Source organism: Narcine bancroftii, chromosome 5, assembly GCF_036971445.1.
Source record: "Narcine bancroftii isolate sNarBan1 chromosome 5, sNarBan1.hap1, whole genome shotgun sequence".
Lineage (NCBI taxonomy): Eukaryota > Metazoa > Chordata > Chondrichthyes > Torpediniformes > Narcinidae > Narcine > Narcine bancroftii.
In genome coordinates, this window is record NC_091473.1 from 225,634,912 (window position 1) to 225,923,269 (window position 288,358).

General features: G+C 40.8%; 1 protein-coding gene and 2 long non-coding RNA genes across 5 annotated transcripts; 1 reads left to right on the forward strand and 2 right to left on the reverse strand.

Annotated features, from left to right (window-relative positions):
- Positions 1-47,282: 47,282 nt before the first annotated feature.
- LOC138762932 (uncharacterized) lies at positions 47,283-52,765 on the reverse strand. The gene is made up of 3 exons (XR_011357243.1): positions 52,512-52,765; positions 49,093-49,158; positions 47,283-47,418 (listed from the first exon to the last, which is right to left on the reverse strand). It is a non-coding gene; the product is annotated as an uncharacterized lncRNA (long non-coding RNA).
- Positions 52,766-53,957: 1,192 nt separating this feature from the next.
- Positions 53,958-229,348, forward strand: trim33 (tripartite motif containing 33). Of its 3 annotated transcripts, XM_069941504.1 has the most exons (21): positions 53,958-54,673; positions 106,158-106,276; positions 128,363-128,510; positions 134,134-134,266; positions 165,825-165,941; positions 168,166-168,280; positions 168,368-168,514; positions 182,923-183,040; positions 184,809-185,056; positions 185,622-185,801; positions 187,328-187,528; positions 197,860-198,004; positions 198,951-199,052; positions 199,532-199,607; positions 201,112-201,280; positions 213,779-214,125; positions 216,746-216,869; positions 218,947-219,021; positions 220,799-220,951; positions 222,498-222,572; positions 225,462-229,348. In XM_069941504.1, the coding sequence occupies exons 1-21, from the start codon at positions 54,070-54,072 to the stop codon at positions 225,675-225,677; spliced, it is 3,612 nt and encodes a 1,203-aa protein (XP_069797605.1). In that variant the 5' UTR covers positions 53,958-54,069; the 3' UTR covers positions 225,678-229,348. The 3 variants fall into 3 exon arrangements, with proteins under 3 accessions (XP_069797605.1, XP_069797606.1, XP_069797607.1); XM_069941505.1 differs by lacking the exon at positions 222,498-222,572; XM_069941506.1 differs by lacking the exon at positions 198,951-199,052.
- On the reverse strand, positions 68,067-72,096 carry LOC138764974 (uncharacterized). Its single transcript, XR_011358393.1, has 3 exons — positions 71,948-72,096; positions 69,109-69,240; positions 68,067-68,925 (listed from the first exon to the last, which is right to left on the reverse strand). It is a non-coding gene; the product is annotated as an uncharacterized lncRNA (long non-coding RNA).
- Positions 229,349-288,358: the final 59,010 nt, after the last annotated feature.

Here is a 288,358-nt window from a genome sequence, read left to right on the forward strand (position 1 = left end):
AGACTACTAGTCAAGAGGAAGAAGGAAACAGGAAGGGCTCATGAGAAATATATGAGCTTAAGAAAGACTTAGGAGAGCTCGAAGGGAACATGAGAAGGCCTTGGCATGTAGGATTAAGGAGAACCACAAGGTGTTCAATGCATATATGAAGAACAGAAGGATGATGAGAATGAAGATGGGGCCATTAAAAAAAATAAAGGAAACAACATGTGCCTGGAGTGGAGGAGGATGGGGAGGTCCTAAATGAATAATTTGCATCAGTATTCACAAGAGAAATGGAGCTTGATCAGGGTGAGGTCGGAATAGAACAGGCCTGTGTGCTGGATAATGTGGAGATTAAGGAAGAGGAAATGTTGGATCTTAAAAACATCAAGATTGATAAGACCCCAGGCCCAGATGCGATATACCCCAGGTTGCTGTGGCAAGTGAGAGAAGAGATAGCTGGGGTAGTAGCTGATCTTTGAATCCTCTTTGGCTGCAGGGGAGGTGTCAGAGGATTGGGGAATGGCAAATCTCATCCTTATGTTTAAAAAAGGTAATCAGGAGAATCCTGGAAATTATAGACCGGTAAGTCTTATGTCGGTGGTGTGCGAACTATTGGAGAGGATTCTTGAGCATTTGGAGAAGTACAGTCTACTCCAGGATAGTCAGCATAGCTTTATAAAGGGAAGGTCATACCTCACGAGCCTAATTGAGATTTTGAGGAGGTAACAAAATAAATTGATGAGGGTAGGGCAGAAGATGTGATCTTCATGGATTTTAGCAAGGCATTTGACAAGGTTCCCCACAAGAGACTCATCCAGAAAATCATGAGGCATTGGATCAGTGGAACCTTGGCTGTATGGATTTAAAAAAATTAGCTGTAGGAAGAAAGCAGTAGGAAGAGAGTAGTAGTGAAAGGAATATATTCTGCCTGGAGGTCAGTGACTAGAGGAGTACTACAAGGATCTGTTCTGGGATGCCCTCTCTGCAATTTTTATAAATGACCTGGATGAAGAGGCAAAAGATGGGTCAGTAAGTTTGTGAATGACATGAAGGTTGGAGCAATTGTGGGTGGAGCTGAAGGTGTTGAAGGTTACAAGTTAATATAGACAGGATGCAGAGTTGGACAGAAAAGTGGCAGATGGAGTTCAATCGGATAAGTGTGAGGTGAAGAATTTGGGAAGGACAAACCAAAAGGCTGAGTGAAGGGTTAATGGTCGGTTACTTAAGAGTGTGGATGAACAGAGGGACCTTGGGTTTCAAATCCATACATCCCACAGTGGGGGGTGGGGGTGGACTAGCAACTGGTTGGGTGAAAGCAGCGCTCACCGGAGAATAACAAAAAGTGGGAAAAAACAAAGTGTAGCAAAAAAAATACAGGAAACAGTAAATAAAGATTGAAAGAAAAGAAGGAAAATAGCTCCGAAGAAGGAAAGAGTCGCAACGAACAGCAAAGATGGAACGAAGAAATCGCAGAAAATAAAAAAAAGAAGGCCTTACTTGCATGCCAGAACCGGGAGCTCTCCTGGGTAGCGTAGCCCATGCTGCGAAGCTGGCAGATGAGCAAGCATCATGGCGCAGGGCGGGCTCCGGCGATGGCTGACTGAAAAGGAAGAGGGAACACATTCCAGTCAAGACACTGAAGTGACCAATGATCAGCAGCGAAGCTCCTGTAAGCCCAATGATAAGGAAAGCATGAGAAACAGCCTTGGAAACAGACTCTCCATCAAGTGAAGATACGGAGCATGAGATAGAAGATTTAGAAGTGACAAAGAAGATGCAGAAGAAAATTAAAGGTAAAAGCCAAAAATAAACAGTAGACATAAAGTACTTTGACAATCAAATGAGACTGATGATAGAAACATTAATATGCTAGAAACAGATATTAAAATTCAACGTATGGAAAATGTAATAAGGGATATGAAAGCGATGTGAAGAAGTAGAAAAGAGAGTGAAAAGTGTGGAAATGGACATCACTGTCTTAAAGGAAAAAACAGAAAAAAGGAGTAAAGAGGTCACAAAGACACAAGATTTATTGTCCCAGAAAATTGACATCCTTGAAATTTTTAGTAGGCGTAATAATAATATTAAAACAGTGGGTCTGAAAGAAAGTGTGGAAGGTACGGACATAAAAGGATTTCTAAAACAATAGATTCCACAAGTTGTGGAGATGGAAGAACTCCAGGAAAAAAAAAATAGAAATTGAAAGAGTTCACAGAGCTTTGGCACCGAAGCCGCGGGCGCAGCAAAGACCATGTTCCATCCTGGTCACGTTATTAAGGTATCCGACAAGGGAAAAAAATATTAGGGCTGGTGGCCAGAAAAACAAAAGAAATTAAGGGTCCATTGGAACATAATGAGAATAAAAAATTTTCTATCCAGATAAGTTCTGAACTTTTCAAGAAATGCAAGGAATATAACCCAATATAAAACACATTATAGAAAACAGGTTATAATTTTGTCTTTCGACATCCAGCAGTGTAAAAAAAATATTTATCTCGGGCTGACAAAACAGATTGTTTTATGACCCAAGAAAAGCTCGAGACTTCGTTGAACAACTGACAAATATCCAACAAGGAAGAGAGTGATTGACAGAACTAAGAGACAGTTAAAGACAATATATATGTAAATATTTTTGGAGGTTAACCGATTGATTAATAGTTAGTTTATATGAGAAATTTGTTTAAGTATTTAGAAAATAAGTTATAAATTTTCTGGGGGAGGGCTAGGTCTGGGGAAGGGCTGTCTGCTGCAAAATCAGTTGATAATTGCAGTTTATACCACAGCCTGTAATGTTGAGGGTGTTTTGGTTGTCCTTCAGGTCAGCAAGGGCAACTCAATGAGGGGGATTTTCTCTGTTTTCTTTTTTACAAACTCTTAGTCCTTTTTTGGTTTTTAACTTTTTCAAGGTGTTTGTGTCAGCATGTATAGAAAGACATGTTAAATTTCAAAATGTGGTAGGAGAAAAAGAGTTGGAGGGTTTGAGAGGGTGGTATGTAAAATACACAGGCTAATGTGTATTGAAGTTTATGACTATTAATATTAATGGAATACACAACCAAATCAAGAGAAAAAGGAAAAAAAATAGATATTGCATTTGTACAGGAAACTTATTTAACAGAAGAAGAGCATCTTAAATTGAAGAGAGGTTGGGTGTGTCAAGTGGTAGCATCATCTTACAACTCAAAGGCTAGGGGGGTGGCTATCTTAATTAATAAAACATTGCCTATTAAAATAGAAAAAAGAAGTTACAGACCCAGCTGGGAGGTATTTTATGATAGTATGCCAGATCTACTCGGAACCCTGGAATTTATTCAATGTATAGGCACCTAATGAGAATGATCAGAAATTTGTGCAAGATATTTTTTTACAATTAGCAGATACACAAGGATATATCTTATTGGGTGGAGATTTTAATTTTAGCTAGGATCCGTTATTAGATAAAACCGGGAAAAATACAAAAAAGAGTAAAGCAGCTAAATTTACAGTAAGTTCCATGCGAGATATGAAGATAATAGACATATGGGGAAAACAACACTCAAAAGATACAAATTACTCATATTATTCTAACGACATAAGACTTACTCCAGGATTGATATATTTTTACTTTCTGCCCAAATACAAGGAGAGTCTAAGATGTTGAATATAAAGCAGGATTGTTGTCAGATCACTCACCCTTATGGCTATCAATTGCTCTGGAGGATACTCCAAATAAAGGTGGAGACTTAACTCTGTTTTGGTAAAAAGACAAGATTTTAGGCAATTTATAGAACAAAAAATCAAAATATATTTTGATACAAATTCTGTGACAGATAAATTTATATTATTAGAGGGCAAATAATAAAAGTTATACAACTAAAATCAAAAAAGGCCATGACTAAGAAATAGAAAAAAGACATAGTAAGTTTAGAGAAAGATTTAATGAAAGGAGAAGATAAAGAGAGAAATTAACAATTGACGGGGAAGAAAATCTGCTACGTTATGAACATACCAAGTGGAAAAAAACCATAATGAAAACAAAACAAAGATACTAGGTGAGAAAACCCACAAAATCTTGGCTGGGCAGTTGAAGAGAGAGCAAGTAACAAGATCACTTATAGCAACAAGGAAAGGAAATAATCAGATTTCATATCAACCACAAGAGATTTTATAAGCAATTATATCAATCAGAGGTCCGAGAGAAGAATAGGGAAATAGATAAATTTTTGACAAATATCGAGTTACCCGGTTAGATATGGAAGAACAAGGTAAATTAGTAAATCCCCTAAAGATTACGGAAGTATACAATACATTAATGAATCTACCAGATAATAAAACACCAGGTGAGGATGGATTCCCTACGGAATTTTACAAAAGATAAGAATAGCCTTGGAAAGCTGATAGGGACGTATAAACAAGGGGAATTGCAGTTGCCAAATTTTAAAAACGACTATAGAGCTACCCAATTAAGATTCTTGTCGGATTTTTATGAGAAAAGCCAGCCTGGCTTAGGTTGGAACTATATAAACTAGGGGAAAATGTTCGGGAACATGTACTTTATCAGTGGAATGAGAAGTTAGTGCAACATATGCCAGATCTGAGTCTCTTTTTGTTATTAGAAAACAGCCTTATCGTGGACAAGAGCTCCCAAGCTCTTAAGAAGCTAAGAGGGGGTTGAAGATCACAAGTGTGAGAGTTTAAGAAGAAATCTCTTCCTGGGGAAATAACTCAACAAGATTTGTGAGTTTGAACTGTCTCAGTGTTAACAAACACTTCATTACTGCTTTAAGCAACAATTTAAATGAACGTGATATTTCATAATCACTCCCGAACTACAATTTAATAGACCTTCAAGTTCAACAAGACTTTAAAATACTGGGCCTTGAAAATAACTTTCCTGACTCCATTTCTGAAATTTTCTTTCTTTGGCTTGGCTTCGCGGACGAAGATTTATGGAGGGGGTAAAAAGTCCACGTCAGCTGCAGGCTCGTTTGTGGCTGACCAGTCCGATGCGGGACAGGCAGACACGATTGCAGCGGTTGCAAGGGAAAATTGGTTGGTTGGGGTTGGGTGTTGGGTTTTTCCTCCTTTGCCTTTTGTCAGTGAGGTGGGCTCTGCGGTCTTCTTCAAAGGAGGCTGCTGCCCGCCAAACTGTGAGGCGCCAAGATGCACGGTTTGAGGCGTTATCAGCCCACTGGCGGTGGTCAATGTGGCAGGCACCAAGAGATTTCTTTAGGCAGTCCTTGTACCTTTTCTTTGGTGCACCTCTGTCACGGTGGCCAGTGGAGAGCTCGCCATATAATACGATCTTGGGAAGGCGATGGTCCTCCATTCTGGAGACGTGACCCATCCAGCGCAGCTGGATCTTCAGCAGCGTGGACTCGATGCTGTCGACCTCTGCCATCTCGAGTACCTCGACGTTAGGGGTGTGAGCGCTCCAATGGATGTTGAGGATGGAGCGGAGACAACGCTGGTGGAAGCGTTCTAGGAGCCGTAGGTGGTGCCGGTAGAGGACCCATGATTCGGAGCCGAACAGGAGTGTGGGTATGACAACGGCTCTGTATACGCTTATCTTTGTGAGGTTTTTCAGTTGGTTGTTTTTCCAGACTCTTTTGTGTAGTCTTCCAAAGGCGCTATTTGCCTTGGCGAGTCTGTTGTCTATCTCATTGTCTGAAATAGTTTGAACTTTAATACACACACAATACAATTACATTCATGCATAGTGAGGTTTAAGCTTAGAGTTAACTGAGAAATGTTATATGATTAACCGTTTAATAAAAGCTATTATTTTGTAATTGCCACTATCTGGCGAATCTTCTATTGCTGTTCCTGTGTTAGTACTAACAGGGGCCGGATAATTTGGAACAATGGACAGACATGTTGGCAAGGGAATGGGATGGAGAATTGAAATGGGTGGCCACTAGTAGATCCACACTTGGCGATCTTCCAGTCTGTGTCCAGTCTCACCTGCAGCCTATCGTATTTCTCTCAGTTTAAGACTGGAGCATTGTTGAACAGGTAGTTAATGTAGGATAGTAAGCGCAGGGGCATTAGATTTTTTTTCAATTGTTTGCATGTAAAAGACAACATGAAGAGCTTTCTTTTGTGTGTGATTCAAAGGGTAGCAAAGAGTCACCGCACTCTGGTGTCATTTTACAATAAAAGAAAGAAAACAAAAGTCCCTTCAGAGACTTTCCTGCCTTGGTACTTCCACTGCTTGCCTACATACTTCATAAATGTCGGCAGAAGCGCTACCTCCAGCAATGTCCAGATTCCAAGCTCCCTCTACGTAGAAAAGTTCTTCCACAGATTCCTCCCTTTACCCTCCATTGCAGGCATCCATGTGGGATGCAAGAAGGCAGCCAGCGTCAGAAGAGAACCCACATCACCTTGGTCACGACCTCTTCTCACTGCTACCTTCGGACAGAAGATACAGAATCCTGAAAACCAGCACCTCTAGATTCAAGAACAACTTCTTTCCAACAACTATCGGACTCTTGAACCTTCCCTTGGTAGACTAATTATAGACTAACTGCACTACTGCAAGTCACTTTTCTTTGCATCTGGGTTACTTTGAATATTTATCTCTATCTTATGTATTTATTGTCTCTTAATTTAATTCAATTAGTTTATAGTTTTTCTTTACAGGTATCCTGTTCAGCTGCAGGGAGTAAGAATTTCAGTGCATATGTACATTGTACAATGTGTATGACAATAAACTCATCATCAACAACATAACAACATTTAGACACCGACTGCAATGTAATGAAAAGACTCCTAATGTTGACCCTGTTCTCATCACACATAATTCTGTGCATATGTTATATGTTTTGTCAAAATGCCCAAATCAGGACAGAAAGATAAAAGAAAAGCAACTGTGCTTGTGAGGAACACCTTTGTTGGTGATGAAACTTAAAACATAAATTGATTCTGCAACCGTCTCTGATCTCAAGCAGCGTGATCCAGACCAGAACACAAAGCACAACACCAAGAGCTAACAGATGATGATTTATATGCAGCTATTCACTTTCATTTGGTTTGAATTAGATGAGATTAGGAGCTCAGATCTAATCATTGCCCTACTTCTGAACCTCGATGAACTACAGAGGTCTAATGCTAGTTTATTCCCAGGTGTCCTACCAGCTGAGCTGCGTTTCAGTTGAATGGCTGAGTCTGCCAGTTTGATGCAGATTGCACCATCTTTCATCAAACGGATGAAGCCTTGCACAAGAGAAGTCCATCCATTTGACTGGATATAAAAGTTACCGACGTCAAGTGGATCAAGTACGATTTCACTAAAAAGAGATCTAAGAGCTTGTGCATTCTATTTTATTTTGTACATGAATAGAAGAAAATAGGCTCTGATTCTACAGAAGAAAAGTTTAGGCCTGGCTCTTTACACTGTTCTGGGGTCATCAGAGGTCAACCTTTAATTGGTGCAAGGCTGCTCTCTGTCTCATCAATGAGACAGCGGCCTTTTGAAAACTGCCAGCTTTGGGAGGGTGAAGGCTCTCTTGAGGCTGAGGGATACTGAAAAGGCAATGAACTTGGGGCACCAGGCTAGATAGGAGGCCCGTAGAATTCACAGTAAAATCTAAATGGAAGGGAGGGGGAACCCGAGAGACGCTTGGCTCTTTCGCTCTGCCTGCTGCAGCAGCAAGGCCCTCCCAGAACCAATCACTTCAATTCCACATCCCACTGCCTCACTGACATGGCTCTCCATGGCCTCATGTACTACCTTGGTTAAGGCCACAACATGAAGAACAATCCGAATTGGAGGGCGGCACGGTTAGCATCTGTGGTGCATTGAGGTAGCAGCAAACAAACAGAAAACTCGAAAGACTGTACAACTTTTATTCCAGTAAAAGTCTGAACACCATTTCAATCCTTGGTGGCTCCCCGTGTGACTGGCTCAGGAGGGGCCGGCTCAGATTTTTATTGAGATCGCCTGATTGACAGCTGGCCTGGTGGAGTCAACCCCTTAGGGGGACTATTCAGTTCGGCTGATTGACAGCTGGCCAGGTGGAGTCAGATCCTTAAGTGGTCTTCCTGCAGATCACCCCCTGCTGTAGGCTGGTGGTTGTATCACCACAGCGTAGCAGTTATTGCAACACTATTATAGCACCAGCAACAGCAGTTCGAATCCCGCTCTGTCTGTAAGGAGTTTGTACATTTTCCCTATATCTGCATGAGTTTCCTCCGGGTGCTCCGGTTTCCTCCTATCTTTCCAATAATATGGGGGTTGTAATTGGGTGGCATGGGCCCTCTGCCCCCTCCCCCATCATCTCTCAGCTCCTCCCCCCCTCCCACCAGCATGCCTGTGCTTCTACTCCTCCCCCCCACCTTCCATCACCTTTGGGTGTGCCTCATTTTCAACACATGCAAAGGAGGGCTCAGAGACAGGTATCACACGGTCTTCAGCCTTTTCAGGGGTACTAGCAGGCACTGTTTGGTTCTTCTTCTCAAAGTGGGCATAGGAGGTGTTCAGCTCATCAGGTAATGAAGCATCACAGACATCTATAGTGTTTGCCGTCGCTTTGAAGGCTGTAATATCCTGCACTCAGTGCCATAGGTGGTGTACATCTGTCACTGTCTTGAGCTTTCTCTGGGTAGCCATATTCAGGGGAGTGAGCCAGGAACAAGTGAGAGGCACAAAGTGTGGGGAAATAAATAGCCTGAGAATAAGTTCAAGAAGACTGATCAGTGGAAAGATATTTCAAATGTCTTATATTGACAAGGGTTAAGTCATAAAGAATGAAGTAAAGAAATTAGAAGTTGTGGTTGTTATATGACATGGTCATCTAAATGATAAGTGATGCACCTCAGCAAGATCTGCTCAGTTTCCTTTTGGTCTGGTGGGGTTAGTATCTTCTTTGGCTTGGCTTCGCGGACGAAGATTTATGGAGGGGGTAAAAAGTGGGGTTAGTATGTAGGTGGAAAATGCATGAGGTTGTATAGAGATGGCACAGAATTGCATCCATTCACAACATCTGATCAAAATATATTCTCGTCACTGGTCAAAGTACTTTTTGTTGCCCAAGGTTCTTCTGCGTTCATTCTTTTTCTCCCTGTGGTTCCAGCTGTGTTTTTTAATTATTGCTTCTTGGACGATGCTTCCTCCAGGTAAAGATAGATAATTTGGGATGGTATCAAGTCCATGTTTTCGAGTGCACAGAAGACCTTGCCTAAACTGCAAGATGACCACAACAACTCACAATTTAGTCAGGCATTCTCTGAGAGTGTGATATTCATCGGTCTCCTCAAGATCCAGAAAATCAAAGTGCAAGCAGGTTACGAACATCCATGGGAATTTGGCGTTCTGACCTGCTGAGTTCCTCCAGCAGATATTTCTTTTTGTGAGAGATATTATCAATTCATTTGTTTTAAATTGTCAGGTTAGCTTGTACATTATGAAAGATGATTAACAATTGTTAATTTTCCCCTTTCTGTTTGGTATTAACTCGATACATCTGAGGAACACACTTTGGCTTCTATACAACAGTCCTTTAGACAGCTATTCACAACAGCAGCGGTAAGGGGGGGCAATAGTTAAGCATTCAGCCTTCAGTGTTGTCAATCATTCAGCACAGTTTTGGATTAGCAGGTAACCATAACATTAATAAATAAATAGACACGCACGTTTTAGGTTCAAGCAGATTCAGATTGCTGCTGGAAATGTGTACCTTGAAAGAAGAGAAGTAAGAGTCCATCATTGAGTTTAGCTGATGTTCGCATTACTACCTGGTGTGCCTTGGTTCCTCAAGAATTATTTTGGTAATTTTTTGCATTTATATAACAGTATTGGAATATTATTAAATTTCTGCAAGAGATGCTTTTAGCATATAGATCTAAAGTAACTTCGAAAGAAACTTCAGAAGACAGGAATGATGTCATGTCATGTGGTAAAGACACTTCAAGACAAAAAGCATTTTTGAATATTAAAGAACTAATTTCAAACTGAAGACAGAAGATGCCTGGCCATCCTGTTGGTAACACAGGATTGAAGCAGTTGCTTGGCCATCCTGTAAGTAAGACAGGATTGAAATGTAGTAACAAAAGGTTGCTTGTGTTCTCCTTATGTAAAGGAGAAATACTGAAAAAGTGGTTGAGAAGAAAACAGCTGCTTCTGACTGTCTCTTTAAGAGAAAGAGAGGACATTCTTGTGTTCATTGAAAAGTGTCGCTTTTGATTAAGAAATCAAAATTAATCTTGCATCTGAAACATAACCATTTTTAAATGGTTACTTAGTTCAGTCCTTGCCTGTGTTTATGAAATCATCATGGAATAAAATAGCCACTTCACTATCTCTTTGAAAAGAGGACAGACACATCGTGTGAACACAGATTCTGAAACCTCCATGCAAGAGAGGAAAATCATTTGTATGAAGAAACAATTCTCTGAAAACAACTCTACAGGAAATTTGTGAGTTTTAAAGAAGTTTGATGCCTTATATTTTACTCCATAATTGCTTTTGAACAGCAATTGTACATTTGCACAAAGTGGAGTTTAGTTGAAGTAAGATTTTATGTAATTAATCATTTAAAAATTATTGTTTTGAAAATACCATTGTCTTGGTAAATTCCTGGTTTAGTACAACACAAAAGCTTTCTGAGACTGAACTTTAAAATAATCTCTTCAGAGTTATTCCTGAACTGTAATGGTTTGGTTTTATCACACACAAACACACACACACACACACACACACACACACATATACATATATATACACACACATATACATATATATATATACACACACATACATATATATATACACACATACAAATATATATATATACACACACATATATATACATATACACACACACACATATATATACACATATACATATATATACACACACATACACACACATATATATACACACATATATATATACATATATACACACACACACACACACACACACACACACACACACATATATATATATACATACACACACACACATATATATATATACACACACACACTTATATATATCTTCTTTGGCTTGGCTTTGCGGTTGAAGATTTATGGAGGGGTAACGTCCACGTCAGCTGCAGGCTCGTTTGTGGCTGACAAGTCCGATGCGGGACAGGCAGACACGGTTGCAGCGGTTGCAAGGGAAAATTGGTTGGTTAGGGTTGGCTGTTGGGTTTTTCCTCCTTAGTCTTTTGTCAGTGAGGTGGGCTCTGTGGTCTTCTTCAAAGGAGGTTGCTGCCTGTCGAACTGTGAGGCACCAAGATGCACGGTTTGAGGCGATATCAGCCCACTGGCGGTGGTCAATGTGGCAGGCACCAAGAGATTTCTTTAGGCAGTCCTTGTACCTCTTCTTTGGTGCACCTCTGTCACGGTGGCCAGTGGAGAGCTCGCCATATAACACGATCTTGGGAAGGCGATGGTCCTCCATTCTGGAGACGTGACCTCTTTGGCTTGGCTTCGCGGACGAAGATTTATGGAGGGGGTAAAAGTCCACGTCAGCTGCAGGCTCGTTTGTGGCTGACAAGTCCGATGCGGGACAGGGAGACACGGTTGCAGCGGCTGCAGGGGAAAATTGGTGGGTTGGGGTTGGGTGTTGGGTTTTTCCTCCTTTGCCTTTTGTCAGTGAGGTGGGCTCTGCGGTCTTCTTCAAAGGAGGTTGCTGCCCGCCAAACTGTGAGGCGCCAAGATGCACGGTTTGAGGCGATATCAGCCCACTGGCAGTGGTCAATGTGGCAGGCACCAAGAGATTTCTTTAGGCAGTCCTTGTACCTTTTCTTTGGTGCACCTCTGTCACGGTGGCCAGTGGAGAGCTCGCCATATAACACGATCTTGGGAAGGCGATGATCCTCCATTCTGGAGACGTGACCCACCCAGCGCAGCTGGATCTTCAGCAGCATGGACTCGATGCTGTCGACCTCTGCCATCTTGAGTACTTCGACGTTAGGGATGAAAGCGCTCCAATGAATGTTGAGGATGGAGCGGAGACAACGCTGGTGGAAGTGTTCTAGGAGCCGTAGGTGATGCCGGTAGAGGACCCATGATTCGGAGCCGAACAGGAGTGTAGGTATGACAACGGCTCTGTATACGCTTATCTTTGTGAGGTTTTTCAGCTGGTTGTTTTTCCAGACTCTTTTGTGTAGTCTTCCAAAGGCGCTATTTGCCTTGGCGAGTCTGTTGTCTATCTCATTGTCGATCCTTGCATCTGATGAAATGGTGCAGCCGAGATAGGTAAACTGGTTGACCGTTTTGAGTTTTGTGTGCCCGATGGAGATGTGGGGGGGCTGATAGTCATGGTGGGGAGCTGGCTGATGGAGGACCTCAGTTTTCTTCAGGCTGACTTCCAGGCCAAACATTTTGGCAGTTTCCGCAAAGCAGGTCGTCAAGCGCTGAAGAGCTGGCTCTGAATGTGCAACTAAAGCGGCATCGTCTGCAAAGAGTAGTTCACGGACAAGTTTCTCTTGTGTCTTGGTGTGAGCTTGCAGGCTCCTCAGATTGAAGAGGTACTGGGCTTCTCCTCCAGGAAAAACAAGGACTGGTTTGACGAAAACAGCCAGGAAATCCAGGAGCTGCTGGCAAAGAAGCGAGCTGCCCACCAGGCTCACCTTACAAAGCCGTCCTGTCCAGAGAAGAAACAAGCCTTCCGTCGCGCATGCAGCCATCTTCAGCGCAAACTCCGGGAGATCCAAAATGAGTGGTGGACTAGCCTCGCCAAACGAACCCAGCTCAGCGCGGACATTGGCGACTTCAGGGGTTTCTACGAGGCTCTAAAGGCTGTGTACGGCCCCTCACCCCAAGTCCAAAGCCCGCTGCGCAGCTCAGACGGCAAAGTCCTCCTCAGCGACAAGATCTCCATCCTCAACCGATGGTCAGAACACTTCCAATCTCTTTTCAGTGCCAACCGCTCAGTCCAAGATTCCGCCCTGCTCCAGCTCCCTCAACAGCCCCTAAGGCTAGAGCTGGATGAGGTCCTCACCCTGGATGAGACATATAAGACAATCGAACAACTGAAAAGTGGCAAAGCAGCAGGTATGGATGGAATCCCCCCAGAGGTCTGGAAGGCTGGCGGCAAAACTCTGCATGCCAAACTGCATGAGTTTTTCAAGCTTTGTTGGGACCAAGGAAAACTGCCTCAGGATCTTCGTGATGCACCATACATATATATATACACACACACACATATATGCACACACACAATGGGGTTAAGTTAGAGTGAAGTTTAAGTAAGATTTTACGTACTTAATATTTACAATTTGTTTGTTTTGAAAATACCATTGTCTTGGTAAATTCCTATTGCTGCTGGTTTAGTTACATAACAGGCAAGCACTTATCTGAAGTTAACTACTTCCAGTGGCTGTAACAAAACCAAACCATTGGTATTGTGAATTTATCACCGTTAATAAATGTAAAAATCTGACCAATGAAGTGTCATTATCCAACTAACCTTCCAATGATTCAGAATGGTTAGTGAAATGCTTAACAAGTTCTTAATAATTTTCAATTACTTTTATAGATCAATGAGATTGTGTATATTAGATGCTATAGATTGTACTTTAACTCCCCGACTGTCACAGACACTTGAGCAAAAGCTTCAGCAAAAAACAATCTCTCAGCAAAGATTCGCAATCAGATATTTTCTGATCTTAGTCCATGACTAGAGCTGGTACTTTTATCTGTGAATCATCAAATTAATGTTCTGAAAACTCATATTAATAACATATGTAAGTCAGCAAGTGGGAATATGAGAATGTTGGTTATCTTTCTGAAAGCAGGAGGATATGAAAAGTAATGGTGAGAAGGACATGCACTTCAATCGGTCTATGAGAAAAAGGAAACAGTGAATCAGATTCCAATCCCAAATTTTTGTCTGCTATTAATCATGAGGAAACTGAGGCTTAAAAGATAAAAATTAATGGAGCCAATTCAGCAAAGAACGACTATAAACCTCGACAGGAATTCAGTTTTAAAAAGGGTGGTGTAGAAGTACTGATCAAGGAGGGACAGACAGTTAGGAAAGGTCAACAGTACCTTCATAAGGCCATGGTTCAGCTGGGTGGAAATGTATGAGGTAAGGAGCAAAGTTGATAATTGTTGACCTCAGGGATAAAATGCTATTCAACTGAAAAACTATGAACAAATTAGAGGTGCATTTGTTGAGTTGCAAGTATTAATTATGCCAACTTAATTAGCGAGATTAAAGAAATGCTTTTTTTAATTTTTAAACTTAGACCCAGCATGGTAACAGCCCATTTCAGCCCACGACACCCAATTAGCCTACAGTCCCGGTTCGTTTTATCAGTGGGAGGAAACTGGAGCTCATGGGGAAAACCCAGGCAGACACAGGGAGAACGTACAAACTCCTTACAGTCAGTGTGGGATTTGAACCTCAGTTCCGATCGCTGGTGCAGTAAAGACGTTGAATTAACCACCACACCAATCGTATGAAACAGAGAAACCCACAGAGATTGTGCAGGTATGTTTTTCAACTTGTAGATCTGAAGAATTCTTCAGGCATGTGGGAAGTTCAACAATGGAGAAAAGGAAGAGTCTCTTGGTTATAGCCAAGGGATGAAGAAATTAAAAAAAATAAAGTGGTTCAGGTTTTCTTTCCTCACATTTCCCACAATGACTGAGATTTCTGTGCAAACATGGAGCCCCCAAAGTTACTGATACGTGTGTGTTTTTCAAGAAAGCATTCCAGCAGTAGATTGTGAAGTTCACTTGCACACACACATGCAATGGGTTAGATCAGTGAACAATAGCATCTACATTCACTAGAAGATTAAGTCCGAGGGACAAAGGCAAGTTTGAGCTCATTGGTTTAATTAAATGTTTCAAATTGTTTTCAAGTTTATTTTAAATATTTTTTTGGGAGGAGAGTTAGAGAGAGTTTTATTTTTTATATTGGTAGGATAGCTTTGAATAATTTTTGAATACCTGAATGTTAGGTGAAGTGCCAGTTGATGAAGTAGACAAAGACGATGCAGGCAGACAATAACCATATATAACCATATAACCGTTTACAGCACGGAAACAGGCCATGTCGGCCCTTCAAGTCCGTACCGATTCACTTGAACAACTCCACTAGCTCCTCCGCAAACTCCTGAGGAAGGTAGAGGCTTTCTTTATGATGCCATTGGTGTGTTGGTTCCAGGAAAGATCTTCCGAGATAGTGACTCCCAAGAACCTATATAAGGGGGAATTTTTTTAGGACTGAGATGAGGAAAAATTTCTTCTCTCAGAGAGTGGTAAATGTGTGGAATTCTTTGCCACAGGAAGTAGTTGAGGCCGCTTCCCTGTCAATATTTAAGTGCGGGTTAGATTTGGCCCTTGTGGCCAAGGAGATTAGGGGGTATTGTCGGGGAAGCCTGCATTCTAAACCGCACGCAGAAACTCACCTCATGAATCCAACGTCCAGTTGCTCCAGTGTCCAAGCCCAGTGGCCAACTGAAGACACACTCATCTTCATTGTATGTGAGGTTGAGGGACTTTGCAGTCTACAGAAATTTAGCAAGGTTAATATCGTGGTCCTGCTGATCATGGCCACAGATGGTGACATTATCAAGGTAGAGGAAGGTCGCTGCCAGATTGTACCATCCTATCTATCACCCTCTGGAATGCGGAGACACAGTTGGTGACACCAAAGGGGACCCAAAGAAATTGAAAAAGTTTCCCATCTGCCTCGAAGCCTGTGTAGATATGGTCACTGGGGTGGAGGGGAAGCTGGTGATAGGCTGACTTAGGTCAATGGTCGAGAACTCGATATTGAGCAACCTTGTTGACCATGTCAGCTATCCGGGGAAGGGGGTAAGCATCCCGCTGTGTGAAAGGATTGATTGTTTGAAAGACAATGGGTGCATACACAGTTTTCCCCAAGGGGAGTGTCTTTAACAGTAGAGATAATGCACAGCAAATGTTAGTACAGCAAGGCTTGCCAGAGGGGAGACAGGCAGCTTAGCAGAGATTCACCACATTAGGGATATTCTTTCTGTCCTGTGAATGATATTCCCCCCATCACTGTTACCACCTCCTCTTTATTGATCTATGGCATGTGGGAGTAAACAAGGAGAAGCTATTTGGTCAGCTAGCTTAATTGGTCAGCTAGCATTAATCAGTCAATGTTTTGGGTGGGGACTCTTTACAAAGACTAAAGTAGGAGGGGATGATATCCAAATATCCAATATATGATAGTGGAGGCCAGGGTGGGGGTCATGAGAAATTAGAGAGGGACTAGATGGTGATAAAGTATTGGATAGAAGGTGGGAGAGGTGAAGAGATAGGTAGAGGGTTTACAACTAAGACCTGAACTTTAAATATTAAACTTAACCTTCTTCCCCAATATCTTTCTTCCTTATCTATTTTGTTACCAGTCATATATTTATTTGCAAGCACCAAGATTCACAAGATTCTTTTCTAGTCATGTAATTAAACATATGTAATATTATACAACATTGCATTTTGTCTGCCAAAAAACAATAATGCATATTTACAGGATTTTAAAGAACCTATTAAGAGACCTCTAGACAGCATAACATGTTGGGGGTGGGGAGGGGGGGAAGAGAAGAGGACACATTCTAGAACTGTTAAGGACTCGAGGAAGATCCGAGCCTCTACCCAGAACTCACTAGAATGATAGCAGGGTTTTCAACTATTTAAGTAAAGTTATTGCCAGATTCTCGCTCCCCATCTTCCTCAGGATGACCATCCTTATTTTATTGAGTATCTGCCTTTGTATCATATATCTGTCGCTTGTATTATATATCTCCCCTTGTATTCTGAGTCTGCCCTTTAAGGTTCACATCCAATGTGTTGGGCTGTGTTTGCAGCTGTGTGCAATGAATAGTGTTCATTGAACCTCACACCTGTTTCATTGCAGCTGGGAATCCTTCTCTGCTCTTTTATGAACTTTAGATCTGGAGTGCAACTTTTGAAACAGTGGTGATGCTTAATAGCAAATAAAAGATAGGTAAATAATTTTTAAGCTAGTTTCAATTCTTTCCTTTTAAAAAAAAAGACTTCAATAACACCATTGACAAATTGCACCAATACTGATGAATTTCCAGAGGAAGTGATTATGCCAAAATCTTCTTAGCAATATTGTTGGAGGAATGTTGTTTGTGAGGAGGGTTGCCTTTGGTTACAGAATGGTATGAATGAGTTGGGAAGACAGGCCAAGCAATGGCAAATGGAATTTAATGCTGAAAAATGTGGGGAGGTTCTTTTCTAAGATGTATCCAATGAACAATTGATTCCTAGAGAGTACTGAGGAACAGAGATATCTTAATATAAAGAAATCTCTTGGTGCCTGCCACATTGACCACCGCCAGTGGGCTGATAACGCCTCAAACCGTGCATCTTGGCGCCTCACAGTTTGGCGGGCAGCAACCTCCTTTGAAGAAGACCGCAGATCCCACCTCACTGACAAAAGGCAAAGGAGGAAAAACCCAACACCCAACCCCAACCAACCAATTTTCCCTTGCAACCGCTGCAATCGTGTCTGCCTGTCCCGCATCGGACTTGTCAGCCACAAACGAGCCTGCAGCTGACGTGGACTTTTTACCCCCTCCATAAATCTTCGTCCGCGAAGCCAAGCCAAAGAAAGAAAAGAATATATATGTGGGAGGGTTGCCGAAGGCAGTTAATCCTATAGCTGATAAGGACTCATTCATCTCCCTTTTTAATATATTTTGAAATGCATTCCACAAGATTGCAGATCTGAATGAAAGTTTCTCCTTGTTTTAGTCCTAACAGGCTTTCTGCATATCCTTAGATTGTGACCCCATTAACAATATTTATCAGATGCTTGCTTTCATTTGCCAAAGCGGACATTAGAGTGTGGAGATTGCACCACATCTGTATTGAACTTTAGTTCGGCTACAGCTGGAAGTCTGCTCGCATCAATGCTGCCTGGACAGGAATTCCAGTGGAGAGGGCACAGAGGAGATTCACCAAGCTGTTGAATGGGATGGAATATTTCAGTTGTGAGGAGAAACGAGATAGACTGGGGACACACAAGAGAGTACAGATGCTGGAATATGGAGCAAAAAAAACCCAATCTGCTGTTGGAGGAGCTAAGTGGGTCAAACAGCATCAGTGCGAGGAAAAAGAATAGTCAATGTTTTGGGCTGTAACCTTCCTTCAGAGACAGACGAGGCTAGTTTTCTTTGGGTTAGGGTCGGCGCAGGGTGGGGGGAATCTGATGAAAATAAAAAACATTGCAAAGGGCATAAGTTGGGTTATCAGCAAGAAACTGTTTTTTCTCTGAGCACGTAGACAGTGGTGTGAAGTAATAGCTGGGAGATTTGAGGATGATTTTTTACATGGTTGAACTCTGGAACCTACTGCCTGAGACAAGTATTCTCACCCCATTTCTGAAGTATTTTCATGAAAATCAATGGCATAAATGCTAAGGCTCAAAGGGTGTGCTTCTGTAGCCTTCACCCCCCCCCCCACCCCCCCGGCATCCCAGTTAATTGGCCGTGCAGTGTCCCAGGATGGGAAGCTGTTTGCGCTGCTTCCACTGGACCACCTTTAACCAGGACAGTGACAGTTTTCCAATGAACAAAACTCATCCCTGGGGATTGGAGAATCTACCATCGAATGGAATGGATGGAAGTTGGCCTTTTCCCTCTGCTTTAATCAGCACGCCAGCGTCGGATGTGAGTAGGGGTAGAGACTGTCAATCCCTGGCGTGAATTGATTGCTGATTGTTTTCTTTTTCGACTGGACCCTTAACTGGTTAATTCCCTGTTAATTCCTGGGACAAGGTGCCAGTGGAAAAGGTGCTTGAGCTGCATGGCTGATTGACTGTCTCTAGAAAACACCAAAGAATCAAAAAAACAGCAACTGCTCGAACTCCTCAAAGTCAAGAAGCGCCTGTGAAGAGGGAAATTAGTCAATTATCTTTCATCACAGGTGGAAAATGTCAGAGATGAACATATTGTAAGTGGCAGAGAAACTGGGGAAGGGAGGAAGAAACAAGAAGATATTTAAATGATGCAAGTCAGAAAGGATTGATGGGGGGTGGGGGGAGAATGAAAAATTAAGGAAAAGAGGATCGAGAGACGTAAAGGTCTTGACGTTGCAAAGGTGTGTGTTCATTCAAGATTTCACCAAGCATCAACAGCCATTAAAGGTCTTGTAAAGGGCAGTCCTTGTTGTCATGGACACATAGCTGCTGCTCAAGTGCTCTGAATAACATTAATTAATGGACCCTCCACAGAATAATTTCCTGTTGGTCCCAATGGATTATCAGCTCAATGAATCGCCAGGAGCTTGAGAAATAAAATAGTATCAGACAAGATATTTGAACCTTTGTTTTTGAACTGGTGCAATTCCATGAGGATGTGTTAAAAGTATTTTGCAATAAAGTTCAGCCACTGTTTCCATTATGAAGGCAATTGTCCACATATGCACACTTTTTTTGAATATTTTATTTTTGTTTTTTTTTCCAAAAATTATTTTAAATATACAATATATTATTTTTTGTTCTCACAAACACAATAAACAAAAATGTCCCTCCCTCCTCCCCTTCCATACATACAGATCCATTTAGTCAGAGCTTATATATATTTTAAGTGTATAGAATACAGTTGGGCAAACTATGTTTTTATGTATGGTACATCAATTGTTACATCAAGCATGTTGATTTAACACCAGCTTTGTGAAATTGGAAGTCATTGCTATCATTAACACATGGTAAAGTTAGCACGTTAGCCAGCATCAAGATCACCCTACTCGACCTAGGCCAGATCTACTTGAAGGCTGCTGAGTGTTTTGATTACAAGAGCATTTGGCACCTTTTACAGTTAACATATAGCAAGTTTTGTGGCAGCAACTAATGGGATAAAGGCTTCAGTGAAGATTGTAGTGGGATGACAGATAAGCAGAGGGCATGTTGAGAAGGATGAGCTGCACATAGTGCGATGAAGAAGAGGGGAGGACATCTTTTCACAGATGCCCAAAGTAGAGCAAATTTTCTACCTAAACTTCAGTGAGAAACAATAGCAGATGCATCCGTGTTTCTGGCAAGCATTTTCTGTGAGATCCATCATGCCCACCGGCCACGAATCCCCTCAGGCAAGTGTTGGTTCTCCAGTGTTCAACTCCTTCCATAATGGAGCTGGAAATAGTTCCCATTTAACCAAGTTGGCTACCCACCACTCCAAGAGAGAGAATTTGAATAATCTTCATTCCAAAAGATCTGAAGCCACACCATTCTTCCTTGGCTAAGAGGAGCATGCACATAGCTTTATGTGGGGGGCGGGGGGGGCAGGTTACATCTTCCCACATGGTTCAGAGTGCCATTCACTCCCTGCACGCTCAACCCTGAGATCTTCTCCAACTTGAAGGGATTTACCAGCCGGTTATCACCCAGGTCAATACCTAATATATTAGCTACAGATACAATGCCTTCATCCTGTGGCAGTGTGCTGTGCTGCCAATATTCGAGCCTCTGCAATAAACAGCTGGCCATAGAAGACACAGTGTCTCTGGGTGTAAGTGGCTTTGTGTGTTTTTCCCTGTTTCCAAATCACAAAGTCTCTTTAATTAAAAAAAAATTATAAACTAAAGATTAATAATAATGATTCTGTAACAGTAGGGTAGCTTCTTACTTTCCAGGTGCAATTGTCATACAGTTGAGAAATGAGGCATGGCCTTCTGTAAGGTGATTTGTTTGAGAAAGTGCTCTGTCCACTTAAATTGGCAACTGTTTCCCAGCACCTCTCGGCTCAATACTGCAGCATGTGATTTTCAATGCAGCAGAGTATTTTGGGTGTTCAGATAACAATTGCAGTGCCTGGGAGGAGGCTTGCTGTATCTAGAGAATGAGTCTCAAAGTTCTTGGTACTCCACTTCATGCTGTGTTATCTCACAGACATACGATTGTTTTGTCTGCTATCCAGTCATGTCTACTTATCCTTAAGTACAACAGGTAGTGTAAAATAAATAATTCAGTTAAAACAGTGCAAAGGCACCATCATCTTACTGATGATCGTCCATTTAATATGCTGATAAGAGCGGGGAAGGAACCATCCTTGTATAGAAAGCTGAGTGTTTTCAAACTCTTCTACCCAATGGGAAGGGTTAGCCCTCACACATTAGAGATGATTTGGAACTTGTGAGGAAAAAATGTAGCTCACCAGTAATCAGCCCATGCCTGAATGGTATCTTGGTGCTGCTCAACGCAGGCATCATCCGCTTCAGTTGCTCAGAAGTTGAAATTGAAGTTGAATATTGTGCGACCATCACTTGTGCGACTTCCACTTCTGATCTCATGATGAAGGCAAGTCACTGAAGAATCACCTTATATTGGCTGGGGCAAGGACACTGTCCCAAGGAACTTTTGAGGCAGGAGTGGGCAACCTAGGGCCTGTGGGCAACCTAGGGCCTGTGGGCTGGATCCGGCCTGTGATCCATATTTATCCAGCTCGCAACCTAAAGCAAAAGTATCACATGCACCTGGCCTGCCAATACAAGTAGTCAAAAAAAAAGTCAAATTCGCGTCATGTTGAGTCAGTCATGTTGCATCACGTCAGAGTCGCGCTGCATCAAGTCCGTCTGTTTGGCAGTACACGTGTGAGCAACTGTTCTCAAAAATGAAGTATACCAAGAACCACTTGAGAAAAGGTATGACTGGGGCATGGCAAAATGGCATTGAGGACAGACGTGCGATCCCACCCTTCCTCAGCTACTTTTTTAAGTACCCGTTTTTAAAGTTTATAAAAGTGATTAAAAATTGTATTTTTACTTTTTAGAACATTAGTGTGTTAAAACTGCTACTAATGTAAAAAAAACAAAAACTCAATTGCAGAAGAAACTACCTTTTAAGAGTGTTGAAGAATTGAGGCCTACCTGCTTAACTGAAGCTACGGAGTCGACTTCGGGAATTCCCAAGCAAGAGGATTCCTGCCCGGCTGAGTATGATGCCGGTGCCGATCCTGCCTCCGCAAGATGGGGCTGGCTTGACGATGAGCTTTGTTGGTCCTGAACCATGTGCCCGTGATGCCGGGCACGCAGGTGACCCGGCCGAGAGAGGAGCCCGTGAGCCCGCGCTGCAGTTGGAAGGTCCGGGGACATGCAGAGTGGTGTCGGAAGACACACCTGTGCAGTCCCTTGTCTTACTGGGCATGTGCGGTGCCTTTGGGGTTCGGGAACTGTTGGATTGAATGTGGGCTGTGGGGAGGCCCGAACGGCGGCGTCCTGACGTGGTCGGGGTGCCATCGTCCGGTGTCCAAACCCGCAGCCACACCAGAAAGGGACTGACGACATTTGAAGAGGAAGAAGGCTTACCTCTATTGGGCAGCACACAGGAGCAACTGGAAGTGGAGATTAGAGAAGGTAGGCCTCAAAAAGAGGCACTGGAATCTGGAATGTGCTGTTCTGGAAGGGATTGCTTATCAAATGGCAATATGTTTAAACAAATGACTCCAGGATTTTTGAAAGTGACAACTAAAATGGATACTATGACTGAAGATATGACTGCAGTTAAAAGTGATGTTAATAAATGTATCAAATCAGTAGATACAGTGCAATAAAATTTTCAAAAAATTGAAACAGCTTTTCTTGAATGTAAAAATCAAGTTGAACATAAAAGGGAAAAAATGGAGAAAGTGGAAGATTCTTTTGTGGATTGGGGAATTCAGAAGAAGGAATTATTGAAAAAAATTGATTCATTGGAAAATCAGTCGGAGAAATAATGTGAAGATTGTGGGACTACCAAAAGATATTGAAGGTTCCGATCGAATAAAAAAAAATTTGAAATAGATTCCCGAGATGTTGGGCAAGGAGTTTTTTTTGGAAGGTCTAGAGTTGGACCGGGCACATAGAATGTTGTGGAGGAAACTGCTTCCGGGACAACCGCCATGGGCGGTCTTAATCCGTTGTCTGAAATATCAGGGCCGAAGGCATGATAAGGTCAAACTCCAATAATGATTCAAAACAACAGAGTATTTTTTTACGCAGATATGAGTCAGGAGATTATTAGGCGACATCGGGAATTAAATTCGGCTAAAGAAGAGGTGTGGCGGAAGGGTTACAAATTTGCTTTTCGTTACCCTGCAGTGTTGCAGTGTTAAAAGTCTTTTATGGTAATTTTCAATGTCAATTTTTTGAAAATGACCATGATTTATTAATTTTTGATCATTCACACCAGAGTTGCGAGGAAATGTTCGATTCTTGCCGCCGTCGCCTAAAAGGAAGGTAAATGGAAATGGCAATGGGAATGGGAAGAATGGGAGAAATGGGAAGAATTGAAAGAAAGAAGTGTTAACTCAAAGTCTTATTGAAATTGAAGACCCGGAACAATAATTGGGATTGGAGTCAATCGGTTGAATATATTTACTATATTTGATTGTGTTGATATGAACAATGTATTTCTGGCTGGGGGGGGGGGGTGGTTGGATGGCACTGAAATCTTTGATAGTCATCTGCCACTAGTGGGATTTACCACACCCAGTTTTATTTTAGGGTGTTACTACCTTTGGGTAGTTTTTTTCTGAGGTTAATAATAAAAAAATTCTTTTTAAAAAATATTTAGGGGAGGGATAGTGATTTCAAGATATTATAAGGGGAGCGATATTTTGTAGTGAGTGATTATATTGTTAATTTGTAGGGATGTCTAATCTGAAATTTGCAACTTTTAATGTTCAGGGGTTAAATAACCCGATTAAGCAAAAACGAGTTCTGACTTATATTATGAAAATGAAAACTGATATTGCTTTTTTGCAAGAAACACATATGACCAAAAAAGAACATCTCAAATTGAAGAGAGATTGGGTTGGGCATGTGTTTTCTTCTTCATTTAATTCCAAGGCAAGAGGTGTAGCGATTTTAATTCATAAGAATTTTCCCTTTGAATTACAATCAATGGAAGGAAATGCTGGGGTGAATTGTAAAATTTTTGCCAAATCTTGGACTTTGCTTAATGTTTACACACCTAACGTAGATGATGAGTGTTTTATTTCTGATGCTTTTTTGTTGTTAAAGCAGGCTAATGAAAATATTGTAGTTGGGGGAGATTTCAATTGTGTTCTGGATCCTTTATTAGATAGATCTCCAAAAAGTATAAAGAAATTAAAGATGGTGATACAAATTGGGGCCTTGATGAAAGACTTAAATTTGGTGGATATTTGGAGAAGAGTCAATCCTACGGAGAAGGATTTTTCCTTTTATTCGTCTTGACATGATTCATTTTCCAGAATAGAATTTTTTTTTTAGTATCGGCACATTTACAAGGAAGAGTATTACAGGCAGAATATAAAAGTAGGGTTATATCGGACCATTCTTTATTATTTTTCTCTTGTGTAAGTTCGGAAGTGGTATGTTCATCTTATAGATGGAGATTTAACACAATGTTGTTGAAAAAACCAAAGTTTGTTACCTTTATTAAAGGACAGATTACTTTGTTCTTGACTGAGAATAATTTTGTAGATAGTCGTTTTGTGTTGTGGGATGCACTAAAAGCTTATTTAAGAGGGCAGATTATTAGTTATACTGCCAAAGTTAAGAAACAGTATATACAGAGAGTTTAGAACTAGAGAAGCATATTGCTGAATTGGAGAAGGAATTTCAGAAAGATGTGATGGAAGATATAAAAGTGGTTTTGGCTAATCTGAAACTACACTATAACATATTCCAAACTTCAATTTGAGCATTTAATTAATTGATCTAAGCAGCGTTATTACAAGTTGGGTGATAGAGCACATCAGATACTTGCATGGCAGTTAAAGACGGAACAGGTTTCACGGATTATTAATGCTGTTAAAAAGAATTCAATAGTTACCTATAAACCTCAGGAAATTAACGACCAGTTTTATTCATTTTATCAAAAATTATATACTTCTGAGTGGAAACAGGATAGTGGTTCTATTGAATCTTATTTATCCAAATTAACATTACCAGCATTAAAGGAGGAAAATGTTGTGGAATTGGAAGCTCCGTTTACAGAATTTGAGAGTAAGGAAGCTATACAGGAGATGTCAAATGGAAAGTCACTGGAGGACGACGGATTTTCTGTGGAATTTTATAAATTTTTTAATGAAGATATATCCTCTGTGTTTGAGGATGTATTACAACAAGTAACTGAAGAGCACGAGTTACTGGAATCTTGCTCCAGTGCTTTAATTACTGTAATTCTGAAAAAAGTTTGAGATCCGTTGAAAGTGTTTTTGTATAGACCTATTTCTCTACTGAATGTCGACTATAAAATTATAGCAAAAGTGTTAGCAAATCGACTTGCCAAGTATTTACCTAAATTGATACATATTGATCAGACAGGTTTATTAAGAATAGAAACACATCAGATAATATCCTTCAATTGATTACTTTGGTTAATGCATATCGACAGCAGCCCAACTATCAAGTGGTTGCACTTGATGCGGAAAAAGCATTTGACAGGGTTGGATTGGAATTTTTATTTAAGGTGTTGGAGAAGTTTAAATTTGGGCCTTTTTTTATTGGTTGGGTTAAAGCTTTATATACAAACCCGATCGCCAGGGTGGTGACAAATGGTCAAGTTTCATTGCCGTTCAAACTGACGCGTTCGACTCGACAAGGGTGTCCATTGTCACCAGCCCTGTTTGCATTGGCTATTGAACCATTAGCTCAAACAATAAGTCAGAATGAACAGATAGGAGGGATGAGAGTGATGGATGAAGAGTCTAAGATTAACTTATTTGCAGATGATGTTTTGATATATTTGACAGACCCAGAATGATCATTGCTGCATCTGCAGGAATGTTTATTGCAATATGGAACATTATCTGGATATAAGGTTAATTGGGATAAGAGTGAAATTTTGCCAGTTGGAGAAGGAGATTTTTAGAATATAAAGATATTATAAAATTGAAACAGTCTGATAAAATTAAATATTTAGGAATAATTGTAAATGCTGATTATCAATCTTTATATGTTAAATTATGTTCCTTTACTAAAAAAGATTCAAGCAGATTTAATGAAATGGAAATATCTCCCGTTAACTTTAATCGGTCGAGTTAATTGTATTAAGATGAATATTTTTTCTCGAATTCAATATTTATTTCAACTGTGTTCTCTTTCAAAGGGATTTTTCAGGATTTAAATAAAGCCGTGAGAGAATTTTTATGGAAAGGTAAATTATCGCGGGTAGCATTATATAAACTTATGCGTTAGGTGGGCTTTAATTACCTCATTTTCAAAATTATTATGAAGCAGCCCAGTTGTTATTAGTAGATTGGTGGATTTGGACTAACTCACAAGTTGGGTGAAAGTTGAGACAGCTTACATTTCTGAAATTTGTTGCGGGAATATAATATGCTGATATTAAAGCATCTATTAAAGGTGGAAACTAAAAGAAATAAGATTTTAGGATCAAAAGGTAAATTGTCAACTTTAACCCCATTATATAATAATCAGCTTATTCCTTTTTCAATATTTAATAATTACTTAAAGAGTTGGGATTTTAAGGTTATAAAGACATTGCAGGATTGTTTTGTACAAGGACAGTTTATTTCCTTTAATCAATTGAAAGAGCGTTTTGATATTGCTGAAAATTCTTTGTTTGTTTATTATCAACTTCGATCTTTGGTGAAAAATATGTATGGTAGAGAGATAATTTTACCTGTATTGACGGAATTTGAATCTTTGATTTCTTCTATATCAAAAAAAGGGTTATATTTCTGTTATGTATGAAGTTTTACAAGTCAATATGCATAAACCGGAATGGGAGAAGTCTAAGATTAAATGGAAAAATGATTTAGCTTTTGTTTTTCCTGAAGATTATTGATATGTGTTACGACAGTGTAACTAAATTGATGAATGTACAGTATGGAATGGTTAATTATAATTTTTTACATCAGTAATATTTAACTCCAGAGAAATTGAAAAAATATGGTATTAGTAACTTGGATTCTTGTTTTAGATGTGGTGTATGTCCTAGTACTTTTTTACATGCTGTTTGGTCTTGTGTTTATGTACAACTATTTTGGGAAGAAATTAGGTTAATTTTGAAAAAAATTATATAACATTAAGTTACCATTAGTTCCATCTATTTTTTTTAATGGGTTACACGCTTCCTTTAAAGGGATTAGGGCTGGATAAATTTCAAATTGCATTTTGGAAAGGCAAATCTAAATAGGTCATATACATTGAATAGAAACATAGAAACATAGAAGATAGGAGCAGGAGTAGGTTATTCGACCCTTTGAGCCTGCTCCGCCATTCAACGAGATCATGGCTGATCTTAAAGTTCAGTACCCCATCCCCGCCTTTTCTCCGTGACCCTTAATACCCTTATCTTCTTCTTCTTTGGCTTGGCTTCGCGGACGAAGATTTATGGAGGGGGTAAATTATACTGAAGAAATATATCTAATTCCCTCTTAAATATATTTAATGAACCTGCCTCTACTGCCCTCTGTGGCAATGAATTCCACAGATTCACCACCCTCTGGGTAAAGAAATCCCTCCTCATCTCGGTCCTAAATGGTTTGCCTATTATCCTCAAACCATGGCCCCGGGTTCTGGATTTTCCCATCACTGGAAACATCCCATCTGCATCCACTCTGTCCAGTCCTGCCAGAATTTTATAGGTCTCTAAGAGATCCCCTCTCAATCTTCTAAACTCCAGCGAGTGCAATCCCAATTTGCGCAATCTTTCCTCATAAGTCATTCCTGCCATTCCAGGTATCAGCCTGGTGAATCGCCTCTGCACTCCCTCCATTGCAAGAACATCCTTCTTTAGATAAGGTGACCAAAACTGCACACAATACTCCAGGTGGGGTCTCACCAAGGCCCTGTACAGCTGCAGTAAGGTATCCTTGTTCCTATACTCAAACCCTCTTGATATGAAGGCCAACATACCATTTGCCTTTTTAACCGCCTGCTGTACCTGCATGCTCGCCTTCAGAGACTGGTGTACAAGTACCCCTAGGTCTCTCTGCACTTCCCCATCTCTTAATCTATTGCCATTCAAATAGTAATCTGCCCTCTGGTTTATATTACCAAAGTGGATAACCTCACATTTATCCACATTGTAGTGCATTTGCCATGGATCTGCCCAGTCCCTCAATTTATCCAAATCACACTGGAGCTTCCTGACCCCCTCTTCCGTGCACATAACCCCTCCTAGCTTAGTGTCTCTGCAAATTTGGAGATATTACATCCAATCCCCTCATCCAGATCATTAATGTAAATTGTGAACAGCTGGGGTCCCAGTACAGATCCCTGTGGCACCCCACTGGTCACCGCCTGCCACTCAGAAAATGAGCCATTTATCCCAACTCTCTGTCTTCCACCTGCCAGCCAGTTCTCAATCCACATCAATACTTTGCCCCCAATCCCATAAGCCTTGATTTTGGAAGCCAGTCGTTTATGCGGGACCTTATCGAAGGCCTTTTGGAAGTCCAGGTACACCACATCCACTGGCTCTCCCCCATCTATTTTACCTGTCACCATCTCAAAGAATTCCAATAGATTTGTCAAGTACCGTTTATTCTTCTTCTTAAATCACTAAATTCTTGTGCTTGCCATTCTTTAAATGAATCCATGTATTCTTTAATAAGAGAAAGTATATCCATTGTCTTGCCTTTCCGTTCTTCTTCCATTTCACTGTACTCTTCCTCTTCTTCCTCTGGGTTGGCCATCTGTTGTTTCTTTGTTTTCTTTTTCTTCTCTTCTTTCTTGTTTTCGTTGTCTTCTATGTTCTCCTCTTGCTGCTGCTGTTCTGTAGCTGTCATTGCCAGCTGTGGAGATCGACTCCCCAGCTGGTCGCCCCTCCCGTCGGTGTGTTTTTTTGCATGCGCATCGCGCATGCGCGAGGAGTTGCGCACTTTTACTTGGCTCAGCGAGCCATTTTTGTAGTCCACTTTCTACCGACCTGAGGGAGCGGGTTTCTCTCTCCACCGTGGGCCTCTTCGAACAGGTAAGGCCTTCTCCTTCTTCTTCCGTTGTCTTCTCTTCCTCTCTTCTTACCGTTGGTTTCGATTTTTCTTTTTTCGTCGCCATCTTCTTTCCACCTTTATATTCACTTTACTTTAATTTTTATTTTTGTGCCTTTGTGCTTTCCTTTATTTTTTTCAACTTTTCTGGAGAGGGCTGGAGTTCACCGTCCGGCCACTACTCCATCACGTGACTTCCCTCCCCTGATACACCACTGATGCCAACACAGACGTGCAGTTCCTGTTGGGAAGAGTCTTTTGAATTTCTGGATTTTTTTTCTAGGAAACCTTGAGATAGCAAACAGCAAGCTAGAGGAACTCAACGGGTCTTGCAGATAAATGGTTAATCACCATTTTGGGCACGACACTCTTTGGTGCTTTTATTTAATTTACAACCACTCTCTGGCCTGTGATCAGCTTTTTAATCAATGCTACCACAGTCATGTTTCTTTCCTTTCCATTTTGCTGTATTTAAAAAATAATCTGGATTCTCTAATCTGAAAATAATCTTCATTGGATTCACTCTGTCGGAAGTTTATCTTCAATGGACTAGGATGGAACTCAGTGGTGATACATGATTGAGGTTCTACTCCACAATCTATCTAGTCGTTATCTGTGTTTGTGGGACCTTGCAGCAAAACAAATGACAGTTACATTTGCTGTGACATGAGACTGTCTATCATTCAGAGGTATCTTAACCTTACCAACTACAAAGAACTTTGTGATTTTTCATTTTGAAAATGTCAGATACTGACAACTGAAAGTATTCCTTTGTCATGTCGGGAAAGAGCATGGTTCCAGAAAAGGACAAGCTGTAGCTGAGGCAGCAACAGGAGGAGGCCAAATGTATTGAAAAGCTCAGCCAATTAATGCTGCAGCAGGTGGAGGCAGGATCTAACCCTAAGGTGCCTTGTGCTACTGATCAAAGAACATGCATTTCAATATTAATAAGGATCAGACGTTGAGAAAACTCACATGAGGTGAGTGGAATTTCTTATTCTTATCTACACATATGTAAAACAGATGCTGAAATAAGAGAGGGGGTGAAAATAGAGAGAGACTGTGAGTAAGAGAATGACCAGCTAACATCTATTCCTACTAATAGAACTCAGACCAGTGTCTCATGTGCAAACCTCCAGGAAATGTATTTGTATAGCAACTGTAGGGCTTGACGTTTCTAGTTATTAAATATACAAAGGTGTTTTTCAATCCCTGAGCTTACCCAGTCATATCAGTGGCAGCGAACAAGTGTGATTAACCAATGTGTATTTGAAAAAACAAAATGCTTGATTGATATTCAAAAGGAAATATGATAAAAATTGGTTAATGAGGTAGGATGTAAGGAATGCTTTAAAGAAAAGGAGAGGGGCAGAAATCTAAAGAGGGAATTCTGGAGCTGAACCTCTATACAATTGAAGGTATAGCCATTAATGGAGGAACTTTATAATTCTGGGACATCCAAGTGACAGAACATTGAGATGTTGCGAAGTTGCAAGTTGGTAGAAATCCACTTAGGTGATGGTCCTCAGTCCAGGTGGGAAAATGGATAAAAATTGATATGCAACTCACAAGGCATGACAAGAATGAGTTAGTAAACATGCAGTGAAATTCACAGTCCTCAGAAAGGTTACCACTTATTTGATAGCTCAGTGGTTAGAGCACTGCTCTTGTAAACTAAGGGTTGCAAGTTCGTTCCTTGCTGGGGTTTCATTTCTGTGAGAGGTGCTTAACAAAGTGGTGACTCTCTGTCTTCTTTACAGGAGACAAAGTTAAAGAAATTCATGTATGTTGCATTCTAAATGTAGTTTTACCTGAAAATAATGGAACCTTTACCTGACTTTTAATGAAAGGACAAGAGACATTGACCCGCTTCCCTCCATGCAGATGCTGTCTGACCTGCTTAAGGTTTCCAGCATTTTCTGTTTTTGTAATGCATTACCATTGCTGATGTCGACACGTTTAACATTTGAAGTTCTGCTATGAATCACTGATAGTTGTTGTGCTTTAGCATTTAGCTGAGGAGGTTTGTGAAAGAAGTGTAAGAGCTGTGCACAATGCCTGCCCGCTCCCCCCCCCCAAATGTGATGCCAATATTCTAACACCAAACTTATTAGAGATCTTAATAGCTGTTATACCATGTTTTGATATGAAAAATTAGACCAAAAATGAAGAACCGCTTTATCTGTCACCTGCAAAAGATCACCACATAATACCTGATGGTAAGCAGTCTGTATTATTCAGATCCATGTATTGGAGGAGGTCCTGCAATATAGATTTCTGCCTCGTCTCTCACTACAAAAAATAGCCTTCTGCATCCAACAACGTAATTATATAATTTGAATGTAATGAATTTCTGGGCCAGTTGTCATGTGTCTGAGAGGCTGAAAAGTTGCTGGAACATTCGGGATTGGATTGCTAAAGCTGCACACATTAAGTCAAGCGTCAGCCATATCAAACCTTTGGCCTTCAACAGCTGGCCACACAAAAACCTTCATGTAGCTCCTGCCAGCTGTATGTGTTGATTCAAACTTCATACATGCCAATGTTTGGCCTCAAATTACAATTATTTTGTCAGGTTGTTAATGAAAATAATACCTAGTAGCCTCAAAAACATTTGCGCTGAGTTGGTCAGATAAGGACCATGCCAAGATGCAAACTATGAGAACAGACAAAAGTTAAATAATGTAACGCTGAGTTGGTGGTCAGATAAGGACCATGCCAAGATGCAAACCATGAGAATAGACAAAAGTTAAAGATTGTAATTTATGGTATATTCTAAATGTAGCATTACATGACAATAATAGAACCTTTACCTTTTCTAAAGTTGCTGAATTCCAAAAGGGAAAAAAAGAATGGAACAACTGACATCTCAATTACAAAGTCAGGTTAACCCTCCTGGGAGTGTTTCAATCCTTTTGTTTACATGTACACTGTGTACAGTCTTTTGCACTACCAATAAGCGGTAATTCTGTCTGACCCACAGATAAAGAATCTCAGGGTTCTATGTGATGTCATGATTGTACTCTGACAATCAATCTGAAATCAAATCCTTTGCTAAACGCCAGTTCTCAGTGTCACCATTCCATTATGCATTTCTTGTTATTAATCAAGGTGATTGTAACTAGAGTAGACAGGCAGCTGGATCAATAAGAGCTGCAACTGATTAATTCAGTCCACCAACCTTCCTTCTGTTTCTTCATCCCCTTTAAAGTAGCTAGAAGGTAAAGGCTCTACAAGAGTGCCTCGTTTTTACTGAATATTCCCAGACATCTCTAGGAACGTGGGAATGTGATCAGATTTGAACTGTTTGATGATCGTATATACTGAAATATAATTTAAAAAAACAACTTTTTGCCTGCTATCCAGGCAAGTCAACTTGTACAGAGTGCAATAATGACAAGGCAATGGTGTAGAAAGTAGCATTACTATGTTTAAATAGTGCAGGTTACAGAGAAAAGTATAAAAGTATAGTGTAAGGCATGGGTAAAAGTACCATTTTGCTGGAATGAGTTTTAAGAGCCTGATAACAGCACAAAAAAACTATCCTGAACATGGAGGTTTGTGTTCTTAAACTCTTTTGTCTTCTACCTTATGGAAGGGGGAAAAAAGAGATTGTGATAGAGGTGGGTTGACTCCTTCAATATGTTGGTATCTTTCCTGAGACAATGGGAGATATAGACACAGTCAATTGAGGTGAGGTTGGCCTGAACTGTGCTACAACCCTCTGCAGTAGCTTGTCATTTTGTGCAGAGGGGTTTCCAAACCAAGCTGTGATGCGTATGGACAGGGTACTTTCTAGTGTGTTTCCTTGGTTGTAACAGCAACATGGTTAACCTTGGACTGGTTTTGTGGGATATATTCCAAAGAACTTGAAGCTCTCTATTTCATAAGCATTGATATATATATATACCCAATGTCATATCTAACATATGGCAGGTATGGCATGTGCCCTGGGCACCACTTGAAGGGGCGCTACTGAGCAGTTTCTATTAAAGTCAGACAAGTCATCCTCTGAGGAACAGAACTTTTAGGCACTTGTGCCTGTGCGTCGACATTGATGCCACTAAATGGTTCAAACTCTGGAGAAGTGACATGTCAGTTACCATGGGAATGGGAGTAAATGCCGCAATCTCCATGGAGACAGGACTCTGGCATGTGCCCAGGGGCCAAGGCCGCATGGATCCGGTGGTGAAGCCCAGTCTGGTCTGGTCTGCCAATGTTGATGGACGAACCCCCACCTCGAGATGCTCTGGGACTGTATTTACGAGGCATTCAGCCTGAGCGAGCCTAAGTGTTTTGAAGAGCTGCTGAACTGCGACGAAAGGCTACAGGAGCTCGTTGTCCTGCGCTTCCTCAACAACGTGCACATCGAAGACTGCCTGTCCATCCTACTGGTCTTCAGGAGCATCTGCACTGAGCCTCCGTGGGTCAAGGCAGACTCTGATCTTGCTCTGCTGAAAGAGAAGAAACAGAAAAAACTGTCCGGAGGACCCCAAAAACCAGCAGCAATAGAAATGCACCAAATCACAGGATCACTTAAACAAAAGTAGTTTTTAATTATATTTGAACAAGAAAACAGAATTAAACTTTAACTTACTACTTAACCTACCTAACCTACTTAATTCCCCCTTTAGTACTAAGCGCAGGTGTGTGTAATGTGTATTTAAGATTAGAAAGTTCTTTGGATCAGTCCAATCTCACTGGTTGCAGGGAATTCTTGTACTGTGTACAGAAGTTAGCATTAACAAAGTTCACCAGTCTTTGGTGTTTAACAGACAAATGGTTACCACTCAGGAGGGTTCTTGTTGGTCTTCAGAGAGAGAGATTTCTTTTGTTCCGGGACATCCGCACTTGATTCCTGTTTAATTAGTCTTGCTGACGAAATTTGAACCCCTTCAGGGTTCTCCAGATGATCCTCCTTCTTTCAGGTCACTTTTCAGACAGCAGTCTTCTCCTTTGACCAGACAGTCTTCCAAAGGTTTGCCAGCTTTGTCCTTCTGGAACTGATTTCTGTCTCCTCTCTCTCTGTTTCACACCCTCCCTCTCTGAGAGCAGAACTGTTCTGTCTCCCTGCAAAAATCACATGCTCTCCCAGGCAAGCTGTCTGCCCCAACTTTGTTGCTCTTTTTTTTAGAAAAAGCATTCTGCAAAAGTCCTGCAAATATTCTGTGTTGTAAAATGTGTGTGTGCAAGCTGCTCTAGCAATTCCTCCTGTTAGAAATAGAAGTACCTTAACAGAAATTGCTCGAGACAAAAATTGAGAACAAAGAACATTTATTGTAACAACAATGCAAAGTTGGGTGCTTCCCCTTACCCTGGGAATACACATATACACTGGGGCTCACCCAACTTTTATACAGTGAATTTCAGTATAGGAGTACCCTCCCCCTTACATTCTTCTGCCTCCTGGATGGGTTTGGCATTAGGCAATCCTTCCTGCCTACGTGCAGTTTCTGTGAACTTGGAGGACCAGGGGGTATCCTGTCGGTGTCTTCTCATGTCATTATCCCCATTGTCCTTATTCACAACCTTGCCCTTGTCCCCATTCACACCTTTCCAACTCTCAGCTGCAGTCTCTTCATATGCAGAGTTCGCTAATCCTGTCTAGGGTTTACTAATTTAATATGCATAACTTGATAAATCTGTGTAAGGCTTACTAATTATATATGTAGAACTTGGTACTTCTATCTAGGGCTAGGAGACCCTTATCTCATTCATATTACCTCTACTTCATCATTCCATTATTCCTTGCCTCTCCTTATCTTATTCATACGGTGGGCTCACTGATCCTGTTGAAAGGACTAGAAGGTTCTTATCTTACATAGGCTGACTCTGCTTCCTGCATCCTAATCTCCATGCTTAGCCTCTTCATACTGGTTTAATCCATCACTCCATGTGTCTGTACTAGTTTCCCCATCTTTCATATTTTCATGTCAAGTTTACTCATCTCTCAGACTCCCAAGCCACCTCAAAATATTCTGTCGCACACGTAGTGCCATAAATTATTAATTAAAAGATTAATGAGCTTGACTTGTATTTTTGAGCTGATGTTATGGTAAAGTTACCCAAAAGATGGGTGACAGATATTTGGACAGGGGTGCAATTTCAGTGCTTGCCTTAGGCACTATTTTCCATATGTACCCCTGTATATACTGGGCTGTGTACTCTTGATTTCCTGAAGTGAATGACCAGCTCCTTGATCTTACTGATGTTATCTTGAGGGAGAGGTTGTTATCCTGACTAAATCCTTTCCATCAATCTGCCTCATCATTGTTCATGTTCTGACCTACAATGGTGGTGTTGTCCGCAAGTTCGTAGATAGTTAGAGCAGTGTTTGGCCACACAGACACTATAAGAGATATGCAGCCTTTGATAGCAATAGATAAATTACTTGGAGCCTCTGTGGACATAAGTGAAATCCTCACAATCTGGCAGCCTGCTACTGACCCAAAATGCTCCAGGCTAATATTTCTCTATCAATAGCTTTTAAATTTGTCAGTCTGACCTCAAACTAGAAGTCACCATATCCAAACCACGTGTGGTATTGAGACAAATAGTGACTCCATTGATTAAATACTAGTTCTGACCAAATTGCATTCCCTTGAACTTTCCTTCTCCACTCTTTAAAGGCTGACCCAGACAGTCTGAGTTGAATGATGAGGCTTTAAGAAGTGACAGGCCCTTGAGGGTTTAATCAGTCTATACGGGCAAGTCAGAGGGAGTTTCACATTCACAACCCCTCAAAAATTCTCTAGCAGTAAAGCAGCTTTACTCTCCTTGAACATTGAAAAACTGTGACAGTATAATGTCTCGAACACTCAAAAATATTTAAAAACTTGAAAATTAAATCTTAAAAGTTCAATTGAATTTAAGAATATACTAAAATAATGAATTTATTGTCATGCACACAAGTACAATGCACATTTGCACTGGAATTCTTATTTGCTGCAGCCAAACAGGTGCTTTTGTTTTTTTAAGATTTCAAATTTACCATCATGCATGACTTCACATACAACCCTGAGATTCTTTTTTATGTGGGCGTGGCAGTATTGTCACTTACTGGTAGTGCAAAAAAACTCTACACATGTAAACAAATAAAGAAATGTAAACAAAATGACTGTAGTGTAGAGATAAAAACAATCAAAAAAGTACAAAACTAAGAGTCCTTAAAAGACTCCCTGATTAAGTTTATTGTTGAGGAGTCTGATGGTGGGGAGGAGTCACGTGATGGAGTAGTGGCCGGCAGGGGAATACCAGCCCTGTCCAGTAAAGAAGAAATAAAGTGAAGAAAATACAAAGTTCAAGAAATACAAAACATAACAAATAAAAGATAAAGTTGTAGAGAAAAGAAAGAAAATGGCACCCAAGAAGGAAAAAGTAAAAACAACGGGAAAAAAAATGCCGGAAAGATGCCGGAAGAGAAAGGAGAAGGCCTTACCTGCATGAAGAAACAGGGAGCTGTCGTGGAGAAGAGAGCCCGTTCTCCAAGGTTGGTGACGACCCCGCAGAGTCCCGACCCCCCGACCACTACACTGCAAAAATGGCTCTTTGAGTCAAACAAAAGTGCGCTTACTAAGGAGAAGGAGAACACCAACGGGAGGGGGGGCTCAGCTGAGGAGTGGGCAAACCCAACGTGACCAGCTGAGGGATACCCGACACCAGGGCACTCAACTGGAAGAAGAGGAAAATGACAGGAAAGGGAGTGAAAGGAAAGAAGACTAGCAGCAGGAGGCCCAACAGATGAGTAGCCCAGGAGAAGAAGACCAACAAGGTGAGACAAGCAACTCATCAGGAAAGTCAGAAGAGACACAGATACAAGGAAGAGAAGAAGAAAACACAAACACAGGTGCAGATACAGAAGAAGAGGAAGAAGACCAAGATCTGCACAGAGAAATAGAAGGTAAAACAGATGGACAGAATATAGGTTAAAAAATTTTTCAAGAACAAATGAGAGCATTAAAAGAATGGTTGACATTAGAATTTAGTGAAATGAAGAGAAAAATGAAAAGTACAGAAGAAAAAGTGAGTAGAGTAGAGCTGGTCATGACAGAAATAGGGACAAGATTAGAAAATGTGGAAGAATGAGAAACGGCTGTAGAAGTGGAAGTGAACGACTTAAGAAGAAAATTGGAAGAAAGTGACAAAAAAGTTAGAGACACAAGAGTTAGCTCAGAAAATTGATATGATGGAAAATTATAGTAGGCGAAACAACATAAAGATAATGGGCCTAAAGGAAGATGAAGAAGGCACAGATATGAAGGAATTTATAAAAGAATGGATCCCAAAGGTCCTGGGAATGACAGAAATACAGGAAGGAATGGAAATAGAAAGGGCACACAGAACACTAGCTCCAAAACCACAAACACATCAAAAACCAAGATCAGTTTTAGTAAGAGAAGAGAAAATATACTGGAGCAGGCAAGGAATAAAATTTGAGAAGACAAAAAAAATTGGAATACATGGGTCAAAAAATATTTTTTTACCCAGACATAAGTTTTGAACTCTTAAAGAAGAGGTAGGAGTTTAATACAGCAAAATCGATCCTATGGAAAAAAGGTTATAAATTTATGTTAAGATATCCAGCTGTGCTTAAAATTTATCCCTGGGGAGCAAAACAGACTGTTCTCAGATCTGGAGGAAGCACAAGAATGTGCAGAATGCCTGCAGGACAGAGGGAGAGATGAAGAGATGTAACAAGAATGAAGAACGGCGATAAAATACAGATAAAGATGTTAAAATAATGCATATGTAAGAACGAAATAAAGGAAAGAGAAGGGAAGAAAGGAAGTAAGGGGGTAAAAAAAGAGGGTGAGCTTTGTTATATGTGAAAAAAAAATCTTTTTGGGGGGTTGGGTGGGAGAGAATAACCGTCACTGCGAAATCAGTTGACACTTGTGAACGGGTTCGCAATCCAAATGGAGAGGGGAGTTGTGGTTGCCTGACAAGGGATAAGGGGTAACTCAGGGGGGGGGGGGGGACATTTGGGGCTAAGGGAATATTGGATGTGGGAGTTGCTGAAGTATTTTATGTTTTAAATGTGTTGTCATAGATTGTTTAAAAAAGGGAAAACTGAGAGATGAAAATGGGGAAAAGGGGGATGGTGGTGGTGAGGAAGTGGAAATGAGGTGTAAAAAGGGTATGAGATGGCCATGCTGAATTATATGACTATAAATATTAATGGAATACATAACCTAATTAAATGAAAGAGGCTATTATATTTCCTGAAAAAAAATAGATATAGCTTTTGTGCAGGAAATGCATTTAACTGAAGTGGAACATAATAAATTAAAGAGAGACTGGGTAGGACACGTAGTGGCAGCATCATATAATTCAAAAGCTAGAGGTGTAGCTATATTAATTAATAAAAATGTACCAGTCAAAATAGAGGAGGAAATAATAGATCCAGCAGGGAGGTATGTAATGATAAAGTGTCAGATATATTCAGAATTTTGGAATTTGATCAATATATATGCACCTAATGAAGAGGATCAAAAGTTAATGCAAGATATTTTTTTGAAGATTGTAGATACACAAGGGAATATATTGATAGGGGATTTTAACCTTAATTTTGGTCCAATGTTGGATAAAACTGGACAAAAGACAAGCAAAAAGAATAAAGTGGCCAAATTTATGGTTAAATCAATGCAGGAAATGAAACTTATGGATATATGGAGGAGGCAGCATCCAAGAAAGAAGGAATACCCATATTATTTGAGTAGATATAAAACATACTCAAGGATTGATATGTTTTTGTTGTCAGCTCATATTCAAGGGAGAGTTATGAAAACTGAATATAAAGCTAGACTACTATCAGATCATTCACCCCTGTTATTAGCAATAGAACTGGAGGACATCCCAACAAGAACATATAGATGGAGGTTAAACCCCATGCTACTTAAAAGGCAGGAATTTAGAGAGTTTATTGAACGCCAAATTAAAATGTACTTTGAAATAAATATGGAATCAGTGAAAGACAAATTTATATTATGGGATGCAATGAAAGTGTTCATTAGAGGGCAGATAATAAGTTATGTAACCAAGATAAAAAAAAGGATTACAATCGGGAAATAGAACAGATGGAAAGGGAGATAGTAAGTACAGAAAAGGAACTAGCAACAAGGGATGATATAACAAAAATAAGAGAATTGGCAGACAAAAAAAAATAAATAAAATACGAAACATTACAAACGTACAAGGTGGAGAAGAACATAATGAAAATAAAGCAAAAGTATTATGAACTAGGAGAAAAAAACACACAAAATATTAGCCTGGCAACTTAAAGCAGAACAAACTAAAAGAACTGTATTGGCATCAAGGAAAAAGGACTAACAAATTACATATAATCCAATGGAGATTATGTAATGAGAACTTTAAGGAATTTTATGAACAATTATACCAAACTGAGAATGAGGGGAAAGATGATAAAATAGAAGTGTTTTTAGCTAAAATTGAACTGCCAAAATTGCAAGAAGAGGAAGAAAACAAACTGATAAAACCATTTGAAATAGAGGAAGTACAGGATATATTAAAAAAGCTGCCGAACAATAAAACACCTGGAGAGAATGGATTCCCAATAGAATTCTATAAAACATTAAAAGAGTTATTAATTCCTCCTCTCCTGGAAGTAATAAACCAGATAGAAGAAACACAAAACTTACCAGATTAATGTAAGACAGCAATAATTACTGTAATACCAAAGACGGGGAAGGATCCACTAACACCAGCATCATATAGACCAATATCTCTACTTAATTTAGATGATAAGATAATAGCAAAATTATTACCAAACAGATTGGCCGACTGTGTACCAAAAATAGTAAAACTGGATTTATTCATGATACAGTATAATTGGTTAGACAGGTTATATATCATACCCCAAAAGTTTTTAAAAAATGGGATCCAACATTTATCAGATAGATGTTTTCGCTGTAAGAAGGAAATGGGAACAACAATTTGGGCATGTGAGAAAGTGAAAAAGTTTTGGGAAGATCTAAATCAGGTATTAAATAAAATCACAAAAAAAACAACATACCAAAAAATCCAGAGATCTTTCTTCTAAGTAATACAAGAAGTAAAGAATTAGGCCTCAAACTGGATGAAGCGCAAAAAAGATTTATTATTATAGACTTAGCAGAAGCAAAAAAATGTATAATGTCAACTTGGAAATCAGAAGAGAGTCGGAGAATACAGCAAAGGTACATAGAAATGAATAAATGTATTCCATTGGAAAAAATAACATAATTTAAAAAATAAAGTCACATTATTTGAACAAATTTAGGAGCCGTACATGGAACATCACAGAGAGGGGTTGCCTCGGACCTCCACCCCTTAAAATGATAAGAAGACAAAATGACTTGATCCAGTGTGTAAAAGTAGATGACACATTTTTCTTGTTTATTTTCATTGTGTGATGACATTGTTTAATGGTTTTATTGTATTGCTTATGTTGAATGTTTATTGGTTTTGGAGGGGGGTGGGAAGGGGGGAGGGAAGGTAGGGGGGAAAAGTGGAGAAAATGACACTGTGTATATTCAAGAGGGAAATGTTTGTGTGTATTTTGATTAATATGGTTCATAGTGTGAAAATTAAAAAAATATATATATAAAGAGAAGAGGAGTCTGATGGTGGAGGGGGAGCGGCTGTTCCTGAACCTGGTGGTGCAAGTCTTGTGGCACCTATACCTTTTTCCTGATGGAAGCAGCGGGAACTGAGTGTGTAATGAGTGGTGTGGATCCTTGGTGATTGCTGTTGCTCTCTGACCATAGCATTCCCTGTAGATGTTCTCAATGGTGGGGGTTTTGCCTGTGATGTCGCAGGCAGTGTCCACTACCTTTTGGAGGGCATTGAGCCATGTTTGGGCTAGTCAGTAAACTTTCCACCACACTTCTGTAGAAATTTGCCAGAGTTTCCGATGTCATACTAAACCTCCGTAAACTCCTGAGGAAGAAGAGGCACTGACATGCTTTATTCTCCATGGCATTAGTGTGTTGGATCCAGGTAAGATCCTTTGAAATAATGAGTCCCAAGAACTTAAATTTGCTCACCTTCTCCACCTCTGATTTCCCCCAATGATCATTAGATCATACACTAGTATAAATAGTATACATTAATTTGTCCGTGAAAATAAATATACAAGATAGAAAATAAATATTCACAGTTACAGTTAGTGGAAGGGGGGAAAAGGTGAGATTTCAATAATGCAGTCAGGTCTTCATGTGTGGGACAAGTTGATGGTTAAGGTAATAAAGGTCAGTTCAAGAGCCTAATAGCAATTTGGTGGAAAAATTGACTTAAACCCAGAAATGCTGGACTTCAGACTTGTGTATCTTCTTCCTGACAGTCACAACGAGAAGAGGTTGTGACCAGGGTGATGCGGGATGTTTATGAGGTTGACTGTCTTCTTGAGGCAGTGCCTCTCACAGATGTTTATAGATTACAGATGTGTCAGTGATAGATTTGACAATGCTTGCAACTTTCTGCTGCCTTCTTTCCTAGGCACTTGGAAGAACAAACCAGGCTGTGAGGTAACCAGTAAATATAGTTCACAGAATTTACCTACAGATGTTTTGTAGCATATTTGATGACATGTCTAATCTTCTCATTAGAGGCATTGGTATGCCTTCTACATGGTGGTATCAATGTGCTGGTTCCAGGTGAGGTCCTTGATATGTGGATTCCCTGTACCTTCTTGATCCTATCCACCTCCTTCCCATTAATATGGGCAGGTGTGTGGTCCCTTGGACTTCCTTACCTAAAATCCGCGATACGTTCCTTGACCTTGCTGACACTGAGATCAAGATTGTGGTTCTTGCACCGCTCGGCCACATTCTTGATCTCAATCCTGTATTGTGACTCACCATTTCCCGTTATTCAGCCAGTAATGGTGGTGGAGAATTTTTAGGTTGAATAAGAGCTGATCTTGGCAAAACAATCAGGAGTGCATACGAAATAGAGCAGGGGACTAAGCATGCAGCATTAAGGTGTTGATTGTCAGCGAAGAGCAGATGATGCTCAACACACTCAGCTGGAAGAACTCAGTGGGTCAAGCGGCTTCAGTGGTAGAGAAAGAATGATTAACGTTTTGAGCCGAGGCCCTTTATTGATACTCAATAGGGGACCTCCGCACAAAACGTTGATTATTCCTTTTCTCCCACTGATGCTGCTCAACCACTGAGTCCCTCCAGCAGAGTGCATTAAGCTTCAGATTCCAGTATTTCGAGAAGTACACTCTCAAACGAATGGTCTCACGGATCCTGCATCAAGTCTTGAAAGCTGCTGCACCACTGTAAATGCTGAAGAATCTCAAAAGACCCTCTGCTGCTAAATCCTGCAGTCTCAGGGAAATCACCTCTGGTGATTTTAAACCAAATTCATCTGTGTGGGAGTCAATAAACTCATCAGCACTTGTCCTAAAATTGCTCGGTTCTGTCTGGAATGGCTGACAAAATCAGGGCTTTTATGGCTGGACTTGAGCACAAATAGAAAGCTAATGAAACATTTCTAAGTCTATGCTCTGTATATTAAAGTGCAAGTTTAGATGCCTGTGCGCTAAAGGGCAACACATCAATTATTGGTTCAAAGGCGAGAGTATGATGTCAGCTGGGCCCAAGGAGGATCTAGGGAAGGAAACTCAGAGTGACACTATAATTAAATGACAAGCTGGATTGTGATGAAGGTAAGAGAGTGTTTCTAACAGACAATTATGGAATGATTGCACTCGACAACAATTTTTTTTCAAAATGTTTGTTTCCTGAAAAAAAATTGAGGATTACAATATACAACTTCAAACTGAACACAGATAATTTCAGATTTGCTGTATCATGTAGGAAGTTGGAGATATTAAATGAACTTTTAATGAATTTAACCTGTTTAATCGCATAATCTTTTTTCTTTGGCTTGGCTTCGCGGACGAAGATTTATGGAGGGGGTAAAAAGTCCACGTCAGCTGCAGGCTCGTTTGTGGCTGACCAGTCTGATGCGGGACAGGCAGACACGATTGCAGCGGTTGCAAGGGAAAATTGGTTGGTTGGGGTTGGGTGTTGGGTTTTTCCTCCTTTGCCTTTTGTCAGTGAGGTGGGCTCTGCGGTCTTCTTCAAAGGAGGCTGCTGCCCGCCAAACTGTGAGGCGCCAAGATGCACGGTTTGAGGCGTTATCAGCCCACTGGCGGTGGTCAATGTGGCAGGCACCAAGAGATTTCTTTAGGCAGTCCTTGTACCTTTTCTTTGGTGCACCTCTGTCACGGTGGCCAGTGGAGAGCTCGCCATATAATACGATCTTGGGAAGGCGATGGTCCTCCATTCTGGAGACGTGACCCATCCAGCGCAGCTGGATCTTCAGCAGCGTGGACTCGATGCTGTCGACCTCTGCCATCTCGAGTACCTCGACGTTAGGGGTGTGAGCGCTCCAATGGATGTTGAGGATGGAGCGGAGACAACGCTGGTGGAAGCGTTCTAGGAGCCGTAGGTGGTGCCGGTAGAGGACCCATGATTCGGAGCCGAACAGGAGTGTGGGTATGACAACGGCTCTGTATACGCTTATCTTTGTGAGGTTTTTCAGTTGGTTGTTTTTCCAGACTCTTTTGTGTAGTCTTCCAAAGGCGCTATTTGCCTTTGCGAGTCTGTTGTCTATCTCATTGTCGATCCTTGCATCTGATGAAATGGTGCAGCCGAGATAGGTAAACTGGTTTACCGTTTTGAGTTTTGTGTGCCCGATGGAGATGTGGGGGGGCTGGTAGTCATGGTGGGGAGCTGGCTGATGGAGGACCTCAGTTTTCTTCAGGCTGACTTCCAGGCCAAACATTTTGGCAGTTTCCGCAAAGCAGGACGTCAAGCGCTGAAGAGCTGGCTCTGAATGGGCAACTAAAGCGGCATCATCTGCAAAGAGTAGTTCACGGACAAGTTTCTCTTGCATAATGATGCTGACACATTGTGTTAGTTCAACTGACCTAAAAGTGTTTGCCACTGACTTTCGTTGGTACTCAGCTTGTGATACTTCTTGGATACTCAGGATCTGTTGCCTTTTATGTCAGTGTCCAACAATAGTCGGTCAACATTGGGGGCTCCCAATTGCCCTGATACCGCTTTTCCATGGTCGCAATGTCCTGGTGAAATCTTCCACCTTGTTCGTCAGTGGGTGCACCAAGATCAGCAGGAAAAAGTCCAAGTGCAAATGCAGAAAATAAATTTTCAATGACATGTTGTACTTCGTGGTTTTGTACTCTTGAAATGACAGGAAATCTTAAAAACAGGTTATATCTTTTAAAAAAAAAGATGCACTATAGGAAATTATTAAGGTGATTTTCATGGTCAACAGCCTAAAAATCCAGAAAATACACCCAAAAGTATTCAGGAAGGAAAATCTTCATTGTCCAGTGAAAGCACTTATAACATAACATAACAATTACAGCACGGAAACAGGCCATTAGGCCCTTCTAGTCCGCACCGAACCAAACACCCCTTTCTAGTCCCACCTCCCTGCACAATGCCCATAACCCTCCATCTTCTTCTCATCCATATACCTGTCCAACCTTTTCTTAAATAATACAATTGACTCCGCCGCCACTATTTCTCCACACAGCTACCACTCTCTGAGTAAAGAAGTTCCCCCTCATGTTACCTCTAAACCTCTGCCCTTTAATTCTTAACTCATGTCCTCTTGTTTTAATCTTTCCTCCTCTTAACGGAAATAGTCTATCCACATCCATTCTGTCTATCCCTTTCATAATCTTAAATATTTCTATCAAATCCCCTCTCAACCTTCTACGCTCCAAAGAATAAAGACCCAATCTGTCCAATCTCTCCCCATACTCCAGATGCTTAAACCCAGGCAACATTCTGGTAAACCTTCTCTGCACTCTCTCCACTCTGTTTATATCCTTCCTATAATTAGGCGACCAGAACTGCACACAGAACTCCAAATTAGGCCGCACCAACGTCTTATACAATCTCAACATCACCTCCCAACTCCTATATTCCATGCAATGATTGATAAAGGCCAGCGTACTAAAAGCCTTCTTCACCACCCTATTCACGTGAGTTTCTACCTTCAGGGAACGATGTACCGTTACTCCTAAATCTTTCTGCTCTTCTGTATTCCTCAATGCTCTCCCATTTACCACATATGTCCTATTCTGATTCTTCTTACCAAAATGAAGCACCTCACACTTATCAGCATTAAATTCCATCTGCCATTTTTCAGCCCACTTTTCTAAGCAGCCCAAATCCCTCTGCAATCCTTGAAAACCTTCTTCATTATCCACTATTCCACCTATCTTAGTATCGTCTGCATATTTACTAATCCAATTCACCATCCCATCATCTAGATCATTAATGTATATAACGAACAACAATGGGCCCAATACAGATCCTTGAGGCACACCACTGGTCACCGGCCTCCAACCTGACAGACAATTATCCACTACCACTCTCTGGCTTCTCCCTTTCAGCCAATGTTCAATCCATTTGACTATCTTAAAATTTATACCTAAAGACTGCACCTTCCTAACTAACCTTCCATGTGGTACCTTATCGAAGGCCTTACTGAAGTCCATATAGACAACATCCACTGCGCTACCCTCCACATTCCTAGTCACCTCTTCAAAAAATTCAATCAGATTGGTCAAACATGACCTTCCTCCCACAAATCCATGTTGAGTGCTCCTGATCAGACCCTGTCTATCCAGATGTTTATAAGTACTATCTCTAAGAATTTTCTCCATTAATTTACCTACCACAGACGTCAAACTTACAGGCCGATAGTTGCCAGGCTTCCTCCTTGAACCCTTTTTAAATAACGGAACCACATGCGCAATGCGCCAATCCTCCGGCACTATCCCCATATCTAATGACATTTGGAAAATTACCGCTAGAGCCTCTGCTATTTCCTCCTTCACTTCTCTCAATGTCCTGGGGAAGATCCCATCTGGTCCCGGAGACTTATCCACCTTTATATTCTTCAAAAGCCTTAAAACTACACCTTTTGTAATCTCTATATTCCCCATATTTACCCAATTTGCTTTTTTTTTATCCCACATCTCCCAATATCCTTCTCCTTAGTGAACACTGAAGAAAAGAAACTGTTCAATATCTCCCCCATTTCTCTAGGCTCCACACACAGTTTTCCACTCTGATTTTCTAAGGGACCAATTTTGTCTCTAGCTTTCCTCTTACCATTAACATATTTGTAGAACTCTTTTGGATTAGTTTTCACCCTGCTTGCCATAGTTTTCTCGTACCTTCTTTTAGCTTTCCTAATTCCTCTCTTAAGATTCCTCTTACATTCAATGTATCTTTCAAACATCTCCTTAACTCCATGCTTCTTATATCTAATGTACGCCTCCCTTTTTCTTCGAACCAAGTTTCCAATATTCCTTGAAAACCACGGCTCTCTCAAACCTTTTGCCCCTCCTTTTAACCTAACCATCCAGTCCTTTCACAGAATGTGTTTCCCAATCTATATGTGGAAAATTAAAATCTCCCATAATTACAACCCTGTGCTTATCACAAATATCTACTATCTCCCTACAGATTTGCTCCTCTAGGTCTCGTTCCCCTCCGGGTGGTCTATAATACACCCCTACAAGTGTAACCTCTCCTTTCTTACTCCTCAGTTCCACCCAAATAGCCTCCGTGGATGTGCCCTCTAATCTATCCTTCCTAGGCACCGCTGTAATATTTTCCCTGACAAGCAATGCAACCCCACCTCCTCTTGCCCCTCCGACTCTATCACACCTAAAACGAAACCCAGGGATATTCAGTTGCCAATCACATCCCTCCTGCAACCATGTCTCACTAATCGCTACCACATCATACTTGCAGTTAATATTGATGGAATGAAGGTAAGCTGGAGTACATTGATTAAGTTGGAAGAAAAAATTGAAGAGCACTTACTATCTTTGCTTTTTATTAAAAGGAGCTAAATCTAAGAGTTGACAGAACATGGAGCAGTTCAGTATAGTACAGGCCTTTCTGCCCATACTCCACAACGATCTAATCCTTCCCAACCTCACATCCATAATGCTCTGTTTCTTGTTGAGAGAGAGAGAATCAAAATTGTACGAGATAGGCTGCTGAGCTTCTTGGAAGCAATTTAATTGATGTGGGAGGGACATGAATAAAGGTAGAGGAGTTGATGAATTCAAGACAATTGGCAGCCACACACTATCTATCTATGTGGTTGTGCAAAATGGAAAGAAAAGTGAAAAGGAAGGGAGAAGTTGTTAACTGTGATGGTGCCCTGCTGGTGTAATGTGATACATCAAGGGTAATGGTGAACAGTCAGCTGAAATTCCTCCTCACAGCTCGCATGTGAATATGAAGGTCTGGTACTGCCACTGGCTTGTCATATTTGGCTCTTCTCAGCAGTTTTTATGGTGCAACGCCGCATTAAAGCTGGCTTAACGAAAAAAAAGGTGAATTTACCTTTTTATAGAGAAGGCAAACAACGCTGATCCAGCATTGCTTTCATAGAGCAGTGTCGGGAGCCGTCTTCCAGAGCTGAGGGGGCGGGGGGGAGGTGCGGAGGGGCAGCGAGTGGTGCAGTAGCGCCGCCTTGATGTCATTCCTATGCATTGGAAAGTCAAAAATTAATTTAGACATTCCCTCTCACCCCCCAAAAAAACTTTAGCCATCACTAATATGAACAGGGTATCAATGTGAGAAATAAGTATCTGAACACACTGAGCGGTTCAAAAATTCACGCTCCCGGGTTGCCGGTTGGCGACGTCAACAGCCCACCCCTTTGTAGCTCCTTTCAGCGGCATTGCATTTGTGGAGGAGGTGGAGAGAGTCGCTCCACCTCTGAGTGTACCACCCCCCCCACCAACCCCACCAACCCAGGCGGTTCGGAGTTCACTTGCTGAATCCACCTTCGGAGCTTTTATGAAGGTAAGTGAAGCGATGTAAAAGCGGACAAAATCTGCCTTTACATTCGCTTTTTTTTCCCACTATAATTTACTGTTTATAATCCCTATCTCAAAGCCAGAATGACCTCAAATACCTTGAGAAATAAATTACACGTATTTTGTTTCTACTCTTCAAATCAAGTCATTGTATCTTCTAAAAGACAGCATTTTTCTCAATACCACACTGGAGTATTATCCTAATATTGAGCTTGTCTCTAGAGTGAGAATTGAACCCATGACTTCTGGTGCAAGAGTTTTACCAGAGTCACAGCTGCAAATGGGTTTAACATCTTGGTTAGGGAAATGGAAAGTTTCTGCCAACACTTCACTCACAGATCCAGTTGGGGGAACGGGGATGGAAGTGCTGTCCTTCAAAAGCCAAACAGATGATGTTCAGCTGTTCTGTCAAAATGGCAGGCTTTATATATCCCAAGCCACTGTTCAAATAAGAGGTGAAAAAATAGGTAATTCAGGCTGCCAGCCACACTAATACCCATGAGTCCCATTAGTGACTGTGAGTGAATGTCACAGAAAACTTGCCAAGTTCACCAAGCTTGGCTGACAGGGAACATTTGTGGCCAAACATATGGAAATGAAAAATAAGTTGTTCAACACTGTTATGAATAGTATTTGTACATTTCACAAGAATCAATATGATGAATGATCATTTAATCTATTTTCTCACAAATTGAGCAAATATTATTCGCCATGACCCAGTGGTGAACCTGAGCTTCAAGCATCTAAGTCATTCTCTTTCGCCCCTAGTTTTTACCCCAACCCCCATACACTTTGGAAGCCCAAGGCTCATTGTCAGAACCCTCATGAATCCCACAGGCAGCTCCAAGTCTGGTGTGATCCTTCAGCCCCTGAGTCACATACTAGTCTGGTGCTATAGTCTCCTGCCTGTTGGGTCCTACCCCAGACTCTCAATTACAGCAACTACAAACCTCTAGCCTTATCCAGAGCACAAATGGACACCTAATGATAAACCAATACTAAACAAAGCTTCAATCTGAGCTTTTTGTAAGAAACCAAAAAGCTTTTAAAATAATATTTTTATATAACAGTCGGTGAACTGCAAGATGTGAATTAAAGGCACATTTGTTGAACCCCTGTGGCATTTTTGTCCAAAAGATTTGACTTCAGAGTGAAATAACAATTTTGGTTCCACCAAGTCTGGATTCTGCCCTAAAGGCTTTCGATATGTTAATGTCCAAATCATTGCCAGAGCAAATCCCATTCATCAGCTTTCAAAATGCCAATAAACCCAGAGCACTTCCCATCAAAAACAGCCTTGTGTGACAAGTGACAAAACATCAAAGAGGATCACCTACCATTGAGAAGACAATAGGCTGATTCAGGGATGAGACTGGACCTTTATTCTTTATTTGTTGTAAAGTCTGAGATCCAATCAAACAGAGGGTGCATCAGTCAAATTATCGGGGTGGGGGGAGAATGCATTTTGTATTATAACATTAGGAAGCTTCAAGGCAAACTACGGCATCTTGCAAAGAGCTGAACACATGAGTGATCACCAAGGCGAGTTTTAAATAAAATCATCTTGACACACATGACAGTAATATTTGACACTGAGGTTTGATTGCCTAAACAGTTAGGAATAGGTCCTTTAAGTCTTTAGCAAATAACAAACTTCTGGAGTATCTTGACGAGTTGAGCAGTACCTGTGGAGACAAAGAAGTGGCTGACATTTTGAACTGCTACTTTGCATCAGGAGCCATTTCTTTGTCTCCTCCGATGAGGCTTGACCCACTGAGCTCCTCCAGCAGTTAGCTTTTTGCTCCACATTCCAGTCAACGAAGGCTCCTCATCTATATCTAGTTTAATATTTGCAATCCTGTGAAGCAATGGCATCTCCTGGTGGTAACCAAATGCAATGCTCCGTATTAAGCCTCAGCGCTACTGATATTTGGGTTTTCAAGACACAAAAGAAAATCAGGGCAAATAATATAAATGTAAAAGTATGAGCAGCTTTTGCCATGCTCTTTGTTCATTTAGAGTGAGAGACTGGGCCATGTCTTTGCAGAATATCATTATAATTCAGAAGATGAATTTCGATGGTAGCTGTTGGATAGAAAATAATTGCATGAACCATTATCAAGTGGTCCTTGTTGATTTTCCTATTCTCCATTCATTGCCTATTTTTTCCTTTCAGCTGTCGGTCCTGCAGGACACAACATATACTCAGCAGGGACTGGATCAAAATAGATATAAAGCTCTGGATTGCTGACCCCCCCCCCCAAAAATGGAGCTCATTCGTGAATCACCTGTTCTGACATCAATTACGCAATTCTGGTGAATATCTTTATTAAAATGCTGTCCCAGCTGTTTTAGGCTTGGTGGGACTTCATCTGTCAAGGACAAAAGTTGATGTCAAATGTTGCTGTGGAAAATCTAATGGAGGTGAGGTACTTGAAGCCTAAACTTCTTGAAGCGTGAAGACATTCATGTCAAGATCACTGCATCAGAATCCTGGAACTTCCCACCTCACTAGATTGTGTGAACTGCAAAGGGCTCAAGAAGGATGTTCACAAACACATTCTCAGGGCAATCAAAGGACAGGTTGAAAGTGATGGAAGATTGGATTTCAAAAGTAAATAAAATATAAATCCCAAAAAATAAATATCTGAAGATCACAATTTGAGGATAACATGTACATTATTTCTTGCGGGTTGGTGTGTACTTGATTTAAAAAGCTCAAATTGATTCTGCATTTCAAAGACACAAAAGTTTTATCCAATGTCAGATGAAGCAAATGGCATTGTAAATTTGCTAACCATTTCATGATTATTCCTTCAAAAACTAACAAATATGTGGAGACCTGGAATTGTTTTTATGGTTCCTTAATGTATATTAGAGAAACTCGTAATAACTCTCAGATATGAATTCTTCAATGAACAGGTGATTTAAAAAAAAATGGCATTACCTTGAATGCTGAATTTGTAACAGCTCTGCAGCACAGAAATCAGCTCCAACTGCTCCACATCAACCATGTTGCCTATCTAAGCTAGTTCCATCTGCTTGATTTGGCCCATTTTCCGCTAAACCTTTCCTATCCTGCACTTGTTCAGATGTCTTTTATATGCTGTAATTATACTTCCTCTGGCAGCTTGTTCCATGTTCGCACCACTCTCTGTGTGGAAAAAGTTGCTCCTCAAATTCCTTTTTAAATCTGTCCACTCTCACATTAAACTTATGGTGTCTAGTTTTAGAGTCTCCTACTCTGTGGTGGGGAGTGGGTAACCAATTACTATTATTCCCGTCACAATTTTTTATGGGTCTATGTTGTTTCCCCCTCTACCTCCAATGCTGCAAAGAAAATTATCCCAGAATGAGATGAGCATTAATCAGGAATTCTGCCTGACCTGCTGGAAAAAGAATCTCAGAATTGTATGTGTTGACAATTTATTTGAACTTTGAATAGCATAGACTTAGTGGGTCAAAGAGCCAGTTTCCGTGCTGTCTGACCATTAAAACTGATGATTATATTTCCTCACTGTCTTGCTTCAACCAGAAAAATTCCAATTTTGTCTCAAATTGAATGCGTCTTTAACTTGCTGACCCCACCTCCTCCTTTGGGGACTCTTGCTTGAAGGCCAATTTCTTCTCTATGAGTATTCTGGACACTGATCACGTTAAAGATGCAATTTGATATTATTCTGAGCAGTATTTCTTAATTTTTGCATCAATTTTAGGCTGGTTAGAATGTTTTACTTTGAATTGTAGGAGAAAATGATGAAGGAATTCTTGAATATTGTTTTTACATTCCTCAGAACATTAGATTTTGAGTTATGTGTTCCAGATAGCTTTGAGTTCATAACTTATTGTGATGAAGTGCAGTGAAAGCAAAATATCATTCCAAATTCCTTTTATGTGATGCATTATAGACAATGATATATATATATTGAAAATGCAGAACAAGATAGCCTCTTTATAGCAAAACACCGTAATATTTCCATGTAGCTTAATTCTTAACATTTTACATTTAATAAGAATATTTGTAAAATCCTTTTCAAAATAGCCCTCAACCACATTTCTAGTATAGTTATCTAGATGGTGGTTACCAAACTTATTTTCCCACAGCTAGTATGATGTTCTCAAGTACGACCCAACTGTTGTTGAAAATCATGTAATGTCTCCCCATCAGCTGAGGAGATCTATTAATCAAGGAATCACATAGTAGGGAAACATCCCTTCGGCTAATTATGTCACCATCAAGCATCCACTTAAACAAATCCTATTATTCTCCCCACATTTCCATTAGCTCACCCAGATTCTGCCACTCACCTATGCACAAAGGGCAATTTACAGCAGCCAATAAAGTTTCCAACCTTCACATCTTTGGGATATGGGAGAAAACTGGAATAGCCAGAGGAAACTCACGTGGTGCAAGAAAGGTTGGGGGAATTCCACGCAGACAACACTGGAGGTCAGGTTTAGTTTAATAAGTGGTGGGTGAGGTAATAGCTCTACCAGCGGCGTTGCCATCTATTTCTGAATTGTTGATGTGGAAGGTATGCTTTCTGTCCATGTGCATGCTCTGGGGAGATGTGTTGTTGCCCCTCCCATCAATCCTGCAGCCTTGCAAAAAGATGTAAAGTTCCAGCTGTGGAGCCCATGTTAACTGTAAGCAGGAGCTACACCCATTCCCTCTTTTAATATCCCTGCAAATTCTTTCTTTTCAGATATCATTCTCTCCTTTGATCACTCCAGCTAGTCTGCTTCCATTACTTACCCTAGCAGTCCAGTCCAGGCCTGACATTCAGCAAGTAAAAGATGATTTCCTGAGGTTACTTATGGATCTTTTGCCAATCACCTTCATTCCACACTCCCCAATTCTTGGCATCTCTGAGTGTGTCATCTCATCCACTATCTTCTTTATGACTTGTATTTCTTCTCTATGCCCCAATAAAGTGCAAGGACCAAATGTTGTGACCCTGAATTTGACTTGGAAAATGTGGTGACCTCAATTAAATGAAGTTCAATATCCTTCCAGCAACCTGTGGTAAAAACAGCTGTAGTTTAGGAAAATAGAATCAGTAGGTTAATGTTTTTTCTTAACCATTGATTATGCTGGACATCTGAAGATGGTGAAAACATTCAGCAGTTCATGCAGCATGAGCAGAAAGAAAAACAGTTTATGTTTTTATTGAAGAAGGTCAGAACTGAGAGTAATGAGATAATGAGTTAGAGCATAAAAATCTAGGTTTTCACTCCATCCTACTGCTGGAGGATTTTCTTTTTTGCATACAATTAAATAAATTCCCTGGTTGACCTCTTAAATGGAACAAAATAATCCAACAACATTTTGGAGATGAAATATCCCAGGGCGTCATGTATGTGAATCTGAAATCTGACCCTGTCCTAGCCAATTTTGATCCCGTATGAAAAGTAACGAGAGGGAAAGGAAAAGATGGAGGAAAACAAAGGTGGAAGTAAGACCGAGGCAAACAGCATTGGTGAGGAGCAGAGCACCCTGGCTGACAAAGCACGATGGACGCAATGCCTTTACAGCGCCAGCGATCGGGACTAGGGTTCGAATCCCACGCTGTCTGTAAGGCATTGTGTTTGCGTGGGTTTCCCCCGGTGGTGGTGGTGGTGGCGGGGGCTCCGTTTTCCTCCCACCATTTGAAATGCACCGGGGGTCGTCGGTTAATTGGGCAGCACGGACTCAAAATGGCCCGTTGCAGTCTAAGTTTTAAAGGCGAAGAAGTGCAGTCGGTAACGTGAATGGGCCAGGAGAAAACTGGCCCCAACCTGAAAGGTTTACATTTATTGATGGTGACCGTCCATTTCTCTCCATGGATGCTGCCTGACCTGCTGTGCCTCTCAGGCTTGGAAATGAGGAAGAGTCACTGGGTCATAGTAAGGTGGACACAAGCACTTTGCAGCACAATCTTCATGATGAAGCAGTGGGCAACGACTGATTTATGGTGCAATACTCCACAACTAATGTGGAGTCAACCAATGTTTTCAATGAACATGCCTTATGATGCACGTGATTCGAATCCCGCGCGTGACCGCCATTTGCGACCAGAGTCTCGGGACCAATCACCACTGACGTCCGCTTCCCGTGACGTTGACGACCTCGCTCCTCCGGGCTGGTGTGCTTCGTCGTAGCCAATCGGCAGCCAGTTTAGACGAGAGGCGGTGGCGGCGGCGGGTGGGGGAGGGCGGGACGAGGCGAGTCCAGCCAATGGGCGCCACCGTTTCACAGGGCCCTCGGCCTCGGCGAGCCCGAGAGGGGTTTGAATGTGAGCGTGCGCTGTCCGAGAGGGAAAGGAAGAGAAAAGATGGCGGAAAACAAAGGTGGAACTAATACCGAGGCAAACGGCGTCAGCGAGGAGAAGAGCGGCCTGGCCGACAAAGACGGGGAGGGCTGGGAGAAATCGGAGGCGGAGGCGGCCGCGGTGACCGGAACATCAACGCCGACAGCAGCAGTGACGACGACGGCGGCGGCGGCACCCTCGGCGGCGGTCGCCGTGTTTGAAGTGCCGGGGCCTGGGCCTGGGCCGGGTCCGGGACCCAGTCCGGTTCTAAGTCCGGGGGCGTGCCCCAACTCGGGGCCAGTTCAACCACCGATCCCCACATCTGTGCCCGTCCCAGGTCCAAGCCCGGGATCAGGACCGAGTCCAGCGCCAGGACCGAGTCCAGGAGTGGGCCCAGATAAGACAACGGCGGCGGCGGCGCCCCCGGTGGAGGTGAACCTGAACCTCCTGGACGAGTGTGCCGTCTGCCGGGATGCTCTGCAGGGGAAAGAGCCCAAGTTGCTCCCGTGCCTTCACTCCTTTTGCAAACGCTGCTTACCGGAACCTGAAAGACAGCTGAGTATCCCCATTCCCGCCGGGGGCAACAACACTGCAGGAAATAACGGGGAATCGCCAGCTATTCAGCAAGGTAAGTCCTGATTAATTGCAGGGGATCTGCGCTACACGACGTACTTTAGATTCAACTTTCATGCCCCTCTGGACCTCGCCATATCATATGATTATCTGAAGTTTTAAGAGAGAATGAGTACCTGTATGAATGTTCACCATTGAACGGTGTATATATAGAATCGGATAAGAAACTTTGTAACAGGCACATCGAAAACCAAATGTCCTCCCCTACTGCAAGGAATTGAAATATTTTGAGACCAAATAACCTTGAAAAATTCTTAATACTTTTTGTATTAAATTTCGTATTGATTGTTGGAAAATGTTTTGTCTTTTAATCGTGAGTTAACCATAGCGTTTTCAAGGAGATTAGGAATCACATTTTGGCATTTGTCAAGTTTATCATGACCTAAAAAGAATTTGGCTGTGATCTCTTTGGGAAGAGCTTTATTCTCGAAATGAGAGTGATGGTTGAAACAATATTTGTATCATTGCTTATTTGTCCATTTTTGAATTTGTCATATTGCTGTTGGCGTGTTGTACAATGACGTTGAAGCAATAGTTTAAAAAAATGTTTCCGATCTTGTAAACGACTATTTATCACTTTTATTATTAGTTCTGTACTGAGAATATTTTTCAATAAGTCTGATAAACCATAGTATACCTGTGCAAATGTGATTTCACTCGACTTCCAACTGATTCTTTCCATTGAGTTTGAAATCTAGACCAAGGTCTCATTCAAGAATAGTCATCATTCAGAGAAAGTGACATTGACAAACTGAAAAGCAAAATACTAATGATGATTTTCTTTGTAAAAATGGGTTTAATAGGTGCATATGTCAGTAGTTGAATTATTGTGTAAAAATAATTATTTGTTTGAAGCTTTAATACGTTTATATAGTGAGTGAGTGAAAGCAGCTGGAAACATTGCACTATATGCTTGGTGATTGGAAATGAAACAAATTAACTATCCTCTTTATAATCTTTCTGTACACCACCTCTAACATGATAAAAGCAATAGGTAGTCAACGTGTCTGGTCTATTTGTTTCATGGTGGAAATTCCATTAACCCTGTGATGCATCAAAACTCTGCTAAGTTTTGAGGTATTGAATGGTTAATGGAATTTCCCCCATGAAACAAATACAGGCCAGATACATCGACTACCTATTGTTTTCCAAAGATACAATTGCTGTCTATTGAACTTGCCGTGGCAGACTTGTGTTAATAATCTTTACAAGATGCACGTTTCTCAGTAAAATCACTGGCTGGGTTTGAACAAGGGAGCATTAAGCCGTTCGGTTATTGTTATCCTTTGAAATCTAAGACAATGAATGCTTGATGGAGAAACATGGGTAAACAGAAAGTCATTTGCTTCATGACCTGTGGCGACAAGTCCTCGAGTTTTGCTTTTAAACTTAAGGGCCAGTGGTGATGTCATATCATGTGATTGGGACACTTCAAGAAGGTATCTTTAATATTGAACTATGCTTTATCTGAAGTCAGATGCAGTAACCTTCAATGGGAGAGATACTGTTGTGCATTCTTTGACAGGGAAGGAACTCAGAATCAGTGGCTTTGAAGGAAAGGGCCACTTTGATTGTCTCTTTGTCAAGAGAAGGCAGTTTTGCATGTCTATTTTAATGGTCATTTCATTTAACCCTTGCCTGGGTTGGTGAAATTATTGTTTGAAATAAAAGTTCTAAAACCTCCATGCAAGAGAGGGAAATTTGTGGAAAAAGTAATTTGTATGAAGAAATATTTCTATGAAAGCAAATGTACAAGAATTAATGAGTTTTGAACAGCAGTTGAAAGACAGTTTCAATGCAAAAGATATTCAAGACTGAACTTTAAATTTGAATGATCTCTCTCTCTCTCACCCACACACGTTAATAATTATTCATTTAAAAATATTGTTTTGAAGTTCCCATTGTCTTTGTGAATTTCTATTGCTGGTCAATGTCATCACACTTGTGAAGTAAGAAATTATAAACGTGATGGTTTAATTACTGAGCTAAGCACAATATTCCTAATGGTGATTATGGATTTCAGGGCTGAGTTCAGAATTGATTGGTGAGGGGATATAAACTTGTATTTTTGCCCTGATGGGTAGCGCAGAATAGTCACTTTGTTAGGGGTTGCTTGTGTGTATTTGGGTCCATTTTGCTCAACCTGTTTCATCAAATTTTTCTTTGATTTATCTATCAAAAGAGAAGGAGATCAAATAAAAGTACACAATGCTCAACTGTAATCAAACTAAGAAATTGCATTTGGTCTTTGCTGACAGTATTTAAAAAAAATCATTTGCATGTGGTATTTTCAGTTTTTAAGATGGACTAAATACAGTTTCACAACTGATCTGGAGGTAGAGGATGCTAGGGGAATTGAGGGAAGGAAGAGTGAAAAGAAAGATGATGAATTATGACTTTAGTAACTTCTGAATATTATATTGAATGGAAATGGAAAATTTGTGTGCAATGCATTATGGCTTAACTTTGGATTTTAAAAAATAATTTAGTCTGTATCCTGACATGAAATCACTTTATACATTATCTGTCCAGGTACCCTTGCTCTCATGTAGACTACAGGTTTAGTGGTAATTTTATTGAATGTGTGCAGATTTATTTACAGGAAATAAGATTCCAGCATTTATAGATTTTTGAGCAAATATTTGAGAAGTTGGAGGGACTCAGTAGGGCAGGCAGCATCCTGGTAGAAATGGTCAATTTGTAGTGGCCGTGTAGCGGGCTGAGTGGGTGCACAGCGCGTCAATGCAAACTGTTGCTGGCACGGTTCTGTGGGCGTTCGGAACTCTATTACGGATGTCTCCCTACTCACCTAATGGACCGCATGCGAGGTATACGGAGTGCCGAGGCAAGTTGAGCCACTGAGTCTCCTGCCAGAAGGCGCGGGACACTTACAAGGCTAAATTTTAACCTGCTGGTCCCGTGGATCGGCAGCAATCTCATAGTGATGTCCCACCTTGTCCTGTGGAGCCCGGGACACACAGTATGTAAAAGAAGCTTGTAAACCCTGAATAAATCAGTCTTGAGGTGACTACTCTGGCGTGTGTTTATTTCTTTAGTAACTCTACTGTAGTAGCCGTTACAAGTTAACATTACATGTTAATGGCCTTTATTGAGCCTAAAGTGGGAAGGGGTGAACATCAAGGGGGAGGGGAAAGTTGAGGGGCTAGGAGGTGATAGGTATTGGATAGAAGGAGGGGAGGTTTAGAATGTATGACAATTGGAGTAGGTAAAGACTTAAAGCAATAGAAGAAATATAAAGTGGTTCACCGTGGCAATGCATGAGGCTGAGGACATTGTGTTGCAATGGTGAGGGGATTTGAAATGGTTAATCCAATAGACAGAGTGTAGCTGTTTGGTGATTATGGTGTGACGGATTACATTGTTTTTTGTATATATGTTTTAAAGGAGATAAATTGTGGCAGTTTTTATTAAAAATGTAGGTCACATACAAACACTTGAGAACAGATCTCATTTTGGAGTGCTGGAGCTTTGCTCAAGTCAGACATTCTGGCTCCGAGTGCTTATGCAAAAGCTTTGGGGAGTGCCTATAGAGACTTCACTAATGGAATGTTGTTTTGGAAAGCAACAGATGAAAGAACTCTGAGGATTAGGTTTGGAGCCATAGGCTGTCAGAGTGCAGTTTGCTGCTCTGAGGGTCATGGGGTTTTGCAAGGAGAGAGAGTCAAACAGGCTTTTATCTAGGCGAGAGAGAGAATTCAGTTCAGCAGCTGGGACTGGAACATGACAAGCTGGCAAGCTTGCGGAAAAACCCCATTTTGAAGACTGGTTGTGAGTTCTTAGTTCAGCCTGGTCAAAGTCATTGTGGTCCATACAAGAGGAGAGGGCTGGCTGCATAATGTTTCCCTTGAAATAAGGGAAACAAAAAGGAACTCTGGTGACCTGAAAGAAAGTGGTTATCATCTGGAAAACCCTGATGGGGCAAGTTTCTTCGGCAAGACACTGACGTGGCTGATTACAAGGAATCAGTTTGTGTGCAGCGAACAACAAATCTCTCTGAAAAGCAACAAGAACCTTCCTGAGCAGTAACCGTTTACCTTTCAAGCACCAAAGCCTGGTGAACTTCATAAATGTTAAATTCTGTCCACAGTATAAGAATTGCCTGCAACCAGTGAACTTTGAGGAATGAGAAGTGAGATTGGACTGTGAATCAAAGAACTTTTCTAAATATACACACCCATTACATAAATGTGCACTTAGAATTAGAAGGGGGGGTTAAGTAAGTTAATAGTAATAAGTTAGAGTTTGATCTTGTTTTCATGCTTAAAAATAAAAGCAACTTTTGTTTAAGTTACCATTTGTCTTGGTGAATTTCTTTTGCTGCTGGGTTTTGGGGTCATCTGGGCTCAAAACAATGGTCACAATCTTTCCTCACTGAGCTAAAGGAGGTTTCATCAAATACATTAGGCTGGGCAATGTGTGTGGAAAAACTCTGCCTCACCTGGAATTCTTGTTTGTCCCTAGATGCATGCGAGATGGGAAAATGTAGGGATAAGTTTGTTTTTGCTTACACTTGGATTCTTTAACCCAGTGGGTGGGGAGGAAAGAGTGGTCCAAGGAGTCTGAGAGGCTGAACCCTGCAACAAGCATTTGGGAAAGTTGAGATGTGGCAGGAGGTGGGAGTGTGCTGAAATTGGCAGAGGTATTGGAGGTTAATGTCATATGAAGAAGCTCGTGGGGTGAAAAGTGAGGACTGAAGAAACTATCCTTGTTCTGCTTCTGGGGAGATGAGGTAGGTGCATGAAAAAGAGAAGATGCGAGTAAGGGCTTTATCAATGATAGTGGGGTGGAGCTTCATTCCTTAGAAGACATTTCACATCTCTGGAGGTGAAAGACCTCCTGAGAGAAAGGGATAATAATGTCTTTGCAGCAGTGAGAAGAATAATCTAGATAGCTGTGGGAGTTGGTGTGTTTGAAAGAGATGTCCATTCCAAGTAAATTTAAGGGCAGGATGGAAGTTGGCAGTGAGGTTGATGAAATTGTTGATTTCTGCATGAGTGGAAGAGGTAGTACCTCTTCAGTGTAGCAGTCAGCAGGAAGTATGAGTAGGGTTGGAACAGTTATTTCCACATACCTGGAAATGGAAGGAGTTGAAAGAAACTCCTATGGTAAGGATGTTCAGCCAAGCAGAGGAGAATATTGGGAGAGAGAAAATGAATGGCTTTTTGTTCAAGAAAGAAGCAGTGGGCTTGAGGGCCTTCCTGTTGGGGAATGAATATATTTAGATGAGAATGGATGGTGTCGAAGAGGTGGATGTTGTGAGCAGTGCGTTGGATGTAGGTATAAAGGGACTGGATGAGGATGGCAAAAATGGTATTAAAGTATGGGGGAGGAGTTTGGTGGCAAAGAAACAATGGAACTATCAAGGTAAACAAGTTGTGAATCTTGGTTCAGAGACAGATGCTGGTCCTGTGGGGTTAGGAGACTATCAAGTGGAGGGAAGATCACTTGAAATGATGCAGTCTATGATATCCTGATAATGGTTTGTGAGTTCTTGTTTTGGGGTCGATGGGTGTTTGAGAGCTATTATTTATATTAATTCCTATTATTTATAGGAATTGATTATAGAAGTTTCATTTAATACTGGTGTATACCTTCTCATTGAGAGTGCAGATGAGAATTATTCTGTAAAGGCATATTATAATTCTGGATAAAGATTTGACTGAATTGTTTATTCATAGATAACTAAATAGGCATAGATTTATAGGATTGTATATTGTTTAGATGTTGGCAGATTTTTATTACTTTGAGCACAGTGGTAACCTTGACAAGGATATAGTGATTCTTTGAATGAAAAAAAATTGAATCTGAAAAATTTACCAGGTAATTTGTAACAAGGTTAACGTTTAAAAAAAAAGATTTTAATATGGGAAATTACAGCATATTTTGACAGTTATGATGTTGACTCCATTGATGTGAGTTGCCTTAAAATTGTTGACAGTTTGTAGGAAATGCTAATACTAATCTTGGCTCTCTGATCTTGAATTTGTTGAAGCTAATGTTCTTTAACCTTTTTAAGATATATTGTTTTAATTTATGGATTTATCATTTGTAGTAATGGGCCTAAACTTGAACATTTAAAAAAAAAAGTATTTGGATGGAATATATTGTATGCTTTTACGATCACTGAGGCAAAGCAGCTCACTATGGGAATCCTGTAATGAGGCTCCAGTTTGTGTAGGGTGATTGAATTCTTTCCATGGGTACAAAGCATATTATGCAATACTATGAGTAATAATTTGGTAAAATATTTCAAACTGATTTGTTGTAGCTATTGGGGGAAAAATTGATTACAAAATATTTAAGTACTCTTCTGCTTTTAAAGAGAAAGTTTAATCTAACAATGTTAATGGTAAAATTTAGAAGTTTGCATCACTTATGGATTTTTTTTATCAGTAGTAATATTAATGATTTAATGTAACCTGTGCTCAACTTCAGTGGTTTTTCAACATTTTTCTTTCCACTCACATACCACTTTAAGTAACCCTTATGCCATTGGTGCTCTGTAGTGAGTAAGGGATTGCTTAAGGTGGTATGTGAGTGGGAAGGGAAGGTTGAGAATCACTGTTCTCGACCCAATTGTTACTGAAATAGATTCTCTGGTTAATAAGGGATTACTTAAAGTGGTATGTGAGTGGAAAAATTGAGAACCCCTGGCCTTGGCATCATTTTGGGTACATTGCTTTGAATTTTGTGAAATTTTGGCATTCTACCATGCTCTGTAATGTGACAATTAATTTTAGGCTTCCTATGTTAGTGTTATTTACACTGGAGAAATGTGCTTTTGGATTAACCCAATGTAGATTCTGAGATCTTAATTTCATTTGTGATTATAGGTCTGCAGAAATAAAGAATGTTTGTAATTGTTTTGTCAGATTAAAAAAAACCTGAAGGCAGTTTAAAAATCAATCGTTTGAAGGCATTTATTAAAATACCAACAGCCGAGATGTTAAAACTGATGCAAGGCTTTGCTAGATTGAAAAGCTTCCAGATGAGTTGCGGAAAGAGCTTGAATTTGCTCAGTCTGTGTCAGTTCATGCTATCATTCAAGCTCTCATTGCTGTACTCCAGGGTGCCACAGGAAAGCAAGATGGGGCTTTGATCATTGCAAGAGGGTAGGAGATTGTAGACAGTGAAATCTAGGTCACAATTTATCAGATCTTTATGGGGATATTTCAACCAGCACAATGAACTTTACAACTCCGGTGAAGCAAACCTGTCTTTGGGAAAACTGCTGTCACCACTTGCTCCACTCCTGCTGCTGGCTGTTTTAATGAGATGCTGGAGGAATGTCTTAGAAAGTTCAAAGTTCAGATTTCTTGTCAGAGGACATGCATGACATATCCAACCCTGAGATTCTTTTGCCTGACAACTTTTCTACTTATTGGAAGGTGCATAAAGAAAGTTTACATTTTTCTTCTATATACACAAGGAAGAAATAAAAATAAACTGCAGTGCAGAAAATAGTATGAGTTTGTTGTTTAAGAATCTGGAGCTGTATTGAAAGAATTTGGGTTAATTTTTTCTGCATTAGTAAAAATTTTTAAACGTTGACAACATGCCTCAGGACTTTGCATTGTTTAATTGGTGTGTTTGGGTCAAACTAAATTGGTTAGCCAACTCTTAAAATGTGGGTAAATAGAATTTAAATTGATACAATTTTAATGTATAGTTTTAGTGGGGGATGCTGATGGGAGAGAGTAAAGACAGGACCAGAACAGATTCATTGAAGTTCGTGCTGGATGTGGTTGCAAATTTTTCTTGAGCTTTCTTGCCACTTGCCTTTCTAGTAGATAACTAATTTTTACTCTCTGCATCTTAGGTCAGGATATAGCTGTTAATACAATTTGGACTTTTGATTCACATCACTAGGTTGACTTGGATTTCTTGATCCTGGTTTGCAATTTAATCTGGCTTGAATGAACAGTGCAGCCTGTATTTTTAATATTAGAAATTAGGTCCTGAAAGCTTTTTTCTTTCATGTGTCACATAGCAATCAATTGTGCAGTACGTATAGGCCCTTCCCAGGTTACAGTAAGGTTCTGTTTGTGGGAACTATTCGTAATCTGAACAGTTTGTAAATTGGTAATGAACAACAGTGTGTAGGAGGATTACAGAAACAGCTTTGAGGGAACAACCAGTCTCACTGATTGAGCAAACTAGTCTACTCTTTGCACTGAGCCCAGTTGTTGATTCAGCTGGATTCTGTAAAAATTTTAGAGGTTTGAGCCATTGAATGGCATGGGATCAGAATGTGTAAACCCTGAATCTGTGATTCAGATGAACACTATGTACTGTAAATGTGATGGAGATTGACCACCTTGTGTTTTGGCAGGTAGTAAAGGAGTTTGTGGAGATTCTGTATGTAACCCAAGATTCTCAAACTTCTACAGGTGTACCATGGAGAGCATTCTGTCCAGTTGCATCTATTAAGAGCTTCTGTTTCATTTGGTTTGACTGTCACTTGAAGGGTTAAATCAGGCTGCAAACATTCACAGTTATGCTAAGACTGGAGGCACCAAATACAAAGTATAAACAAAAGTTTGATGCTCTGAATCTAGAACAATGGTTGTTTATCCAGGAAAACAAGTGGGATACTTGATACTTGGGGGGTGGGGTTGGGTGGGGTTGGGAGTGGGGGGGGGGGGGAGGGGGGGGAAGGAAAGGAAGGAGGAGGGAGATGCGAGTGGGGCCATTTAAAGAAACAGGATTTTGATTATTCTCAGAGGTGGAGTGACTTTGTCATATGGACAGTTCAGTTGATTCTTTCTGTCAAGAGAATTATTGAACCACTGTACCAAAGGAACGATCACTTTGATTTCTAAGACTGAACTTTGGAATGACTTTCCAGAATTGTACCTAAACTGTAATGGTGTGGCTATTACACTCAAGTACATTTGTGCATAGTTGGGAGTTGATTTAATTTAGTTGTTAATATACTGTTTTAAAATAAAATAAAATTAATGTCTCCTGGTGAATTTCTATTGCTGCTGGTCTGTGATGTAATACACTGCTAGGTGCTTTCACACTGCCCCCGAGAGTCAGTATTTAATCAGCTTTTTACAGTTTCACCTGCCTGTGTGAACCTGACTAACATGGTATGGGGATAATTTCATCCTGTGAGAAACAGAAGTACCTTCACAGAATTTGCTCCACAAAAATTGAGAACAAAGAACATTTATTATATAACAATGCAAAGTTGGGTGCTTCCCCTTACCCTGGGAATACACACACATACTGGGGCTCACCCAACTTTTATACAGTTCATTTCAGTGTAGAGGTACGTCCCCCCCATAACATTCTTCTGCCTCCTGCATGCTGTTTCTGTGAACTTGGAGGACCAGGGGGTATCCTGTCTGTGTCCCATGTCATTGTCCTTATTCACCTGCCTTTGTCCTTATTCACACCTTCCCAACCCTTAGGGCTTACTAATATCTTGTATGCAGAACTTGCTAATTCTGACTAAGGCTTACTTAATTGCATATGTGGAACTTGCTGACTCTCTCTAAGGCTAGAAGACCCTTATCTTATTCAGACTAACTTTACTTCCTACATTCTATTATCTACCCTTATCCTATTCATACTGGCTTTATTCATATAGCCATACTAGCTTTCTTCATCTCTCATATTTTCATATTAGTTTTACTCATCTCTCACAATCCTGGAACTTACCCATCAAGGTAGGTAATATCCGAGATTTGCATTGGCTCCAGTGCGAACAGCCTAGTCACCTTCCTGGGTCCAAGATGGTGACACATTGATGAAGTTCAATGCTTGCAACTTTCCTATGGTAGTTTCAATAGGATCTGCAGACAGATAAGGTTTGTAGACATTGCAAACTTGAATTATTCAGATGGCTAATTGGAGTGATGAGGTGAGGGAGCTCCTTTCCCTCCGAGGGGAAGAAGAGTTAGAAAGTATCTCACAGGGACAGTTAAAGATGGACCTTTGAGTGCATGGCACAGCTAATGAAGGATCATGGGTATTCAAGGAATAAGGCTGAGATAATAAGCTGAAGTTCCTCAAGCGAAAATTCTATGCAGTCAATGACCACAATTCAAGGAGCAGAAAAGGGCAGTTGGATTGGCCCTATTATGTGCATTGTTACTCAGTCAGGTTGAGAGCAATCCACAAACCCTGTTGCCCTTGTCGGCACCATGGAGGATGCTGCCCTTCCAAAGTCTGCTCCATGGGAAGCTCAGCCCTCCTGCATCAGTGCTGCTGACCGGGTTGTGACTGCCAGTGAAGATGATGTCAAACAGAAAACTTGAATCTGCGTCTCTTGATCAGCAGGTAATGTGTTGCTTGTGAATGTCTTTTTTTTCCCTCATGCCTTTCTGCAAGTGCTTGACCATTAAGAGCCATCTAGTTAATTTCACTTGTGTTTCATTTGTTCTCAGAATGCCAACTGTGGATTAAGCATACACAGTCGCAAGTGAGACTGAGGTACTGCAGGACATTGCCCACGAGGAGCAAGAGATGGCTCTCCTTAGACAGGAAAGGCAGGCGGAGCACGAGGCTGTGATGAGGTGTGATTGGTTGGAAGTGGAGAGGTTGGGACGGCAGATGGATGCCTTTGCAAGAATGGTGGACAATGTACAGCCGGAGATGCATGGTCAGACCACCCTTGTGCACGAACTTGTTGGACATTTAGCATCTCCTGCACCACAAAACTCCGCTTCCATGCACTGCAGTACCCAAGTACATCACAAAGTTCCTGCAATCCCACTGATCATGCTGAAAGCCTCCACCACACGGAGAAGGGATACAATACATTTAATTACTCTTCCTCCTCCAGCTATAGCAATAATTTAATAGTTGGCATGTTTTGCATTAAAATTTGTTTATTGGTGTTTGTTCAGGTTTACAATTGTACATAGTTATTCAGAGTTGAATTCACAATTTTAACTTAAATGTCATGTAAATTTTTTATTTGCACTAAATTTTATTGACGTGCAATAAACTTTTATGAAAATGGTTATTTCTTGATATAATTTGTTTAAAGGTGCGTTTCCCAAACTGGATTCTATGGAAGAAATGGGTAGTAATAACTAAAACTTGTAATAACTTTTTATGTAATTAAAATGACTTTTTACCTGTGTTTCTAATCAGTTGCCTCAATGCTAACAAAACAAAATGGAGTCTTGAGGCCAGACTTCAGTGCAGACGTCAGGTCTTTTTTAAAAATTTTTAAATTTTTTTTTATTTTTCACACTATAGATCACATTATTCAAGATATACACATTTCTCCTTTCAAATGTATACAGTGTCATTTTCTCCTCCCCTCCCCCCCCCCCACCTCCCCCTCCATCCATTCAAAACTCTGAGTCCAAGATACATCAAACCCATCAAACAATGTTGTCACTCAACATTAACGAACAAAAACTTCCAATTCTTTCCATTCTCTTTTTTTCCTTTTGTCATTTTAGGTGATAGATGTCCCGGTAGGTTTTCTCTATTATATTCCATGTACGGCTCCCATATTTGTTCAAATAATGTTATATTATTTCTTAAACTATATGTTATTTTTTCTAATGGAATACATTTATTCATTTCTATATACCATTGCTGTATTTTCAAATTATCTTCTAATTTCCAGTTTGACATAATACATTTTTTTGCTACAGCTAGGGCTATCTTAAATCTTTTTTGTGCACCATCCAAATCAATTCCAAATTCTTTGTTTTTTATGTTACTTAGGAGGAAGATCTCTGGGTTTTTTGGTATATTGCTTTCTGTAATTTTATTTAATATCTGGTTTAGATCTTCCCAAAATTTTTTCACCTTTTCACAAGTCCAGATTGCATGAATTGTTGTTCCTATTTCTGTTTTACAACGAAAACATCTGTCAGATACTGTTGGATCCCATTTATTTAACTTTTGAGGAGTGATATATAACCTATGTATCCAATTATATTGTATCATACGTAATCTCGTATTTATTGTATTTCTCATAGTTCCTAAAGATAACCTCTCCCATGTTTCCTTTTTTATCTTTATGTTTAGATCTTGTTCCCACTTTTTAGTTTTATCATTTATTTCCTCATTCTCCTTTTCTTGTAATTTGATATACATGTTTGTTATAAATTTTTAAATTATCATTGTGTCTGTAATCAGATATTCAAAATTGCTTCCTTCTGGTAACTTCAGACTACTTCCCAATTTATCCTTTAAATAGGATTTCAATTGGTAATATGCCAGCACTGTATCTTGAGTTATATTATATTTATCCTTCATTTGTTCAAAGGATAATAATTTATTCCCCGAAAAAACAATTTTCTATTCTTTTAATCCCTTTTTTCTCCCATTCTCTAAAAGACAGGTTATCTACCGTAAAAGGGATTAGCTGATTTTGCGTCAGTATTAGTTTTGATAATTGGTAGTTTGTTTTATTTCTTTCTACATGAATCTTCTTCCAAATATTAAGCAAATGGTGCAATACTGGAGAATTCCTATGTTTTACCAATTTTTCATCCCATTTATATAATATATGTTCAGGTATCTTCTCCCCTATTTTGTCTAGCTCTAATCTAGTCCAATCTGGCTTTTCTTTTGTTTGGTAAAAATCTGATAGATATCTTAATTGTGCGGCTCTATAATAATTTTTAAAATTTGGCAGTTGTAAGCCTCCTTGTCTATACCATTCTGTTAATTTATCTCATGCTATCCTCGGTTTCCCCCCTTTCCATAAAAATTTGCTTATTATTTTCTTTAACTCCTTAAAGAATTTTTTTGTCAAGTGTATTGGCAGTGCCTGAAATAGGTATTGTATCCTTCGAAAAATGTTCATTTTAATACAGTTTATCCTTCCTATTAGTGTTAATGGTAAGTCTTTCCAATGGTCTAAATCTCCCTGTATTTTTTTCATTAGTGGATAATAATTAAGTTTATATAGATGGCTGAGGTTTTTATTTATTTGTATACCTAGGTATCGTATTGTTTGCATTTGCCATCTAAATGGTGATTCTTTCTTGAATTTTGAGAAATCCGAATTATTCATTGGCATTGCTTCATTTTTATTTGCATTAATCTTGTATCCCGACACTTCTCCATACTCCTTCAATTGCTTATGTAATTCTTTTATTGATGTTTCTGGTTCCGTTATGTATACTATAACATCATCTGCAAATAAACTGATTTTGTATTCCTTGCCTTTTATTTTTATCCCTTTTATTTTATTTTCTGTTCTTATCAGTTGCAGACGTCAGGTCTTGATGCCATTTTTCAACCAATGGGACTCAGATTTCTTTTGGCATGAGGCTAGCCATATTTTAAAATGTAAACTGCCTCATCTTTTTCCCCCCCCTTCCAAAAACCATGGCTCACTTGCTCCCTCCACCCACCCCCCTCTAGCTGAGGTTGATGTGGAAACTGGTGATGGAGTTGGCGTGGACACTGGAATGATATTGGTCGGAACTGTGACCTGCGTCAGTGACTATGTTATGTTTGCAGTCAGAGTCACAGGCGGAGACATCGGTGGCTCCAGCACCTAGTTGGCGAGGGTGGGGGTTAGCAATGGAGATCCAATCTCTGGATGACTGGGGATGAGTTGGAAGCCTTCTGGAAGGTCAGTGATAGTGGGCATTTGGGGTCTGGGAGGTTGTTGATTTTGGTATTTGCAATTTAGTTAATATTCAGATGAAACAAAATAATCAAATTCTGAAGTAATAGGATTTTTCAAGTACTGGCTCAGATTGCTTACTGTTTAAGAAAAATAATTTAAATTGGACTCAACCATGCTTGAACCAGAAGTTGATGCCATTCTACTTCCGGTTGGTGTCATTTCTTAACAATGGGGTCTGATGATTTCCAAGTGCTCCTCAGAAAGGTTCTGGGAGCTGAAAAATTTGGAAAGCCCAGGTTTGCATAATAGCTTCACTGATAGCCTGGTGACTCCGCACTTGTGAACCCTGATAAGCAACTTGATCAGGCTTGGGGAGATCAGGTAGCTCAGTGATCCATTAGGGCATGAGATGGTCCTTATTTCCTACACAATACAAGTGAAATTAATAACAGCTAATAAAGTATGATATAAAATTGTTACAAAGATCAAGTTGTTTGGCCAGGCACCTCCAGTGGCATTTGAGACATCCAAAAGCATTCTCAACCACCAGTCTTGCCGAGTTCAAATGGAAGTTGAATCTTCGCTGCTGTTTATTGAGAGCTTGTTGGTCATTTTTGGGAGGGTAGATGAACGGGGATTTCCACTCAGTTAATGGTTTTGAATCTCTGTGGATAGAGAAATGCATATTCTGACAGCTACTCAGTTCACCAGTGTCTTCTAATGAGCTTTGCAGAATACAAAGATGGAATCAGACTCTTAGTCAGCCATTTCCTCAATTTCTAACAATATTAATTTCATTTAGATTGCATGTGAGAAGTAAAACAATTGCTTCCTTGAGCTATACGTACGTCACTATACAATGGGGCAATGCACTTCATGTAGGAAGAGATATGCCCTGATCCTTGGCCTTTCTGTAGATGGGTGAGTTGACTAAATAATCGTTCACATGACCAGGAAAATCCCTGTACACATCTGTGAAGCTGTAACAAAAAAGGAACAGAGTGAGGCACATTGTGTTCCTTACCTGCAGTTGTGGATTAACAACAGGTTGAAGAACCATGGAATACCCTCTTTCCAATATTTGTAGGCTGCTATGTCTGCAGTGGGGGGGGGAATGATGGGAATATTTGTGTGAATGATGGCACCAGCACACATTGGGTACCTCCATTCTGCAAATCCGTCCATTGTCTCCTGAAGACATGCACCACTCAGCAGGTCAACAAAATTTCTAAAAAGGGTCCTCTTCAATGCTCCACTAACTCGCTGCACTAACACAAACAACGTTGCGACACCTACACCAAAAGTAATGAATGGATGTTCCGATGGGGGTGGCATACCTCCACAGAGTATTGGCAAATCTGAGCCAAGGTGCCAGAGGGCAATGTTATTATCTTGCACTTCAAATTTGGCACCAGGAATTCCATTACAAAGTCATAAATGTCACGAGACATTCAAAAGTGAGATAAAGATCGAAACATGGGAGAAGTTATGTTTTGGAACAATGAGGAACACGATAAGTAGTAGATTATGTATGATTCAATATAACTGGCTACACAGATTATGTATTACTCAGAAATTAAAAGCTTTTAAGCTAAATTTAAGATAAATTAACAGCTTCAGATAGATATTTTCGTTGCAAAAAAGAGATTGGAACAACATTACATGCAATTTGGACATGCTCAAAAGTAAAAACTTTCTGGGAAGATCTAAACCTAAAATTAAACAAAATCACAAAAAATAATATACCAAAAGATCCAAAAATCTTTCTGTTAAATAATATAAAAGTCAAAAAATTAGGACTAAAATTAGACAAAGCCCAAATAAGATTTAATATGATGGCGGTAGCAGTGGCCAAAAAATGTATTATGACAACCTGGAAAATGGAAACAAGCCTTAAAATACAACAGTGGTTTACAGAAATAAACAAGTGTATTCCATTAGAAAAAATTACATACAATCGAAAGACAAGTGTGCATTATTTGAACAAATTTGGGAACCAGACATAAAATATGTCGGAGAATGCCGACCACAAACCTCCATCTCTTAAAACAAAATTATGAGCACAATAAGATTTAAATACGTGAAAGTGGACGATACGACTTTTTTTTTCTTGGTTATTTCTTTGTTTTAAGTATTTTATCATTTATTGATTTTTTTTGATGAGGGTGGGGAAGGGGAGAGAGGAAGTGGGGGGGGAAAGAAAAAAATGTCACTTTGTATATATTGATCATTTGTGGATGTTATTGATATGACTCAGTGCAAAAATAAAATAAACAAAAAAAAAAGTGACTCTGCCAATCCTCTTCAACAAAATTGTCAAGGACATTAGACCAGAATTTGAACTTGCCTGATCTCTCTCTCTCTCTCTCCTCCACCATCTTTCCGATTGCAGTGCAAAATGACTCAAAGCAGCCAGATGTTTCCAGCTACTGTTTCTCAGGTCTGCATGTCTTTCTTAAACAGCTCCTTTCTTCTCTTCAATCTCTCCTCATTCTTCTGATTGCGCGCACACACGTTGTTCACCTGGAACTTGACGTGGATGCTACACATCACACAAGATGCTGTTGCTGCAGGTCCCGCCTCTAACTTGGGATGCCGAAAATGTTGCACTGAACCAGTATTTCTTCGTTCAGTGTGAATGCTGCGATCCAACCTGGCGTGATACACAGGTTGTTAACATGCCAATTTACAGTGGTATGGAGGTGCCAACACTCAGGACAGGCAAAATCTCCAGAGGGTTGTTTACTTGGCTTGTGACATCACAGGCTTTATTCCATCAAGGACATCGGTAAGGTAGTGTCTTAAGAAAGCAGACTCTATCTTCCAGGACCCCCACCACCCAGGCTACCATTTGGGAGGGGTGGGGGGAGTGCAAGAGTCCGAAGATGAGCACTCTTCGGTACAAGGGTAGCTTCTTCCCCTCTGCCACCAGATGTATGAATTAACAAACATGATCTCACCTTGTCTTCCTTTTCCTTGCACTATTTCTAGAAATGATGGGCAATATGATGCTGCCACAAAACAACAAATTTCATGACGTGTTCTGATTGTTTGACCATTGAGGTCGTCAAGAGTATAAAGTTATTTGGAGTGCACTTGTCAGAGAATCTCATTGGATCCCTTAACACCAGCTCCATTGCCAAGAAAACCCAGCAGTGCCTCTACTTCCTGCGAAGGCTGAGGAAAGTTCACCTCCTACCTTCCATCCTCACGACATGCTACAGAGGATGTTTTGGGAGCACCCTGTGCAACTGCATCGCTGCCTTGTGTGGAAGCTGTTCCACCTTGGACTGCAAGAGCCTGCAGAGGATAGTGAAGTCAGCGGAAAAGATAATTGGAGGCTCTCTTCCGACCATGAATGACATGTACAACACTCAATGCAGGCAAAAGGCAATAAACATTATGAAGGACTCCACACTCCCCTCGCATAAATTGTTCTCCCTTCTGCTATCTGCTAGAAGGTACCACAGCACTCAGGTTGTTACGTCCAGATTGGGCAACAGTTTTTTTTCTCCCCCCCCCCCCCAAACCATCCAGCTCCTGAATTCCCAGAACATATGTGGATAGTGAGGCATGGACTTTTACTGTATACATCGTAATATTTTAACATTTCAATGTGTTTAACTTCTAACTTGTATTTATGTAAATATGCTCCATGGTCCTGGAGAAATGTAATCTCATCGTTACCGTGCGAGCATGGTACGAACGATAAATAAAGGTGACTTGATTCTGAACTGTGCAAGTTGAGTCTTGACAATCTTGTGAAGTGTTTTTCATCCGTTGTCAGTGGTGTCAGCAGAACTGCTTCCAGAATAGGCCAAAATGCTGCACATGCCTGGACCTTGGAAGAAAGCAAAATCAACATGCAGACTCTCCATTTTACTAAATCATTTGGCTTAATTACTATTCCATGTTTCAAAGTAAAACCAAGGATTCCATTTTATATTTTCTGTACCTTGCTCTTGCCATTGCTGCAGTGCTTAAATTATACAGTTAAACATCTATATGCTGTTTTTATTCACAGTGAAACTGTTGTCTGCTTGAGATGTACAGTTAAATGCAAAAATCCAGAATTTTGAGTTCTTGCTCCTGCAGAGGGTAGCTTTGGAGTTTTCACCAATGTAAATTCCAGGAAAACTGAATTAGTGCAAGTTTCAGATATTAACTCTTTGTATTAAAATTTAGTGTTTAATTGAGCAAGTCACTCTGCAATTTATTAAAGGTTTCTCTGTATCTTTAATTGAAAGAAGTAGATTTGTGCATTTATCTTGACTTCAACTTGATGATCTTCAAATTGTTTTTGTATTCTCAAATAAATCACTGTGAAAATTGCAGCGACTCGCTTAATACATCTGCCATTCCTTCATTCTCTCCAAGTATGACCTATCAGCTTCTATAAATGCCTTTTTCCACTCATGACTTCCTAATCACTATTTCCTCTGCTTTCTTTGCACGTGTATTTATGGGATAAATAAATGCCACTATTTGATGTGTCTAAATTGTCTATATTTCTTGCCAATATTTCATTTGAGACCAATTTGAACAAGGGCCTTTACTGCATTTTGCCTTTTTTCCCCAGATAGACCCCTCAGTTAAGCAGGTAATAATAGGCAGTTCTGAACCAAACATTTATTTGCTTGTCTTTTAAAAAATTTCCATATGGATTTAACTCTCATTTATCCTTTTTTCTAACTTTCAGGCCCTCTTGTACCATTATTGGTCTGTTGGACATGATGCTGGGGCTTGCATATAAACAGAAATTAGGAGAAGATGTAGACTAACCACTCAAGCCTTTTCTGCCATGCATTAAGATGATAGTTGATCTGATGGTGGCTTCAGTTCTGCTTTCCTGTCTACCTATGATAGTCGATGACTCCCTTATTATGAGGCCTTATTATATTTTTCCATCATCCTGTCTTGGAGTTCCAGTGACAATGATCCTCTGTGCAGAAATTCACCAGGTAATAGAGGCTTTATTGTAATTACAAAAACAATTGGGTATGCTGGGTTTGTTCTCTGGAGCACAGGAGGTTGAACGGTGGCCTTGGATTTCTAATATTAAGGGCAAATTTTTCAGAGTGGTGGTTGATTTGAATAGAACATTTATTGATATAGTGCATTTTAAACAACAGAACGTTGCTCCAAAGTGGTGTACACCAAATAATAAAATAATGTACAAAGCACAAAATCAACAAAAAGAAAAGACTAGACATTGGACAAGAGTCATCTCGTGGAATAGAAATGGGTTGGAGAAACACAAGGGCAGCGAGAACCTGCCTAAATGCACTGGTGCGGCTGACCGAACCCTGTGCCCTAGAAGCCCAAACTATCTGGGTTGGCATTGCAGCTCCCTAGACAACCATGATAAAAGTGAGGCTAAAACTTTTATCTGAAGTCAAGGGAATCAATACAAATTCGAAGCTTATCATTTCTTAAAAGAACTGCAGCATTTGTGATGAGCAGCAGTTTAAAAAAAAACACTCTTGGAGACTGGTGCATCATTAGGGTAGAAGGCAACAAGACATTTTGGACTAAACACAATTTAAATGTTAGACTCAAAAACATTACGTAAAATTATCTGAATTACAAGCTAAACTAAATTTATACATAAAACGCTCAGTTGCAATAACATGAAAAAAGAATGAAAAATCTATAAATACCACTGATACTTCGACTAGAAACCAACACAAGCACCATTGGGTTGAAAGACTGCAGCAGCCCTCAGTAGCTCGAGTAAGGAGTCTCTCGGTTCACATTCTCTTGTGCCTGGGGTTATACTATAGGCACTTCTGTTCCCCATAGGCACCCACGTTGCCACCAACCCTGACAATGCGGTCCCTCAGGAGCACCCCACCAGCATGAAGTCCCAGCCCTGTTCCAACAGCGCGGACAAGTCCCAGCCCCTCAAACAGTCCACACTTCAATCTACACTTCAGCTCCATAACCTTGGTGTGGCATCCCCTCAAGCACGTCTGCAAATGGAGGGAGGGTAGGGAGGGGGGGGAAGGGGAGAAAATGACACTGTATATTCAAGAGGGAAATGTTTTATTTTGGTCAATATGGTTCATAGTGTAAAAAATAAAAAAAAAGATATAAACAAATTAAAAAATGCAAACTGACTGCAATACAGAGAGAAAAAAAAATTAATAAAGTGCAAACGTGAAAGTAAAAAAAAAAAGCGCGTCTGCAAACTTCACTCAGCCAGAAACCCTGAACTCCACCTCGGTCGCCACAGCTCCACGTTGATCATTCCAACCACAGGTTGGGCTGCCCCTCCCTCCACACTCGTCGCTTAGGCTGCACCACTGTCCTCCATGCCGACATTCCAGGCGCCCACCTCAGCTGTCAGGACCTATGCAATGGACGCTTCTCAGACAGAAGCAGTCACCCCCAGTGAATTTTTCAGGCTGCAGTAGACCGATCAAGCACTCCCTGGTGCTCGTCTCCCGTTCCAGGGCCCCAGAGTTTGTGCACGGCTCCATACTTAAGGTAATGCACTCCCATCGCTGCCACCTTGTCATATGAAACTGGCTGGCAGAGGTGGTAGAAGCAGATACAGTTTAGGAGCATTTAAACAGGAATTTGGATAGGAAAGGAGATGAGAGGTGTGGGCACAATTAATGCAAATGATTAGAGTAATTGTGCCGGTTGGTATAAATGAATTGGGCCCAAGGGCTTGTTTCTGTGCTGTACAGCTCTAGGGCTTTGATCTCAACTGGTAGTGGCATTTTCTGCCCCATTTAGGCTACTTTCTATCTTGGATGAACTGTGGAGCTTATTGGGCAGCATCTACTTCTGTAGTTCACAGCTCCTAGAGGAATGTTTTTCTGCAAGAACTTTCCTTATTTTGTGTGTTTTTATCTGTACTCATTCATTTTTGCTACTTTAGCTTAGTAATTTCCTGTTTCGGTCTTGGCTTCATTAGTAACAAATTCAATTTAACCATATCCCTTAAGTTTTAATGTTCTTTGAGGATATTGAGGCAGTTTTAAGCCATCTGTGTTTAATCTGTATCTTTCAAGAATATCGACTTTGCCCTTGTGCAGTATTCCTTTTTATTTGCTTCTAACAATTTCAGGATTTTTACTGTGCTGCTCTTTTAAGGTCTTCTGATTATTTTTGTTGTATCTAACTTCTGGACCCCTTTCTATGGTTTTAATTATGGAATCTAATTGGATATTTCTTGAGGAAACTTAAAAACAGGAGATGCTGGATCCACTTGGGCAGCATTGGGTAAGAGAAACCAAATGGATAAAGTGTCCTGGAGTTGAAATGTTATCTTCTCTACAGATGCTCCCTGACATGAATGCTTCAGTATTTGCCGATTTTGTTTCTTTATTCCAGCATTTGCAGTTATTTATTTTTATAATTTGCTGCATGTATTTATTTTTTGATTTCTCAGAGAAAAATCCACCTATATGATATATTTATGAATGTGTCTATTCTATGATGGGTAACCAAACTCTTGTAATATTGGGAGTTGGTTGAAGCCATTCTTCAAGAAAGCCACATAAGAAGGCCTTTAATTGATAATATCCAAATATTGTAGTATTTTGTATTCCATAAATAGTTTCAATTCATTAAATGTCTACCTTGATAACAATCTTTTATAAACTTTAATCCTTTCTTTGATCAGGCAATAAAATTCCTTTTGCCCAATGTAAAAAGTATCAGACTATTTTGTACCAATGGCATATTTGCTAATCTGTATTTCTTCATTCCCATCAATCTATGTACCTTGTGCCATACACTTATCAAATGTCTCAATACTGGTGTATCTACTTCCCCAGTTAATAACACTTCATTCCATTTGTATAATACCTCTTCAGGCTTTTGTTCACCAATTTTATTCATTTCAGCATTAACGCATGCAACTTTATCCCCCTCCTCAAAAAAGAAAAGGAATCGTAGTTGGGCTGCTTTATAATAATACTCAAAATTAGGAAGTTGTAGTCCAACCTCCAAGTCAACTTCTCCATAGAAATCCTTGCCATCTTACCTTTGCATAAAAACTTTGGTATAATTTTAGTTTAATTCTTAAAAATACTTCCCATAGATGCAAAAGATTGGTGTAGTTACTTTATAATTAATCGCTTAAGATTATCAGTTAATTTTGGAGTTATCTGTCAATTCATATTGAAGGTATAATTTACATTTATTACAATTTTTTGAAATTTTTATACATATACACTTACAGTTAACTAGCAAAATATATAGTTTTACATTGATATCGTGTATTATAAAGTTAGTTCTTTTTTTCTCTATTTTTTCTTTCTGTGTGAGGGAGTGGGTGGGGACGGGGAAGAAGAAAAATAAAAAAAGCATGTACGTTTTTCTTTGACTAGATTAACTTTGATGTGTTTTTTTAAATACGTGTTAATAAAATAAAATTTGAAAAAAGAAAGCCATTTAAAATTGTTGGAAAAGTATTATGTTTCTTCAGGAAAAAGGCCAGAAACTATTATTAATTGAATGGTGCAGGTTCAGGAGGTTGAATGCATAACTTGTTTTTATTCTACCTGAGCAACACTGTACAATTGCTTTAACACGCAAGTGTTTCATCATGGTGTTACAACATAGACCAGCAACAATAGAAATTCACCAAGACAATGGTATGTTCAAAACAATAATTTTTAGTAAGAATATAAAATCTTACTTAACTCTAAACTTAACCCTCAACTATGCGCAAATGTGTATGTGTGTTGAAACTTAATGGCTTCTACTTGACGTAGCCACTGCATCTGCTTCAAAATGGTGGTGCCTCTCCCTGTCCAACCCACAAAGTAACCACTAAAAAAATATAAAAAAAACCTAAAGATAAATAATAACCAGTCTGTAAAAATGGCAACTCACCATAACCTTGTAAATAATATTTGCAAGTCTGCAAGGTCCACAATCCAGAAGAATGTTGTTAAAAGAGCAGTAATAACGTTTTTTCTCTAAAAAATGCAAGAACAAAACCAAACCCATGTAAACTGGAAGCATACATATTAACTGCTGAAAAACCAAATTGTCGCGAAAGGTACATCAGTGAATCAGAGAATGTTCATTTAATTTATCATGGAATGTAAAGGGGACTATTGGAAATGGTGAATCTTTTATGAAGAAATCAAATGCTGAAAAAGAAAATCATGGGTAGTTATGGGGAATAAATGAGGGAATGCAATTTACATAACTTTTTGCAGACCTCGTGGAAACATTTTACCTTAAACTGAGGACAGTCTCTGCTATCTTATTTAATGGGATTGTCCAGGACAGCTATGGCAGCTCAACTGGATATTCATGAAACGCTGGGCCACTAGCAGTAATTTATGTTACTACAATCTAATCTTGTGGCCTGGCAAAGGTCTCATTTTAACATTATTTAGCCAGGGATCAACTCTTGCTTGAGGTGTGCAGAAAGACCTCTTGGGAGTTAATGTGCCAGCCCAGTAAAGTGCACCATTGTGTGCAAGCAAGCATCGAAGTCTATACAGTAAGTTCCCAAATAATCTAAAGGTGTGATTGAGATTCTGTAGTCCTACATACATTCATTGGTGCTAGAAAATTAAGTGGCCAAAAGGAGCAACATCAAGAACACTATGGCAAAAAAAAATGTTCGGCTGAAAGGGTGATCCGTTTCTGTTTCCTTGTGTATGTCCTCTGTGAAAGAAATCACTCTTCAATCAATTTTATTTATTCCATGTGATATCAAGGAACAGTGGAGTTATTGGGCAATATATATGCAATTTATCACACTGAAGTTCTGTACTTTAAAAAAAACCTTATATTATTTGTTTTTTGAACGAATAAATAATGACATATACAGCAATTAAACATGAACATGAACATTTTTTTATTTATAAAAAAGAAAAGATCCCCTCCCCCCACTTCAGCCAACTCTCCTAAGGAGAGCCATAAAAAAGAGGAAAGAATATTAAAGAAAAAGTTAAATATACATCTTAAAATCTAATCAATATAAATTGAAATGTAAATATTCTGAGTATAAGAGCCAATTATTAATAAAAAAATTATAATTATCATGCAAAACATGTAATTTTTTCCATTATTAAACAATATTTCATCTCATTATGACATCTATTAATATCAATCATATTTGTATCTTTCCACATACTAGCAATACATTTTTTCACTATGGATAAAGCTAAATATACAAAAACAAACTGGAATTTATCTAATCCCAAACCTTTCAGAGGTTGCAAACTACCCAATAAAAATACAGTTGGATCTAAAACTATTTTAATCTTAGACAAGTATTCTAAAAACGATTGAATTTTCTTCCAAAAAGATTGTATATGTATGCATAACCAAACAGCATGAAAAAAAGTTCCAACTGTATCACATCTAAAACACAAATCTGATTCATTAAAACCATATTTTTTAAATTTTTCAGGTGTCAAATATAATTGATGTAAAAAATTGTAATAAATCATTGCATAACGTGCATTTATCAATCTAGTTACACTATCATAACAGATCTAACCAATCATCTTGAGAAAAAATAAAACCAATATCTGCTTCCCATTTACTTTTAGATCTATCCCAACCCTTTTTATCCATACCATCCTGTAATATTTGATACATAGATGAAATATAACCCTTTGGTGCCTACATAAGAAAAGTCTCAAATTTAGTCATTTTAGGTAAAATCATATCTCTACCAAACATACATTTGACCAAAGATCGAATTTGATAATAAAGAAATAAAGAATACTTATCAAGACCAAAATTTTCCCTTATCTGATTAAAAGAGAAAAACTTAACCTGTTTAAAACAATCCCCCAAATTTTTCACACCTTTAAATCTCCAATTCAATAAACTTTGATTATGTATTGAAAAAGAAATAAGTTGATTATATACAACGGAGTCAAAGCCAATATTTACTCCTACAGCCTATCATTTTATTTTTCTTTCTCCATAACTTCATTAAATGTTTTAGTATAGGCACATTATTCTTCTTCTTTTCTTCTTTCTTTGGCTTGGCTTCGCGGACGAAGATTTATGGAGGGGGTAAATGTCCACGTCAGCTGCAGGCTTGTTTGTGGCTGACAAGTCCGATGCCGGACAGGCAGACACGGTTGCAGCGGTTGCAGGGGAAAAATGGTTGGTTGGGGTTGGGTATTGGGTTTTTCCTCCTTTGCCCTTTGTCAGTGAGGTGGGATCTGCGGTCTTCTTCAAAGGAGGTTGAGGCGCCAAGATGCACGGTTTGAGGCGATATCAGCCGACTGGCGGTGGTCAATGTGGCAGGCACCAAGATATTTCTTTAGGCAGTCCTTGTACCTATTCTTTGGTGCACCTCTGTCACGGTGGCCAGTGGAGAGCTCGCCATATAACACGATCTTGGGAAGGCGATGGTCCTCCATTCTGGAGACGTGACCCACCCAGCGCACCCAGCGCAGCAGGATCTTCAGCAGCGTGGACTCGATGCTGTCGACCTCTGCCATCTCGAGTACTTCGACGTTAGGGATGAAAGTGCTCCAATGAATGTTGAGGATGGAGCGGAGGCAACGCTGGTGGAAGCGTTCTAGGAGCCGTAGGTGATGCCGGTAGAGGACCCATGATACGGAGCCGAACAGGAGTGTGGGTATGACAACGGCTCTGTATACGCTTATCTTTGTGAGGTTTTTCAGTTGGTTGTTTTTCCAGACTCTTTTGTGTAGTCTTCCAAAGGCGCTATTTGCCATGGCGAGTCTGTTGTCTATCTCGTTGTCGATCCTTGCATCTGATGAAATGGTGCAGCCGAGATAGGTAAACTGGTTGACCGTTTTGAGTTTTGTGTGCCCGTTGGGGATGTGGGGGGGCTGGTAGTCATGGTGGGGAGCTGGCTGATGGAGGACCTCAGTTTTCTTCAGGCTGACTTCCAGGCCAAACATTTTGGCAGTTTCCGCAAAACAGGACGTCAAGCGCTGAAGAGCTGGCTCTGAATGGGCAACTAAAGCGGCATCGTCTGCAAAGAGTAGTTCACGGACAAGTTTCTCTTGTGTCTTGGTGTGAGCTTGCAGGCGCCTCAGATTGAAGAGACTGCCATCCGTGCGGTACCGGATGTAAACAGCGTCTTAGTTGTTGAGGTCTTTCATAGCTTGGTTCAGCATCATGCTGAAGAAGATTGAAAAGAGGGTTGGTGCGAGAACACAGCCTTGCTTCACGCCATTGTTAACGGAGAAGGGTTCAGAGAGCTCATTGCTGTATCTGACCTGACCTTGTTGGTTTTCGTGCAGTTGGATAACCATGTTGAGGAACTTTGGGGGGTATCCGATGCGCTCTAGTATTTGCCAAAGCCCTTTCCTGCTCACGGTGTCAAAGGCTTTGGTGAGGTCAACAAAGGTGATGTAGAGTCCTTTGTTTTGTTCTCTGCACTTTTCTTGGAGCTGTCTGAGGGCAAAGACCATGTCAGTAGTTCCTCTGTTTGCGTGAAAGCCGCACTGTGATTCTGGGAGAATATTCTCGGCTACACTAGGTATTATTCTATTTAGGAGAATCCTAGTGAAGATTTTGCCTGCAATGGAGAGCAGCGTGATTCCCCTGTAGTTTGAGCAGTCTGATTTCTCGCCTTTGTTTTTGTACAGGGTGATGATGGTGGCATCACGAAGGTCCTGAGGCAATTTTCCTTGGTCCCAACAAAGCTTGAAAAACTCATGCAGTTTGACATGCAGAGTTTTGCCACCAGCCTTCCAGACCTCTGGGGGGGAATTCCATCCATACCTGCTGCTTTGCCACTTTTCAGTTGTTCGATTGCCTTATATGTCTCATCCTGGGTGAGGACCTCATCCAGCTCTAGCCTTAGGGGCTGTTGAGGGTGCTGGAGCAGGGCTGAATCTTGGACTGAGCGGTTGGCACTGAAAAGAGATTGGAAGTGTTCTGATCATTGGTTGAGGATGGAGATCTTGTCGCTTAGGAGGACTTTGCTGTCTGAGCTGTGCAGCAGGCTTTGGACTTGGGGTGAGGGGCCGTACACAGCCTTTAGAGCCTCGTAGAAACCCCTGAAGTCGCCAATGTCCGCGCTGAGCTGGGTTCGCTTGGCGAGGCTAGTCCACTACTCATTTTGGATCTCCCGGAGTTTGCGCTGAAGATGGCTGCATGCGCGACGGAAGGCTTGTTTCTTCTCTGGACAGGACGGCTTTGTAAGGTGAGCCTGGTGGGCAGCTCGCTTCTTTGCCAGCAGCTCCTGGATTTCCTGGCTGTTTTCGTTGAACCAGTCCTTGTTTTTCCTGGAGGAGAAGCCCAGTACCTCTTCAGTGAATTGCAGTATGATAGTCTTCAGCTGATCCCAGAGGGTTTCAGGGGACGGGTCCGTGAGGTGGATTGCATCATCGAGCTTTGCTTTGATGTTTGCCTGGAAGTTTCCTCTCACTTCGTCTGACTGCAGGTTTCCAACATTGAACCTCTTTCTGGGGGCTTTACTGTTCCTGGGCTTTGGCTTGAAGTGAAGGTCGGTGGTCAGTGTGGAATTCCGCGCTGGACATGACCCTGGTGTGGAGCACATCTCGTTTGTCACTTTCTCGCACCAGGATGTAGTCCAGGAGGTGCCAGTGTTTGGATCGGGGATGCATCCAGGTAGTCTTAAGGCTGTCCCTCTGCTGAAAAAGGGTGTTTGTAATGACAAGCCGCTGTTCTGCGCAGAGCTCCAACAGGAGGCGCCCATTGTCGTTGCACTTGCCGACACCATGCTTGCCCAGGATTCCTGCCAGGTTTCTGAGTCTTTGCCGACGCGAGCGTTGAAGTCGCCAAGGATGACAACCTTGTCGGCTGTAGGGGTGCGTTGGATGAGGTTGCGCAGGTCAGTGTAGAACTTGTCCTTTTCTGCTGGTTCCGCCTGGAGGGTTGGAACATAGACACTGATGAGGGTGATGCGACGCTTGTTTTGAAGGGGGAGTCGCATGGACATGATTCGGTCCGAGTGGCCTGTCGGAAGGTTTTCGAGTTTGGAGACAATGGAGTTCTTGACCATGAAGCCTACACCAGACAGGCGTCATTCATCCAAAGGCTTGCCAGACCAGTACAGTGTGTAGCCCACGTCGCATTCTTGGAGGCTGCCTACATCTGCCAGGCGGACTTCACTGAGAGCGGCTATGTCGATGTCAAGTCTGAGGAGTTCATGTGCAATGAGGGCAGACCGACGTTCAGGTCGGTGGCTGTCAGCCTTGTCTAGCATGGTTCTGATGTTCCAGCATGCTAACTTGAGTTTGTGAGCATGTTTTGAGGGGGAGGACGTGGAGGGGGAGGACGTGGAGGGGGAGGACGTGGAGGGGGAGGACGTGGAGGGGGAGGACGTGGAGGGGGAGGACGTGGAGGGGGAGGACGTGGAGGGGGAGGACGTGGAGGGGGAGGACGTGGAGGGGGAGGACGTGGAGGGGGAGGACGTGGAGGGGGAGGACGTGGAGGGGGAGGACGTGGAGGGGGAGGACGTGGAGGGGGAGGACGTGGAGGGGGAGGACGTGGAGGGGGAGGACGTGGAGGGGGAGGACGTGGAGGGGGAGGACGTGGAGGGGGAGGACGTGGAGGGGGAGGACGTGGAGGGGGAGGACGTGGAGGGGGAGGACGTGGAGGGGGAGGACGTGGAGGGGGAGGACGTGGAGGGGGAGGACGTGGAGGGGGAGGACGTGGAGGGGGAGGACGTGGAGGGGGAGGACGTGGAGGGGGAGGACGTGGAGGGGGAGGACGTGGAGGGGGAGGACGTGGAGGGGGAGGACGTGGAGGGGGAGGACGTGGAGGGGGAGGACGTGGAGGGGGAGGACGTGGAGGGGGAGGACGTGGAGGGGGAGGACGTGGAGGGGGAGGACGTGGAGGGGGAGGACGTGGAGGGGGAGGACGTGGAGGGGGAGGACGTGGAGGGGGAGGACGTGGAGGGGGAGGACGTGGAGGGGGAGGACGTGGAGGGGGAGGACGTGGAGGGGGAGGACGTGGAGGGGGAGGACGTGGAGGGGGAGGACGTGGAGGGGGAGGACGTGGACCTGTCCTCGGGCCTGCGCAAAGGAGCTTTTAGGTGGAGTGCAGTGTGCGCAGTACTGGCCCCACCCTTTACACCCATGGTTCGTGTGCCGTGGCCAAGCAAGCTGGGACGTGGCAGCGAGGTCCTTGGGTCGTAGGTTTTATATCGGAGTGGCCTTCTCCTATGCAGGTTTCTTACCCGGGCTCATTATACTGTTGTAACAAATTCATATTCCACCTAAACAAAAATTGATGCATTTCAAATTCAGAAATACTTGCCATCTCAATTTTAGCCCAACTAGAAGGCCGTACCAAATCCATCAACGAACGAATACATTTAAGTTGAGGTGCCTCATAATAATTTTGAAAATGTGGTAAACGTAGTCCCCCTAACTCATATTTCCAAGTTAATTTATTCAAAGCTACTTGAAGTTCTGTACTTCATAACCACTTGCTCCTCGGTCTTTTGACAATTGACATTACACTGAAGTAATTTTGCAATCAAAGTCAAATGCGAGTGGCTGGGGTCATCTTGCATCAAGGAAGGGTTTGGTAAATTTCAAGCCAATCGGTTTGCCAGAGCTTTGACTATTATAGACTGTATGCAGAAGTGAGATTGGCCTATAAGAAGACGGCTTCAGTGGATCCTTCCCCTTTTTGGGAATCACAGTAATTATTGCCATTGAGATGGACTCCAGGTGAGTATGGGCTTCAGCCACCTGTTCCACCACTCCATGAGTCAAAAGGTCCTTGAACTCTTCGTAAAATTCCAGAGATTTTATTAGTTTGTAGCGAGCTCAGTGCTTTAACTATTTCTTCCTCAGAGAAGGGAGTGTGCAATCCTCCTGCTCCTCCAGTTCTAAATTTGATAATTCCAAATTAGATAAGAATTTTTAAATTTTTCTCAAAATCACCCGATGACTCAGATTTATACAATTGCTTATAAGACTGTCTGAATGCTTTGTTTATTTCCTTCGGTTTGTATGAAATTCTCTTTTTGAATCGCATTTATTGTCCTTGTGGACAAATGCCAAGACAGTCCCTTATGTGCTCTTTTCCTCAGCTCGTAGCATCTTTTTCCATTTATATGTTTGTATAGAGTTGTACTTGAGATTTTTATTTAATCTATATTTTTCCTCAGAGCCTGATTTTTGGTAGTCCTTTTTTAATTGAGTTATCTCCCTCATATATTCTTTCTTAATGCCTTTAGTATATCCAATTATCTGACCTCTCAAGTAAGCTTTTAATGTATCCTGTATCCGAAATTTGTTGGAAGTATAGGTACGTTCTGTCTCGCAAGATATTTCAATTTGAGCCCTAATGTATCTACAAAGTTCTGGTTTTCTCAATAGCAACAAGTTAGGCGCCACCTGGCCGCCGTAGCTTTTCTGACTTGAGAATAGTTAAAGTCAAAGGTGAACGTCATACCATGTACTCGGCTTCCACAATCCTACCCTGTAGCTGGGCCGAGGCCAGAAATGAATCAATTCTGGTGCAAGAATCGTGTTGAGTAGAAGGAATAATCCCTCTCCTTTGGGTGCCACTGTCTCCAGGCATCCACCAGATTTACCTCCTTCATGATGGCCAGAGTTGTTTTTGTTGCCTTGGCCCATGTCACCTTATTCGCTGACTTATCCAATACCGGATCCAGGCATAAGCTAAAATCCTCTTCAATTAAGACATTATCCTGCTCTTCTGAGAAGCATAAAAAGACACTTTGTATAAATTTTTCAATATCAAAATTGGGGGTAAATATATTCATTAGTGTCCATGATTCTGAATATATTTGACATTGTACCATTACAAATCTTCTCACTGAGTCTATAACCATTTCTTCCACCTTTGAGAATATTTTCCCTTATTAAAATAACTACTCCCCTAGCCTTAGAATTATAGAAGAAACTATCACGTGCCCCTCCAAACCCCTTCTTAATTTGTGATGGTTGCAACTCATAAGACGGGTCTCTTGTTTTAAAAAAAAGCCACATCCACCTGCATTTAAAAAAAATGTGCCTAGATACTCTTTCTCTTCTGTCTCATTTTAGCTATTAAAAATTTAATTGTTTCATCCATCATCCGAGAGCTCTTCCCCAGGTACCTTCCCTTTTCCTTTCTCCCAGTAGTCCATATTGCATGATTTTTAGACTCAGTCAACCATATTCAAAATAAATTCTGAAAAAACTAAAACAAAAAGTAAAAACAAACAGCAAGTAACATACAATCATTGTGTCTCCTCCCCAGGCACGTATTCTTCCTCTCCCCCAGCACTAGCCCAAAAACATTTGGCGCCATCTTCCTCCTCATCCTGGAACATGCTCATTGAACCCATCTTCCAGCCTCACCACCTCCTTAGCCACTCCAGAGCTCCCAATAAACTTTTTTAAACTTTAACATTCATGATAAAGTGTAACAATTATTCCTGTTATATTTACATAATTTACAACTAGATTGTCTTTTCCCTTTGGCCCACTCTCCTGTTATCTGTCTTGGGGATCATCAACCAAAGTGTTTGCTATCTTAATGCCTCTTTACTTCTGTAAAGAATTTCTTCTCGTCATCAGGCAAAAAGACTTTCAGGGTCACTGGGTGTAACAATGCAAAGTCGATTCCCTTATTCCTTAAAAGTTTCTTAACTGGGTCAAACTCATTGCGTCTTTTTAAAAGCACTGCACTTGTGTCTGGGTAGAAGAGGACTTTACCCATTCGAACTCTACCGGTCCATCTCTTTCCTTTGCACCCACAGCCACTGGTCGTAAAATTGCTTCCATGGTGCTGCCTGTATTTTTTTCTCTCGGCCTTTCGAAGTCGCTTGCTCCTTCCTCCTACCTTCGACGTTCTCAGTGCCAATGCCTCTACTGGCCTCTTCTGCCACTTGTTGGGCTCACCTTGTGGCACAGGGATCGCCTCTCCTATGGCGTTGCCTGCGCTCTTTCCCAGGCCCGCCAATGGGTGTGATTCGGTGCCGTCAAGATCACGGCTGGCTGATCCAGGTGGGTCATTTGTTTGCGGGGCGGGTCGTAACTCTGTACCCTTTTTCTCTGCCTACGAATGCCTCAAGCAGGCTCTGCCTGCTTCCCCAACTCAAGATCACTGCTCCTGGTTGTCGTGGGACGCTGGATTGGACAATTCTTTTGAGATCGATTTCTTATCCTTCCTCTTCATTCCTTTGATGTTTATTATTTCTCTGGCACTTTTATTTTTCTGCCTGTTTCTCGTTAGTTTCACTTTGCCTTCCCTCAAGCTCTGATCTGTGTGTCTACTCCCTCATCTGTATCACGTGACTCTGGATTTGAAATTCTTGAGCCTCTTCACTACTGAGCCCTAGATAAGGAGTGGTTGTGTTCCCCTGACTCCCTCATAAAGTCCACAATCATCTTGTTTTTGCTAACTTTGAGTACAAAGTTATTGTTTTGACATCACTCAAAGAGCTGATCTAACTCCCTCCTGTACGTTTCCTCATTACCACTTGTGAATCCAGTTGGAGTGCTAGATGTTCTGTATCGTTAAAGGATATTGCTACCATAGGAATCCCTTGACCACTATAGGTTGGTCTATAGGTACAGGTCCAACAGAGGGACACCTTCATATTTTCAACATACATGCGTAAATAAGTTTTGTCATGCCATTCAATTTAGATGTCTTGTATGGATTCTCTTGTCTCCTTTATTGTCACTCATTACTAAGATGCCCAAAACAAAGTCCAAAACATCCATGTCCAATAATTGTACATTTTGGCCACTCAGGAGCCTGGTCAGGGTTCTCGCTTGTACTCTGTTGCATCATGCTGTCCTTTTTCTGTGCTAATCTTTTTACAGTTGGTATGATGGATCCACCGAGGTTGCTCGTCAACTTTTATTGCTATGGGTGTGGTGAGTAATACGTGGAAGGGGCCTTTCCGCCTTGGTGCCAACATTTTCCACTCCCAATCCCATATCAGAAGGTAATGTCTGGACTGGATCTTTTGGTAAGAGTCCTATGATGTACTCCTTCGTTCTATGGACATTACTACCTACGAATGCAAAGTCTTAAAAATTTCATTTAGTTCTTGTACATAAGTAATCATTCCTTCACTAAGGACATGTGGGTCAAGATACACTTCTATGTTTTTATCTGCTGCCCAAGGTGTGCACAGCAGTTTTCCAAACAATATTTCCCCCTGGGGTTAGTCCTGTGCCAGTATGTGGTGTACCGTATTTTGCATATATAATGCGTGCATTATATGCGTATGTTACAAACCAGGTCACCCACCCTCGTGTTTATTATGCTTGTGCTTGCTTATACGAGGATACTTTTATTGTTGAAAGAATGCGCTCAATTAATAGCGGGCGTGAGAAAGTCGAACCAGCAATTTATAGCGAGCGTGGGAATATTAAAGTGAATATGAGAATATAATAGGGGCAATGAGAGAATGGGCACAATTTATAGTGAACATGGAATTATAGCGAGTATGAGAATGTAATCGAGGCAATGATAGAATGGGTACAATTTTTAGTGAGCATGGGAAATTTTGATCTTTGTAACATCTCTGTACTAAGTGCCAAGGTATTCCTATAAATAGGACATTCTGACTTGGGCACTGCATCTTATCAGTAGGCACTTTCAGGTGGCCAAATTTCCCACTTGTAAAGCCACATATTATGGCAATATGTGGCTGTTAGGAGGCCACTTGAATGCGCAGGAGGCGCCTGTGAGGCGACCTTTTGTAACCCTCCTCCGAGAGGGATAATTGCCGCAGTACAGTGGTCCCCCCAGCCATCTGAATACAGCTGCCTGAAATCGGCTGCTAAGGGGATGACAGTCAGCTGGCAGTGCCTGACAGCTCCCCTCCCTCTGCCCTGCTCTCTCCCAATAGCCCGATATCAGTCCCCACACCGCTGCAGGCCGCCCAATCCCCTGCAGCCGCGCTGGCCGCCCCAACCCCTGCAGCCCGCGCCGCCCGCCCCAACCCCTGCAGCCCGCGCCGCCCGCCCCAACCCCTGCAGCCCGCGCCGGCCGCCCCAACCCCTGCAGCCCGCGCCGGCCGCCCCAACCCCTGCAGCCCGCGCCGGCCGCCCCACAGTGTGGGGATTGATATTGGGCTGTTGGGGGAGTAGGCAGCGGGGTCAGTTTGGGGACGTCCCTGTGCTGATAGCCCATGCCGGCTGTCCCAACTCTGACAGCCAGCCATCTGATAGCCCAAAGGGACAGGAGCCGGAGTGCGCTCAGAGGCGCATCCTGTGCAGCTGTCCCTTCAGGTGGCCAGCGCTGTGCTTTTAGCACCACCACCTGAACGACAATTCAACGGACCGCTTCTTCTACTTCAGGCGCATTTTTAGTGGAGAATGCACCTGAGAAAGAAGCCTATTATTAATTGTCCAGACCAGTCCCTGAAGGAGGAGATTAACATATCATGTGCCTTTGATTTGAGACAATAGAATTAAAATCCTGTTTAACTCTGAAACCTGTCTTCAATCTATTTAATTGTTTCCTCTCCAAAGCATGTTAATGTGATGCTGTGCAGGATATCATCTATATATACACATATATATATATATATATATATATATATATATATAATGGGCGATTGACACTTTTGGGGGAAGTTTGTTCGGGTGTTAGTTGTGGGAGATTAACTATGGCAGATACTGGGTGCTTTGTGTCCCATTTAAATGTAAATTTTGCCAGTTGGAATTTCGAATACTACACCCGCGTGTTATATGCATGTGCATGTTACACAAAAATCTTTTTACACAATTTGATTTTCTGTACGTTACATTTGTGTGCATGTTATGAGTGAAAATACATAATTCTAATTTCAAAGGGTCAGAGCTAGTACTTCCAAGCAGTTTAGTCCTCCTTCAGTTAGTTTGGTGAACTTATTTTTCAATGTTTCATTTGTTTTCCCCACAATTCCTGCTGCCTGTAGGTGATGGTTGCAATGAAATTGTTGTTTTATTTTGCTATGCTGGCATAGTTCTTCATTTACTTTTGAAGTAAAATACTAATAATGGTCAGGAGTCCAAATCGTTATTATTTCCTGTTATATAATTGTTACCATTGCTTCTGCTTTGGTGTTTTCTGTTGGTACTGCCACTGTGCATCTACTAAAAAGATCAATAACAAGATTGTACTTGTAGCTGTGTACTCGAGACAATTCCATAAAATCAAATGAGTATACACTCAAATGGTCTCGTGACCTACTCGGAGGGCAGTGATACATTCCTGTGCCTTTCTTTTTGCCTCTTCTCAAGTTTGTAATGCCACTCCTTCCATTCCCTCCTTACCCAAATGTTATTGCATGTATATAATTAAGCCACACAGGTAAAAATGCATCAGGTACACAAGCCTGTCTAGTACAGAGTTTTGGGATTTCTGGTGCACCCCTGCTGTTTTCATAGTTTATTTGGATTTGCAGGGGCATCCCCTGAACTTTTAATGTACTCCCCATGTCAGGCAGGGCTGCTCTATTCAATAGTTGTTTGTCTCCATCTGAATAGACAGTAAGGGATAGCAGCAGCCTTTGTGGTTGCATCAGGAGGGGCATTCCCCAGGGAAATTAGGTCCTGGGCTTCAGTGTGCGCATCACACTTAATTATTGCCAGGTGGGAGGGTTGGGACAGAGAAGCCAGCAAGTTAGACACAAACATCGCAGTTTTAATCGGGGCACTCGAGTAGGTTGAGAATCCACGATGCTGCTACCACAGACCCAAATCATGGGCAACTCCAAAAGCACATCGCGAGTCCGTGCAAATGCAGGCGCATGCTAGACCAAAGGGTTCAGTGTGTTGTGCTGCGAGGGTACAATGGAAGGGTGCAGCCTCTACCACGACACCTCTTTAGGTAATAGCATGTGTGATCTGTTTTCGGGCACCAGCTGCCAACCCACTTCTTCCCAGAAAAGCTGACCTGCATCTTCTGGTGGCACTGGTTCAGGTACATGCATCCTTGCTCCATGACTGAAACTGATTTTATCTGCCTGCTGGTGAGCTTATTTCACGACTGCACTTCCTTGCTCTCTTAGCCTAGTTGCTGCACGGTAAAATAGTTTGCCCATGGCATTGGGCTGTAAGCAGTTGTTCACGTCAAATTAAAATCCTCTTCAAATTGGTTAAACCTCCAATATTGATAGCCTTCAAGTTGTTTCTTCATTCTTTTGAAGTCCATTGGCTTTTTGATTTGCACGTGGGGCTGGAACCGCTGAAGGAGTGGAACACAATTTCTGGACTGTCATTTTTATGTCCGCAGCTGTGAAGCTACTGCGTGAATTGGCTTTTACATCAAATTGATAGTCTGCCAATTTAATTCTACAAAGCTCAAGTGAAGCAGATCTCATCTTTGTTTCAGACACATTGCAGCAATTACGTAGCATGCATATCGATGCTCTTGAGAAGCCTTCCCTTTGACAGCTGAAGAATGCACTTGGTGCTTTCTGGCTTTTTTCAAGAATCAACCCTGCCCATTGAAATGCAGATGTTCGGTGAAAGAGGAGATTTATTCTATTACCAATGAAGCGCTCTGGAGGGTGGAGGGCAGGTTTCAAATTGCTGCTAATGGTACATTCACCTTGAGGTTTTTTTTAACTCCTTCTTCCTTACACTTTGCACAACATTGTTACACAAACAAAAGTGCTTGAGGAGCCAAGAAGGTGGGAGGAAAACTTCATGTCTCTTTTTCCAAAGTGAGCGCGACAGTTCTCCGTCAAAGCTGAGTCTGAAATCACGTTCATTAATTTTTTTGTTTGCCTACTTACCACTGCAGAAGCTGCCTTCCCATAATTTCTTGACATTGGATATGCATCCCATGGTCTCTGGCTTACTCCACTTGGGACACATGTGTTTCCTTTGCTGGAGGTACTCTGACTTGACTCTGATCAGAGAAGTTTTCAGAATTGTCCCAAAAGGTGTTCATAACCTGATTAAGTTATCCTTGTGTGGAATCTGATGAGTTTATATTGTTAACTTTCAATTTTGTCAGCTACCTTATTGGGGAGGGCTTGAAGAAGGAGAGCACAGTACTGCGGGGCTGGTCTCTTGCAGTATACAGCTGATTCTCCCCACCCCCAACTGTACAGGATAGACAACATTAAAGTGGCCTAGGAAGTCATCTGGGGTCTTTCCTGGGTTTACAATCTAAGATCATGGTTACTTTAATGGGGGGGGGGGGAGAGTGCAGAACCTGGGACGTATTTCAACCATTTGCCGTTCAGTCTGCCTAGTTATGGCTAGCTAGTCATATTTGCCATGCCTAATGTGGGTGGTGACTCGGGTCTGATCAGCAGGAGTGAAGGACAGCAGAGCCAATGGGAACAAATCTCTGGAATTAGCGGAAAAGATAGTTAAGGTGGTTTTCAAGTAATTACAAAATCCTTGGGTTTTTGCCCTGAGCATTATGGTAAAGAGTTCAGAAGAGGTCTGAGAGAGATAATGAAATATGGGAAGTCAAGCAAGTGCTAAATAGGAATGAATGGGTTGAATAAGGGTGGAGTAAGAATGGATGTGAGGAAGGGTTAAGCAAGTATAATAGAATAGAGGTCTTATAGCAAGTAGATATTTAGTAAGTCCTGGGGGGTTGAGATTTATGAATAAGAACAAAGACATGACACTTCCTGGTAAACAAGTTTACAGAAAGGCACATAAATTGCACGTAGGCATCCTAATGCTAAACCAATCCAGGAGGCAGAAGAATGTTAAGGGGGGAGGTACCTCTGTACTGAAATAGAATGTATAAAAAGTTGGGTAAGCCCCAGTATGTGTGTGTATTCGCAGGGTAAGGGGAAGCACCCAACTTTGCACTGTTGTAAAATAAATGTTCTTTGTTCTCAATTTTTTTCTCGAGTGAAATCTGTGAAGGCACCTCTGCTTCTCACAGGTCTGTGGAGCTTTGTCCTCCTTTCGGTTCAGTCCTGGGGAATAACTTCAGATCTGATGAACTTCAAACTCAACCCTTCTCATCACAAGCTTGCTTTGCTCAATTGATTGACAGAATCTCTTCTAAAGTTTAGATATCTATAACAAGTGGTCCCTGAACAGTCTGAGGTTGCTTCTTGTACATCATTTGTTAGGTCCACTTGTGTATTGTGGCCAGACACCATTGATTTCACAGTTGCCTCATGCTGTAGACTATTGATCTTAAGCACCACAGCAGTCTTGATCAGCCCATTGGGCAAAAACAAGGAGGGTGCTGTCAATTCCTCTACAGCCATTGTACTATTATGCACACAGTAATGTGTTAAGCCATTTAACAGGAACTTTGTCAGTTCCTCTACAGTCATTATCCACATAAAGGCACAACCATTATGCACCTATGTAAGCCATGTAACAGGCACATTCTTGATTTGGCAGGTGAATTATTACTTAGTAAAGTAGTACACTGGCTCTTTTGCTGTGTGTGTGCTCTTTTACACAATTCCTCAGGGGCCAGGGCTTATAGTGGTCCTGATCTTCCAACTTAGGGATTACAAACAGTTCTTGTGAACAATTGATGTTGAGGTTGTATTGATTGAGGAAAGACTAATAGCCCAAGTTCGGGGCGATGGTAAAGTGACTGCAGGACTGGCAGCTGTATGGTGGTGGGGAGCTTAATAGTGGTAAAACAGATGTCCAGTCATCATCAGTATCGGATAGAGGTGGTCTTATTTTTCATTTTCTTTTCCGTTTTAATTTTTTTACCATTGTCGCTATCCTCTGTTTTTACTCTTTTTAAAATAAAATCCCCCTCATCTCTTTTTGTTTCTGACTCTTATCTAATTCATCACAATTTGCTCTCAACTCCTGCCAACTCTTCGGATAGACACTTTTGTCATATACATCTATCTATCCCTCTTCACTTGGCATTAGCCGCTTTCAGGTGAAGTAGCTGGGAGAATGTGTCTCCGGAGCCAGCTGCGGGTGTGTGTGAAGCGACATTCAGGTGGAAGCGCTGAAAGTGCAGTTCTGGCACCTGAAAGGTCTGCAGCGGGGAGAGGCACTGTGGAGCAAATGCCGGTTTCTGTCGACTGTGGCTGTAGACCCGCATGCTTTCCGGTGCCTAGGGGGAGCACTCAGAAGCGGAGAATATACCTACCTGAGGAGGGTTGGGTAAGTACTCCTCGGGTCAGGATTCTCCGCTTTCAGGTGGCCTCCCATCAGCCGCATTCAGGTATTTTAGGCGGCTTTACGTTGGGGTATTCTGACCAACTGAAAGGGGTTACTGTTGATCCACCAACTTAATTTGTCTTTTTTCTTTCTGCCACTTGTCACCATAGACCAATCAGGTGACATACTCCTCCTCCTCCCCCCCCCTTCCTTTCTACATTCCCTGCTCAGCCAGCCATATTAAATTTAAATTAAAAGTACCCCTGTAGTCTATTCGTTTTTTTCTGAAATATATAGAATAGTTGAAAAGACACTTGTCTCAATTTCTTTCATAATTTGGATATTTGTCTATTTTCTGTAACTGACTATTTTCCCCACTTTATTCTTTTGTGTGCCCATCATTTTTACTTCCAAGAAGACTCAAACTTCCCAATTATTCTGGGGATTTGAACGATAATTTTCATCCAGGGGACTTGAACCAAAATGAGGAAACAAACAATTGGCAGAGAGAGACAAGTTTAAAGTGATCCATTCATCCACTTCTTAAGTTTTGGTGTGGGTTCTATCTCTTATTGGGTCCCTACTCGCAGCACCAAAATGTGGAACTTTGTCTTTCTTTCAGTTCAGACCTGACGAACTTTAAACCATACACCCTTTATTCACAAGCTTGCTTTGCTCAATTGATTTACAGAGTCTCACCCATAAAGCTTAGATATCTATAACCAAGTGAGCTCCGAGGCTACTTTTTGTACATCACTTGTCAGGTACACTTGTATAGTTTGGCCAGACCCTATTAATTAGGGGTTAACAGTTACCTCATGCTGCAGGCATGTCCTGTATCAATCTTGAGCACCTTGGCCTGGATCAGCCCGTAATCAGGATGATACTGTCAATTCCTCTACAGCCATTGTACTCATAATTTGCAACTGTTTCGCACATAGTAAAATGCCAAAAGCTATAACAGTTTTAAGTCAGTTTTTTTGCAGCCATTGTCTATAGAAGTTGTGACTGTTAAGCACATAGTAAAAGTCCATAAGCTGATGATGGGTACTACAGTCCATCCTAAATTTGGCTGGTAACTTATTACCATAGCTCTTTTACACTGGCTCTTTTGGTGGGAATGTGCTCTTTAACACAATACCTCATAAACAGCTTTTTAATATATGCATTTTCACTGTGTTTTTTGGCACTACATAAGTGCTTGGTGGTTTGAAGAGTTGGGTCTAAATTCTGAACAGTTGATTGTCTATTTGCTCTTGATAATGGAACACTTATAACTTTACCAGTTAGGACAGTGGGTTAGCATGTGTTAGTATGCATTGCCAGTTATTAGGCACATTCAAGCTGCCTTGTAAAATAGGGTTAGTCCCCTGCTCACAAGGCAGCGTAAAAAGATCCGACCTGGTCAGCGGGCTTCAAAGTCAACCAGATCCCTGCCCTACCTTGGAGGTAGTCAGGGAACCTAGTTAAACTTACCTAGGTCCTGTTCAATGGTGGCCTGAAAATTAAAATGGCCAACCCAGTTACTCCTGTGCAGGGAAACCCCGGTTGAAGCATCTGCTGTGAAGAGAGGGGTAGCTGCCATGGCGGGGGGGGGCACAATTGGGGGGAGTGACATCGCTGACATGGGGAGAGGTTGCTGCTGTGGGGGGGTGGGGTGGATGCCACAATCGGCGGGAGCAGACAGGTTGGTTGCCGGGGGAGGTGGGGGGGTTAGAGGAGAGGGGTCAGGGGGCAGCTGACGGCCAGTGGGGTGGTGGATGGGAAAAATCACTGACCGTTCCCTTGAATGCATGCCGCATCAGAATATCATACCTTTGGCCCACTAATTGCACCTGGGTCCCAGGAGGGCTACCCAGGTGCTGCAGTCTATTGAGTTAATAAATAGGAGAAACTTAGTAGGTGTGTAGCATTTGTAAGAAGCAAAGGGATTTTACCAACGTTTCGGGGCCCGAGCCTTTTGTCAAGGAAAGCCCAGTTATTGCATTGCTTCAATCATTTTAAAATTTATCATATTAAATGTGCTTGGGTGAGGAAGAATTGTTTTCTCCAATGTTCATATTGAACTCTGCCATGAGTTAAATTTCAAAGTTCAGGGTTATTGTCAGAGTACATACATGACATCACACACAACCCTGAGAGTCTTTTACCTGCAGAACTACTGCTTGGAAGTGCAAAATAAAATGTGCTCAATGTGCACATGTAAACAAATAAAGAAATGTAAACAAACTGAACTGCATACAGAGGAAAAAAAAATCAATAAGGTCCAAAAGTGAGAATCCCTGTGCAGTAGATTGAGGTACTTAAATTTATCAATAAATTTATAAAAGTTTCACTGTATTACTACATGTAATTGAGTTATTCGAATAACCAAACCCATTAAGCAAAGGGATAGGAGGACTGATGGCTACTTTACGACATTTAGACCCTAATTTATGATGTTCTGACTTGCATTATTTCTGTTTTGAATAAAGTTAAGGCAGGGTCTATCTGTATCAGCATGGTTGCTTTTCCTTCTTTGAAGTCCCCTCTGCTGCTGGGAGGCCCCTGGCAGGAGCAGGGATGCCAGGAAGTCCCCGGCAGGAGTGGCTCAGAAAACTACCTGTACAGGTAGACACGATAATTTCACCTTGAGATGCGAGTCACGGAACCAAACCCCATTGTAAGTAGGAGTCCACCTGTATTATATAGCTCTTCTATAGAATGGAGATCTCATTGAAATATTCAAAATTTTGGCAGGGGTTAATAGACTAGATGAGGGAAAAAATGTTTTGTCTGACCAGGGAGTCTAAATGTGAGATCATGATTGTGAGGTACTAGCATTTAGAATCTGGAATTCTAATCACAGGAGGTTATGGAGGTCAATTTACTGAATATATTTCAGATAGTGGTTTTTTTTTGGGCACTAAGGGTTTTCGAGGATAAGAGGGTACACCACTTACCACCTGTTCCATTTGTGCTGGTACCATCAGGAAAGAGGTATAGGTGCCACCAGATTTGCACCACCAGGTTCAGGAACTGCTGCTACCCCTCCACCATCAGACTCCTCAACAACAAACAATCATGGACTAATTTTAGGACTCTTGCACTTAACTGATTTAAAAAAAAATTCTTGCTGTGTTGTGTTTACATTCGCTATCTGTTTATAGTTCTTGTTTGTGTTAATTTTGCCTCCCCTACTAGAAAAAGAATGTCTGGGTTTATGTGAGTCATGTGTGAACTCTGATAATAAATCTGAATATTATGTGAAATAATTTGGCTGTGATATTGAATGACAGAGGGCGCTGAAAGTATCAAATAGTTATCATGCTCTTCTATGTTTGAAGTAATTAACATTATGATAATTTTGTAGGGTGGCTACAAAATTGTTTTGAAAAGTGTTTTGAAAAGTATCTGTACCTTTTGATGTTCTTGATTTACTTTAAAAATTGACCTGCTGGCACAGAAAGTTCAGAATTGTAAATACAAGTTCTGGTCATGGATTAGTGTTTTAACTTTTGAAAATTTACAATCCAGGACCAAAGGATATGGCTAGCTATTTGCAAAAGAGTGACCATAACAAGATTGAATGGGATTTTGAATTTCATGGCATCTGTGTGTATGTTGAGGAAGATCAAAATTAAGTTTTTCTAGGGCAAAAGGACACTACTAACATAGCTAACTAGTGTACTTCAATTAAACAGTACACATAACTCTGCATGTTTATTGAAACTTCACAGATTGTAGTTCACATAAATTTTATTTTACACCACAGAGCATTCGTGGCCTACTGATTATGATCAAAGAAAATTAGAGCATTAAGACTGTTGGTGTATCAAAGTTTAAGCGGCTTGAATTTTGTCCTGTTGCCTTGCAGTATCCTTGTTAAACATGAGTTCAGCTGAACCCATCTACTGTTAGCCCATTTGTTGGATCTTGACCCTTAATATTTTTGAAGTCGTACAATTGGGAAAGAGAAACCTTCACTTTGATGAGTATTAGTATTAGCACAGGAGAAAAAAATTCAGTGTAGTTTTGACTTGGCTCTCGGTTATTTTTTTTTAAACTGTGCACTTTTGGTTTTTGCAAAAGAATAAAGTCACAGTATGTACCAATGTATGTTCAATGCAATTATTGTGTGATAGGTTTCTATTCTATTCAAGCACATTTGCAAGACCCTTGTTGATCCTGTTTTCATTATTGTGTAGAAAAGGATTGTCTTGACTGGAGTTATCTGGTCTGGATCAATTATACCAGTTTGTGGAAGGAACAGACAAGTTCACTGTTAATCGGATGTAGCAAGATGCATTGAGAGTTGTTTTGTGATGTCCAGCAAGACCTCTCTTAAATTATACAGCAAGTAAGACAGCACAGATGTGCAGAGTGACAGAGAGATCTGTAGCAAGGGCAAAATAGTATGATTATAGAGGTTCATTCAGGAATCTGATAACAGCAGGAAAGAAACTCCTTGAATCTGGAAGCATGATTCTGGTTCTTCAACAATAAACTCAATCAAGGTCTCATTTAAGGACTCTTACTTTGCAGTTCATGTTTTTCTCTCTGTATTGCAAAGTCAGTTGTTTACATTTCTTTTTGTTTGCATGTCTGTATTGTGTAGTTTTTTTGCATTGCCAATAAGTGGCAATTCTGCTGCTGCGCTTGCAGGAAAAGAATCTCAAGGTTGTATGCGATGTCATGTATGTTCTCTGACAATAACTATCAAATGATCCCTCACTTGTGAATCTTCTTAATGGGAAGGGGATGAAGAGTGTATGGCTGGGGTAGGATGAATTCTTCTTGTATGTTGGCTGGTTTTCAAAGGCACTGGGAGGTATGGATGTTTTAATTAAAGAAAAATAGAATGGTTGACATTGTGGTGAGAAGTTTCATCTTGATCCAGCTTGTGTTGTGTTTCATGAACTCTCAGAGCTTGCTTTTTTCAATTTAACCAAATGTCTAACCTCATTATATGTAAAATAGAACACCTGCAAGGTAGTGAACAAAACTGGTTTGGACACGAGCCAAAAGCGGAGTTATGATTCATAATTTATTTTGATTCTCAGTTCTGGGTTGCTCAGTTAGGGTGAGGCATTTTTTAAAAAAGAGCTGATCTTCAACTTTGTCGTTTGTGGGGTAGAACGAGCATTGTGTGCTGTCTGACAGCACTGTGCCTTCCCAGTGTCCGATGCGTTGATAATTTTCATGGGATTTCTCTTCAGACCCTGAAGTGGCAGTCCAAGCCCAAAGAATTGGGGACTCCTGAGGTCAGAGTTATCTTCCTGCTTTTCCTTGCTTAACTAGCAAAGAGGCACGCACACTTTCTAATCTAATTTGTCATGGGTCTCAAGATCTGAAACTTTTCAATGCTTTTGTGCACTTCCATTGGAACCTGAGATGATATTTTCTTGTTTCTATTTGAGTTGATCCATACTTGATCCACTACTGATTCCCTTGACGTGTGAAATGGTATCTTCTTCTAATGTAAAACAAGATAAAGAAATCATACACCTTGAATGCAATTTCCTCATCTTCAATCAATAATTTTATGGACATTTTAAAAAAGACCCTGTGTCATGTGTTCTGATATCTTTCTGTCTTTATTCTATTTTCATAGCTCTTTTGTCAGCTAGTGTCATAATTGTATCTGTTGCCAGGACCTGCATTTTTTGGATGCTTTTTCTTTAATCATCTTTTCAGGTGTCCATAACTTCATCAGGCAAAAGAAACTGTTGCCTTATGATGGTCTTAATGATTTTTGTATTGTATAAAATTATCTTGTGTCGTGTCAAGACACCTTTATTTATTGTTCACACTATGGATTACATGGTAAAGACGAGATAGTGTTTCTCTAGGGCCATAGAGCAGATTTGCATAAATATGTTAAAATATTAATATACAATAAAAGTCTATGGAACACTATCCACATATGATCTGGGAATTCAGGAGCCTGATGACTTTGAGGGGGGGGGGGGGGCGTGGAAGAAACTGTTGTAGAATCTGAACATTAGGGCCTGACTGCTACAGTACCTCCTACCAAATGGCAGAAGGGAGAAAAGCTTATGTGAGAGATATGAGAAATCCTTTACCATGTTTATTGCTTTCTGCATGCATCATGTCTTGTAGATGTCCCATCGTGGTTAGAAGAGAGCCCCCAATGATCTTATTCACAGACTTCACTATCCTCTGCAGAATCATGGGGTCTGACAGCTTACAGGTTCCAATCCAGGCTGTGATGCAATTGCTCAAAATACTCTCAATGCATCCTCTATAGAATGTAGTGAGGATGGAGGGTGGGAGATGAACTTTCCTCCACCTTCTCAGGAAGTTGAGGTGCTGCAGGGCAATATTGTACTAATAAAAATGGAGAATCTTCCACTGAACTAATTCTCCACTGTGTTTTAGATGTCTGTCAGACCGCTGGAGCAATACACTTTTACGTTATATAAATGTTGCTTTGTGCTTCTGCTTTAAACATTCAAATGATAATTCTGGTAAATAAGTTGAGCAAAGCACAAGCATTAAAGTTTAAAGAAAATTAAAAATGACTTTTATTTAAGGAACCATTTGTCTTAGTGAATTTCTATTGCTGCTGGGTTTTGGGGTCCTCTGGACCTGTAACAGTACATACATGACATCACTTACAACCCAGAGATGCTTTCTCCTGTGGGCAGTGCAAAAAACTATACTATGTCCACATGTAAACAAATTTTAAAAAGTAAACAAACTGTCCAATACAGAGAGGGAAAAACTTGAATAAAATGCAAAAATAAGAGTACTTAAATGAGTCCCTAATTGTCGTAAAGGTAACTAATGGAGGGGTTACAGCTGTTCGTGAACCTGGTGGTGCAAGTCTTGTGGCACCTATAGCTCTTTCCTGATGGTGGCAACGAGAATAGAGTGTACGCTGGGTGATTATGGAGATTCTTTATGGTGGGGAGGGTTTTGCTGGTGATGTCCTGGGCTGTGTCCACTACCTTTTGTCGGGCTTTAAGCTTAGGCGTATTGGTGCCCCATACCAGACTGTGAAGCAGGTGGTCAGCACACATCACCACACACCCATGTAACTAATAAACCTACTAACCTGTCTGACTTTAAAAAGCAGGAAGAAACCAAAACACTTGGAGGAACCCACGTTCATGGGGAAAGCATACAAATTCCTTACAGACAGTGCCAGATTTGAACCCAGGTCTATCAATGCTGCCCAATGAAGAATAAAATTCTTTCTTGAAATGTATGTGGGTGAGGTTAAAGAAAACAGTGAATACAGTTTTTCCTCAACCAGTGTTTTGACAATATGAAGATGTGGCTGTCTGATACACACATCTTTTCTCTGTAATGGGGGGGGGGAGGGGGGTGTTACCTGTATTGCAGTACAACTCTGATTATTCAAAATGTTCAGGATCAGGCCTATGTTGGACAAACAATTTTTTTGGTCATTTTTTTAAAAACTCAGTAGCAACAGCAAATCACTTGTATCAATGTTTAAACAACAACAAACAACTAAGGAAGGTGGCAGAAGTACGTGTAGATGAGCATTTTTGGTCCAGTGATCATAATATCATCAGTTCCAAGTTAATTATGGAGAAGGATAGGTCTGGACCTCAAGTTGAGGTTCTGAATTGGAGAAAGGCCAATTCTGAGGAAACGAAGAAGGATCTTGGAAGAGTCAATTGGAATAAGTTATTTTCTGGCAAGGATGCATCCAGCAGGTGGAAGGCCTTCAAGGATGAAATTTTGAGAGTGCAGAGATTGTATGTTCCTACCAGGAATAAGGGCAAAGTTAACAGACATAGGGAACCTTGGTTTTCAAGGGATATTGGAGAGTTGGTTAAGAAAAAGAGGTGGCTATAAATGCAGTATAGGCAACAAGGAGGAAATTAGCAACTTGCAGAGTATAGAAAATGTAAGAGAATGCCAAAGAAAGAAATTAGGAAAGCAAAAAGAAGACATGGAGGTGCTTTGGCAGGAAACGGGTATAGTGAATAAAGATGGAAAGAAATCAGATAGAAGTGTCATGGAGCATATGGGGTTTAAGGAGAAGAAGGTGCTTGCTGCCTTGCAATGAATAAAGGTAGACAAATCAGACAAGATACATTTCCCCCACATCTTGAGGGAGACGAGTGCTGAAATTGCAGGGCTCCTGGCAGATATATTCAAAATATCCTTAGTCACGGGGGAGGTGCCGGAGGATTGTAAGGTGGCTCATGTTGTCCTGTTGTTTAAGAATGGCTCCAAGAGTAATAAACAAGTGAGCCTGATGTCAGTAATATGTAAATTATTTGAAGGACTTCTGAGAGATAGGATATATAGTTATTTGGACCGTCATCAGCTGATTAAGGACAGTGCCATGGATTTGTGCATGATAGGTCGTGTTTTTTGAAGAAGTTACCAAGGTTGATGAGAGAAAAAGGCTGTGGATGTTGTCTATATGGACTTTAGTAAGGCCTTTGACAAGGTTCCACTTGAGAGGTTGGTTCAGAAGGTTAGGAGAATAGGTATACAAACTGGATTCCAAATTGGCTTGGTGGAAGAAAACAGTGGTGGTAGATGGTTGCTTCTCAGAGCGGAGGTCTGTGTCAAGTGGAGCGCCTCATGGATTTGTGTTGGAGCCATTATAGTTTATCTATATAAATGACCTAGGTGATAAGGTAGTGAATTGGATCAGCATATTTGCTGATGACCCAAAGATAGGAGGCATTGTGGACCGTGAAGAAGATTTTCAAAGCTGGATCTGGACCAGCTGGGAAATTGGGGCAGTTAAGTGTGAAGCATTGCACATAGGAAGAGCGAATCAGGGTAGGTCATACATAATAAATGATAGGCCATTGAGGAGTGTGGAGGAGCAAAGTGAAGGTGGCGTTGTATGTGGACAGGGTTGTAAAGAAAGCATTTGGCACATTAGCCTTTATAAATCAAAGTATTGAGTATATGTTGGGATGTTATGTTGAAATTATTCAAGTCATTGGTGAGACCAGACTTAGAATATTGTGTGAAGTTCTGGTCATCCAGCAGCAAGAAAGATGTAATTAAGATTGAAAGAGTACAGAGAAGATTTACTAAGATGTTGCCGGGTCTTCAGGAGTTGAGATACTGGGAAAGATTAAACGGGTTAGGACTATACTCCTTGGAACAAATAAGGATGGGGGGGAGACTTGATAGAGGTTTATAAGATTATGAGGGGGTATAGAGAGATGTGTGCAGGATGTTTCCACTTAAATTGGGGGAGATAAATACAAGAGGTCATAGTTTTAGGCTGAAAGGGGAGAGGTATAAGGGGAACATTCGGGCAAAGTTTTTCACCCAGAGAGTGGTAGGAGTGTGGAATGAGCTGCCATCGGATATAGTGAATACAGATTCAATCTTGATTTTTAAAAATAAATTGGATAAATACATGGATAGGCGAGGTCTGGAGAGTTATAGAATGAGAGCAGCTCATTGGGACGAGCTCATTTTATTGGTCGGAACAGATCAGAAGGGTCGAATGGCCTGTTTTCTGTGCGGTAATGTTGTGGTTTTTATTTCAGAATAGTTTTCTTGCTAACTTTTTGATAGAGTCTTGGACTTTAAAATTAACTGTCTCCCCACAGAAGGGGCGACATGGTTAGCGTAGTGGTTAGCACAGCACTATAACAGTACCAGCAATCAGGACAGACGTTCAAATCCTGTGCTGTCTGTAAGGAGTTTGTATGTTCACCCCATGTCTGCATGGGTTTTCTGACAGGCTTCTGGGCCGAAACAGCCTGTTACTGTGCTATATGTCTAAATTTAAAAAGAAGCCTGACCTGTCAGTTTCTCCGTTGTTTTTATTTTGGCTATAAATAACACTTTCTATCCCTAAAGATGTGATTTGAGTACAGCTTACTTTAGTGCCTAGCTAAGTTCCATCTTATTTGAATTGTAGAAAAATAAGAGTGCAATTTGTGGAGTGTTTCTTTGTGCGACAAAAAATCATTGCAAGCTGCTTTTTTCTTTGAGGATATGTGAATTTAGTGTTCCAGTCTTGGTGACAGTTTTACTAGTTTATCTACATCTTCTTCTTTGGCTTGGCTTCGCGGACGAAGATTTATGGAGGGGGTAAAAAGTCCATGTCAGCTGCAGGCTCGTTTGTGGCTGACAAGTCCGATGCGGACTTTATCTACATACTGCTAGTGTTATTGTATAAGTATTATTTTTAGATGTTTCATTCTGACAGATCTTATCCACATTATGGGTATGTCATGCTTTCAGTGAAAGTCTTTGAAATTTGAAAAATGTGATGCAAAAATAACACTTTTTATCTTCTATAAAATATTGCCATTGGTTTTTTGGGAAAATTTTATTTAAACATTTTTCATACATGTAATCATAACCAAATGTAAAAATCAATAATCAAATATTAATATAAAGTCCATTATACAAGATGGTGTAAAACCCCAACCCCTTCCCCTCCTTAACAAAACCCCAGGAAAAGACAAACGAAGAAATAGGAAAAAGTATAGAAAAAGAGAAATAAGAAAAACATGAATAGAAACCTGGTTTCCAGAGGACACCCCTCACCACATGGTTCTGACCATTTGTATTTTTTAATGGTTCCAAAAAGGTTAACAAGGTTTTGAAGTTTAGAGAAAACGTCATAAATTCTTGCAATTTGTAAATATGGGTGCCAAATTTTCCAAAATATATAATTTGTTCCCCAAATCAGTAATCTTCTCAAGAGGAACGCAGCTATGCATTTCTGCATTCTATCGCTCCATACCTAAATGGATGTCTGATTTCCATGTTACTGCTATACATTTTCTTGCTACTGCCAGGGCAATCTTTACAAATTCTTTTTGCTGTATATAATTTCATTTTTAGTCTTAGCACTTCAATATTAACTCATAAAAATAGAACTGGGTTTTGTGGGAATTAAATTCCTGTACCCTGTTCTTAAATTTTTTTTAACAAGTTTATCCAAAAGGGTCTCACTTTGGAACAGGACCAAGTCGAATGTAAAACAAAAGTACCTATTCCTTGACCACATCTGAAACACTGGTCTGATTTCAATCTATTTAACTGTGCCGTGAGATATAATTGGTGTAGAAAATTATATGGAGCTAATCTATATCTAAAATTTATACTGTTTGTCACCTTTTTTTTGAACAATTTATCATTTGAATCAATGCAAAGTATAAATTCAATAAGACAGTATTAAACCATACAAAATGATACAAAATTTTTAGATTTTCTTCCCAACCCTTTTTCCCCCAAAATAAAGGGAAACAAGGAAGAAAAATAAAGAACACCTACTTCTACATATATAATATTATTAACATATATAATAATCATTGACTTTAATGACTAACTGAAAGGGATGCGAAAATGGAGGATGTGGATGGACTTTTATTCATAAAATCCATATAGGGTTGTCAAATTTTATAAAAGTTTCCAATTCGATTCCTTAAATTATAAGTAATTTTTTTCTAAAGGTATTCAATTTTGCATTTCAATATGCCATCTGTCTATTTTTACCAAATTCTCAGTTTTCCACATTATTGCAATACATTTCTTTGCTGTCACTATGGCTATATTTAAAAGTTTTTCTTGATTTCAATTTTATATCCCAAGTAAAAATTGTTTCACTTTCACACAAGACCATACTGATTAAGAAGGTCCCTATTTCCTTGTTACATCGAAAATATTTATTCAGAAAATTAGAATTAAGTTCATTCAATGTATATGGAGTAATCATACAATTGATGAAGAAAATTATATTGAACCATTTGATATATAGCATTAACTGTATTTATAACACTCTTGGCACAATTTTGAACATATTTCCTCTTGGATTTGTATATTTAAATCTTCCTCCCATCGTAATTTTGATTTGTATAAATCTTTTTTATCCTTTTGGTTTTTTTATATACATATTAGTAATAAATTTCCTGATAATAAATGTATCTGTTATTATGCATTCAAATTGACTTTGTTCTGGGAGTCTCAAATCTGTTCTTAATTTCTTTTTTAAATGATTTTAATTGATATTATGCAAAAATTGTATTATTTTACATATTATATTTATCTTCTAATTGTTAAAAACAAAGATCCCTTTTATCCTCTGTTTACCTTTACTATACCAATTATCAAATAATTATTCAAAGTGAAAGGAATCCTGTCTTCCATTTTTATCAACGTTGCCAAAAAGTTTGTCAATCTGTTAGCTAAAATTGTTGCAATGATCTTGTATTGAAATAGAGATCCTTTTAAACCATCGTCATATAGACCTGTCTTTTTTTGGTATTACCATTATTATTACAGTAGAAAAATATTCTGGGAGAGTGTATGTTACCGCTGCCTGATCTAATACTTCCATAAAAAGAGAAATCAACAAATCTTTAAATTCTTTATAAAATTCAGGTGGGAAGCCATCTTTTCCCAGAGATTTATTACTTTGTAATGAGCTCAATGCTTCCCTTTCCTCCAACGGGATGAAGTGTACATCCAATTCCGCTTGCTCTTGTAAACTTAACCATGGTAGCCTTATTTGTGTCAAAAAAGTCTTCTATTTTATTATCATCTCTCTGCGACTCCAATTTATATAACTTAGAATAATCGAGTCACATTTGACTCTTAATCATTCTTGAAACTTGTTCTGTTTTTCAACTGCCAAGCAAGGACCGTATGGGCCCTTTTACCTAACTCGTAATACCTCTGCTTGGTTCTTATTATTGCTTTCTCTGTTCTCTATGTTATGTATTATACTGAAGTTTCTTATTTACATCTTCTCCATTTTTCCTTGGAAGTCCATCTTTACAAATTGGTCTAGTCCTTCTTAATTTTAGAAGTATAACTTATAATTTGTCCTCTTAAATATGCTTTCATCGCATCCCATAAAATACATTTATTATTAATAGTCTCAAAAAAAATTGAATGCCTTCAAATGTGATTACAATTGAAATGATCTTTTTGCTCTTTTTCAGTTGGTGTTATCCGTTGCCCAGTGTGCCGACAAGAATGTAGACAGATAGATTTGGTTGATAACTACTTTGTGAAAGATTCTACAGAAGTGGCAAACAATTCCGATGAAAAGTCATGTCAGGTATGAATGGTCTAATTCTGAATCTTTTAAAATTGGTAAAATTTGGAATGTCATGAATGAAGATTGAACTTCAAAATTTCCCGCCAAATTAAAGATAATACTGTAATTAGAAAAAATCGTGGTCTCCTCTATGGAATAATTAAACAATATGATAACAGTCTAGTTGTATTTGTTAAAGAATTTGAAGTTTGTAATTACAAGATTACAATTTAAAGATTTAAAAGCTTGGATAAAAAAGTGGAGTTTTAAGGTAGTCACTGAGAGAGAAAGATTAACAGGTCAAGTGCTCAGAGAATTCCACGGAGTGTGACCCAGATTTTTGGATGAAGTAGATAGTGAGAAAAGGATGTTGGAAGTGTTCAATTTGCATTCATATGCATCTTTTGCACAAAGTATTCCAAGGCTCTTTGGGACTACAAATAACATTTGACAACACATAACGATGTTTGGAAAGATTATCAAGAATGTAGGGAATTTTTGAGAATATCTTCAGAGAAGGGTTTGGTGAAGAAATTCAAAAATAGTAAATACAACAAATGGGAGTTAAGTTATGCTCAATGCTGGAATTGGGAAGTCAAAATATTGTTGGGGTATGTGGGGATTACAGGGAATATTCAAACAGATTCAAGATGGGAAAGCAAACTGCCACGACAGACAATGAAACAAAAATTTTAAGGAAAGTCTGCAGATGCTGTGATTGTGGTTTAGTATGCAAAACTGGAGAAACTCAGCAGGTTGTGCAGCATTCTTTGTGACAAAGAATCATAACCAACATTTTGGGCCTGAGGCCTTCATCAAGGTACAAGCAAAAAGCATGCAGGCTCCTGAAAAAACAGTGGGGCGAGGGATAAAGGAGGGGCACAAGCCAACAGGCCAGTGTGATGGATATGAGTGATCTAATCATAGATGTTTATGGGTGAGATGGCAGAAGAGGAAAAGGCTGGATAGTGATGGAGGAGGGTATAACTTCCTGACTGGAGAGGGAAAGGGGTGGGGAGCTGGAGTCAAGGAGACGGGACAAGAAGGACAGGGGATTGGCCTAATGGAAACTGGAGAAGTTGATGTTAATGCCATCTGGTTTGAGAGTGTGGAATGTTAGGTGATGTTCCTCCAATTGGTGGGTAGCCTTGGTTTAGCCTGTGTTGCAACAGGATATTAACTTAAGAATGCAAAAGTGATTGATGAATATAACATGATTTTGGGCACAGACAAGAGCTTGGATGACCTTCAGGGTAGAATATGGTTTAACTATGATTATATTGGTATGTCAAGATTTTGGGCAACTTTAGTATGAATTGGGATTTCAGCAGCATGAGACAAAATAGTCAAGTTTAGATTTTAGACACACAATGTGGTAACAGGCCCTTCGGCCCACTAGCCCATGCACCCAAATTAACCCATAACCCCTGTATGTTTTTGAAGGGTGGAAGGAAACCCTTGCAGACATGGGGAAAACTTATAAACTCCCTACATTCAGCGCCGGATTGTAACCTGGGGTGCTAGCTGCCAAGTTGACCAATATTATAAAAGGGGTCACGATATTGTGGCAATTAGTGAGTCCTGGCAACAGGAGGGGCAAGACTGGCAAGTTAATATTCCAGGATACATTTGTTTTAGATGTGATAGATCAGGGGGTAAAAAAGGAAGAGGAGTTGCTCTGCTTGTTCAGGAGGACATTACTGCTGTGAGGTGGCAGGATGGTATGGAGGGATCGACCAGTGAGGCCGTTTGGGTGGAATTGAGGGGTGGAGGAGACAAGAGGGTGCTAATAGGGGTGTATTACAGACCACCAAATGGGCCAAGAAAATTAGAGGGTCAAATTTGTTGGGAGATAACATATATGTGTGAAAATCATAAGGTAGTGATCATGGGAGATTTTAACTTCCCACACATTGATTGGGATACCCATACGGTTAGAGGGCTGGATGGGTTGGAGTTTGTTAAATGTGTTCAGGATTGTTTTCTAAATCAGTTAGTAGAAGAACCGACTCGGGACGGTGTAATACTGGATCTCCTGTTAGGGAATGAGCTAGGACAGGTAGCGGACATTAATGTTGGAGAACCAATTAGGTCTAGTGATCATAATTCTGTTAGTTTTAGGGTAGTTTTAGGGAAGAGCAAGGAGAGGCCTAAAGTTGAGGTTCTGGATTGGAAAAGAGCAAATTTCAAAGGAATAAGAAGGGATTTGGGGAGTATTGAGTGAGACAGGATATTTTCAGGTAAGGATGTTAATGAAAAATGGAGGATATTCAAAAAAGAAATTTTGAGGGTACAGAGTAGTTATGTCCCAGTGTGGATCAAAGGAAAGGCTGGAAGTCCTAGGGAGGCTTGATTTTCGAGGAATATTGGAAATTTGGTTAGGGGATAAAGGGAGGTGTACAAGACGTATAAAGAGAAGGGAGCTGAGAAGTTGAAGGAGGACTACAAGGAGTGTAGAAGGAATCTTAAGAAAGAAATTAGAAAGGCCAAAAAAAGGCATGAAGATGCTTTGGCTGACAGAGTAAAAATAAATCCAAAGGGTTTCTATAAGTACATTAAAAGTAAAAGATTAGTGTGAGATAAAATTGGACCCCTTGTAGATAGCGAGGGTAGGCTGAGTGAGAAGTCTGAGGAAATGGGGGAAATTTTGAATGATTTCTTTGCCTCGGTATTCACTAGGGAAAAAAATGTTGAACCAGTTGAAGTAAAGAAAAATAGTGGGGAGGTCATGAAGCATATAAGGATAACCGAGGAAGTAGTGATGGCTGTGTTTAAAAAAGATAAAGGTGGATAAATCTCCCGGACCGGACAAAATATTCCGTAGGACACTCAGGGAGGCTAGTGGACAGTTAGTGGGGCCATTAATAGAGATATTTAGGATGTCACTGGGCACGGAGGTGGTGCCAAATGATTGGAGGGTGGCGCATGTGGTTCCTCTGTTTAAGAAAGGGTCCAATGCAAACCTGGGAATTATAGGCCTGTAAGTCTGACGTCTGTGGTAGGCAAGTTGATGGAAAGTGTTCTGAGGGATGCTATTTACAAATTTTTGGAGGTACGGGGATTGATAGGGAGTAATCAGCATGGTTTTGTCAGGGGTAGATCATGCTTGACAAACCTGATTGAATTCTTTGAGTGGGTTACAAAAAAGGTTGATGAAGGGAAAGCTTTGGACTTTAGTAAAGCTTTTGACAAAGTTCCCCACAGGAGGTTAGGGAAAAAGGTGGAGGCATTAGGTATAAATAAAGAGGTAGTGAAATGGATTCAGCAGTGGTTGGATGGGAGGTGTCAGAGAGTAGTGGTAGAAAATTGTTTGTCCAATTGGAGGCCGGTGACTAGTGGAGTTCCTCAGGGTTCGGTCCTGGGTCCACTATTATTTGTTATATATATTAACGATCTGGATGTAGGGGTGGAGAATTGGATAAGCAAGTTTGCGGATGACACAAAGATTAGTGGTGTTGTGGACAGTGAGGTAGATTACCGTAGATTAAAAGGTGATTTAGGATGGCTGGAGGTGTGGGCTGAGAAATGGCTGATGGAATTTAATACAGATAAATGTGAGGTGCTACATTTTGGAAAGGCAAATTTAAATAGGTCATATACATTGAATGGTAGAGAATTGAGGAGTGCAGAGCAACAAAGGGATTTAGGAGTGATGGTAAATAGTACCCTCAAGGCTGATACTCAGGTAGATGGTGTAGTGAAGAAGGCATTTGGAATGTTGGCCTTCATAAATCGGAGTATTGAATTCAAGAGTAGGGAGGTTATGATGAAATTGTACAAGGCATTGGTGAGGCCAAATTTGGAGTACTGTGTACAGTTTTATAGGAAAGATATAAACAAAATAGAGAGAGTGCAGAGAAGGTTCACGAGAATGTTGACAGGATTTCAGGGTCTGAGTTACAGGGAAAGGTTGTGCAGACTGGGGCTTTTTTCTGTGGAGCGTAGAAGATTGAGAGGGGACTTGATAGAGGTGTTTAAGATTTTAAAAGGGACAGACAGAGTAAATGTGGATAGGCTTTTTCAATTAAGAAAGGGGGAGATTCAAACTAGAGGACATGGTTTAAGATTGAAGAGGGAAAATTATAAGGGGAACATGAGGGGAAATTTCTTTATGCAGAGGGTGGTGGGGATGTGGAATGAGCTTCCAGCAGACGTGGTCAAGGCGGGATCATTGGTTACATTTAAGGAAAGACTGGATCGTTACATGGATAGGAGGGGACTAGAGGGGTATGGACCGGGTGCTGGTCAGTGGGACTAGGAGGGTGGGGATTTGCTACGGCATGGACTAGTAGGGCCAAACTGGCCTGTTCTGTGCTGTAAGTGGTTATATGGTTATAGAAAATTTTATTCTTTGTGATGTTTGATCAAAGCACCATTTTGTGCTAAACATGCCACAAAGATTACAAATGGCCTGATTCTGTTCTGGGTGTTCTCCAAAAGAGGGAAAATTATATGAATAGTGTCTACAAGATAAGTTTGGTAATTTGTAGTGGTCCAAGGGATTGGAGATTGGAAGGAAAATAATTTGGTAAAGATTTTGTTGAGGGTTAGGGTTTTAAATTTTAAATTGGGGTGGTAAATGATTGGCTGGTCATAATGCACAATGGAATATAAACAATTTTGAAGTGTTGAAATGTATGGCTTTCACCACACTGTTTGCCACTGACTATATTCACTCTCATGCCTAATTTGCAACTCTAACACCTTTTCTTTGTCTTATCTCCTCTTCAATTAAAATTGTTTAATTTCCCCTCTTGTCACCTCTGCCATCCCCAGCAGCTTCTGTTCCTACCTTAGTCAAGGCTCTGCGTTAACAAAAAAAACCCAATGATATTGCTCACGTATGTCCTTGGATGAGAAGTAGGCCTCTGATTTGCTTGCCTGATTTAATTTTGTTATCTTATTTAGATGGTCATCTGGGCTAATGCATCATTTTAAAATCTATTTGGTATTGCCTAAAGTGTTCTGCTGCCAAGCCATCAAATCAGCAATACACATTTGTATTGGTGATTTATGAAAAATTTAAAAGTAAACGTTCAAGCTGTTGCAGAATTGTTATCAGTAATCTTTCGGTATTTTGACCTATGTTTTAGTAAGGTTACTTCGTAGGATGGGCAGGGACACGCATATCACACAATTTTTTGAAACCGAAGCAGAGGATGTGTCAGGGAACCGGGTATGAGTGTGTAAGAGTCCATGTTTGTGAGCAGGTCGACTATAGGTTGGTTTATTGTTGTCGGAGTCTAACTGAAGTTCGAGGTGAATGTCTATATCGTCACTTAAGTGAAATCGTGATCGGGTACCATTTAACGTTGTCCCCTGTTTATTTCCCATGTGTTAATAAAAGTTACGTGTGATTGTAAAAAAAGAAGCCATGAAGGTCATATGATTATTCCACTGGAAGCTTAAAACAATGGAATGTTTGCTCAAAAAGACAGCTTGTCTGCTATTTCAGAGCAGTAAGGGAGTTTGGTTATTGTTCTCCATTGAAAGTTTAAAATAATGGATGTTTGCTAAGAAGACACTTGTTTAAACAAACAGGAGGATTTATTACTTGATGAGCTGAACTTCTATGCCTGCTTTGAGATGAAGATCCAAACAGGACCTACTAGAATCCTTGAAAAGGCTGAGGACACTGTGATAGCCCTCTCTGAGGGCAATGTCAAAACGTCATTCGAGAGGGTGAACCCTCACAAGCCGCCAAGGCCCTGATGGCATACCTGGCAGGGTACTGAAAATTAGCACCAGCCAACTAGCCAGAGTGTTCATGGACATTTTCAACTTCTCATTGCTGCAGTTAGAGGTTCTCACCTGCTTCAAAAGGCCATCAATCATCAAGAAGAGTAACCATATAACATATAACAGTTTATTGCATGGAAACAGGCCATTTTGTCCCTACAAGTCCACGCCAGTTTACTCAAACAACTCTGCTAGCTCCCCGTGCCTATTCTCCGCCCATAACCCTCTAACCCCTTCTTGTCCATGTATATATCCAGCTTCCTCTTAAATGAAAGAATTGACTCTGCCTCAACTATTTCCTCTGGAAGATTATTCCATTCAGCCACCACTCTCTGAGTGAAGAAGCATCTTCTAATGTTTCTCCTAAAATTTTGCCCCCTTACCCTCAACTTGTGTCCTCTTGTTTCAACCTCCCCTGCTCTCAGGAGGAAGAGTCTATTTGCATCTAGTCTATCTATTCCCTTCATAATTTTAAACACCTTTATCAAATCCCCTCTCAACCATCTACATTCCAAGGAATATTGTCCTAGCCTCTTCAATCTTTCTCTGTACTCTAGGTATTTTAAGCCAGGCAACATCCTTGTAAATCTTCTCTGAACCCTCTCCACCTTATCTATATCCTTCCTATAATTTGGAGACCAGAACTGAACACAATACTCTAAACTTGGCCTCACCAACGCCTTAAACAATCGCAACATCACTTTCCAGCTCCTATACTCTATGCTATGATTTATGAACGCCAGCATACCAAATGTCTTCTTAACCACTCTGTCAACATGAGAATCCACCTTCAAGGAACCCTGCACCATAACTCGAAGATCTCTTTGTACTCGTGCATTCCCCAATGTCCTCCCCATTACTACATATGTCCTATTTCAATTATTTTTACCGAAATGAAGTACCTCACACTTCTCGACATTAAATTCCATCTGCCACCTTTTAGCCCAACTCTCCAGACAAACCAAATCCCTCTGTAATCCCTGAAAATCTTGCTCGCTATCCACCACTCCCCCTATTTTCGTATCGTCTGCAGATTTACTTACGTAGTTAACCACCCCATCGTCCAAATTATTAATATAAATTATGAACAATAGGGGACCTAGCACCGATCCTTGAGGCACACCGCTCGTCACAGGCTTCCATTCTGACATACAGTTGTCCACCATGACCCTCTGCTGTCTCTCCTCCAGCTACCTCTGGACCCATCTTACTATTTCTCTATTAATCCCTAGTGACTGAACCTTCTTTACTAACCTTTCATGTGGAACCTTATCAAAAGCTTTGCTAAAATCCAGATAGACTACATCAACTGCCCTACCTTCATCCACTTCTTCAAATAATTCAACAAGGTTTGTCAAACATGACTTCCCCTTCACAAACCCATGCTGGGTGCTCCAGATCAATCCCTGCTTATCTAGATATTGTTACAAGATCAAACCAGCAACCACAAAGAAGGCATATCACACAGGGGTAAAGATGAACAATTACTTTATTAACAAAAATTCACCTTCAAGCTAATTCGCCCTTTTATAACAATGCCCACTGGTTACTATGCAAATTTCTATAACAGTGTAAAACTAATAAATTCCCCAGCCGAAATATAACATATGTAATTAAAGTCTGTTATATTTCCAACCAGCCCACAGAAAAACCTGAGACACAAAACAAACACAAATCACACAAGACTCACAAAACTTCGATTTCAACCGAAGTAAAGTGTGAGATGCCTCAATGACTACTGCCCAGTAGCACTAATACTGTGATGAAATGCTTTGAGAGGCTGGTCATAGCAGAATTAACATGTACCCAAGCAAAGATCTGAACCTGCTGCAATTTGCCTATTGTCACAATTACTCCACAGCAGATACAATATTGCTGGCTCTCTCTCCATTCAGCTCTGGATCATTTTGAAAACAGCAATTCATATAATCGGCTGCTTTTCATAGACAGCTTGGCCTTCAGTGCAATTATTCAGTGCTGGTCAAGAAGCTACAAACTCTAGGCCTCTGTACCCCCCTCTGCAACTGGATCCTTGGCTTTCTCATCGGAAGACCACGTTCAGTACACATTAGAAACATAGTCTCCTCCTCTCTGATTATCAACACAGATGCACCTCATTGATGTGTGTTTAGCCCACTCATACAACCCTGACCGTGTGGGCAGACACAATTCCATTACTATCTACAAATTTGCTGATGACGCTTCAGTTGTCGGCAGAATCACAAACTGCAATGAGGAAGTGTACAAGAGTGAGATGGATCAGCTCATTGAGTGGTGTCACACTAATAACCTTGTGCTCAACGTTAGCAAAACCAAGGAGATGATTGTGGACTTCAGGAGGGTGTCAGGGGAACACGACCCAGTCCTTAATCGGGGGCTCAGTAGTGGAGAGGGTGAAGAACTTCAAATTCTTGCATGTCAACATCTCCGAGGATCTGTCCTGGAGCCTCCATGTTGATGCAATCATGAAGAAGGCTTGTCAAAGGCTATACTTTGAGCAGTGTCTGAGGAGATTCAGTATGTCACTGATGACTCTTGTAAACTTCTACAGGTGTACAGTGGGGATCATTCTGTCTGGTTGCATCACTGCCCTGTATTGAGGCGCCAATGGTTAGGACAAACATAAACTTTGGAGGATTTTAAAAAAATGTCCGATTTACGAACAAGCTGTAGTTTCAAGCTGAAGGCTGACCGAAAATAGAATGACGTCAACTTCCAGTTTGAAAGGGGGGTGTGGCAAGATGGAGTAGAGGGCAGACGTGTGATCCCACCCCTTCTCAGCCAGTTTTTTAAGCACCTGTCTTTAAAGTTTATCTAAGTGATTAAAAGTTGTATCTTTATTTTTAGGAACATTAGTGAGTCATAATGGGGACTAATGTTAAAAAAACGAAAGCTCAATTACAGAAGAAATGATCTTTTAAAAGTGCTGAAGAATTAAGGCGTACCTGTCCAGCTGAAGCCACGGAATTGTCATTTGGGACCTCCAAAGCACAGAGAACTCCTGCCAGGCTGAGTATTACACGGGCGCTGACCTTGTCTCCATAAGATGGCGCCGGCATGTTGACGAGCTCGGCTGGAGTTGATTCGCGCGTTCGTGATGTCTGACTCGCAGGCGACCTGGCTGAGAGAAGAGCCCTTGAGCTGGAGACGCGCAGAATGGCGTTAGAAGCTGCCCCTGCGCAGTACCTGGCCTTGCCGGGCATGTGCTGTGCTTCCAGGGTCCGTGAATTACTGGACCACATGTGGGCTGAGGGGGGGCCTGAGCGGTCGTGTCTTGATGTGGTTGGGATACTGCCATCGGCTGTGCAGACCCGTAGCCGCACAGCGAAGGGTCCGACAATGTTGGAAGAAGAGGAAGATTTACCTTTAATGAGCAGTTCATGGGAACAATTGGAGGTGGAGTCTAGAGAAGGTAGGCCTCAAGATGTGGAACTGGAACTTGAAATGGAGTCTGTACAGTCTTGGAAGGGATTGCCTATCATATGGACAATATGTCTAAACAAATGACTCAAGGGTTTTTGGATGTGACAACTAAAATATCTGAATTGTCTGAAGATATATCTATTGTTAAGAGGGATGTCAGTAAATATATTAAATCAGTGGATACAGTGCAAGAAAATTTAAAAAAAATTGAAACAGCTTTTTCTGAATGTAAAATTCAAGGTGTACATAGTAAGGAAAAAATAGAGAAAGTGGAAGATTCGTTTGTGGATTGGGGAATCCAGAAGAAAGACTTACTGAAAAAAAATTGATTCATTGGAAAATCAAAGTCAGAGAAACAATGTGAAAGTTGTGGGTCTTCCACAATACATTGAAGGGTCTGATCCGATAAAAAAATTTTTCAAGAGTTGGATTCCTGAGGTGTTGGGCAGAGTTTTTTTTGGAAGGTGTATTATTGGAGAGGTCACATAGAGCGTTACGAAAGAAACCGTTACCGGGACAACCATCACTAGCGGTCTTAGTTCGGTGCCTGAACTATCAAGACAGAGAAATGATATTACGGTTGGCGGTACTGAAGGCTCGACAAAGTCAATCTCCAATGATAATTCAAAATAATAGAGTATTTTTTTACGCAGATTTGAGTCAAGAAATTATTAGGTGACGACGGGAATTTAATTTGGCTAATGAAGTACTGTAGCGGAAGGGTTATAAATTTGCTTTTCGATATCCTGCTGTGTTAAAAGTCTTTTATGGTAACTTTCAATCTCAATTTTTTGAAAATAGGTTTTTGCTAATTCATTACCGGATTTATGAGGACATGGAAGAGTTTCATCACCGTTGCCTAAAAAGAGGGCAAATAGAAATGGGCAGAATGGGAAAAATGGAAAGAAAGAGGTGTTAACACAAAGTCTTATTGACAATGAAGATCTGGAACAATCATTGGGAATGGAGTCATTGGGTTGAATATATTTATAGTATTGGATTGTATTAATGTGAATGATGTATTTCTGGCTGGGTGGGTGGATATCACTGAAATCTTTGATAGTCATCTGCCACTAGTGGGGTTTACCACACCCAGTTTTTTTAGGGCGTTACTACCTTTGGGTAGTGTTTTTTTTTGGGGGGAGGATAATTAAAATTTTTTCTATATATACTTTCTTACAAAAAAATATTTAGGGGAGGGAGAGTGGTTTTAATTTACTAGAAAGGGAGCGATATTTTGTAGTAAGTGATTATATTGTTAGTTTATAAGGATATCTAATTTGAAATTTGCAACTTAATGTTCAGGGGTTAAATAATCCGATTAAGCGAATGCGAGTTTTGGCTTATATCAAGAAAATGAAAATTAATATTACCTTTTTACAAGAAACAGATTTGACTGAAAAAACATTTGAAATGGAAGAGAGATTGGATTGGGCATTTTTTCTTCTTCATTTAATTCTCAGGCAAGGGGTGTAGCAATTTTAATTCATAAGAATTTGTCTTTTGAGTTGCAAACTATGGATGGGAATGCTGGAAGGGTTTTAAAGGTGAATTGTAAAATTTTTACTGAATCTTGGACTAAATGTTTATGCACCTAACGTGGACGATGAGTGTTTTATTTCGGATGCTTTTTTTTGTTATCAAGTCAAGCAAATGAAAATATTTTAGTTGTGGGAGATTTTAATTGTGTCTTGGATCCTTTGTTGGATAGATCCCCAAAAAATATAAAGAAATCAAACATGGTGATACAAATTGGGTCCTTGATGAAGGATTTTTCTTTTTATTTGTCTCTACATGATTCATTTTCTAGAATAGGTTTTTTTTTAGTATCGGCACATTTACAAGGAAGGGAATTACAGATAGAATATAAAAGGAGGGTTATATCAGATCATTCTTTATTATTTTTTTCTTATGTAAGTTCAGAAGTGGCACGTTCATCTTATAGATGGAGATTTAACACCATGTTGTTGAAAAAACCAGAGTTCGTTATTTTTGTTAAAGAACAGATTACTTTTTTTTGTCTGAAAATGCTATTTCAGTAAAAAGTTGTTTTGTGTTATGGGATGCATTAAAAGCTTATTTAAGAGGACAGATTATTAGCTAGACAGATTATTTCTGCATGACAATTATACTTAAAGTTAAGAAGCAGTATATGGCAGAAAGTTTAGAATTAGAAAAGCTTATTTAAGAGGACAGATTATTAGCTAGACAGATTATGTCTGCATGACAATTATACTTAAAGTTAAGAAGCAGTATATGGCAGAAAGCTTAGAATTAGAAAAGCAAATTGATGAATTGTAGAAGGAATTTCAGAAGGAAGTGAGAGAAGATAAAAAAAAGTGGCTTTGACTAAATTGAAATTGCATTATAATACATTGCAGATTTATCAATTTGAATGTTTAATTAATCGATCTAAGCTGCATTATGAGTTGGGTGAGAGGGCACATAAGGTACTTGCATGGCAGTTAAAGGAGAAACAGGTTTCACGGATTATGAATGCTGTAAAAAAAATTCAATCGTTACCTATAAACCTCAGGAAATTAATGACCAATTTTATTCATTTTATAAAAATTATATACTTCTGAGGGGAAACAGGATAGTGGTTCTATTGATTCTTATTTATCTAAGTTAACGTTATCAGCATTAGAAGAGGAGGGTGTAATGGATCTGGAAGCTCCGTTTACAGAATTAGACATTAAGGCAGCTCTTTTGGAAATGCCCTATGGGAAGTGACCAGGTGATGACGGTTTTTTTCGGTGGAATTTTATAAAACTTTTTCTGAAGATTTATCTTCGGTGTTTGGGGAAGTATTACAATGAGTGACTGAACAGTATGAGTTACCAGAATCTTGCTCTCGTGCTTTAATTACTGTAATCCTGAAAAAAGATAGATACTCGTTGAAAGTGTATTCGTATAGACCTATTTCTTTATTGAATATTGATTATAAAATTATAGCAAAAGTGTTAGCAAATTGACTTGCTAAGTATTTACCTAAATTGATGCATGTTGATCAAACAGGTTTTATTAAAAATAGAAATGCTTCAGATAATATTCTTTGATTGATTAGTTAATGCATATCGACAGCAGCCCAACTGGTGGTTGCACTTGAGGCGGAAAAAGCCTTTGATAGGGTCGAATGGGATTTTTTATTTAAAGTATTGGAGAAGTTTAAATTTGGCCCTTTTTTAAATTGGTTGGGTTAAAGCTTTATATATGAACCCGACTGCTAGGATGGTGACAAATGGTCAAGTTTCATAGTTTAAATTAACGTGTTCAACTCAACAAGGTTGTCCATTGTAACCAGCTCTGTTTGCATTGGCTACTAAACCGTTAGCTCAAGCAATAAGGCAGAATGAACAGAGTTATGGATGAATAGTATAAGATTAATTTATTTCCAGATGATGTTTTGATATATTTAACAAACCCAGAACAATCATTGCCACATTTACAGGAATGTTTATTACAATATGGAGTATAAAAATATTATAAAACTGAAATGGTCTGATAAAATTAAATATTTAGGAATAATTGTAAATACTGAGTATCAATCTTTATACGTTAAATTATGTTCCATTATTTAAAAAAATTAAAGCAGATTTAATTAAGTAGAAAGGTCTTCTGTTAACTTTAATTGGTTGAGTTAATTATATTAAGATGAATATTTTTCCTTGTATTCAATATTTATTTCAATCAATACTGTGTTCTCTTTCAAAGAGTTTCTTTCAGGATTTAAATAAAGTTACAAGAGAATTTTTATGGAAAGGTAAACTACCACGGGTAGCATTATATAAACTTACTTGGAAATATGCGTTAGGTGGGCTTCATTTACCTCATTTTCAAAAGTATTATGAAGCAGCCCAGTTGAAATTTATTAGTAGATTGATGGATTTGGATCAGCCTCCGATTTGGGCTAAAGTTGAGATGGCCTGTAAATTTGTTGTGGGAATATAATATGCTGATATTAAAATATCTATTAAAACTATGGATTAAAAAAAATAAAGATTTTAGGATCAAAAGGTAAATTGTCAATTTTAACTCCATTATATAATAATCAGCTTATTTTCTTTTCAATGTTTAATAGTCATTTAAAGAGTTGGGATTCTAAGGGTATAAAAACATTACAGGATTGTTTTGTAGAAGGACAGTTTCTTTTAATCAATTGAAAGCATTTTGATATTGCTGAAAATTCTTTATTTGTTTATTATCAACTTCGATCTTTGGTGAAAAATATGTATGGTAGAGAAATGATTTTACCTGTATTGACGGAATTCGAGACTTTGATTTCTTCTATATCAAAAAAGGGTTATATTTCTGTTATGTACCAAGTATTACAAGACAATATGGATAAGTCGGAATGGGAGAAGTCTAAGCTTAAATGGGAAAATGATTTAGCTTTTGTTTTTCCTGAAGACTACTGGGCAGATATGTGTCATGATGGTGTTACTAAATTGATGAATGTGCAGTATGGAATGGTTAATTATAATTTTCTACATCAGTCGTATTTAACCCTAGAGAAATTGAAAAAATATGGTTTTAGTAATTCGGATTCTTGTTTTAGATGTGTACTGGAACTTTTTTTTACATGCTGTTTTACTTGTGTTCATGTACAACCATTTTGGGAAGAAATTAGGTTAATTTTGAAAAAAAATTATATAATTTTAAGTTACCATTAGTTCTATCTATTTTTTTTTAATGGGTTATATGATTCCTTTAAGGGGATTAGGGTTGGATAAATTTCAAATTGCATTTATATATTTAGCATTGTCTGTAGCTCGAAAATGTGTAGCAAGAACATGGAAAGATAATATAGTGATTAATATAATGTGGTGGCAGAATGAATTGAAAGCTTGTATTGTCATGGAAAAAATTACATATAGTCTGCATGACAATTATACTTTTTTTGTTAATAAGTTGTTACTTTATTTGGAATATATGCATTTAGATATATTTTGATTTATTATATACTTTTAGTTTCTCTTTTTATATTTTAGCTCTCCTTAAGAGAGCTGTCTGGTGGGGTGGAGTGGGGATTTGATTTTTTTCTCTCATTTTTTCCCCCCTTTTTTTCTTTTTTAATTTTATTTAAATTATTTAAAATATATATTCATATAAACTTTTCTTTATGGAATGTATTTTGTATTACTATTAATGATTCTTCAAATAAATAAAATTTAATAAAAAAACAAATTTGAATGTGTTTGTCATAATTCTAATAATAATTACCAAATATTGCATAATTTTATTAGTATTGTGTCACCAAGTCCCTGCACTAGTCCCGCTGCTCCGCACCCTCCCAACAGCCCACTGCTAGCCCGCATGCCAATTCTACCACCCAGCTCCCTCCAGGCAGACTGCATCCAGCCCCCACACCGATCTCTGGGTGGGGGGACAGCAAGAAGAATCAACAACATGCGCCACTGCCACACCTCTGTCAGGCTATTTCACACACATTCTGGGCAAAGCTGCGAGTGGACGAGGGGGACGAGCAGCCTGGTGAAGGGAGGGGGGGAGGAGAAGAAGAAGAAGAAATAGCAGCAGCACAAGGCCTGGGCAAATCATTGGTTGTGTGCTGGTCTGAGTAGCTCAGGGGAGGGCATAGAAGAAGCAGTGTGTACCATTCTGGTCGGCCCACAAAATGGCCACTGCTTGGCCTTAAAGTACAATTACTATTATATTTAAGATGTTTTAGTGTGTTGTGAAGTGCTGTGTGTGTATATATATAACATTTGACTAACTGACACTAAATAAGGACCATATGTACTGCTTCTGACTTGAATGCAAATTAGGGTTAAAGACAGACCTAGGTAATGGAATTCATTTTTAAACCGGGGATTGCCCGTAAAATTCCATGAGAAGGCCTATGTCATGCTCTCCTTATCAAGGAGAGACACAGAATTGGAGTGGCTTCGGAAAGGATGGCTACTTTGCTGCTTCTCTTTGTCAAGAGGGAGAGCAATACTACTGTGGTTATTTTAAATGGATGCTTTTGACTGAAAGAAAGCAAGATCATTTTTAATAATTACTTCATAAAAACCTTGCCTAGTTTTGTGAAATGATCATGAAAATCACAGTGGAATTGTGGAAAAATGATTCGTATGAAGAAATATTTCTCTGAAAGCAACTCTACAATAATTTGAGTTCTGAGAACACCTACTCCATTACTACTTTTGAGCAACAATTTGAAGATTCAGAGTTTCAACACAAGACTTGTAACACACACACTTTTGAGTGATGTAAGAAATGTTTATTATTAATAAAAATTATTGTTTGGAAGATACCATTGACTTGCTGAATTTCTATTGCTGCTGGTCTTGGTTGTAACATGCAGTGTGGCCAACATAATTCCTTATGGAAGACTTTTATTAGGGATAATGGTTCTGTTTTGCTCCCAGTTTAATATCAATTTTCTAAAAGTGCCTGGATCATTTAACGATCCGTCATCATGTCATGTATCTTACAATGCAAGATTTGGTGATGGACGGTGTAATATTTTATGAGATAAACATCTTTAATATGTATATATGTATTCTGTAAAATCCTGTGCTTAAAACAAGCATCCCCCCCCCCCCCCCCCCCCCAGGCAACCATCAAGAGTTCCTTTTCTAGAATGGACAAGAATCGATTTGGGAAATTATGCCCAAAGCAAGGAATATTGTCAAAACACTTTGGATTGCAGGGATTCTTACCCAGCTTTAAAATTACAACAATTCATTCTTTATTTCAAAATTTTCTTTAATAATCAAATTTAGTATGAGTTCGAGAGTTGTATAGCCTGCCATTATTGGGCCAATTAAAAAAAATATCTGTTCAGTGCATGTGTTTGAAACCTGTGATCTCAAAGTCATTAGGCCCTTTCAAATTGTAGCATCTGGTAGCCCTTCTAGGATCTGGTTGAGATTACTAGGTAGTGTGTACCACTCACTCCTTTCTAACCTACCTGTTAAATTGCAAACCCAGCGATTTAAGGGAGATCCCATCCTGTGATGACGTGGTGAGTGATGTATCTCACAGTCACAGGCATCGCCACAGGGAATCTCCTGTTTCCTGTGTTCTTTCTGTTTCCTTTTTGTTTAAAGTTCCTTAAAACACTGGCTTTCAGTTTCCCCCTCTTACCCCCCACCCCCACCCCATTTACGGCTGCGGCACATCGAGGCAGCATCGCAACAGCATCCTCTATTAAGCCAGCCCGGGTAAGTTTTACTGGGTTCGCTGACCACCTCTGAGGTGGATCTGGGACCCGGGTGGATTTTGACTGGGTTTGACTGGGTTTCCCAGTTCATCCTGCTGAAATAACCTTGTTCCTGGGTCTTAAACTGAGTAAATTGCCTGGTTAACCCCATTTTACAAGGCATTTTGAAAGGGCCAACTGTTTTTCAGTTTTAAGCTGCTGTAAAGTTTGATGAAATTGATCTTTTGGTTTCTGTTCATCAAAAGTTTCCTATTTTAACACATTGAGAACAGAAGAAGTAACTTCAATTACAGGACCTTGTTGATTCTGCATGTTGAACAATGTCTACTGTTACAACGTAGACCAGCAGCAATAGAAACTCAAAAAGACATTGGTATCGTCAAAACAATAGTTTTTATTAATAAATACTAATAATATAAATTTTTAACTAACTAAAATTACTCTGTGTGGCATATCCAAAACCATACAGTTTAGGCACAATTCTGAAGAGATGATTCAAATTTTAAAGTTCAGTCTTGAAGATCTTTTGTGTTGAAACTTAGTGTCTTTAAACTGTTGCTTAAAAGTTCTAAAAACTCAAATTCTTGTAGAGTTGCTTTCAGAGAAATATTTCTTCATACAAATGACTTTTTTTTTAAACATTTCCCTCTCTTGCATGGAGGTTATGGAACACGATTTTCACAAACACAGACAAGGGTTTTAGACAAATTGACCGTTATAAATGACCCCAGTAGTACTGCTCTCTCTTGACAAAGAAAGACAGTTGAAGTGGCCATTTTTTCCAAAGCCATTGCAATTCCGTGCTCCTCCCCTTTCAAAGAAAACACCGTCGCAGTTCTTTTCCCACAGAATGCTATTGCATTTCTGACCTCAGATGATCTGGTTTATAATAAAGAAGTTGCTTTCTTGAAATATCTGAATCACATGACATGACTGCTAGGTCTATTTGAAGTTTCTTTAGAAAAATGAGTCAACAAGCAAATGGTCTCCAGCCTGTCTCCACAGGTCATGAAGCAAATGACTTTCTGCTAACACAGGTGTTTCTCCAGCAAACATTCATTCAGTATTTCTGTGGAACAATCACTTTATTTTTTTATGGCATTTAACTGAACAATAATAAGGCACTTGAAGGAGCCTCGGCTTCTGCTTTAAAATGATGTAATGTGTCTTCCCTGTTTCTAACCCACAAAGTACTCTCTAAAATATATTATTGCATAGCATAAGGATTAATAATAACATAAGTCTGTCACATCGGCATGTCTGTTCTAGTTGCAAGAAAGGATGTAAATGTGATGAAAGGGAATGCACTGGAGGTTCAGTGGATTAAATGGGGAAGAGGGAAGAATTGGTCCTTTTGAAGAAAAATTAGGCAGACTGAGTTTATATATTAAAAAAAAATTACATTGAAATGTTCATGATTCTTGCTGGAAGATGCACAAATTATACTTTGCCTGGCTATCTAAATCAGAGATCACAGCTGTGTCAGCTTTGTTTCAGAATATATTACATTCCATGTAATCAAAGAATATTGGGCTAATGCAAGAATTGATTGGTTCAAACCCATTGGAAGTACATAGTGCTATTTATTAAGTTGGCAGCATGTTAGAGTCCACGACATGAAAAGGAGAAAGAAAAACATCTAGAATTGGTAAACATCCCTCTGCTTAATGTAGCTTACTGTATAAGATTCTGTCTGAGGCCAGTGCTAATCATGTCAAGTACGCTCTGAGGTTAATTCATCTGTCAGACCAACTATACCCATCGGAAAGATTTGACAGCCCAGCAAGACAGTCCAGTCTGTCCTTGTGAGGGGAAGGTGTTGTAGACACATTATGCCAGGGAAAGTCTTTGACAATTTTTTTAAAAAGAGATGAAGCATGGTAACAGAATCTTCCCCTCCCACCCCTGTAAGTTTTTGGAGGGTGGGAGGGTAAACATGCAGACATGGGAGAATATACAAACTCCTTACAGACACTGCCGGATTTGAATCTGGGTTGCTTGGATGCACATATTCAATGGAAATCCTCTCCAAAGGGGTTTGAGGAGGGAATCAGTAATTGAATATGTTTGCAATACATAATGATTAGAAGTGCAGTCCTAATTCAATGTTAGTAAAAGGGAATCAAATCAAATCTGGACTTGATGTAGGGAAGCCTTTTCCATATGTATTGAGTTTATTATTTTGCCGGGTCCACGGGATGGATTTGGGAATGAGGGAAGTGGAGAATCCAGACAGTGAAGCTGTTTGGACATCTGTTCAGTTTCACTGTCATTCCACATAGTGAACGTCTTCAATCTGAACTGGCTTTGGGTCTGAATAAAATTGAAGCAACTTCTCCAACTGATCCTTTGTTCTGCTCACCACAGGGTTATCTAAATGAGCTGGGAATATGATTCAAAGGAGCTGGGACAAGCGTCAAGATCGAGATGGTGTATATAGCCATGATGAAGCAAAGCATGAAATTGTTAGGGATGCTTCCTCTCCACTCAGCAAAGTGTCTGTATCAGTTGCAAAGTATTTTAGGTATTGTAAGCAGTGTATGTGTGACTTATGCTGCTCGTTGGCTGTAGCAGTGATTGTCTATAAATCTCAAAATGGAATATAACGTACTCCACGAGCTAGAGTTCCAATGGCTACATTAGTGTGTGACTATAAGGTTTATGGACAGCTTGGTGCATGCATCTTGGATACAAAAATCCTAGGCTATTTTGTTCTGTGTCTTGTCACTATTATATTAAAAAAGGGGGCTTGAATGCAGTAGATAAGGTTGGAGGTGGTCATGTGAATCTTTGCCTCTTGTGGATCTATGTGTGGTGGTGAGAGAGGAAGTGTTGCACTTCTAGTGATTGCAGGGTAAAGTACAGGAACCACAGAAAAGTGAGTGGGAAGGAATGAGGAGATGAGAGAAATATGGAAGAAGTGATTCAAAAGGCGGGAAAGGATAGATGTGTCTGGTGGAGGGATCTGGTTGCAGCTGCTGGAAATGATGTGCTGAGATTGCCTTTTCCATCCATTTGGTCTTGTATCTCACTTGCAACCATCCAAGGACCGAAAGAGCCCTTCCACATAGATTCATTACTCTATATTAATGAGACTAAATGCAGACTTGGGGAACATTTCACAGTGCATCTACTTTTATCTTTAACGTCCACCCTGAGCTCCTGGTTGCATGCCAGTTCAACTTTATTTTTTTCTCTTTTCCACCCAGCCCCTCACTTATTCTCATCCTTCCTTTGTAGCTCTATCTCCTCATTGGATTTCTCCACTTTCTTCCCCCTCCCCAGCCCCTCTGGTTGCAACTGATCTCTTTTCTACTATCATTGCCATCTCTTGTTATCATATTTTCCAACATCCTTTGTCATCTAATATTCCACTCCACCCTGTATGACTTACCTCCCACTGTCTCTCTCTCCCTTTTAGACTGATATCTGACAAGTTTAGCCTTTCCCTACTTCACCATCCTGCCAAGTGCCCCAGACCTCTTTACACTAGCTTCTTCAAGTTTTCAATCTTGATGGTGTTCTGGTGCAAAATGTTGATTTTTTTTATCTCTCTTCTCTGACTGATGCCATTCAGACTGTTGAGTTCCTCCAGCTGATTGTTTAGCTTCACATTCTAGCATCTGCAGTTTCCTATGAATTTTCATCTGGAGGTCATACTTGAAAGGGAAATGGTCCATCATGTTGGATTTGTTCTTCAAACAGAATGCCAAAGTCATGGCAGAATTCCTCACCAGCAGCAATATCTTGCTGATGTTGAAAAGGGTTCAATCAGATTATTTGTACAGAACTGAAGTCTTAGTGCCATTGCACCTATCCTCAAGGATGAAGGTGACATTCATCTCCTGGAATGTCTATGTGCTATGGTTCATCGCAAGTAGTTGCATTTGGGATGTTGCGTGCCGTTTAGAATGTCTGCCTTATTTCAATAACTTGTTGATCTTCCTGCTTGGAACTGACTGAAGGCTGAAGCTAGAGAAATTCCAAGAAGGTGGATAATATACTGACAAGATGTACTGAAGCTTAATGTGGCAGTCCTAATAACTGGAGAATGGGGATATTTTATGGTCCTGTTGTCACACTACTGAGGGGTTGGATGCTATTTTCAAAATTCTTTGGTACTAATTGTACATGAAAGAAAAAAATTGTTGTGTGCTGATGCAAGAAAATGAAAAGTATATTCTGTAAATGGTGACTTGAAAATTTTAATAGTTTATCTTTGGTGTAGAATAATTAACCAGACAGGATGCCACTTAATCATTTAATGATGAATGTTTCTTTCGCAGCGCATTGTTTATTTGGTGCCCCATGCCTCCTCCCTTTTCTTCAAGTTGAAATATTTGCATTTAAACATTGCTTATTATTGGCCACCCATTACTTTACCTGCAATTTGAATATCATTGTGACGCATGTTTTTCAATCAAAATTTTCCTTCTAAGAATATTTTTTATAATATTTTATTTTTCATTTTTAAGTATATTTAACAATTCTTCTTCTTTGGCTTGGCTTCGCGGACGAAGATTTATGGAGGGGGTAAAAAGTCCACGTCAGCTGCAGGCTCGTTTGTGGCTCACAAGTCCGATGCGGGACAATTAACAATTAAACAAAATATGAAATGTCAAGAAAACCCTATTTTCCTACCCTTTCTGTGTAAACACAGTTAAACAAAGAAAAGCCCCATCGTCAGTTTGCACAGTGAAACACATGATATTACCACAATGTTATATTTACAGAGGTCTACTGGCTAGCCAGAAGTGATCGCATCCCGATAGTGGCACTGGTGAAGTCCCTATATGCTCTAGATAAGTTTGCCAAATTTTCAGGAAGGTGTTAAAAATAAAATCCTTTTCTTAGACTCTGCAGTCTTTTCAAGAGGAATGCTGCCTTTTCTCTAGAAAGGTGAGACCCTTCTGGTACGACTTCTTTGACACCTTAGCTAAGATCACAGGGGTCACCTTCCCTGTGGACCCAAAGCTTTGCTTACTGGGGAACTTTATGCATGTTGGTAGATTGTTAACTAATTTCCAAATTAAATTTACAGAAATTGCTTTTTGTGTGCCCAGGAAATGTATAGCAGTGACATGGAAATTTGACCCTTCCCCCACCCCCCTTCATTGATAGATGTTCTTTGGAAATGATCATTTTAAATGTTTTAAAAGAAATATGCATGTTAAACAATTCATTTTTTGCAGACCCGCGAATTTTCAGTATTTTGGCTGCTTTCCTCAATATTCATATGTTTAAGAGATGTGGAAATTTGAGGGTTTGATAATTGAATAATTTGGACGTGTTTGGTCAATTGACACAATGTCATGAAGGCAATCTACATTTGTGTTCCATGTGCAAATATTTGATTGTTAAGATTGGGTGAATATTACCAAATTTCAGTTTTTTGATATTGCTCGCTGTGTTTCTCTGGTGTTGGCATTTGAGCCTTATTCATTACATCAAATATACTCAGCAGTATTTGAGAGAAGCTGGGAAACTTGTAGGATAAGTGCTTTCTGCATCAAGTATTCCATGATTTTGAAGTTAATTTGGTACATTCATATTGTAGCAGTAATGGCCAAGATTTAATTCAGATATGAAATGCTACCTTGAATACAAATTTTGGATTTGAAATGTGTTTAAACAAAAAGTTAACCATAGCTGGAGAGATAAAAGTACATATTCTTATGTGAATTCTTAAGTGAGGACCAGCTTAAAGAATTTTTAAACTGACAATGACTTAAACTGACTTTTTTTTTGTTCCACAGGTATGCACAAGCTGTGAAGATAATGCAGAAGCTAGTGGATTTTGTGTGGAATGTCTTGAATGGCTCTGTAAAACATGTGTAGAAGCCCACCAGAGAGTGAAATTCACAAAAGATCATACAATAAGAAGAAAGGAAGATGTTTCACCAGGTTGGGAAATTTGCCAAATGTTTTCCTTGTATTGCAAACTTGATCTGAACTTTCCACGTCCAAATTGCTTCACCAGAAATTATGCAAAATAATGAACACAGATAGTAAATATTAGGAAAGCATGTGATATCAAAATGCAGATGACCATATAGAAATAAAATGGATATTTTAGATTTGTTATCAGGCATTACATTGTGCTTTAAAGTTCATGAATCATAAATATACAGGTAGTCCCTGACTTATGACTGAAATTGGGATTGAAGGATTGGTCGCAACTTGGATTGGACGCAAGTCGGATTCACCCTACCATACATAGCTTAACGAGGTCTTAAAGCAATTTAAAAAAAGATTTTCAACAAATGAATCTTTAGTGAAGATTGTCAACTTGTGTACGGTACCTTTAATAAAGATACTCAACATATGAACTTCTAGTAAATAATAAAGAATCTCAATATTTACAGTGGAACCCTGATTTAATGCGACCCAATTTAACGCGAATCTGGATATAATGCAATGAGTCATTTGGGCTGCAGTGGGAGGCAGAGATCTTGGGCTACCATGGAGAGCGGTGATCACGGGCTGCTGCCGAGAGTGGAGATGGTTGGTTTACTAAAAAATAATTTGTGTTTTAATTTCAATTTTAACTTCATCATTTATTGAAACCCAGATTTAGCGTGACCCCGCTTTTATCGGGATGCAATTTTTTTTGGTCCTAAACTATTGCGTTATACAGGGCGCCACTGTTTTCAGTACTTTTAATACAAAATATGTACTTGTACAGTAGTTTTAATATTTAAAAAATATTTGGTCATACGTGCGGGTGGGTGTAACTTGAGTAGATAGGAAGTTGAGGACTATGTGCACTAAAGAGGAATTAGGAATTTGTAACAGATCTGAAAGTGGTCAAGACCTGAAGGTTGCCATTGGACTTACAGAAAAAAGTAAATGTAAAGTGAACAGTAGTTTTTGTCATAGAACTTTAGAACATAGAACATTTCTGCACAGTATAGGCCCTTTGGCCCTCGATGTTGTGCTGACCCAAATATTGCTTAAAAAAGTACTGAACACTCCCTGTAACCGTCTGTTTTCTTCCACCCATGTGCCTGTCGAAGTGTATCTAAATGCCCCTAGTGTTTCAGCCTCTACCACCATCCCTAACAAGGCATTACAAGCACCCACAACTCTACATTTTGTTTGGGGGGGGGGGGGGAAAACAACTTACTCCTGATGTTTCCCCTAAACTTTCCTCCCTTCACTTTGTGCACATGTTGTCTGGTGTTTGTAATTCCTGCCTGGAAAAAAGTTACTGACTATCCATCCTATCTATGCCTCTCATAATCTTGTGGACCTTTAAGTCTCCACTCAATCTTCTACGATGAGAAAAGCCCTAGCTCTGCTTACCTTGCCTCAGAAGACTTATTTACCAATCCAGGCAACATCCTGGTAAATATCCTCTGCACACACTCCATAGCTTTAGCATCCTTCCCATATGAGGTAACCAGAACTGAATGCACCAGAGATTTGTAGATACAACATGGCCTTTCTACTCTTCAACTCAAGCCCCTATTAATGAAGCCCAGCATCCCATAGGCCTTTTAAAAAAAAAATTTCATGTTTGATTTTCCAAAGACTCATACAAATCTAATAAACAATATATTACATTCTCTTTCCACGAAATATGATTTATGGAATCCTTATTTCCCCCTCTCTTCCCTATTCCTTAAATTATACAAATACCAAATAAAAAAAGTATAAAACCACTAAATACCGACAAAGGCAACGATCCTCCTTGAAACTAGAGGACCTCAAATATTAAATTAAAACATGTAGGAGCAAAATCACATGTCGTCTGTGCCATATTCCTCATTTCATACTCTTAATCCTTTGCCTGCTGGGACAGATTGCTTCTGTTCTCTTCTTTGGAGGTTGGGGTGGGATGGGAGACATAATTCTCCATTCCTATGTGCCTCAGGCTACACTTCAACAAATGTGTCATATCTCTTCTGTAAATTGTAGGTAATTTTCTCTCGGGAAATGCTATACTGCATTTTTGTATTCCATCGTGCGATATTTAGCTGAGTGTCGGACTTCCACATGACAGCTGTACACTTCCTGGGTACTGACAAGAAATTATATTGCACCAGCATGTGTCTGACATTAACACTTCCCGTCAGGCTATTCAAACACAAAATCTTTCCACTATCATTCATCAGTTGTTATGTCCAAGTTCAACTCCCATCTTTCCCTTGATCGATGCAGGCCTGGCTGCAGGCCTTCACTTTAGATGATGGAATACATTCTAAAGATAAATTCACCCACAATCCTTTTTCGAATTAGAGTCTCCATGTCACTACAGTCAGGCAGAGTCATTGTTGGTCCCAGTTTGTCCCTTAGGATGATCTTAATTGCAGAAAGTAGAAGAATGTTCTATTTGATAACTTGCATTTAGTCCTCAACTACTTGAATGATCCCATAGGCCTTATTAACTATTCTATCAACCTGTGTGGCGACCTTGTGGGATGCATGGATTTGGACCCCCACGTTCCGTAAGTAGGGATGTTTTCTTGGTTTCTGAAAGAAGTTTGCAATAGGGTCGTCATTAGGAAAAAAAAGCTATGCACCAACCGTGCCAAATTAATGAATAATGCCTGCTTTTCTTATAATAGCTTATATCACAAGGTATTAAAAGAATGACAATAAAAGATCTGGCAAGTGGATATTTAGACAATATACCAAGATCTTAATATTCTTTGAAGTGTTTGCTCAATACTTCCTTCATTTATTTTTCAGAATATTTTTGTGATTAGTATCGTGTTGAGAATTTTATTGATAAACTCTTGTCTCACATTATTTTCTCAGTGGTTTAATGGCATTTCCTCAAAAGCAGATCATGTCTCTTCTGAATTGTTTGGCCTTGTGAGATAGCCTGCTGTTGCACATTTTTGCTCCACCTGGTCTCTCAGGTTTATCTTTATTGTTAGTCAAATGGTGCCATATTTCCACCAAACTGTTTCCCCCCCTCATGCTTGCCAAATTATCCAAACTCCCTGCTCTTACATACTTCTAGTTTCATCTAATAGAATAATTCCTTTCATTCACTGTCACCAAAGCCAAGGAGCTAATTGATAACTTAAGGAAGGAAAACCAGAGGTATACGAACCAGTGATCATTGGGGAATCAAAGGTGGAGAGGGTGAGCACATTCAAGTTCTGGGGGGTGGTGGGGGGGTTCACTATCTCATTGGATCCGTCCTGGACCAAACACACTAATAGCATCGTGAAGAAAGCACGTCAGCACCTCTAGTTCCTCAGGAGTTTGCGGAAGTTTGTAATGACATCAGAAACTCTGCCAAATTTCTACAGAGGTGTGATGGAAAGTGTGCTGACTGGCTGCATCATGGTCTGTTATGGAGACACCAATACCCCTGAGCGTAAAGCCCCCCCAAAAGATAGTGGACACAACCCGTCACCCGCTCCGCTATATATGGAGAATATCTACAGGGAATGCTGCTGTCAGAGAGAAACGGCAATCATGAAGGATCCACACCCTGCAGCACACACACTATTCTCACTGCTGCCATCAGGAGAGAGGTGTAGGTGACACAAGACTCGCACAACAGTTTCATGAACAGATGCTACTATTCTAACAACAAACTCTTCAACAACAAACTCAATTATGGAGTCATTTAAGGACTCTTGTGCACTTTATGGATTAAAAAAAATTCTCTGTGTTGCACAGTCAGTTTGTTTATATTTATCTGTTTTTAGTTATTGCTTACATGTGTATGTTGTGTGTGCAGTTTTATTTTGTACCACAGTACATTTTTTCCCTATATCCAAAAAGCTTATGATGGTTTTCATATTTTTTTTTGGTTAATGGAACAATGGCTTGTATCAGCAGGTAAGCAATAACAAAAAAAACCAATGGCAGGCTTTTCGTGCATGAAATAATGTTTAATATGTACTTTAAAAAAAAACAACTTGATCTCTGCTTACAAAATAAAATAAGTGCCACACCAAACACTAGAAATCTCCTCAATGGCATTTTCAAATGTTTCCTCCAGTGTCATTGACCTCATTAAAAATTATTTTTGTCTTAGAAGTTTCTCTGGTTTATAAACTGACATGATTTCTTGTTCTGTTATGAATGCACACTGCTCTAGTCCTTCAATAAGTCCATCACATATTTTCACCATGTCCTCTATAGGCACATAATGCAGGGTCAATTAGGTCATTTTCCAACACCATGCTCTTCTGTAAGATGTCTCACACTTCCACCACTGTCCATTTTTGCCAACAGCTTGACTTTCTGTTCTATAGGCAAACATAAACTCTTCCTCCTTTTCACTGACATCCATTTTGCATCAGAGCTCCACATGGGCAACTTGTGACATCATATCCGCGCCACAAAAAAATTTGGTTAATGGATAATTTTGGTTAACAGAACTTGGGATAAGGGGAAACCTGCTGTACCTTTAAGTTGTTATTTTGCCTTGTCTTCAGGGAAAAAAAATTCAGGGTTGTATGTGATGTATGCACTCTGACAATATTACCTGAAATCTGATTCTTTAAAAGAAAAATGCTTAATAGTTTCCTCACCTCTGTGACCCCTGCTTTCCTCCAGACTAATTATAAAAGATTAGAATAGAAGGGTGATTAAATTAAAATCTTCTCAGAAGATGTTTGATTTATAGTAGTTTAAAAATTGGAACATTTTAGTCGTGTTTTTAAAAAATGGCAAAGAGCTAGCAAGAACACTAGCTTAAGTATAATTTTGTTATATATGGAATTATGAATTCTCAAATAGCTTGGTATTTCATAAAAAAAATCCTAATGTACTGACCGGGAGGTGTAGATTAATTGGTGTAAATTAGGCAGCACAGATTTGGGCTGGAATGACCTGTTTCTGTGCTGCGTGTCAAAATTTAAATTTAAAATTTTATGAACCCCAACCTTTTGAATCGACACTGGTGCAGATGCATAAAAGCTGAAGTAAAATAATGAAGTGGATTGACCGAGCAAATATCCACTTTTTCAGTCTTTAATTTTTCAAGAAAAATATTATGGATGGGAAGAAAATGTTTACTTGAATTGGAGTGTTGGGTGCCTGGCCTTTTATTTTACAATGTGGTGCAGTTTGAACAGGAATTTGGTCAAACACAGTCAGCTGGACGAACTCAGTAGATCAAGCAGCAACAGTGAGAGGAAAAAAAATTGGTCAATGATTAAAGCCTAAGCTTTGACTCAATAAAGGGCTCTTGCTAGAAGCATTGACCATGCCCTTTTCTCCAATTAATGTTGCTTGACTCCGCAAGTTCCTCCAGCAGATTGTTTGGCTTCTGATTCTAGCACCAGTACTGTCTTGTGTGTCTGCATGTGATAACTTGTGCCTTGGATCTTGAAATAAAAGTCCAAACTTTAATTAATTATTTTGAATGGAAAATGTGCTCAGGGATATGGCATTTAAATGGGAGAGAATAAAAAATTCCATACAAGACTTGCACTCATTGCAACATTCTAATTTAAGTTTTCAGTTTGTATGCAAATAATCCTTAATGTTTTCAGGGTCTACATTCACCAGTTTAAAATCTCCACAATTTTAAGTATTTCCTTTTGAATTACAGAGGCAGTGGGAGCATCAAGCCAACGCCCTGTGTTTTGTCCCATCCACAAGCAAGAACAGCTGAAACTTTTCTGCGAAACCTGTGATAAACTAACCTGTCGGGATTGCCAGTTATTGGAGCACAAAGAACATAGGTAGGTTCAAATCTGTAGAATTTCTGAAGGATTTTGTGCTGAAGAATATCTTCCAGATTTTTTTGAAATTTTATTTAAAAAATTTTCCATACATATAGTCATAACCAGATGCAAAATACAATAGTCAAATATTAGTATCGAATCATTATGCACAATGGTATAAAACCTCAAGCCCCTACCCTAAACAAAACCCCAAGAAAAGAAAGAAATGAAAATAGGAAAAAGCATAGAAAAAGAGATTTTTATAAAAAGTAAGAAAAGAATAGAAATCTGGTGTCTGAAGGGTACATCTATAAATTAATTCCCTCCATTGTAAATATGAACGACAAATTTTGAAAAGTACCTCATTTATTTCTCAGGTTATTAGTAATTTTCTCAAGATGAACACATTGCATTTCTGTATAGATGGGTGTCCGATATCCATATTCTCACTCGATATTTTCTTGCTACTGCTGAGGCAACCTTTACAAATTATTTTTTGATATATAGATGATTTATTTTGGACTTATTCCTTCAATATTATCTAATAAAAATAACATTGGGGTTTGTGGAAATTTAATTCCTGTCATCCATTCTAAATAAATTGCCAAATCTAACCAAAAAATCTCAATTTAGGACTGGAACAAGTAGAATGTAAAAAGGAATCTCCTGACCACATCTAAAACACTGATCTGTTAAATCTGATTTCAATCTATTTAACTTCTCTGTTGTGAGATATAATTGATGCAAAAAAAATATATTATACTAATCTATATCTTACATTTTTAGTATTTGTCATGCTATCTCAGCATAGATCTGACCAATCATCGTTCATATTTACAATGGAGGGAATTAATTTATAGATGTACCCTTCAGACACCAGATTTCTATTCTTTTCTTACTTTTTATAAAAATCTCTTTTTCTATGCTTTTTAGATCCATCTCCCATCCCTGTCTGGACCAATGTCTCCCATTTGGAAGTCCCCTTTAGCAATGAAGTATACATAGTTGAGATAAATTTCTTTATATATCTCTTGCGAATCAACATTTCTACATCATCGCATTTTGGTAATAACATTGTTGGACCCAATTTATCTCTTAAATAAGCCCTTAATTGATAATAACAAAAAAGTATTATTTTGTATCCCATATTCATTTTTCAATTGTTCAAATAACATTAAATTCCTTCCTTCATAACAATTTTATATGTATCTAATTCCTTTCCGGGACCAAACACTTAATAATTGATTATCCATTGAAAATGGAATGTTGATTTGTTTTAAAATCAAAGGCATTTTAGGCAGGACAACCCCTCTCATTCCAATTTTGTTATTTCAAATATGAATTAAATGTTTCAACAAGGGTGCTTCTCTCTCCCCAAATATTAATTTTGATTCCCATTTATATACAAAATCTTCTGATATTCTCGAACCAGTTTATGAATTTCTGCTTTAATCCATGTCGGCTTTTCCCCCTCATCAAAGAAAGAAGCCAAAAATCTCAATTGAGCTGCCTTATAGTAATTCTTAAAATTTGGTAACTGTAAACCTAACTCATACTTCCATGTCAGTTTGTGCAAAGAAAGTCTAGACATCTCACCCTTCCAAAGAAAACTTCTTATATATTTATTTAATTATTGAAAAAACTTTTGTGTTTGAAATAAATATTGTACTCTAGGAAATATATTTATTTTAATACAATTAACCCTACCCAATAATGTTATCAGCAGTATCTTCCACTTATTCAAATTTTCTCCAGCTTTAAGTAAAGTTACATAATTCAATTTATAAATATTATCTAATTTATTATTTAGCTGTATCCCTACATATTTTATTCCATTCATCAGCCATTTAAAATGGGTATCTTGTTGACGCTGAGTGTAATCCCCTGTATTAAAGTGCATAATTTCACTTTTATCGCAATTTACTTTATAACCCGATACTTTTCCATATTCCTCTCGTCTTAAATATAATTTATGTAGTGAACCTTTTGGTTCTGTCAAGTAGATCAAAACATCATCAGCAAATACATCAATTTTATGTTCTTCTTGATTAACTTTAAATCTTTTAATAACAGGATCAGGCCAAATCAATTCTGCAAGAGGTTCAATTGGCAAAATAAATAAAGCGGTGATAATGGACATCCTTGTCTGCTAGATCTAGTTAATGAAAACAGTGCTGAAACCTGCCCATTTGTCATGACTTTGACCTTTGGTTCATTATATAAAGTTCTAATCCAGTGGTTCTCAACCTTTTTCTTTTCACTCATGTACCACTGTAAGTATTCCTTATGCCATAGGTGCTCTGTGATTCATAAGGGATTGTTTAAGGTGGTATATGGTTGAAAGAAAATGTTTGAAAACCATTCTTTTAATTGTACCTAATGGACTCGTTATGTGCACTGTTTCAGAACTTGAAAGGCAATGGGCCAAATGACAATTTTTCTTAATTAAAATATTTCTGTAACAATTGGGTAACAATTTAGAACAGTGATTCTCAACCTTCCCTTCCCACTGATCCACCTTAAGTAATCCCTTATTATTTGAAGAACACGTACGGCATAGAAATTACATGTGAGTGGAAAGAAAAAGGTTGAGAACCACTGCTCTAACCCATTTTACAAATATCTATCCCATCTCAAATCTTTCAAACACCTTAAACAAAAAATTCTAATCAAAAAATAAAATGTTTTTTCGGCATCCAGTGTTACTGCTACACTTCTTTTATGCTTAGATATATTGTACTTAGTAATCTAGTTAAATCTAGTTACATTGTCTGCAAATTTTCTCTTTCACACAATTTGGCAGAAAGTTTATCAATCTATTAGCTAAAATCTTTGCAATTATCTTATATTCTACATTGAACAATGAAATAGGTCTATATGACAATGTCTCTTTTTGGTATTAATTACTGTTATTATCACAGTAGAAAAAAATTCTGGGAGAGTGTGTGTTACTACCGCCTGACCTAAAACCTCCATAAAAGGAGGGACATATTTAAATTCTTTATAAAATTTAGGTGGGAAACCATCTTCTGGAGATTTATTACTTTGTAATTAGCTCAATGCTTCCCTCACCTCCAATGGGGTGAAGGGGCATCCAGGTTTGCTTGCTCTTGTTAAGTTAACTTTGGTAACCTTATTTGTGGCAAAAAAAATCTTCCATTTTATTATTGTCTCTCTGTGACTCTGATTTATAAGACTGAGAATAAAATTGATGAAAAGCTTCATTGATTTCTTGAGGTTTGTAAGTAATTGCATTCAACTAATTGCATTGGTCGCTCTTGAAACTTGTTCTGTTTTCAATTGTCAAGCAAGAACCTTATGAGTCCTTTCACCTAACTCATAATATCTCTGCTTAGTTCTCATGGCCTTCTGTGTTCTATATGTTTACAATGTATTATATTGAAGTTTCTTATTTATAAGCCTTCTACATTTTTCCTTCGAGGCCTGTCTTTGAAAATCTTTTTCCTAAACATGTTATCTTTTTTCCATTTTGTCCAATTCTTTCATATAATCCTCATTAATTTTATGTATAACTTGTCATTTATTTTCTTAAATATGCTTTTATCGCATCCCATAAAAAAGTATATCATTAACTAAATTAGAATTAGTCTCAAGAAAAAATTAAATTTGTCTTCTAACAAAATCACAAAAATCTGGCCTTTTTTAATATCATTGAGTTAAATCTTCATCTATGAATGGATTCTACTTTATCTAACATTGTAAGTATTAATAAATGTGAACCATAAGTTAAAATTCTTGCTTTATAATCAATTTGATTGATTTTACCTTGGAGATGTGACGATATTAAAAATAAATCTAACCATGAATAAAAATCATGTTTATTTGAATAAAAATAATCTCTCTTTTGGATGAATTCTTCTCCATAGGTCTATTAAATTCAAGTCCTTCATTAATGTCAAAGTGGCTTTTGCTGCCTTTGGCCTTGTTACTTACTGTTCTAGTTGATCTATATAAAACTGGATCTAGTCAAAAATTAAAGTCCCAAGCTACTAAAATATTCTGATGTTCTCCTGCTAGATTAAGGAATGTTTTTGTGTAAATTTTTTGACATCCACATTCGGCGCATATATTTTCAAAAGGGTCCAGAAGTCTGAAAAAAAAATGACAATGTACTTTGACATATTTTCCTGCAGGGTTAATCATTACATTTTTATCGTAACTGGAATGGTCTTCTTTATCAAGATTACCACTCCCCTTGTTTTTGAATTAAATGAAGAAGCTGTGACATATCCCACACAGTCTCTTTTTAATTTCTGATGTTCTGTTTCAATTAATTGAATCTCTTGTTTAAGGTAGATGAAGCTTTAAAATTTTTTTTAAATGTGTCAATGTTGTTAATATTCTCTTCCTTCACAGGTGTGTTCAGCCCATTAAAATTAAAACTTAGAAAGCTCATTATGTTACTCTGACATTTAATTTCATCCAAATCCAATGACATTTCCCCTTCACCTCTCTCCTTGTACCTCCACAGCCATCCAAGTATTTATTGCCTACCGTGTTAAGGATCTTTCTTTTTATCAAATCAGTTTATAACAATTATATTGAAAAAGTAAAAGAAAAAGAAAATAACAAAAATCCCTCCCCCCCTTCATTTTACGGGTTGCAGTACCCCCCCTCCCCCCTTCATTTTACGGGTTGCAGCACCCCCCCTCCCCCCCTTCATTTTACGGGTTGCAGCACCCCCCCCTCCCCCCCCTTTCATTTTACGGGTTGCAGCATCTGCCACAAATAAACACACACGAGTTGATATTAGTCAGTCCATAATTCCTCTCTTTTCTCTTTCTTTGGCTTGGCTTCGCAGACGAAGATTTATGGAGGGGTAATGTCCATGTCAGCTGCAGGCTCCTTTGTGGCTGATAAGTCCGATGCGGGACAGGCAGACACGGTTGCAGGGGAAAATTGGTTGGTTGGGGTTGGGCGTTGGGTTTTTCCTCCTTTGTCTTTTGTCAGTGAGGTGGGCTCTGCGGTCTTCTTCAAAGGAGGTTGCTGCCTGCCGAACAGTGAGGCACCAAGATGCACGGTTTGAGGCAATATCAGCCCACTGGCGGTGGTCAATGTGGCAGGCACCAAGAGATTTCTTTAAGCATTCCTTGTACATTTTCTTTGGTGCACCTCTGTCACGGTGGCCAGTGGAGAGCTCGCCATATAACACGATCTTGGGAAGGCGATGGTCCTCCATTCTGGAGACGTGACCCACCCAGCGCAGCTGGATCTTCAGCAGCGTGGACTCGAAGCTGTCGGCCTCTGCCACCTCGAGTACTTCGATGTTAGGAATGAAGTCGCTCCAATGAATGTTGAGGATGGAGCGGAGACAACGCTAGTGGATGCGTTCTAGGAGCTGTAGGTGATGCCGGTAGAGGACCCATGATTCGGAGCCGATCAGGAGTGTGGGTATGACAACGGCTCTGTATACGCTAATCTTTGTGAGGTTTTTCAGTTGGTTGTTTTTCCAGACTCTTTTGTGTAGTCTTCCAAAGGCGCTATTTGCCTTGGCAAGTCTGTTGTCTATCTCGTTGTCGATCCTTGCATCCGATGAAATGGTGCAGCCGAGATAGGTAAACTGGTTGACCGTTTTGAGTTTTGTGTGCCCGATGGAGATGTGAGGGGGCTGGTAGTCATGGTGGGGAGCTGGCTGATGGAGGACCTCAGTTTTCTTCAGGCTGACTTCCAGGCCAAACATTTTGGCAGTTTCCGCAATACAGGACGTCAAGCGCTGAAGAGCTGGCTCTGAATGGGCAACTAAAGCGGCATCGTCTGCAAAGAGTAGTTCACGGACAAGTTGCTCTTGTGTCTTGGTGTGAGCTTGCAGGCACCTCAGATTGAAGAGACTGCCATCCGTGCGGTACCGGATGTAAACAGCATCTTCATTTTTGAGGTCTTTCATGGCTTGTTTCAGCATCATGCTGAAGAAGATTGAAAAGAGGATTGGTGCGAGAATGCAGCCTTGCTTCACGCCATTGTTAATGGAGAAGGGTTCAGAGAGCTCATTGCTGTATCTGACCTGACCTTGTTGGTTTTCGTGCAGTTGGATAACCATGGTGAGGAACTTTGGGGGCATCCGAGGCGCTCTAGTATTTGCCAAAGTCCTTTCCTGCTTACGGTATCGAAGCTTTGGTGAGGTCAACAAAGATGATGTAGAGTCCTTTGTTTTGTTCTCTGCACTTTCTTGGAGCTGTCTGAGGGCAAAGACCATGTCAGTAGTTCCTCTGCGCGAAAGCCGCACTGTGATTCTGGGAGAACATTCTCGGCGACACTAGGTATTATTCTATTTTGGAGAATCCTCGCGAAGATTTTGCCTGCAATGGAGAGCAGCGTGATTCCCCTGTAGTTTGAGCAGTCTGATTTCTTGCCTTTGTTTTTGTACAGGGTGATGATGATGGCATCACGAAGGTCCTGAGGCAGCTTTCCTTGGTCCCAGCAGAGCTTGAAAAACTCATGCAGTTTGGCATGCAGAGTTTTGCCGCCAGCCTTCCACCTCTGGGGGGGATTCCATCCATACCTGCTGCTTTGCCACTTTTCAGTTGTTCAATTGCCTTATATGTCTCTTCCCGGGTGAGGATCTCATCCAGTTCTAGCCTTAGGGGCTGTTGAGGGAGCTGGAGCAGGGCGGATTCTTGGACTGAGCGGTTGGCACTGAAAAGAGATTGGAAGTGTTTTGACCATCGGTTGAGGATGGAGATCTTGTCTAACCCCTGGATATTTCCCATTATCAATCTCGTCTAGGCAGAAAGTAAAAAATAATAAAAAAACTTTATATTAATCAAAGCATTTTTAAACTCCCTCTTGCTGATTAACTGGTAGTATTTCAACATATTGTTCCACACGAACATAAGCTGTAAAGAACTTGCTGTGTCCTTCTTGAAAGAAAATCTTCAAATTAGCAGAATGGTGCAAAATGGATCTGTAGCCCTTTTGTCATAAAGCATGTTTGACCATATTAAATTCTTTCCTTCTCTTCAGCAGTTCCAAACTTATATTAGGATAGAAGAGATTTTTATTCCATGAAATTCCAATGGACTTTGTCTACCTTTGGCTCCTTCGGCTGCTGAAGCCAATACTTTATCTCTCTCATGTCTTGATAACGAAGACATTTTATCAGTGTAGACCTTGGCGTCTGATCTGATGGAGGCCGGGGTCTCAAAGATCTATGTGCTCTTTCAATTTCAATAATATTTTCAAATTTGTCCAGTCCCAGGACCTTTGGAATCCATCGCTGGAAAAAATCTTATCAGATACTCACCACCTTTATTTTCTTTAAGGCCAACAATTGTAATATTATTTCTTTGACTAAAATTCTCTAGTAGATCAATTTTCCCCCCAAAGTTTCTTCTTTTCAATGGCCATTCTCCATTTTCACCATTCTATCCTGTACATCCTCCATACCAGTTTACACAGTTTTAACTCTTTCATCTACATTGTTCAATTTAATTTACAATTTATGTACAACAACAAAGTACTTCATCCTTTTATCTGTATTTTTCACGTCCATTCTCATTTCCCTCAGTTCTTTTAATAATTGAGCATTTGTATGATCTTCCTGTGGCATGTTTAGTTTCCTACCTTTATCTTTGGAAAATTTTATCTGCTTTTTTACTCCCTCTTCTTGATCTTCTTCCTCTTCATCGCTGACCTACTTTTGTCCCTTTAATATCACTTGATGTGTATCTGAGCCAGCAAAAACACTGCTGTCTCCAGCGACATCTTTGAGCTCTTCTGGTCTGTGCATGTGTGTCTTCCCTCACATGTGCATTTCGGCATTTTTCTCTTAGACACCATCATCTCTGAGAAGCGGTTGTGATGGTGCTGTGGAGCGTTGGACGGCTGTCCAGGGCTGAGCTCTCACCTCACCTTCTGGATCCATCGAGACAGGCCTTGTTTCTTTGTCTTGTCATTGTTCTGTCTGTGTTCGTGATGGGCCAACCATGGTCCTCTCTCTTTTAAGTGACATAGTTAGATCATTGTAAAGTAATTTTTAAGCAGATTTTAATAATTTTGGTTAAATGTACTTTGCTTATTTAGCACATCTTTTTTAACTAATTCCCAAGAGAGTCAGATTTACACTTGCTGAATCTAGCGCATCATGTGACGTCCCCGTATCTTCCAGATTTTAATTGGATGTTTGGAAAGACTATTTCTGTAGAAAATCTTCTGTTGGATGTCAGAGACATGATTATTATTAACCAATATTTGTATTAAAAATGAGGGAACACCAGTGTATATAGAAAACTAAATAGCAAATTCTGCTTTTTATTTCCCCTCTCAGTTCCTCTTAGGAAATGTGTGACTGTTGAATTAAAAAATCATTGAAGTAGAAGAGGTGAAAATTTAGAGTGTTTTAGATTATGTTGTGTTAATGTTTAATAATTTAATTTAGAGATTATCCAGAAAATTTGATTTGCATTTAGCTTTATATGATCTTAATCTTCCCCTGAACATGGAAATCTGCACGTTATTCCCCCTTCTCTCTCTTCACCACACCCCCCAACCCACCACACCCCCACTGCCACCTCTAAATTATTTGTGAACTTTTAATTTAAGATTACCTGTGGAAGGAAAAATTGTCCTCTGCAGTGTTTAATTGGAAGAATGAAGAAGGAGTGTTAGGTTTGGACTTGACAGAAAATTCCCATAAATGCGACAAGGATAAATTGTAATTGACACAGATGACGTGTGTAAACTATTGAGTTCAATTTTGAAAACTACAATTAAAATATAAAAAAAAGAATTATGTTTTCATTGCATTTCTGTGGGTGAGTCAATTGTTCCCTGTTCCTCTCCATTAAGAAACTATGCATCTCCTTTCTGGAAAAGGGAAGTGATGGAAAAGGGAAGTCTTTTCCTTTTGGAAAAAATTGTGATACTAGGTATTAGGCCGAATGTTGTACTTGTGTACAAAAAAGCTTTGAGTACTAAAATATCCCAAAGCAGTCAGTGCTATGATTTTTTAGCTATGCTCATTAAATATATTAATATCAGAAAATTGGAACAATTTTGCGATTAGATTGGTATGTTGAACAGTAAATTATAAAAAGATACAAATTTCTGTTTCTGCAGTAAAATTTGAATTTGAATTAATCTGACCGGTATGTCTTTCGATGTTTCTCCATTACCCATAAAGTATTTGTTGTAAGATAAATTAAACTTGCACCCCACCAGCATTGATGCTTCTTAGACAAGTTAGCAAATCAAATCTTGTATGTCCCAGTAAGATCGTCTCATTCTAAACTTGTTGTAAGTCCAGTATGCTTTAATCTTGTAAAATGAGTCTGTCCTACCAATCAATTTACTTGTGTATTCTTCTGAAAACAGGAAGACCAAACCTGTACTCAATATTCCAGGTGTGGTTGCTTCAGGGTCTTTGTTTAAGCTTTGTACCTTATAAACCTGAGAATAAATTTCAGGACCATTACATTATTAAGAAGAGTACCATTTTATTCCTTTTGCAAAACTTGAGAACTCGGTTAACATACAGTGCACTGCTATCGAGCTGCTGGTCACTACCAACCTGTCAGACTCTTCTGCTTGTATACAGTTCTTTGACTTCTCTGTTCTTTATCTCAGTCTATGATCAAGGTTGTTCCTCTTCTTGTCTCCTTTTTTTTGAGTCTAGCACAAGCATACATTTTATAACACTTTTGGTCAGTACCCAAGGGTTTTTGCAGTACACGTTACTGTGGAGTCTTGCTGACCTAAGATAAGGCACCAAGATTTGGAACCTGTTACTGCATAAGTTACACAGAGTAAAACACAGAGCAGCTCAGCAGGTCAAACAGTGTGCTTTATACAGTAAAGATAAAGATACAGAACCAACATTTTGGGCCTGAATCCTTCATCAAGGTATGGTGAAGGATCAAGCCTGAAATGTTGGATACGTATATTTATCTTTGCTATATAAAGTACACTGCTTGACCTGCTGAGTTTCTCCACCATTGTGCAGCAATATTAGTCATATATTCTTTTACACTATATCTTGTGTGAGATTACCGGTAGGACATCAAAATGTCGAACATCAAAAGGCGGAACATTTCCCCTTCCCTTCTAAAGTATTTACAACCCTCTTAGCATTATTTCACAAAGTGGCCTGCATACATGGACATTAAAATTGATAATCTACATCAGTCTATACCAGACAGAACCAGTAGCATTAACTTCATCTGTGATGAAATGCTTTGAGAGGCTGGTCATGGCCAGAATTAACACGTACCTAAGCAAAGGTCTGGACCTAAAGAAATTCACCTATCGTCACAATTGCTCTGCAGCAGACAGAATATCGCTGGCTCTCCACTCACAGCTTTGGATCACCTCGGAAACAGCAACTCCTACATATAGCTGTTCAGCCTTCAACACCATTATTCCCTTAGAAGCTACAAACTCTGGGCCTCTGCAACTGGATCCTTGACTTCTCATCAGAAGACTGCAGTTAGTACGAATTGGAAACAATATCTCCTCACTGATTATCAGCACAAAGATGTGTGCTTAACCCACTGCTCTTCTATTATACACCCATGACTGTGGCCAGGCACAATTCCAAAGTATCTACAAATTTGTTGGCAGAATCATAAACGGCAATGAGGAAGCGTATAGGATGGAGATAGATCAGCTTGTTGAGTGGTGTAACAACAATGTCAGTAAAACCGAGATGATTGTGGACTTCAGAAGGAAATCAGGGAAACACAGCCCAGTCCTCATTGAGTGCTCAGTAGTGGAGAGGGTCAAGAACTTCAAATTCCTAGGTGTCAACATCGCCGAGGATCTGTCCCGGAGCCTCCATGTTGATGCAATATCGAGTAAGGTTTGCCAGCAGCTATACTTTGTGAGGTGCTTGAGGAGATTCAGTATGTCACCGAATTTGAAAACTTCTCCAGGTGTACCATGAAGAGAATTCTGGCTGGTTGCATCACTACTTGGTATGGAGGTGCCAACGGTCAGGACAAGAATAAACTCCAGAGAGTTGATAACTCAGCCTGCAAATCACAGGCACCAGCCTTCACTTCACTGAGGACATGGACAAGAGGCAGTGTCTTAATAAAGCAGCCTCTATCCTCAAAGACTCCCACTACCCAGGCCATGCCCTCTTCACTTTGCTACCATCAGGGAAAAAGGTACAGGATTCTAAAGAACAGCCCTCAGCAGCACAAGGATAGCTTCTTCCCTGCTGCCATCAGATTCCTGAATAATCAGTGAACCAAAGACACTGCCTCACTTTTCGTACAATATATATTTTTAAATTTATTGTTGTAGAAGTGATTGATATGAATGTTTGCACCATGATACTGCTGTAAAACAACAAATTTCGTGACTTATTCATGACAATTGATCGGATTCTGACTTCCACATCTTAAGTCTTTACTTCTGCTACCTAATCCATGCAGGAATGGTTCTGAAAGGTTGGCCCTTATGAAGGCTGAAGAATCCTGCTGGAAGATCTCGACATGCCAAGCAGCATTTGTGGAATGGGTGGGGAGTGAGGTGTTGAGAAAGGAATTGCTGATGTTACTGGTTGAAATTCTTTATTCACCTCTATTTCTTTGACAATGAGTCCCTATCCCTTCAAGCATCTCCACCACTCCCATTCCTCCAGGGCAACCTCTTGGGATCCTTTACCCTCTCTTGTCCTTAGCAGTCTCTTGTTTGAAACCTTGGTTTGAAACAGACTCCAACCTGGGATTTGAGGTCGATGTTTGTACGTTTCAATTATTTGAAATGACATGGAAACCATCTTTCATACATGGCTCTCAAGCAATTTAATTGGTTCTTCATATAAAATAAAAATTGGCATAAGATAATTTTTCAGCTTCACTAAGTTGGCTCTAAAGCCATAGTATGTAAATAGTTCTAATGAAATTGTACACTTAGTGATGTATTGCAGTTAGAATTTTGCATGCAAATTGCATTAGTTGAAATAATTGAACTGGATTAAACTTAAGTTTATTGATTTAAGCTTGGAGGTAATTTTGCTAAGTATTCTAAATTAGTTCTGACAAAACGTGTGAGAATTTGGATGTGTGTGAAACTGATTAGGGTAGTGCTAACCTACTCAAAGACGTTGATGAAATCGAATATGAAAGTATGAAGTGGTGCACTTTAGCAAAAGTCCCGTATATTTCGGCATATGTCAACTGGCAGATAGGTTGACTCCTTCCCCTTTTCTAAAAGCCTCATTTTAATGGTTTTATGTTATATGCGGTGTATGTCAGCCCCCATTATTCGGGCTGTCCAGACCTCCCAGGAACAACCTAACATTTTTTAAATTGCCCCAATCGCAAGTAACAAAGCTGTAAATTAAGTAAAAAAAAAAATAACCTTGGCCTAACAGGCTGCAGCAGTGATGGCTTGCGGAGCTGGAGCAGCAACATCGTGCTCCAGGTGGGAGCAGGATCCTCGGTCTACCAGGCAGGAGTGGCAATAGCGCCCTCAGGGTCCCAGGTAGGAGCAGTTATAGTGGCGCCCAGTGGTGGGGAGGTGTCGGGGAGCAGCGGTGGTGGGGAGGTGTTTCTAGTATCAACAGTAATCCGTTTTTTAAAAAAAAATTTAAGGTCTCAAAAATATATCTGATGTATTTTGACCCCATTTTTTAGGGTTTCATGACCTGACTTATACGCCGAAATATACGATGTAGTGTAGAAGAATGATTTATATCTCACTTATATTTTAATGCTTTTGACTTTTGCTTTTAACACAAGATGGCTGACAAACCTTTAGCGTGACATAAGATGGTTGAAAACAGTTAGACAACTGGAAATATGACCTTGCAAGCCTGATTTGAGAATAGGCATCGATTGTGCAGACCGGGCAAGGACAAATACAATGAAAAGCAAAATAAAGTTAGCATAAACATCATTAATTTTGTATTTTTTGAGACAAGCTCAAACTATAACATATTCTATTTTGTCTTATGAAAAGTAAACACCAAAAAAGCCAGGTATCAGGGCTGGGAAACCATTTTTTCATATATAGAATGATGTAGCATTAAGTGTGAGGGTTGTTCTGCCCCTTACTCATTTGAAATTTTATAAATATTCAAGTAACTACCTGTATCTTTGAAGTGAGAGCTGAGACTTCAGAAAGATGTCTGCTTGAGACATTTCCTGACTAGTCATCCTCACTTCCCATACACAAGTTGATCATTTATAATAAAAATCTGTTTGCTTTGAAGAGAGATTTCTGCTGGACGTTCTTTTGCAGTCTGATTTCATTTCAGAGGCGCGAGCTGACTTCCACTCTAGACTTAAATGGACATAGCAAGGAAGGTAGTCCTGCTGACTCCTTTTACAATGGTCTGGATCCTGGAAGATGGCTGATGTTGAGACTGATAAATAAAGCATGTGGGATTCATAGAGGCATGGATTACAAAAGCAGCATGTTGAATTGGTGTCAGAGTATTGAGTCCAGTTTGGCCACTAACTTTCACGATGATAGGTGAGGTCCCAAATGTGGTGTCGAAATATTAGGATGATTCCACAGGGTCCTCAGCTATGGATTAGATGTGAAAAGCTCAAGTAATGGAGCAATGGTCCCTCTTACAAAGAGCAGATTTGCACAGCTCGAGAAAGTCAGATTTTTTTTTTGGCAAATACATTTGTGGATGGCTGGGGGGTGGGTGGGAGGAGCTGTTCGAGTAATAATGTAGGAGCGGATTCTTTGATGAAGACCCTCTTTCAGCTTTCTCCTTTGTCAGGATGGAGCAAAAACTAAACGAGCAGGTTGACGAGTGATAAAGCAAAATGTTTTTTTTTATCCTATTGGGAATTACTGTATCTGTCGCTTTGAAAGAACAAATGTAATTATTTGTTCTTAGCATTATTTAAAAGCTGTGGATATGATTGTCAGCTGCTCCAGAGCAAACCTTTCAGAAGTATTGAATCCCAAGACAGTTTTCCAATATTACCTCAGCTGCATTCTGGCAATGTCCCTTATGTCAGGCTGGTACTACTGCAGCAATGGAGTGCAAAGCAGGCATTTATTTACTGTATTGCTGGGTCCTTTAATAACCTAAATACAGATGGATCTTTCTTCCCCCTTCAGGATAGCTGTTTTATTTAATTAACTTTGAACAGATATTGAAATGTCTTTTGGACATAAAATATTAATTTTGCTGATTGAATTAACAGAACTTTTGAATGAAGGATACGGCAGCTGAAATAAGTGTTTAATATTTAAACATTGGAAGAATCGGTGCTTAATTTTTGGAGAAGAAAAACTAATGGTTGCAGCCGAAATTGAGGTTTGAAGCAGGAAAACTGAAATTTAATTTGGAAATTGTATGTGTTTGTGGTGGGGGGTGGGGAAAGAGAGAGAGAGAGAGAGAGAGAGAGAGAAAGCACAGAAACCACTTTTTCTTTTTTAATAAATATTCTGCTGAAGTGTATTGAGTAATGATATGAATATAATTGTTTGCTGAAGTAATGTCCATTTGAGCATCTTTGAATGTTGCTACTTGGAATTGCAACACATTTAAGAATGTATTAATCAGGGAACAAATACCTCAGCAGCTCTTAGTGTGTTTTAATCTTTTAAAGATTCTTGTTCTTTCAAGAAGAATGACTTTACATGGGTTTAACACTCAACCGACTTTATTTTCCTTGAGTTCCTTCAACTGATTTCCAACTGCAACTCCCATCATATGCCACTTCCGGCTTCTTCCCAACTGCACATATTGCATACTGGGAAATGTAGTTCTTATTGACACGCATAATAACACAACCTGAGGCATATCTCCATCTCTTAGTGTCCAGATGATTGTTGTCTGAAGCAGTGCATTGGTTACAGCTCTAATTAAGTATTTGAAGAGTTTTGATTTGTAGACACTCATTCCAAATGCTGTTGTTGTGGACCTCTGATCTCCATGAACTTTTAATGTTGCTATATGACATTTAATCTGCCCTCCCATCCCAGTCGAATGTTTCGAATGATGCTTATGAACAATTATGTATGGTTCAGTTTGAGTTATATGAACAATTTGTTCCCAAATCATTGTTTAAAGCACCCATTCTCTACAGGGGCCATTGACCCCCCCCCCCATCCCCAGGCACCACAGGTGAAATCATAAAACATTGTCTTATTATTTAAGTAGTCCATATGAGAGGAGATGGATGAAACAAACTAAACTTGACTGCTTCACAGGGAAGGGGCCCCATAAACTTTGAGCAGAATCCAATGGAGGCCATAGCCAAAAAAAAGGTTAAGAATGGCTGATTTAAAATATTGTTGTAGCTCACAGAACGTAGTTATGTTCACCAGTCTGGTGCTTGCATTTAAAAAAAATAAATCCTGCACCTTTGGATAGTTTTGAAAATTGCCTGTCAATTTTTAAGTAGAGTCATTGAATGGAAATAACCAAACATGTTTCACTGAGATTATGCCGAATAACTTATTCCACTTAAAAATGGAGCATTACCATTTTTTGTTAATTTGAATTTGGTGACATTCACTCTGCATGTATGTCTGAAAATCGTTTGACTTCTATGGTGTTGCCATCTGCTGAAGTTTTGTAGCATCTGCTTGACCTTGAGAGTGAATGTAATGAGTGGTGAATAAAATAGTCTCCTTTTTATCCAACCGACATGCCGCCCCTCCATTGGGCTCCATCTACATCTCCCGTTACCTTGTGAAGGCAGCCAATATACCGATGAATCCACCACACTCCGGTCAAACTCCCTTCCCATTGTGGAGAAGGCTCAAGATTGGAAGTGCACTTCCAACAGGCTGAGACAGTTTCTCGACAGCCATCAGGCTTGTGAATGCTGTCATGTTGCTCTTGCCGTTTATGGATCTTCCCTTGTAACTCCGTAAATGGTGCTCTTTATACCGCTGTATGAAATGTTAGACTGCTCACAGAAAAACTCATTAAACTAGGTAGCATGTTACACATAAACTTAAAATCAAAACAATGTGGAAATTAGAGCAGAAATGTCAAATCTTATCCAGACTCATCACCAGCTTGTTGATCTACTCTCCCATCAACAAAGTGAGAAAGCACACACTTAGCCGCGCACTGGAGCTCATTGCAGCCTTTGTGTTTTAGGCACACCTGGACTTCTGCAGTCAAGTTGATTTGATAGTTTTGTAATTCAAGTCCCTGGGAGTCCTTCACAGGCTCCAACCTCCCATGCATTGAAGACATCTGCATGTGTGGTGCTGCCTCAAGAAGGCAACCAAAGGACCTTCATTACCTGATCACAACTGCCTTTCATTGCTGCCTTTGGTACCCTAATCTTAGACTGCTCAGACACCACAAAAGGACTGCTTACACCATTGTGTAATGCCAGCTTTTTCCTTGCAACTGTGACTGAATATTTTATTATCTATCTTTTGTATTTGTCCTCTTTTTAATTTAATGTATATTTTTTTCTTTGCAAAGTTCCTGTCAGGCTTCAGCAAATAAGAATCTCAGGGCATATTATGTTGCATAATATATGGCAATAAAGTCATCATTATGGTGTAAACAGGGTTGAATTTATTATCATGTATTGGGGTTGCTATGGTTATAGCTCGGGTTGTAGCTCAAGGTAGAAAGAAGACTCGCACAGCCGAGGAGTGGAAGAAATCAACACTGACTTTATTGGGCTGCAGTTGTGCCTTTTATAGGCAGCTGGCTGTGTCACCACTGGGGTGTGGCTTGAGGGAGGCCGGTTGCTAATTGTTCTGTGGCCTGTGGGAGGGGGTGACTTATCTCGCTTGCTGTCTGCCCGATCGTCGTGTTCGATGACTGTTTGCTTTGTCGGCCCGTGGAGTGGGCAGCTACACAGACCCCTCCCCCCCCCCCCCCCCACCTTCCACAAAACACCGGTGATGGGAACACTGTTTTGGCGGTCAACCCCTGCGCCATGGGGTTGGGTGAGTAACTGGCTGGTTAACGTCTAAGTAGGCCAGTTTCAGCTGGTTGAGCGTGAAGATCTCCTCCCTACCGCAATGTCCAACATGCAGGTGTAGCCATTGTGTCTGACGACACGGTATGTCCCATCATAAGGCTGTTGAAGGGGTGGCTGGTGGGCCCCGTGTCGAATGAAATTGTAGTGACATTCTGCAAAGTTTTTTGGGACCAAGGTGCTGGCTTGCCTGTGAGCTCTGGGCTTAAATAGGGCTAGTGAACCCAGGCACTTGCGCAATCAAGACAATGTAGCCGCAGGGTGCTCCTTAAGTCCTCGGAAGCCGCCACTAATTTGCCCAGGATGACTAGGGACGTGCCGTAGACTAACTCAGAAGAGAATGCCTTGAGTTCCTCTTTCGGGGCGGTGTGGATGCCTAGCAGGTCCCAAGGGAGTTTGGTGCCCAGGTCGGTCCAGTGAGTCAGGCCATCAGATCTGTCTTTACGTGCCTGTGGAACCTCTCCACCAGCCTGTTGGTCTGTGGATAGTATTCTGTGGTGAGGTGGAGTCAAGTCCCCAGGGCATTTGCTAAGGCAATCCACAGGCTGGAAGTGAATCTGGCCATCTAGTCATCCATCAACCATGGTCAATAGATACCGTGCACCTCTGGGTATAGATAGGGGACCCACAATGTCTATGTGCATGTGGCTGAAACAGTTTTAAAGGCTGCAGAGGAGCTTTAATGTGGGTTTGGACCTTAAACACCTGGTATTGAGTACATGTTTTGGCTCACTGAGTGACCTCTTCATGGAGGCCTTGCCAGACATAACTGTTGGCCACCATTCCAACTGTAGTCCTGATAGTGCGGTGAGCCAAATAGTGGACTGAATCGAAAACTTGCCTCCTCCATGCGACCAGAATGAAGAGGCACGGTTGACCAGTCGAGGTGTTTCAGAGCAACGTGTGGTTACCTGGGCCGATCTGGATATCCTCCATTTGCAAGCCGGTAAGTGCTGTCCAGTATGCTGCGCATCTGCCAGGGCTGCATGGTTGATACCTGGGACGGGGTTGTGCACTGCTAGGATAGTCCGACGGGATAGGGCATTGGCCGCCGTATTGGAGTAGCCAGTGATATGTTCATTGTCTCGAAAATTCAGAAATGTAGGACAGGTGCCGCTGTTGCCTGGCTAACCATGGCAAAGGTAAGTGGCTTATAGTCTGTGTAAAATTTGAACTTCCTTCCCTCCAGGAAGTAACAGAAATGTCGAATTGCCAGGTATAGCGCTAACTGCTCCCTATCAAAGGCACTGGACTTGAGCTGTGGTGGCCTGAAATGCTTCCTGAAAAAGGCCATCAGCTGCCACTGTCCATTTCCCAGTTGTTCAAGTACATCTCCGACCACTGTGCTGGAGGGGTCTAACGTGAGGGCGGTGGAGGAGTCTGTCCTGGTATGCACAAGGAGGGTGGCTTTGGCCAGGGCATCTTTGGTTACTTGCAAAGCCTCGGTACCCTCCTGTGTCCATTGAATGTCTTTACTGGGCCCTGTCATGAGGGGAAATAGCAGACTTGTGATGGGGGCTGCGCAGGTATGAAGCGATTATTTATTTTTTTAAAAATTGACCATACCTGCAAACTTTTGCAGTCCCTTCAGGGTCTATGATCTGGGGAAGGAACAAATAGCATCCACTTTGGTGGGTAACGGCCTTGCCTCATGTTGGTCGATGTGATGGCCCAGGAGATGAATTGACTCTGTGCCTAACTGGCACTTGGCCGGATTGATCGTTAAACCAAACTCACTCATTTTGGAGAACAAGGTGGTGTACTTGGTGCAGGTGTGGCTGGCTATTAAAACGTCATCGAGGTAGACTAAGGCAAAGTGCAGATCCTGGCCTACTGTATCCATCAACCTTTGGAAAGTCTTAGCCGCATTTTTCAGCCCGAATGGCATGCGGAGGAATTTGAACATTCCAAAGGGGGTTATGATGGCAGTTTTGGGAATGCCATCGGGGTGAACTGGGATCTGATGATAACCCCTGATGAGGTCCACTTTAGAGAATATCTGTGCTCCTTGCAGATTAGCAATGAAGTCCTGGATATGGAACACGGGATGTCTGTTGGGTGTCGTAGCCTCGTTAAGGTAGCGGTGGTCTCTGCACGGCCTCCAACTCCAGTTGCCTTAGATACCATATGGAGCGCTGCACAATGCAGAGTTCTTCCAACTCTTCTCTAGCCAGGTTGAGTTTCTTGGTGGGGGAAGACACCGCACCCTGGCGTGAAAGGGAGGGCCCTCTGTAATAACTCCATTCTGCCAAGTTGAAATGGGGTATAGTGATGGAGGGGAATTCCACTAAAACTTGAGCGAATTCTTTGTTGGCAGTACTCACCGAGTTCGGTGCCCTTGAGCGAGAGTGTCTGACATGTCTGGGCGTGTACCAGCCGACTCCCCTTGATGTCCACCAGTCATGAGTTGGCACTCAGGAAATTGGCACCGAGTAATGGCTGTTGTACGGCTGCCACCGTAAAATTCCAGGTGAATTGTCTGTCCCAAAAGTGGAGAGGAATTATACAGGTGTCAGATGTCTGAATGTTGGAGCTGTTTTCTGCTTGAAGCTCTCGTCCCACCTTGTCACTGCAGGCTTCTAGGCTGGATGGGGGAAGGACGCTGTACTGTGCCCTGGTGTCCACCAAGAAATGTCAGCCTGACAGGGAGTCTTGGATGTGGAGGAGGCTATACAGTTGGCTGGTTGATTCAGCCATCAACGACGTCTGGCCGTGGCATTTTCCTGGAACATGCGGGGGAGTGGCATCATTGCCTCGGTACCCCACCGTTGATGATAGAAACAGTTCTCACCGGTGGGAAGCCTCGATCAGATGGATGGTCGGTCGACGGGCTTCCTGGCTGGGTGTTGCTGATGAGGTTCCGTCACCTGTTCAAGCAAAACACAGACATCTCTCTTCGCCACACATAGCATGTCTGCTTAGACAGCCACCCTCCTGGGGTTGTCAAAGTCATCCTCCGCAATGAGCAGCAAGATGTCTTCAGGCAACTGCTCCAGAAAGATCTGCTGGAACAGCGGGCAAGAGGTGTGGCCATCATTGAGAACGAGCTTGTTACTTATGAGGGCAGAAGGGGCACTGTCCCTAAATCGTCAATGTGCAGCAGTCGGCACTTTGAGAGCCCGAAAGTGCAGATTAATAGCTCCTTTACGGTGATGATGCGGGCTGTGGTGTTTTGATCTAGGGCCACTTGGTAGTAGCGCGTGTCATTTGTGGAGATCTAACAAATGGTGAACTGCACCTCGGCCTGCTGGAACCACACCCGTGGTTGCAACGTCCAGAAACCTAGCAGTTTCAATACTACAGCATTGATTGTAGGCTGTTCCTCCATCACTGGGTCCAAAGCACCGTTTGGATCAGTCGGGGTCACCACTGTAGCAGGGTCACTACGGTTATAGCTTGGGTTATAGCTCGAGATAGAAAGAAGATTCGCACATCAAGGAGGTGTAATTGACACTGACTTTATTGGGGTGCAGCTCTGCCTCTTATTATAGGTAGCCAGCTGTGACACCACCAGGGCGTGGCTTGGAAGCCAGCTGCTGATTGGTTATCCTGGATGTGCGGGCATGGATTGGGCCTCCTGCCATCACTGGCTGTGATTGGCTGATTCAACTGCTATTCCTGCGGCCTATGGGAGTGGGTGTCTCATCCCACATGCTGTCCGCCCAATCGTCGTGTTCGATGACTGTTTGCTGTGTTGGGCCATAGAGTGCACCGCCGGCTGCTACAATCCATACTTTGATAGGAGGTTGGGACCAGGAAACTCAGAATTTTTTTTTGGAAGTTGTATGCCAATGACTCACACTCATTGCACCATTGTTACATTCATGGTGAGAGAATAGAAATCGGGAGTCCAAGGCGTACAAAGATTTGACTTTGACTCGGAACAGCTAAGTGGTGTTCGAGTTATGGTAATTGGCCTTAACTGTTTTTAGAAAGTTGATAGAAAGTGATTACAGGATCTTTGGAGTAATCCTCAAAATAGAATGGAGATTTAAATAAAAAATTTCTGATATTTCAACAGAATTGGAAAGAAATCCTGGTGTGCTGAGGGGATTTTTTTTTGTCTTGTGATTCACCATAGCACAGTAAATGTTAACATTTACAGAAGTTGTTGTCTTTCAAATGGGTTTCCCAGATCAGGAAGTGGACCTGTTAAATATCTGACTGATGCTAATTCTAAATGACAGAAGTCTAAAGGAAATGATAGAGTGACACAAGAACAGGCCCTTCGATCCATGTTACCAAATCAACTAAAAATCTGCCTCCTCTTGGTAGTTATCCCTCCACCCCATTCATATTTGTGTCTATCTCGAAGCCTCGTGTACTACAACCCTTAGCAATCCATTCCAGACACCTACCACAATATTTTCCCTACACATCTTTCTTTAACTTCTTCCCCTTCACCTTAAAACACTTCCTATAGTGTGTGATACTTTTGGTGAAAAGATTCTGACTGTCTACCTTATCAATGTCTCATGATTTATTACGCTGCACATATCTCCCCTCAGCTTTTTACCTCCAGAAAAAACAATCCAAGTTTATCCATTCTCCCCATAACTTGCACTGTTCAAACAAAGCAACATCCTGGTAAACGTCTTCTGTACACTTTCCAAATCCTCCACATTCTTCTAGTAATGGAATGACCAGAACTGCACACAGTATTTGAAGTGCAACCTAACCAAATGCCAATGAAACTAATCATACCATGTGTTGTTTTTAGCACTTTATTTATGTAGCCACTATCAATGAGTTATGGACCTGGACCTGCAGATCCCTTTGCACGTTGATACTATTAAGAGCCCTTCCATTTACTGCACACCTTCCCCTGATATTTGACCTCCCAAAGTGCAACACCTCACACTTGTTTGGATTAAATTCCATCTGCCATTTCTTTGCCAGTATCTGTAACTGATCTATGATCCTGTTTTGCTCTTTGATAACCCTCTGCACTGTCCATAATTCCATCAATCTTCGTATCATTTGCAGTTTGCTAATCCGCCTATTACTTTATCCAAGTTATTGATTTGTGTGACAAATACCAGGGGTTCCAACTCTGATTTCTGCAGCACTCCACAGGTCATTGGCCTTCAACCTGAATAAGTCGTCCACCACTATCCTCTGTCTTCATTTGTCAGCCTATTCCAGAATCATATCAGTAATTCCCTGTGAATCCCATGCATCTGCACCTTCTGATTCAGCCTACCATGAGGTGTGTTTGCTAATGCCTTAACTAAAGTTCAGGTATGCAACATTCCACTGGCCCACCCTCATCAACCATCTTTATTGGCTCAAAAACATGATTAAACTGGTAAAGATGTTGTCTGTCTATCGCAAAGCTGTTTTGACTGGTCCTAATATGACTATGGCTTTCCATGTTTGCATAAATCCAATAGTTTGCCTTACATGAGCCTTATAGTCCTATAATCTTCTGGATTATCACTAATTCCCTTATTGAACAAAGGTACACTCTCCAACCCCTGGGACCTCATGATTTTTCTCAAAGCCACAGCAATCTCTTGCCTCTTTCAATAACCAGGGAGAGGTACCATCAGGCCTAGGAAATTGTCTCCCTCCTTTAATACTCCTCAAGAGTCTTCACCATTTTCTTAATCTCAAAATGCCCTAATACATGAGCATTCTCCACATTATTGCTCCATGTTGCTGTCCCTATCCTCAGTAAATCTAACTCTCTCGCTCTGATTTCAAGCATAGTTTCTCCTTTGTCCTTGGTAATCCAATCCATTCCCCAGTCATTCTTTTGTTTGAATGCAATTTTAAAATGCCATGGTATTTTCTTTGCTTGCCAAGAACATCTCAAGGACCCTTTTTGCCGCCTCAATCCCTTGCTGGAACTCTTTCCTGAAAGCCACATACTCTACCAGGGTCCTTTCCTGAACTTCCTCTTTCTTCTTGGCTAAATTCTTGTCACCCAAGGTTCTTTTACCTTGGTATCCTCATCCTTTGTTCTGGAACTTGGTGGTCCTCCATTCCAATTAATTGGTGCTTGATCAACTCCCCCAATGACGTGGCAGGAGTGGCATAGAGGTCCTGCAAAGCAAGTTGAGGGAGTTAGGAAAGAGGCTGAAGAGTAGGATATCCAAGGTGGTAATTTCTGGATTACTCCCAGTGCCACAAGCTAGGGAAGGTCAGGTTAGAAAGATAGTGCAGACAAATGAAGGGTGAAGTGATGGTGCAGGGGGAAGGGTTCCAAGTTCTTGGATCATTCAAATCTTTTCTGGGGAAAGGGTAACCTGTTAAAGTGGGATGGATTGCACCTGAACTGGAGGGCATCTAATATCCCAGCAGGGAGGTTTGCTCCTGCTGGTGGGGGGGTTAATCTAGATTTGCATGGGGGTGGGAACCAAAGTGAAGAGGCAATGGAGGCACGTTTGGCACACAACTAAGGATAGCTGGTAGGGAGTTTGTATGGAAGGACAGGCAGATACAGTAAAATTACAGCCATAGGGATAAAAGTAACAAATAAAGGCCTAAAGATTTTGTGTTGAAATGCACACAAAGAAGAAATCAAGTAGATGAGCTTGTAGTACAGCTACAGATTGGCAAGTATGATGTTGTGGCCATCATGAAGTTTTGGCTAAAGGATGGATATCATTGGGAGTTGTTTGTCCAAGGATATGCAGTGCATTGAAAGGATAGCAGAAGGGGTGGTGTGGCTCAGTTGGCAAGAATAACATTAAATCATGAGAAACAGGTAACATCGGATTTGAAGAAAGAGAATCATTGTGCATTGATTTTAAGAAATGGCAAGGGTAAAAGGAACAGTGTTGACAGCTATATGTAGACCTCGAAACAGTACCGGGATGTAGACAACCATTACAATAGCAAATAGAAAGGGCTTGTCAGAGGGCAATAGTATGGGAGTCATGGGGGATTTTAACATGCAAGTAGATTTGGAAAACCAGGTTGGGACTGGATTTGAAGGAGGAGAATTTCTGGAATGGCTATTGGGGGTATCAGCTGTACTGGGTTGGGCGTTATGTAATCCACCAGTGATTTGAGAGCTTGGTGTAAAGGAGCCATTAGAGGGCAGTGATCACAATATGATTAAGTTCAATTTGAAATTTAACAAGGAGAAACTAAAATCAGAAGTGTTGGAATTTCAGTGGAATAAAAGGAATTACAGTGGCATGAGAGAGGACCACTAGAAAATGATGGTGGAGAAATAATAATGGAGACAAGGAGAGGGCAGAGGGACAAAATGAGTATTTTGTATCAGTCTTAGCAGTTTGCTAGATGTCCAAGGGTATCAGAGAAAAAAAGTGGGTGCAGTTACGATTTCAAGGGAGGTGCTCAGGAAACTGAATGGTCTAAGTAAGGGTGGATAAGTCTCCTGGACCAGATGGATTGCATTCTTGGATTCTGAAATAAGTCGCAGTCGAGATTGTGGAGGCATTGGTAATGATCTTTAAGGAATTGATAGATTCTGGCACAGTCTCGGAGGATTAGAAAATCACCAACACACTGAAATTCTGGAGAAACTCTGCTGGTCTTTTCAGCATCAGCTCAATGTGCAGGTACCAGTGGACCTTCGCTCTTTTTACCACAGCTCCGTACCTCAATTGCCACAATCTACCAATGACCTCTCCTACACTTCGTCCTCCGTCAAATCCACTCATTCAACCGCCGATTCTATGCACACTTGGCATCTATCAAAGATTGGAAGCTTGCGTCCCTGGAGACTGTTGCCTTGGGGACTCCACATTGGTCTCCACTTTGGCACAGGTGGGTTACAGGACTGAGCTCCTGATGCAGGTCTCGACCTTAGCCCTGGTGACCTAAAGGATGGAGCTCCTGACAATGGTCTCCACCTTGGCCTCGGGCGACTCACAGGATCAAGCCTCTGATATAAGCTTTCACCCAGCCCACAGAACCAGGCTTCACGTGCAGTTCTCCATTTCGGCCCCGGCGACCAATGGGATTGAACCTCTGAATGAACTTTCACCCTGAAGTCGGCGACCTACAGAACTGAGCTTCAGACTTGGGTTTCCACTTTGGCCCCCGTGATCTACAGGACCGAGTCTCCATTGCGAACCTCCACCCTGGCTCTGGGAGCACACAGGCCTCCCTCTCTCTCTACCCTCTGACTTTCCCAACCCTCCTCATCCTCCCTTGGACCCTTCCTATCCTCCACTTCCTGATCCACCCCATCTTTCTCCCCTCCCCAACACCCTATATCCTATTGAACCTAAGCCCTGCTTGGTCTTCACCATCCTCTCCGATGTTCCCCTCTCAAAGACTGAATGCTCAGTCCTCAGTGGAGGCCTCAGCTTCATCCCCCTTTCCCCCCCCTTTAATGAGTTCCACTTATGGCATGGTGTTGAATTCTTTTTTTCCGTCTGCTCCGTCTCCATGCTTACTTTCGCAACCACGATTCTCCAACCCCCATTACAGAACCCTTCTCCTGCTTTAAAACATCTTTCTCCTCTTGGATACCTTTTTCCTGTCTTCTACCTGCTTAGACCTTTATATTTTCAACTGCTGCCATGACGTCAACCATGTCGACTTCACTACTCCCCTCACTCATTCCAATTTCATTCCCTTGGTACGCCTGGCCCTCCACTCTCTCGGCACCAATCCGAACCTCACCATCAGACCTGCAGACAAGGGTGGTGTTGTTGGGGTCTGACCCACTGACCTCTATCTGGCCAAAGCCAGACGACAACTCTCAGACACCACCTACTTACCCCTCCAACAGGACCCCTCTAAAATTCATTTAAGCCACACATGTCAAACTCAGGCCGGTGGGCCAAATTTGGCCCGCGATATAATTATATTTGGCCCGCAAGATCATATCAAATTTGTATAGAGCTGACCCGTTGGCCGCCGCGCCAGTATAGCGCATGCACAGCTAATACTACAAATCCCAGAATGCTTTGCAAATGCGTTGGCGTCAGCCCGCTAATTGCCCCCACCTCCTCCGTTTACTTTCATCAGCATCTGCGACCTGTCGCCGAACTCACGTGTAATAAACCCCTTACGAAAAATGGCCAAACGAAAGACAGAAAACAGGACCTTTCAAGACAGGTGGGAGGCAGACTATATGTTCATCATTTTAGAAGACAAACCTGTTTGTCTTGTGTGTGGAGCCAGCGCGTCTGTAGTTAAAGAATATAACATACGACGACCCTATGAAGCGAAACACCAGGACAGGTATAAGGATCTGAACGAGAAGCAAAAGCTCCAGAAGGTGGAGGAGATGAAAAGAAGCCTGATTTTACAGCAAACTTTATTTTATATTTTATTTCTCATTTGTTCATGCTTCTTTAAACATTTATTTTAATAAGAAAAAGTTTAACATTAAATATGTTGAAAGAAGAGAAAATATGCAGATGTTGTTGAAAAGTTTCAATAAATATTTAGTTTGGCACACAACTTAGTCCAAGTTTTTAATTTTGGCCCTCTGTGAATTTGAATTTGACCCCCCTGATCTAAGCACTATATCACACACCATTTCTGAACTCATCACTTCTGGTCACCTCCCTGTCACGGCCTCCAACCTTATTGTTTCCCTAACCCTGAACTGCCTGTTTCTACCTCCTACCCAAGATCCACAAACCCAATTGTCCCATCAGACCCATCGTGTCCGCGTGCTTCTGTCCCACAGAATTAGTCTCTGCGTACCATGACTTTGTTTTTGTCCCCCTGGTCCAGTCCTCTCCCTACCCACCTACATCCAGGACATTTCACTTGCTCTCCATCACTTCAGCAACTTACAGTTCCCTGAACTCGATTGTGTCATATTCACTATGGGTATTCAATCCATATACACTTCCATTCCCCATACTGAAGGCTTCAAAACCCCTTCTTTCTTTCTGGACTATAGAACCAACCCATCCCCCTCCACCACCACTCTCCTCTGGCTGGCCCAACTTGTCCTCACCCTCAATAATTTCTCCTTTAGCTCATCCCACTTTCTCCAGGTTAAAGGGGTAGCTTCCCCCCTTCTCCTTTCATCTCTCCTTTGCCTTTCTCCTTTCATACATGTAGTCTCTAATATTTAACTAACACCTTTTGTTGGTCTGGATTCCTTCCCCAGTTGTTTGAATTCTGAGATTTTCTGATATATCCTGCTTCTGCCTTTTCAGAATTTTGCTTGAAGAAGGGCTCAGGGCCAAAGCGTTGACATTTTATCTTTAGATGATGAAAAGGCTGGCCGAGTTCCTCGTGCATTTAGTCTGTTTACCACAATCACAGCATCTGCAGCCTATCATGTTTCACTTAGAAAATCACAAATATCACTCCACTATTCAAGAAGCAAAGGGAGACAGCAAAAAGGAAATTATGTTGGAGTCGATTTTCAAGGATGTACTTGGAGGCATATGGAAAGATAGGATAAAAGCCAGCATGGTTTCCTTAAGGAACAACTTTGCTTGACAAACCCATTAGAATTATTTGAGGAGATGAAAAGCAGGCTAGGTAAAAGAAAAGCAGTGGACGTTGTGTGTGTGGATTTTCAGAAGGCCTTTGACAAGGGACCTCACATGAGTCTACTTAACAAGAGAAGAGCACATGGTATAACAGGAAACATATTGGCATGGTTAGAGCATTAGCTGATTGCCAGGAAGAGGAGAGTCGAAATGCATTCTGGTGGGCTGCTGGTTGCTAGCAGTGTTCCACAGGGACTGGTGTTGGGACTCCTCTGTTGTTTATTAATGATTTAGATTATGGAATGACTTTGTGGCCAAGTTTGCAGATGATACAAATGTAGGTGGAGGAGCAGATAGTGTTGAGGAAATGGGGAAACTGCAGAAGGATTAGGACAATGGGCAGAGAATTGAAAATAAAATACAATGTTGGAAAGTATATGGTTGTACACAACAGTAAAAAAAAATTCAGAAAATATTGAAAACGCCCAGATCTCATGCAGGATAGTCTGAAGGTAAAATTGCAGGCTGCGTTAGTGGTGAAGACTGCAAATGTAATGCTTGTATTTATTTCAAGAATAATAGAATACAAGAGTAAGGATGTGATGTTGAGGCTTTATAAGGCACTGGTGAGATCTCATGGAGGATTGTGAGTAGTTTTGGGCCCTCATTTAAGAAATAATGTGCTGAAGTTGGAGAGGGTTCAGAGGAAGTTCACAAGGATGACTCTGGGATTGAAAGGGATATTATCAAGAGTATTTGACAGCTCTTCACCTGTACTCGTTGGAATTTGGGAGAATGGGGTGGGGCTTCATTGAAACATTTGGAATGAACAAAGTAAATGTAGAAAGAATGTTTCCCATAGTGGGAGAGTCTTGGACAAGAGGGCCCATCTTCAGAATTGAATGGCATCCACTTTGGATGAGACACCAAGGAATTTCTTTAACCAAAGGATGGTAAATCTGTGGAATTCGTTGCCACAGATGATTGTGGAGGCCAAGTCATTGGGTGTATCGAAGAGAAAGTTTGATAGGTGCTTGATTAGCCTGGACAGAAAGCCAGACAGTGGGGCTGAATGGGAAAAATGGATCAGCTCATGATTGAATGTTAGGGCAGACTCAATGGGCTGAATGGCCTATTGCTGCTCCTTTATCTTACGGTCTTACTGCAGGAGGATTGGAATAAAAGGTTAGTCTTTGCTCCAATCTCTAAGAGCACTGGTGAGATCAATCTGGAGGATAAAGATCTTCTCTCTGCATTTTTAGAATGCACTTGTGATTAGAGGGAATACAATAAAGATTTATTGATGAGGGTAGATAATTTGTTGTGTGGTAAGAGATTAAGTGAACTTGGCATTGTGCTCTTCAGAAGAAGTGGGACTCAACACACTGTGTAATTGGATGCTTGATTTCCTCACCTGCAGACCACAGTCAGTGAGGATTGGTTAGAACATCACCTCCACAATCTCCATCAGTACCATAGGGCTGCATTCTTAGCCTCTTGCTCTAATTGCTTTACACCTATGACTGAGTGGCTCAGTACGACAGCACCACCATCGACAAATTTGCTGAAGATGTCATGATAGTGAGTTGTATAAAAGGGGCGATGAGTAATTGAAAACTAGGCCAAAAGGTGCACAACAACATCCTCGCACTCATTGTCACCAAAACCAAGGAGCTGATTGTTGACTTAAGGAAGGGAAAACCAGATGTATACGATCCTGTGATCTTTGGGGGATCAGAAGTGGAGATGGTTAGCAAATTTAAGTTCTTGGGAGTCTCTATCGCAGAGGACATTTCCTGGAGCCAACACAAATAGCATCGTGAAGTAAGCACATCAGTGCTTCTACTTCCTCAAGAGTTTGCAGAGATTTGGTATGACATAAAACCCTGGTAAATTTCTACAGATGTGTGGTAGAAAGTGTACTGACTGGGTGCATCATGGTCTGGTATGGGAACACCAGTACCGCTGATCGTAAAGCTCTGCAAAAGGTGGTGCACACAGCCCAGGACATCACAGGCACTCCCCACCCCCCCCCCCCCCCCCCCGCCCCACTATTGAGTACATCTACAGGGAACGCTGCCGTCGGAGACCAGCAGCAATCATCAAGGATCCTCATCACCCAGCACACGCTCTGTTCTTGCTGCTACCATCAGGAAAGAGGTAAAGAGGTATTGGTGCCACAAGACTCTTACCACCAGGTTCCAGGACAGCTGCTTTCCCTCCACCATGAGACTCCTCAACAATAAATTCAATTAGGGACTCATTTAAGGACTCTTACTTTTGAACTTTATTCGTTTTTTCCTCTCTATTACAGTCATTTGTTTACATTTGTTTATTTGTTTGCATGTGTTCATTGTGTACAGTTTTTTGCACTACCAATAACCTAATAATAATTACAGCATATAGTAACAGGCTGATAATTCTGCTTGGCCAGCGGAAAATGTATCTCGGTGTTGAATATGATGTTATATATGCACTTTGACAATAAATCTGACCTTACTGAAACATCCAAATTTCTTTAGGGGATTAATGGGTAATGCAGGTTGTTTCCCCTGGCTTGGGAATTCAGAACCAGAGATAGCCATTTAGAACAGCATAGAAAAACTTGCCCAAAACTTTGAATCTTTGAAATTTTTGTCTTGAGGCCTAATCATTGGACATATTAAAGATGGGGATGGATCCAATCAAGGATTAATGGATTAAAGTAGGAAAGTGTTGCTGAGTTAAAGAGATCTTATTAGATTGTAAAGCATGCAATACGGATGTCCCATTCCAGTTCTAAATACAGGAACAAAAAACTGAAATGTTGCCTTTCATCAGGATTGAAAGGTCATCAGCAAAATGCTTTGATCCTGTGTCTCCTCAAAGATTTTGCCTGCTCTGTGAATTTTTCCAAACAATCAATTATTTAATTTTCACCAAGTCTGTTGCATATTTTGTGGAATGGAAATTTGAGAAAACTTCATGTCACTTTGGCCAAAATAAAAAAAAGAAATGGGTCCACATGGTCCAGTTTCATAGCATGAAATGTTGGTTATTCCATTAACAGAAATATATCAAGCCAATAATGTAATAGAGCAAGTATTAAGTCATTTTATTTCAAAGTGTATAAACGCAAAGAGCTTTTCTTTGGTTTACAACACTTCTTCATTAGTTCAACTGTCAGTGCTACTTTTAAAATTCTTTTAGGAATTGTAAAAGAACAAAGAAAACAGGAAAGATTTTTTTAAAACCAAGAAATATTTCATTCGTATGCTTTTCTCAAATCTGGAGCTCAAGCTTTGAAGCGTGCAAAAATCTTGATACTACATTTGTTAGTGAATGGAAATACCAGAGTTTTAATGCAAGAATTCTTCCAAGCATTTTGTTTAGTACATGGGTAAACATGCAATACTCAATTCGTGTTTTCCCGCTGATGGATTATGAATTGAGGAAAGCCCCTTGAAAACCAGCAGTAAGAAACTAAGGACTTTTGAAGATGATGCAAATGTGTGTAATTGATCAAACCACCCTTCCCCCATCTCTTCGTAGTTTCTCTCAGTTGGTGAATGTGTGCCTGAATAGCTATCATTTGGGCATGGGGAAGAGAATAATTTCACAATGTAACAGCATTTTCTCATTATTAGTTGTCTTTAAGAGAAACTAGTTTTTTTTGGATTAAAAAAAGCTTAAACTGGAGCTCTTAAGATGCCACCTTTCATCAGTGGCCATGTACTCTGAGCAATGCACAGACTTTCTTTTACAATCAGTATGCTTCTGTTGGTTGGCTTTAGATTAAATTTACTCACGATATTAAGGGATTTCTCCAAATTAGTTTGGATATCTTTCAGAGTAGATAGTTCAGCTATATCTTGCTATTAGTGACATTTAAACTAAAAAAAAACTGGCTTGTCTGTTAGACAAGACTTTAACTTTCCTTTTCTATGGATTATTTTATGGAATAATTGTGAATCTGGAAGTTTTCTCAGGTAAACAAAGGCTTTAATAAACCAACAGTTGTTTTGCCAATTGTAAATGTACCATTTGAAAAGTGACAACAAATGATGGATGATGTTATAAAAATGAAAACATTGATTACATAACCAATATCATGAAAATTAAAACTTGCCCACACTGTCAGGGCCTTAGAAACAATGTTTAAAATTATTATTTTCAATCAGAGATCATCCTGTTATTTAACAAAGAACATAATTAAAGTTTAATATACTTATTCCTTAAAAATAGATTTCTAGAGAATGCTTTACTGTCTTCCCAGAGAATAATTTTTGGTAGTAAATTTTTCCTTTTTTTTTTCTCCAGGTACCAATTTTTAGAAGAAGCATTTCAAAACCAAAAAATTATTATTGAAACCTTAATGGCCAAGCTTCAAGAAAAGAAGAATTATGTGCAGTACGCAGCTAGTCAAGTGCAGAACAGGTATCTTCAGCTTATTAAATACTTTGGATACTGCAGTCAAGGTTATACCCCATTGAAATATTACCATTTTTATTTCAGGTCTTCATGAACTTGATACTTCTCAAATAACTTTTCATCTCTACAGAATGAACCATTATCGTGGTTGTATCTTTTAACACTCAAATACAAGGATACCTTTTAGAATTTTGTACAAAATCTGCCAGTGGCATTTGGGTCTGGTTTTCATGTTCTGGCACCATTGTATTCTGCCAATTCATCTCTGTTCCCTTTTTTTTCCCAAATCAACATGGCTAATGCTTGACATTGTCATCTGAAACACTCACATGTAATCACCTACCACTCATGGACTGTTTTGAAACTTAGTCTGTTTCAATCATCTATCTTTAATATTAGCTTTTTTATTTGCTCTCTGGGAATGGAGGACATCCTCGGCCTTAACTGTTAGGGAGATTTTGTCTGACAACTCCCACACTTTTTCCCTTGGTTTTCACACGCTTAACTGCTCCCAACCTTTCATTGACTAGATGAACTGTTTGCATTCTAGGCCTGTAGACAGGATAGGTTAACCCCAATGAAACTGCTCCCCCCAACCCTAACCCTAACCCTGCAGATCAGGGGCTCTTTGATACTTATCACTTTAGACAATTCTGTGGATGACTAAATTGCTGTCCTGCCTTTGGTGAATCTTTGCCCAGGTTACATTTTACACCAATGTATTCAATGGAGCTAGTACAGCTCTGCTCTTGTGTCCCAAGGTCAAAATTCTAACCTTGCCTCTGCTATGTGTTCTCTGCTGTTTGAATACAAAATGTTTTATAAACATTTAAGGGATTGGTGGGTAGGGGCTGTGGGGATCAGGTTACCATGGAGAGAACATTTGCTTAAAGGACAAAATGGAAAGTAATAAGTGTTTGGCCGGATACCTTGGGATGAGTAATGGGGCTATTTGCAATTAATGTGGATGAGACGTGTCACATGCTAATTGCATATAGTTAGTCTTCTGAAGAGGGCTTGTCTTCAAAAGAAAGTAGGTTAGGGAAGTTGGTGCAAAGTTAACCAAGTCATGTTGGAAAATAAGGTTAAGTGGAAAGAAAAACAACTTCTTCTTAAGAGTGAAAAAGTTTGGGAGAGGTCCGCAGAGGGATCTTGGTGTGTTAATGCGTGACAACATAATAGGTATTTAGGAAAGCAAGTAATGTAGCTTTTTAATTTGCAATAGGTTTGAGTGCAATTGTGAAGCAGTCTTGCAAAGACTGTGCACAAATTTTTGGGAAGATATTGTTTGGAATAATATGCATACTTTGTTGATCAAAATTCTGCATAGTTTCATTGAATTGATTTCAGAAAGAAGATGTTTTAGATAGCAGTAACTAAGATTGATCTGTGTCTACTGGAATTTATAGGAAGGAAAGGAATCAGATTTTGGGAATGGAGTAAACGATAAGCAGCTGTTTCAAATGAAATTAGTTCAGGAATATATGACTGAAATGAAAAGAATTTTTTTTTGAGGGTTATAAATTTTGGAACTTTCCATTGTGGATGCTCATTTGTTAATTGATCAAGAGTAAGTTTGAATTTTGGAATTAAAGCATCAGTTGTATGGTATGTGTGTTCAAAATGGACCTGTGTGGTGAAGGTATAATTGATTTATTCTGTCCCTTGTACAATTTTCCTCAAAAGAAACTAGAGTAGGAAAAATCTTTGTAGAGCACAAATCGTATGTGGAATGTTCATTCTTGAGATGTTGGTCCACTGAAATAATTTTTGAAGGAATATTTCAACATGGAAAATTAAGAGATCTTGCAGCAAGGTGGAATTCATGTGCTATGGAGAAAAGGTTAGAACAAATGCAAGTGAAATGATTTTCAACATTTCACTTTGCATTGAATTTTTTAGACATAACTGAAGCAAGGGAAGAAAATATCCCACAGATATGATTATTTCACAGATAATCAGTTAATGTTTCTTTCAGGATCCAGTTTGTATCCTATTTAATGTGATCATTATCCATTGGGAAATGGCTACTCAAACATTCCTAAAATTGGTAAATGTACCTCAACTTCAAATTATTCTTTTCTCCGAAGAATTGATGAAACTTGGAAATGGCCTCTCTAAGCTCAACTTGTCAATTGTGAAGCCCGTGCTCGTCAAAGGAAAAAGAAAACGTAAGATCCTTTGTACAAGTTGCCTTTGGGTAAACTATTTACATTTTTCGTTCCCTTAGGTTAAATGAAGTCAACGACACCAACAAGAAAGTTGAACATGACATTAAAGTTGCCATCTTCACCCTCATTAATGAGATAAACAAGAAGGGCAAGAATCTGTTACAGCAATTGGAGGTATAAGTGAATATATGAAACAATCTTGTTGGGTTTTCTAACCCATTGCTCATTTTTGACTTCTCTTCATTGTTCATTTTTATGCAGAATGTAACGAAAGAAAGGCAGATAAAGTTACTGCAGCAGCAGCAGGATGTTACCAGTCTCGCCAGGCAAGTGGAACATGTGATGAATTTCGCAAAGTGGGCCATTTCCAGTGGAAGCAGTACTGCACTACTTTATAGCAAGCGTCTGGTAAGACCGTTGAAATTGTATTGCATTGTGTCTGGGCACAAAACAAAAAGCTCCTACAGTGGGATAATAAACTTGGGAATGTGATGAGTCGATCAGAGAGAATGAAGTAATGTTGGAGATGGTGTGTGTGAAGATAAAGCGGTGGGTTCGACTAATAGTTAGAGATCCTTTTATTTTGTGCTATAAATTTCCATGTAATCCTTAGAACAGAATGGTATTTTAGATTGCTTGTAATGCAAGTTATTTAAAGCACCAAAAAACTTTGTTTACAGGCAGAAAAAAAGTTTGCATAATATTATAATTTCTGTATTATTACATGACAATTAAAATATGATTCACACAGAATGGGGAGAATGCTTGACAATCATTAATGAAGAGATCAAGGGGAATACAGACACAAATACAATAAGGGAATATATTTTCCTGTTGTTTCTCAGACTGTTTTACCTCTTAAGATTTATTTGATTTGCGTTTGGCTTGTAAACATGAAGATTTTTGGTACCTGATCTTACAGAGCAACCTTGAGCCAACAATCGCATCTTACCAAAGAGCTGAAAACTCGAGCTGTGACTGAAACAGTTCGGATCTTTTTTCTAAAATCTGTTACTATCCCAGTTTGTATTGTTTTGCAGAAGCTTTAGTTGGTTTTAAAGTCCTATGCTGATCTCTTTTGACCACGCTTTAATGTTTGATGTATTTTTCAAATGGTTGGACTTTTATGCTTTATCAAATTCAATTTAGAAAGATGCAGTAAAAGTCCAAAAATTTGGACCACCCGAGAAACTGAACTTCTCAAACTTTTTAATGGGCTTTTGTGTGTATGCGCAGAAGTGGTAGAAATGAACAAATTAATATTTTTTTGACTTTGTATTTTATATGAAAATGTTAATATACTATCAAAATATACCTGTTCACCTCTTTATTCTCTTTAAATCCCCGAGCAGTCCAGATTTTAGGACTTCTATTGTCATTCCATCTCCTTAATTTTTGCCATGAGCAGGAGGGACAAGCTAGGGCTCTTCTAAAAGAGCCCTCCCCCCTCCCACCGGTGTCCTCTTTTTCCTTTATTTCCATTGGTTGTGTACTGCGCACTTTATGCACCCGATGTCTATAATGAATTGAAAAAGTAGACCCCTGTAAAACCTGGAGTATTTGGAAGAATCTGTAGCTGAAAAATGGGGGGAGAAACGGAGTGAACAAATGAAGCATGCCTGGATTGAGATCATTTTCTAATTGGCAAGTTCCAGTTTTCTGAATTCCATATGGAACTCTGTAATTTTGGGTTAATTGTTCTTTTTCTCAGAACTGGCCATTTCTGTTGATGATACATTTTTGATTTTGGCTCAATATTTATTCACTCTGAGATGGTATGGCCTGCTGAGAATGTTCCACCATGTTTTAGCAGCAAGAACAAAATAAGACGCTCCCTGCCACAAGCTCATTTGGCCCCTCTGCATCAAAATTATTATCTTTATTATACCAATCGTCCCTTACCTCGTTTTCTCTTTCCAAGTTCTGATGAAGGCTCTCGGAAATGAAATATTAACTATTTCTCCTTTCACAAGCACTGCCTGACGGAGTGTTTCCAGCAGCTTCTATTTTTAATTCTGTCAACGGTTTTTGATTTTCAGAAATTGAATTAGGGTAGGAGATTCCAGCTGAAAACAGTTAAGCTTATTTTTGTTTTAAATTTTAATTTAAATATAAAAAAGTTTCTGTGGGGTTTTGAAGAGCCAACTGGCATTCATGGAGGCAATACCAGGAAAAATGGGATTACTTTGACAAAAAATTCTACCCCCCCATCCCCACTCTTGCTCCCACCCCTGCCCGCACCAAAAAAAAACACCAAGCAGTTTCTTGTCTTTGCATCTGGAATTGCCTCAAAGTTAATTTTTTGCTTCTTGTAATGCTATCTTTTATTTACTGTGGCTCAAGTAAATGCTAATCTGATTATAGAGTGAACGACTAAATAAGGACCAACTGCAAATTTGGAGATTTGAAGCTTAATGGATGTCTTGTGGATCCTATCAACAGCTCTACAGATATTATGAGTGCTGTTTTTCTTTGGAAAAACAGGCCCCCTGCAACATATTTTTAATTATCTATTTAACATTTGGGAAGGATTAAAAAAAAACTCTCAATAGAGTTCATGGCAGGAACTCAATAAATATATACTGTGGTGCTAATTATTGATATCCACTTTCACATAATCAATGAGAAAGAAATATATTAAGGTGAGAATGGTTTTACTTTTCTCAGAGAACAAGTTGGTTTAATAGCAATTGGTGAACATTACAATGTGTTGAGTCAAAAACAAATTTAAATCCCTGAAATTCCAAACCAACAATTGTGTAGGTTTACATTGACCAGACTAGTCGCTGCAGGAAGAAAATAAGTTGCTGTCACCTCCCACAGGACATTTAAAGGATGTAAAATAATATAAGTTTCTGATCATTCCTTTTGAAGTTCCTTTCAATGGCATTCTGTCACTGTGACCATGTGTAGAGTGAAAACTGAATGTCACTATTAGAAGGCGGTGTAGGTCAAAACTGATATCTGAAATGTTCTGATTGGTTCTTCACTTTTTAAAGGTGATAATTATTGGATCAGGGTATTTTTATTACTTAGAACCCACTTTTGATTCTTTTTCCCCTTTTGTTAGGGGCTCTGGGCAATACTCACAGTGACTTGTCTTAAGGCAGACAAAGATTGATGTGTATCATACATATCACATTCTTAATGTATTACAAGCAGGATACCCGGAGTTGCCCAGGATATAAAACACACCTCTGATATTGGAGCCAATTACAACTCCATTAATGGAAGAATACTCGATATCAATTGAGTAATTGAATGCAGCATTTAACAGGTTGGTGCTGAAAAAATAGGGAAAAGAGTAGAGAATGTGGAAGAGCGGGAAACAGCTGTAGAAATGGAAGTAAATAACTTAAGAGAAAAATTGGAAGAAAGTGACAAAAAATTAAAGAGACGGAAGAGTTGTTACCTCATAAAATTGATATGGTGCTGCCATTCAGCTGGTGACTTTTGTTCACATTGCTTGGAGTCTTGCTTGTTCTTGCTCAACAGACTCGTTGCTGACTGCTCCTTGTTTGTCTGGAGTCTGAGCACAGAGGTGGGCCTGGTGTTGCTGTTCTGTTTCCTGCTGCCTGCCCCTTGCATGTCTGGAAGTATCAACAGTAAGGCGAGACTGATGTTCCTCTGTGGTCTCTTGCTTTCTCCTTTGTCTGACTCTACGGCAGTGGTTCTCATCCTTTTTCTTTCCACTCACATTCCCTAAACAAAACATGTTCTCTGATTAGTAAGGGATCGCTTAAGGTGGAATGTGGGTGGAGAGGAGTCACGTGATGGAGTAGTGGCCGGTCAGGAAAACCAGCCCTCTCCAGGAAAACAGGAAAAAAGTTAGAAAAAGACAAAGCACAACAAAAATAAATTATAAGAAATAGAAGACAAAGTTACAGAGAAGAGAAAGAGGATGGCATCCAAGAAGGAGAAAATAAAAACAACTGGAATAAAAGAAGTAGAAAAATCGCCGAAGAAAGAAGGCCTTACCTGCACGAAGAAACAGGATGCTGTGATGGCGAAGAGCGCCCGACGCCTGAGGTCAGTGCCTGCCCTGCGGAGTCACGACTCACCTGCCAGTGGACTTCAAAAATGGCTCTTGGAGCCAAACAAAAGTGCGCAGTGCACAACCAATGGAAATAAAGGAAAAGGAGGACACCGGTGGGAGGGGGGATCAGCAGCGCGAACAGCTGAGGGACGCACGACACCAGGGCGCTCAACTGGAGGATGAAAAAGGCAGCAGAGAAGGGAACAACGTGGTAGAGAGACGGAGAAACGACTGGCAAGAAGATCAACGGCAAGAGGCACAACAGAGGAGTAGCCCTAGAGGGGAGGACCAGCAGCAAGAGGCCCAGCAGCAAGAGGCCCAGCAGCAAGAGGCCCAGCAGCAAGAGGCCCAGCAGCAAGAGGCCCAGCAGCAAGAGGCCCAGCAGCAAGAGGCCCAGCAGCAAGAGGCCCAGCAGCAAGAGGCCCAGCAGCAAGAGGCCCAGCAGCAAGAGGCCCAGCAGCAAGAGGCCCAGCAGCAAGAGGCCCAGCAGCAAGAGGCCCAGCAGCAAGAGGCCCAGCAGCAAGAGGCCCAGCAGCAAGAGGCCCAGCAGCAAGAGGCCCAGCAGCAAGAGGCCCAGCAGCAAGAGGCCCAGCAGCAAGAGGCCCAGCAGCAAGAGGCCCAGCAGCAAGAGGCCCAGCAGCAAGAGGCCCAGCAGCAAGAGGCCCAGCAGCAAGAGGCCCAGCAGCAAGAGGCCCAGCAGCAAGAGGCCCAGCAGCAAGAGGCCCAGCAGCAAGAGGCCCAGCAGCAAGAGGCCCAGCAGCAAGAGGCCCAGCAGCAAGAGGCCCAGCAGCAAGAGGCCCAGCAGCAAGAGGCCCAGCAGCAAGAGGCCCAGCAGCAAGAGGCCCAGCAGCAAGAGGCCTGACAAAGAGATGCAAGCAGATCCACAGGTAAAACAGAAGAGACACAGACACAAAGAAGAGAAGAAGAAGATACAAACACAGGTACAGTCACAGAAGAAGAGGAAGGAGAAGACCAAGATCTTCGCAGAGAAATAGAAGGTAAACTGACGGACAGAATATAGATAAAGTTTTTTTGAAGAACAGATGAGATCATTAAAAGAATGGTTATCATTAGAATTTAACGCAATTAAAAGGAAAATGAAAAGAACAGAAGATAAAATGCAAAGGTTAGAACTGGTAATGAAAAAATAGAGAAAAGAGTAGAGAATGTGGAAGAGCGGGAAACAGCTGTAGAAATGGAAGTAAATAACTTAAGAGAAAAATTGGAAGAAAGTGACAAAAAATTAAAGAGACGGAAGAGTTGTTACCTCATAAAATTGATATGTTGGAATATTATAGTAACGAAACAGCATAAAAATAGTGGGCCTGAAGGAGGGTGAAGAAAGCACAGACATGAAGGAATTTATAAAAGGATGGATCCCAAAGGTCCTGGGAATGACAGAAATAAATAGAAATAGAAAGGGGTCACAGAGCTCTAGCTCTGAAACCACAGACACATCAAAAACTAAGATCCATCTTAGTAAAATTTTTGAGATATACAACAAGAGAAAACATACTGGAACGGGCAAGGAATTAAGTTAGAGAAGCTAACAAACCATTGGAATACAAGGGTCAAAAAATATTTTTTTATCCAGACATAAGTTTTGAATTCTTAAAGAGGAGGAAGGAGTTTAATACAGCGAAAACTATTTTATGGGAAAAAGGGTACAAATTCATGTTAAGACATCCAGCCGCGCTTAAAATATTTATACTCAGAGAGCAAAACAGACTGTTCTCGGATCCAGAGGAAGCGCTAGAATTCGCAAAACGTTTGCAGGACAGGAGAAGAGTTGAAGAGGTGGCGATAAAGTATATATAAAGATGTAAAAACAATGTATATGTAAAGAACTAAAGAGTGAAAATAGAAGGGAAGGAAGGAAGTAAGGGTGGAAAAAAAAGAGAGCTTTGTTATGTGTTTAAAAAAAATAGTGTTTTCTTGTGAGGGCTGTTAGTGGGGGGGGGGGGGGAAGGAAAGGGAAGAACCGTCACTGCAAAATCAATTGATGCTGTGAGTAAAATCGCAATCCAAATGAAAAGGGGAGATGTGGTTGCCCGGCATGGGATAAGGGGCAACCCAGAGAGGGAGGGTACTTTTGGGGTTAAGGTATTAGTGGGTGTGGGAACTGCGGGGGTACTTTATGTTTTAAATGTGTTGTCGTACATTAAGTTTCATAAGAGAAAACTAAGAGATGAAAAGGGGGATGGAGGTGGTGAGGAGGTGGAAAAGAAATATAAGCAAAATTTAAGATGGCCATGTTGAACTATATGACTATAAATATTAGTGGAATACATAACCAAATTAAAAGAAAGAGGCTACTAAATTTATTGAAGAAGGAAAAAATAGATTAATCATAATCTGCCTATTCTAATCATGAAGATTTTCCCTCTCCAATGGGAAAACACAATCCAGAGTCATCAAGACTAGATGAAGGGTTCAGACCTGAAATGTTGATTGACCATTTCTACCCATGGATGCTGTCTGATCTGCAGAATTCCTGCAGAAATTCTTTGCTCAAGATTCAAGCATCTGCCCGAGTAAACCGTTACAAATTGTGTGGATGCTCACAGATCAAATTTTATGGTTTGACAGGTATTTTATCGAATGATAGAAGGTATCAAAGTCAATCAATTAAAAGGCGAACTGAAGGATAATTAAATACTTGTTTGTAGAAATGAAGACCAAAAAAGTTGGTTAATCTTTATTACACTGTTCAACATCTACTGATTGACTTTTGATTATAAAATTATTAAAGACTGTGGAGAATTGATAGAAAGTACAAACACCATTTACTGATGTGTGCTGCCTGATGATTTGCCAAGCATTGAAAGTCTTCGTTGATGATGCTTGGAATCTTTTTTTAAAAAAAAACACAATGCTAGAAATAGCATTTCTGGGAAGAGAAACAGAGATGAAGTTTCTGGTCTGAGACCCTTCAGATCTTGTGCCTTGATTTTTTTTTCTAAATAATTTGCTAAACACTGGCCTCAGACTGACTTGTAAAATGATTAAGCTTTTCCATTTACCCCTGTGGCTAAAGTACTCCTTTAACTATCTTCCAGTCCTATACCACCAAACCTGCAATTAGAATATTGGGAAATGATCTGATCAAACACATTGATCTCTCACTTTAAATTTTCTTCCTTCTCCTTTGGTTTTTTTCTCTCCCCCCCCCCACCCCCAACTTTTTTTTGATGCCTGAGTTATTTTTGTTTCTCATTTTCAATGTACTTATTAAAGACATTTATTATTGAAAAGCCATCCTTATTGGATTTTAGAAGTGAGCTCATAACTCCAATGCAAACCTAATTTGGCATTTTCATAAACATAATTTGCATTATTGTAGACCTGTTTCTAAAGTTGATAAATATGTACAGCTCAGGAACTCACATTCTACGGGGAACTATAATCTCATAATTGTGGTTTTGTGCTATTTATGGAAGAGCAATTGTAAAGTAGCCTGAAACCCAGTATAAAATTAAAGACTGCTTTATTTTGAATTAAACAATTGAACAGCCAGATGAGGCATTGCAGTAACGTGCTTTTTACTGTTGGATTCTTTCTTATTCATTCAACCTCTGTCACTTGGCCTGTTCCTTGGAAAGCCACTGCAACACATTTATATACCTAGCACCTTTAATTGAGAGAATGTACTTGGAATCCTCTGGCAAATGATAACAGGATTCATTTGGTATCCTAACTAATGCCCTTAACACCCTGAATGGGTTGCATTTGTGGGTGTGAAGGAATTGTGCTATTATTAATCTTTAGGTTAAAATTTTAGATAAGCAAAGTATGTGGGAGGACAGGGAAAGACTAATCTTACACACAGAAACCATTTTGAGAGGACATTGTCATGATAATGAATATGTATGAGATGTACCGGAAGTCACGTGGTATGAGAGAGATAAGAACTCAAGCAGGAGAACAAAGGAAACAGGAAAATAAAAAGACACTGAGAAGTTTACCTGATAAAACTTGTGTTTAATGTTTTATTAACTTCACATTTCGGGCCACAAATGTGACATTGGCGACGAGGATGAAAGAAGCTTGAAGAAAATTAAAGACTAAACAAGATTACAGAGGATTACAGACAACTTCAAGGTGATAAGAATTTTCTCTTGTCTCAGTACTTTTGGGGGCTGGAATATTTCCTCATGGCTGGGGCAGACGGTGACTTTTTAACACATAGTGGATTTGCTCATTTTGACCCAACGGGTGATGCAAGTACTGTAAGTGTGAAGTGGAAGGCATGGCTGGAAGAATTTGAATCCTATGCCGACAGTCATGGCCTATTTCTAGATACCGGTACAGTTGAACAAAAAGCGCAGAGAAGAGCGTTACTTCTTTTCACTGCTGGTCCCGCAGTTCGGGAAACATTTAAAACACTTTTGAATACTGGAAGAAAGGATGAGTACCGGAAAGCGGTAGATGCATTAAATGCACACTACGTAGTGACACCGAATGCTACATTTCAACGCCATTTGTTTCGGAGAACGAGACAAGAAGATGGCCAGACAATTGCTCAGTACGTGACGAGACTACGCCAGCTAGCTGTTGGATGCAATTACATGCCAGCTGATTTGGACAACCAATTATTGGATCAAGTCGTACAGCACTGCAGATCAGATAAACTCAGAAGACGTCGACTGGAAAGAGGGAGTGAGTTGGAACTCACCGATGCTTTAACCATTGCTGCTGCATTAGAGGCTGTTGAAGGGCAATTTCATACCATGACCCCGAAAGACAACTCAAACCAGGAAATTAAGAGGCTCTCACATCGCCATAATCAGCCAAGATATACGCCGACACAGGACGTGGAGTGTTATCGATGTGGAAACCGAGGTCACTTTGGAAAAGACCCATATTGCCCGGCCAAAGGCAAAGTTTGCAGAAAGTGTGGAGGTAAGGACCACTTTGCAAAGAAGTGCGAAAGCAAGTCCAATGCAGACCAGAAGAGGAAGAGTACAACTTCCAAAGGCAAAGCCTGGGGGAAAGGAAAGTATCCTGGAAAGAAAGATACCATTCGCCAGATAGACGGTGACGATGATGATACCCAGGAGGAACAGAGTTGTTACCAATTTACGTTGAATGAAGTACATCATGAGAAGGTCCCAGTGATCATTGGTGGAGTGACAGTGCAGGTCGTTGTAGACTCAGGCAGTGACAGTAATGTGATTGATCGACATTTATGGGAGAAGTTGAAAAGAAAAAAGATCATCTGTACCTCAAAGAAGTGTTCCAAGAAACTGTATCCATACACAGCAACCAAGCCATTGCAGACCATTGGATGTTTTACTGCAACTGTTGAAGCTGGAGATAAGTACACCGAAGCAGAGTTTATGGTCATAGAAGAGAGGGGAGAACCATTGCTGAGTAGAAGCACAGCGCAAGACCTGGCAATACTTCATATTGGAGCTTGTGTCAATTCAATTCAGTCATACGAGGATATGAAGCAAGAATTCCCCGCAGTCTTCCAAGGAGTAGGAAAGCTGAAAGGTCGACAATTGAAGCTAGCGGTAGATGAAACGGTCAAACCCAAGGCACAACCAATGCGCCAAACTCCGTTTGGACTTCGTGGGAAAGTCGAAGCCAAAATTAAAGAATTGATCGAACAAGACATTATTGAACCGGTGGAACATTTGACACAATGGGTCAGCCCAGTAGTGATTGTGCCCAAACCAAAGGGTGACATAAGACTATGTGTTGACATGAGAATGGCCAATGAAGCTATAGTTCGAGAACGACACCCTATACCAACAGTGGAGGAAATACTTCAAGAACTAACTACCAGTAAGATATTCTCGAAAATTGATCTGAAATGGGGCTGTCATCAATTAGAGCTGGATCCAGGTTCCCGAGATGTAACAACATTTGTTGCTCACAGTGGATTGTATTGTTACAAGAGACTATCATTTGGAATTAATGCAGCTTCGGAGATCTACCAGTATGAAATCCATCGAGTGATTCAAGGCATTCCTGGAGTTACCAACATTTCTGACGACATCATAGTCCATGCACCAACGAAGGAAGAGCATGACAAACGGTTGAGGCGTGTACTATCTAGACTACAGGAGGCAGGCCTTACCGTGAATGGAAACAAGTGCCAGTTCGGTGTGTCAGAAATGGACTTCATGGGACACAGACTTACACGGAAAGGACTAAACCCTGCAGTGGCCAAGGTGAAAGCTATTGCAGAGGCACGTGCACCTCAGAACGCAACAGAGGTGAGGAGTTTCCTGGGATTGGTCAATTTTTGTGCAAAGTTCATTCCTAATTTCGCTACAGTGGCAGAACCACTAAGGAAACTAACCAGGAAAGGTGTACCTTTTCATTTTGGATCTGAGCAGAAGAAAGCATTCACAGCGCTGAAGCAAAGCCTGACAGATGCAAAAACTCTTGGATATTACGATCCGGCGGCATCAACCAAAGTCATAGCGGATGCCAGCCCAGTTGGTTTAGGAGCAGTGTTGGTCCAGATGCATGATGGAGGACCAAGAATCATTGCCTATGCCAGCAGATCGTTATCAGATGTGGAGAGAAGATACTCTCAGACAGAGAAAGAAGCACTCGGACTTGTATGGGCCTGTGAGAGGTTCCATGCATATTTATACGGCATTGAATTTGAACTCATCACAGATCATAAGCCATTAGAGGTGATCTATGCACCTAGATCCAAACCATGTGCCAGAATAGAGAGATGGGTACTCAGACTACAACCCTACAAATATAAAGTAATCCACATTGCAGGGAAAGCAAACATTGCAGATCCACTGTCCAGATTGGTGAAGGTTGGTGGTCCACAATCCTAGTCAGAATTGGGAACAGAAACAGAGAGCTTTGTACGCTTAGTAGCTATTCAGTCGACACCGAAAGCTGTGACTACGAAGGAAGTCGAGAGAGAATCCGAACGTGATCCAGAACTTATGGAAGTAAGAGAATGCATACATAGTGGACAATGGGACAAGTGTACTCACAAGGCTTACATTCCCATTAGAGACGAACTTTGTTGCATCGGACAGTGTGTATTAAGAGGTTGCAGTTTGGTGATACCGCAAAGATTGAGACCGAAGATCGTATCCTTAGCGCATGAAGGACACCTAGGCATTGTTGGTACCAAGCAAAACCTCAGGACCAAGGTATGGTGGCCAGGTTGTGATAAAGACGCAGAGAAATTTGTTAAAACTCATCACGGATGTCAAATCACAAGTAGGAATAATCCGCCAGAACCGATCGGGAGTACGCAACTTCCGACAGGACCATGGACCAACGTAGCTGTTGATTTTCTTGGACCTTTACTGACGGGTGAATCAATTATGGTAGTGATAGATTACTACACCAGATACTATGAGTACGTGGTGTTGAAGTCCACAACCACTGAAAAAACAATACAAGCATTAGCAGAGATATTCGCAAGATATGGATTACCTGTTACATTATACTCTGACAATGGTCCACAATTCATTTCAGAGACATTTGCGGAATACATGAGGACCACAGGTATCCACCATCATAAAGTAACTCCGAAATGGCCGCAAGCCAACAGAGAAGTAGAGAGACAAAATCAGTCCATTGAAAAACGATTGAGGATTGCACACGCAGAAGGACAAAATTGGCGCGAAGCATTGCTATCTTATGTGGCTGTCTATCGAGCAACGCCTCATGCAACCACTGGAAAAAGTCCTGCAGAAGCATTTTTTGGGAGAAAAATCCGCACAAAAATGCCAGAAATAAAGGAAATCCGAGACGACCAGGAGATGAGGGACCACGATGCTGAAAAGAAAGGTGCAGCAAAGCTGTACACAGATTCGAAACGTGGAGCCAAGTACTCAGACATCATGCCAGGAGATAATGTTCTAGTGAGGCATGAAACTGGTGGTAAGCTAGACACACCTTATTACCATCAACCCTATACTGTCGTATCCAGAAGTGGCAATATGGTGACAGTCAAGTCTCCGACTGGAGTCCTGTATAAGAGAAATGTATCAGGTGTAAAAAGGTACCAGTCCAGAGATACATCGAGCGAAGAGGTTGAAAGGCCAATACGAGATGCTGAAACTGAGAGACCTGATGATGTTCCAGAGGCAGTTACCAGCACTCCTGATGAAGTGACTAGAGCGCCAGAAACACCCGAAGCCGTGGCGAGCAGTATTTTCGACGCCGAGAGTGAACAACCGAGAAGTGACGACAATATCGCAGGCAGGCCGAAACGAAACCGGAAAGCGTCCAAACGATACGAAGACTTTGTGCCATAGTTTTAATAAGAACTTTGGGACAGTATTTTAATCTTATATCATAAAGTGCATGTATGAGTGCTGTAGGAAGTAAATTTTATGTAGTTGAGTTATAGTATTACCATTAGTTACGATGTTTGTATGTTTCCGAGGGATATTGATAAGTGAAGGTAAAGTTTATTTCTGATTAAAGGAGGGATGTCATGATAATGAATATGTATGAGATGTACCGGAAGTCACGTGGTATGAGAGAGAGATAAGAACACAAGCAGGAGAACAAAGGAAACGGGAAAATAAGAAGACACTGAGAAGTTTACCTGATAAAACTTGTGTTTAATGTTTTATTAACTTCACATTTCGGGCCACAAATGTGACAGACATGTCTGCTAATTTATTGTTCAGTTGAAGCTGAACAAACAATCATGAAAGTCAGAAGCTCCTCTCCATTGAAACTAAACACTATGATGCTTCCTCAGAGAAACACCTGTGTGCACAAGAAAGCCATCTGTTTGTTCGCTGGATAGACAGCCCAGAAGCATTTGCTTGTTAACTTTTGGAAAAGTTGGAACTTCAAGCACTCAGAGAGAGACACCTGTATTATCTGTATAAACAAGCAGGAGGCCATCAGCCATGATTCATGCTTTTGATGATGCATAATCAGCAGTGATGTCATGTGATTATGATGGTCGGGAGGAATCTTTAATATTGCACCAATTTCATCTGAAGTCAGAGATTCAATAAGAGAGGTACTTACGTTGGATGGTCTCCCTTTGACATGGAAGAGACACAGAATCAACGTGGGTGAAGAGAGAGCAGTGCCACTGTAATTATTTTTAATGGTTATTTCATTTATCCCTTGCTTGGGTTTATGAAATCATTGTGTGAAACGCAAGTTCTGAAGTCTCCATGCAAGAGAGGGGGATTTGTGGAGAAGGTAATTCGTGTGAAGAGATATTTATTTGAAAGAAAATCTACAAGAATTCGTGAGTTTGAGAACTTTTGAATAGCAGTTTTTAAAGACTGGGTTTCAACACAAAAGATTTCTGAAACTGAACTTTGAAATCATCTCTTCAGAATTATAACTGAACTGTAATCGCGCACGCGCACACACACACGCGCGCGCACACACATGCACACGCAAACACACACACACACACATGGTTAAGTTTAATGTAAGATTTTATATTATTAATGGTTATTAATAAAAATGATTGTTTTGAAGATACCATTGTTTTGGTAAATTTCTATTGCTGCAGGTCTAGGTTATAATGGTGGGTGATGATCTTTGGATATAAATAATGACAGAATAAATTGTAACTCTTTCACATCAAATAATTAAGATTCTTAATAGTTACTGTTTTATTTTAACCAAGTTCATTGTGTTCAGACCTACCTGTAACAATTGTTTTAATCACTGGGTCCATGCTGCCCAGCAACAACCCATTTACTTTTATCCTGTATAATTCCCTTTTCTCCCCTTCACAGATAAGGAAGGAATCCCAAAGTTTTGGGCCTTGCATGCTTACAGCACAGGCACCACTGCTGAATTAGTTATATTCTGAGATGATCCAGAAATCAGAATTGAAGGAACACATTGATTGAGATGGGAAGAGACAATTCCATAACAGGATTTGAAAATCAGAATGGGAATATTAAAATTGAGTGTTTCTTATCAAGAATCTTTTGCTTATAGGTCAGCAAGCGCAGAGGTGGGTGAGGAGGCTTTTTGAGAATTTGGAATGTGGGCAGCAGGATTTTGGAAGACCAAGGGTGAGGTGGTGATATGCCAGGACACCGTTATAACCATATAACAATTACAGTACTACTACTCCCTGCCCATAACCCTCCAACCCTCTCACATCCATGTACTCATCTAACCACTTCTTAAATGACAGAACTACCCTGTCGCAACTACCTCTTCCGCGAGGTCATTGGGGAACATTGAAGGAACAAGACCTAAACTAAATTTACTAAGTGATTAAGTTAAATTTGTTAAAATTGTTTTAGCAGTGGCAAGGAAATGCATTGCAGTGACCTGGAAATTGGATGTGTATTTAGGTAAGGGAAGATGGCACTCAGAGATACAAAGTTGTATTCCCTTGGAGAAAATCACTTACAATATAAGAAATAAATATTCATTTTGAGTAGATCTGGAGCCTGTATATGCAAAGGATAGGAATAAATATACAAAAAATGTACTTCCGCCCTCCTAAGTCCTTTATTAATCTTCTTCCCTAAAAGTAATGTAGTCAAATGTGGTGACAGCTAAAATATAGATGAATTTTTTAAAAATTAGCATAATCTGTTCAAGTAAAAAGACCAGATCCAGTATAAGTGTTGAGCGTGATTTCTGAATAAGCCAAATAGATGAACTGTCCACCCATAACAACTCGATCAAAAATCATACTCTTAGTGTTTAAAATTGTACACTTTGTAAGCAGCAGGTATATTTCTGAATCAAACTGACTAAATTTACTTGATAAGATTGGTTAAAGCGGGAGGAATACAGATTCCAAATTCTGATAATGTGCCACTTTTGTTTTTATCAGATTACCTTTCAGTTGCGCCATATTCTCCGTGCACGTTGTGACCCTGTTCCGGCTACTAATGGTGGAATGCGCTTCCACTGTGACCCTACCTTCTGGGCAAAAAATGTGGTGAATCTAGGTAAGGAATTATTAAAACAAACCTCATAAGGAAATAGTCCTGTTAGCTTTGAGATTGTTTATTATCTGTTTTTTTTTAAATCAAACTTCCTTTCTTTTAAACCCCCCCCCCCCGCCACGTCATCTTGTTCAACACGCTCCTCAGAAATCAGACTATAAGCCCTTTAAAATGAGTGTAAATGATGAAGTCACTGAAATAACCTTGAATTTGTGTGTTTTCTGGTTAGTGGCCTATTTGAGCGGCTTATGTTCAAATTCATGGTCCGAGTACATACATGACAACCCTGAGATTTGATCAGGAAAAATTTCTACTTATTGGTATCTGTAAATTGTACTCGAGGAAAACAAAGTATACAAAAGAGAGAAATGTAAACAAATGTGCAATACAGAGAAAAGTAACAATGAAAACGCTGTTTACATCCGGTACCGCTCGGATGGCAGTCTCTTCAATCTGAGGCGCCTGCAAGCTCACACCAAGACACAAGAGCAACTTGTCCGTGAACTACTCTTTGCAGACGATGCCGCTTTAGTTGCCCATTCAGAGCCAGCTCTTCAGCGCTTGACGTCCTGCTTTGCGGAAACTGCCAAAATGTTTGGCCTGGAAGTCAGCCTGAAGAAAACTGAGGTCCTCCATCAGCCAGCTCCCCACCATGACTACCAGCCCCCCCACATCTCCATCGGGCACACAAAACTCAAAACGGTCAACCAGTTTACCTATCTCGGCTGCACCATTTCATCAGATGCAAGGATCGACAATGAGATAGACAACAGACTCGCCAAGGCAAATAGCGCCTTTGGAAGACTACACAAAAGAGTCTGGAAAAACAACCAACTGAAAAACCTCACAAAGATAAGCGTATACAGAGCCGTTGTCATACCCACACTCCTGTTCGGCTCCGAATCATGGGTCCTCTACCGGCACCACCTACGGCTCCTAGAACGCTTCCACCAGCGTTGTCTCCGCTCCATCCTCAACATCCATTGGAGCGCTTTCATCCCTAACGTCGAAGTACTCGAGATGGCAGAGGTCGACAGCATCGAGTCCACGCTGCTGAAGATCCAGCTGCGCTGGATGGGTCACGTCTCCAGAATGGAGGACCATCGCCTTCCCAAGATCGTGTTATATGGCGAGCTCTCCACTGGCCACCGTGACAGAGGTGCACCAAAGAAAAGGTACAAGGACTGCCTAAAGAAATCTCTTGGTGCCTGCCCCATTGACCACCGCCAGTGGCCTGATATCGCCTCAAACCGTGCATCTTGGCGCCTCACAGTTCGGCGGGCAGCAACCTCCTTTGAAGAAGACCGCAGAGCCCACCTCACTGACAAAAGGCAAAGGAGGAAAAACCCAACACCCAACCCCAACCCACCAATTTTCCCCTGCAACCGCTGCAACCGTGTCTGCCTGTCCCGCATCGGACTTGTCAGCCACAAACGAGCCTGCAGCTGACGTGGACATTACCCCTCCATAAATCTTTGTCCGCGAAGCCAAGCCAAAGAAGAAATATTCAGTAATAAATATTGTGTAAATTAAGAGTCCTTAAATGAGTCAGAGGAGGGGTGTTCCTTAACATGGTGGGATGAGTCCTGTATGCCCCCAGAATTTTAGAATCAATTTTTTTTAAAAAGCTAGTTGTTATCTTGTGCTGCCACCAGAAATGTGTCCAAGGAGTCGTGGTACATTCTGGAACCAAGCACCAACCAATGCATAATGTCACGATCAAATTGCCAGTAAAATTAACTCCGGCTTAAATTTTTACATTCTCAACCAGGCAATCTTGTGATTGAAAACAAGCCGAACCCTCCAGGATATACTCCCAATGTAGTGATTGGCCACAGTTCTCAAGCCCAAGCATCAGCTGGGGGAAAACCTCAGGGTCAGATTAACCTTGCACAGCTCCGTCTGCAACATATGCAGCAACAATTTGCACAGAAGCAGCAGCAGATGCAGCAGATGAGAATGAACCACCCGGTAGGACAACATCCCAGGACGACAGGTCCACAGATGGTGCAACAGCAGGTACACAGTCTTATTGCTGAAATTCTGTCCATTTTTCATTCAAGGGGAAGGGTAAACTTGTGGCTATTGAGAGGTGTTATTTAAAAAAAAATGACTGGATTGTGGTGCTGTATGAGATATCCATCGTTATTGTATCCACAAATCATTGATTAGAGATATGTGTTTAAACTATGAAAATAATCTTGCTGGTGCAAGAATATTGGATATTTGAAACCAGCAGATGAATCAAAAATAGCATGAAATATTAACACTAACTGGAGACAGTCTACCTGGAGTTTACACTGAGGCCACTTCCTGTCAAAGGATTCCATTGTAAGAGTTTTGAGCAAACAATAACAATACATAAATAATGTAAGTCTAGTAAAGTTACATAATTTCAGGGATCTAAAGGTGTATTATAGTTCGTCGTGCTTCTCTACTGCACACACCTGGTCTATATCAAAGCTAGTCTTTACTACTCATTCAACTTAAAAAAAATTATCTGTGGAAGATCAAAATGGGATATTTAGGAATCCTTGAACATATTTTCAACCCTGAGTTGACTGATTCATGTTATCCTTTTTAGCCTCCACGATTGATTAGCATGCAAGCCATGCAGAGAGGAAATTTGAATGGTGCTGCTCTTCAAGCCCACCAGGCTCATCAAGCTCATCAGATGAGATTGGCGCAAAATGCTGCTCGCATGGCTGGGATGTCTCGGCACAATGGCCATCAGTATCAAATGATGCCTCAGGTTTCACGACAGGTAAAACAATCATCTGGATCTTAACAATTTGCAGTTTATTACGTTTAAATATTCCTTTATTAATGGCTGAGTTATTCACTGTGAGTTTAATACTGTATTATTCTTTCAATTACTTTAAATGAAAGCTATAGTTTTAAAATCCACTGATAAATGAAAAAGCATCTCTTGGGCTATTGTAACCACAATCATTTTAAAAAGCTGGTGGTTTCCAAGTGTTGGTGTTAGCCTTGTGCATTGAGCCTAGAACCTTTGTGATCAAGCTCTTTCCTACTTCTCATTTACACAATTGAGGCTGATACTTCCTTGCAGTACCGAAGAGCTGTAATTGAACAAGCCCTTTTTCGGACGGGGTACTAATCTGAGACCTTGTTTTTGGGTAAATGCCTTTACTCTCATTCTTTGCAGTATTAACAACCAATTTAAAAAAAATTAAATGTAATTTATATTGAACTGGGAATATTTCAAAATACCAAATGAACTTTATATAATTAATTTTAATTCATTTAACAGCTTTTTAATTGAGGAAGGCTTACTTTCCAAAATGGAATAAAATCAGAGGTCAGAAGGATGTGTGTTTGGCCTACAAAGCATCCTCCCTAGGATTGAAGATTGATGTAAGAATAATGAGCAGAACCATTGATTACGGAGAGTTTGAAGCAGTCATATTAGCAATCAGCTTTTTAAGATGAAGAAGGGGTTTACGGAAATACATATGCAGACCAATTGTGATTTGGACCCTGACTGCTGGACAGGCAATGATTCTGGGCAACTAGGTCAGGAGAATCTAGTACAGTGGTTCTCAACCCTTTTCTCCCCCTCCGACTCACCTACCACCTTAAGTAATTCCTTACTAATCTATGATATCTTAGTTTAAAAGAAAGGTTGAGAACCACTGGTCTGGTACGCTGCATTAACCTGTAATACATCAGTTAGTGCTTTTATTGAATTATCCTGAATAATTCAAAATTATTTTGCAAAGAAATTTTTGCCTCCCATTCTTTTGACACAACTGAAACATTGTTGAAACTACTGCACTTTCTAAATTTTATTTTTTAAAATTAAAAATTTAAATTTTAGATAAATAGCTCAGTAATAGGTGCCTGAGCCTGTGCCACCCAATGACGCCCAATAGACTTACAATCCCTGGTATATTTTGGAGGGTGAGAGGAAACTTGAGTCCCCAGGGAATATCCATGCAGACACGGGGAGAATGTACAAACTACTTACAGCAGGGGATTTGACCCCCCCCCCCCGTCCTGATTGCTGGCTCTGTAACAGTGCTGCGCTAACTGCTCCCCTAACAGTGTTGCCCATTTGGAAACCAAAGTAAGCAGCAATTTTGGAAGCTCTCCATTGTCTGATTGTGTTTAGAGTAATATTCAGAGGCTAATGGAGTACAGAAGGAAATGTAAACATAGAATTCTGTCATGCAAACATTCAAATAGTTGTGAAGAAAGCAAGGTATATAAGGTGAATGATTAGAGTTCTCTTTTGTGTAACCTAATTGTTTTTTTATTTCCTGACAGCATGCAAATCCTGGCCAGACAGGGCCATTTTCTGCTGCATCTGTGCACAACAACATTCCAAATCCAACCAGTCCCACAACAGCTACTTTGGCTGGTGCAAACCGTGGGCCCACCAGTCCCACAGTTTCCACTATAGAGCTGATTCCTTCTGTCACAAACCCAGAGAATCTTCCTCCCCTTCCAGATATTCCACCCATTCAGGTCAGTACCATGAGGTTTGCTTTGAATTGATGGCTGCTTCTGCTCTCTTATTACAGTTTCAAATGAGAAATAATTCATACTGTTTTTTGGACAACTTATCAAATGAAGATGGTAATCTTTTGTTTCAATTTTTATCTTTTCTTTCCACTTTATTAGATTACACTGAGCCTTGATAGGTTTAACCTATCAAGGTGTACTACTGGAAAAGCTGTAACAATTATACTTATAAAATTCTAGTTAGTAATTTGCTTGCAGTGTTTATTTATTTTATGGGAGAGGAATGTCTTGATGGTTAGAAGGTTAAGGTAAATTAAATAGAAACATTTTTGATGTGTTAACAAATTGTAAATCCATTTGATATTTTGGTGTGAACCTCTAGTAGCAGACCCCTCCAAGTGAAGCGTGGTGGCAGGTTGAGGCTTGCTGTGAGAGGATTCAGATTTATTGTCAAGAGTACATTCATGACATCACATACAACCCTGAGATACTTTTTTCATGCATGGTAGAGCAAAAAAAATGTACACAACATACGTAAACAAATAGAGAAGTCGTATGCATTAGGTTACCTAGACACCTGGCTTACGCCTGAGATGTTGCTGGATTTTCCCAGGTCTCTTCCGATCACGCATGATCCCTTTGTGAAGTCTTTCTGAAATTTGTGAAGTATCCCTTTGTGAAGTCTTGCTGAAATTTGTGAAGTATCCCTTTGTGAAGTATTTCTGAAATTTGTGAAGTATTTGTGAAGTATCCCTTTGTGAAGTATTTCTGAAATTTCGATCATCTCTCTAAAGTTGGGTGTAATTGTCCTCAGTTTGACATTTACCACTCGTTACGTTTCTTTAAAAAAACTGTGATCATACCCAACTTATGGTGTTTATGATTAAAAAGTTAAAAGTGCAGCAGTTTCCATATTATGTTATGCGTGAAATGTCAGTAGATGAGAGCTTGCAATGAATTTTTTTGGGGCATGGTTAGCATAGTCTTAGCAGCACCCACAATTGGGACCAGGGTTTGAATCCTGCACTGACTGTAAGGAGTTTGTACGTTCTCCCCATGTCTGCATGGATTTTCTCTGGGGGGGGTGGGGTCCAGTTTCCTTCTACCATTCGAAATGTACCAGGGTGTAGGTTAATTGGATCCAGATTGAGCGGCACAGATTCATGGGCCAAAATGGCCTGTTACTGTGCCATGTGTTGTGGCGTCCCGCAATTGCGGAGATCAGGCCGGCTCATCGCGTGGCTGCAGATGCTGACAGAGATCGCAAAAGCAACTCCCAGAACAACAAACCGGCGGAGATAGAAGCTGGGGCAGCATCAGACCAACAGCCCTAAAATGGCATTGGGCAAGCTGCCCAGCTAACTCAGCAGAAACAGGCTGGGGAAGAAGGGCATTCATATTCATGGACGTTCCTGCTCGCTATAGTTATTCATGTGGCTGACTCAGTCAATCGGCTGGAACATAACACTATAAAAGCAGCCTTTCCACCCCTGATAAAGGAACAGCAGATGAGAGGAAGGAGCAAGTCCAGTGACAGATGGTGGTTCTACCACCAGAGATGGGGCACCAAGGCCCGCTGATGCCAGTCTCTCTGCAAGTTCCAGGGAAACGACGGCTGGCCACGACGGCTGGCCACTGAGAGCCTCCTGTATATCTGGGGCGGCCTGTCCGGCAGATGCTTCCTGGAGCAAAGGTCACCGTGATACCCCCGACAGGGTTGGATACTAGTCACAGGCTAGCGGCACCCACGTGGAGGGCGGCCAACAACAGTAGTATCCGGACCTTTGGCACTCGTTGGGCCGAGCTGCGGTTCGGTGGCAATCACTTTTCATGGGAGTTCACACTGGCCGCAGTGGAACAACCACTCCTCGGAGCAGATTTCCTGCAAGCCCACAGCCTCCTAGTGGACCATCAATGAGACCACCACCCCGGACCATTGCCCTGTGCTACACATCCAGGATTTTGCGGCAAACCTGCACGAGGCTGCCCCTGAGGTTCAGAAGGGAAAGAAGGATAAGAATAGGATTCTTGTAGTTGGGGACTCATTAGTCAGAGGGGCAGATAGAAGGTTTGTGGGACGAGATCGGGGATCCAGGTTGGTATGTTGTCTCCCTGGTGCAAGGGTCAGGGATATCTCTGATCGAGTACATAGCATTCTGCAAGGGGAAGGAGAACAGCCAGAAGTCATGGTCCATGTGGGGACCAATGACTTAGTTAGAAGTGGGGATGAGGTCCTGAAACAGGATTATGTAGAATTAGGTAGGAAGTTAAAAAAACAGGACCTCCAAGGTAATAATCTCTGGATAGCTGCCCGTGCCACGAGCTAGTGAGGGTAGAAATAGGAAGATGTGGAGGATGGATGTGTGGCTAAAGAGATGATGCAGGGGGCAAGGGATAAGATTTCTGGATCATTGGGATCTCTTCTGGGGAAGGTCGGACCTGAACAAGAGGGACGGACTCCACTTGAACTGGAGGGGGACCAATGTGCTGGCAAACAGATTTGCTAGAGCTGTGGGGGAAGGTTTAAACTAGTTTGGCAGGGGGGTGGGGAACAGAGTGTGAGAGCAGTGTCCAGGAGTATGGCCACCTAGATAGGAATAAAAAAGATAACAAAGGTAGGATGGAGATTAGGGTAGAAGGTAAAAAAAGAGAATATATGTGAGGGTCATTCTCTGAGAAGCATATATTTTAATGCAAGAAGCATAGTGAACAAGGTAGATGAGCTGAGAGCATGGATAGATACTTGGGGTCATGATATTGTGGCAATTAGTGAGACCTGGCTACAGGAGGGGCAGGAATGGCAATTTAATATTCCAGGATACATTTGTTTTAGATGTGATAGATCAGGGGATAAAAAAGGAAGAGGAGTTGCTCTGCCTGTTAAGGAGGACATTACTGCCGTGAGGTGGCAGGATGGTATGGAGGGATCGACCAGTGAGGCTGTTTGGGTGGAATTGAGGGGTGGAGGAGGCAAGAGGGTGCTAATAGGGGTGTATTACAGACCACCAAATGGGCCAAGAAAATTAGAGGGTCAAATTTGTTGGGAGATAACATATATGTGTGAAAATCATAAGGTAGTGATCATGGGAGATTTTAACTTCCCACACATTGATTGGGATACCCATACGGTTAGAGGGCTGGATGGGCTGGAGTTCGTTAAATGTGTTCAGGATTGTTTTCTAAATCAGTTAGTAGAAGAACCGACTCGGGACGGTGTAATACTGGATCTCCTGTTAGGGAATGAGCTAGGTCAGGTAGCGGACATTAATGTTGGAGAACCAATTAGGTCTAGTGATCATAATTCTGTTAGTTTTAGGGTAGTTTTAGGGAAGAGCAAGGAGAGGCCTAAAGTTGAGGTTCTGGATTGGAAAAGAGCAAATTTCAAAGGAATAAGAAGGGATTTGGGGAGTATTGAGTGAGACAGGATATTTTCAGGTAAGGATGTTAATGAAAAATGGAGGATATTCAAAAAAGAAATTTTGAGGGTACAGAGTAGTTATGTCCCAGTGTGGATCAAAGGAAAGGCTGGAAGTCATAGGGAGGCTTGGTTTTCGAGGAATATTGGAAATTTGGTTAGGAGAAAAAGGGAGGTGTACAAGAGGTATAAAGAGCAGGGAGCTGAGAAGTTGAAGGAGGACTACAAGGAGTGTAGAAGGAATCTTAAGAAAGAAATTAGAAAGGCCAAAAAAAGGCATGAAGAGGCTTTGGCTGACAGAGTAAAAATAAATCCAAAGGGTTTCTATAAGTACATTAAAAGTAATAGATTAGTGAGAGATAAAATTGGACCCCTTGTAGATAGCGAGGGTAGGCTGAGTGAGAAGTCTGAGGAAATGGGGGAAATTTTGAATGATTTCTTTGCCTCGGTATTCACTAGGGAAAAAAATGTTGAACCAGTTGAAGTAAAGAAAAATAGTGGGGAGGTCATGAAGCATATAAGGATAACCGAGGAGGTAGTGATGGCTGTGTTAAAAAAGATAAAGGTGGATAAATCTCCCGGACCGGACAAAATATTCCCTAGGACACTCAGGGAGGCTAGTGGACAGTTAGTGGGGCCATTAACAGAGATATTTAGGATGTCATTGGCCACGGGGGTGGTGCCAAATGATTGGAGGGTGGCGCATGTGGTTCCTCTGTTTAAGAAAGGGTCCAAATGCAAACCTGGGAATTATAGGCCTGTAAGTCTGACGTCTGTGGTGGACAAGTTGATGGAAAGTGTTCTGAGGGATGCTATTTACAAATTTTTGGAGGTACAGGGATTGATAGGGAGTAATCAGCATGATTTTGTCAGGGGTAGATCATGCTTTACAAACCTGATTGAGTTCTTCGAGGGGGTTACAAAAAAGGTTGATGAAGGGAAAGCTGTGGATGTTGTCTATTTCCCCACAGGAGGTTAGGAAAAAAGGTGGAGGCATTAGACATAAATAAAGAGGTAGTGAAATGGATTCAGCAGTGGTTGGATGGGAGGTGTCAGAGAGTAGTGGTAGAAAATTGTTTGTCCAATTGGAGGCTGGTGACTAGTAGAGTTCCTCAGTGTTCGGTCCTGGGTCCACTATTATTTGTTATATATATTAACGATCTGGATGTAGGGGTGGAGAATTGGATAAGCAAGTTTGCGGATGACACAAAGATTGGTGGTATTGTGCACAGTGAGGTAGATTACCGTAGATTAAAAGGTGATTTAGGAAGGCTGGAGGTGTGGGCTGAGAAATGACTGATGGAATTTAATACAGATAAATGTGAGGTGCTACATTTTGGAAAGGCAAATTTAAATAGGTCATATACATTGAATGGTAGAGAATTGAGGAGTGCAGAGCAACAAAGGGATTTAGGAGTGATGGTAAATAGTACCCTCAAGGCTGATACTCAGGTAGTTGGTGTGGTGAAGAAGGCATTTGGAATGTTGGCCTTCATAAATCGGAGTATTGAATTCAAGAGTAGGGAGGTTATGATGAAATTGTACAAGGCATTGGTGAGGCCAAATTTGGAGTACTGTGTACAGTTTTGGTCACCAAATTATAGGAAAGATATAAACAAAATAGAGAGAGTTCACGAGAATGTTGACAGGATTTCAGGGTCTGAGTTACAGGGAAAGGTTGTGCAGACTGGGGCTTTTTTCTGTGGAGCGTAGAAGATTGAGAGGGGACTTGATAGAGGTGTTTAAGATTTTAAAAGGGACAGACAGAGTAAATGTGGATAGGCTTTTTCAATTAAGAAAGGGGGAGATTCAAACTAGAGGACATGGTTTAAGATTGAAGGGGGAAAATTATAAGGGGAACATGAGGGGAAATTTCTTTACGCAGAGGGTGGTGGGAATGTGGAATGAGCTTCCGGCAGACGTGGTCAAGGCGGGATCATTGGTTACATTTAAGGAAAGACTGGATCGTTACATGGATAGGAGGGGACTAGAGGGGTATGGACCGGGTGCTGGTCAGTGGGACTAGGAGGGTGGGGATTTGCTACGGCATGGACTAGTAGGGCCGAGCTGGCCTGTTCTGTGCTGTAAGTGGTTAAATGGTTATATGGCAACAATATTCTCAAAAGTGGACCTTGTGTGAGGATATCACCAGATTGCGGTGCATCCTGATGACGTCCCTAAGATGGCCATCATCACTCCATTTGGGCTATTCGAGTTCCTGAGGATGCCATTTGGGCTCAAAAATGTGGCTCAGATATTCCAGCGACTGATGGACGGAGTGGGCACTTTTGTCTACCTCGACGATCCTCGTGGCAAGAAGAACCCGACAGGAGCACCTTCAGCTCCTCCGAAATCTCTGTAGTTGTCTGCAGGAGTTCGGCCTCACCATCAACCTGGCCAAATGCCAGTTTGGCCTGAACACCACAGACTTCCCGACAAGGTAGAGCCCATCCGCAACTTCCTGAAGCCCAGTTCTGATGCGCCCTCTGTTCATCCTGATGTCCAGCAAGGAGAAGGACCTGACCTGGGATGACAAATCCGCACGTGAATTTGTGGAAAACAAAGAAGCCCTGGGCAAAGCGGCACTCCTGATCCACCCCAGACCAGTTGCACCCATGGCCTTCACAGTCGATGCCTCAGGAACAGAGATTGGTGGAGTCCTGGAGCAGCAGATAGAAGGAAGTTGGTACCCACTAGCTTTCTTCAGCAAACATCTAAAGTACTGTGCTTTCGATAGAGAGGTGCTGGTGCTGTACTTAGCCATCCGTCACTTCTAGTACTCTCATGAGGGAAGGGCTTTCACGGACCACAAACCTCTGACTTTCACCCTGGGTAAATGTTCGATCCCTGGTCAGCCCGCCCACAGAGACACTTGTCTTACATCTCGGAATACACCACTTATGTCCAGCACATCTCTGGCAAAGACAACGTAATTGCGGATGCCTTGTCAAGACACAGTATCCACTCCCTGGTCAATGGTCTGGACACAGCACTGGCAGAGGCAGAGCAGCAGGACGACGAGGACCCGCAGTACAGGACCGCTGTCGCAGGCCTTCGGCTAAAGGACGTTCCAGTCGGCACAGGTACTACCTCCCTCCTGTGCGATGTGGCCACCGGGCAGGTTTGACCTATTGTCCCAATGGCATGGAGGTGACGAGTTTTTGACTCCATCCATGGGCTGGCACACCTATCCATCAGGACTATGGTCTGGCTGGTGGCCAGCAAGTGTGTGTGGCAAAGATTGCAGAAATAAGTCCAGGGGTGGGCCAAGGCTTATACGCAGTGCCAAACGGCCAAAGTGCAGTGACACACCAAGGTCCTCCCACAGCTTTTTGAGCCAACGGAACGCAGGTTTGACCACATTCTCGTGGACATAGTGGGACCCTTGCCAGCCTCTCAGGATTTCTGCTACCTGTTCACAGTGGTCAACCGCTTCACCCGGTGGCAAGAAGCAATTCCCCTGGCCAACACATCCACCAGGACCTGTGCCAAAGCACTCCTCTTGTCCTGGATTGAAAGATTCAGACTGCCACAGCACATCACTTCTGATTGAGGCACACAGTTCACCTCCAGTTTGTGGACCACATTGCCAATCTGTGGGGTGCTCAGCTACACCATACAACGGCATACCACCTGCAAGCCAACAGCATGGTGGAGTGTTTCCACAGGCACCTCAAGATTGCCCTCATGACTAGACTCAAGGGCCCCAACTGGGTGGACGAGCTACCATGTGCACTACTGGGCAGCCGAACAGCGTCAAAAGAAGACCTCCACATATGCTCCGCTGAACTCGTCCATGGAGCCCCATTCGGTTCCCAGGGATTTCGTTCCACAAGCCAGAGGACAGCAGGAGGAGACAACCACCTTTCTGGACAGGCTGCGCAAAATGATAAGTAACCTGGCTCCAATCCCACCCTCCAGACCTGGACAAGCCAAATTCAACATCCCCAAAGAACCCAAGGACTGTGAATACGTGTTTGTACTCAGAGGACCCCACTGTTCACCACTGCAAAAGCCATACGAAGGTCCCCTTCAAGTCATCCGGAACAATGGAGCCACCTTCAAGCTGGGCATCAGTGGTAAACCAAAGATCTTCACTATAGATAGACTCAAGCCTGCCCACATAGACCCAGCAGAACCTGTGGAGACACCAAAAGTCGTTGGGGACTATACCTACGAACACTATAGATTGTAACATCGTTTCTGGGGGGGGGGGGGGGCACAATTGCAGAGATCGGGCTGGCACATCATGTGGCAGCAAATGCGGACAGAGATCGCTAAAGTGACTCCCAGGACAACGAACTGGCGGGGGTAGAAGCTGGGGCAGCATTAGACCAACAGCCCTAAAATGGCGTTGGTCAAGCTGCCCAGCTAACTCAGCAGAAACAGGCTGGGGAAGAAGGGCATTCATATGTATTGGACCTTCCTGCATGCTATTGTTATTCATGTGGCTGACTCAGTCAATCAGCGGAAAAAAAAACGGCGGGAACTTGAACAGTATAAAAGCAGCCTTTCCAGCCCTAATAAAGGAGTGAGTTTAACCTGCCACACTCTAGTGAGTGTTTCTTTGTAGTGGTCGGCTACAATGTCTAAATTAAAAAAAAAACCATTTAAATGTAAAAATACATTTATCCCATCTTATCATAATCAGTATTTTTGTTTTATTCCACTCCCACATGCGCTTATCAAGATACCCAATCTCTTATTACATTAATTTATTCCTTGTGGTAGCATGTATCATATTCATGCTACACTGGGTAAAGTAGTTTTTCCTGTATTCCCTATTGGATTTATCCTCAACTAGCTGTGATCTTGGACTATCTGTAGTAATTTATAATTCCATAATTTTCTTTGAATTGACATCTATTTGTCGGCTCTTTCACTTTTTTTTCTTGGGAAATAAAAGACAGCTGCCTGCATTTCCAGATAAATCTCCTTTCAGGACTGGTGATTTGTTGTTGTCCCTACAGCCCATGTATTACTTTTTTTGCCCAAAAATCGTGTGTTTCCTATATGACCAGTGCAGAAGTCAACTCCACTATTTTGGCCCTGGACGCCCACCTATCCAAGCTCCCGATGCCCCAATCTCAGGTCCTTGCTCCAGACGTCCACACTCCTGACACCGACCATGGACACTCACCCCAGCCACTGGCCCACCAGAGCCCCTGATTTCCCCGAACCGCCAACCCCTTCCTTGATGACTCGACCATCTGAGCTCCTGATGCCCTGACTATTGTTAGGTCTGCTTTGTTCATGAATGAGTGAGACAAACACCAGGCTGAGTCGAAATCAGGGTTCTTTGTTCTTTATTACCGGATTGTAACACTTGCGACTAACCATGTTAGTCGGAGAATGCATTCTGCCGTTATCAGCAAAATGGTGATTTTTTATACCCTTGGATATGTGCTTAGAACATCATCATATCATTACTTGTCCAATGACTAAAACTGTTGCTATCCTTTCCCTGCTAGCTTCCTGCCTCTCAATCCATCAATGTCTCTCTTATCTTGTAAGTACAAGGATGCATTCACATCTTGTTACAGCCCTGCACATTCCCATCCCATGATGTTTTACCTAACAGGAGTACAAGGACACCTCCCCTTCTTATTACAGCCCTGTACAGGGTAACTCCTTACACATTCCCATCTCATGATGTTTTACCTTACACTATGAACCCTCGCCTCGGCCACCTGCCCATCCAAGCTTCTGGCCTCGGATCCTCGCTTCGGCCACAGTCTCTCCTAGGCCCTGACTTCCTGCCCTTTCAAGCTCGCGATGCCTTGAATGTGGACTGTCACCCGATCCTGGCAATCTGAGCTCCCAACAACTTGAACGATACAGGTACTTAACGTGAACAAAAGTATCACCCATGTAAAAGATAACCCCCACCAAATTTGACCTGAAAAATGCAACTATTATACAAGCATATATGGTATTGTTACCCAAAATGATTCATAAAAGGCTTATACACTCCAACCAGACAAATAAAACATCAATTTCCATTAATATCCTGCAAGTGTGGCATCTAAGTTCGCCTTCTAAATTCCATGCAATTGAGTAACCACACTTTAAAAAAAAATTGCAGGAATCACTCAGCACATTAGGCACCATCTGAAGATTTTTCAAAAGTTATTTCACAAATTGACAAACACCAGAACTACTGATGCTTTGAAACATTTTCTGATGTGTTCCAGATACATTTTCTGATGTGTTCCAGATACATTTTCTGATGTGTTCCAGATACATTATGTAGTCGTGTAATTTAATCTTTGGACTTCAAGTATCATCCTTTTAAATTAATACTAAACTCTTCCAAGGTTAGGATTACCGGTTGGGAACATTTGCTCTCAAATTGAGGATTTAGTTATTCAGTATATGTTCCTCTGTATGAAACGATGCAAAATTGATAGAGGAGTAATTATTATTAGGTGGGTCTACAAACCTTTGATTGAAGTGCGGTCATCCACTTTGAATGATGGAAGAAGGAAACGAGGATCCTGTTACTTTGCATGTGGTTGACCACAAATTTGAATAGAGGCAGCAGAATTCCTGCGATATTTATAGTTTACTATAAAAGCCATTCAGTTAGCTTTTACTGTTTTCTTCACTTATCCATTATTTTTTTTAAGGATCATGTAGATCCAAGTTTCCTTGGATTTTCAGTTTCTAAGTTTCCATGATATTTGCAGTATTTTCTTTACCTTCAGCTAAGAGTGGATAACTGATCACAATTTAGGTTGTAATCAGCTTATCGGGATACATAATTGTTATTGGAATTTAAGCAATCACTGCTGTCAATATAAATTTTAATGTTACTTGAAAACTCAAGAAGATTGGATGGTGTTTGCTGTTATTTTAATGTTATTATCTTTCTTGTAAATGACTTTGCTCCTTATTTTGTTCAATATTCCTTTCACAGCTGGATGACGCTGGTTCAAGTACCTTAGATAATCTTTTGAGCAGATTTATCTCTGAGAGTCACCACCATCCCCCACCATTGCCACCATCGTCCTCCAGTTCAAATCCATCCCCTGGACCCTCAGCACCATCCCCTGGACCAGCAAGTAAGTAAATAAAATGTGTGAAATGGTTACAGATATTATACTACTGAAGAGTAAAAATTTTCCAATCAAATACAGCTTGAGATTTTTGGCTAGAATGACCTGTATTTAGTACATTTATTGTTATAAAACTTGCATACATAGCAAACACTTGGCTTAGAAAATAGCTGGTTGAAGAAGTCTGCTAAAATTTTCAGAAAAGAATAGGATACACTGTGGTTTCTAAGCTGTTCAACTTTTAAAAGAATTTGTCATAGACAATTTTCTGAAATTCATGGTTAAATTATTTTTAAACACTGTAGGAAGCAGATTAATAATATGGTAGTAATCTCTTCAGTTGTTTGAGACCTGTACAATGAAAACAATGCGATACATGAATTATAGGATTGTCAGATAACATGTCCCCTGCAATGTAATATTGATGGTGTTTTGAATAATTTAAAAGCTTGGATGCTGCCTTCAAGAGCACTTTGACCAAAAATGATCTGATTTGTCTTGTACAGTACGGAAACGAGCACAGCTTGTCCACACTGAACAATGCACCTTCTTGCTTTAGTCCCACTTGCCCTCCTAAGGCCCATGCATCTCAAAGTCTCTCTCTCATAGTTCTCCAAGTGTTTCTTCGAGGAAGCTAACGTACCTGCCTCTACCACTTTGTCAGGTAGCTCGTACCATATGCCCACCACCTTCAGTGAAGGACTCTCCCCTCATATCCCTTCTAAATCCTTCCACCTCACCTTATGGTGGCACCATCTTGTAATAAATTCTCCTACACTAGGAAACTGTCTCTATTCAGCTTTCTATGCCTCTCCTAATTTTGTAGACCTCGATAAGACCCCCTCTCAATCTTGTATGCTCCAAGGAAAACAGGATAATCTCATAACTTCCCTAATTCTCTTTTAATTCTTGACTGTACTCTTTCCAACTTTATAATATTCTTTCCATATAGGCGAGCAAAACTGTACGCAGTACTCCAAGTGTGGCCTCACCAACATCTTGTACAACTTCAACACGACTTCCCAACACTTATTCATCAAGACAAACAGCCCAGGTGCTCTCTTCACTACTCTCCACCTGTGCTGATGTTTTTAAAGAGCTATGCACCTGCAACCCTTGGTCCCTCTGTTCCATAAGACTGAACGATTTCTGTTGTCCATTGTGACTTTCAATAAAAGATGTATATTTTTAAAATTTGTAAAAAAAAAAATCCATTTTTTAAACATGTAAGAATTGTTGAAGTTATTGATCCTTTGCATTTTGTGATATTTTGCAAGTACCAACAAAGCTAAGGTAAAAAGCATTGGACGGTGTTGAGGCTCTTACTTGGCCAGCTCTGCCAAGTTACAGCCACAGGGAAATCTACCAATGCAGCTTAGAAATTTGTACAGTATCGGAATCAAAATGGCAAAAAATCTTAAAGCCACCTGTTTTAGTTGGGTGTGAAGTGCATGTCTCTGATTCTTCATTAACTATATTTATAGTTTATCATAGGCTCGGTTAATATTTGAAACAATATTTAATATTTTTCAGTTGCAGCGTTTGCAATGGCCAATTCTCATACTCCAGTCAGACCTTCAAGTACCTCTAGTACTGGTAGCAGAGGCAGGTAAGTACTTTTCAAAATTGTCAGTGTTGCTTTATGCTGAAACTGTGTTGACTTTCCCAGTCAATTATAAAGCTTTTAATTGAGTATCAGTACAAAAGTGACATTTTCAATCAGTCATAAGTTTTCTTGAGGATATTGAGATTAGTACCTGCTGAAGTGTGTCTTCAACCTTCTGTAAAGCATCCTTTGGAACAAGGTGCAAATAAATGCATTAGGTCTCTTGTGAAATGGTTAACATCGTACTGAAACAGGCTCTTTGGCCCACATGTCTGCGCCATACATACCCAATTTATGCTAAAATTTTGCTGCCCTCACATGATGCATATCCCTCTATTCCCCACATATTCATAGCTATTATGAAGTTGTTATGAATGACAAGGAAGATTCTCAAGTGATATTATCTATTTTAATTTGGATTATATCTAGGCAGAGAAAAATTAAGGTATCAAGGTATTTGTTGGAGCTTGACATTAATTTTCACTCAAGAACAGGTGTTGAGATTTATGCCCTCTGGCATGTTTCATGGTTCAATCGGATTAAGACAGATTTGTGACTCGAGGCCATTTAACCATTTTATTTCCTAACCCAGCCCCCCCCAAATCTTCGGTGATTTTAAATGACCAACTATTTGGTATCTTTTGTTTACAGGCAGGGAAAAAGTTCCAAACTTAATCACTTTTTGCACATAAACATGTTCCTAACTTCACTCATGAATGTTTGAGTTTGAATTTTAGGTGTTGTTACCAGAGGGAAAGGCGAATTTAAAAATATAGACTGCAAATAAGCAGTAGATCAACATCATTACTGGCGCCAAAAGCAAAATTGTCATTTTTGAGTTAATGACTTGTTATTGGAACTCGAGGCATTTTCAACTAATCAAATCAACCCTTAATACCAGAGATCATAGTTTTGATCTCTTTATAATTGGATATCTAGCACACTGGAATTCACTCAGCATTCCCTCGAAGGGCAATATTTCTTTGCTAAGGGATGATATTCAGAATTTTTTATCCCTACGTATTTTCTGTTTTCTACTTGTATAACACTCCATTCCATTAACCTTCCAATTATTTGATGTACCTCCATGTTGTCTTAATCTTTCTGCATGGGGTCCCTCAAGTTTCTTTGCCCCTAGCTTTTCACCCTTATTAGATACTGTGTTTTAGTCTCATAGGTCCCAAATGGTTGACATTATATTTGCTCAAATTGAAATTCATTTTCTGTTGTCTCATTCCTTAACCTGTTAAGTCTTGGCAAATTTATTTTTATCTATTGCTTCCAGAGTTCCTCATTTTTCAGTCAGATCTGGCTTAAGTTTATAAATGGATCAAATCAAAACTATATTGATATTCCCCAAAGAAATGCTCAATGGTGGCTGTGATATCACAACTCGATGGTGGTTGTGGCATCACAACATTGTTTATTGATGTAATCCTGTAGACATGCCAATTTCTATAAACTGTGACATAGTTGATGATTTCTAAATGCTAATGCTTCATTGCAGCTGCAGTTCCTCTGGTAGAGCTCATGGAACAGAGAAGGGGATCTCGGTCTTAAGAACAGATCAAGTCAAAGTAAAACAAGAGCCAGGCACTGAGGATGATGTGTGTAGTTTCTCCGGTGCTTCTGTAAAACATGAACATTTAGAAGATGGCCGTCGAAGTGCTTGTATGGTAAATCTTCAGTACTTGTGATATAATCAGGATCTTGTGTACATATATCTATATATTGAGAAGAATATACTTGAGAATGAAGGTTAAAATAAGCATATTATGTTAATAGTATAACATAATCCTGGAGAAACTCAGCAGGTCAAACAGCATAGTTTATATAGCAAAGATAACCAATGTTTCATGCCTAAGACCTTCATCAAGGTATGAGCAAAATGTAGGCAGGTACCTGAATAAAATGGTGAGTTGGTGGGGGGGTGGAGCGGAGAGAAGTGAGGGGCAGGAGAGGAGCACAGGCCCACAAGCAAGAGGTAATAGGTGGATGTTTAGCTTCTCAATTCTTCCTCCGCTACATTGGTGCTGTGTCACACACCAATGATGAACTCGTCACCTTTATTCACTTTGCTGGTTGCTCTCACCCAGACCTAAAATTCACTTGGTCCATCTCTGATGACACTCTCCCTACGATCTCTCTGTCTCCATCTCAAGAGACTAACTTTCTCCAGACGGTTTTTTTTTCAATCCTACCAACTCCCACAACCACCTTGACAGCACTTCTTCATATCCAGTCCCCTGTAAGGATTTAAATCCTTTCTCTCAATTTCTCGGTCTCTGTTGTATTGACCGCACTTCAGCAAGCCTGATCGCCTAGCTGTACTTCAACTCCTGGTGTACGAGCAGAGATTGACGACAGCACCAGCGGTGAAGACGGTGAAAGAATGGTTGAGGGAGGCAGAAGGGTGGCTGCAAGATTGCTTTGAATCAGTGGACTCATCCTTTGACCTGCATGAATATGCAACATGCATCGTCTTCATCAAGACCTGTGTGGACATTTGTGTACCCATGCGCACATACTGGAGTTCCCCAACCAGAAGCCTTGCACGATAAGATTCTCAACCTGTTGGGGGAAAGTTTAAGGCTAGTGATCCAGATCTCTACAAGAGATGTGGAAGGCTATCTCAGCAATAATTAAGCAATTTTGGAGGAAGCTAGAGACAGATACATTGAAGAGATTGAATTTTCTGTCTTACTTTCACTTTCTGATGATGGATCAAAGATGGGACCAGAGCTTTGATAAGTGACTCTTGCAGCTGTTCATACAGGTGGCGTCTTTGATGAGAAAGTGATTCTTTTGAAGAAGCTCAATGAATATTCCATTGCTCGAACATGAAGTTGAGGTTTCTGGCCTTCATCAGTCTGTACTAAATCCACAAAGAATTTCTCCATTTACCTCGTCCACTATGTGTGTTCCTCTGATATGAAGCACTTTGCAAAATGATTCTTCTTCCCACATTTATAGCAGGACTTTCCATAGGCAGGACACACCGTTGAAATAGGTCTACCTCTGCATCTGCTGCATTTTTTGTTTGAGTTTATCACTTTGCTTTGTTAATTTGGGAAACTCCTGGAGTTTTGCTTATCTCTTTTCACTGCATGCACTGTTGAGTCTGTCTTGTGCAACTCCTTAACTGTTTTGTCTATCTTGTGTAGCTCCTTAGCTTGTGCTCTTTCTCTAATTAGTGAATTTTTCAAATCTCCAGATGCACAGGACTTGCTCAATGTGTGAAGCTCGGCTAAGTACTGGTCAAAGCTCATATCTTGTTTCTGGTCACAGGAGAAAAAATTGAATCTCTCAAACATGATGTTTTTACTTGGAACAAGAAGCTCCTCAAATTTTGTAATTAGAGTGTCCAATGTGAAATCTGCCTCATCAGTTTGAAAAGTGTTATAGATGTCCAAGGCATTTTCACCCATCATGCAGAAACATAGACGCTTTCTGTTTTCCATAAGCTTCTCCCATTCCACCAGCTTCCAAATAAATGTTGAATTGCTGCTTGAAGCATTTCCAATGATCGACTAGATTGCTAGTAAACTGGATCGGTGGAGGAGGACTTAACATCCATAACTTGTCTATTGTCTTTTCTTCCTTACTCAGGCACTTATGGCCCCATGTTATACTTGTCCTTTCAGTAAGAACAACTGTGCGAAGGAAACCGGAAATTATTTTTGTCGGGAAGCTCGGGAGTTGCAGCTGGAGATGGTCTGTGAAAGCATCTCGTGTAAAAATAAAATTAGCCAAGTTCTTATTGAAAGGACAAGCATAAGGGGCATCAATCATCTCGGTGCCTTAGAAGAGCAAAGTGAGTTGCCTTAACGACTATTACCAGTAGCACTCACATCTTCAGTGATGAAATGCTTTGAGAGGTTGGCCATGACAGAATTAACACTTACCTAAGGTCCGGGCCCACTGCAATATGCCTTCCGTCACAATTACAATATCACTGGCTCTCCAATCAGCTCTGAATCACCTAGAAAACAGCAACTCATACATATGTCTGTTCTTCATTGACAACAGCTCAGCCTTCAACACCATAATTCCCTTAGTGATGATCATCGAATTCCAAACCCTGGGCCTCTGCACCTCCTCTGCAACTGGATCCTCAGCTTACTCATCAGAAGACTGATGAGTAAACCATGTCTCCTTCTCACTGACAATCAACACAGGCGCATCTCAAAGATACGTGGTAAGCCAACTGCTCTACTCACTGTGCACCCATGACCGTGTGGCTAGCACAATTCAGATGCTATCTACAAATTTGCTGGAGCCACATGGTTGTCGGCAGAATCATAGATGGCAATGAGGAAGCGTACAGAGGGAGATAGATCAGCTCGCTGAGTGGTGCCATAACAACCTTGCACTCATCATTTGCAAAACCAAGGAAATAATTGTGGACTTCAGGAGGGAATCAGGAGAGCATAAAACTTATTGTAAGGTCAGCAGTGGAGAGTAAGAACTTCAAATTATTGGGTGTCAGCACTTCTGAGGATCTGTCCTGGAGCCTTCATGTCGATGCAATCACGAAGAGTGCTTGCCAGCAGCTATACTTTGATGGGATCCGATATGTTACAGAAGACTCTCAAAAACATCTACAGGAATATCGTGGAGAGCATCACTGTTCTGGTATGGATGAGCCAATGCTCAGGACAAGAAAAAAAGACTCCAGAGGGTTGTTAACTCTGCCTGTGACATCATGGGCACAAGACTTCACTCCATCAAGAACATCTACAAAAGGTGATGTCTTAAGGAAACAGTCTCTGTCCTGAAGGACCCCCACCACCCAGGCCATGCCCTCTTCACTTTGCTACCATCAAGAAAAAGGTACAGGAGCCTGAAGATGAGCAGTCAGCGGCACAAGGAGAGCTTCTTCCCCTCTGCCATCAGATTCCTGAACAATGACCATAGATACTGAGTTACTCTGACTATTTCTTGCTCTATTTTTATTTATTTTATGAGGTGGTTTATATACTTGTTTACACTGTGATGGTGCTGCAAAAAAAACCCCACATTTTGTGACGTGTTCATGACAATAAATTCTGATTCTACTCTGAAGATGATGTCTTCCAATTCAGATCATCTGAGGTGTTCTGTTTCAAAAAATGTGACTTCCCTCTACCACCATCAACTCAGCCCTTACCTGCATCTCCTCCATTTCCCATTCATCTGCCCTGGCCACTTCTGCCCCTAAACCCAACAAAAATAGGATTCACCTTGTTCTCAACTTCAACTCTACCAGCCTCTGCATCCAAGGTATTATCTTCCAAAATTTCTCTCATCTACAACATGATCCCACCACCTGACACTTCATCTCCCCTATCCACCTGCAAAGACCACGCCCTCTATGATTCCCTTGTCCAATTATCCCTTCTCACTAATCGCCCTCTTGGTTCTTTCTCCCGTGACTTCAGGCAGTGCCACACTTGCTCCTTCACCATCATTCTGGGCCCCAGACAATCCTCCAATTTAAACAACACTTCATTTGTGAATCAGTGGCTGCCCGACTCACCGGAGTTCCCTACACCATGGCTGCCGCCTCGAACCCGAACTCACGAAACCTCAGCTGCCAACCTGAATACCAGCCTCAGCTGCCGACCCAATGAAGCTCCTGATGCTACAGCTGCCAACCCGAACACAGGCCACGCCTGCCGACTCTCTGGAGCTCCCAATGCTTTGGTCACTGACCTGAACACTGGTCCTGGCCACTGACCCAATGAAGCTCCTGATGCCCCGGCTTCAAACTCCAACCTGGGCCCAAACCACCTACTTACCTGAACTCTTGTCGCTTTGACCACCGACTCTAGCTTTGACCCAGATCGCCTACCTGCAGATGATCCCAATGCTGATGCCGCTGACTCTCACGTGAGCCCCGGCTGCCCTCGTGGCGGAGCTTCGCACACTGATTCCAACCACGTGGCTCATGATGTACTGTCTTGATCTCACTGCTGGATCCCACTTACTCATCCCCTTTATCACTCCTTACCCTTTGCTATCCCCTACACCTCTCTCTACTCCACCCTATCTCCCCCTCTCAGCTCCCCTCTTCTCCCAACTTTTAATTTAGTCACAGTAACAGGCCATTTTGGCCCACGAGTCTGTGCCACCCAATTTACCTACACCCCGCCCCCCCCTCCCCCAACAGTATGTTCAGAACAGTGGGAGGAAACCATAGCCCCCAGGGAAACCCACACAGACACAGGGAGAACGTACAAACTCCTTACGGACAGCGCAGGTTTGGAACCCTGGTCTCGATTGCTGGTGCTGTAAAGGCGTTGTGCTAGCCACTACACCAGCTCTGCCTCTATCTCCCTAACCCTCAGACTTTATCTCCCTCCCCTGTCAATGGTTACCTCCCCACTCCCACCCTGACCTCCCCAACCCTCCACTTCCTCCCTTCAAATTCCCCAACCCTCCACCTTCCCCCTCTAACCTCCCCACCCATCTCCACCCTCTGTCCTCCCTAACCCTCCATCTCCCCAAACACCCTCCACCCCACCAATTCCCACTCTGATCCCTGCTTCCCCTCTCTGTGATGGAGCACTCAGTCCTCAGCAGAGGCCTTACCTTTGTCCCCCTCCTTAATGATTTCTGCGCAGGCAACAATGCCCAAGTCATATTCCATTGCCTCTATCTCTGGGCCTACTTCCATGTTCTGACTCTCCACACCCTCTCCCCTGCCGTATCTCCCACCCAAGACCTCTACCCCACTTTAAGCCTTCCTTCTCCTCCTGGTCACCTTGTCCTGGCCAGCTGCCTGCTCTGGATTTTTTTACTTTCAATTGCTGCTGAGATATCAACTGTCTCAACTTCACCACTCTCATCTTACTTCCTCCGAATACTTTGCCGTCCTCTCTCTCAGCTACAATCCTAACCTTACCATCTAACCCGCAGTCAAGGCTGGTGCTATTGTGGTCTGGTGCACTGACCTCTACCTTGCTGAGGCCAGACAACAGCTCTCAGACATTTCCTTCTACCTACCCCTCCCACAGGACCCCACTACGGCTCATCAAGCCATTGTCTTCAGCACCATCTCCAACATCATCTCTGGTCACCTTTCTTCCACGCTGCCAATTTCATTGTTTCCCATTCCTGTGCTGCTTGTTTCTAATTTCAACCCAAGATACTCAAACTCAACCATCCAGGTAGACCCATTGGTTGCTTGCTCTTGGCCCACTGAACTAGTTTAATCTTGCCTTTACTCTGTCTTGTCTCCCTGGTCAAATCCCTTCTCACCTACATCTGTGATACCTCATTTGCCCTCCGTCTCTTCAATGACTTCGGATTCCCCTAATTGGACTGACTCATCTTCACAAAGGATGTGCAGTCCCTTTATATTTCCATCCCCAATACAGAAAGACTTAAAGCACTTTGTTTCTTTATGGACCAGAGACCAGATCAGAGACTCTACCACCATCCTCTTCTGCCTGGCAGAACTTGTCCTCTAAACAAAATCAAAGGATTATCCATGGGAATCCGCTTGTGTCCCAGTTACGCCTGCCTGTTTGTCGGCTTTGTGGAGCAATCCATGCTGCAAGCCGTCACAGGCAAGGCCCCTCAACTTTTGCACCCACAATGAACTTGTCAACTTCATTAACTTTGTGGCCAACTTCCACCCCAATCGCAAACCCACCTGGTCCATCTCCAACAACACTCTCCTTGGAACTCTGTCTACATCTCGGGAGTCATGCTTTCCAACATATAAACCCTCTGACTCTCCCAACTACCTTGACTACACGTTCTCACACCCTGTCCCCTGCAAAGATTCCATCCCCTCCTCTCAATTTCTCCAACTCTGCCGCATCAGTTCCCAACACGAGGTCTTCTAGTCAAGATCTTCCGAAATGTCTGCTTTTTCCCCCTCCACCAACATCAACTCTGCCCTCAACCATCTCTCCTCTGTTCCCTGCTCATCTGCCCCCAGACCCAACAAACATAGAATTCCCTTATCCTCATCTACCGCTCCACCAGCCTCCACATATAACCATAACCATATAACCATTTACAGAGCGGAAACAGGCCATGTTGGCCTTTCGAGTCCGCACCGGTTCACTGATTTTGTGTGCCCTCTTCAGGCATTGGTCCCGGTAGATCTTCATTCAATAACGATGGATGAATTCACTGCAGGTGGAATAAGTCATAGAAATGTTTGTGAAACGTGCAGTTCAATACTTCATAGCTACTCTTCGAAAATTGAATATTCTGGTCCTTCCCCCATTTCACCTGCCACCTGGCCTCCCAACCCTCATCAAACACATTATCCTCCAGAATTTCTGGCATTTATGACAGGATCCCACCAACGGACACATCTTCCCCTTTCCTCTCTTCTCTGCCTTTTGTAGGTACCGCTCCCTCTGTGAGTCCCTTGTGTACTCATCCCTCCCCACCAATTGCCTCCATGGCACCTTCCCCTGTGGTCACAGGACATCCTACACTTGCACCCATACCTCCTCTCATCACAGTCTGGGGCCCCAAACAGGTCATTCAAATGAAGCAACAATTCACTTGTGCATCTGCAGGATTGATTTACTGCATCCAGTGCTCCCATTGGAGAGATTGGATGCAGATTGGGAGATTGCTTCGCTGAGCACCTTGGCTCTGTCGGCATCAGTGATGGAGCCCTCCCAGTAGCCAACCGTTTCGGTTCTGTGTCACACTCCCATACTCTCAGATGAGTCTGTCCATGGCCTTTTGTACTCTCCCACCAACACCACCCTTAAATTGGAGGAACAATACCCAACTTTCCATCTGTGCACTCTCTAGCCATGTGGCATTAACATCGACTTTTCCAGTTTCTGCTGACCTGCTCTCTCTTCCTTTCCTCCTACCAGCTCTTCTCCCCCCCCCCCCCCTACTGGCTCTCCTCCCCTTCCTTCTGTATTCACCTTTCCATCTACCATTGTTTGCTGCTATCTCACCCCTCCCTTCTCCCATCTATTACCTCCTGCCTTTGTAACCACATCTCCCCCTAATATTTTGTTCAGATGCCTGCCGACATTTTTCCATACCTTGAAGGGCTCAAGTCCGAAACGTTAGCTTTGTTGAGTTAATCCAGCATTGTGTTTTTACTTCTTGTTATAGTCCCTTCATTTCAGGGCCCCATAACAAATATTATTTTGGGCCTATGAAACTCAAATAAGCCATTATGAGGCTGAAAATCCGAATAAAACAATATGGCACATCACTCAAACCTTAGAATCACCAAAGTCAACTGTATGGAACATCATTAAGAAGAAAGAGCATACGATCAGCTCCGTATTCTCAAGGGGACTGGAATTCCAAGAAGATCTCCACTGCTGATGACAGAAGAATTCTCGTTATATGGTGATGAAAAATCCCCAAACGCATGTCTGACAGATCAGAAACTCTCTTCAGGAGGCAGGTGTGGATACGTCAATCACTGCTATCCGCAGAAGATTTCATAAACAGAAATACTGTACATAGGCTACAATGCAAGATGCAAACTATTAGTTAGCCACAGAAAAGATGGCTATATTGCAATTTGCCAAGAAGTATTTAAAAGATCCTGTAGAATTCTAGAAAAAGGTCTTGTGAACAGATGAAACCAAGATTACTCTATATCAAAGTGATGGCAAAAGCAAAGTGAAGAGGTGTAAAGGAGCTGTCCAAAATCCAAAGCATACAGCCATTGTCATGGTTTGCATCTTGCATTGAATTGTTTCTGATGTTTTGGACGTGCGTTTGGGGATTTTTCTTCATTATGATAATTTTTCTGTCATCGGCAGTGAGGTCTTCCTTGGAATACCAGTCTCTTTGCAATTACTGAGTTTACCAATATGCTCTTTCTTCTTAACAATGTTCCAAACTGTTGATTTTGGTAATCCCAAGGTTTGGCAATGTCTCTTACTGTTATAATCTAGTCTTTTAGCCTCATAATGGCTTTTTTGACATCCATTGGCACATCTCTGGTCCTCATTTTGAAAAATGGCAACTACAAACTCCAAAGGTGATCAAAAGCTTTGAAGCAAGCCTTGTTCTCTTATACCTGCACCAATGAAGTAATTAAACATACATGAGTACTCACAAACACCTGTGAAGCCAAATATCCCAAACATTATGCTGTCCTGAAATGAGGGGGCTATATATAAAAAGTGTTGTAATTTCTATGTGGTCAAACAAAAATGCATACAATTTACCTTGAATAATTTCTGGAATGTGCACTTTAATTATATGTGAATTGTTTAATTGCAAATTTAAAACTGTGGAGCACAGGGGCAAATAAATGGAAAAAAATCTTTGTCCTAAACGTGATGGAGGCCACTGTATATACTCCCTTGTTTTTGATATCCCTATTATGGGGAAGAAGACTTTGACCATCTAACCCAATGGTTCGCAACAGTTTTTTTTCTACTCACATGCCACCATAAGCCATCCCTTACTAACCACAGAGTACCAACATCATAGGCGCTCTCTTCTTTGTAAGGTATTGCTTAAACTGCTACGTGAGTGGGGGGGGGGGGGGGGAAGGTTGAAAGCCACTGATCTCACCTATCAATGCCTGTTACCTAATTCCTATCCAGTCAGAACTCTATCACCACTCCAGGGAAAACATGCTAAGCCTATCCAAGACTTCCAAATCCAAGCATCGTCCTGGTGTATCTTTTCTGCACTCCGGGGTAGTCGCACCTTTCCTGTAGAGAGATGGCCGGAACTGCACAGTTTGGCCAAACTAGAATTTTGCAAAGCTGCAACAAAGGTCAGGATGCAAGCATTAGGATCTATGAGGTTCTCCATAAGCTCTCGTCAGCACCTTATCGACCCGTGTTGTCACTTACAGGAAATTGAGGACTTGGACCCTTGGTCTTGCTCATGCACATTCTTTTGTGCATTACCTTTTTGCCTTTCCAAAATATATCGTGAATCTTGCACATTTCCTGCAGCAAACATCTTTGGGGAAGTGAAGCTAACTTCAGAGTTCATTGGAAACTATTCAGCGTATGATCACTCCAGAGCCATAGTGGCCTTACCCTTGGTGGCATGCATATGGTGCTTGAGTTTGTGCACACTGGAGGCTGACGTCCAAGGCAATATTGACTTGTTCGTTGATGCATACAAGTTGTCTTACAATTCAATTTTGAATTGAATTGCCTCTTGGCAATGGCAGATGTTGACATTGAAATTCAGTTGTATCACTGCAGGCTTTGATTAATTGAGGAAAAAGTTGATTGTATATCTCAAGTGTGTCACGAAACTTGCAGTCTATTCGAAAGCTCTGATCCCTGCCCTCGTAATTCTGAGATCTGGTCCACTGCAGCAAGTATCTCGAGGCCTAGGTATAATGCCACCAACATTGTCTCTGTAGAATCTTTAAATTTACTGAAACAAAGAGCAAGCACAATTTAGGCTTCTGATGCGGATATTTTATTCTGAACTTTTTGGGAGGAGATTACCAGGTGGCCCGCGAAAAATATTCTACAGTAGAGTAAGAGGTGCAAGTGTGGCTGGAGTGAGAGTTTGATACCAGTTGCATATTCGGATTGTAGTCTGAATCCAATAGACTAGATTCTCCAAAACACGAAACACATTCGACTGTCATGGATTATTACATGAAGTCATGTGGTTCATGCTGGTTGAGGATCTTGAGGCCATGCACTAAGCATGCACAGAATCCATTGTTACCCAAGCAGAAGGAACATCATAAGGCAAAGTAACTACATGGTAATCTCGTCATCCACCTCCCTGCCCCATCTGTGGAAGATTCTCTCGTTCCTATATGGATTTCAATAGCCAACTCAAATGCAGAGTGGAAGCAAGTCATTGTCAATTCTGAGGAACTGCCTGACAAGTTAGATTCAGCTGTGAATTAAACTAAAGGATTATCTTATTTAGGAAGGAAGAGTGAATAGAATGAAAATACAGTAGTGTTGATAACGCTGCTGCCAAATCGTACTGGCTTTTTTTTCTGTATATTTGTTGACTGCTTGAAATCTTTTGCAGGCATCTGGATGTATTCTGAGATGTAATACCAATCTTAAATTCCTCATTTGCACTGCATTTATAAATAAGCACATATTTTGCATAAATATTACTAAGGTTCCTATTGCCAAAAGCTACCTTAATCTGATTTTATGAAAAAAAGGCTTCCATCAAATTTGCATCTGAAGCTTTATCTTTCAACGGTTCTCATCGAAAAAGAACCCAGGAGGATGTACTTATAAATAGCAATCCAATCAGGTTGATACCTTCTTGGGTATTCACTATAATCTGAGGTCCACTGATTGCATGACAACTTTGAAATCAACTGGAGATGTAAGATAAAACAGATGCTGGAATATTTGAAATGTACTCATTGGTTGAGGTTGTACATTGCATAGGATTGATCATTTTTACTTTGAGTATCCTCTACAAAAGAATTTAGTTTTCCAAGCAAAAAATACTATTTCATACATTTCCTCTTAGTGTGAAAGATGCATTTCTACTGAAACGGAATTTGATAGAGATGTAAAATAGATATTCTTTGAGCTATGAATGACCCTATACTTGTACATTTTTCAGATGCCAAAGAAAGCTAGCTATTAGAATTTGCTGTTTTGAATAAAGCTGATGGGTGTGTTTTACATGCTGACTCAAATTGTGTTTTTAGAATAGTTTTTTTTGGAGAAGGACTTTGAAAACATTTGTAATTTCAGCTTTTGTTAGGAAACAAAAATGTCTCACTTGCCTACTATTAGTTCTATAGTGTAACAGTGACTATTTTATTTGTTCATTTTATCTCTGATTTCCACATCTGAGTGAAATGTAGCTATTGGATGTAAGATGCCAATACATGATACTTGTTCCAATATTGGCATGACCCATCAAGCCGTTAGGATGAACCGGTGTGGCATGTCATCATGTATACCTGGGGAAGCCCAGTTACTGCTCACAACCTGCTTACTTTGCAGGTTGATTGGTTAGTTCAGCTAAAGTTTTTTTTTTGCCTTGTTTACACTGCACCTATACACTTGTACAGGTACACAATCCTTTATCTGGAACTCTTGGGGGACAGTGTGTTCCAAATTTTGGATTTTTACAGATCTCAGAACAAAAGTTAGCTGCCCCAGATTTAAGCCCACCCGAATTCAGCTGCCATATCCGCCCCCCTTCCAGTCACGCTGGCGTCTCTCTCCCCCCCACCCACCCGAGTCACGTTGCTGTCTCTCTCCCCCCGCTCACCCGAGTCGTGCTCCTGTCTCTCCGCCCACCCGAGTCGCGCTGCTGTCTCTCCGCCCGCCCTAGTTGCGCTGTTGTCTCTCCTCTCTCGCCCTCCCGAATCGCGCTGCCGTCTCTTCTCCCCCCCGACTGCCCGAGTCACGCTGCCATCTCTTCTCCACCCCACCCGAGCCACGCTGCCGTCTCTTCTCCCCCCCGATCGAGTCGCGCTGCAGTCTCTTCACCCCCACCCGAGTCGCACTGCAGTCTCTTCCCCCCCCCCACCCGAATCGCGCTGCCGTCTCTTCTCCCCTACCCGAGTTGCGCTGCTGTCTCTTCTCCCCCCCGCCCGAGTCGCGCTGCTGTCTCTTCATCCCTCCCGCCTGAGTCGCGCTGCCGTCTCTTCTCCCCCCCCGCCCGAGTCGCGCTGCAGTCTCTTCCCCCCCCCCACCCGAGTCGCGTTGCAGTCTCTTCTCCCCCTACCCGAGTCGCGCTGTCATCTCTCTCTCTCTCTCTCTCTCTCTCCCTCCGCTGTACCAGCACCAGGAAAAAAAAAGCCGGTTTTTAGAGCTTTCCAGATTTTAGATGTTCGGATAAACGATTGTGTACCTGTTCTATATTTATCCATAGTCTAAAATTGATAAATTATTTTCACAGTCCTTGCATTTGGCAGTTGACCAAATGCACTATGATCTCACTTTTAAATTTAAAGGAAAGCATTAGCTGTCAATTTTCCCTCGTAGGACATTTGGTGTGCAAGTGAAAAGAGAGACCAAGTATTTCCCTGGAAGAAGAAAGGGGAATCCAGCAGCATATGTCCGGTGCAGAGTTAGGTTGTCTCGGTGGTTAAATCAGAATGGCAAGCAAAGGGTTGGAAACAGTCTTGGACAGGGAATGGTCTGTTGGCTTCAGAGACCTCAGCTTGGGCATAGGGAACAAAATGAATTTGGATTGTTGAATTTATTTGAAACCTTTGATGAAAGAATAATCCATATGCAAACTTCTTTCAAATTTAGATGAGCAGTCCTGAAAGCAGTTTGACACCACCTCTTTCCAACCACTTGCATTCTGAGAGTGAGACCGATATAGAAGGGCTTCGAAACATAGAAAACCATATTAAGATAGAGGCCTCCAACAGGACTGGAAGCTGCAGGCAATTGGGTAATACTTTTAATGGAAAGTCTCCAATCCGCAACTTTACGCACCGTTCACCTCGTGCTGCAGGCGATAATAATAAGGAGGACGACCCCAATGAAGATTGGTGTGCAGTGTGTCAGAATGGAGGAGATCTGTTGTGTTGTGATAAGTGTCCAAAGGTCTTCCATCTCGCTTGTCATGTTCCTTCACTTCTCAGCTTCCCCAGGTGAGTCCTTAGTCATGACATTTCTTCCTGAAGTTGTAACAAGACTTTAACGTTTAAGCCAACCATCCACAAAAGAGTATGATTATGTAAACATGATGACTAAGCTGAAGAGCAACGTTCTGTGGTAGAGGAAAAGGTGCAAGGGTTGGCAGAGTGAGAGTCTGATCCCGGTTGCAGATCTAGTCGACCTGATTCAGATGGACCATGCTGCAGGATTCTCCAGAATGCAAGAAACATATTATCTATGCGAAAGTAAATAGTGGATTATCACGTGAAGACAGATGGTTTGTTGCTGTCCACTCTACCACTGATCATTTTGGGTATGTTCCTAATTGAAATAATGGTAAGCATTCTTAAGTATTAGATAAAAGATCAATTTGAATCTGCAGTAAATTACAGCTGTTTTTATGCTCGGTGCAAATCTCAAATAAACATAGATTTTGATCCAACAACTGAATATTTTGAAGGTCACATCCGTAGCCTGCTTTGTAAAATGTTTTTCATTGATGCATTTGCATACCCAACTTTATTCTATTCTATTTCATTGACATTGTAGCAATAGAATGGTAGATGTTAACATTCGGTTAGGATTTGGAATTTTGGAGAATAAGGGGGAATCTCATTGAAATATTTTGAATGTTGAAAAGCATGGACAGAGTACATGTAGAAAGGTTGTGTCCCATGGTGGTGAGTCGAGAACAAGAGGACACAACTTCAGGATTGAAGGGCATCTGCTTAAAACAGAGATGAGGAGAAATTTCTTCAGCCAGTGGATGGTGAATCTGAAATTGTTGCCACGGGTGGTTTTGAGGTCAGGTCACTGGGGGTCTTGAAAGCAGAGATTGATAGGTTCTTGATTAGCCAGAGCATCACAAGTTATGAGGAGAAGGCTGGGCAGTGGGACTAAGTGGGGAAAATTAATTGGCAGGGCAGACTTGATGGGCTGAATCGCCTATTTCTGCTCCTATGTCTTATGGACTAAAATATTAGCATTAAAATGGAACTTGCTATTGTATTTTACATGTATCTCAGTCTTACTCTGTTTCAAGCATGTTCAACATTCTCTAAATGGGCAAGACTTTATCCAATATTCATGGCAATTGTTGGAATGCAGTCTAATTGATCTTAACACCAGAAAAAGTGCACATCTCATTCTCTTCAAAGCTTGTTTAAAAAAAATGGGCCATTGTGTAAAATATTCTTCAATTATTATACAAACTCTGACATTCGATTGAACTAATAGGTAAGCTGATCCCAGATGATACGCCTTTGTTGGTTTTCCTTAACACTTGAAGATTCCTATGAGCACAAGGTTTCTGTGCATACCATATATTAATAGTGTTTTAAAAACTGCAGTATTTGTGTTTTTAATGCAAGGATGGAGGTGGAACAGTGATAACAGCAAACAGAAATGCTGCCACTTAGCGCCATTGATGGTTCAATCCTGATTTCTGGTGCTCTTGGTGGAGTAAGCACATTCTCTGAAAGTGGCCACACAATTAGATTGAGTGGTAAAGAAGGTGTATGTTTTGTCTATCTTTGGTTGACATTGATTACGAATAAGGAAGTCATGGTGCAGTTCCACAAAATGTTGGTTAGGTTGTACTTGGTGTGCAATTCTGTCTGCCAAAATTTGTCCAGTCTCTCATTAAATATCACACAGAATGTGGAAAGGATGTAGAAGATGAAGGTGTTGGTTTAGAGGATATGTACGCGTCTTAAGAGGAGGTTGGGTGAACTTTCTCTGGAGACTGAGGTTGGTGGGGGGGGGATCTGATTGAAGTTTATCTTTTACTGTCATAATTTTGTAGAGTAGATGGATTTTTTTCCCAAGCATAAAAAAATGTGAAATACTAAATGTAAGTTAAAACCTTGTGTTTTTTTAAAATTCTTATTATAATACACATTAATGGCTAATATACTAGAAGCTAAATATTGAAGATGAGGGAAGGTAAGTTTGATGTGCAGGACAAATTTTTAACAGTGGAACACGATAGCAGAGATAGTGGTGGAATCAGATAATGTTTAAAACACTTTAGAGATGAATATGCGAGGAATGGAGGGGCATGGATCATGTGCATGCAGAAGAAATTTGTGTTAATTTGGCATCATATTTGGTGCAGGCATTGTGGATTGAAGAGCCTGTTCTGGAGCTCATGTTCTCATGTTCCTCCTATGTGCCAAAAATGTGCAGGTTACATAGGTTAATTTGCTGATTCCAGTTGCCTCAAGTAGGGAGATGACAGATAGAAATGGAGGGTTTGATGGGAATGTAGGAAAAACGGATTAAGTGACTTTAATGTTGTAAGAAATATTGTTGTCAAACTTGGTGGAAATATGAAAAAATTATTAAAAAAATTATTGAGAATAATCTAACCAAAAAGTGAAGACAAAAAAAGGAAAATGTGTGGTAGACCGCTTTCACAAAATCAAATTATAATTGTACAGTGCTCAAACTGTTACTGAATGACTCATCCCTTTATGATCAAGAGCTTTAAATTTTTGATCCCATTGATTTGTTTGACTGTTTGGTGAGGTGGAAGATACTACAGTAATATCATTGATATATTACTGACAAAAATGCCATTTTGATTGTTGGATTTTTTTCTCCCCATATTAGCGGGGAGTGGATCTGCACATTTTGCCGGAACCTGTCTAAACCAGAAGTAGAGTATGATTGTGACAATTTGCATCATATTAAAAAGGGAAAAACTGCCCCAAGCTTGGCCCCAGTTGACCAAAGGGTAAGTTGCAATTGATTATTAAGTTTCTTCTTATCTATCTCTTCACTCTTCCTCCTTCTTCCCTTCTGTACTCAGTATTTGTTGTAGCAAATAGTGCTAAATGTAGAATGAAGGCTTTGGTGGGATTAACATTAAACTAAGATTATAATTTTTTTTGTCAAAACTGATGGAAAAACTATAAAAACAAGCATGATCTTGCATCGTGCAAAGGCTGGGAAAATATTTGCTCATGGAGGATACACAAGTTAAAATGAGCTAATTAGTGCCACGAGAATCTGGATTGCCCAGGCACTTGAGCCTCAATGGACATTATTTGTATCTATTAAAAATATGAAAAACTTTTCACTTCATTCTAGAGAAAATGGTAAATAGCTGATAGTTAAATTGGCTAGTTAATGAATTCTGAATTTTTGTTCCTCACAGATCTCTATCCCCTGTTAAGTGGGATTTTAAGGGCATCCAGTGGATATAGAGAAAGAATATGGAAAGTGAAATGGAGATAAAAGACAAGGCAGTGCAGCAATTAGTTGCCACAGTGCCAGAGGCCTGAATTCAGTTCTGACATCCAATGATATGTTTGGAGTTTCTGTGTTTTCTCTGGGAGTACATGGGTTTCCCTAGGATGGTCTGGTTTTCTCCCACATCCAAAAGATGTGAGGATTTGTGGTTATTTGGCCACTCTAAATTGTCCTTGGTGTGCAGGTTAATAGTAGAATCTGGGTGGGGTGGGGGGGGGGTAGAATTTGACACAAAGTAGGGAGAATGTGATTAATGTAGATTAGTGAAAGTGTGTGATTGACAGTTGGTACAGATTTGATGGGCTGAAGGTCCTGTTTCCCTTCTGTGTGTTTCCATTATCCATGATCTTGCTGATGATAGAATTTGCTCAAGGAGCCAAACATGCTCATCCTTCTATTTATGTTCTTTTGTTTTTCTTTAATTTTTAAATGTTATGAGCCCAGAGGACCCCAAAACCCAGCAGCAATAGAAATTCAACAAGACAAATGGTGACTTAAACAGAAGTTGCTTTTAATTTTCTTTCAACATAAAGCAGGATCAAACTACAATTTATTACTATTAACTTAGTCTAACTTAACCCACTTCTAATTCTAAATGTACATTTATGTAATCATGTGTGTATAAGTTTAGAAAAATTATTTGATTCACAGTCCAATCTCATTTCTCACTCCTCCAAGTTCACTGGTATCAGGCAATTCTTATACTGTGCACAGAATTTAACATTTATGAATCTTCACCAGGTTTTGGTGCTTGAAAGGTAAATGGTTACCTCTCAGGAAGATTCTTGTTGATTTTCCGAGAGCGATTTTTTTGTTCATTAGACACACACAAACTGATTCCTTCCAATCAGCCATGTCACTGTCTTGCTCAATAAATTTGCCCTATCAGGGTTTTCTAGATGATGACCTCTTTCTTTCAGGTCACCCAGAGTTTCCCTTATCTCGGGCAAAACATTATACAGCCAGCCATCTCCTCTTGTATGGACCACAAGGGCTTTGAACAGGCTGAACTCAGAACTCACAACCCATCTTCAAAATGGGGTTTCAAACAAGCTTCCAAAAGCCATGCAGAAGCCCAGTAATCTCTCTCTCTGTCACACTTAGAGAAAAACCTGTTTGATTCTCTGCTTGCAAAACCACATGACGCTCCTAAAACCGCACACTCCACCAAAACAGCTTGCTGACTTCCAAAATTAATTAACGAGAGATCTTATCAGTTTCCTGAGATGGGCCTTTCTATTTGCACCTCATTGTGAAAATCTCACCACAGGAGTCTATTGTCTTTGCAGACTTTTAGGCACCATCTTATTCATAACTCTTGCATTTTAAAATTAGATGTGTTTTGAAGTGTTTGTATCTGTTTGTGACCTACTCTACTCCCAAAATCTATCTCCTTCAAAAACATACCTATACATAATATGAAATATAACATAATCTGTCACATAAAGATTTACTAAATTGGATTGCAAACAATTTTCTATTACTGTAACATACTACAATTGCATGATGGAACCTAGATTTTTATTGATGTTTTTATTACCCCTTTTCTCATATTTTAGAAGTCAGAACGTCTCTTGTTATATCTGTATTGTCACGAAATGAGCATTGCTTTCCAAGAACCTGTTCCTTCCTCTGTAAGTATCTCTGGCTTGGAGCTTTATTCAGTTTCTGAAGTAATTGTACATATTGAAGCGTTTTATGGTTAAATCTCATTTAGTGTAATCTTTGTGCCAGATCTGTTCTTGATAAAGCAAATGGAAATTTAAAAAAAACACCAAAATGTTGTTAATATCTTTGGTTAGTCAGCCCATGGACATTAAAGCAGGTTCAGTATTTAAGATCAATTACTTTTTATTAGAATCTGCAGCATTGGGATTGAATATGATTTTTACATTTGTCTCCAGAAATAGGCGCAAAGATGAGGTGGTTCTTCACAACTTTTAAGTAGCTTTGTGACACTACCTTACACATTTTCTCACTTGATGTCTTAATTGCATCTTGTACTTTGACTCTCCCGCACTAAATTGACAGACCAACTTGAAGGTCCATAATATTTGCAAGTTTATAGATAATTTTATACCTACAAACTTACTGCCTAATTTCTGACACATAATTGCATATTTATTGTCTCTGTAGATTTTGAGCTATGTACTTTTTGCTATTGCACAAAAATTATCCTGAAGGAAAAGGGGTGTGCACGATTAATAAAAGGAGAATTTGATCTATTTCAATGTGCCTTCAGCGCCAACTTCAACTTTTCCTTCTGTAGATGGTAGCACATACTTTGTGGATATTGTAAATATCACTTTCACTTCACCCTCCTGAGTGGCCATTTTATCATATCTGAGTCTACAAGGGAAGATTTGACGGGCTGTGTTGTCAGTTATATAAATCCTAACCAACAACTTTCAGGCAAGATCATTGGGGTGAAGGGATGTCCTATGATTGACTTTAAAGTATGTAATCTCTTTTAATATTCTTAAGGTTGCAGCAGTCTTTCCAGATAAGAAAGTGCATGAAAAGCTAAGGGGTGGTGGAGTGGGGATGTCAAATGTGATATGAGATAGGGTTTTATTAAATGAAGTAGAGAGAGTTGCCCACTGCTGCTCAATCATTTGTATGTTGGCTCTTCATTCCTATACCCTTGATACCCAATATTTCAATTTAAGATGATGAATTTTATGACATTCCCTATCTTGAATCATTTCACTATCTATAAACCATTCTTGTGTAACTGACCTTTTTTCTGATTGTGACCATTGGCATTTATCTTTTTTCTGATTGTGACCATTGGCATTTATCTTTTTTCTGATTGTGACCATTGGCATTTATCTTTTTTCTGATTGTGACCATTGGCATTTATCTTTTTTCTGATTGTGACCATTGGCATTTATCTTTTTTCTGATTGTGACCATTGGCATTTATCTTTTTTCTGATTGTGACCATTGGCATTTATCTTTTTTCTGATTGTGACCATTGGCATTTATCTTTTTTCTGATTGTGACCATTGGCATTTATCTTTTTTCTGATTGTGACCATTGGCATTTATCTTTTTTCTGATTGTGACCATTGGCATTTATATTCTAAGTTGCTTAAAGCCTGAGCTCCAGTTTTTCCCTGAAGCTGCTTCACATTATCACCTGGTTTTCCTATGTGTCCTTTAAACCTTTCCTCTTTTTTTCTTATGCATGCACCTTGTTACTGATACCTCCTTTGCTTCAGCATTTATATTCAAAACACATTTAAAATTTTTGATACAAATGTAAAGTACGTTCTGTATTGGTGAGTTCTAATGTCATGCAACTTCATTTACTCTGCTTTATCCATAGCCAAGCCTAATTTTAGTTGGGAAACAGATATAACTAAAATTTGCATCGAAGGGGAATCAACCTGCTTTTTGTTCTCTCCTAGGTTCCTGATTATTATAGAATTATTAAGAATCCAATGGATTTATCCAGAGTGAAACTGAAACTCCAGAAAAAACACTCTCAGCATTACCAAACGCCAGAGAACTTTGTGGCCGATATCAGGCTTATTTTCAAAAACTGTGAAAAGTTTAATGAAGTAAGTGTAACTTATGAATTTGGACATTGATATTTCAAATGTACAAGCATTCCCAAGTTCTGTTCCCAGAATGCTGGTAAGTTTTGCAACTCATATTAGTTTATATCCAATACACTAAAACCAAGTCTAACCTCAATCTATGGAGAGTAAATTCAATTAAAAAATGAGATAACATTAACAATTTGATGCATGGCCAACGTTGTTGAAGTCTGTAAAAATAATGGTATAAGAGGATAATGTAATGCATGGAAAACTTCAGCATTAAAATTCATTCATCAGTAAATTAGGGACTACATTCAAAACACTTGTATGCAGAACAATAAACAAAACTGATAGCAAACTGACTAAAAATGTGAAAAGAAATCGGGGTCTAGCATTAATTAATAGTGCAAGATAGAAAGTGATGACATCCATAGACTCACATACTGATTTGTGCTGCTTGGTTCTTTCGAAGCAACCTGTAGCCATGGAGAGAAGATTGGTGTATTTGAGGATGTGTTGGTAAAGTTGATATGCAGTCTGATTAAGTTAATATACACGTGGGTTTTGGTGATGTGGAGTCCTTTTCAGGAACCAGCAAAGAAATGAACTGAAGAGACTTTTCCATTTGGTGTAATGCCATATGTGATGTACAAAATTGCTGTCTGTAGAAAATTACAAGTATGGACCCCACATTATTACAGATAAAATAAGCATTGAAAACTGTTTCTTCCTTTTCTTGCCCAGCATTTCTACTTCTCTTCTCACCCCTACCCCCTCCTCAAAACTTTAAATGCCTCCATCACTATTCTTTACACAGTCATCAATTTTCTCCCCTCGTCCATGTCGATGTTTCGTGTTGGTGCAGTATTCCACTGGATGTTTCACACTACGACAGGTTACTGTCTGGAGCAATATAATCATAAATGTCAGGCTTCTCCCCCTGCCACTTTGTATTGTGATGTGGTGTTCTAAAATGTAAACTACTGAGGAAAAGATGGTTTCTTTATCAAAGCTCAATAGACTGAACACATACAAGGAATTGGATCTATGCGGTGAAGATTTCATTGTGGACCATTACCCAGTGGGAAACTGCAATGTTTTTATTTGCCATTCTCATTTCATGATGAATACACAACTTTTTGTTTCTCACCAGGTTGCTTACAAATAGAGGAACGAAGCAGTGTTTTTCTAGCAATGTCCGCTCTCATTTTGTTCTTGCACTTAGAGCATGATCTTGTATTACAGAATGTCTTCACAATACTTCATCTAGGTTGTATATGTTCACTTAGGGGATAAGCACTTTAAAACTGAGCTAAAATAAGTCGAAAATTTGCATCCAGTTATTGACCAATATATTAAACTACCTCACAAATTTTCATTTTTAAAGTTTTCCCAGAGGTTGGGGTGGGGGGGTGGGGGGGGTTGGAGATTGCCTTTTCTCTGCGATGCAAGTAGAGTATGCACTTAGCAGGGTGAACTATACAGATATTAAACTTTTTAATGTTTATCTATATCCATGCAACATAAAACAAATTTATGTTATGAATTTTGTTGTCTCATAAAGGTTACCCTATTACCTGGGGTTCAAAATGGTCCTCAAGCCTTCATGGGGACCAAAGAAAGGGAAATGAGAACCAAGGTAAAACATAACCCCTGCTTTTGACAGACCTGTTACTTTCTCTGCAGTCTGTTATCAGTTAAATTTTATTGTATATATAAATTATTACACATGATGAATTAGAAATACCTCTCACAAAGGCACAGTTGAATCGTGCATCAGCCACTGCATTTGGAATCAGATGAAAATTGTGATGTGACACTAGGTTTTTCAACTTTGGTTCAAATTCAGGGAGCAGGAGAAGACCAGTGAGCCAAAGTATGTTTTTCCTATTCCTTGCATCTTGTGCAGTGGAAATGTACTGCTGTTCTTGGTTGGCACTGTAATGGGAATGGCTTGTGTGGGAAAAATAGGGTATTACGATTGTGCACTAGGGTCCTGTTTATTGGTCTTTAAGTATGTTTTGTGGAGTCCGGAGCTTTTGTTGCTCACATGCAATTTTATTTTTGCAACATCTAGAATTGCTTTTTTCTGGGTCTCTTTAAAAGGGAAATGTTCAATTTACCAGAAAGAATGAAGAAATATTTGTATCCAAAGCTTGCAATTTGAGTAATTAGTTATGTTATCATTTTTTTTTTCTCTCTCTTTCCCCCCCCCCCTCCCCCCACCCTCCCCCTTGGAGGCTTTTGTACCAATAAAAACTGTGACCAAGTTGGAGACTACCCCACCTTTTTTTTTCTAACACTGTCCCTTTACAGATCTTTTTTTGGCCTTCAGCAGCAAGTTAATGATCTGGGCTTTTTGAATGTATCAAAATGTAGTCATGGATTTGGGAAATACATGCAAAAACTGTCAGCGACTGTAAAGGTTTAACCAAACTCAGTTTTTCATTGTCAGTTGTAAAGCATCTTATCATTTACCATATATGCCATTGTATAGGACGATCCCAAAACAAAATTTTGACTTTAAAATTAAGGGTCTTCCTATACAAAGAGTATAAAACTCTTAACTTAACGATGAAGTCTCAACATCACCGCCATCTTCACCTGCCAGCTTCGATGCAATCTTGTGCATGCCCCATTAATTATTTGCAAAGTCTCAGCACTCTTCTGCGGGCACGGTCCAACTATTGGCTCTGTTCAGGCTTTAAACAGCTTGCAATTTGAGGATTAACAGTGGATTATTTTAAAATGTCCAAATAATACTTAAACCTTTAAATGATAATTTGTTATAAAAATATTAGTGATTTGATTTTTAACAGTATTTTCTGGTCACCAGAAAGTGCCAGAATTGGGGTTCATCTTATTCAAAGGGTATCACTCAAACCCAACATTTTCGGTAGAAATTCCAGGGTCATCCTATACAACAGCATATAGGGAACATAATTATGAAACTGTTCTTTCACCACTGTTGACAATTGTGAGCACCACTTTTCTGGGAAAAAGGCAGCTTTGGAAGAAAGATGCATCTGATTTGGGATATACATGTACAGAATTCAACCTATTATCTGTGGCCCAGTCAGACAACATATCTGAAGATGTAGAATCTTGTTTCTCTCCAGAGAGATAGAAAACACAGTCTAATATGACCCGTCAGTTCAGCGTGGTGAGGTGCAGCTTTGATTTTCAGTGCTGGGGCTCTGTTTGGGTCGATAAGCGATTTCACGGCAGCATTAGTGAGTTGTACGGCATTAAAATGGACCCTTCAATCCACCACTGATCACGGATCCATTTGCACTAATCCTAGGCTAATTCCATTTTATTTTCCATAATTGCCACCAACCAGAGTCTAGCACTCACCTGCACACAATGGGCAATTTGCATTGTCAGTTATCTTACCAACCCATATTTTTTGGATGTGGGAGAAAAGTTGAATATTCTGAGGAACCCATGCAATCACAGTTAACATCCACATGATCACTAGGTCAGGAATGAACTTTGGATGCTGGAGCACTGAGACTGCAGTTCTTCTTGTTCATTCTAATTATGAATTATAACTATTCATAAAGTGATGTTCTGGAAAACATTTATCTCTCAACCATTTGCACATGATCTTAGATTCAGTGGTTTGTGGGCTATATTGGTAACATTTACCCATAATGCTGTCTCAAAAGCAGTCAGTTGGGAAGTACTGATGTTTCATTGGTAATGATAGGCCATTAAATGCAATTTATGGTTTGAGGTCTGAGCTAAATGATACAGTTCAGGTTTATGGTTTGGTCTTGATGTAACTAATGCTGTACCTGCCCATATTTTACCTAATATGGACAACAATAACTGAAAATACTAGCTTAGCATATGACCAGTGTCAACATTTCAAGGAAGAATAATGAATCAGTCAATAGATTTGCCACAATACCTATTCAGAAACATGGTAGAGGGGAACTGTTTATAAAAAGGTTAATGAGGAAATTGACTTCCTTATCCTAACTTTGAGGGAATTTTAAAACCCTAGATATCCTTGAGATGCAAATTGTTTAAAAACAATGATTTGTAAAATGGATGCACTTCATTTTGGCAATTTTATATGCTCCAAACTTGAATTTTGTATTCAGTTTATGAATTCAAAGAATTTATTCCAGAGTGTTATCTGACACTGCTAATTTGCCTGCTTAGCTAAATGGAATTTTTTGATTGTTAAGTTTTTTTAAAGGCAAACTTGTGTGTGTAAGGCTTTGCAGGTGATCCTATCCTCGCTGAAGTCCACAGAAGGAAAACTTGCAGTGATCGACATTTGCCTGCCATGCATAAACTAAGTGATTTCTTAACTAATTAGACTGAAAGAGTCTGAAATATAATTTGGAATATAATTCTGCTCCAGACTGAGATGTTGGCACACATTGACAATGAGTTTACTGCATCAGCCTATCCAGTAATAAGTGTGGACTTTAATAAGTGTATGTTTCCTTTTGATGGAGAAACTGTTGTGCAAGTCGTAAAATTAACTGCTTTGTTTGTTTTCACTTTTTAGGCAGATTCTGAAGTGGCCCAAGCTGGAAAGGCTCTCGAAAGCTATTTTGAAGCAAAACTACAAGAGGTTTATTCGGAAAGAACCTTTACACCTCTTGTGGAATCAGATTCCGATCATGAAGAAGAAACTCGTCTAAGTGAGGATTCAGACGATGACTTTGTTCAACCCAGGCGAAAACGACTAAAGTCAGACGATAGACCAGTGCACATTAAATAATTGCTCTCCTCCTTGAGGGAAGATGAACTTAGACCTTTATTGCCCTTTGCTTGCTGGAAGTGAGCAATACACCCGTGGCTATCTGCTTGTTGGTTGTAAAAGCTGATACCCACGAAACAGTATTTATTAGAGTTTTAAAAGGTTTTTGTACAGATAATTAAGACTTGCGTTTGTTCAATTCCTGAATACCAGGAGTCTTTCCAGACCCTGTTGCTTTTTTTTAAAAAAAAATCATCCTTGCCTTTTACTGATGTACTTATATAATTCTTTGTGGTAAATGTTGTAGAAGGGCTTGTATTTTATTGGCATGCACAACAGAATATTTATTAACTCGACACACCTTTAATTTGAATCTTTAGAATTTAAAGTTTATTTGTGTGTGTGTGCGTGTGTGTGTGTGTGTGTGGGGATAAATATCACTCTGGATAAATATTCTTGATCTTACCTTTCAGGTGGCTGTTCTCATTTAGTTATCTTGTTTCAGCCCTTGAGCCCTCAGAACATTCAATCCTATGCTATCCAATGAGTGTCAGTGTTCTTGATTCCAATGAGGTAAACGTGCACTGGTCATAGCTGCCCCTGTAAACTGTTTAAGGACCACAGTAACATACAAGAATTTCTTATTTATTTTTTCTGAACTATTGTGAAGTGTTTGATGTGTGTAATATTTTTTAACGTTGCAATTGGAAAGAAACAAAGGATATGTAAACCCCAAAAATATCATGATCTGTGATATGGTTTCAGCAATCTTTACCACTTCTTCACCATTGGATTGATGATCCAGTAAAAATGTTTTTCTGCATGGATTTTTTCCCATATTTTGAAGACTATGGAAGAATTCAAGGCCGTGGCATAGTGCTGCATGTTTTATGACACACATTCTTTGTCTTCCTGGTGTTTCATTGGATTTATAATTATGTGCCCCATTGAGAACATAATCTTAAATTGCTCTTGAAAATAGTGGCTTGAAAGATTATGAAATTTCAAAACAAAAGTGGAGAGTTTATGTAATTGATTATTAAACAATTGGAACCTATCTTTTTTTGTTATCAAGTGTAAGTGACTAGTCATGAGAGATGGAATATTAATCATATTTTGCTCCTTGGAACCCTTCTAATTTGGCAGGAGTTGGTGACGTTTCTCCATGCTGACTGAGGCATCGAGAATGAAATGAGTCAACCCAAAGCTCAGCATAGGCCAATACAGCAAAAAAAATGTCCTTAATTCCCATAACTTGAAGTTAGCTTCTGATGTCTGTTAAAAGGTTGTCTGATCCTGGGAATGGAAGACATTCGTGCATCTAGCACCATGTGACATCCTTAAATTTGTGTTCAGTGCCTTTTTTCAGGGATGTTGTAAATCAGAAAGTGATTAGATATAGCAGCAACAACAGGTTACACCATGGATTTGATCCTAGAGTTTGCTGCTGGACAAAAGAGATTTGATTGTTCAACTTGGATACTGACAATGTCAGATTTCATGTGACTTATTTTACACTTGATTCCTATTTCAGGAAGTGATAGATCAACAAATTTTTATTTACAATGGATAGATTGGGAATGAGAATGTTGGTATATTAGTAGGATCTATGTTCTACATTTATTCTACTCTGCTTGAGTTTGGAAGGTTGTTCTACTAATGCTGGAAACCAAAAATGAAAGTGTTGTTAGGAATGGAACTACAACTATTTGTTGTGCTTGCAAGAGCAATTTGCTTATTTCAAAGCAGATGGAACAGATGGATTTTGGATTTGCTGTACGTTCCTGGTTTTCTAAAATGATGATTATAACTGGAGAATTCTTAAAATTTCAGGGCTGATCATTCCTTTAAAATGGACAATCTCAATGCTGAATTTTTGTGCAATTTTATGCTGTTTTAAAGAATTCAATCGTTCATTATATGGTGAAATGTGAAGTTTGTACACGGAATAGCCGCCAATACAAAAACTTATAGATTACTGGAATTTTGATTGAGTTGCTTTCTGTATGAATATACGAGATTTGAACTTCTGAAAATGGTCATTATAGTATGGCACCCACAATGTGTTTTGAACCATGAATTTGTGAACTCTTGAGGGAACGTCTGATGAGTTAAATATTATGGACATGTTAATTAAATATTTCCTCTTGAATATGCAAGAATTCCAGTGCAAGACAGTTCTTTAAGTTCTTGTGCAGTGCAAACTTTTCTGAAACTAGTCAGAATATGGTTATTTGGCAACACCTGTGTAATTGATTTCCTTTCTGTCAGAAATGGTAAAAGGGCAAGTAGAAAACTTGATTTTTTTTTCATGCCTCAAAAATATATAATATATATAGTATAAATGTATATTATATATAGTATATAATAATTGTGTGTGTGTGTGTGTGTGTGTGTGTATAATATATATGCACACACACTTTTGCACATTGACTTGCTGCATACGATATTTTACAGTGAATGTTGATATTTAGCAAGGTATGTGTTCATATTTTGAGTAGCATGTTGCCAGGCACTGCTATTATTACCCTCCATCTCTGGACTCCTTAGAAATCTAGTTGAATCTTTAATCTTTTAACCAATTTCTGGCTGGCAAACCATTCCTTAGTGTAGTGTTATGTATTTTTATAATTCTTTTATTTTGAACAACTCGATCTGAATACAAACCGTCTCACCAATGAACTGGTGAGCAACAAAACTGCAATAGGATTTCCATCAAAAGTAAGTAGGTGATGACAGTACCCACAAATTATTCCTATCTACTGATGCTCTGAGGAGCAGAATAAAATGTTAATCTCGAATTTTACCCTTTATGTACCTCTGAGGAACGTATTGTTTAATGAATGTGGATTTTGTAAAATGCAAATAGATGCTTTGTCTTGCTTCTAATGTATACTGGAATTCTGTCAAGCACCAGAAAAAAACCTGATGCTGCTATTACATCCAGTTGGAAAGAGGGAGTGGACCATTCAAATATGCAATGTCATTCATTCTGTTTAGAGGAGAGCCTGCAATCTACAGAAGCAATGTACAGTGAATTGTGAAGTTGCAATAATAGCATGTTTATAAGTTGCACTTTTTCAAATCTTTTGCATCATTGGGATAGTTTGTGCATTAGCTCAAGTCTCAGGCTGAAACCTAAATTGGTGTATGACACGCTGTTGAAGTGATTACTATTTGAGACGGAAATTGAAGGGAGACTTGGATTTAATCATACAATAAATACTTTATTTCACTGAGCTGTTTGTGTATGCCATTAAAAATATACAGCCTCATTAGCTACTGATCATACTCTTAAAGTCAATCGTCCTATGGATGATTTTTAAGTGACTTAACCTTTGTCTTTTTTATGATTGCTAGTTATAACTGCTGCACCCGTTGTGTTTTTGCTAGTTTTGTAACTTAAAGTTTACAGTATTTTTGTCAGAGTTATTTAAACACCTATCAACAGTTTGTAAATATTACCTGTCTAAAATATGGAATGTTGTGTTGTAGATGATGACATTTGTTGCATTAGAACAGAGGAAAAGCTTTAATTAAAACATTCTCCTTGGTCATTTCTATTAAATTGTACAGCTGGCAAAGGCCATGTGGTGAGGAGTGTTTTTTCCTGTGCTTATAAGCAGATGTGGCCTTTAATACATCCACAGTGTAGACTCTGCTCTCAAATAAAGGTGTCATTTCTATTGAAATTCTATTTGTTCTGTTTAAAATTACCAGATTTTTTTTTGTTCAAGCCAGTTGATTTGATTCTGCTAAATTGATGTAAGCCTGTTAATTTGCCAATACGTCTTTGATCCCAGAAAAATTTGCAGCTGTTACATTGTGGATGGAAGCCTTTAATCCGATGCTTTTTAAAATTTAATGTTGGGCCAAAAAAGTTTGATGCTGGGTTGAAACCCATGTTATGCTGCATGTGGTCATTTATTCAGTTAAGGGTGAAAACTATCTAGTTTGCTAAGAAAAAGAAAATTATAGGTTGTACACCATTAGTGTTGAAATGCTTCAGTTCATTTCAGCAATTGAGTAAATTGATACTGCGCTGGTCAAGTTTTAATGGACTCAGGTTTGATTCCCACAGTGATAGCTGTGGAACCTACATTTGGATAACTAATTCTAAAGAAAAGACCGTGCCATTTATTAGGATCATGGAAATAATTTGAGTTGTGATAATAACTGGTTTGCAAATCTCCTTCAGGGAGATGGTCTGGTGTCTTATCAGTTGTGGCCTTAGTAATTAGGTTCTCTTGCTGCCTGTGGAATAGCCTGACAAACTACCTAGTTGTATCAAAATCTATGCATTAAAACTAGCTACTGAACCCGTTGTCAACTAACGTGCCTAATTAGAACATGCCTAAGTTGAACTTCCAACGTCCTTGTGTAGTATCCAACTGAGAGTGGTCCCTAATGACCAACGGTGATAACCATATATCTTTACAAGTGTCCCAAACTCCTTCACAATCTTTGACTCCTACTCAATGAGGAGAATGAAACCAGAGGAATTCTGCATAGTCTCCAAACCCATGGTCAAAATGTACACATCTGCCATGTGCAAAGAAATCCAATCGCGTACCACTGTTCAACAATCAATGGTTATACTCCATGTTTAATTAGATTTTGGGGATGGAGGTGTGGGGGTGGAGAGGAGATGGATATCAGAAAATTGAGGCAAGAGTGCAATACTGGGATTTGGGGGTTATCGACAAGAGTGGCTTGGCACAAAGCTCCGAAATTGGAGCAGTGTCTGCCAACAGCAAGACTGAATTAATAACCAGCAAGTTGATAATTGTGCCACGGAATGGTCATCAAGTTAAAGTCCATATATCTTGGATATTTATTGGCAATCTACTGCCTTCAAATATGTGGTGGGGGCGGGGCGGGGGGGGGGGTGGGTGGTGGGGGAGGTAAGAAGAGGTGGAACTGAACATTGGCTAGAAATGGCAAACTACAGTATTTCATGTTGTGCCATTAGCCTGATACCTGCAAATCATTTTACCATAAGCAAGGTGCAAAGCAGCTACTGCTCACACCAACAAGTATTGCAGAACACAAGGTCCACTTCATTGGTACCATGTTTGAATATATTAAAGGCTTGTTCCTTATATTATTGCAGTGTTAGGCATAATTATGAATTACATTTCATTTGTTGAATCTACTCCGACAGCATCTCCCAATCCCACATCCTTCAATAAGGTCATGAGCAGTACATGAGAACATCACCACTGCTGTGCACATGACAGACCATCTTGATTTGGAAATCATGATTTGCTTCATGTTCTGAAACTTCATACCCAACAAAACTGGCCATACTTTCAAAGGGTTGCAGTGCCAGTGCCTTTTTCCCAGGGTGGGAATAGGGAGCATCAGGGCACATCTTTACAAAGTGAAGGGAGACCTCGGAGATAACTTTTTCCATACAGTTGCAGGTGCCTGGAATACCTTGCCAAGGAGGCATTTGAGACCGGCACATGGATGAAGGCAAACTAGAGGGTGAGGAGATAGGAAGGGTTTAGAATTTTTTAATGGTAGGAATAGGTTGGCACAACATCAAGAGCCAAAGGGTCTGTTCTGTGTTCCAATAGTCTATCAATATCACTAACAGGTAAAACAATTCTGCCCTTGTCAATTATGTTAATCTGACATTAATTTTTAGATTGTTAAATATGTTTTGTGTAAATTTCTGATAGTGTAATTTGCAGTCAGAGGTGTTAACTATTTTCAATCTGCTAATTAATTCAAATGTACAAATATGTTCCTTTATAGTGATTTTGTTTCTGCCAAACTAAAGCATGAATTACTCTGTCTAATTAGCATCAGATGCATTTGGTTTCACCTTCTGAGCCTTGATTGCCTGCCTGTCCCGCATCGGACTTGTCAGTCACCAATGAGCCTGCAGCTGGCGTGGACATACCCCTCCATAAATCTTCATCCGCGAAGCCAAGCCAAAGAAGAAAAGAAGCATTTGGTTTCACCTTCTGAGCCTTGATTAAAACCATAATACAGTAGATATAGCAATAGATAAAAATTGCAATAATTAAAATGGTATTTTGATTAGATAATTTCAGAGGTGGTGGGTCAGTATTAAAACCTAAATCATTATCTTTGGTATTTTGTGGAAGAAATAGTTCAAATAATCAGGGTGCAATTATCTAGGATTGTTGTACTCAGAAATATATTTCATGGTTGTAATAGCTAGATACAAATAGGAAGGTTTTTGCAACTGATTCTTCCATCCATCAATTTGCACATCAAGTTTTAAAAATAAATGCTGTTTTGCAATTATTCACTACCAATAGTTAAAAAAACAAACAGGAGGTCGTGTGGACTGGAAACCCAGTAAAGTTGTTGACAGTCTGTTAATGACTTATTTGGCATCCTATGAAGTGGCCTTTGGTTAAAATAATTGGACAATGCCAAGGATTTCAAAGTAATTGGAAATTGATGCCTTCCGTGGTGCTTCATCCACACATTTGATGCCATTACCTTGAATTATGAGGTGATCAGTGGGATCCGCTGGTGTCAGTGGTCTAACGAGAATACAAGGTTTAATGGAATTTTTTTTTGCTCAGGAATATCGAAACTTTGTGGTGGTTTCTCTGCCTTTCAGTTAAAAGAAATTAGAGTTGTGTTGCTCCATAGTCCAAAATCTGTGTGCCTGCAGTTGCGAGAACTTTAGTCTTTGGATGTGATCTGAGGGAATTTAAATACCGGCTGGAGTTTGTTCCACGACTTCTTGCGATGTGCAGGTGTTTTTTTTGGTGAGCATTGCGCAATCGTTGGCAAATGTGCCCATTGCTGACCTTGTGGTAGGTCATTGTGGCTGGAAGTTAGGCTGAGACCCGAGGGGGCCCCGTGCCGTCCTCAGACATGGGTTACTGGTCTTGCACACCACAGCCATTTTCCATTGTTCACGAGAGCTCCAAACATCGGAGTTGATGCCAACCAATGGCAATTGTTCTGTGGAACTTGACAGTTAAAAATTTTGAATTTTGGCCCAAGAACACGTGCCACCCAATTGACCTACACCACTGGCAATTGTTTTGAAAAATGTGGGGGGGGGGGGGTGGGCGATACCCCAAACAGATGGGTGGGAATGTAGATAGGCTATGAACCCTGGTCCCGATTGCTGGTGCTGTAACAGTATTGATCTCACCACCATGCCATGCTTCATGGTAAATGCACTTGAGTGACCATACACACCCAGTGTAAGGTTCCGCAACTGCTGCATGCTATTGGATACCACTCGAGCTTCATGTGAATATTCCTAATGCACAGTTGGTCCATGTAGTGGCATTTTTATCATAATGCTGTCTGCTAGAATTCAGTGAGTGCCATTTTCCTATAAAATTTAAGACTGTTCACTGCATTGATTCCTGAAATAAATGTGCTCTGTTATGCTGGAACAACTGGGGAAGTATGCACAAAACAAAAAAATGCAAATGACGGAATCTTAACTGAACACAGAAGCACGAGAGACTCGACGGGTCAGGCAGCACCCATGGAGTGAGATGACCATACCATGTTTGCCACTACACATGATCCCATCCCTAAGCATTGATAGGCCACTTCTCGCTAGGCTGCATGACCTGATGAGTCCCTCCAACTTTTGTTCACTCAATCCTACACTTGAATTTAGAGTGAGAGGGGAATCTCTTAGTACTATTTATTTAACATAAGAAATGGGAGCAGGAATCGGCCATCTGGCCCTTTGAGCCTGCTCCGCCATTCAATGAGGTCATGGCTGATCTGATGACAAGCTCAGCTCCACCAACCTGCCTTTTCTCCATATCCTTTAATTCCTCTACTTTGTAAAATTCTATCCAACCTTGTTTCTCAATATATTTAATGAGGTAGCCTCTGCTGCCTCAATGGACAGAGAATTTTCTAGATTCACCACCCTCTGGGAAAAGCAGTTGCTCATCATCTCTGTCCTAAATCTACTACCCCAGATCTTGAAGTAATGTCCCCTAGTTCTAATCTCCCACACCAATGGGAACGATTCGTCTATCTTTATCTTATCTATGCCTTCCATAAAAAGTTCTCTCATTCTTCTAAATTCCATCAAGTACAGTCCCAGATTACTCAGTCTCTCATAGGCTAGTCCCTTCATCTCTGGAATCAATCTGGTGAACCTTCTCTGAATCATCTCCAAAGCTAATACACCCTTCCTCGAATAAGGAAACCAAAACTGCACACTGTACTCCAGATGTGGCCTCATCAGTACCTTGTACAGTTGAGGCAAAGCCTCCCTGCTCCTAAATTCAATTAAGGCAGACATTTCATTTGCCTCTTTGAAATAAATGATTCATGCACAAACACTCCCAAGTGCTTCTGCAACGACTGGTCATTTAAATAATATTCTTCCAATTTTCCATTTTTCCTTCCAAAGTGGATAATTTAACAGCACTGTATTCCATCTGCCAGTCCTTGCCCACTCATTATATTATCTATATCTCTGCAGATTCTCTATATCCTTTGCACAATTTGTTTTTCCACTCAATTTAGTGTCATTATCAAACTTAGGTACATTACACTCTGACCCCTCTAACAGATCATTGATGTATATGATGAACAGCACTGACACCTGCAGCACCTCGCTCATCACTGATTGCCAATCAGAAAGCACCCATGTATCCCAACTCTCTCTCTGTTGGTTAACCAATACTCTATCCAGGCTAACAAATGCCCTTCAACTCTATGAGGGATTTGGTTTGAAATTAACTTTAAAAACTGGCCTATATGAGGAGCATTTGGTTGGATTTTGTTAAGCCCCATAAAAAGACTGGCAACTTGGTGACTTCCCAGAATTTGGTGAATGCATCGCCTTGATGTTTGCTTTCGATTAGCAGCAGATAACACAGGAATATTCAACTGATCTAAAAAAAAAATATTCATTACAATCAAAATGATACAGTTCAGAATAAAATTATTTAAAAGTATCCTTTATTTCTGAATGATCACCATTAGCTTTACATACTTCTTTAATTTGATGTTTGGCTGCTAAGGCTTTTAATTGATTAGTCAATAGTTTACTTGTTTTATCTCTATGTATATAAAATAGATTTTTTTTGCTTTGAAATATTGGTTTTCCATTGGATACATTGAAAGAAAGTCAAATTTGGCTTTAATTCCCACATGCTGCTTATATAGAGCAGGATCTGGATACAGAGCATACTTTTGATCTGATTGTTTCAGTTGGTTAGCTAAGTCAGTTTTCTTTTGATTAGCTTTTATTTTCTAATGTTTGCAGTATAAGAAATAATTTGTCCCCTAATAGCCTTAAAAGCTGTTCAATAAGGCTAGAAGTCTTTTCCACGGTATTTTTTTTAAAGAAAAGAGTAATTTGTTCCTCCAAAATTTTTAAAAAATCCTTATCAGATAGCAAAGTTGAACTGAAATACCAATGTCTATTTATTTGAGGAAGACCAAGAAAATTTAAGGATTAAGTAAAGCAAGAGCATGATCAGAAATGACAATATTTTTGTGTTCACAAGAATTAGTTAATGGAATTATTTGACTATCAATAAGAAAATAGTCAATTTGTGAATATGTACAATGAACAAAACAACAAAAAAACAATATTCCCTGTCTACTGGATGTAAAAAACCACCAGACATCAATAAATCAATAATACCACATTTTAATAAAAAAGATTGAATGGAAAAATGCCAGTTTGTTCAAAGTAGTGAGTTTAGGAGATGAATGATCTAAAACCAATTGAAGTCTCCCCCATCACCAATGAATAAAGACTTAAATCAGGTAAGAGTGAAAAAAGGTTTAAAAAAAAATCCAGGGTCATCCATATTTGGAGCATATACACTAGCAAACATGAGCAACTTATATAGTTTTCTTGTATCAATAACAAAATGACCATTTGTGTCCAAGACATTATGTTGAACAAAGGGAATTGTATGATCTGTAAAAATCAATACCCCTCTGGATTTAGCCTGGAATGAAGTGTGATACTGCAGCCCATTCCACCATCTAAAAAGGTAAGTGTTATGACTTTGGTGTATTGTAGAAATATAATTGGAACCTTAACATTTTTTTAAACATAAGCAAATTTTGTTTTACAGGGCGATTCATACCATTAATGTTAAAACTAATTAAATTAATAGCTTGACTCATCCCCTCAAAACTGATCAGCAAACTCCAAGATCTGGGAGTTTAACACCCTACTGCATTATTGGATCATGGATTTCCTCACCTTGAGACTGTTACGAGCCCAAAGAACCCCAAAACCCAGCCGCAATACACGTTCACCAAGACGAGTGGTTTTTGAAACAAAAGTTATTTTCAATCAACTTTAAACATAAAAATAGAATCAAACTTTAACAACACTATACTTAACTAACCCCCTTCTATTTCTAAGCACATGTGTATGTAATATGTGTGTAAATTTAAGAAAAGTTATTTGGTTCACAGTTCAATCTCACTCCTTCCAAGTTCTCTGGATGCAGGCAATTTCTATACTCTGCACAGAATTAAACATGTATAAAGTTTACCAGGCTTTGGTTCTTGAAAGGTAAATGTTTACTGCTCAGGAAGGTTCTTGTAGGGTTTGCAGAGAGAGATTTGTTGTTCCAGGATTTCTACAACTGAGGTACCACCATTAGTCACCTCAATGTCTCACTGATGAAACTTGTCCCATCAGGGTTTTCCAGATAGTAACCTCTTTCTTTCAGACTATCACAGAGTTTCTTTCTGTTCACCTTATTCCAAGAGAAACATCTGACAGATAGGACTTCCAGCATCCACTCCTTTTGGAACCACACACACACACACACACACACACACACACACACACACACACACACACACGCTGAGAGGGGGGCTTCTCCTCTCCCTCCCTCTCCAACTGAAACTTCCAGCAAAAAAACATGTGATTCACTCACTTGCAAAACCCCCTCCTTCTTCAGCAAACAGGAGTTCTTTCTTCTGCTCAAGTTGTGTTAGATAAACAAAACCCAGCAGTGACCTTCCTGTAAGCACACTACAAAAAGGTACTTGTAACTATCCTGGCTCCAGTTCTAAACAATGGTCATTAATTTTATGACGTCAGTTCAATTAACACCTACTTGTGAAAAGTGCATAACTTTCTCCAGAGATCTTCAATATTTCTTCAGTCTTTCAAATAAGATCTGTTTTAAAATGTGTGTATGTATGTAACCTACTCTAAATTTTACCAATTTCTCCCCAAATATTACCAAATTCTTCCCAATATTTTAATCAATTACAAGACCATAATCAGTGAGGATTGGTAAGAACTTCTCCACAATTTCCATCAGTACTGGAGCACCACAGGGCTGTGTTCTTAGCCCTCTGCTCTACTCACATTACATCCACGACTGTGACTGACAATAACACCATCTTGTGAGAGGTTATATTATATATAAATATGCTTTTAAAAGAGATAGATTGTGTGTGTGGCGGGGGTGGGGGGGGGTGTTCAATGCGTAGGTCATTTCACAAACAGAGAAGCGCTTCACAAAGCAGATCTCATTTAAAATGCAAGAATTATGCAAAGGAGACTTCATGTCCCCAGTGACTTTACAAAAACATTGGAGAATGCCTATGGAGACGTCACAAGTAGTTGTTAATTGGACTGATGCTGTGGAGTAAATGGACTATGGTCTTCAAAGCAACAGATGGCCAGGCAGAAGAAACTAATTCTGGTGCCAGCAATCTGACTGGTTGCAGTTTGCTGTTCTACAAGGGGTCATGCCATTTTGCAAGCAGGGAGAGAAAGGAAAAAAAAACAATCAGGCTTCTTCTCTTAGAGAGAGAGAACTGGTTTCTGCAGTCATGGCAAACTGGCAGCTTGTTGAAACCCCATTTTGAAGACAGCTTGTAAGTTCTGAGTTCAGCCTGTTGAAAACCTTTGTGGTCCTTACAAGCAGAAATGGCTGGCCAGAGCATTATCCTGAAATAAGGGAAACAAGAGGAACTCTGTGGAGACCTGGAAGAAGTTGTCATCTGGAAAACTTTGATGGGACAGGTTTCTTTGGCAAGACACTGAAGAGTCTGATTGGAGGGAATCAGTTTGTGTGTGTCCAATGAGCAACAAATCTCTTTCCAAAACCATCAAGAACCTTCCTATGTGGTAACCATTTACCTTTAAGCACCAGTCCTTGGTGAAAATTCATAAATATTAAATTCTGTGCACAGTATAAGAATTGATGGATACTGGTGAACTTGGAGGAGTGAAATTGGACTATTAAAGCAAAGAATTTTCATGAACATATACACATTACATGTGCACTTAGAATTAGAAGGGAGTTAAGTTAATAATAATAAGTTAAAGTTTGACCCTGTTTTTATGTTGAAAGAAAATTAAAAAGTATTTTTTGTTTAAGTAACCATTTGTCTTGGTGAATGTCTAATACTGCTTGGTTTTGGGGTCCTCTGGGCTTGTAATGATCTACAAATTTGCTGACAATACCATGGTAGTGGGTTGTTTAAAAGAAGGGTATGAGTCAACATACAGGATGGAGACTGAAAGCTTGGCCCAATGGTGCAACAATAACAACCTTGCACTCATTGTCACCACAACTGAGGAGCTGATTGTTGATTTCATGAAAGGAAAGCCAGAGGGATACAATCTATTGATCACTGGGGGATCAGATGCGGAGAGAATGAGCACATTTAAGTTCTTGGGAGTCATTATCTCATAAGATCTTTTGTGGACCCAACACACTAATGGCTTCGTGAAGAAAGAACATCAGTGTCTCTACTTCCTCTGGAGTTTGTGGAGGTTTGTTATCACACCAGGAACCCTGGCAAATTTCTACAGATGAGTGTGGAAAGTTTGCTGACCGGCTGCATGGGAACACCAATACCCCTGAGAGTAAAGCCCTGCAAATGGTAGTGGACGTAACCTACGACCTTACAGGCAAAACCCTCACCACTATTGAGTATATCTACAGGGAGCTCTGCCATTGGAGGACATCGAACATATGCTCTGTTCTTGCTGTTGCCATCAGGACCAAGGTCTAGGTGCCACAAGACTCGCACCACCAGGTTCAGGAACAGCTGCTAGCCTTCCACCATCAAAACCAAAGTCTCTCAGAGACCCATTTAAGAACTCCTGTGAACTTTATTGATTTTTCTTTGCTCTCTCTGTATTGCGCAGTCAGTTTCTTTACATTCATTACCTGCAACAGTTCTTTTGATTGTTTACATTTTGCACTACCAGTAAGTGGCCACTCTGCTGTGCCCGCAGGGGAAAAAAGGAATCTCAGCCTTGTATGTGATGTCATGTATGTACTCTGACAAGAAATCTGAATCCACCTCTGAGCAGGTTAACTCTGATTACAGCTGACAATTTAAACTTCAGTTGTCTCTGTTTTTTTGACACTGACTGGCTTTGGCATTTTGCGAATGACGTGCAAAACTACACCATCTAAAATCCTCAAAGCACAAGGAATGAAATAATTGGCAAGTGTAAACTCAATCAGTGTTGGCAAAGAGTTTCAGGAGCCGATGAACCCTTAGCTGCTTTACTAACTCTGGTACAGCACCAGGCGAGGTTGCAGTTTGTCTTAGGCGAGTACGTAATCATTCTACATGTTGTAAAATTGCCGTTGAGACAGTGCAAGAGCAATCAATGGTAACAAGGTTCTTTTCCATAAAGCATTGTAATGCTTTGAACAAAAACATGCACACTGCCATGGTGCTGGAGTGGTGAGAATAAGCAGATGGCAGAGCAGTAATATGGGATATCGAGCGAGAAACACAGATGGCAATGTTGTCACTGTTTGGGGCTTGCTTGGAGTCAGCCTGGTACATTTGGCAGTCAGCTTTGTTTGCCCTCCAAATATCAATGCCAGTACAGCTGTGATTATGGTGCAACCAACATTCTGTGCTCTGTACACAATACCTCCCTATTTTGGCCACAGTTTGGTAGAAAACTTCATTCACCTGTATGACATAGAACGATATTTTTTGATGGGTGCTATCAGTGTTGTAGGGGAAAGAATTTTGAGGGCTATACTGAGAAAAGAGGGATGTGGATGGTGCTAATTGTTATAAGACGGATTTGAAAACAGGCCCAAGAGTAGAGCTGTGGAATACAGCAGCGATGGCATCCAAGTTTCAGGAACAGAATTGTTATAATGTGCACCCTTTGCTGTTAATAGGATATCGGATTTATTGCTAAGTAAGTTACAATCGTAACGTGCAGTGTTGTTGATAACAGAAACTTAAACCCATTGTTGACTAAGTTAAACGCAGATAATTAAGCTTCCTTTTCTGTAATAATCCTTTACCTTGCTAGTAACGAGATCTTTGCAACTCCCATTTGGTAATCATAGCGGTAAAACTTAGTTGATCAAGTTGTGTCCATTGAGAGGATAAAAACCTGTACAAAAATCATGGTCAAGAGATCAGCTTTGACTGATCTGATGCACATCAGTTTTAATAAATGACCCATTGTTTTGATAATCAGCTCCATGTGGTATTTCCCTTTTGCTCTGACAGTACCAATGTTGAACAATAACTGCCTCAACACCAGTTTTATGCTTCTTCAATCTCCCTTTAACACACAATGTTCTAATTTCCATCCATCTGTCTTCGCTGTGTTCAAATAATCTCTCTCCACTGCCTACTGGGGTAAAGAGTTCCAAAGATCTTAAGGAATGGGAGCAGAATTAGGCCATTTGGCTATTGAGTCAGCCATTGAATCATAGAACCCTGCAGCATAGAAACAGGGCTTTCAGCTCATCTAGTCTGAGCTGAACCATTTTTCTGCTTAATTCCACTGACCTGCGCCATATCCCTCTGTACCCCTCTCACCATGTACCTGTACATTCCCACCACTCTCTGTATGAAGAAGTTTCCCCCAAATGTTTTGTTTAAACTTTCCCCTTTCACTCTTAACCCACGTCCTCCAGTTTTTAAAAAAATCTCGCCTAACTTCAGTGGCTAAAAGCTGCTTGGATTTACTCTATACCCATTATAATTTTGTCCACCACTATCAAGTCTTCCTTTATTCTTCAGCGCTCAAAGGAATAAAGTCCTAATCTTTCCTTGTAACTCAGTTCTTCAAGTCCTGGCAACATCCTGGTAAATATCCTCTGTACTCTTTCAATGTTATGGGAATCCTTCCTGTACTTATTTGACCAAAACTGCACAACACTCTAACTTTGGTCTCACCAATGTCTTGTACAACTTCATAACATTCCAACTCCTGTACTCAATACTTTGATTATATGAAGGCCAACACGCCAAAAGATCTCTTTATTACCCTATCTACCTGTGTTGTCACTTTCAGAGAATTTAACTTCCAGATCCTGCTGTTCTACTGCATTCCTCAGTGCCCTACCATTTACGTTGTATGTTCTACCTTGGTTTGTCCTTCTCAAGTGCAATTCCTCACACTTGACTGCATTAAATTCCATCTGCCATTTTCCCAGCTGCTCAAGATCCTTCTGCAAGTTTTGAAAGCTCTTGTCACTGTCAATTACAATCTTTGTGTCATCTGCAAACTTGCTGATCCAATTCACAATAATAATCATCTAAGATAATTGATATAACTGGCAAACATCAATGGTCCCAGCACTGATTCCTGAGTCACACCACCTCCAGTCCAAGAAGCAATCATCCACCACTACTCACTGGCTTCTCCTGTCCAGCCATTGTCAAATTCAGTTCACTACTTCACCATGAATACCTTCCTGACTAACCTCCCATGTGGGACCTTATCAAAGACCTGACAATATCCACAGCTTTTCCTTTGTCAACTTTCCTGGTCACCTCCTCAGAAAAAAAAACACTAAGATTGGTTAAACATGACCCACCACACACAAAGCCATGTTAACTATTCCAAATCAGTTCCTGAGAAGTTTCTCAATCCCTCCAGGTGGCTAGCACAGTGGGGGGGGGGGGGTGGGGGGGTGGGGGGGGCGTGGGGGGGGGTGGGGGGGTGGGGGGGCGTGGGGTGGGTGGGGGGGTGGGGGGGGGTGGGGGGGAGTAGGAAGTGTTGTTTCCTCCAAGGTTTGATCCTGACTTTGGATGCTGTCAGTGTGGAGTTTGCCATTTCTTCCTGTGATAGCAAGGATTTTCCCTGGGTGATCCTGTTTCCACTTGTTTCTCAAAGGTGCACTGCTAGGCTAATCATAGGCTCTAAAAATATCTCTTGATGTAAATGCAAATGACACAAAAGGACAGTTGGTGGGTGTAGGGAAGTGGAGAGTGAGCGGGTCTGATGGAATTGTCTGCTGGTATAGACCTACTGGGATGAATGGCCTCCTATCAGTAAGCATTTTTTCTGAAGCCCTGCAGTAAGTATCTTGTATGGAGTGCAGAGATGAAAAATACATCAATGATCCTGAAACCATGGGAAACAGCGAAGAACACGGACAGGAGGGGCCCTTGAGCCTGCTCTGCCTCTTCGTTCAGTCTGTTCTCTACGTGCTTGTAATTCACTCATCTGGAGGGTTTTCAGCGACTGCTTCCACAGTTCGCTGAACATTCTGGAAGAGCCGTGAGCTACTGAGAGAGGAGGTTCATCTTTGCCTACGTGCTGGGCAGACGATCCTTTACTCTCAAGCTGTGCCGTCTGGCTCTGAGGGAAAGATCTTCTTGCATCCATCCTGTGAAGTCCCTCAGGGTCTTGATTTAATACAATTGCCCCTCATTCCTCACCCAAGATACTCAACTTAAAGCACAAAAATTTGCAGACCCAGTGATTGAAGTAAAAACATGATGCTGGAGAAACTCGGCAGATTAAACAGCTTTCTATTTACAGCAAAGGTTAAAAAAAAATCAATCAATGTTCAGGCTTGAACCCTTCATCAAAGCATGAGCAAAATATAGGGGAGGAGCACCATCCCAGAGGTAGGAGGTGATAGGTGGATAAGGGAGGGAGGGTGGATGTCTCTGAATGGAGAGGAAAGGGAGTGAATTATGGATCACCTGTAAATTTCAGGACCAACATCTAATTTTGCAACTGGACATCCTCCAACATTAAAAGCAACTTCGGTTTCTGCTCGGCCACTTTCCATTTCCTTCTCTTCTCCATCTGTCTTTCCTCCAGCTCTCCACCCCCTTACTTCCGTTCATGGAGCCATCCTCCTCCCTGTTGTGCCCTCTGTAATGATAGTGATCATGATTGCAGTGCAACTAGCAATGCCTTACTGTTTGATTATACTTGGCTACCACCAGGGGCTGACACAGAGCAGGGCACTGGAGTATGCAGTGGATGCTGCAGCCTCATGGCCTACCTCATGCTGCTGTTTACAACAACTTTAAAGAATCTTTTCCTTCATCCATGTGTTGTCTTAAGAATTCACACATACAAAAACAAGATGAAACATGGTGTCAGAAGTGGGATGAAGGAAATTAAAAGGAAATACTTTAAAAGGTAAAATCTAAAGTCAGCAATGATCAGTGAAGAGAAGCTAACAAAGAGAAAAATGGAAGGATTACACCCACCAGCGAGATTTCAGCTGACAGGAAATGTGGCTGAAAACTGGAACAGATTTAAACAGCATTTTAGACTGTATTTAGTGGCAGTTGGAGCTGACAAGAAAAGTGATAAAGTGAAAGCATCAGTTTTCTTGCATGTCATGGGTGATGAAGCCCTGAGGTGTATCATAACTTTACATTTGCTGCTGAAGGAGACAAAATGAAACTGGAAAAAAAAATGGAACAGTTTGAGGAATACTGCATACCTAAACACGACGTGATGTTTGAGAGGCACAGATTTTTCACATGTACAGAAACTGGAAGAAAGTATTGATCAGTAAGTGATTGAATTGAGAAACAGAAGCAAAACATGTGAATTTGGTGGAATGACCAACTCGCTGATAAAAGACAGACTTGTGTGTGGTAGTCCAGATAATAGTCTACGGGAAAGACTGCTAAGAGAGCAAAATCTAGAACTGGAAAAAGCCATAGCACTCTGTAGGGTGGCAGAAACTGTAAAATTGCAGGCAAAGAGCTGTTCAGTGAAACTAGCTGCCATGAGGATGCAGTGTGCAAGAAAAGACATAAACAGAAAGAGAGATGTGGCCAGCAAACAAAAATGAAAGGGACAATCGAAAGCCAAGTTGTCGATGCGGTGCACAACACCTACCAAAAAAGTGTCCAGCATATGATAAAACATGCTCTATGTGCAACAAAAACAACCATTATGCCCGTTACTGTAGGAATCAAGTGCAGCAAAGCAAGGTTCATTCAGGAGATGAAAGGGAATTAGAGTAATTCTATGTAGATGTTGTGACTGAAAACAAGAAAGAAAATAGACAGTGGATGTTGAGATTAAAAGTGAATGACATATACATTTCAGTTAAATTGGATACTGGAGCACAAATTGTGGTTAGCACAATGCTATTACTGCGGCAGCGAGCCAGTTTCGAATCCAATGCTGTCTGTAAGGAGTTAGTACGCTCTCCCTGTATCTGTGTAGGTTCCCCCCATCCCTTCGAAAATGGACAGGGGGTTGTAGGTCAGTTGGGTGTAATTGTGCACCTTGGGGGCGTGGGCCAAAGAGGCCTGTTACTGTGCTGGATGTCTAAATTTAATAATTGATGTAGTTTCCAGCTTTCTGTCTCCTGGTTTTCTTGAATATTATTCTTTTGTTTGCTATTCTTCTGGAACCTCTGGGGAGGCAATTTTGAGCGATTACTAGAGCAGATTCCTTCAAGTTCCTGAAATTCAAGCCTTCAGGTTTCAGGCTTTTCAGCCTTTTGCCCATGAGTTTGCCTGTTAGTTTGGCCCTGAGAAATTTATTTAAGATCCTCCCTCTCACAAGCCTGTAGATTTTTCTATCATTGTTGGGATTTTTGTTTTGAAGTGGAATGCTTCAGGATGTGTATGTCATGCATGCAGAGGGCCATAGTGCCTGATTTTTCTGGGGCCTGACGAAAGGCCCCACCTTGAAACAGTAACCCCTTCCCTTCCTCTTTTCAGAGAGCTGCCCTCTCCCCATCACCTCATCTTGTTTCTCTTCTGCCCTCTCACCTATCATCTCTTGGTTGATTGCGTCTGCTCCTCCCCCTTCCTCTCTCCTCCTCCACTTCTTCCCCCACATTTTCAGTAGGGCACCAGCCTGTGTTTTTTTTCTGTTGAAGGGCCCAGACCAGAAACATTTGCTACCCTTTACTTCGTCCAGATGCTGTGTGACCTGCTGAGTTTATCCAGCACATTTGTGTATTGCACATTTGTGTATTGCACTTGACCCCTGTGGCAGCAAACAAGCACAAACTCAAAAGACTGTACAACAGGTTTTATTCCAGTAAAAGTCTGAACACCAGTTCATGCCTCGTTGGCTCCCATGTGACTGGCTCAGGTTTATATTCAGGTCGACTGATTGACAGCTGGCCAGGTGGGGTCAGCCCCTAAGGGGGTCTATTCAGGTCAGCTGATCAACAGCCAGCCAGGTGGAGTCAGCCCCCTAGGTTGTCTTCCTGCAGGTACAGAGATCGCCCCCTATAGTAGGCTGGTGGTTGTTTTGCCACATTCACCCCCTTTTTAAAATTGTCCTGTGGGTGGGTGTTGTGTGGAACGATGCTGGGTGATATTTACAGATTCAGCAGTCCGGCAGCCACTGGAGTCTCTGGGACCGTTGCAGGGTTGGCTCCTGGTCAAAGTTTGGCGAGGGTGTAGTTGCTGTCTGAGGGCTGGCTGGGTCCAGCATAGCCGTGGCGGGTGTCGGTGTAGCAGCGTGGCGTCTATCTGCATGTCTGTCCGCGGGGGTGGGGTAGCTGGGTGGGTGTGGTCCTCCAGGAGTGGGGTTTGCTGGAGGGAGGAGGTCTGCCCCCAGTTCCTGGGTGAGCCATGGTGGGGAGGTTGGGTTGGGTAGTCGTGAGAGCCAGCTCAGGTCAGCTGATTGACAACTGGGCAGGTGGAGTCAGCCGCTTAGATGGTCTTCCTGCAGGTAGAGAGATTGTTCCCTGCAATAAGCTGGTGGTTGTATTACCACAATCCCCACTTCTGCAGACTTTCTTGCTTAACTAACATTTCTGGCTTTCCAATCATAACAAGAGCAGATGAAGCAAGCGCACACTGTGTACCGAGGGCAATGAAGAGAAAATAAGATTGCAGTTGCCTGGGGATTACTTGCAGCTTTGCTCTTTGCAGGGCTGGGCTGTTGGGTACTTTCCCCCGTTGTTGTCCTCATTGCTGGGACTTCCCCTCCACGGCTAGGTGCTTTTTCTGGATCTTTGCATGTGTTGATTTGTTTAGCGGGGGTTGATCGGGGACACATTTGGCTGTCTGAATTTTATTCATCCTTCAAATCCAGACAGGTTTTGGTGAAACTGGGGTCGAGAAGTTTTTAGTTTCAGTGGGGTGGGTATTCCGAGAAGATTCCAGAAGGGACTGCAGTCAAACATTCACGAAAGGCCAAGCCAAGATTCTGCTGGTTGCACAAGTTGAGGACAGAACTGCAATTGTTTCTGCGCTTTTGGGGTTTGAAGCCTGAATCTTGAGGAATAATTCAAGAGTAAATGGGAATTCCTTACAGGTGGAGGACGGTTCTTCAACTCTGCTCATTGGGCTAATTCTCTGGTCAATCCCACTGGTGCTGCCTCACCAGCTGAGTATTACTGACATTCTCTATTATAGATTTCCATGCAGTGTTTGGTACTTCTAGTTTTCTCTTTTCTCTGCTCATTCATCTCATTCCATTCTGGAAAGACAATCTGCCTGAAATGGAAACGCTCTTTTTCTCCACAACTGGTGCTTGAGCTGCTCTGCAAGGCCGGCTGAGTTCCATTGGCTGCAATGCTGGGGTAGCACCACTGGATGGCAGCAGAACCTCAAAGAAGAGTTTGAGGTTCCTCTGCCATCAGCCAGGCACCGTGCAATAATCAACGTGCAATTTTTACAGCTGCACTTTTTTTTAACGACCCCTCACAAAGCCATGCCGCAGCTTGATGTCGTTCCTGTCGTTGTTCTTTTTCACCAACCTTTCATCTCGGATGTTCTTTTTACCCGGAATCCTGTTGATCCCATCGTCTGTAGCGTGGAGTCCTCATCGCCACTTTATCGTGTATTTTCCCTTTGAAAATAGCCTCACTGGAGAGAGACTGTAAGCATCTTTATTCATGCTAAGATGGTGCCAAACTGAACCTGCTCATACAATGTCACTTCGTGTATATAACGTCACGTGCGCATGCACGTTCCCATAACACTCATACTGTTCTGGGGACGTCAATCCTAATGCTTTTAAGAAGTTCCAGCACTTCCTCCTCCTTTTTAAAATTTTTAAAATTTTTCACACTGTGAACCATATTATATACAAACATTTCCCTCTTAAATCTACACAGTGGCATTTTCTCCCCTTTTTTTCCCCCACCCTTCCCTCCCTCCTTCCCACCCCCCTCCCTACCCACTAAATGTTCAACATATACAATATAATAGAACCATTAAACAATTTCATCACACAATGAAAATAAACAAGAAAATTGTGTCATCCACTTTTACACACTGGATCAGGTCATTTTGTATTCTTCTCATTTTATCATTTTAGGGGGTGGAGGTCTGCGGTAGGACCTCTCTGTTATGTTTCATGTACGGCTCCCAAATTTGCTCAGATAATGTGACTTTATTTTTTAAATTATATGTTATTTTTTCCAATGGAATACATTTATTCATTTCCAAGTACCATTGCTGTATTCTCAGGCTCTCTTCCATTTTCCAAGTTGACATTATACATTTTTTTGCTACAGCTAAGGCAATCATAATAAATCTTTTTTGCGCTTCATCCAGTTTGAGGCCTAATTCTTCTTATATTACTTAGAAGAAAGATCTCTGGATTTTTTGGTATGTTTTTTGTGATTTTATTTAATACTTGATTTAGATCTTCCCAAAACTTTTTCACTTTCTCACATGCCCAAATTGCATGTACTGTTGTTCCCATTTCCTTCTTACAGCGAAAACATCTATCTGATACTGTTGGATCCCATTAAAAAAAAATTTGGGTGTGATTATATAACCTGTGTAACCAATTATACTGTATCATGCGTAACCTTGTGTTTATTAGATTCTTCATAGTTCCAGAGCATAACTTTTCCCATGTTTTGTTTTTTAATCTTTATGCTTAAATTCTTTTCCCACTTTTGTTTGGGATTATAGCTTATTTCATCATTTTCCTTCTCTTGCAGCTTGATGTCCATGTTTGTTATAAATCTTTTTATTTTCATTGTATCTGTAATCACATTTTTAAAGCTGCTTCCTTCTGGTAATCTGAAGCTGTTTCCCAATTTGTCCTTTAAATAAGCTTTCAGTTGATGATATGCAAACATTGTACCATGAGTTATTCCATATTTGTACTTCATTTGTTCAAATGTTAATAAATTATTTCCCAAAAAACAATTTTCTATTCTTTTAATTCCTTTTCTCTTCCATTCTCTAAAGCACTTCCTCCTCCTTAATCTCCAAATGCTCCAGCAGTTAAACATATTCTATACTGACCTCGCATTGACCAAGGTCCCTCTCTCTGGTGAACACTGAACCAAAGTATTCACTTAGGACCTCTCCTCCCTCCTCTCCCTCCTTTATCCATAGGCAGCCCTATCTTCAGTCTTATAATCCTCCTGCTCTTCGTGTATCTATAGAGCTCCTTAGGTCGGGCTTTCCTTAATCTTACTTGCCAAGGACTTCTTGTGCCCCCTTCTAGCTCTCCTCAGTCCTTTAATTAAAAAAAAAATTTAGGCGTATAACACAGTAACAGGCCGTTTCAGCCTTCGAGCCTGTGCCGCCCAATTTGCACCCCATTAACCTACACCCCCAGTACATTTTGAATGGTGAGTGGAAACTAGAGCCCTCATAGAAAACCGATGCAGACACGGGGAGAACGTACAAGCTCCTTACAGTCAGTGCAGGATTCAAACACTGGTCCGGTCCCGATCGCTGCCACTGTAGAGGTGTTTCGCCAACCGCTACACCAACCATGCAGTAAAGGTTCTTTTTTGCCTATCGTATCATTTTCCTGAGCCTTTTGCTTCCTAAACTCTCTGCATCCTTCCTTCCTCCTCTTAACTAGCTCTCTCACCACAATTCCCTTATCCAGCATCTCTTCCCTGTCTCAGTGGGACAAACCTGTCCAGAATCCCATGCAAGTGGTCGCTCATCATCCTCCACGTGACTTCTGTGCTTTCTCCTGAGAACATGTGTTCTCAATTTAATCTTCCTAGTTCCTGCCTCACTCCATCAAAATTAGCCCTATCCCAATTAAACACTTTTCTGATTGGTAAGGTGCCCATAAAGCTCGGGGGGTATGTGGTCACTGTCACTGAAATACTCCCCCACCTAGAGGTCTGTCACCTGACCAGGTTCATTACCCTGCACTAGATCCAGTACGACCTCTCCTCTTGTTGGCTGGTCCACGCACTGCCAGGAATCCTTCTTGGACACACCTGCCCCATCTACCCCCCTTGCAGTAAGGAGACGCCAGTCATTATTTGGTAAGTTGAAGTCTTCCATATCAACAACCCTGTAATTTTGCATAATTCTGAAATCTGCCTGCTTATCTGCTACTTTCTGCAATTCCCGATGGAGTGATTGCTTCCTTCCTGTTTCTGACTTCCACCCATACTGACTCAGTAGACAATTCGTTACTTCGGTGCTTTCTCCTGAGATCATCTCTTCCCAATTTATTCTCCTTAGTTCCTTCCTCATCGCTTCATAATGAGCCCTTCCCCATCAGGGGGGCATGGTTAGCGCTATGCTGTTACAGCGTCAGTGATTGAGACCGGGGTTCGAATCCCACACTGTCTGTAAAGAGTTGGTATGTTTTCCCCGTGTCTGCGTGGATTTACCCTGGTGGCTCCAGTTTTCTCCCACTGTTCGAAATGTACTGGTGGTTGGAGGTTAAATGGGTGTAATTGGGAGGCACAGTCTTATGGGCTGAATAGGCCTGTTACCGAGCTGTAGGTCTAAATACCTCCATGACGCCTTCCCTTTTTGCAGCTGAGATACCATCCCTGATTAGGAATGCGACTCCCTGCCCACTTTAAACCACCCCATCCTATCCCTTTACAAACATCTAAATCCCAGTACTTGCATTAGCCAATTTTATCCTTGCGTCAGTCAAGTCTCTTAAAGGACACAACGTCGTAATTCCATGTACTGATCCATGCTTCAAGTCAGTGGTTTTCAAACTGTCCCCCCTAAACTCACATTCCACTTTAAGTAATCCCTATGCCATCAGTGCTCTGTGATTAGTGAGGGATTGCTTATGGTGGGATGTGGGTGGGAAGGGAAGGTTGAGAATCACCACTCCAGACCCAATTGTTACCGAAATTCTTTGAGAAAAATTATTATTGACCCATTTTCTTTGGAGTTCTGAAACTGTGCATGTAATTAGGTACGATTAGGTAAGTTTTCAAACCTTTTTCTTCCCACTCACATCCCACCTTAAGCAATCCCTTACTGATCACAGAGCACTGATGGCACAGGGATAACTTAAAGTGGGATGTGAGTTTAGAGGTGCAGTTTGAAAACCACTGCCCTAAGTTGATCTCCCTAATTCTTGCATTGAAATAAACACGTCAAGCCCTGCAACTGACTCCATTTATGTTCCCTCCACGGCCTGTCCTTGTGAGCCTGCATCTGTGAGTGATGTGGTCGCTGCAAAGCATTGGACCAGAAGTCGATGCAGAGTGTCCTTAAAACAGCCGAGAAGACCCCTTTCCTCTGTCGACGACATTTACCAGGAATATTGCTTAAGTATGGCTAAAAGAATTATTGGGAACCCTTTCCATCCAGCGCAGAGTATCTGCGACCTACTATCACCAAGAAGGAAGTAGAGGAGCATCAAAATCAGGGCTGTCAGGCATGGAAATAGCTTCTTCCTGCAGGCTGTGAGATTGATGAACAAGAGCCTGTAACTGAGTAAACCATCCCAAAACATTTATATATTTATTTAAAACAATATCTTTATTTATTTTATTTAAAATATAGAAACTATATACAATCAAAAAGATAAACATTACACAGAAAAAATACATGGTATATAAATCCCTCCCTAACCTCCCCCCCCCTCATCCCCCCAACCCATCTCCCCATACCTATCCCTATCCTCCCACCCATATCCAACTCTTAGAAAGAAAGAAAGGAAGAGGGAGATACAATCCATAATAACATAATTAAATTATATCTTTATGTTTACAATTATTTGATGCTGTGCATGTGTGTGCACTGTGGTCCGACCTCATTTGGTTGCACGTGTCCAGGCAGATGATGATAAACTTGAACATGTAATTGCTTTGTGGCCCAATCCCAGAGAATGCTTGTATTTAACTGAAGAGAAGGCTTAACTTGATGGACAGGTGGAGCTTGTTGATATTTCACTGGACGGTAAGCAAATCAGTTTTGTAAGGAACGTGGTTTAATTCCATGCTCTTGCCTGTTTGTTTTGGCAATGTGAGCATCAACGACTGATCTGGGGAAGGTGGTGCTGAGAGATGTTGCAGGGCATCCTGGGAAAGTTATCTCATGGTGTCATTGTGGAGAATTCCAAGATTTAGACAAGGAGCAGCCTGGGGAACACTGATGAATGTCATTTCTTTGTCCCATGGCCAAGTGGTGTCATGGGCTTTGCGCAGGGCAGCCACAAAAAGCTTCAGTGATTTGCTCCATTGCATTTTGGAGACATTGGTGGTGGACAGTCAGAAAGTACTGGATACTAGATGGGCTATCAATCAAGTGCCCTGCATGGTCAGCATAGAAGACCACAGCACAGAAATAGACATTTTTGTCCATGATAGCCATGGGTATCTGCATGGGTCCCAGCTACGCCTGCCTGTTTGTGGGTTTTGTGGAGCCTACGTAGGCAAGGTCCCTCATCTCTTCCTCCAGTATATCGATGACTTCATCAAGGCTACCTCATGCACCCGCGACGAGCTTATCAACTTCATCCACTTCGCGGTCAACTTCCGCCCCAATCTCAAACTTACCTGATCCATCTCGGACAACACTCTCCCCTTCCTGGATCTCTCATTCTCCATCTTGGGAGTCAAGCTTTCCACCGACATATATTACAAACTCTTACAACTATCTTAACTACACTTCTTCACACCCTGTCTCCTGCAAGGATTACATCTCCCTCTATCAATTTCTCTGTCTCCACTGCATCTGTTCCCAAGATGAGGTCTTCCAGTCCAGATCTTCCGATATGTCTGCCTTCTTCCGCAAACGTGACTTCCCCCTCCACCATCATCAACTCAGCCCTCAACCGTATCTCCTTCATTCCCTGCTCATCTGCCCTTGCTCCCTCTGCCCCCAGACACAACAAACATAAAATTCCCCTCATCCTCACCTATTACCCCACCAGCCTCTGGATCCAACACATCATCCGCCAGAATTTCTGGCACTAACTACAGGATCCCACCACCAGACACATCTTTCCTCCTCTGCCTTCCATAGGGACTGCTCCCTCCATTACTCCCTTGTGTACTCATCCCTCCCCGCCAATTGCCCCTACGGCACCTTCCCCTGTGGCCAGAGGAGGTGCCATACTTGTGCCCACACCTCCTCCCTCATCACGGTCCGGGGTCCCAAACAGGCCTTTCAAGTGATGCAACACTTCCCTTGTGTATCCTCAGGGCTGATTTACTGAATCTGGTGCTCCCCCTGTGGCCTTCTTTACATTGGAAATACTGGGTGCAGATTGGGAGATCACTGAGCACCAGTGACAGACACCTTCCAGTAGCCAACTATTTCAGTTCTGTCTCACACTCATAAGTCTGTCCATGGCCTTATGTACTACCTTTCCAAGCCAACCGCAAAATGGAGGAACAACACCTGATTTTCCGTCTGGGCCCTCTCCAGACAGATGGCATTAACATCGACTTTTCAGGTTTCTGCTAACCTGCTCTCCTCTTTCCCCCTCCCTCCTTCCCTTCCTCTTTCCAGCTCTCCTCCCTCACTTCCCCCTCCCTTCACCCAGCCATCTCTCCTCCCCTTGATCCCTGCAGTCCCTTCCCTCCCTTCTCCACCTATCACCTCCAGCCTTTGTGAACACACCTCCCCTCTACTTTTGTGTTCGGACACCTGCTGACATTTTTCCATATGTGGATGAAGGGCTCCAGCCCGAAACATCGGTTATGTATTTTTATCTTTGTTACATAAAGGACATTTGACCAGCAGAGTTTCTCCACCATTGTGTTTTTACTTCATCCACGGTGTCTGCAGATTTTCATGTTTTACTTTGGCCCATGATACCGGTGCTGAACATGATGCCAAATTAAACAGATTTGTTTGTAAATGATCAGTATCTCTCCATTCCCTGCAGATTTACTTGAAGATCACTATTTCTGCCACTTCCCTTGACAGCCCATTCCAGACGCCCACCAGTCTCTGCCTGGGGAAATAAAACTCGCCCCACATATCTCTTTTAAACTTTCCCTCTCTCATCTAAAATCCTCTAATAGCTGACATTTTTACCTGAACAAATTGTTCTGACTAATGTATTTTCTCTCTTTTCCAGTTCTGATGAAGGATCTTTGACCTGAAATGTTAACAAGTTCGAATGAGGAATTGAATATTAAAGTTCAAGGTGAGGTTTATTGTCAGAGTACATAGCCGCTGTTCCTGAACCTGATACTGTGAGTCTTTTGGTACCTAGACCTCTTTCCTGATGGTAGCAGCGGGAACAGAAGGTGTGCTGGGTGGTGTGGATCCTTGATGATATCTGCTGCTCTCTGTAATGTACAATCAGTAACCTCCAAGACTAGGCTGTGGGAGCGATAGGCTTTAATAAACAGAAGAACCTTGCTGGCCATCCAGGTATAGGAATGGTGGCTCGAACTTTATGGCCCAAGACCACAGGGGAGGAGTCATAGGGTATGAGTCATCAATGGGTGGGCCAGCTCCATATATACGGTAACCAACAATAACTATATTCAATGGAGGAAACATATCACCTCACTCTCTTAAATGTAGATCTCCCTGTAGATGTTCTTGATGGTGGGAGGGTTTTGCCTGTGATATCTCAGGTGGTGTCCACTATCCTTTGCATGGCTTTCTACTCAGGCGTTATGGTCGTTTCCCCCCCCACCCCCCCCCATACCAGACCATGATGCAGCCAGTCAGCACACTTTGCACCACACATCTGTCAAAATTTGCCAGGGTTTCTGGTGTTATACAAAACCTCCGCAAGCTCCTGAGGAAGTAGAGGTGATGACGTGCTTTCTTCATGATGCCACTGGTGTGTTGGGTCCAGGAAAGATCCTTTGAGGTAGGTACTCCCAAGGATTTGGATGTGCTTACCCGCTCCACCTCTGATCCTTGAAAGATCACTAGATTGTACACCTCTGCGTTTTTTTCCCAAAAATAAATAATCTTCTCCTTGGTTTTGGTGGCATTGAGTGTTGGTGCACCATTTAGCCCAGTTTTCAATCTCCCTCCTGCACGCTGTCTCATCACCCCTTTTTGTACAATCCACTGCTGTGGTATCGTCAGCGAATTTGTAAATGGTGTTTATATTATATTGAGCCACACCTGGTCATCGGTGTTTAGCGAGTCGACCAATATTGCTGGAAGAAGTATAATTTGCCTGCTGTGTGATATCCGTGTACTGGGACCGTTCAGTTTCAGGGTCTGTGTATGTTTTCACAGTCTTCATCATTGCTGGAGAAGTAGAGAGGGAAGCAAATTGTCTTCCATGGATGCTGCATGGCCTACTGAGCTCCACCCACACTTCGGGGTGTTGTGACCTGGAATTCAGCGAAACCATCAGGCCCGGGGAGGAGGAAGTGGTGAAGATTATTAACAGGAGGAAGAGAAATGGGTATCTGAAGATGTCGTGATCTGGGAGAGTAAAATGATTCACTTTACAAACGGCATTTCAGTTGAAAGCGCTAACAGGTTGGAATGGCTGAGTCCTGGAGACGGTCTGGAATTAATGTGTTTTTCTACTTGATATTTAATAATGCCTGCAGTTAATCAAAGTTACAAACCTGGGCACATGGAGCTAAATGACATCAATAGGCAGCGCTGTCACCTCTGATTGATTCTTTTCTCTAAAGATAGCATTTTGTGAAATGTAAAAGCAATTTTTCATTTGTTTGCTAATGTGTGAGATAAATTATTCAGCATTTATCAAATGGAATATTGGCACATGACATTCTGTTCACCAATTACCAGAATGCCAAACAGCTCTTTAGAAAATAGAAAACCACAATTTTTTTTCCCCTCTGAAACATTTTGTGCTCACTGTTTGGGAAGCTCAGCTTATTTCCATCTCCTTAACAATTAGGAGATTGATATGAGACATTTGAAAATGTGTTGAAAGCGGGTTCATTTTCCCTTAAGTTTGTTCCAGATTCTTATTAATTTGAAAATCTGCCATCAGTAAAATCGGCCTCAAAGGAATGAGACGGTTTTTTAAAAGTCGAAAACACTCCCTTGCCATTGCCCACTCAGAGCAGGCTAGGATGGGCCTTGAACCCTGTTCTTGCTCGTGATGCCAACACACCCCATTGTCAATGGCAGGCAAGGACATCGTTAAATGCATGTCGTTCAGTGAGAAAGTCGTTAATTCCACCACAAGACCGCTGGCAGCGCTGCAACATTGTCCTCCTTTGGATGGGGTAGGAGTGGATGCAATGCGCAGCTAATGGAATGGCCCTGTTTAGAATACAAAATGTAATTTTTAACTTAAACTCCATCGTACAACTTGAATCACCTGGATATTTAAATGCATATCTGTGTCGAATGCTACCTGCGTTTTTATGCTCAAAGTACCTCTCCTTTGGCTCTCTTGATCCCTAGCAGCCGATGCTAGTTCCTGAAGCAGCGACAGGTGCATGGCCTGGAGTGGGGATCAAAACACAGAAATGCTGGAGGATCTCAGCTGGACTCGCAGCTTCCAGAGGAGTTGAAGATATATTTCTAATGTTTTGGGCCTGAGCTGTTCCTCAAGGTGTGAGCGAAACTGAATTAAAGGCTGGGCGAAGAGTGGGAGGAGGAGAAGCACAGACAACAGGTGTGTTAATTGGATATAAGAGGAAAGGTGATCATTGATTTTGGCTTTGTGAAAGGAGACAGAGGGAAAAGGGGAGAGAGAGAGAGAGAATGATGATGAGGGGACAAAGATGGGGAGGGGTGGGGTGGTCGTTATCTACCGGAAACTGGAGAGCCTGATATTAAAGTCATCTGGCTGGAGGATGCCCAGATGAAAGATGAGGAGTTGACTGTTGAATGTTGAATGTAATGGACTGGGTGAGAAAGTCACCGAACTTGCAGGACAGAGACGATCATGAAGTTGCTTCATTGCTTTGCAGATTCATGGGGAGAGCCTGATATCACCTTATGGTCAATGTCAGATTTGAACCCCGGTCGCTGGTGCTGTAATAATGTTACACTCCACCATATATGTCAGAGCATATTTAAGGGGGAACTACATTGGTGGATCTTGACTGCGGCAAATCTCCAAACCTGATGCTTTGTTTTAGCAACTTGAGTTCATCTTCTGGCTTTCCATGGTGGGATCTGAACATGGGTCATGAGATGGTTCATGCAGGCTGCAGCATTTTATCATCTTCTAAATTGACCTTTGCATCTCCTAAATATCCTGCTGCTGTTTATAGAGGAGGCCACACTGTTGGGTTATCAGTAAAACCACTAAGAATAGAATGCTTACATTGAAGTCTTGGTCAAACCTGGACTGGTTTGTTGCTGTTCCTACTGCTCCATGACACCCTCTTTCCTGCTCTGTTTCCCCTGGATTAAGAAGCTTTGATCCTATTGGCCTGAATGCTGCTTCAATTGATAATCTCCCTCTGACGGCTCTTAGTGACCGTGCCTCATCAGGGGCTGGGTTTGATGGTCTGTGAACATCAAGCCAAACTTACCTCCCTTCAAATAATTCTCGAATCTACGGGACTGCCCAGCAGGAAGAGACTTCTTTGTGACGTTCATCTTCAACATTTCCAATGATCTTCCTCTTCTGGGCTCAATGAAAATACAAATGAGGATCTGGAGTGGACCGTTTGGCTGCTTCAAGACTGATCAGCTGTTCTGATCCAACTTGATAGTTCAATCTGGTTGAGCTGCAGTCAGAAGGTAAATATTCTTATTGGACATAATCTCTGAATTCCCATTGTGGTAACCTTTCACCAGCCCCTTTCCAAACAAGAATCTATCCCCCTCTGCATTAAGGCCATTCAGAACCTCTACTGCCACAGCCTTTGAGAAAAAGTGCCAGTCTTGTGAGGCTTCTAGAAAGAGAGAGAAAAAAAATCTCTCCACGTGTATATAAAGTGAGTGACATTTTGTTTTAAAATGGTGACCGAGAGCTGGAGCAACAGCGATGCTACTGCTGGTGCAGATCCACGGAGAGCCAGGAGTGGAGACACAGCACTCCTCTGCAGGGTTCTACTGCCCAGACCAACATCTGATGGCTCTGTACTGGTTTTAAATGGCGAAGACCTGTGATTGCGGGCTCTGGGCCCCAGGCGGTGGCGGTGCCCTCATCTGTGGCAGACTTGAGAGATTTGGAGATTCCTGAGAAGCAGACGACTGGTGCAGGGCACCAGGAAGCGGTGAGATCACCCCCCCCCCCCCGTTTGAGAAGGAGAAGCAGAGGAGGTGACCCACAGAATGGCGACGGACCAGTGAGGGGCCCTGCGGCTGAAGAACGCACAGGCTGTTGGCGATTTGAGGCAAGGGACCTAGGGATGCTGGGGCTGCTGGCGACTGTGGTTCAAGGACTCACACCAGGCTGAGGACTGCTGGAGACTGGCTTGGGAATGGATGAAGGGGTACCAGGTATACGAACAGGGATGGGGGGAAGTGCCGAGGGCACTGAAGTCTTCCTGATTGTGTCAGAAGTTCGGATCTGGAGCTTGGGTTGACGATGGTTTGAACTGGAGTCTGTGTGGCTGTCGAGGCACAGGAGGTGAATCCATGGACATTTGCTGACTCTGGGAGAACTTCCTTTTGCTTCTCTTTTTCTTACTATAGGAGACCCCCAGCAATTTCTGCCGATTATGAATCTGTCTGCCTTACAACAGATTAAAGCAAATTTTGTGTAATATTACACCTGTTTTATTACATGACAAAAATAAATCTTGAATGTAGGATTTTCCTGAAAATTAGTGATTCAATGATGTGCCCTTCTCTAAACACCAGAGCATAACATCCATGCCAGGTATTCAGAAAACCTTCTCTGAACTGCTCTCAATGAGCTGACATCTCTTCAGCAAGGAGAAGAATACTGCACACAACACTCCGATGTGGTCTTGGCAATATCCTGACTGCTTTTGTATTTAATTTGTTCTGTAATTAATACCCCTTTATCTTCTTTGCTGTACTTCCGTTTACATCTTTTGTAAATCCAATACAAGTATATCAAGATCCCTTCACATTTCAGGTCTCGCCATTTTGCTTGTGTGTACTGTATTATATTCCTGCCAGTGTGGACATGGAACATAGAACAATACAGCACAGTACAGGCCCTTTGGCCTTTGATGTTGTGCTGACCCATATATTCCTCACCCCCCCCCCCAAAAGAAAAGTACTAAACCTTCCCTACCCCATAACCCTCTATTTTCCTTTCATCCATGTGACTGTCTATCGAACAATTTCACCTACAGTCCATAGTGGGGTACAATTTTCTGATCCTCTGTGCTTGGATAAGATGTAAAGGTTTACTCGTGAGGTAGCGGAATGTCTTCACATTGGGTACATTTTCGGTAGTTGTCACTTCCAATGGAACCAAGTGCAACTTTGCCCCCTGAACCCTCAGCAACAACTCAGAAGCCCAAGTATTTTGCTGTCAATGTCTGACCAGAAAGCTCAGAAGATCAGCTAATTGAACCCCCGGTCATAAAAAACTTGGTAGGAGATGCAGACACTGTATAATGAGCTGCTAATGTCTTGAAGTGAATATGTTTCTTTACCACCTCCAAAGCTGAAGTCAGGTGTGTCCCAGAAACGTACCTTTTACCTGGTTGGATGAAGCTGCAAGTCCAGTCATGAGTGAGCTTCCATCAAAAGTGCAGGTATAGCATGCACATATTCTCTAGGACCAAGGTTATTCCCATACCTATAAGTGCAGCTTACAGATGCAATGTAAGTATTCCTTGCTACAGCTTCCCAGGTATGTAAATCACACAACATGAGAAAAAAGATGAATATAGAATGAAGAGGAATATTCGCAGTTGGCTCTAATGCCAAACAATGGAATGAGGCAGCAGTTCTTGAGGTAGCATTTATGTGATGGGAGGATAAGGAGGTTCAAGAGCTTGATAGCAGTTGGAAAGAACTGCTCTTAAATCTACAGGTGGTGGACTTCATGCTTCTGGATTTTCTGCCTGAAGAGAACAATGAGAAGAGAGGGCATAAACCAGAACATCTGTAGGCGCTGGGGCCGAGAGCAATACATGGACCTGCTGGACGAACTCAGCAGGTCATGTAGCAACCATGGGAAGTAAAAGGCAGTCTCCGTTTCGGGCCTAAGCCCTTCTTCAGAGCCTTTCTCTGCATGCTGCATGACCTGCTGTGTTTCTCCAGCATGTTTGTGTACTGGGTAAGAGGTTGTGGCCAACATTGGGGGGGGGGTGGGGGGTTAGAGAGAGAAAAAAGAAACAGTGACAACCTCCTGCTTTAATCAAAGCCCACCAATGCCTGAATCCCCTACAAAACTAATTGTGGAAGGATGAATGTGTAGAAGTGCATAGAAGGCCCACTATCCCTTGTTGGGTTGGGGAGTGGGTGGGTAGGGAAGGAGTATATGTCCTTATCAGCATAAAAACCAATAATTAAGGAATGCCAAAGCTTATCTTAATAAATCCTCAGCTCACTTAATCAGTGTCTAATACAGGGGTGACCAAACTGTGGCTCGTGAGCCACGTGTGGCTCTTTGACTCGTAAGGTGCGGCTCGCGGGGAGGGTGGCTGTCCCCAGCAGGTCACCAGCTGACTGTCAACAGCCGACCCGCTGCTAGGCACCTGAAAGCTGCTAGCCACTTTGACACTGCTTTCAGGTATCTAGGGGGAACGTTTGGTGTGTGGACTTAATGAGAAATAAATCTTTTGAAAAATTGCTCCATTTGAAACCATGCTTCTTCACTAACTGCAGTGTATCAACATTTTGCAAATGGATGATTTACAAGACTTTCCCCAACAAAACTGTACTTGCATCGGCCGCCCCAGCCCCGTAGTCCTGCGTCGGCTGCCCTAGCTCTGATGTCCCGCGCCAGGGAGCTGTCAGGCAGCAGGGAGTTGGGTCATCAGCTGATTGTGATCAGCCCACCCCCTGCTTGGCACCTTAAAGCTGCTAGCTGCTTTCAGGTGCCTTGGGGGAGTGCTTGGAAGTGGAGAATATACCTCCCCGAGGTGAGTTGAGTAAGTACACCTCGGGGATGGGTTCTTCGCTTTCAGGTAGCCTCCCGACAGCCGCATTCATGTATTTTAGGCAGCTTTACATTTGGGTATTTTGGCCACCTGAAAGGGGCTAACGATAGTGTTAGTGGGTGTGGCTTGTGATCGCGTGATTGCTACGGCTCTCAAGCATCTGAAATTTATGGTATGCAGCTCTTATGATAAGCAAGTTTGGCCACCCCTGGTCTAATAGATCTAAATCAAATGAGAGCAGATATTTTTTGGTGTTAGAGGCACAGCACTCTGTGTCCTGTCATCTTGGTATAGGAGAACAACACATCAGATAGTCCCGTGACTCCATTCTTAAGGGTGTTACTTGAGGGGCTGCACTAGCACTTGAAACCAAGTGGAGAAAAACCAAAGTGGGTGAGGTTTAAAGTTGTGCACTCGGGGCATGGAAAACTAGACGGACTAAGGAAAGCCTGGGTGAATAATGATCAAAGTTTCACCAGTCAACCGATAACATTTGTTTCGCTTGGGAGTATGAATAATGAATGAAAAGGAAATAAATCGAAATCACCCAATGAAACCAGACATAGAAAAAATGATGGAATTGAGATTGACCAATCGATTGGAGAGTTCTGAGCCTGCCAATTGGGGTTGATTAATTGGCATGCTGGATACACAGACTCCCAGGTATATTGACGTGGTCTCCATATTCATTATTGTGCTTCATGAATAGATGTCAAAATACTTTCCTTCCTTTCGATTAATTCTTTCAATCATCCAGGTTGAAAGGTACCATGATTTGCAAAGGAATTTGCTCTGTTTCAAATTCCCAGAGTTGCCATTGAACATTCCCACATAATCTCTGTGGAGTTTGCTGCCATTTTCATATTTCTGGAGAAATGTCACCATGTTTTACCTGGTTTGGGAAAGAATAGACCTGTTTCTTTCTCCCCCCCTCCCCCACCAAGGAATCATTGTTTGAAAATTGAAGATTTACGAGGATGATGCCAAAACTGAGTTATAGGGAACAGGTAAGCAGGTTAAGACTTTATTCCGCGGACCACAGAAGAATGAGGGGAGATTTGATAGAGGGATACAAAATGATGAGGGGCACGGATAGAATAGATGCAAGCAGGCTTTTCCCATTGTGATTAGGTGATTCAAAAACTAGAACACATGGGTTAAGAGCGAAATGTTAAAAGAGAACATGGTGGGGGGAAATTTCTTCACGCAGAGACTTGTGAGAGTGTGGATCCCACAGCCATCCGAAGCGGTGAACACCATCTCAATTTTGATACAGAAGAAGAATTTGTGTTGGTACATGGATGGGATGGATATGGGGGGCTCTGCCTGGGTGTTGATAAATGAGAGCAGGCAGAATAGTAACTTGGCACGGATTAGATGGGCCGCAGGATCTGCTTCTGAGTACTAGTGTTCTGTGTTTTGAAGAGCTCCAGCATTTTGCAAGTCACTTCACCAACAATGAGGACTTGGTGAATCAGGTTGCATCCATGAATGGATATGGACAGTCAACATTCCGGGACGGGACCCTTTCTGGGACTAAAATGTGGGAGGGGAAAGAGCAGGTGTTAAAAAAAAAGAGAAGAGTGGGGGGTGGGGGGGGAAGTGCTGGTGATGACCAAGAGGTAACAAAGTACTGGACAGATGAAGATGGGAGAGGTGGAGTAGGTGACAGGGTGGGAACTATCTCCCACCCACATATCGACAAAGGTCTGGACCTGAAACGTTGACTGCCCATCTCTCTCCATCTCAGTGAAGCTCTCTAGCTTCTGTCTCTTTGCACAGTATTCCAGCACTCACTTCACACACTGACTGCACCTGTGACTTGAGTGACATGAGAAAGAGGTGTCACCGACTGGTTGATTCTGCGCAGCAGAGACCCTTGGATGGAAACCACATTGGGCATCAACAAAAAAAATGAGTTGAAGCCATTTTAAGTTTGCCTTGTAGCACAGAAAAAATTCCCATTGGATTTTAACAGCCACATCTCAGGAAACTCATTAATCAATTGGAGACCTCCCACAATGACTCAATTCATTGGGCACTGCCCGTTAGGTTATCTCCCCACATCCCCCACCCCCCCGGCAGAGCCACAGAGCTCCCTCTGTTTCACATACAGTGGAAGGAAGTTGACCTTTGTGTGGCCTTCTCTATGTGAGCACGTGGGGGGGGGGTGGGGGGGGGGGAAATATTGAATGGGTTTAGAAAGAATGCTGTTAAAGTTTGAATTAGAACGACAGGGAGGAAGACTCCCTCAAAATTCAGTGCGTAATATTTGCTCGCAGTCGCCCATCCATTGACTTGCTTTTCACCTGGTGTTTCTGGAATGAGAAGGAAGGATTTGGTTCTTGCTTTGATTCAGACTTGGGAGAATACACGCACCACGAGTTTCAATTACGTGAGCGACTAAAGTTTTGTTTTATCAAAGGCCGAGAGAGCACACACCTAATTAATCTCAAACTCCAAGTAATTTAGACTTAATTCTTAACAACTCTAATGTTATTCCAGTATTTGATTTCACTGATTAAATTTGAGATTAGAGGCTTTCTGAGCCAGATTAAATGATTGAGCTGTGCCGATTTTGTCTCAGATCTGGACTGTGGGGAAAAAATGTCTTCAGTTTATTACAAAAAAAAGTCATGTTCCATAATTCCTGTGATCTAAGTTACGACTGTCAGTGGGCCCCAAGTTTGATTCCTACATTAGAGTTGCTCAACTGATTTCATAGCATTTCTCCTTGTAATCTCAGATTAGGACATCACTATTTAAATGGATAGGTTTGTGAGTATTCACTGAGGAAGGCTGATCCACCTCCCCCCCACCCAGAAAATCTGACACACTCTTGAGTTTTTGTCATCTTTTAATGGAACTGTTCATTTGGCTCAGATCATCCACTTCATTGTGGGCTAGTCCCATTTGCCTGCATTTGGTACAAATCCTATTCCTATCCATACTGTATATCTGTTCAAATGTCTTTTGAGGATCACAATGGTACCCACATCTATAGATTTCTCAGGCAATGCATTCCAGATACGGACTACTCTCTCATCCTTAGCATCTGGATTACTGCGTACAGTTCTGATTTGGATTTCAGATTTATTGTCAGAGCACATACATGATATCACATACAACCCTGAGATGCCTTTTCCTGTTGGCGAGGCAGAATTACCACTTATTAGTAATGCAAAAAAAACCCCGTATACATGTAAACAAATAACAAACTGTAAACAGATAATGAATGTAAACAAACTGCAATACAGAGAGAATAATAAAAATCAATAAAGTGCACAACTAAGAATCCTTAAATGAGTCCCTGATTGAGTTTGTTGTTGAGGAATCTGATGGTGGAGGGGGAGCAGCTGTTCCTGAACCTGGTGGTGAGAGTCTTGTTGCACCCATGCCTCTTTCCTGATGGCAGCAGCGAGAACAGAGCGTGTGCTGGGTGGTGTGGGTCCCTGATGATTGCTGATGCTCTCTGACGGCAGCGTTCTCTGTAGATGTTCTCAATGGTGGGGAGAGTTTTTGCCTGTGATGTCCTGGGCTGTGTCCATTACTTTTTGGAGGGCTTTATACTCAGGGTATTGGTGTCCCCATACCAGACCATGATGCAGCTGGTCAGCACACTTTCCACCACACATCTGTAGAAATTTGCCAGGATTTCTGGTGTCATACCAAACCTCTGCAAACTCCTGAGGAAGTCGAGGCACTGATATGCTTTCTTCACAATACCATAAGTGCATAGGCTCCAGAAAAGATCCTCCAAGATAGTGACTCCCAAGAACTTAAGTTTGCTCACCTTCTCCACCTCTGATCCCCCAATGATCTCTGACTTCCCCTTCCTGGTCAACAATCAACTTCTTACTTGAGGAGACGTTGAGACACGAGTATGTAATGATCTCAAAGTGGAAAGAGAGAAGACAGGAAACCTATGAAATGGGGTAGAGGCAAAGATTGAAGATCCAAAATCAGGAAGCAATAAACAGGGAAAGAATTGTGAGACACTCCAAGCCTGTTTGTTCATTTATCTCTTTCTCTCTCTCTCTCTCTCTCTCTCTCTCTCTTGCTCTCTCTCTCTCTCTCTCTCTCATTCACGCTATTCAAGGGCAGGATATGCTCTGATCAAAGCAGCTTGAATACTTTTTGTCGTGAAATCATCTACCCATTATGTGTATTTTCTATTTTTTTGGCTGTAATTTAGATAATATTTAAAAAAAAGGTATTTCAGCGCATAATACTGTGATCCTTGTGTATTTACAATTTCTTTCGGTTTAGTATTGCATTTGTTAAACTTGTTACCTTGCCATTTGAAGCCATAAGAATCACAACATAAGAAATACTCACTGAGATGACTGTTTAGCCTCAACTCTCCATAATTTTGTTTCATGGCTATCGAATGAAAACCCTATTTAGAAATTCGATGGTCTCAAATTTCTCCCAGAATCTGGGCTGAATGAGGTAAAATACCACAGAAGATTGTGAAACATTGAAGTATGAATTGTGCACGCACCAAGGAAGAAGCAAATGTTGATTGTTCGGGCCTAAGAGTTTCTGATGGTGACAGAGGTGAATCTAAATGGAAAAGTGGTCAGCTGCTCGGACATCACTTTGTCAGATTTGGTTCTCAGTCCTGTTGATGCTTCAGCCCAATAATTACCTGGGTATGAGCTTCGCACTTCATCACCCCCCAAGCACAAGTATCAATTTAGATAAATAGCATCAGAGAGCACAGAGAATTGTAACACAGTATCTAGCTCTTTCAGCTCACAAGCCACCCAAATACCCCCATGGTGACCAATTAACCCACTAACCCCATCTGTCTTTGGACCTTTGAAATTCTGTCTGGGATATTTTTCTTTCACTGAACAGAGTAAATCAAGTGACTTCTGGAAAGACAGGAATGTTAATTAGAGCTTTATTCCTAAAAGCATATTTTCATGGCAGATCGAATATACACATGAAGCCAAGTTGACCTTTCTGCACACGTCCATGGGGGTGGGATGACATGTTCCTCAGTGACTTCTACAGGCTTTGAGGATTTGCCTCATCTCCTGTTTAATTGGAATTCTTCAGGAGGGACAGTAAGAGGTGACAAATTCTTCTTAAGTCCTGATTAAAATGCAGGAAGTCAGATAAAACTGTCACTCAACCACATTTAACAAGTATCCAATTGACAGATTCATTTTAATTCTGCGTATTGACTCACTCACCTGCCAGTGAAAGCAAGAAGGCAGCCAAAGCCAGGTGGCTTGTGATTGTTGAAAGGTGTGGATGCCAAATCCCAAAACCACCTTGTTATTTTAAATTGTGTTTTTTTTTGTGACAATAATCCTCGTTCAGTTACTGTACAATCATTCTGGAAATTATATGAATGATTTTCCTGTCAATTAATGACAGATAAATTTCTGCTTCCAACTTGGTAGCTGACAGATGATCATTGATGCTACTGACCCACAACTGCATCACCAAATCCAGCTCCAACAGTGTCATCAAATTGGCAGATGACACGACATCACACTACAGAGAAGAGGTGGAAATTCGCGTGAAATGATATGAGAATAATAACTTGAGTCAGGATGACCAGGAATGACCACCTTCCACTACACATCAAAACTCTGTAGCAGAGAGAGCGGAGAGCACCAAGTTCCTTGGAGTTCACTGAACTAGTGACCTATCATGGACACTCAACATCTCCTCACTTGTCAGCAAGGCCAACAGTGATGCACTTTTTGAGAAGACTGAAGCGGGCGAGGCTACCGGCCAACATTATGTCAACCTTCTTCAGGAGCTCTATTGAGAGTGTCCTGGACAGCTGCATCACTGCGTGGCTACGGTTGCTACAGGGAAATCGATTGGAGGTCAATCCACAGGACTACCAGAGTGGCAGAGAGATCACTGGAGTCTCTCCCATTGATATGATCTACTGGGATTGTTATGTGAAGAAGGCGCACAAAATCATTGAAGACCCCTTCCACCCTGCACAGAGCATCTTTCAGCTGCTCCTATCGGGAAGGAGATACAGGAGGTTTAGAGCCACAAGGCTAAGGAGCAGCTTCTTCCCACAGGCAGTGAAAATGCTGAATGACCAAAGGAACTGCTCACACTAACCTTCTGAGACTCCATTTTGTACAAAACAATATTTATCTATTTATATGTATAGATAAAATACTTGTCCTGCAGAACGATATTATGTTATGTCCGGTTGTGTGTCTGCATGTTTAGGACCGAGGACTGGAGAACGCTGTTTTGTTCAGTTGTACAATCAGAAGACAGCAAACGTGACTTGAACACTTTAGTTGCCTGTTCATTTGTTGTCCTAATCGGTATTTGAGTTCTTTTTCAGAAATTATTGACTCCACAGTACATCTTTTCAATGGAACTAAGTTAATACTGACCTGATGATTTGCAGAACATTTAACTAAATAATATGATTTGTGAAAACCTTTTTAGTTTTGGGTTTCAAAGCAACAGTTTCAACATCCATGTGCCTATTTCAGATAAATGTCCTTATTAATAAAGACAGAATAAAAACACCACTGACCTCAAGATGAGACTTGAGCTATTTCTGACTGAAATGTCATTTCTTGTGGAGCTATTAAAGAGGTGGTTTGAGCATTTCCAATAAGAGGTTCCTTTATTTGTTTAAACTGTTCCTTTTGCCTATTTCATGTGTATATATGTGTGTGTTGTTGAATTGCAGACCAGCAACAATAAAAATTCACCAAGACAATATTATTGTTTTCTTTTAAAACATTATATTTATTAATAGCTACTAATAATATGACACATTAGTTAAATCAATCCCAACTATATGCTTTATATGTATTTTATATATATATATATATCTATATCTATAGATATCTATAGATATAGATATATCTATAGATATATATAGATAAATATAGATATATATATCTATATAAATATAGATATATATATCTATATACATTTTTTTTCTTGCTGAAAAATATCAAACGGTTGTCACAACTCCTCTTTTCCTTGCATGGAATAAATGTGTGGCTTCCACGATGCTTCCAAAACCCAGGTATGGGTCAGTCGAAATGACCAGTTCTTTGGCCATAATCCGATGCAGCAATCCTCCTGCTTCCAAAGCCCAGGTGCGGGTCAGTTGAAGTGACCTTTCCTTTGGTCACGGTGTGGCTCAATAATTCCCCTGACAGGGAGAATCAGCCGAATTGTCCATTTCACCTCAGTGTTCCATGAGAGGGCTGGTGGTCAATAATGAATGCTGTTTCCTTCAGTGTTCCAATCACATGACTCTCTTGCCACCTGTATCCCTGGATAAAGCAATAAATATTCCTTCTTCTCTTTCAGAGTACCAACTTTGGGTCTTGTCTGTACAAGACATGCCACCCAGTGTCTCCACAGCTGGGAATGGTTGCAGTCAATGTGGTGATATGTAATTACACCACTAGGTCACCAGGGGTCATCCCGATGACCTTGTATATAAAGCAGTCCAGAGCTACAGTCTAGCCTTCTAGGTCCATCTTGCAGAGAGACAAGACCTCTTGGTGTACATATTAGTTTATTAAAGCTGTCTTCTACTCGCACTGGTGGTGTGGTTCGTAGTTAAATGTAGACAGTCAGTACTAGCCCTTAAAGTGATACTTGCACTAAATGAAACAGGAGCTCGTAATTTTATTTATTTTTTCTTAAACTGTCCATTTGTCCATCAATTGTGACTGAGGTTACACATCTCCAGCACTTGAGAGATGAATTCTGAATCACATTGTGAATATTTTCCAGGAGTAGCAGGTGTGCCACTTTTCATAGATAATGAAGAAAGGTGAAGGGGGAGGTGGTAGGTAAGAAATGGGAAAGAAGGGAAGGGAACTATTCTGTAAGATACTTTTAGTGTAGAAGTTAGTGCAACGCTATCACAGCGCAGTGACCTGGATTTGAACCTGGCGCTGTCTGTAAGGACTTCGTACGTTCCTCCAGAGCCTGCGTGGGCTTCCTCCAGGTGTTCCAGTTTCCTCCCACCCTTCAAATGTATGGGGGTTGTTGGTAAATTGGGGAATTTGGGCAGCATGGGTTCATGTTACTGTGCTCTATATCTACATTTAAAAATGTAAAAGAAAGAACAAAACACCATGATTAAGGCCATTGAATTGATTACTACTCCCATGAGAGGTCATCAACTTGAAATTTAACTTTTCCATACCTGATGATGAATTATATCATTCCTGTTGAAGGGTTTCAGCCTGAAATGTTGTCTGCCTATTGTCTGCCTGAGCTGCTGTGTTCCTCCAGCATTTTGTGCATTGCTCAAGTTAACCGTATGACTGTATTGCTGTAAACTGTTCCTGTGTGGAACTCCAAAATTTAATTCCTTTTGCCTCCAATTTCCACCCTTCTCTCACCTTCACAGATGCTGCCCGTACTGCTGGGTATTACTAACATTCATCTTTTGGTTTCAGCCATGACTTTGAGCTGCATTTCACAGCTTAACAATTTCCAGTTGTCTCTCATTAACCTATCAACTCGACAACCCCATAAACAATGGAACCACCTCAGAAATCTTGGCTTGACCCATCATAGATGTTTTCTTTGTCCTTTCCATTCTCTTCAGCTTCTTTGCATCTGAAACTAACTTGTTCTCCCCCCCCCCTCCCATTTCTGATGAATGGTATTCAGAGTGGAACATCAAGCTCTGTTTTTCTTTCTCCTCAGATACTGACTGACCAGCTGAGTATTCCCAGTAGTTTTTTTTTTAAACTTCACTCAGGTTTCCAAGTTTGCCAGTGATGTCAGGAGGAGGATGTAAATGGAGCTGAAGAGGGCAGGAGTGAGCAAGAACCCAGAAGATGCAATTATAATGTGAGAAGATACAATGTGCAAGGCCTGGTTAGCGCAGCGCTATCACAGTGCCAGCGACCCGTGTTCGAATCTGGCACTGTCTGAAAGGAGTTTGCACGTTCTCCCCCTGTCTGCATGGGTTTTCTCCGGAAGCTCTGGTTTCCTCCCACCTTTCAAAAACAAAGGTTAATACAAGAAAACCTGCAGATGCTGCGGGGGAATGCCCCACACAAACGTGCTGGAGAAATACAGCAGGTCATGCATCATTCACAGGAAGTAGAGGGCAACCAGCATTTCGTGCTTGGGCCATTCATTAAGTATAGGATGGTAAGTTAATTGGATGTAATTGTGTTTCAAAGGCTGGTATAGTTTCCTACCGTGCTCTATCGTAAAAGTTAAATTCAAATGTGTTCATCGCTTCAGTGCACAGGACAGAAAATCAGAGAGTCTTCTAAATAGCGAGAGTTTTTGTAAAAATCGATATTAAAGGGATATAAGGTCCTTGTCCACTTTAAGCTATCACATAATTGCAATAAGTGATTGGGAAAGCAAATAACACCTGGCCTTTAATCCAAGAGGGTTTGAGTGCAGAAGTCAAAATGTCTTATGACATGAAACCATGCCTGGAGTATTGTGTACTGTTTAGCTCTCCTTGGGATGGGGGAGATACAATGAGGATTTACCTGACTGTTCCCCGGGACACTTGACTTGCTATACAAGGAAATGATTGGCTTGCATTCCTTGGAGTTTAGAAAAATGAGAGGCACTGTCACTGAAGTCACAATATATTTGTGTCCTTAAGCAGAGTTGAGCGATCATCAGTTTCCTGATTGGCATTCCCAGGGCAGAGAGGCTTGTTTTGGACTCTGCCTTGAATCAATTTTCTTTGGCATCAACCAAAAGTCAACATCTTGACTCTCCCTGGGATCAATCAAACCATCTCTTCCTAATTACTGTTCATTTTGGCAAATCACAGTTACCTGCAGCAAACTGTTGAAGGCCATTTAACATTTAATAAAATGTTGCAATTTTCTGATTAGCTTCAATCACCTGACAGCTACCAAGGTGATCAAACTCTAATAAAAAAACCTACTTCCAACAAGACCTTGTTCAAAATGTTGGCCTTTTTGCATTAGCTAATGAGGTGTGATCCAATTAAAAGAGACTAGCATTTGTTCTCCCTAGGATGTCCAGTAGGATTGAAGATAAACTAAAGTGCATTGAAACAATGATCTGAGGGACTTTACTTAGAAAGTAGTCAGTGCACCTTATCATAATTAACGGCCAATATTACTGGTTAAAGGGCCAGTGTGAACGCCCATGAAACAGCATGCAAATGACTGCCAAGGACTGCAATGGGGATGATATATCCTACCTATTGGCTTGCATGCTAATTCGCCCAGTGTGAAAGGGACCTGGACCATCCAGGGACAAAGTAGTGACGCGTTGATGAATTTTTTTTTGCATGAGTGCAGGAATGTGCAGGAAACAAAAGATTAAAAAGGTGTAACCTTTGTATTCAATTTACTGAATCCTGATCAATGTATTATGATCTTGTATTTAATCAAAATTAATCATTCCTAATTATTACATAATTAAGCATTATGTACAGCACAGAATGAGCCCTTCAGCCCCTGTTGTTGAACCGACCTATATAAACCTTTATAAATTTCTAAAGGACCATGGGAAAGTGGTAGCAGCAATAAAACATATAGGTAGACAGTTAATAAAGACCATGGGAAAGTTGCAGCGGAGATGAAACACACACACACACACACTCTCTCTCTGAAGTGGTACATACAATAATCAATGATAGATAGATAGATATGTATGTAAGAGGCGGAGAGAAGGGAGATTTAGAGAGGAAGAGAAATGGCAGACCTGCCCTTCTAGAATTCCGCGTGGCAGAGAAAGGGCTGTATGTACAGAGCACTCATGGACGGGTTTCTCTGCCTCACAGAATTCTGGGAGGGCATGTCTTCCATCGTTCAATGCGCCACTCAGATATCACCGGTGGAAGATAGGCGCCCCTCTCCCCAGGGAGGCTTGGTGGTGAGTGTGAAAGGATGCAGAGAACTGGTTAACAGCGGTCCAGTGTGAACTGCAAAAACAGCTTTTTAAGCAGTTCATTGAATGGCCAATGTACAGGTTGGCCAGTGTGAAAAGGGCTTATTTATTAGCAAAATTCGATCATATGACTTAGGAGCAGAATGAGGCCATTGCAAACAGGTTCCAAAATAAATAATGATCAGAAACTAACAAATCTTCTCCTAATCAAAATTGTGCCCAATGTGATCTCCTGCATCCATCTGAGAGGATAAACGTGATGACTGGGTAATTGTGCTGCTTCTATCCCTGAGGCCAGATCCCGGGAGACCAATCCCATCAGAGGGTAGGTGATATAACAAGTTGGAGTAAAGCTGCTTGTAGCTACAAGGTTTCATATTTTAGATTTCAATTATTTTAAAAACATTTTAAAGACATTTGCTTAAAAACACATGCATATATTAGAAATTATTTAAAAATAATTGAGATTAAGTGAAATGCAGGAATGTTTGTTCTAAAACCACTGTTTAAGCCAATAGTCTGCTGTTTTGCTCATAATACTCTTTGCCTAGACTTTTCATTTTATGATTTTTCACATCAGGAATTATTTCCCAGGAATACATCCCATTTGTCAATTGACGAATAGTTCTAAAAGGGAAGAAATACTGATCTGAATCTTCTGCTATAACTATGATTGGCCACCCCAGCCCACTACTCCAAAAAGGCAAGGTCACACCACATAGCAGAGCCAGCTGGTTTCCTTCACACCTTTGAAGTCCAACTGTATCTATCTCAGTCCGAGATACTCTCCCCAGCGAAGTATCTAAAGCGCCTGAAGGATCGAATTTCAATGAATTGTCACCATCCAAGTGAGGAAATATTTCATCTTTCATTTTTTAAAAATTAATTTTACTTTCTTACCAGTCTTTATAATTTTTATGCTATTTCTTACAACACTTTAGAGGTATCATTACCATCATTGAGTGAATTTTGTGAATTTTCTGACTTGTGAACAAAATGGACTTGTGGAAATCTGTAAAAATGGAACCCATTCATTGGCTGACGACAGTTTGTACTCTCATGCTTATACAGTGTGTGTCTGTCAATGTGTGTGCATGTGTGTGTCCGTGTGTGTATATAGAATGTGGTGCATGTGTGTATCCAGGTGTGTATATGGTATGCGTGTGTGTGCATGTGTGTCTGAATGGGTATGTGGAATATGTATGTGTGCATGTGCTTGTCCATACATGTGTGTCTGTGTGGGTATATGGTATGTGTGCATGTGCATGTATGTGTATGTATATGTATGTATATGGTATGTGTGTGTTCTGTGTGTGTGTATATGGTATGTGTGTGTATGGTATGTGTGTATCTGTGTGTGTATCCGTGTGTGCATATGTGTCTGTGTGTGTATATGGTGTGTGCATGTATTTTTTTTCAACTTTATTTAAAATTTTATGACATGAATAAAATAAAAATTACATTTAAAGAAATAATAAAAAATAAGATAATAAAAATTAGAATACTACATCATTAAACTACACAAATTAACCCCCCCAATAATTATAACACAACATTAATCGTCTAATTTAAAATTAATCCAACCTTCCCCCCAAAATAAAGAGTGAAGAATTAATTAACAATGTTGTAAATAAAATAGAAAAAACCCCACTTACAAAAAAAGGATAAAACTTAACAACAAAAAAAATTACTAACAAAAAAAATATCAATACTAAAATAATACCCTTAAACATATATTTATATCAAACATAATACATGTATTTAACAAATGAAATCCACTTTAAAACTAAGTTCAAATATTAAAATCATATATCAACCACATATCTGTAATACAAAAAACCATAATTAATAATACATAAATACAAAATTTCCATTAATACCAAGTTTCCTTTATAATTCATCGAGAGAACAAAAACATCCCTTAGAAAAACAATCAGATAAACTTTTTATTCCCTTCTCCTCCCCTTATATAAAAAAAGAAAAAAAAAGAAAAAAAAGTTCAAACTCTTATAAAATTCTCCATATTCTTCATTTATAACATCTTCAAAATTCTCTATCGAAATTAACTTAATTTTATTAAACTCTTCTCCCTCAATGTATTTGTACTTGATTTTCTTCTTTTTCTTCTTATCACCTTTCCCCTCATCTTCCTCTTCATCTAATTCAACATCCTCAATTTTTGACTTATTATCTTCTGTGACATCATCCTCTTAAAAAAGAGAGAAAAAAGAGAAACCCCCCCCAAAAAAAGAGAAAAAAAAGAGAAAAAAAACCTCCTAATTTCCTCTCAATTACAATCAGAAAACAAAGAGTTAAAAAAAATATTTATTAAAAAAAAACCTTCACTTCTTAACCCAAAAATTAAAAAGAAAAAAGGAACAGGTTGGAGGTCACAACTACCTCCTCCTGTTTAAACCGCCCAAAGCGGTAACTCCCCCAAAATATTGGGTGTGAGATAACTCACAGGTAGCTGATGACTTCTGGAAACTAGTGCCCACCCAGTTCCCTCTCCCAACTCCCATTTCATTAAACTATCATCATTATTTAAACTATCTCAAAAAAAAAGATAAAAGATATATTTTTTTAAATCAACGTTACCACTTCGGTCACCATTGCTTCCATTTCTTTTAAAAATCTGGATCCCACCTTACATCTCTACTCTCTTTGGAGACCTTAAAGGACTACATCGTTCCTGAAACTGCATGATTGGTAGAGACTGAGCAGAGTCCATAACCTCTTTAGGATTGTCAAAGAACTTTGGCTAATTTCCATCCTAAAAAATCTTCAGTACCGCAGAATACCTGAATGTTGCCTTATGTCTTTTTTTCCACAACCGTTCTTTCACAGAATTAAATTCGCGTCGTTGAAGCATAATTTCTTGACTCAAATCTTGATAGAAGAAAACAGGATTATTCTGAACCATCAAAGGAGATCTATTTTGCTGGGCATTTCTAATAGCCATACGTAAAATTGTCTCTCTGTCACAATAGTTTAAACAAAGGATCAGAACAGGTCTTGGATTCTGTCCTGAAAAAGATTTTCTTCTTAAAACTCTATGAGCATGTTCCAGTATTAAACCTTCAGGGAAGTTATCCTGTCCTAACACTCGTGGAATCCATTCAGTAAAAAATTTTCTTGGATCTGGTCCTTCTATGCCTTCTGGCAAACCAACAATTTTCACGTTGTTCCGTCTAGATTGATTCTCCAAATAATCAACCCTTTTTGCTAAATTTTTATTTTGGCTCTGCAATGTTTCAATTATTCTATTTTCATCTTGCAGTTGATCCTGTGCATCGACTAAACCTTGATCACACATTTCAAATCTTTCAATGGTTTCAAGCTTAAAAGCTCCATTAGTGACTTCCGCCATCGCATTAATCTTGGAAATAAACAGGTTCACAAAATTAGCTAAGTGACTCGATACAGAATATATCTTATCTTCAAGATCCTTAACAGACATTTCAACAGAAGTAGATTCAGGCATAATGGGGTCTTGCTGTTCCTTAGAGACCACGGGATCTTCTGTCCCTTCCCTTAATTTAGTATCTTTTCTAGCAGTTTGACTTCGTATAAAAATCCCTCTCAAAGTCCCCCCAGCAATGCCAGGAGACTGAAGATCAGGGTTATCTTTAAGCCAAATCTCTTTAATTATCTTCACTGAATCGATATCTGGAAAAACCGTTGTAATTGAAGATGCATTTTGCAGCGCCACCACTGTAGCAGTCGAATGACAGCTCTTTAACTCTCCAGCTGGTGGCGCCCCAGCTGATTCAACTGTCAAAGTCTCAGTAACAGCACTCACAGTGGCTATTGTGAGAAATACTGGCACCTGTCCAGCTCTTTGTTCTGAAAGCTGCTGAGTGCGACCTTCAGAGAGCCTTACCAGTTTAAAACGGAGTTTCAATGCTGAATTCTGTACGTCTTCTTCTGGATCCATTCTATGTTGAGCCCTGGCTTCTTGTAAACAAGTAGGCTCAGATAATTTCGGAAAATGTAGTTTTCTAACAGTCTGTTGATGTTTTCTTTTACCTTTTTTTTGCATATAAACCATTAGGCACTGATCCAGCACCTCTTATTATTTATAAACTTTTAAAAGAACTTTAACGGGCACTTAAAGACAAAACAATAAATCAGAGTCAGGAGAGGTCTGGAAGGCATGTCTGTTCCCTACGCCATCTTGCCACGCCCCCCAGTGTGTGCATGTATGTGGGTGATATGGTATGTGCGTGTATGTGGGTGTATGTGGTGTGTGTGTACGAGGTGCATGTATATGGTGTGCATGCATGCACATGGTGGGTGTGGGGGGTGTGTGTATGGTGGATGTGGGTGTGTGTGGGTGTATGTGTGTGTGTATATGGTATGTGTGTGTGCAATGGTGTGTGTGTGCAATGGTGTGTGTGTGTGCAATGGTGCGTGTGTGTGTGTATATGGTATGTTAGTGTGCAATGGTGTATGTGCGAGAGTGCGCACATGTGTGTGCATGTAATGGAGACAATGCCTTCAGGCAAAGATTCACTTTCTATTATCTCCAGTGACAAAGATGTCTCTGCCTTCAGGTTCTAGTTTTTGTGCACTGACCAAGGTGAAAACCTCACTGACACTTATTTCCTGAAGCTGTTTTCCCAATACAAGACTTCGCCACAGTATGACTGTTGAACACCACACCTCTTTATTGACATGATTTTACATAGCCCTTTCCCTTTATCATCCTTTGATTTCTCCAATGAAACAATCAGATTAGGTACCTCTAATAGGCTTTGGGAGTCAGTACTTTGGTGTCATAGATTCATTGAGCAACACAGCACATGGACAGGCCCTTCAGCCCAACTGCCAATGCCGTGCCCATCATCTTGCCCATCTGAACTGTCCCATTTGCCTGCTTTTGGCCCATTGTCCCACTAAACCTTTCCAATCCATGGACCAGTCAAACTGCCTTGAGAATTTATAATGGTGTCTCATCCACTGGGCCACTCTGAGCATTTCACATTCTGCTGCTATGATGTGCCTGAGACTTGATCATCATAGAGTTGTAGAGTATAGAAATAGTCCCTTTGGCCCTAGACGTTTGTGCTGACCACTGTGCCTAGCTGGACTAATCCTGTTTGCCCGCGTTAACTCCATATCCCTCTGTGCCCTGCTCCCTCAAGAACTGTCCAGATGCTTCTTCCTGGCTTCACCACCTGCTTTGGCAGCTCATTCCGGATACCAAGAACTCTTTGTATGGAAAAACATACCCCTCACTTCCCCTTTAAAAATCCTCCCTCTCACCTTAAACCCATGCCTCCAGTTTTATATTCCTCTACTCTGGGAAACACATTCTGGTTATCTATCAGTGACTTACATAATTTTATGCCTCTGTATGTCACCTCTTCCCTCTAGGAAAACTGTTGCAGCCTCTCCTTGTAACTCATCCAGGCAAGGTCTTTGTGAGTCTTTTCAGCACCCTATACATCTTAATTATGCTTATCATCAGTGAAAATTCACCAGGCTTGATAACCTATTAAATATCTCACAAGTAACCAATCAGTCGTGCTCACGTAAGTTTATCCCACCATCTGAAAAAAAAAGTCACTCAAGTCATTCTTAAGTTTCTACAAGCAACTACAAGTCAGAATTAACCAAGAGATAGATCCCTTCTTTAGCTTGCCTCACTGTTCCTAATGTCTCAGGTGGTCATCTGGCTAGCAAATGCAGCCTCTTTCAAAAAGTATATGGCAAAGTCCAGGTAACTCCAAGAACAAGAGGTCATCCAGCTAGTTCTAAATAAATTTTTATGGAAGGGAAAATTGGCAAGGGTTTCTATGCATAAATTAATTTGGAAATATGAATTAGGTGGTATGTAACTTCCAAATTTTGTAAATCATTATTATGGTGCTCAATTGAAAATTATTAATGGAATGTTTGATTTAGATAGTTTGTAACGTGGTTGGATATTGAATTGAAGAGAATGGGAGAAGACAGAAGGGACCATTTCATTTATAAATGGAATAGTAAAACTATTAGTAGTTATAAATCTCCAGTTTTATTTCACTTGATAAATGTGTAGGAAGTAGTTAGTAAAAATATGGGACTTTCAGGGAGATTGCCTAGATATACTCCTTTTGTTTCAGAATACCCTTTACGATTGACAATAACCTCCTTAAAATTTGGAATCAGCAGGGAATTAGAATGATAAATGACTGTTTTGAGGTGAGTCGTTTTTTAACATTTGAAAGGTTGAAGAAAAAATATCAAATCCCTAATAGTACTCTATTTTGTTTCTATCAACTTAAATCAATGCTGCCTGATTGTTTAGGGAGATATTTGAATTTACCCAAGGAAACAATATTTGAAGTGCTAATCCGAGATGGAGGAAAGCAAGGATTTTTTTCTGAAATGTATAAATTGTTGCAACAAAAAATGTCTAAGATTGAATTGTGCCAATTGAGGCTTAAATGGGAGAAGGATCAAGGAGTTCATTTCAAAATGGATTCTTGGAGGAGGATTAATAGAGACTCTATGACAAAGTTAGTCAATGTTAGATATAGATTAGTGAGTTATAATTTAATACATCAACTATATTTAACTTCAGAGCGTTTGAAAAGATATAAACTGAGTGCTTCAGATTTATGCTTTCGATGTAACGAGCAAAAAGGTACATTTTTGCATTCAGTTTGGTCTTGCGAGAAAGTTGAGGGCTTTTGGACTAGATTAAAAGAGTGTTTGCAAGATATATTGAAAATAAAATATTCTCTAGATCTTTTTAAATGGGGAAGTTAGTGAAATGGCTTTGATTAATAAATTAGATAAATTTCAAATGAGGTTCTTACAACTGGCTTCAGCAGTAGCAAGGAAATGTATAGCTGTTTCGTGGAAAGATCAAATGGAGATTGATTTACAAAGATGGCATTCAGAAATGAGGTCTTGTATACCAATGGAGAAGATAACTTGTAATATATGGGATAATTATTATGTGTTTAAAAAGATTTGGAGCCTATATTTGGATTATTCTGATTTGAAAATTTGATGTTGATCTAGAATCTCCTTACCAGATGGCAAATGAATGTTGTGAGTTATTCTCCTTATCTATTTCTTTTCTAGCTTTTCCTTTTATGGGGGGCGGGGGTAGGTTAATTGGAAGGGGAGGGGAGACTAGGGTTTTTTTTTTAGGATTTCTTGTAGTTTCTTTTAGTTTTTTTTCTATGTAACCATAAACAATTGAGATAATTTCTTAATATTTATATTATGTAATTGTAGTTATTACTTGTTGTTCTAATAAATAAAACATTTTTTAAAAAAGCTAGTTCCTAATGTCATGGAGTCATTCAGCGCAGACATTGAGTTCATGCCCATCATCCAGCTCTCACTTTCACTCACCTTTGTTTCTCTCCATCAACTCTTCTCCCCCCCCCCCCCACCCCGACCCCAAGATTCAACCATCTTACTGACCCATCTTTGGGATGTGGGAGAAACTGGCAGCAGATCCATATATCCTGAAGCAGGTCTCTCAAGAGCAGTGGAAGGTCTTCAGTACCCTGGGCATGACCTGTGTACTTAACGAAGAACTGAGACGTTCCCTTCACGAGGTTTGAAGCTACTTCCCATCAGCACTTGCAACCCGACCCATTCATTCTCTGAGCAATTTGCTGATGATGCATTTTATACTCCCAAAGGGTGTGGGAGGATGGAATTTTGCTGGAAGGTTTAGACCCACCTCTTCGGACAGACCATCACTCTGTGTTAAGCACCACAGTATTTTCATAATCCATTGAGGTCTGGTTGATAAACTGTTGGGTCTATTCCAATGGGCTCATAGCATGGAAAGCATTTGGAATCAGGAGGAGGCCCTCTTCTGCCTCATCACTCAATCCATTACTACTAATCTGCTTTCATTACTTTCGATGTCCCATCCTCATTTCAATTCTGGGTTTTTAAAAAAAATGTCTGGTTGTATCTTATTTCTGCTTGTCGTAAACAGCAGATATGACATTCTTTCAAGATTCCTGTATTGTCATGGAATAGTGCAGACATGTAATATTACTTAAAATTGTCTTCAGCCTGTCGCAGGCAAAGAGTCACAATGAGCGTTGCTTGGCTCCCTTATAATACAATAGAAAGAGAAGGAAAAGAGAGTCCCTTCAGAGTCACTGAAGCTCTTCTGCAGCCACATAGACTCCTGTTTGAGCTCCGGATCCAAGCCTTTGATGTGATCAGGGAGCCTTCAGCGCCCAAGGCCCTTTGGGAGCCCTTCTTGCCCTCAGCTCCCCTAAAATCTTGACTCCAGCACCTAATTCCCATGAGCCAGTCTCCAGCAGCCTGCAACTCGCGTGGGTCCCTCAGCCGCTGAGCCCCTTGCTGGTTCGCTGTCGTGGTTCTCTTCTCTATAGGGTTATCTCCTCTACTTTTTCTCAACCGTTTCTGGTGCCCTGCCCTGGTCCTCTGCTTCCTGAAGACCAAAACCCCTGGTGGCCGCTCCCGAGCACTGGCGCCGCCATCTTGGGCACAGACCTCCGCGATTACAGGATCTTACTTAAACACCATCGGCTCCTTTAATGGGCCGTTAGAAGCACAGTTAACAGAATGAGGCTGTTGAATCCTTCAGGGCAGCGCTGCATCTCTGCTCTCCTGGGTCCGCAGCAGCAGCTGTGCTGCCATTACAGCGGCTCTGCCATTTTTTCCCCATCTCATTCCAAAAGAAGGCATACAAATTATATAAGCAATAAAATGATTCAATTGTTTTGTTGTTGATTCATATTTTTGTTGGGAATATGTTTTTGAATTTTTGTCCTGAGTTAAAAAAAAAATCCAAAGCAGTTTGGTAAAGATTTTATCAGAAGCTTAAAAGACACAATGGAATGGAATAATTAATGATTTTAATGGAAGCTTAAAGGCTTAATGTGTTATCATTCTGATTTGCAGCACCGTAATATTCTTGCACTAATAATTTCAAGATATACTTCAGATGGAAAGTAATCACAGAGACAACTTAGCTTGGATGTTCTTCAATTCTCTTCCCTTTCTGATTATAAATCAGGTTGCAATGGAGCTGAGTGGAAGGCAACAAGGAGAAACTCATGAATAACCACCATCAGCCTGAATGGCTTGACACAGAGAAAGCAAAAAGATGGAAACGTCACAAGCAGTGGGAACCTACTCTCCCGTATACTGACCAGGCAGCAACTGAATAGAAAGAGTACATCCTGTGGATCCGTGTGACACAGGATTAATTGAAAAGGAATATTCTGGGATGGTTAGCAGAGTTAAGGCTGGGATCTGAATGAGTTCAAGGGAAGGAATAAGATTGGGAGATCCCACCAGGCACATCCGGGATAGCATGGTTTGGATGGATCAAAATTGCCTCTGTTACACTCCCACACCAATGATGTTCCCATTGTACAGGACTCAAATGGGGTTTCTCCCCTCCCTCTGGATTCACTGCCCATTGTTCCTCCAGCCCTTTTGTCAGTAAGGAATGCACCACTGCCCCACTGGGTGAACTGGAAGGTGGTGCTCAGCTGCTTGAGTCTGTACTGCCATTCCAGAAGCTCAGACTGAAAGACACACTTCACATTCCCATTTATCCTTGAAAGTGTTCAATGCCTTGCTTATTAAGAATCTGCTAAATTCTCCCTGAAGGTTTATAAAAACTTGTGTCCTGCTGAGAGATTGAAAAAATCTTTTCCATTTTAAATGGGTAACCCTTGTTTTTAAATAGCTATCGTTAGTTCTAGATCCCTCCTCTCTCTCTCTCTCTCTCTCAAACACCCACTTCACATCCACATTTCAGATCTTGCACGTTTCATTTAAGTTCCTCCTTCTTCTGAACTCTCGGAGATAAAAACCTTGCCTGTCCACTACTTCTCCTCTTAAGACAGCAAGCCCATTTCAGGTACTAGTCTCATAAGCCACCTCCAAACTACTTCCCGTGCATTAACATCCTTCTTTAAGGAAAATTTTACTTCCTGAACACTTTGGGAGGATTTTGGGTTTCTGATCACAAAAATCACCTGAAATTGAGTCAGTCCAACATGCACTCAGTGCAGGCGCTATGTAAATGTTGTCTTAGGTCTGGGCATGCTTGGACAGGATAGACTCAGGCAAGCCTATAAAAGCGGCTCACATATACAGATGCTGTGGATTATATTGATATAGATTGAACACGTGCAGATGTGCATGTTCTTCTGGAAATCAGATAGTAAGTGTACTTAACAATAGCATTTATTGTCTTCTGGAAGAGTCAATGCAGCAGAAATGTTCTGTCAATGTCAGTACAGCTATGATACATTTGATTACATAGCTTAAGGCTCAGACGTGGCATGACTGTACTTATTAAGAAAGCTTTTGTGTTCTATTTTGGTTGTAAAATTGGTGACCAAGACAAACCCTGGGCTCCTCATATCTGTTGTGAAGTCAACCTGAGAGCATCATTATGTAATTCAACATGCTAAATTCAATAAAAGATAATTTAATGTTTCTCTAACTAATACAGCAAATCTGAAATTACCTTACCTTTGTGTTCAGATGGAAGTTGTCTATCACAATCCCCAATTTTTTTCCCACAGGAAGCAAAGCTTTTGAAAACATTTGCTGCCCAGTGTAATGGGTGCCCATGTCAGAATAGGAGCCTGGTAACCTTAGAGGATCTGAAGGTGATCCTCACAATGTTGGTTCTCACACCTATCGCAAATGAGATAAGTATTGACCAGGCGAGCCGTGCTGAAGCAACATTTGTCAAATCACAATACACGGTGTGAACTATGAAATTAAGAAGCTCATCTTGTGTAAATGCCAGATTCTCATGCCAAGAAAAGTCAATGTGCAAGTTACAGAAAACATCAAGATGCACAGTGAATATTAATCCCTGTCCTTGTATTTTGTGATACAAGCTGCAGGTAATACAATTTGCCATTCCAAGATCAGAGAGCACCGATTAAACTCTCCAGCATGATATCCAGCTTCAACAACTCCTATCCATCTGTGTAGAACAGTGGTTCTCAACCTTTCTCTTTCCATTCACATACCACTTAAAGTAATCCCTATGCCAAAGGTGCTCTGTGATTAGTAAGGGATTGCTGAAGGTGGTAGGTGAGTGGAAAGGGAATCACTGCTCTAGACCCAATTGTTACTGAAATATTTTGCTTGAGAAAAATTGTCATTGGCCCATTTCCTTTGGAGTTAGGAAACCGTGCACATAATGAGTCAATGAGGTCTGATTAAAACAGTGGTTTTCAACCTTTTTCTTTCCACCTACGTCCCACCTTAAGGAATCTTTTTAATACAGAGCACCTATGGCCCAGGGAATACTTAAAGTGGGATGTGAGTGGAAAGAAAAAGGTTGAGAATCACTGGTGTAGAAGTAGAAGCTGAGTGTTGATGGGCCAGGGAACAAAGTGTCCACGATTATTCTGGTTATTCTGAAACTTGGTGCTTTTCTCTGCATCCTATATCTTAGAGGCCAACCGCCAAATCAAGTTATATAGTTTGCTCATGGATATTACACTTTGAACCATGATTTTACCAGAACCCAAAGTTTGATTTCAAAGGAATCTTGGCATCTTTTCAGTATCCCCAGAAGATGAAAACCTTCTACCAATGCCATAATGCAATCAAGTCACATACCTTTTATTGGCTCAGAAATCACGTTCACACTGAGTACATTACTGTTCTGAATGTATCCATCATTACGGGCATCTTGACTGTTGAAATTCAAAAGCTCATCTTGTCTGCTTTCAAGGTTTTGCATTCCTGCACCCATTAATCTGCAATAAAATGCCAGATTTCCATGCCAAGTTGCTGTGCAAGTTACAAAGAACATCAAGATGTACAGTGAATATTAATGCTTATCCTCTTGTGTTGATTGCTATGCATTTTGGTGGATGCCGAAACATTCACACAAATGCATTACTTATGTAACTTGGGAGTGGGCATGGTTTGAAAAATGAGGGCTTTAGTATTTTTTGATGGCCTGTTAGTTGATGTCCAGTTAGTTTGGCTTTGAGGCATTAGTGATTTACTTTTGATTTGAGCAAGGGGAATTGACTTGTATTTTGGTTATTAACAGGAATTGGACTGTAATTCACCCATGTGGCTCAGAAATTCAAATACAGCTTCTTTTCACCTACACTAATGCCAAAGTGGTTTTGCTTTATGGTCATTGAAAAGAATCGATGAATTGTGCACTGGCATCTGCAACTTTGAATATACCGTATAACCAAAGTCATTTTGCCTAAAACTGTCTATCTCACAAACATTTTTATTGGCATTCCAGTGATAGAGAGAGAGAGAGAGAGAGAGAGAGAGAGAGAGAGAGAGGGAGGGAGAAAAACTCCAGTGGGTTGGAATTTCTACTTTGGAAGCCATTGGGAATTTTAAAAAAATGTAGACATATAGTATGGTAACAGCCTCTTTCGGTAACAGACCCACAAACCTGTGCTTCCCAATTACACCCAGTTGACATACACCTCCAGTACATTTTGAACAGAAGGAGGAAACCGGAGCCGCTGGAGGAAATCCACGCAGACACGGGGAGAGCGTACAAACTCCTTACAGACAGTGTTGGATTCAAATCCCAGTCGCCGGCATGGCCTAACCGCTACGTTAACCGTGCTCCACAAATTGGGCCCCAAATGCACCTAAACTTGCACTGAACACCATAACCTTCCTATTCCTGCTAAAAAAAATCAATTTGTACGGTCGCAAATGTAAAACTTTTCATGTGCAACTGATTTTTTTTTTCTTGGCTTCCATTAAGGTTACTCTTTAATGTAATTAAGGGCAGTGAGTGAGTTGATTCATTTCATTAATGATGACTGAACATGGATTTATCATCAAAGCAGGTATTTTAAACCAAAGCGTGAAATGTGATCTTCCTAATGAGTCATTATTGTAATTCATTTAAAGGAACTGAGTTGAATCATATGACAGATATTTTTTTATTGTCACTTAATTGTTTCTTAGTAAATTAAATATTTGCTAATATGAAAAGCTTTTAAAATGCATGTTTAAGAAAATGAAGAGGAATTCCAAATTAATACCATGATCACAGGAAGCAGGAATGCCAAAATCAACTTCCATTTGAAACGTTGCACTGATTTGGTTGATCTTTGCTGGATTAAGTTGAAAGAATCAAAAGCTTCTCACATTGCTTTCAAAGAAGATAGTTTTAATTAGTGTGAATCGTGTTCCTTCCTTTGACTGTGGTGTATGTCAACGAGTAGACACACTGAAATGGATACGTTTTAGCTTTCTCTTAAATCTGCCATTCATTTCAGGTTTGGTCCATGTATGAGGAAACAGTTAATTTTGCGACCTTCGGCTGGACAACTCGACCAGCAGCAAAAACACAGAGAAAGATCAGTCAGAACAGACAATTATTTAGGTGTGTTTTGGAAATTGGAACCTTTATCCATTCAACCTGGCTGTGAACAAAGGTGAGATCTTTCTGGGATGACCTGGGGACATTCTGAAAAAAAATGACAAAGGTGGATTTTCCACAGGATCCAGAGTTGTATCTTCTGGGAGGTATTGGGGAGGTGGGTTTTAGACTGTCTTAATACCAAATTCAGTTTGAGAAGGTCATCTTGTCGGTAGCCAGGAAGTGTACAGCGGTCACGTGGAAGTCCGACTCCCAACTAAATATGACATGATGGAATACGGAAATGCAGAGTCGTATTATCCTGGAGAAAAATCACATACATTTTAAAGAGGAAATATGACACATTAATTGAGGTGTGGCAACCCTACTGAAATACATTGGTACCACAAATATAATTTCACCCCTTCGGAATAAAGGAAATGAAACAATCCATCCCAGCAGGGAAACGATTACGATTAAAGAAGTAGGACGTGGCGCAGATGATGGGCTCTTGTTTTTTTTGTCCTTTTCCCCTTTTTAATTAAAGTACCTGGGGACTTTTCAGTTTTCAGTTTCTCGCAAGAGTTGTTGACCTCCATAGTGTTTGCATCTTTTTTGTATTTGTATAATTTATATAACTTTATTCTCCGATGTATTGGGGCATGGGGAGGGAAAAAAATGGACTCTGTGTGTTATCATCTTCTTCTGACTATTCATCCCATAGAATGACAATGGTTCCTTTCAGTCAGTTTGTAGGGTTTGATATGAAGATACCCCACTCCTCAGAAAGGAACAGCGTGTGCGTGAATGGATTTAGGTGTGTAGGGGGTTGCACTGGTCCAGACCCACCCTCTCGACATCCCCTCCTGGATCCAGTGACATGGTGAGGTTCAAGACCTCACTTATAACTGACTAGCTCCTTGTTTCACAGTTAAACGGGGAAGCCCACAGGTGCTGGCGTTGGGTGTAATGGACCAATGTGCTGGAGAAACTCAGCAGGTCCTGCATCATCTGTACAGAGTAATGGGTAACCAAGGTTTTGGGCCTGAGCCCTCAGTCAAGGTCTGAGCAAAAACAGGCAGCTGCTTGCATAAAAAGGTGAGGGTAAGGGGAGGGAGGAAGGCAAGGGCAAGAGGAGGAGCACAGGCTAACAGGTAAGAGGTCACAGATGGATATAGGTGGGAGGGTAGAAGAGGAAAAGAAGTCGAGGTGATTGGCGGAAAGGGTAGCTCTCTGAATGGAGAGGGAAAGGAAGGGTTGGAGGAGAGGAGCTAGAGGAATAGGGAAAGAGAAAGTCTAGGGGGATTGGATGAATGAAAACTCGAGGTCGATGTTAACGTGGCCTGGTTGGAGAGCGACCAGTTGGCATTAACATCCTCCAACTTGTGGGTAGCCTTGGTTTGACAGTGCAGGAGGGCATGTACAGGCATGCCAGTGTTGGAATAGTATGTGGAATTAAAACGGTTGGCTACTGGGACGTCCCACTCGTGGAAACATCTACTGTGACAGCCCCCTTCAGGATCATAGGAAGGGAATGCTTTGCGATCAGAGATTACTCAGGGAAAATATTGGAGAGAGAGGAAGCTCCTTTTTTTTTTTAATTTTTTTTTCACACCATAAATCACATTAGCCATGATATACACTATTTCTTTTTCACACATATACAGTGACTTTTTCTCCCCCCACCCCTCCTCCCAAGCCACCCCCCCACCCCCCCCTCTCATCCATTTTAGGTATACAATCTAGGTTGCATTAAGCCAGTCAGACAATGTTGTCATTCAACAAAAATACACCAGAAATTCTACTGAGTCCATTCTTTTCTTTCCTTCTCCTTCCATCAACTTAGGTAATGTTTGTCCCCGGTAGGTTTTCGCTATTGTATTTAATGTAAGGCTCCTATACTTGTTCGAATATTTCAATATTATTTCTTAACCTATATGTTATTTTTTCTAATGGAATACATTTATTCATTTAAATTTAGTAGTTTCTTCCTTTTAATTTGGTTATGTATTCCATTAATATTTAAAGTCATATAGTTCAGCGTAGCCCTTTTATATTTTGTTTATCTTCTCTTTCCGTTTTTCCATCATTACCTTTCCTCCTTTTCCATTTCTGTTTTCTTATTTTCAACTCTTTATAAGACAACATTCCTACAACATCCAACATTTTCCTTATTCTCCTATTTCTATCTTATTTATCCCCAATCTCCCCTTCCCCTCCTGAGTTGTCCTTTATCCCTTGTCGGACAACCACATCTCCCCTCTCCATTTGGATTTGCGAATCTACTGATTTTGCAGTGACCGCTATTTCCCCCCACCCCACCCCACCCCCCCCAGAAAAGATTTCACTTTTCATATGTCACAAAGGTCACTCTTTTAATTCCCTCCTTATTCTCTCTATTCCATTACCTTCCCTTATTAATTCTTGTCTATACTATCTATATTTTCCTCTAAGTACAGATACTTTCACGTATGCACATTGTCTCTATTCACTCTTATACCTCTTTACCCGCATACATATCAATCGTGTTCATTTTTACTCTCATTACCCGTCTTCATCCCTCAGTCTATTTTTGTCTTTACCCACATACATATCAATCGTGATCATTTTAACTCTCATTACCCGTCTTCCTCCCTCAGTCTATTTTTGTAATTGTTCTGCAAATTTTCGTGCTTCTTCTGGATCCGAGAATAGTCTGTTTTGTTGTCCTGGAATAAATATTTTCAATACTGCTGGATGCTTTAGTATAAATTTATACCTTTCCATAAAATAGCCTTTGCTGTATTGAACTCTTTTCTCTTCTTTAGGAGTTCAAAACTTATATCTGGATAAATGAAGATTTTTTGCCCTTTATACTCCAGTGGTTTGTTGCCCTCTCTTACTTTTTCCATTGTCTTCTCCAGTACCTTTTCTCTTGTAGTACATCTTAGGAATTTTACTACAATAGATCTTGGTTTTTGTTGTGGTTGTGGTTTAGAGGCCAATACTCTATGTGCCCTTTCTATTTCCATTTCTTGCTGTAGTTCTGGACATCCTAGGGTCTTAGGGATCCACTCTTTTATAAACTCCCTCATATTCTTGCCTTCTTCATCTTCCTTAAGGCCCACTATCTTTATGTTATTTCTTCTGTTATAATTTTCCATTGTATCTATTTTTTGAGCTAGTAGTTCTTGTGTCTCTTTAGTTTTTTTATTAGATTCCTCCAATTTCTTTTTTAAGTCTTCTACCTCCATTTCTGCTGCTACTGCCCGCTCTTCCATCTTGTCCATTTTCTTTCCCATTTCTGTTAAGGTCATCTCTATTTTATTCATTTTCTCTTCTGTGTTGTTTATTCTTTTTCTTAAATCCTTAAATTCCTGTGTTTGCCATTCTTTAAATGATTCCATGTATCCTTTAATAAGAGAAAGTATATCCTTTATCTTGCCTTTCTTTTCTTCTTCTATTTCACTGTACTCTTCCTCTTCTTCTTCTTCCTCTGGGTTGGCCATCTGTTGTTTCTTTGGTGCCCTTTCCTTCTCTTCTTTCTTGTTTCTATTGTCTTCTGTGGTCTCTTCTTGCTGCAGGTGTTCTGCAGCTGTCGTTGCCGGCTGTGGAGATCGACTCCCCAGCTGGTCCCCCCTCCCGTCGGTGTGTTTTTTTTCATGCGCATCGCACATGCGCGATTCCTCGTGCATGCGCGGTTGCGCACTTTTACTCGGCTCAGCGAGCCATTTTTGTAGTCCATTATTTACCGACCTGAGGGAGTGGGTTTCTCTCTCCGCAGCGGGCCTCTTCGGACAGGTAAGGCCTTCACCTTTTTCCTCCTTTGTCTTCTCTTCCTCTCTTCTTACCGTTGCTTTCGATTTTTCTTTTTTTGTCGCCATCTTCTTTCCACCTTTATACTCACTTTTCTGTAACTTTTATTTCTGTGCCTTTGTGTTTTCCTTTGTTTTTCCCGACTTTTCTGGAGAGGGCTGGAGTTCACCGTCCGGCCACTACTCCATCACGTGACTCCCCCGGAGAGGAAGCTCCTTGACTGTGGAAAGAATGCAGGACACTGGGCTTGTTTTAACTGTTTGGCCAAAGAACATAATCTTGACCTGTCAAGTAAATGAGTCCCTGATCTGAAATACACTTTAAAAGTCCATTCACAATCTTGCTGCAATATAAAGATGTTTTGGTCTGTGCGAATACCATAACCT

Bases quoted from the DNA above. Each gene is read 5' to 3' on its own strand.
- trim33 (XM_069941504.1), top strand. From the start codon at position 54,070: ATGGCGGAAAACAAAGGTGGAACTAATACCGAGGCAAACGGCGTCAGC. The intron at 128,511-134,133 runs GTTGGGAAATTT...TTTGAATTACAG, and splicing joins AAAGGAAGATGTTTCACCAG to AGGCAGTGGGAGCATCAAGC. The intron at 216,870-218,946 runs GTAAGTTGCAAT...CTCATATTTTAG, and splicing joins TGGCCCCAGTTGACCAAAGG to AAGTCAGAACGTCTCTTGTT.